The sequence below is a fragment of the Mus caroli genome, unplaced genomic scaffold (assembly GCF_978045245.1).
Source record: "Mus caroli unplaced genomic scaffold, Mus_caroli_1 scaffold_18, whole genome shotgun sequence".
Classification (NCBI taxonomy): Eukaryota; Metazoa; Chordata; class Mammalia; order Rodentia; family Muridae; genus Mus; species Mus caroli.
In genome coordinates this window covers 23,636,809-23,925,166 of record NW_028227273.1, presented here as the reverse complement: position 1 = coordinate 23,925,166, position 288,358 = coordinate 23,636,809, and the positions used below count along the sequence as shown (strand labels likewise).

Below are 288,358 nucleotides of genomic sequence, written 5' to 3'. Positions count from 1 at the left end.
CTTTGTAAGACTTTCCTATTCCTACTACAACGTAAAGGAACACCCAGAGGTACTTTTGTTATGTCCTGAGCTGGAACTCCAATGGGAGCCCAAACATCAGTAGAATCAATTAAGTTTCTTACGTTTTGAAAAACTCCAATATGGAATGATATGAAAGACCAGCCTTGTGCAGGTTTGTGGCTCAGGGAGGCTGTGGGAAGCTATCATGAGAAGCTGCTTCTTTCTCTTCCCTGTCATCCTGATGCTAGACCGAAACCTCGTTCCTGCAGCGGGGCAGCATGGAGCACACAAGCTCAGGGTCATTATCTTGCTCCAACAGTACACGCGTGGCTGGGCATTTTTTTCCTTCAGCAGTACAAAGCAGTTACTGGATGCAATTGACATCCTTAGTACTTTGTTAACTCTTTGGCATTTTAAATGAACCAAGGTTAGGGTCACACTGGGTCACAGATATTCTCTTCCCACCCTACAGCGGTGTGAAAATCAGTAGATGACCACGGGAACAGAGACAATTCCTTCATCAGGAGACCTAAAGAGCCACGTGTGAACCATTAATTTCTGATCTGCTCTGTTAGCAAAGCATTCCTCGAGAAAACAGCCAACTGTTACAAGGGGTCACCCCCACAGTCATTGATCTTCGTGTGTTTTTTGCAGATGTGACTTTGAAGACACGGCTCAGTACCGGGCCTCGGCGATGAATGTTCAAGGAGAGCTGTCAGCATATGCCTCAGTCGTAGTAAAGAGTAGGTTTGCCTTTGCTTTGTTCAAAGTAGATTTAAAACGCCTGCCCGTGCGGAAATTCCCGCAATACAAAACAGCTCACATGTCTCCCTTCTCTTCTCTAGGATATAAGGGAGAACTGGATGAGTCTCTCCTCCGTGGTGGGGTTTCCATGCCTCTCAGCTGTAAGTTTCACAGAGCGTTGGCTAAGCGCCATCTTTAGGCAAAGTGTACCACAGTAACGCTCAAATTCTAAACAATGTTCTGAATCCTGGCGTTTAAGGCAGCGACATGATTTTTAAAAAAAATGAAATAATTTCACAGTACTTATGTATTAGCACATGCTAGGTTGGATATAATGTGCACTACCCATGGTTCGTTTGCTGTTTTTAAGTTCTTTGGTTGCTATTCTGTTTCCAAGGTTGATTTGTTCTTTATATTTTAAAATTAGCCTGTTTATATTTGTTAAACTGATCACATGCTCAGACAGTTAAGCTCACAGTTGTTGTCTGCACATTAAGTAATGAACAGTGAGTGTCGGTGACCATGTGCATACTGCTTACGACTTGATCAGATTCTTTTTTTTTTTTTAGTGGTTTTATATATATTTTTTTAATTAGGTATTTTCCTCATTTACATTTCCAATGCTATTCCAAAAGTCCCCCATACCCTCCCACCCACTCCCACTTTTTGCCCCCGGCGTTCCCCTGTACTGGGGCATATAAAGTTTGCAAGTCCAATGGGCCTCTCTTTCCAGTGATAGCCGACTAGGCCATCTTCTGATACATATGCAGCTAGAGTCAAGAGCTCCAGGGTACTGGTTAGTTCATAATGTTGTTCCACTTATAGGGTTGCAGATCCCTTTAGCTCCTTGGGTACTTTCTCTAGCTCCTCCATTGGGGGCCCTGTGATCCATCCAATAGCTGACTGTGAGCATCCACTTCTGTGTTTGCTAGGCCCTTGATCAGATTCTTATACTTACCACCCTCTGCACCCCAATCCCTTCCAACCCCAGCACTAGGCAGGAGAGAAAGAAGGTTAGAGGGGAAGGGGGCATAACTTCCTGAAGATTATTCTTAGAAATATTTATAGGTTGAGCAAATGTCTAAAAATCACCATTGACTCTCCTGGGCTAGGAAAGAAACTGCTGCATATAGACAGGTTACTTACTGTGCCAGGCACCTTATATGGGTACCTTATATGGGTACATACCTGCAACAGCCCGAAGACAGAGGCATTAGTCTTTCTCCTTTCGGATGGGGGCACTGGAACTCATGGTGGTAGCCAGCCAGTGTCATGACTTCATAGACCATAACTGCCAAAGTCTAGTTCTAGAGTCCTTTCTTCTTGTGTCTTGTCTCTTTTGCCCAAGGCCTTGAAATATTATATTGAAAATACAACCTGGCCAGGCAGTGGTAGTGCATGTCTTTAATCCCAGCACTTGCGAGGCAGAGGCAGGTGGATTTCTGAGTTCAAGGCCAGCCTGGTCTACAGAGTGAGTTCCAGGACAGCCAGGGTTATACAGAGAAACCCTGTCTCGAAAAACCAAAAAACCAAAAAAAGAAAAAAAAATACAACCTGTTCTTCATTAAGTTCAATTTTGTCATGTATTCTATTTACTAGCTATCAGTTCAGTGAAGCTCACAAGAATCCTATCAGCTAAGTACCTCCATGTTCTCCACAGAGAAACTTTTGTGTGGGACTCAGAGTATGGATAAATGACTGCCCACATTCACCCACAGAACTTTCCAGAACTTTGATTTTCAACTAACGCAGTGTGCTGCCCTCAACTTGTGTTACCAGGCAACCACTAGTCACTGGGGAAATAGCTTCTCTTTGAAGAACATCTGCCATCTACCTAATTTCTATGTGATAATATTCCAGTGAAATCTGAGAGACTTGACAGGATCCTGCCCCGCACAGGCTTCAGGGGCTGGGCTGGCTCTGGAGCTGCCCTGGGGGAGAGAGGAGAGTTATAAGGAAGTTCTCTCTATCAGTCCTCAGGTCCCAAAGCCGAGTGCAAGTGCGTGCAGTCTCTAGCTTCTCTGTATCTGCAATTGAGCTTGACTGTCAAAGACTGCCTTGGTATTCATGGGAAGTCAGCTCTAACAGCCTGGGGACAAAGCATCCCACTGTCACCTCTACTTAAGCAGTAGAATTCACCTCAAAATCTAAGATTAAAAAGCTCCGATACTATAGGGAAGAAAGTCTAGGTTAAATGTGGTTTTAATTTACATTTGAGAATTTCATGTGGCCCATTACACTGTGTTCCTTATAATAATAAATATAGACATTTATCTTATATGATCAATGAGTTACAACTTTTATGCAAATGAGATAGGCATATGTTCTACGTACTTCCAATATGGAACTTGATTTTTGTCCACACAAATAATTTGGTCTACTTTTATCTCAGCTGCTTTCTGCCTAAGCTTATTATAATACTGTTTCTCTTCAAAGAAAAAGAGAATACACGTCCTGGTGTTTATTTCTGTTGTACTCAGTTGCTGTGACCCCTTACGGTTATGCATCCAAGTTTGAGATCCACTTCGATGACAAGTTTGATGTGTCTTTTGGGAGAGAAGGGGAGACCATGAGTCTGGGCTGTCGCGTAGTCATCACTCCTGAGATAAAGCACTTTCAGCCCGAGGTCCAGTGGTATAGAAACGGTGAGTCTTTGGTGAGTTCTGCATGTGAGCCCAGTTGCAGATCTGTCTCTCAGGGCTAACAGAACCTGTAAGCTAAAGACAATACATTGCTGTACTAAGTTTTTAACATACATTTCAAAATGAAGACACCATGTATATATGTGATATATATATATATATATATATATATATATATATATGTATGTGTGTGTGTGTGTGTGTGTGTATACACATATACCATATATACATGCATATATGTAACACACACACAATTGTTATGCTGTTTAATCTCTGAGACAGGGACTCACTGTGTAACTCTGGCTGTCCTGGAACTCACTGTGTAGACCAGGCTGGCTTCAAATTCACAGAGATTTGACAGACTCTGCCTCACCAGTGTTGGGATGAAAAGTGTCTGCCACCATACCTAGCTAAAATATCATTTTGAAAGTAAGATTTCCTTGTCACCAAGAAATATGTGTAACAAATTACCAAAAAACCATGTATATTTACTTTATAAGATAGGTAATTAGATAAAGTATTTTTACTTATAGATAGCATTTATAAGATATCTATAAAACCTTAAAAACATATAGTCTCATGAAATAATTAAGTACTAATGTTATTAATCAGCAGAGTAAAATTTTAGAAGCAGTTCAGACAGTAATCTTACTTTAATGTGATAGTGTGTTTATATTTTAAAAGTTTATAGTAAATAGATTCTTCATATGAAATATGTAAGTTAGTACAAAAATGGATATAAAATAGATAAAAAGTTATAATGTTTGTTTGTTTTGTTTTTGCTGGGACTGACTCTTGGGGGCTGTAAACAATGCCAGCACACAGGACTGCCCTGGAAGGCCAGCTGAGCTGGGTTTAATGTTATGTATCCACTGGCTTGACATTCACATCATTTTATTCTTTTTAAAAATTTTATTATGTGTATGGATGTTTTGCCTGGATGCATGTCTGTGCATACAGTGCATGCCCTGACAGAGGAGGCCATTAAGTTTCTCCAGGGACTGGAGTTACAGATGGTTGTGAGCCACTGGGTGGGTGCTGGGAATTGAATCCAGGTCCTCAGGCAACACAGCTAGTGTTTTTAATCACTGAGCCATATCTCCAGCCCCCCATTTTATCTATGAACTTATATTTTATATGTGAAATCCCATGGGACTAGAGAGCATGAACATAGCAGAGAAGACAAGCCAACTAGTCAACAGTACAGCTCAAGCTAGTGATGGCATGTGGCCAGCATGCCTACTGAGCTAAGGGCCTGGCTGTCAGCTGTACATAGGAACACCTGGGACAGTCTGGGGCCCCTAAGTTTCCAACATGGTGGTTTGGACCATGACCTGGCCCAGACTGGAATTAGCAAGCAGCAGCAGCAGCAGCAGCAGCAGCAGCAGCATTGAAGTGGTGACTCTGTTTTGTTTTGTTTTGTTTTGTTTTGTTTTGTTTTGTTTTGTTTTGTTTTGTTTTGTTGAGACAGGGTTTCTCTGTATAGCCCTGGCTGTCCTAGAACTCACTTTGTAGACCAGGCTGGCCTCAAACTCAGAAATCCACCTGCCTCTGCCTCCCGAGTGGTGGGATTAAAGGCATGCACCACCACCACCCAGCGAAGTGGTGACTCTGACCCCAGAGGACAGGAGAGATTCTTTAGGGAAGCGGTAAGGGGAACCCACAGTAGGAGGAAGCTTCCCCACTTTTGGAGGACCATGCAGGAGGAACGACAAATTGCTTTAGAACTCACAGAATTCAGCCCACCTGTTGACACAACCACATGAGTGACTCTTGGAGTAGGATGGCCCCAAGGACCACGTGACTTCATGCTGTTATGAAGCTCTGCTTTGCTTGCTGCCCTCACATCCCTCTTAATCTAACAGTTGTATGAAAACTCTAAAGAGCTTCCAGTTCCTCACTGGACCGTATCTCTGGCATTCACAATCATAATGCTTGATCGCTTTCAGGCATTGCTGCTGGAGCAGGTTATGATTTAATCACCACCCTAGAGGAGAACTTAGAGATGTAGGTTGTCAGCAATGGCCACCACCCTTAGAAAACATTTGGGAAAATAAAATTGTTAGTGAAGTTAGGTGGAGATGTTTTTACTACTAACTCTGATGTAGAAAATCTTAGGAAACAATTTGAAGTTCAGAAAGGCACACACTTAATAGTTAAGCTAGGGGCTGTTTATGGTCAGGGAACAAGAACAATGGCAGCACTGGCTGATGTAACTCTCACTGAGGCTGGACTGGTGATGATTTCTTTCTTTTCTTTTTTTTTATTAGATATTTTCTTTATTTACATTTAAAATGTTACCCCTTTCCTGGTTTCCCCTCCAAAACCCCCCTATCCTTTCCCCCCTCTCCCTGCTCACCAACCCATCCACTCCTGCTTCCTGTCTTGGCATTCCCTTACACTGGGGCATCGAGTCTGCCCAGGACCAAGGGTCTCTCCTCCCATTGATGCTCAACAAGGCCATTCTCTGCTACATATGCAGCTGGAACCATGGGTCCCTCCATGTGTTTTCTTTGGTTAGTGGTTTAGTTCCTGGAAGCTCTGGGGGGTACTGGTTGGTTCATATTGTTCCTCCTCCTATGGGGCTGCAAACCCCTTCAGCTCCTTGGGTACTTTCTCTAGCTCCTTCATTGGGGACCCTGTGCTCCGTACAATGGATGATTGTAAGCATCCACCTCTGTATTTGCGAGGCACTGGCAGAGCCTCTCAGAAGACAGCTTGTTAGCTAATGATTGATTTCTTATACCCACTTTTGCTCTCAACTTTCTGATATGATTTAATAAGAATTGCTGATGAGTAGATATGCATTCTGAGGATTTATGACTGTTTTTAATATAAAAGCTTATATTTGTGATTCTTTTAAGATTCTAATAAGATTACTTTTAAAGATAACTAATAAAATAATTCATCCTTTCTTTGTGACTGCAAATTGCTGCCTGCCAATAAGAGAAACCATCCGAGAAAACTACTTTGCTTGCTTACAGTTCATTAATCTATAACAATTTGCTTAATTACAAATGTATGTGGTTTGGGGGGAATAATTTGTTTTTGTTACCTGTGCTATATAATTATTTCTGGTAAAGTTAATGGGGAACACACTGTTTTCATAATCATTGACTAGAAGAAATCACATTGTAATTTTATACTGCTTGAAAGATTTTGCTGGGGTACATAAGCTATGGCAGAAAGAATAAAGTGTGGAGGACTGGAACATTGTTCCTTCCACTCATCAACTCTGTGTGTGTGTGTCTGTATGTCTGTCTGTCTGTATGTATGTGTGAAATGCTTGGATTCTGCTTGCTGGAGCTTTGCTCTAACCAGTCTGTAGTTCTGTATGTGCGTGTGTGTGTGTATGTATGTTATGCATGTATGTATATATTTGTGTGTATAAAATTATTAGACTCTGCCTTTTGTTTCATCTACTCAGTGTGTGTGTGTGTGTGTGTGTGTGTGTGTGTGTGTGAATTTTCTCTCTCTTTCTCTTTCTCGCCTGCCCCAGAAAGAGTTCATAGTTTTTCACTGGCCACAGGGAGTGCCAGTTTCAGTAAATTAAGCTTTGTTCCCTCAGAGGAAAGTCTGCTGAGTGCCTTCTCTGATCGATGGCTGCCATTGGCAGCAGCCCCTGTAGGTATCTGGATCCACCCCTGACAGCAGCTCTAAGCACTGACCCCCAATGACTGCCTGTCTCAGTTTACCCACCACGTGTATGCCAAAGTCTGTCATTGGCACTCAGGAGACTGTCTCAGCACAAGGACGGGGATGACAGGCAGGCCGCAAGCTTGTCAGTGAGATACCACTCATCGCAGGGAGCTCGTGGACATTCTAAACAAAGTGCCTGAGGATCTTAGTCTTCTTGAGAGTTTGAAACCCCTGGTTCTGATTTTGTTTGTTTGTTTTTTTGAGACAGGGTTTCTCTGTGTAGCCCTGGCTGTCCTGGAACTCACTCTGTAGACCAGGCTGGCCTCGAACTCAGAAATCTGCCTGCTTCTGCCTCCCAAGGGCTGGGATTAAAGGCATGCGCCACCACTGCCCGGTGGCTCTGAGTCTTAAAAAAACAAACAAACAAACGAAGTTTAGTATTCAGTGGAAAGAACATGCTTTTCTTTTCTTTTTTATTAATATTTTTTTTATTACGTATTTTCCTCAATTACATTTCCAATGCTATCCCAAAAGTCCCCCATACCCCCCCCCCACTTCCCTACCCACCCATTCCCATTTTTTTTTTTTTTGGCCCTGGCGTTCCCCTGTACTGGGGCATATAAAGTTTGCAAGTCCAATGGGCCTCTCTTTCCAGTGATGGCCGACTAGGCCATCTTCTGATTCATATGCAGCTAGAGTCAAGAGCTCCGGGGTACTGGTTAGTTCATAATGTTGTTGCACCTACAGGGTTGCAGATCTCTTTAGCTCCTTGGGTACTTTCTCTAGCTCCTCCATTGGGAGCCCTGTGATCCATCCAATAGCTGACTGTGAGCATCCACTTCTGTGTTTGCTAGGCCCCGAAGAACATGCTTTTCACATAAGATTCTGTGTGGGCCAATTATTAACAAAAGGAATTATTTTTTTCCTTATAGCTGAGAGAAAACACAGTGATGAGACGCATAAGCAGGCGTTTTGGATTGTATATGACTTGTAACTTCTAAAAGTTAAGGGGCATACCAGAATAAACATTAAAATACAATTGTGTAAATTTTGCATCTAAAATTAAATTCACCTAAGACAAAAAATGATTTGTACAGCCGAGTCTGTTAGAAAAATTCTTCCTCAACACTCCCAATTCTAGGATATTAAAATTTATATTTATCTGTTGCACATAAGTTACGGCAAGCAAAACACTTTTGTTTTTGTAGTCTGTATGACCCCTGTTAGAAGTAACAAGATATTTAAAATAAAGAGAGGTTTAGTTCAGGTTACTCTTGCTGGGATGAAACACCAAAGGAGGAAGAATTTACTTTGCTTATATTTTCACATCGCCATCTATCATTGAGGCTGATGATACATCAGGCCAGCAGCTCAAACAGGGCGGGATCCTGGAGGCATGCACTGAAGCAGTGGCCATGGAGGACGATGCTTATGGCTTGTTCTGGCTTGCTTAGCCTGCTTTCTTATAGAACCCAGGACTACCTGCCTGGGGTGGCACCGCCCACAATGAGCTGGGCTCTCTCATATCAATCGCTAATTAAGAAAATGTCTTACAGCCAGAGCTTGTGGAAACATTTTCTCAATTGAGCTTCCCTCCTGTCAGAGAACCGTAGCCTTTGTCAGGTTGACATAAATCAGCCAGCACAGAGGTAAATCTCAACACTTGGACCTTCTCTGCTCTTTGAAAAAAAAGAGCTTTACATTTTAATTCTGTCAGATGTTACAAATTACATGTCTGTCCTGGAGCCCTTCACTTCTGCTTAATATTCTCCCTGATATTGAACACACCGGCATGGCTTAAAGATCTGACCTAGAGAGTTCTAAGAGTTAAATAACTTTCGATGAAGACAGGAAAGAGGGAGGGGTGGAGTAGGGATAAATCAATGAATCCACTTGTCTTTTTACTTTCCTAGGAGCACCTGTTTCTCCATCAAAATGGGTGCAGCCACACTGGAGTGGAGACCGGGCGACACTTACGTTCTCTCACCTCAACAAAGAAGATGAAGGTCTCTACACGATCCGCGTGCGGATGGGAGAGTATTATGAACAGTACAGCGCTTACGTCTTTGTTCGAGGTAGGACCTGGGAAAAAGCACACCACTGCACACAACTGCACATTTAAAACACCGAGGCCAAACCAGTCTGCGTGAACATGTTTTAGTAAGGATAAAAGTCAGTTACAAAGCCTCCCAGATCACCCAGGGCAGGAATGTTAGATGACCCCCGAGGCACCAAAACAAAGGGAATTGGTTTGCAACCCCTGCCTATCACTAACAATAGGTTCTTGTGATTTGGAAAGCTGTCTTAGTTCATGGATGCTGCCATGAACAGAAAAGGTTGCTCTCTGTCTCTCTCTGAAGGCTTCATCATTAACAAGCATCTTAGAGTGCAAATGTATTATTTCATTCCAGACTCCCCCTTTTCATGACTTTGGGTTGATGAAGAAAGAAACGGGTGGTGGAACTTAATTCTTAGGGCAGACTATAATAATTGGTTTTAGGCTTTCTTTTCCCACTGTTGTCTTAAATGGGCTGGGTATGTGCAGTGGCATGTCATTCTCCATATCTGTGGTGTCACGTTGTCCTCCATACATGCAGTGTCATGCTGTTCTTCATAGGTGCAGTATCATGTCACTCTCCATATGTGCGGGGTTGTGTTGTTGCTCTCCATATGTGCAGTAGCCTGTTGCTCTCCATATGTACAGTGGCATGTGTCTTTCAATATGTGCAGTGTCATGTCACTCTCCACAAGTGCAGTGGCATGTCACTTTCCATATGTGCAGTGGCATGTCACTCTCCACATGTGCAGTGTCACAGTGTTCTCCATATGTGTAGTGGCATGTCACTCTCCACATGTGCAGTGTCACAGTGTTCTCCATATGTGTAGTGGCATGTCACTCTCCACATGTGCAGTGTCATGTTGCTTTCCCTACATGCAGTGGCCTGTCACTCTCCATATGTGCAGTGTCACACTGTTCTCCATATGTGCAGTGGTGTGTTGCTCTCCATACATGCACACAGATGTGCAGTGGCCTGTTTCTCTCCATACGTACAGTGGCCTGTCGCTCTCCATGGGATCCTAGCACCTTCAGCCTGTATTCTGTGTTCTTTCATGTAACAGTCCCTCAGGAGTCCCACGGAGGAGACATGGAAAGCAAAGTGTCATCTTCTCGCAGGTCTCAGAAACAGGAGGCTCCTGGAGGCCCTGTGCGACAGCACCAGGGGTCCATGGCTCCAGAGTCCAAAGGTCAGGAACAAAGGGAGGACTTGGACTGTGATCTTCACTTGAGTTGTGTCGACAGGGCATGGTGTAGGCTCGGTTAGATTGACTCTGGGGGCTCTGACTCTGTGGAGGTCCCTATAAGTGCCTGGTCCTGGGTAGAGGACAGTTCGGCTGTGGGAGGCTGATTAAGAAGTGTTGCCTCCTGAGTGCGGTGGGAGAGTTGTACTTGCAGGATGCTAAGCCTAATGTCCAAGCCCTGATGTGGAGAAAGGCTGCTGTCTCTCAGCGCCTACTCTTTCAGCCAGTAAGAGTGGAGAACGTCAACACACACACAATTAATTATAAGTGTAAACAATATCAATGATTGACTGATGTTTCCAAGTATTTGTTTGTTTGTTTGTTTGTTTATTCACTTTACATCTCCATCACTGCCCCCCTCATCCTAGTCCCCCCTCACACAGTCCTTCCCCACATTCTCCCCTCCCCTTCTCCCCTGAGAGAGTGGACCCTCCTGGACACATCAAGTTTCCGAAGGGCCAGGTATATCCTCTCCCACTGAGGCCAGACAAGGCAGCCCAGTTAGGGGGACAGATTTCAGACAGGCAATGGCTTTAGGCCCACGCTCCAGTTGTTCAGGACCCACAGGAAGACCAGGCTGCATCTGCTATGTATGTGCTGGGGGCCCAGGTCCAGCTGTGCCTGCTCTTTGGTAGGTGGCTCAGTCTCTGAGAGCTCCTAGGGGTCCAGGTTTGTTGACTCTGTTGCTCTTCCTGTGGGGTTCTATCCCCTCCAGGTCCCTCAATCTTTCTCTTAACTCTTCCACAAGACTCCCTGAGCTCCATCCAATGTTTGGCTGTGGTCTCTGCAGATTTATTCATTCTTATCTCTCATGTACTAAATAGAAAAATTAACTCACAGGCATTTCGATCAAGATGGAACTGTGGATGCCATCCAGATGCCTTTAAAATAAGACCAAAGACAGCTCTGTGATTAGAGCCTTTTATCAATATAATTGATTTCTTCTGAAATGCCTTTTATGGCATTTCATAATTTTAAAGTTTCAATAATTTCAATTTTTTATTTTTTATTAGATATCTTCTTTATTTACATTTCAAATGTTATCCCCTTTCCTGGTTTCCCCTCCAAAAACCCCCTGTCCCCACTCCCCTTCCCCTGCTCCACAACCTACCCACTCTCTCTTCCTGGCCCTGGCATTCCCCTACACTGGGGCATTGAGCCTTCACAGGACCAAGGGCCTTTCCTCCCATTGATGACCGACTAGGCCATCCTCTGCTACATATGCAGCTGAGGCTATGGATCCCTCCATGTGTACTCTTTGGTTGGTGGTTTAGTCCCTAGGAGCTCTGGGGGTACTGGTTAGTTTATATTGTTGTTAAATTTCAATATTTTTAAGTCATTATTTTTAGTGGGTTTGAGAGATAGCTCAGTAGGCAAACTGGTTGCCAAGTAAGCAGGTGAACCCAGTTCAGTTCACCGACACCACAGCTGCTGGGGCTGCTCACATCACTTCTGTCTGGTGAACAAATCTCTTGTATAGTCCTCGTACAACACTTACCAAGGATGGCCGAGTGTTCCCTGCCAACACTTACAGGTCATAACAGCGAAAGGAAGGAGGAAGAGTGAGTGCAGGGAACACTCAACACACTGTGTCATATCCAACTGAACATTGACAAGCGATCACTAGCAACTGATAAAAGATAGGTGAACATCTGTAACTCGGGAAATGTGGCAGGGTGTCTCCTCCACAGAAGCATCCTTGGCAAAGCCAGGTATCCCGAAGGAAGTGGAAGAGGCAACCTTCATAAAGGTTGCTATGGAGACAGGCTCCCTGGGACTCATCAGGAAATTAGGTTAGCCACACCACCTGGATAGAAGTGACTAGATTCTAAAAGAATGTGCAAAGCCATCCCTTTCCCTCACTATCTGGAGACCACCTCTAGTTATTCCAAACAACAACTGAAGTAGAAACAAAATCCTTGATGGCCTTATTCTGGGATCTCTGGCCTGACCAAGTTGCTCTGCATTTCTCAGGCCCCACTTAGAACTGTGCCTCTGCCAGACGCAGAGAAGGGACCAGTGGTTCAGTTTCACACGTATCAGTTTTTATAATCTACAAATTAAGAAAATGGAAACATGCTAAGATGTTAATATGAAAGGATTGAGTAGATAACTGGAAAGAAAAATGTGGGGAGATTTCAGCAATTGTTTGTGAATTTAACAACTTCTAGAAAAAGCTTTGTTTTTTATATTACTGAGATGACTACGACTGTAACTATCACAGTGTCGGGAAGCTAAGGGAACTGTAAGTGCGGAGCAAACACTCTGACATTCGGCTGCATCCTTTCACTTATTCATTTGAAAGGATGTATTTTTAGAGTCTTTAAAGAACATCTTTATTTAGGTATAAACACACATAAAGTTCCCCCCACATTAACTGTACACTAAGTGTCTTTAAGTACATGAGCCGAGTTAGCAGGTCATCACCTATGACTTCCTTCATCAGCATTTCTGTCACTCCGGGTTCCCTGGAGCACCCCCCCCCACCCCCCCTCCCCCCCTCCCACCGTGTCCACTCACAGGTCTGCAGCCAGGGCTTCCTTTCCGTGTCCACATTTTCTTTCAGGAAACCTTTGGTCAGCAGTGTCCTTCTGAGTCTGCTTCCCCTTCCTTGGCGTTTGAAATTCACTTCTGTCATAACACATATGGTAGCCTGTTCCTTTCCGTGGCTAGGTTAGCGCTTCAGTGTCTAGATTGCTTCATGCAGTCTGTTGATAGGCAGCAAGATTGTCCCTACTGGTTAGTGTTGTTAAGGGTGCTGGCACTATCAGTATTCATATTGATGGGACAGTTTTTTTTCATCTCTTTTCAGTACATACCCCTGTGTTGAGTTGCTGGATCATAGGATTCATATTCATTGTTTTCAGAACTACAAAGCATTTCAAGTGATATGTGTCTTCATCCTTGTTCCGTGGTGGCCCGTGAGGCTTCTCAGAGGCACTCTTTTTTGGGGTCCAGGTGTTTTTGCTGCTTACAAAGCAGCTTCTGCATCATCACTATCACTAAAAGCACACTGTTCTGTAGAAACACTTCACAGCCGAGCACATCTGGGCAGGCTTTTATGACACAGTTAATTTGTATCATGAAAATACTGTAAACAAACAATAAAAGGAGAAGACCCACTTATAAGTTGCCATCAGAGATACTTTTTTGTTTTTTTAAAATTTTTATTGGTTATTTTGTTTATTTACACTTCACATGTTATCCCCTTTCCTGGTTTCCCCTCTGCAAACCCCTATCCCATGCCCCCTCCCACTGTTTCTAGGAGGGTGTTCCCTCACCCACCCACCCACCCACTCCTGCCCCAAATGTCCTAGCATTCCCTTATGCTGGGGCATTGAGCCTTCACAGGACCAAGGGCCCCCTCCCATTGGTGGCAGATAAGGCCATCCTCTGCTACATATGCAGCTGGAGCCATGAGTCCCACTGTGTGTACTCTTTGGTTGGTGGTATAGTCCCTGGGAGCTCTGGGGGTGGGGGTGGGGTGGGGCGCGGGGTGGAGTGAATTTATGGCTGCCTGGAGATGCTGGGGAATGAACCTGGGACTTCACACATGTGGTAGGATTTGCTAAAGGAGGCAGAAGCAGGAGGATCAGGAGTTCAAGGCCAGCCTGGGCTATACATGAACAGCAGAGTGACACAGTGGAAGTGTGCTGAGCCCATCAGAGATACTTAATGCCAACATCTGTTACATACTATCTCCCACAGTAATCCCCCCCCACACCCACATACACACACACACACACACACACACACACACACACACACACACTGGGGGGCGGGGAAACAGGGAAGGAGGGAGGGAGGAGGGAAGGAGAGAGGGGACAGGCAAACAAGTGCATGGAAAGTGTCATTAGCAACTGTAGCCTTCAGTTTTTGCATAAATTGCAGGCAAGTGACCCTTTTTATCTGCCATACTGAAAAGATAATATGATTTACAACTCCCTTGTGGGGGCTGGAGAGAGCTCAGTGCCTGCCACACACACATTAAGCCCCCAGCACCCGTGTAAAAGCCAGCTGCAATAGCACACTCTATAACCTCAGCACTGGAGGGTGTATGGCTGGGCAGAGGCAGAGGGACCCCTGGAACTCTAGCTTCAGAGACAGGTGGACCCCAGCAGTTTAGCTGACTCTACAAACTCCTGGTTTAGTGAGAGACTGTCTCAAAAAGGAAGGCAACTGAGGAAGACATCACTCCTTGAACTCTGGTTGACATACATGCGTGCACATACACATGCCTACACATATACACATGTACATACACACATATAATACACATAATAAAAACAACTCTACCAGGGCAGGGGGATGCAGAAGCCGGTCCTCCTATACGAGGCTGTGATTATGAACTGGTTCAAAGTCTCTGAGAGTGTTTTACAACTATGTATTTAAAGCTCACAGTCCAACTTCTCCAGTTCCAGGACAAAATGGACAAAGATGAAGACAAATGTGACATAAAACCAGAGTTGCTTACCAATGAGAGTTGTAAATTACAATGTCTTTATCTGTACATATGTTTTAATAAAGACGTATAAATATATATGAATACATATAAAAAGTTCATGCTTCACATAAAGAAATACTATGCAGCAGTGAAAACGAATGATTGTATATCTATACTTCCTGAAATGTATCAAGAAAAAGAAGTTTGCATGAACACCATGACCCAAGTTATTTTAAAAATTCATCATATTTAGCAGGTGTGGTTGCATATATCCATAACCCACTTTAGATTAGACGCAAGAAGATGCAAGTAGATCAAATATGAGTTTGTGGCCAGCCTGGACTACAGATAGTAATAATCATTATCATTTTTGCTAGACGTGCTGGCTGGCACACAGCTACCATCCTAGCGCCCAGCAGGCCAAGGCAGGATGATCCCCAGTTCAAGGTCAGCCTGAGCTATAAATTCTAGCAAGACCCATCTCAAAATATTTTTTCATCTTTTAGTTTAGGCCAATATGTCAGTTGTCATTATTTCTGAGTTACAAATTTAAAGGAGATTTTTAACTTTCTTGATTATCATCTCTTTCATAATCATGAACTACCTCTATAATAAATATAAACAATAAGATAACATTTTGAAAAGTTATTATTTATTTATTTTTTTGCCTATGTCTGAGGCCATAATGAGTAACAGGCTAATCTTTGACCAGATTAATCAGCCCATAGGAAGTTAGGCTATTTGGAAGTTGAGAGAGAGAAAGCTAGAAGCTTTGAAGAGGGTAAATGCTGGCTAGTGGGCTCTGTGGCCCAGGCTGGACAGCAGCTGCTGGAGCTGGACACTGAGAGCATCCCGCAGCTGTGCTGTATTCCTGACATTCCCACCATGCTTGACTCCCCACACTGTTTTGCCCATCTTCAGAACAGGAGCAATACTTTTAACTATCGTGTTTACCACTGCGTTAGTTAGGGTTTCTGTTGCTGCGATGAAGCACCGTGACCAAAAGCAACGTAGAGTTTAGTTCATCTTACAGCACACAAATCCATCACTGAGGGAAGCTGAGTCAGAGCCCAAGGGGGTGGGGGGATGATGCAGAGGCCACAGAGGAATGCTGGCTACTGGCCTGTTCCTTGTGGCTGGCTCAGCCTGCTTCCTTATAGAACCACCAGCCCAAGGATGACACCAGCCCAAGGATGACAGCACCCACATTGGCCTGGGCCCTCCCATCAATCGCAAAGGCTAAGAAAATGCACGACAGACTTGCCTATTGGCAAATCTTGTAGAGGCATTTTCTTAATTCAGAGTCCTTCTTCCCAAATGACTCCAGCTTGCATCAAGCAGACATAAAACTAGCCAGGACATAGGACAGGCACCCCCAAGAGCGTCACATGAACTTAGGAAAGCAACCCTGTCATGCCCAAGGTTAGTAAGTCTAAGACGATACAGGAAACAGAAGACACGATTGTTCACGGAGTAACATCATCACCAGACGGAGGGGCCGCCGTTCCCCAGACACAGCTAAACTGTGGTTATTCTTGTGGTATTGTGAACTAAAAACCACACAAATGAAACCTTTGCTTTCCTGGAACAATGAGCGCTTGTCAGCTGGAGTTGAAGCATCAGCTGATGAAGAAGAGGCTAAGTATCCTTGAGGTAGACTTTTCTGGGATGTGTTCTCAGGGTCAGCACATGGAAGGTGTGGTCCAGAGGTGGCCATATGCGGATGAATGCCTAAGTAACTTAATAGATCATCAAGCTCATCCCCTGAATGGCATCTTGCACCCTGTGTTATAGAAATGCTGGTCTGTGGCTCTCTGGACACCTCCTGTCCCCCTGCTTTCTATTACAACCCAGAGTGGCCGACTGCTCAGCTAACTAGACTCTGCTCTGTTAACATGGGAATTACTCCATCAGTATGTGGAGTCCTAGGCTTTTAAGACAAGGATGTTTTTGTGTTGTTGCTAGCTGTTCCCCTAGACAGAGACCTCCTCTAAGTGCCTCTTCTGGTACTTGGGCTTATCAGCATCAGCATCAGCATCACCACTGCATTCTTGCTCTGCTCTTCCTTCTGTCTCTGCCCTGTTTGCAAAGCCTGGGAAGAGACAGAAGTGCCCAGGAAAGCACTCGTTTCCTGTTGCTTGGCATGCAGGAAATGTTCTACGTTCAGCCCTGGCCACGGTTTGTTGGTGTCCTTCTCATTTAGTGTGTCTGCAGGAGACATTTTCCCAGAGAACACGCCCTGATGGTTTATAGGTCATGAAACAGAATGTCCAAAACCCAGGTAACCTGAGCTCTTCACAAGTAACGCCAACCTATTAACATTAAACCCAGAGGTCTGCAAAGGTTTCTGCCATCATATCAATCACCTTTGTAACTCACAGGCGTTGCAGAGGTGTAGCTCATAGGGAAAGATTGTTCAGTTAGGAGGAGTGTTTTCTCCTGGGTGAGTGGCTCCCAGGCCCTCCTGACTAATTCTTTTTTAAAAAAAGAGTTGTTCACATGAAAGGACGAACTGGGATTGCGGGCCCCTCCCCCATGTTGAGTGCGGCTTTAATCATTTTCATGTAAAGGGTTACTGGTGGCATATTCCCATTTTCTTTCCTTCTGATTCATTAGTTTAGCTGCATCTGGGGGGATGGGGGAGGGCTCACAGTCTGGGGGAGGGCTCACAGTCTGGGGGAGGGCTCACAGTCTGGGGGAGGGCTCACAGTCTGGGGGAGGGCTCACAGTCTGGGGGAGGGCTCACAGTCTGGGGGAGGGCTCACAGTCTGGGGGAGGGCTCACAGTCTGGGGGAGGGCTCACAGCCTGGGAATCTTACTTTACAGTGTCCTCTGTTTTCTGTATTATCGTAGACTTTTTTATACTCAGGTGTGGGTTTGGGGTCAGAGTTCTTTTTCCTAAGTATCTTCAATTTGGGACCAGTCATTGTGTGTGCTGATTTTTTTTTTTTTCTTCTTTAATGGTCTTCTATCTGCCAGGCTCTGTCACAGGATTTAGATTAGTTCACAGGATCAGATGTTTCAGCCCATGGTAGCCTGGTCCCATATTTCAGGGCCTGTAGTGACCCACCTCGTGGAACAGACCTATTGAACTCATGCAGAAGAAGGTAGCAAGAAGGAAGAAGGAACTAGGCAGGACATACCCTTTAAACACGCGTCCCACTGACCGTTGTCACCCAGCCAAGCCCTGCCTTCCACAGTCGCACCACTTACCAATAATGTATTCAATTGCCAAACCATCACTGTGTTAAACCACTGACCAGGCCAGAGAGACACGTTCACAATACACTCAGAACACACTCTCAATTCAAACAAATAGATATCAATAACCATCACGTGGTTAAAGCAGGTGTTTTTCTTCTTCAAAATGGCAATACCCAGTTAATGGTGGGCAAAGTTCCATGTTTTTTTTTTTTTTTTTAAAGATTTATTTATTTATTATATGTAAGTACACTGTAGCTGTCTTCAGACACTCCAGAAGAGGGCGCCAGATCTCGTTACGGATGGTTGTGAGCCACCATGTGGTTGCTGGGATTTGAACTCTGGACCTTCAGAAGAGCAGTCGGGTGCTCTTACCCACTGAGCCATCTCACCAGCCCAGTTCCATGGTTTTTATTTTCCTGTTTACGTGCAAGTACCATGAGGGGCTGTTCGTCCCTTTGGGAGCCTGTCAGGGATAAAGTACCATTGCCCAACAATGTTTTAAGAATGGACTCTCCGGTATGAATCACCTAGCTGACTCCCTATTAATCTCCCTATTAATTTTGGGGGGTAAATTTTGAGAACCAAGAAGAAAAAGTTCATGGGTTCTTTTCAGAGCCCCCTTTATTCTCTCATCTAATGATCTTCCACCGGAAGTGGGAAGCACACCTTGTTATATTGCTGAACATGTGATAAGACTTGGAGCTTGCTCTGTGAAGCCGACTACTTAGCTACTGTGTGGGAAATGTGTGCGCCGTGACCTCAGTCTGCCGAGCTGGCAGAGCCTGGCTGAGCAGCTAACGGGATCCCTCTGTCTCTACAGATGCTGATGCAGAGATCGAAGGAGCTCCGGCTGCACCCTTGGATGTGGTGTCTTTGGATGCTAACAAGGATTACATCATCATCTCTTGGAAGCAGCCAGCTGTGGATGGAGGGAGCCCTATCCTGGGATACTTTATCGATAAGTTAGTGCTTGGCCTAACCTCAGTCATAGTTCTGTAGGCGTCCAGATGTGCGCTTGATTTCCCCCCGTTATTTCTAAGTGAAATGCTGTCTCTGACTTTTTCTTCCTCTACCTTTCTTTCTCTCTGTGTGTGTATGTGTATGTATGTGATGTGTGTATAATATATACAATGTGTGCAATATATATGTATACTACACATAACTACATACGTATTAGTACCCACTTATTTACATTAATCCTTTGAATTTGACAATCAACTCAAGTCACTAACTTGGCAAGAATATAATTAAATTGTAAACCTATCAGCAGAGGCCACTGTAGAATTGAAATAACTGATATTCAATATACTAAACAACTGCATTCCTGGTATGACAGTCATTTAAAAGTACTGACTTTAGGGGTACAAATTAATTCCTTATACTGTATGATGTGGTTTCAAGTTATCCATATAACATAAGAAATAGTAACAAAAATTCCCAGTGTTGGGCTACACTCTTACCCAAGAGTCTTTCTTGAGTATAGCCTTCAGAACTTATGGATCCCAAGATTTGTCATTTTTGCACATTTACACATCTACTGTGTTTGAACAATACAAGCAATGAATTCAAACTATTGGCCCAAGTAGCTGATCCTCTACTTAGTTTTTCTTAGAGTGGTCGCTCCAGTTCTTTTTGCTTTGGGCTGTGCAAACAATTAGAGGCAGCTCTTTATCAATGCATCAAACCTTATAGTTGTAACAACAAGTAAAAAAAAAAAACAAAACAAAACAACAACAAAAAACTCTATTTACTGTGCTCAGTACCTGACAGAGGAATGTTTATATTGGAATAGTCGGTTCTATTTTAGCCATAGATGTAAAGTAGGATGGAAGCGTCACTTACTTCCGGTGAATGTGGAGGCTTACATAAACTCTTTTGTACTGTCAGTCTCTTGCTTTGTTGTCTTTGACAAACAGCCAAGGGATCTGCAAACTTTATAGACAGGGTAAGCAGTGCATGCTGTTCTTCTCTTGCCTTGGCCATTATAAATGACGGCATGGCTAATAGCTACTGTTTGCTAAACATTGTTCAAAACACTTCATGTACTTACCGCTAACCCTTAACCATCCTGGATAGGCCTTGCTTTTACAGGTAGGAAAGAAAGAGCTGGCCCAAGCCACATGCCAGCAAAGATACCCTGTTACCCTGCCTAAGGTCACATGGGTAGAAAGCCCAGAGCTAGGATTCAAACATAGCTCAGCTGTAGGCCAGTGCTCTTTCTGCTCCAACATGCTATACAAGCTTCTAGAGATGATGCCTTCACCTGCTCAAATGAAGGCTAAGAAGCATATTTTAGTGTCACTGAGTCACAGTGGTAATGTCTGAACAGATAGACAGACCTTGGGAGACACCTCTAGTAGAACTGCTGTAGTCTCCTCAGCTCCCTGCCATTCTCCCACACATAGCAACTCCAGAAACTCTACAAAGCAGACATTTAGGGAGAGTGGATGGAAGACATGAATTGCAAATACATTTTATGGGAATTTACATAATGTTAAGTAAAGTAGTCGTTATCCATATCAAAGAATGTAAATGATAGTGACGAAGGGGAGATCCTCCTTCCCCAGCCATATCCCAAGTTTTTGGCACTGCCCTCCCATGAGAACTAGTTGGGAATTATACATTTTGAACATAGTGCCGTATTGGGGATGCATTTCAAACTAAAAGCACTGTGTACTACTTGCAAGAAGAACAAGGAGTTGCTGTGTTACAATGCTGCACAGTTCGCTCCAGGGTTGTCTCTGGAGCTGTGTTGATTGGCTCAATGCCGTCATGTGAACTATTGCAATCTTCTGAGCAGTTCTCTGACGCCGTTCTTGGGTCCCAGCTGCTACGTTAGCAGGCAGCTGAAAGCGTTTTCCAAGCACTCCATTTCCCCGTGGAAACCATGAGCCTCGTTGTTAAATAAACAAACATGGCCAGGCAGGGTATGCAGTCCCAGACCTTAGGAGGTAGAGGCACAAGGGTCATGAGTTCAAAACCAGCTTGGGAGAGAGAACAGAGTGGAGGATGAGGAAAGAGAAGAAACAAAAATGTTATGATAACCTCCTGACCCTTGTACTCACACAGAACACAGTGATCACCAAGTAGGAAAACAGTGAGCGGCTTGCCAAACTGCAGAACAAATAGCTTTTCCTTCTGTTTTGGATGGTCGGCTCGCCCTTTGGAGAGTCTCCCTGTAGAGCCGAGACTAGCCTCAGGGTCGTGATCACGCCCAGCTGTCCAGTTATCTTTTTAGGTCCCAACTTATCCTACAGTTGTTCTGCTTTTACAAGAAAGCGCCTGAAGAAGACAGAGAGACGACTGGCAGTGGAGTCAAAGGTGTCCGTGGGGCAGGGCTGAGGGAGCTTTTTCCTAAACCTCTCCTGAATAAAGATTCTGGAGAGTCAGCTCAGTGGTTAAAGCACTGGCTTCAGAGGGCCCGGGTTCAAGTCCCACCACCCACATGGCAGCTCACACCTGCCTGCAACTCCGGTTCCAAGGGATCCAACTCCATCTGTTCTTGGCAGGCACCGTGTACAAGTGGGGCGCAGGTACACATACGTGCAGAACACGCATACACATTAAAAAACAAAATAGAAAGGATTCTGGGTACCTGCGTGATTTTCTCACTCCTCTTCTTGACACGCAAGACAAATCAGCTGCTTGTTTAGAAAGGTCTGAGGCTTCGGTCTTCATGTTCAAACATGTCTAGTTGCTGGCTGGTGAGATGCAGTGAATACAGGTGGACAGATGCCCATACCCACCTGACAGAGGAAGAAAAACCTCCTTCAAGTTGTCCTTTGGCTTCCAAACACAATTTGTGGCACTTGTGCGCACACACGTACACACACACACACAGTCACACATACAGGCACAGACATACATATACACACTCACACACACATGCACAGACACACACACAGAGTCACATACACACACATAGAGCCACATACCACACGCACACATACACACACACACACACACACACACAAATACTTGAGTTTTTTTAAAAGAAAAATTTAAAAAGACATATTGAACTTGAGAGGAACTGAGTGTCTGAAGTCTAGGACTAGGGAGCCAGGCAGGAGTTCCATGTTTTGACACAGGGAAGATCTGAAGTGAGAGGGTGAATTTGCACCTTAGCCGTAGTCCGCCTGACATCCCGCTAATTCTCCCTTCCCTCAGGTGTGAGGTGGGCACAGATACCTGGTCTCAGTGCAATGACACACCTGTGAAGTTTGCTCGCTTTCCAGTCACTGGCTTGATAGAAGGCCGTTCCTACGTATTCCGAGTCCGAGCTGTGAATAAAACTGGAATAGGCCTGCCATCCCGAGTTTCTGAGCCTGTGGCTGCTTTGGATCCAGCTGAGAAAGCTAGACTAAAAAGTAAGTCCTTTTCATTTCTCTGCATCTTTCTTGAAAAGCAAAAGCAAAAACAAAACAAAACAAATCAAATCAAAACAAAACAAACAACCCCCCCACCCCCACCCCACCAAAATCCAAAACAAAACCAAGAAACCTGTGGTAGATGTCACTACAAGTAATTCCTCTCCTGTCCACTAGAGGGAGACAAGAATACGAAATCCTTTTCCCATCAGAAAAATCCCGTGATTGGAGAAAACCCAAGAGGATAAAAAATAATTTGTTTTTGATTCATTATTTCTTCTGAGCGTTTTTTAAAACTCTCATTTTATTTTATCTTTTTAAAAACATTACTCAGGGAAGTGTACCTTGCCAATCTGTATAATAAGCATGAGGTGCGGAATGAACTATGGGAACAAATAGCTCGAAGATCATTTTTATCCACATTATTAGTGTATTCTGAATATAACTGCATTTACGGTTCAAAGTGAATTTCTTGACCTTGACATCTTCATCAAAGCACTAATCTTGAACCCCTGTGAGCGTCTCTTTGTTGATTAAAAAAATTGAGTTTCCATTTAGGTAATATAAAATAATCTTGGGCTGTCAAGATGGCTCAGCTGGTAAAGGTGCCTGCTGCCAAGCCTGACCTATCTGAGTTCAATGCCCAGGACCTCCGTGGTATAAGGAGAGTTCTGACTCCTGCAAGGTGTACCCTGACCTCCATATGTGCTTTGTGGTATATATGCAATCACATGCACCCTCACATACAAAGACATACACATGCACACGGATACACAATTAAAATATAATATAAAAACCTATAAAGATAATTATTTTACCTATTTACATCTATTTATCTTTCAAGTCTGAATGCCAAAGCCATGTACATAAATTCTGCTTTCTACGGGAACCTGTATGGCACCCCCAATACTAGGGTCTATAATAACATCGTAAGCATCCCTAGATAGTAACATTTCATTCTGTCCCATGGCCCTCGTCACTGGGCCAGCAGTTGTGAAGGGCTGTGCATGTGGGATGCTTACAGACAGCCCCGTCTCTGCCTGTGACGCGGCGACTGTATTCTTTGCCTGTTTTAATCCAGAAAGTTTCCAGACGCTACCAAATACCCCAGGGGCTAGGGGCTAACCCTTGGGGGGGGGGCGAGTTACAGGTCCATGCCGCACATAAAGTTCTATCCTTTGCCTTAGTTCCTTCTAGTGATATCACAAAACCCCAAGAAAGATACCATCACCTGTAGACTCCTCTTAGGCAGTTCCACCTCACACTTTCTTCTACTCCTTCTGAATGCCTGTAAAACAAGACGTTTGTGAATAACAAACACTGTCATCTCTGAGCCTTCCTGGTTCCTGTGCAGACTTGGATGGAAATTCCCCCTAGTAACGCAAGATTGAGCCATTGTTTCCTCCCTAAAGTATGTGTGTATGTATGTATGAATATATGTATGTGTGTGTGTATATATGTATGTGTGTATTTATGCCTGCATGTATCTTTTATGTATGTATCTTCTATTGTCTACCTATCTATCACCTGTCTAGTCATCTACCATCTATCTATCTATCTATCTATCTATCTATCTATCTATCTTCTATCATTTATCTGTTTATGTTTATCCTCTATCTTCTATCATTTATCTATCTATCCTCTATCTATCCATCTGCTCATCTATCTATCTATCCACCTATCATCTATCTTTCTATCTACCTACCTGTGTGGGTATATGTGTATATATGTATGTGGGCATGCATGCCAACTGTGTTCATGTGGAAGCCAGAGGACAAACGACTATCAGGAGCCAGTTCTCTCCTTCTTCCAGGCGGGTCCCTGGGACTGAACTCATGTCCTCAGGCTTGGGAGCAAGCCCCTTTACCTGCTTAGCCCTCTCTTCCACCTGCCGTTCTCTTTTTTAATGCTTTCAGGGTCACAAGATAGAGCCCACCCCATTCTTTTTATTTTCTTTTAAATTTTTTTTTATTCTTCTCTAGTATATTACACACCGATCACAGTTTCCCCTCCCTCCTCTCCTCCTAACCCCCCACCCACCCCTGCCTCCCTCTCACCCAGAGCCTCTATTTACCTTCAGAAAAGGACAGGCTTCCCAGGGATATCGATGACACGTGGCGCAGTGCGCTGTAAGTAGACTAGGCACATCCCCTGATATTAAGGCTGGGTGAGACAACCCAGTAGGAGGTGTTGGTCTTTACCTCTATACTCTTTCTTCCTTCTTCCTCACTCAGGAAGGATTCAGACCGACTTCCCATGGACAATACTTTTCAAAAACAATAGGAAGGGCCTGCTCCCATGCAGCTCTCCTGCCTTATCCTGCCTCCTCTAAAGATAGAGAGCTGTTAGGCTTCTGACTGTCCTAGTGGTGTTTCTTCCAAATGTGCTGTCTCTGAAGAAGGCATGGGAAAGCCTGTTTGCTTCAGGGGATGTGTATTGAGCAGTTATGGGAGCACAATTTAGCACAGTCCAGAGAGACTCCAGACACTGTCAGGGAGGGGCATGCGTCACCCAGTACTTTACGCACATTGATAGAGACGCATTAGGAATTTACACAAGAGAACTAGAACCCATTTGACTCATGCAGCCAGTTTATTGGTTTATCAAAGAGACAACAGCACAAATGAACATCTGTGACCTTTATACTTGTCCGTTCAGGTCATCCTTCAGCACCCTGGACTGGACAGATCATTGTCACCGAAGAGGAGCCTACAGGTAAAAACTCTGTCCTCGCTAGACGCCACTGTTGTCTGTGTGATTTAGCTTTCTTTTTTTTTTTTTTTTTTTGGTTTTTCGAGACAGGGTTTCTCTGTATAGCTCTGGCTGTCCTGGAACTCACTTTGTAGACCAGGCTGGCCTCGAACTCAGAAATCCGCCTGCCTCTGCCTCCCGAGTGCTGGGATTAAAGGCGTGCGCCACCACGCCCGGCTGTGATTTAGCTTTCTTTGCTCATAAAAATATATTATTGTCCGTAAAGCTTTTGAAAGAACATCCTGAGAAGGCAGATTGGTGAGGTGTGGGGTGGCGGGGGATGAGGCTGGAGCCCAGGGCCATGGACAGGCCGAGGACATACTTCACCCTATGAGCTGTACTACCAGGCCCCAAAGGATCACGTTTCATTTTATACGACATATTGGGAAGCAGTTGTCATACGATGAACTGTGCACATGTCAGAGATAAATTTGATAAGCCTCATGTGTGTGCACATCATCATGACATGCCCGGCACTTCTACCTTATCATGTTCTTTCATGGTTCCGTCTCCCTCTCACCCGAGTCCTGCTTCCTGACACCGTAGTTTGAATTGGCCACATTTTGCATAAATAAGAGCATACTCACCTCTCACCAGCATACTGAGTTTGTGATTTATCATATAGATGTAGCCATCAGTCAATTCCAACGTACCTGTACCCTGCTCGAGGTTCCTGTGAGCCATCTGTGTTTGCATGGCTATGTGGTTGTCACCTCTCTAGGGTAACTACTTAGAGAGAGATTGGTGGGCCGTGTGGCAGGTGCATGTTCTATTTCAAAGAAATTGCTGTTTACCAAAATGATAGTTCCACTTTACATTCTTACCTGCATATGCATACGTGTGTGTGTGGTTCATTCATGTTTGTATGTGCATAGGTACACATACATGCACAGGCATGTGGAGTGTCTTTCTTGGGTGTTCTCTACCTAATGAGACAGGGTCTCATGGTAGTGAGAACTCACGGGTTCTAGCTAGCACATCTCTCAAGGTTGCCCTGGGAATCCTGTGTCTCTGTGTCCCAGGCACAGCAGGCAGACACCGTGCCTGCCTGGCTCTTCTGTGGGCTCTGAGGCTGAGCAGGAAGTCTTTACCTGCTGAACCATGTCACAGGCCCTTGTGCGATTATTTGACATGATTGAATTTCAATCTGTCATCATATGTTTATTGATGACACCAGTTTTCTTCTTCCCATTTTCTCTTTTCTTCAGACTTGGACATGTTTTAATTATTCTCTCTCATCTACATTATGTCATTCTTTATTTTAAGCTTAAACATTTGACATTTTTGATATACTTAATTATCAGCCCACCTTTTCCATTCCGTGCTGCCATTGTCATACATTGTATTTGTGTATAGATCATAAATGTTAATATATTGTATTGGCTTCAAGTAGTCATCTATTCTTCAGAGAGATTTTAAAAGTTAGAAAAGAGGGTTTTTTGTTCATTTGTTTTTTGTTTTTGTTTTTCAAAACCCCATCATTTTAAAGATCTCTTCATCTTTGTTTTGTGTATGAGTGTTTTGCCTGCTTCATGTAAGTGCATCTGTGTGTTCCTGGTACCCCTGACAGAGAGGGCAGCGGATTCTCTGGAACTGGAGTTAGATATGGTTGAGAGCCACTCTGTGTCTGCTGAGATCCAAACCCTGCTCCTCTAAAGGAGCAGCTGCTGTTCTTAACCATGGAGCCCTTCCTCCAGCCCCAGGATGGTGGAGGAGAAGGTACCGTCTCTCTAGCCCCTGAAGAACGTTTCTGTGTTTACTCACATTTTAATCTCTCCTTCATCCTCCTCTCCTTCATTTCAAACAAGATCTCTCACAAGCATGTGCAACTGCATCCTTCACTTTTATTTTCTTTTCAGTGTCTAGATTCCAGAGTTCTATCTGACCAGATTTTCTTTCGGCAGAAGCACATCCCTCAACTTTCTCTTAACACGGATTTTCCAGTTATCAATCAACTTACCTTTGCGTGTCTGAAAAGGTCTTTAATATGTGTTCTTTAATATATCCTCGATGAACATAGAGTTCCAGTTTGACAGTTTCCATGCAGAGCTTCAGAGAGTTTAGTCCAGCTAGAGGCAGCAATGATGGTGTGGGAGCCACGCTGCGGTTGCCAGGCTCCATGGGGAGCCCTTGTGTCCCTTGAGCGCATGGAGGGCTTTGGTACACACCTTTAATCCCAGCACTTGGGAGGCAGAGGCAGGTGGATCTCTGTGTTCGAGGCCAGCCTGGTCTACAGAGTTAGTACCAGGACAGCCAGGGCTACACAGAGAAACCCTGTCTGGAAAAAAAAAACCTCACATACCAGACAACAAGCTTTAAATAATGATCCCAGAGCATTAAAAGCAGCCAGAGGAAAGTTGAATGAAAGCTAAAAGGTACTGAAAGTGACACTTAGCCTAAGAAAGCAGCAGAACGGGTGAGAACAGCTGGCGTCAAACTGTTGCTCAGAGCATGTCCTACACGGTAAGAATCACTCTGAGCACAACACACTGAAACCAGTCCCCAGAAGAAGTTTCTAGAACATATGCCCAATCCTGATGCTCCAAGTTAGAAACAGTAAATCTTGTAGGAAGAAACAAGTCACTGCATATTTTAACTTTAAACCTAAAACTCCGGCAAAAGTCCTCGAAATGTACATATTTTTCTTGAGTTGGTTTGTTGAAAATGAATGAATCCAGGAGCAGCTTCATAATTTAATTCCCCATGAAGAGAGCACTCCTGAGACCCATAGAGTGTGGCTTGACATTAACAGACTTGGGGGTGACGGGCCATTCTCACTGAAACTCAGTGACACAATTCAATGACACAGATACTGACTTAGGGAGGTGTGACACATTCCCTCTTCTTTCCCAGTGGTGTATATTTGATCATAACAAAGCTAGTCGAAACAGGCTTTGTCTTGACAAGTTGCTGAGTTTTTATACCATGGGAAACACAAGAACTTGATACAAATTAGTGTATTAAGTTGATATTTAGGCATTCAAATATTAAATTGGTCAAAAAGGAACCGTTTCTGACAGCCCTCCGCAGAGGTAGCCTATGTTCCCAGGACACTGTGGTTATTTCTGTAGTAAACAAATCACCAAGTAGATTCTTTTTAGTGATAGGAAATCTCTCTGTGTTCCTATCAGGACATCTGAAATCAGTCATCTGAGATAGATGAACCAAATAGCAAAATGACTTGGGATCGCTATAGACACACACACACGCACACACACACTCACACACTCACACACACAGACACACACACACTCACACACACACAGAGTGAGCTTAGCTCAGTGTGCTGCAGTTCTGGGCTATCGCAGTAACTGTTGTCACTGTGATTTTTGTCCCTGAGTTTGTAGTACATCATCTTTTTTTTTCTCTGCTTGCTTCTAAGATATTGCCTCTATCGCTGGCTTTAGAATCACTGGGTGATTCACACTGTGCATCACTGGGTGTTGTTTTCATCCTATGTATTATGTGTAGGCTCAACACACTTCTCAGGCCTGTGGGTTCACTCTTGGTTCTTTAAATATCTTTTGCTGTATACTCTTCTCCCTCCTCTTCTTTAGGAGGAACTTGGCATCACTTGAAATTGTTCCTCCGCTCATTGATGCTGTGCTCCCTCAGCCTTCATCCTCTGTGCCCTGCGGCCCCTCTGGGATTGTTACTAATAATTACTCCTCCCCTCTCTCTATAGACAGTTATTTTCTTGCTTTCATACATACGTGGGGTTTTAAAATTAGATACCAGATATGTTGAGTCTGTGTTGCTTGATGCTGGATGTCTTTATGTTTCTAGAAATGCCTTTGAGCACTGTTTTGAGGAAAGAAATCTTTTCAAGGTGGCAGGGAGTTCAGCTGTTGTGGAGGAGGGGAGGAGGGGAGGAAGGGAGGAGGGGAGGAGGGGAGGAGGGGAGGAGGGGAGGAAGGAACAAGAGGAAGGGAGGAACAAGAGGAAGGGAGGAAAGGCATTTTCCAAAGAAGATGCCAGAATGGTGAGGTAAATCCAGAGAATACCCTGTGACTCCCACTTCTGACCTTGACCTTAACCAGCCCCACCATCTCATGGCCCACTCTAGACTTGAGTTTGCACATTATGTGCTTTGGAAAATAAGCGCACACTGCCTCGCATGGCTCAGCTTGGCTTTTCACCCATTCAACTATAAACCATTTAGACACAAGTCCAGTCCCAGGTCCTTTCGGTCTGTCTGCTAAATGCACAACAGTATCATGTGGATAACCAAATGAACGGCTTTGTTTTCTAGAGAAAAGCTTAGGGCAAGGGCCCTTCACATGGTGGGGTCACCAAGAGAGAAGCATCTCTGGTTCTCCATGTACGTGTCCCTGGCTCCCCCGAATATGTGCAGCTCACTTTACCTTGTTTTTCAGAGGGTGTCATTCCTGGGCCCCCCACAGACCTCTCTGTCACCGAGGCCACCCGGAGCTACGTAGTGCTGAGCTGGAAACCCCCTGGGCAGCGAGGCCATGAGGGCATTATGTATTTTGTAGAAAAGGTAAGACCCCAGCACTGTTAGCCATGCCACTTCCTAATGGTCTTCTTAAGCCTTGCTCATTTCTAATGACAGGCGAGTGTAGGAGGGCAGCACTCGGAATACTCTACGTTGTTTAAACCCTTACAGGTTATGAACGGTCTCTGTTAAAAGTATATATGCCACACAGATCTTTATCACGGCACCCTGAGATTCCCTCATGTCCCTGAAACTACAGATTGCCTGCAGGGCGGTGTTTTCTAGAGCAGGCTCCTCACTCTAGTGTTGGCTCTTTGGCTACTGGTTCTTACGTCGTGAGGAGGGTTGTGAGACATGATGAGGGTAGATGGTAAGAGAACTCTGTACTACTGTAGATGGTAGGGACCGGTGAGGACAGTGAGCCTTCGTGCATCGCTGTGTAAGCAGTCAACAAAACAGAACAGTTTGACATGCCAGGTCTTTTCCCCAAACATCTTACACTCACGTTGGGGACCCGAACACCGAAGGGCAGCACCCAACGAAGCAGCTGGGTGAGGAGGATGTGAGAGCCCATCCGATTGATCATGCCATATCCAAGGAGCTCTGATGAGTGAATGATACAGGGACAGGAGCAGGGGCAGGCCAGGGCATTACTGAGGACAGCAACAAGCACTAAATACATGAGAATCGGCAGACAAAGGGCACAGGACTCCATGATAGCATGGCTCCCGGAAAGGAGATTTAAGAAGAATTTGACACGAAGCTCCAAGTCCATTGTTGATGAGGTTTTGATTAGAGCATAAGGGCTGTAGGCCATTTGTGATGCCTCTGGTTCTGTTCTCTCTGCCACAAAAACAAGTTTAGGATCTAATGGAGAAGCTTTTTTGTTTTTGTTTTGTTTAATTTTTTTTGTCTGACATGTAAACACATCTATGTATTTATTCAGAGTAATGCGCTGTTGTCAACCAAAAAATGAGGCTAATGTTTATGATTTAAAATTTCATCTTTGTAAAATTACATAAGAGGAGCCCCGCCCTCCCCTCCTCCCCCAAATCTGGAACTCAATTTTTCTGTTTTATCTAGATTGTTACTCTGATCATTTATATATAAATGAGTTATTTATAACTTATTTATAAATGAGTTCCTGTCGGGCGTGGTGGCAGCACTACGGGAGGCAGAGGCAGGCAGATTTCTGAGTTTGAGGCCAGCCTGGTCTACAGAGTGAGTTCCAGGACAACCAGAACTATACAGAGAAACCCTGTCTCAAAAAAAAAAAAAAAAAAAAAGAAAAAGAAAAAAGAAAAGAAAAAAATGAGTTCCACCATGGCATTTTCATGCGATTTTACATCTTTCTCTCTTCCCTTTCTTCTCCCCCTTACCCTCCTCTTTCTCTGTCCTATTGTCTTATTTTGTTTTTAGAGGTTTTGTTGCTGTTGTTGTTGTTTGGGTTTTTGGGTAACCCAATGGGTTTCATTAGGGTTGCCTACAGGAGCATGGTTTGGGGATTGCTCATAAGAGCATAGGTGCCTTACCAGTGGCTATTCAACTAAAGAAAACATCACACCTTCACTACCAAGCACTAACTCATGAGCACTGCCTACCCAGTGATAAAGTGTTAACCAGCCTAGTTATGTACAGATCTTTCAATATATAGATCTTTCAATATACACATTTTAAATATCATATAAATTATGATATATATGCATATGTATATATGTATGTATACACACACACACTCATACACTCATACACTCATACATATATATAGTGTTTGCCCATGGGCACCACATGTACCAGATGTCAAACTATAGAAGTTAATTTTCTCCATCCTCCGTGTGGGTCTCAGGATTCAGTGTAGACAGGTAGGTTTGATGGCAGTGACCTTTATCACCCTGAGCCATGTCACTAGTAAGACTTGTCAACATCTTAATAGCCTTTTATTTACCTCACATTGGTGGCTCTTGCTAATTACACCAGAGTAACACATGTCAGGGCCTGTGGCTTTTCTTTATTCTTTATTACTTTTCTTGCAGTGAACTTTTCAGAGGTCCCCGAGGTGGGATGGCCCCCTTCTTATTTCCAGCAAATTGCTAACAATAAACTTGTGACACTTTTCCCGTGCACCATAGGCATCTTCCAAGAGTGCAGTTTATGAAATCTAAAAAGTATACATATAGCTTCATATTTTATACATGTCATCCCCAAATGAAATATAACTTGGGAGGTATCCTAGGCATTTTTCTACGTTAATAGAAGCAATGATAGAATAATAGCTAAATGGGTACTTCCTGGTATATCTCACCCCCCACCCCACGCTCACTGCATTTCTTTGACACACTCCACAGGAAGAGGCTGTGAATTAGCCCTGGGACTGTAATTACTGCGTTGCTGAGACAGTGACTCAGAACAACCTACCCTGAGACGTGGTTATCACACGAGTCAGCACTGGCTTCTGCTGACCTTTTCCTTTGGTCACGTCAATCTAAATTTTTCCATGAGAAGTCTGTAACTTTCCCAGATCAAAATACATATCATCTGTTATTAAACAATTAAATACTTTTTTTTTTACCAGCATGCTCAGTTGGATGGAATAGAAGATAATATTTACGAGCGTGGAGAAGTTACACAGAGGGTATCCCACTCTTTTAGCATCTGGGATGCTAGAGGAGTTAGGGCACAGACCTAGGATGTTCAGAGACCTAGGATGCATTTACAGAATTTTCTAAATGTCAAGCCACTGTGCTAGAAGCCTAGTTATTTCCGGCGAGCCATTTATGAGGAAGGCGTTGGCCTTTGGACAGGTTTACTTTCGGCTCTCCTGACATGGTTTCACCAGCCTAGACTGCTCATACAGCCCAGGCTGTCTCCTCAGATATCCCCTGCTTACACTTGATGGGGCTTTCACTGGGGATCTGTGTGCACATGAACTGTGCGCTGGTCTGTCGGGCCACAGTCCCATAGTAAATAATGTTGAAGCCGTGCCTGCGGTTGCTAAGACGGTTGTAACGGAGGGCTTCAGTAGCAAGAGAACTAGGTGAATCAAGGGCTTCCTTTAGACTACCCTATCCTGTGTTCTTTCCAGCCTCAAACTTGCCCTCAGATATCTCATGTCTTGGGTATTTTCTCTCATTTCTCTTTCAAAAACCTGGTTCTGTCAGGCACAGAACGTCTCTCGCTCACACTGCTTCTATCTTTAGGAATGAAAATAAGCGGTGTTTGCCAGAGGCCGAGTAATGAACCTTCTCAATTCTTAAAAGCAACCCTGTGAGGGTCATATTTTTATTTTCATGGTGCCTATTTTATAAATATGGAAACTGAGTCATTGGTAGATTTTATCATTTCTCCCAAATCACACAGTGGTTACAAGGCAGAGGTAGTATTTTAACATGGGTAATCTTAGCACAGATCCATAAATTCAACTAGAGGATGAACATCTCTAATACAAAAATCTGAATTCATGATCCAATCCTACACACTCAAAATGTTTTAGATTTTAGGTTGGGGATATTTAAACAGTAAAGTCTATGTAGATTTTACACACGCACGCACACACACGCACATATGCATGCATGCACAATTCTAAAATTGTATACACTTTTAGTTCCGAGCCTTTGAAATCAGGGATAATCCTCCTGCGTTATGCTGGGCCGCTTCCAGAGCTTACAGTTGTTCCTCTCAATAATGGTGGTATTGCAGCTGAGCGGGTTCAGTTATAATGGGTTATATTATCCATAGCATGGCCGAAAGCAGATATTGTTTTTTTTTATTATGGAAGTAAAAATTATTAATAATTGCTTCTGTATTTCCCTGAGGAGGCACGCCAAGAATATAACGACGTGGGAGAGTCTCGCACATCACACATACAAATGACACTTTTCCATGAAGTGTACTGAAGGAACACCAGAGTTTCACCTTGTTAAATTTACCTGTTATACAGATGATGATGTTGAGACCAGGAGCACCCATTTCTCATTCCAAGGTCATCCAGGTTATTACTGGCTGGGACCAGACCCTTTGAGTCCCTTCTGCCATGCCACCGAATCATGTCAGGTCAACAGAGGTCATGCTGAATAGTGTCTGGAAACTTCTGTGTCATCTTTGACAGCTAGTCTACCTCACAAAATATAGATTTCTGGAAGATTATGTCAAAAATTATCCTGTAACAAACTCAGGCAAGAGCAACGGAGTGTGTGCTTTTGCTGACCGTGAGCGGAGTTGGTAGTAGGTCTTTGACATGTCTTCAGGCTGCCCTATCTGGTTGGACTTCTTACTGTGCTACGTCCTGTCAGTGTGTAAACTTATATCTTCATTCAGGGGTTTCCAGGTCACCGTAGGAATTGAATTTATTCATTTATCCATTGCTTTATTTATTTATTTAGAGACAGAGTCTGTTCTGCATCCCAGTTGGCCTGGAAGCCACTGTAGCCCTTGTGTCTTCAAACTCATGACTTTCCTCCTGCTTCAGCCCCTTGATGGCTGAGGTAACATACATGTGCCACTACACACTTGAATATCTTTAAATTTGTCTGTCTTTTTAAAAAGCATTTTATGATTTATCCTAAAAGTCGGGCGCATTTTCACAGAGGAGCATCTTTTGATTTCTGTAACCTTACCCATTGGTTCATTTATTCGGAGAAGAAACTCCGAGTGCCCCTCTAGGCTGAGGTAGGACAGTGAGCAAGGAGGTCCCCTGAGCTCATGGAATGCACCTTCCGGTAGAGGGGACAATAAATAAATACATTTCTACTAGTGACAAATGTTTTGGTCACTAAGTAAAGCAAGGCAAGGTGGCAAGAGAAGGCCCTGAATTCTTCCACACTGGTGAAGGGCGGTAACCTAGACAGGTGTTTTCCAGGAGGTGGCCACTGAGTGCAGGCCAGATGCAATGTTTCAGAAATGTAAGTATTGAAGACAGTTTATCAGATCCATCAACCCTATCCTTGAAGTAAAGACTTCTGTAGGTGGATAGCTTGTTTATATTCACATGAAGCCAAGTGTTACAATAGTTTATCAAACAGACTAGGAAGCTGCATTCGGTGCAGCTGCATCCTGTGGCTTTCCAATGTCCCTTCCCCCCCCCATACCTCTTCTCTAAACCAGCTCTAAAAGACAGGGTGGTTTGTCGGCAGTAAATAAGCATGGGCCCTCTGCGTGCTCAAGGGGCTTCCAGTAATGCCAGCGTTCCTGTTGCAGTGTGATGTGGGAGCAGAAAACTGGCAGCGGGTCAACACAGAACTCCCAGTGAAGTCTCCTCGCTTTGCTCTGTTTGACCTGGTGGAGGGGAAGTCTTACCGCTTCCGTGTCCGCTGCTCAAATTCAGCAGGAGTTGGTGAGCCCTCAGAAACAACTGAAGTGACCGTCGTAGGGGACAAACTTGGTAAGTAGAGGGTCAGACCAGGAAACTGGGACCTTGTGGGTTAAGAGAAAATTCCAAACCAAAAACGCATAGTGTGGCTTTGCTCATGCAAGGCGAACATCACAGGTTTCAACAGCAGATATAGTTTTCAGTATCCACAGATATTCCACTTACTAAAATGCTTCCTAACTGACACTTCTTCAGCACAATTCATTATAAAACAGAGCAACTATATGTATTACATGATCGTATGAAATAATTATGAATGTGTGTTTCCGCATATGTGATGGAGATGAAATGGATTCAATGACCTTGAGTTTGAGCACCATTTTCTTCTTTATGCAGATATACCTAAAGCCCCTGGCAAAATCATCCCAAGTAGAAATACAGACACCTCAGTGGTGGTGTCTTGGGAGGAGTCCAGAGATGCCAAAGAACTGGTTGGGTACTACATCGAGGCCAGTGTTGTTGGCTCTGGCAAGTGGGAACCCTGCAATAACAACCCGGTGAAGGGCTCACGGTAATGTGTGTGTGTGTGTGTGTGTGTGTGTGTGTATGCACAGGTGTGTTTTCCTGTTCTTGTTCACTTGTCTGTGTGCATGCGTGTTCCAGGATCACTGTAACTACATGTAGTATACACATCCAGTGGAAGAATAAACACACACACACACACATATCCTGCTCTTGCAGAGGCCTTCAGCCCCCTATAACTCCAGCTCTAGGGGGGTCTGACAGTTTCTTCTGACCTCTATGGGCATCTCCATATACAGGCACACCCCCAAACATATAGATAGAATTTAAAAACAATTAAGAAGACATATACACATTTAGTGTAACTGGTCAAATGAGTTTAAGTGTGAGTATGGGCTGGTGTGATATATTTGGGAAAAAGAACTTAAAATGTCAAACACTTAAAAGAAACGTAAAATGCCACCTAAAAGTTTTTTTTTTTATGGTTCTTCCCTGATTCTTTCGATTATTTTTTTCCAATGATAACTCAAGGGCCTTTCATATACAAAGTAATATTAGACTCTGAGGACCTAACATGCTCTACTAAATGTGTATACCTTGGTATTTTAAAAGAACAGAGAACAGACTATTAGCACTTTATAAACTCTGAACATCAACATGATTAAACCCAGGACCAAGCAGTCAGAAAATCCCATCGGAACAAAGACATTCGGATAGTTTGCCACCTCTTTGTATCTGTTTTCTTTTCTTTTTTTTTTTTTTTTTGGGAAAATGTTAGCATTTAATTAACCTCCGGTGTGGCTTTTAAGCCACCAGAACACAGGCACCTCCAACACCCTTAATCTTCTCTTCAGCTCTTCTTTTTTTTTTTTTTTTTTTTGGTTTTTCGAGACAGGGTTTCTCTGTATAGCCCTGGCTGTCCTGGAACTCACTTTGTAGACCAGGCTGGCCTTGAACTCAGAAATCCGCCTGCCTCTGCCTCCCAAGTGCTGGGATTAAAGGCGTGCGCCACCACCGCCCGGCTCCTCTTCAGCTCTTCTGCTGAAGAATTTGGCCTTCATGATGACAGGTTGCTTAGGGAGCTTTCCCTTGCCCAGAACTTTGTAGTAGCCTGATCGAACAACATCAATGATGGGAGCATCTCCAGTCTTGATTTTTGCTGCATTGACCCGAGTCTGCTCGCTGACCAACGTCCACAGTTTATCCAGGTTGCCTGTTGGGCAGAAGCTCTGGTTCCTCTTCAAATGGTAATGCCGCATACCAACTTTCCCAAAGTAACCTGGGTGATATTTGTCAATGTTGATCCTGTGGTGATGCACGCCTCCAGCATTCCCGAGGCCGCCTGGGGGCTTGCGGTGCTTACGATGCGGCCGTGGCCGTGGCTCACGTGGCCCCGGAGTTTCCGGGTCTTCCTCAGTCTGGATGGCATGACGGTGGCAGAAAGGGAAAAGTGTATCTGTTTTCAATGTGAAGAAAGCTGTTTGGTTTTTTTCCCCTTGGTTATTTTCTCAACCAGGCAAGCCTGCGTTAGTTTAGGACCAATCTGAGAAGAGTCCCTAGAACGTATCTGATGGGCTTGTTGGGCAGCTTCTACTTGGCCCTTTCCCAAGGCTACAGACTCCCAGAGCCTGAGAGGCAGGAGGCTTTAGGTTAAAGGGAGAGGGCAGGATGTCTCACAGGGCATTTATTTCTTAGATTGAAAAGTCCATGCGTTCCATCTCTATCCTGGGGCATTTAGAAGCCCCAGAACTCATCATCTACCTTTAACAACAAAATCAGGAGCCAGTGAAAGGCAGACACAGTGTTATTCATCTTCATATCTATAACTAGTCCAATGCCGTGACCCCTGAAATGTTCAATAAATATTCACTAATCCAGCTCGACCTTACCTAGACTGAAAGGTTCCACTTCCTTTAGTGAACATTTGAACACTGAGTGGTAATAGTGTCTTTAGCAAAACTGTTATTTCCTTTGGGTTACAGTGTTCAGGGCTGATTTTCATGTTACAGTGGTTCATGGACTGCTACTTATAGCTGTAGCAGCTGTCGAGGAGTATGGTGGTTTTAAATGTGAAGAAACTATCATGGATCCATACCTTGTAGTTGGAGCTTTGTATTTAAATGGCAGTTCTAGATCCAGATTCCAGTGCGATTTCTCAAGTGAGGATCCCTTCCCTGGCATAAAGGAGGTAGCACTTGGGTTTATGTGACAGGATTTATCAGCATCTTACATTTTAAGAATATACCTGAACTACACACATATATATATATATATATATATATATATATATGTAGTTCATATATATATATATATATATATATGTGTGTGTATATGTATATACCTGAACTACCTATAATGTTGTCAACAGACCTATTATTTATTAACTGCCTCATTTGTGCTAGACCCACTAATGATATTTTAAATACTATATAGTTTATCTTTATGCAGAATTAATATGAATTAGTCTTATTATTTCCCTGTTGAATATCTGATGAACATTCAGGAGAAGCCAGGATTAGCTGGGCAGTGGTGGCACACGCCTTTAATCCCAGCACTTGGGAGGCAGAAGCAGGTGAATTTCTGAGTTCGAGGCCAGCCTGGTCTACAGAGTGAGTTCCAGGACAGCCAGGGCTACACAGAGAAACCCTGTCTTGAAAAACAAAAACAAAAACAAACCATCAAAAAGGAGAAAGGAAAAGCTAGGATTTCTCTATCTCTGTCTCTCTATCTGTCCCTATTCCTCTGTCTTTCCGTGTCTGTCTCCATGTCTGTCTGTCTCTGTCTGTCTCTGTTTCTCTCTCTCTCTGACTAAGATTTATAAATTGCCCACATAGTCTTCTTGTTTAAGGTGCATATATTACTGGAAGCTCTCAGTGTCCTTTTGGAAAATGAATCTTTTCAGAACAATCCAAGCTGTTCAGATCATTCAGTAAAGCTGCCAATCACTTCCCTAATGGCCCTCCTAGGACAGGGTTAAAAGCTGTCTTTTATCTTTAGATTTACTTGTCATGGACTGACGACTGCTCAGAGCTATATTTTCCGGGTCAGAGCAGTGAACGCAGCTGGACTTAGCGAATACTCACAGGATTCGGAAGCTATTGAAGTCAAAGCTGCTATCGGTAAGTTCCTTTTATGCAGCTTGGTCAAGGGAAATACTCAAGTTTTCTAACTTTCCATCGTTTCCATAAACAGTTTAAAGTTTCTAATGTCTCCATGATTCCATCATTAAACGGTCATTTTCCTGGACTCCATTTGACACTAACCTTCCATAGCTGACCTTTTACAGATCTCCATCACTTACCAGTGTCTACATCTGTAGTATTTCCATCTTCACATCCCAGTCTCCTCAGGCATTCCCCAGTGTATGAAACTTCATCCTAACATCATGTTCATCCTGGGTCCTGGCAGGCCGCCCTGCATCCATGAAGTGGTACATCACTGTAACTTGTATCGAACTGTATCTAAAAGCCATTTCACCTGCAACAGAGCTTGGCTTCTTCCTAACAGCGTATTACCATGTCGCTGAGATTCATGCGAGGCACATGTGGTTGCTTAAGCACATATTTCATCTCTGTTTGCAAACTAACCAACAGAGTAACACCATTAAAAGGTAATTATGTGTATATATGTGTTGTACCTACCAATCTCGGATAGAGTGGGTAAGGGATCCGGCTAGTTCAGAAAAACAGAAAGAAAATGTGCACTAGGCTAACATATTAACAGAAATATTTGCTTGAGTATGGATCGCAGTCATAGAGCACATAGTTATGATGTACAAAGCCCCAGTGTCACTGAAAAAGAGGTTAGGTGGGTGTGATGGTTCACACCTCTAATCCTAGCAACTGGGGTAGCTGAGGCAGGAGAGTTATGTACTCAAGATCCGAGGCTACATAGCAAGATACTGTCTCAAAATGTAGAGCAACAGATACAATAACAACGAGATTTAATACCAGGTGTTTTCCTTGGGCCTTACTGTAAGGTGTACAGTAGCAGACATATTGTTTTATGGGTTGGAAGGTACAACATTCCTGTTGCACTAGCAGTCATGGTTTATATAACTGTTATACAGTGTGTGTCTTTAATTTTGTGTCTGTGCACTGTGTGGTCCTTTCTCTGTTCTGTTGAATATTAGAACATCTATCTCCCAAGAGATGTCCCGGGTTTGCTTTTTCCCGTATAAATACGCCAAAAACCCTTTGGGTTCTGCAAATAGAAATGGTTCCCGTTCTGTCTGTGGTTTGTTTCTGTTCTTATTTCTTCTTCTTCCAAACTATGGGGAAGTTGAAGTGCTCTCTGGTGCAAACTGTTAAACCAAGATTGGTTTTCGCTCTGCTTGCAGTCCTAAATGTCAATGTTTTGTTTTGCTCCAAGAGTAACGTGTACAGGGTCTGGCTCATGTCGTTTCTGTTGTTGTCTGGTGACTGTAGGGGGAGGAGTGTCTCCAGATGTGTGGCCTCAACTGAGTGATACGCCTGGTGGACTAACAGACTCCAGGGGGGGCATGAATGGAGCCTCCCCACCAACCTCTCAGAAAGATGCTTTGCTCAGTAGCAAACCTAATAAGCCTTCATCACCCAGTAGCCCTTCCAGCCGGGGCCAGAAAGAAGTAAGTACAGTGAGTGAGTCAGTTCAGGAGACGCTCAGCTCACCGCCCCAGGAGGCAGCTCCCGAGGAGGAGCAAAGTCAATCCGAGCCCCAGAAAAAGAAGAAAGATCCAGTAGGTGAGAACTACCAAGTCCAGCTCTTCATCCATCTGTCTCCATCACTGCCTTCACCTCTCATTGTCCGATCACTGCTTCCTCTGTGTTCATGCCCCATACTGCTTCTGGATTTGATGTTTCTGTCAGTCATTCAACATGATTTGACCTGATAACGCTATCAGAGTCACCTTGTGGGGTTCGCATTTATGCATTATTTCTTGGGCTTAGAAATGACAAAATGTTTACAGGACCTTTTTGGATGAAGGGGAGTGAGTTGGGAAGATACTGTTACACCCTCGACATGAAAGTAGGAAGGACGGGATGAACAACCAGGTCGAGTGGCAGCTCTTTGACATGTTCATGCTCAGGACATGCACAGAAAAATATTTCACGATCAAGTGACAGTGTGTCAAGGACAGAGTTACTAATTTCTATTTTTCAACCCTAGGCTTTTAAGCAACTGTTCATATTTCATTTAAGTCACTAGTTCTTGGCAGCTGTGAAAAGCTTGGTATAGTATTATAGTCATGGAGAGCTACATCCCATAATACTCCTTCCCAGAAGGGACTCATGGGAGACTGTTAGCTAATCATGAGCTAGGTGGGTTCTTTGGGTTAGTGTGTTCTAGGAGTCAATATATCACATAAAAGCACTGATAAATTTTAAGCGTCTCCTGTCCATTCCCAATCTCTACCTCACCTCAGCTTTCATAATTTCTCTTCTTTCTTGTTTTTAACCCTTATTTTTGTCATTAAATAAGAATAAGTGGGATAGTCTTCATAAGTGCTCTGAAATAGGACACACACACACACACACTGACACACACAATGACTTTATTCCAAAGGTCTTCTTTGTTCCCTAAAGTTGCTTTGAAAAGGAATGTGATAATTTATGTAACTCTAATAATTCAAACAAGTCCCTGAAAGCATTGTGCTGTGCCATACATCTAGAAGGACTTCTTGTTGTCACCGCACCCTTCGTTCATCATTGAAAACTATCATTTCAGTGGCCGGATATGAAGGGACCAGCAAAGTCATGTAAATATACAAGGAGTTTTGAAATATACTTCAGATATTTTTTCCTACCTGGGCACTAGCAAATGCAGCAATAGCTACCTAGCCTTCTGTGGAGTTTAAAAGCACAGGAGTTAAAAATACTGTGACAAACATGTATCTACCAAGAGAAAGACATATGGCAAATGGTGCCGTGTGCTATAAAAAAAAAAAAATAAAGGTGTATTTAACAAGAGCTCCATGATATTTTCTTGGCTGGAGTTTACACAATTTATCAGGATGAGTGTATTTGAATACAAACCGTTTGGAACTGTATGGAGATGATAAATAAGCAAACTGAGATAGAAACCGAGATATGTACAAATTCGGTTGCCATCAGAGGCCAAATAAAAACAAAAGTGTAGATTCCTGAGGGGAATATTTTGCCTTATGAGGAGAAGAACACTTTGTGGAGGACATGCCATTTTTCCAGACAGATTTTTAAAAAATCATAGTTTGATAATTTCAGTATACTTCTCAAGTGTCTATTTTTTTCCCTTGTACGCCAAGCCAGGTGCCAAGTTTCAGACCCACCTCCCATTTTCATTATGTCCTATGTCTAGCGCTCTCTTCCATGGTGCCAGGCGGGGATGGTGAATGCATTCAGGCTCAGAAATGCCTCTCTCTTACTCATGAGCTCTCCGTCTTACGACAGCCGTGCCATCTGCGCCCTATGACATCACTTGTCTTGAAAGTTTTCGGGACTCAATGGTTCTTGGATGGAAGCAGCCAGATACGACCGGAGGGGCAGAGATTACAGGATATTATGTGAACTATCGTGAGGTGATTGGCGAGGTACCAGGAAAATGGAGGGAAGCTAACATCAAGGCCATCAGCGATGCAGCGTACAAGGTAAGCAGGCACGTCCCTCTGTGGCCAGATTAAATCAGTCAGCTTTAAGAGGACTTTGAGTCATCACAGCTGAGTTGAATCAACCAGCCAGAGATCAGAAGGGTGTGCTTACACGGCAGTAAGTCTCAAAGCTGAAAACCTTCTAGGCCTACATTAGATTGTACAGAGCCTACAAGATTTTTAGGACTAAGCCCTAGGTTAGCAGACTGAGGTAGTGAGCCTCAGAGATGACAACTAAACAGAATAAAAGTTACGGTTTGCAGGTTTTAGCTACATCAAGCATTATAGCAATAATGTCACACGTGTATGCTAATACACATAGGCGCTAGTTTCTAGGCAACTAGCCTGGTTGAGTTAGAGCCTCGGCTTCAGTCTTCCTGTTTTCTGCACAGCTCTCTACTCCTTCCTGAAGTGTGTGGAATCCTTGGCCTGCCTGCATCCTTGCCCACATTTGGCTATTCAAACATTCTCAGTTTGGATAATTTGAGTGTCAAATGAGTTCTAGGGTCTTCTCCCGTACACAAGCTCTGTTTTTATATACTCTTCTCTAGAATGCCCATCCAAAGTCTTGCTCATTTTCCTCATGGTTTTCCTCCTGACGTGCAGCAACCTTTAGTGTTGTTAACACAGTCGATGACCACGTGGCTCTTAGCAGAAAGGTCTCCCTCATGCCAGGGCCACAGAGATTCTGCACTTGTCTATGTTCTAGAAGCCTTGCAGATTCTCATATTTCAGTTGCTAATTCACCTTTGCAATTTGAATGTGTTGTGAGCTGATGGTCAGAATTGATTTCCCCTAATGGAGGCACAGCCAACCAGAAGCACCTAGTGAGACTCCTCTCTTCCCATGATCCCTTTCACTCAAGTCTATCCTGGGCTCTGTCCTCTGCATTGGTCAGTTTGTCCATCTCTGCATCACAGTTTCATGGCAAGTGACCCACTCTCCCGTTTCCTTGGTCTTTCAGGGTCACTCTTAGTTCTTTGCCCTTGGGTATAATTACAGAATTAGGTATCTACTAAGTTCCGCCAAAAACAAAAAAACAACCAACCAACCAACCAAACAAACAAACAAACAAAAAAACCAACCAAACCAAAAAAAAAAAAAAAGACAAAGTATGAGGAAAAGTAATATGTTAAACTGAAACCTGTTAGAATTCTGATGGAAGGTGAATAGAATTTATCTGTATGTTGAGGAGTAATCACATATTAAATATATTGATTCTTCTAACCATTGAACATTAGTAATTTTCTTCGTTTGTTTTTTGGTTTTGTGAGGGAGCATACGTGCGGAGGTCAAAGGACAATTCACAGAAATTAAAAAAAAAATACAAGTAACATATACTGAATTTACATATAGCTGTTGTAGTTTTGTTAATTTAAAAATGAATTTATAAGTTCTTTGGGAATCTCCTAGAAACAGCCCTATTAAATGCAAATAATATATTTACATCTCCACACCCAAATCTTACAGTTTATGCTTTGTTCTCCTATGTTTCTTTCTCCCTATGACCTGGAGCAGGAGTGGCGATGTGGTCAGTATAGACATGATCCTTTGGGGGTTTTGGTTTGTTTGCTTGTTTGTTTTATTTTTTGATATGAGGTCTTACTATGTAACTCTGCCTCACATCTGAGTACTGGGGTTATAGGCACATGTCACAGTACAACCTTGGGTTTTTTTGTTTTGTTGCGTTTTGTTTTGAAGTGCTAAGGCTGGAAGCCAGGGCCTCATGCATGACTGATAAGTACTTTACTTCTGGACCACAGCATCAGTCCTTGGTCTTTATCGTACAGTAAGAACATTCCAACATCAGGATCACATTTGCTATAGTTACTTTGTACCCAGCATTACCAGAGAAAGGAGAGTTTTTATCTTACTCCTTGTTTGTTAAAAATGAATTTGAATTATTTTTAAAAAACGAGTCAGAGTGGTCACACACACTCTCTCCTTAGTATAGTCAACTAATTGACTAGAAACAACCTGTAGTCCTTTGGAAAAAAAATATATATACACCAGATTTTGTTGCTAATTGTCACCTAAGCTTCCTGCCGCAGCGTTAATGAATGAGATTTTCCTGAGAGTAGCTAGAATTTCATACCAATGAGTGGTATGAGCAATACAGGAAGAGAAGCCCGTGGGACCAGCTCACCAGAAAACAACCTGCTCATTTTAAATATTGCTTTACATGTTCGAGATGGCATGATTACAGGAAGACAAAGTGAGTCTTTTCATGCAAATGGTAAGTTTTGCCTTAAAGGCGGTGTTTCAATCATTGGTGAGAGTGAACAGGTTTTTTGGTTTTTTCGTTTTCTTTTAGTTGGTGTTTACATGGCGTGTAGCTTTTTATCATTTGATTTTCAACCTTTCTGTATTGTATCTTTATGCTTTTCATGTGTTTTAGAAATAGCACAGAATTAAGTCATGTGGTGTAAGTGTACGGTCCTGGTATTGTAGAGGTGAAGGCGGGAGGGCCAGGAATTCAGGGCCAGCCTGAGCTATCTGAGACTCTGCTAAACAAACAAACAAACAAACAAACACCCCAAAACAAAAAAACCCCATAGAATTATAGAATTACACTAGTTTCTGTGGCCTGACAGCTTATATTTTGTATCACTTAGGAATATTTAACCTTATTACTGATTTTTTTTTTAAAGCTAACCACCATATTATGTACTTTCTGCTAGGTCTTTCTGTGGCACGTATTTTTCTGTTATCCATTGCTTTTGAATATGTAAAACATTTGTGCACATTTGTTAATTTGCACCCGCCTACATGGAGGTCAGAGGTCAACTTGCAGGCGTCAGGTCTCTTGCCATTCTGTGGGTGCTGGAGATTGATGTCTGACTGGGCCTCAGGCTCGGTTTTGTCTTGTTGTTTTATTGTTGTTGTTTTGTTTTTGGCTGTACTATGTAGCCCCACAGACCTGGAACTTGCTATCCAGCCCTGGCAGGCCTCAGACTCACAGAGTCTCGCGTATCTCTGCCTCCCATGTACTGAGATTAAAGTTGCACAACACCTTGCCTGGCACAGTTACTGTTTCCTGAATTTTATTTTTATTTATGTGTATGTGTATGCAGACCTGCTTGTCTGTATATGCAATGTGTGCATGCAGGTACCCTTTGAGGCCAAAAGAGGGCATCAGATTCCCTGAGGCTGAAGTTACAAGCGGATGCTCTTTAGATTACAGCAGGGATGTGATTATGAAAGGGTGTGACACCTATAGGATTGCAGACCCTTTTAGCTCCTTGGGTACTTTCTCTAGCTCCTCCATTGGGGGCCCTGTGTCCCATCCAATAAATGACTGTGAGCATCCACTTCTGTGTTTGCTAGGCCCCGGCATAGTCTCACAAGAGACAGCTATATCTGGGTCCTTTCAGCAAAATCTTGCTAGTGTATGCAATGGTGTCAGCGTTTGGAAGCTGATTATGGGGTGGATCCCTGGATATGGCAGTCTCTAGATGGTCCATCCTTTCGTCACAGCTCCAAACTTTGTCTCTGTAACTCCTTCCATGGGTGTTTTGTTCCCAATTCTAAGGAGGGGCACAGTGTCCACACTTTGGTCTTCATTCTTCTTGAGTTTCATGCGTTTAGCGAATTGTATCTTATATCTTGGGTATCCTAAGTTTTGGGCTAATATCCACTTATCAGTGAGTACATATTGTGTGAGTTCCTTTGTGATTGTGTTATCTCACTCAGGATGATGCCCTCCAGGTCCATCCATTTGCCTAGGAATTTCATAAATTCATTCTTTTTAATAGCTGAGTAGTACTCCATTGTGTAAATGTACCACATTTTCTGTATCCATTCCTCTGTTGAGGGGCATCTGGGTTCTTTCCAGCTTCTGGCTATTATAAATAAGGCTGCTATGAACAGAGTGGAGCATGTGTCCTTCTTACCGATTGGAACATCTTCTGGATATATGCCCAAGAGAGGTATTGCTGGATCCTCCGGTAGTACTATGTCCAATTTTCTAAGGAACCCCCAGACTGATTTCCAGAGTGGTTGTACAAACTTGCAATCCCAGGAAAGAGAGGCCCATTGGATACACAAACTTTATATGCCCCAGTACAGGGGAATGCCAGGGCCAAAAAAATGGGAATGGGTGGGTAGGGAAGTGGGGGGGAGGGTATGGGGGACTTTTGGGATAGCATTGGAAATGTAATTGAGGAAAATACGTAATAAAAATATTAAAAATTAAAAAAAATAAAAAATAAAAGAAAATGAATAGAAAAAAAATGAAAGGGTGTGACTTACAGGCTATAACCTAGGATATGTCCAAGCAAAGAAGTAAATTACATGTGAAACAACAGATCCCCATAGGATGCGTTGCCACATCGGATTACATAGGTAAAATGCTGACAACTGCTTGCGATGTTATCCATGTTACAGATTAGCAACTTGAAGGAAAACACAGTGTACCAGTTCCAAGTGTCAGCAATGAACATTGCAGGGCTGGGAGCGCCCTCCACAGTGAGCGAGTGCTTCAAGTGTGAAGAGTGGACCATTGCTGTTCCAGGTAAGCTGGGGACTGTGCCTTTCCTCCAGCAAGTTGGAGTGACCTGAGGTGCTCTCTAGATGGCACTTGAGAGACAGGAATGCACTTGCTGTGCCTACCTAAAATGTCTTACGATAACAACATGAAATGGTTGATAGCAATGTAAACTTGAAACTAAATTCCTCATGCTCCTATTCAGCTAAAACCCATAGCTGCCATTGCTCAGCCTCTGCTTGGGAGACCGGCCGAAATACACACTTTGAGCCAAGTGAGCTCTTGGGAACTTTCCATTTGTCTCTTAAAGGCCAATTAAGAGCATTGCAGATTTACTTCCAGAACCATTTACCGCATCCTTCAATGCTGCTCTCCCCTTCTCTGAAGCACACACCTACCAATACCCAAATCCCCCCCTAGAGGTCAGGCAGAGATGGTGGCTTCTCCCAGTTATCTGCCCTCCCTCCTCTTCCTAGCTCGCCACTAAGTTGCCTACATTGGCTTATCATGCCTGAGTGGGCTGTGAGCCTGGCTTCTCTCTACTAAGCCCTAGTATCTATATGTCCACACAGCACACCCTCCCCTCAACAGTCATGGAATCTGGTTAGCAAATAGTCTGCTTTGGAGGTTGTCATGGGGGTGGCAGGGACACAGGAGGAAGAAAAGAAAGAAGTAAGCAGAAAAACTTACCCATGTTTATGCCTCATATGATGCCATAAAACCAAACACATATAAACGTTAAATATTAACAGACTTACTAAGTCATTAAGGTCCCGACTAGTAATGGACCCATGGTAGATTATTTAATTTTGCTATTGATTTCTGACCCAAGCACACAGAACTCCTTGGTTTTATAATCAGCATATCGAACAACTGTCTGTTAGTATCCTAAGTTGTATGAACAGTTCAGATCACACAAAGGCACAACCTGTGTGGGCAGCCACCCTGCCCTCTCCACCCATTCTTCTACAAACTCCTCTGTTTGAAGCCCTGAAACCCTGTGTTCCTGAAGAACTACCATGTTGCCCTACGCAGCAAATACCTCTCTGCTTTCCTTCCTCCAAATGCGAATACAAAGTTAGCAAAAAGAAACAAGAGTTGGTTCAAGCCTTGTTCAACACCAGCAGATCTGCAGAGGCAAACGCCTGCCTTTGAGCCAGGTGTTAAAAAGTCCTTTCTGCCACTGCCACACAGGTAGATGTGTTTCTAGATTCTTACAGTTCTGAAAGTTCAGTGTGACTGTCTTCAGACTTAGCACCCACCAAGGAACCATGCTGATGAAACGGTTGCAGGGTGGGCTCAGTAGAGAAGCGTCCCAGGAACCTCCCTGACGGGTCCTTGACTTGGGGAGGAGTGTTGGGCAAGCAGCTGTCAGAATGTTCTAGAACACAGTGCTTTGCCTTGCTTCCCCTGTGAAGGTGACTAACCTAAGGGACAACTTAATGACACAAGGAGAGTCACAAGGGGAACAAGGAAGTGGCAGGGTCAGGACTTGAACTGTAGCCTTCCTCTTCCCTGAGGTGACAGAGGAGCACCTAGTCCACCTGTATAGAAGGCTGACTGCCCCACTGGCTGCAAGGATGACCCAAGTTCACGGTCACCAAAGCCCTTTGCTGAGCAGAACATGCCAAACTATTTGATGATAATATTTAAATATATTTCCATAGAAAATATTAGGAAACAAGAACGGTACCTACTTGAAATTGCTAAACCAAAGTAAATAAGAAGGCAAATATTGAACTGCCAGTTGCGCAAGGCTGAATGAAGCCTAGCATGGCAATGTCAGTGTTTGCAGTTGTTGTCAAGTCACTGTGAGTCACGTCAGGTGATTCTGATTGGTTGGTTCGACAGAAGTTGTTTATTTGAAAGAGAAAAAGAGAGATATGTGCTTGAATAGCAGCCAGTGGTCACACAAAGATACACATGGTGACATCATAGTTTAGAGTGGAAAAAATGCAGCCACATACACACAACAGACATCGTAGGATCTTTTCTTCAGAAAGTTGTCAAGGCTCCTGAGGATGTGTGCTAGTTACTCTCAGAGTGACTGAAATAAGTGAGGATTGTGTCTACCCTAAAACAGCCTGTGTTCAAGTGGCTGTAGAGCAGCCATGGACACTTGCAGTGGCTACAATATGCCTACTTTCAGGAGACTGATAGGTTTTTAAAGAGAATGCCATCCTGAGGGTCAGCTCAGAGACCCTAAGGGTGACATATGAGTGTGCTCAGAGTGAGTCTCCTCACGTACACAGACTTCTGCTGCTCTCTCTCCCTGACTCAGGACCACCACACAGTGTGAAGCTCAGTGAAGTCAGGAAGAACTCACTGGTTCTCCAGTGGAAGCCTCCAGTCTACTCAGGCCGGACTCCAGTCACGGGTTACTTTGTGGACCTGAAGGAAGCCAGTGCCAAAGATGACCAGTGGCGAGGACTTAATGAGGCAGCCATTGTGAACAAGTACCTGAGGGTGAGAGGCTGCCTGTGACTTAGAGCTTGCTTCCTCTCCCTAAGCAGGAAAACTACTAACACTAAGCTAACATAGTCAGACCCAGTTGCATATTTTAGGCTCCTGGTAAGATTCCATCCTCTTGGCAGTCATTAGTGTTGGGGTTTTCTTTTTTGTTTGTTTTGTTTTGTTTTTTTGACTCTTGAAACATGGGTACCTTTCACCCGAATTCTTTATGCTTGCATGAACATGGAGAGCCTACTGGACTGGGTTCACTGGCCCTTGACCTTCACCTCACCCTTACTCTAGCTCCCCTGAGTGTGCTCACTGAACCCGCGCCTCACTCACACGCAGGTGCTGCTTGTAAGCAGCAGGTTCTCTTACTTGTGTGGGCTGTGTCTTGTGAGCCAAAGAAGACTGTTCTCCTGCCCCGCATGGGGACACACAGAGTGCCTGAAGACTTTAAAGACGTAGCAGGACAAGAAATAGGATTCCATGGCATAATCAGTGGGACATGACCATAGCCACTGAGGTTTTTCATTACGGCATTCTCACCAGTCGGTTCACACCGGTGTTGGAAATCTGAGCATGTGAAATGAGGAGTGGATAGAAGGACAGTCCCATAGGAAGACCAACAGTATCAACCAACCAGACCACCTAGAGCTCCCAGGGACTAAGCCATCAACCAAAGAATACACAAAGAGGGATCCGTGGCTCCAGATACATATATACCAGAGGATGGCCTTGTTGGGCATCAATGGGAGGGGAGGTCCTTGGTCCTGTGAAGACTTCATGCCTCAGTGTAGAGGAATGCTAGGACAATGAGGCAGGAGTGGGTGGGTGGGTGAGCAGCCTCATAGAGGCAAAGGGGAGGGAGAATAGGATTGGGGTTTGCAGAGGGGAAACAGGGAGGGAGGATAACATTTGAAATGTAAATAAATTAATTAACTAATTAAAACAAAGGTTATAGGAAAAGAAAAGAAACCCAAGAGTACATATGCATAGATTATGAATGTGTCATGATGTTTTCCTTGAGCTGGGGTGATGGGAGAGTAGATGTCTTCCTCTTACAACAGGACTAGACTCTGGAATGTGGATCTCTTCCTTGTGTGTTGCGGAAACTCAACTCACAGCCACTTACCCCCTACATGTCACTGCAGATGTGTCAGACACCTGGTGACTGGGCTATTTTTATCACGAGGAAATATTTCTGTTCCTTTCTTAGCATTATTTTTCAATGTAGAATTTTAAATATATTAAATTCTATGCAGGTAGCCTGTGCCCTAGTTCAAGTTCATTTACAGATTGAAGTTATTTCAATTTTGAAATTATTTTTGAAAATCCATTAGCTCGGCTGAGTGGTGGCAAGTCTGTAATTCTAGCACTTGAGAGACAAGCAAGAAGATCAGCAGTTTAGGGTCAGCCATCACGATGTAGTAAGTTCCAAGCCAGCCTGATCTACATACACAAGACTCTGTTTCATAGAACAAATCGAAACAAAACAAAACAGCCAAATTCATTAGTGCCAGTGAGAGCTATTGCTGTATAATAATAGTCGGATGTCATCAGAATATAATCCAATAGTCAGACTTAAAACCTCGCAGTTCAAGCATGAATAGTCTAAATTCATAGTCACATATGTTCACCAACACTGTGGTTTAAGTCAGATTTTTGAATGTTGGTCTCTACCACAGCATTAGGGGAGAACTTACATGTAAATATAATTTCACAATTATATTAGTATCCTGTCTAGTTAGTGAGAAATGGGCGATAAAGGTACAAGGGTGGTGTTTATGTTTTAGTGCTGGATTATATTTTTAAAGTTATTTTTATTTTATTTTTTTATTTAATTATTTTTTATTAGATATTTTCTTCATTTACATTTCAAATGCTATCCCCAAAGTCCCCTATCCCCCCCCCTGCTCCCCAACCCACCCACTTCTGCTTCCTGGCCCTGGCATTCCCCTGTACTGGGGCATATGATCTTTGCAAGACCAAGGGCCTCTCCTCCCATTGATGGCCGACTAGGCCATCCTCTGCTAAGGTACCTACAGAAAAGGAACACACATGCATGCGTGACATAAGATGCTCATTATTTCTAAACCTGCTTATTCCAGGTGCAAGGCCTCAAAGAGGGTACCAGCTACGTGTTCCGTGTACGTGCTGTCAACCAGGCAGGCGTTGGAAAGCCTTCAGACCTTGCTGGACCTGTTGTGGCTGAAACACGTCCAGGTAGGTCCTTACTTTTTCATTAATATTCATCTCTGGCTTGGGGTACCACTTGGAAATAGCGCATTTTACTATGGTACACAGGAACCAGGGGTTTACCAAGTACCAAAGGGGGGAAAATATGTTACCTGTGTAAGTAAGATCCTGAAGCCACTTTGGCCTACCATTCTTCATTCTCTGTAGGTGCTGTCTGAGTAGTTAACAAATATACCCTTAGCATGGGAAAGTCATGTATTCCTTCAAAGGATCCTCAGATCTGGGATTAGCCAGGTTTGAAGTGGTCTAGGAGGTACCGTGGTTAATACCTAATCGCTTCATAGTCTGAACCAACGTAAGCATGTACCCATTACCAGGCTGCTCCTCTTAGAACTTGGCTGTTAGCCCTGATACTTTACAATCACAGAGGGACCTGGAATATCCCAGGAAGTGGGCACATTCCTTATACAGATTAGGATGTATACAAATCTAGCTCTGAAGTTAAACTGGAGGTCAGCATACTTTCCGTCAAGGGCAAGGTAGTATTTTCAGCTTCTCAGCCTCATGGTCCTTGTTCCAGCTCCTTGGCCTGCCAGGGCATGAGCAGATGTGGCTGTGCTCTAACAAAGCCTTTTCATGTGCATCCCATACATGCAGCATATAATATTATGCATTCTGTATATTACAAAAATAATAACATATAGTCTGCCCCCTATCAAATTTGAGTTCCATGTTATGCTCTCATACCTTGAAATATTCATCTTCTTTTGATTTTGTTCACCATGTGTTTCATCAGCCAACAACATAACAATGATGATCTCGTTCCTGTTCAGTTTGTTCTGTTTTAAAAGTTTTATTTCTGTTCACTGAAGTAAGAGTAACAGTAAGGGGTAAAAATTATTTTCCAGTTACTTTTCTAAAAAAAAAAATTCTAGCATAAAGGGCCTTTGCTTTTGTGTGCCCATTTTCAGAAACGAAACAAACACAGGGCAAAGAGAAAAAGTCATATTTATTTTCCTGATGAGAACACTGTAAACAGGAAATTTCTACTCCTTTTATTACTTGAAAAATATCAGCAGCATACTCTCCAAGTCTGCCCGCTGCTTCCTGTTTCTTCATGACCGATTTTGTCTCCTCCTAAACCCGTTGGTAGGTATTTATTGGACAAAAGTGATCTTTACAGGATGAGGCAGATAATTCTACACTTCACAGTAACCTTTGCAAAATTCCCAAAGAAAGATGAAAATGCTATGACCAGATACACGAAGACACCAGGGCATGTATAAGTGCGCACATGTACAGGTGACTTGGGGTCAGACTCCTCAGCTGTGAGCATCAGTGGTATCAAATAGACATGCATATGGGTTCATGTGCAGTATCTACCCCTCAGAGGGCATTTAGATTACTGTATAAGGGAACTGCACATCTAGAACAAAGCACCTGTTAAGCTATAGGTTCCCAAATAAGTCAGTACCTTCAAAATGGCAGGCTGCCAGCCAGATGCCGTGTTAGCATGGCTATCATTGGGGGCTGGCTGTGGACCTCTTGAACACAAGTTCCGTGTCCCTGATTTGGAAAAGGCACCAAAAGTCACATCTACGGCCATTCCATTCTTGGAATGTAACTCAAGTTAACAGCTGCAGACATGAATACACTTAGCCGCTCACAGCTTAGGAAAGACTCCTCGGGCACACAAAGCCAAACTGCTTCCCTGTGATGTTTGGAATCGGTTTCTAGTCAGCAGGCATGGTCACTCTTGCAACATGAGTTTCTTGCAGCATGATACTACGTGGCAGGTCCTGTATGTGCCCTGGGAGAGGCTCATTAGGTTTATGATCACATGGGATCAACAGAGTGTACAGCTTGGTATGGTGAGAGCTAAGGTAGACCTTTGTACAAACTGCAAAGCCAAATAGGCTAGGAACTAGGATTCAAGGTTTTGTAAGTGGCTGGCTAACAAAGCTTAAATGTAGACTAAAATTTACGTAATTTCCTCGTTACGTTTCTAAGTGTATTGTTTTGCGCACTTTATGTTAGAACGGATAGAAGGAAGAAGGAGAGAAATGTTATCAATTTCAAGACTTTGGGTGTGAAACTTGCAACCTTTAGCAAGAAAATACTCTGGATTCTGTTTAGATCATTGAAACCCTTTGCCTTTATTTGAGAAAACCACCTTCACTTGCAATACATTATTAAAAATCTCCGGTAAAAATACGGCTTATCAAGTAACAGCACACTGAAAGTACACTGAACGAGATACCTCGGCTGTAATTAGACGTCAGCTGAAAGGTCACTTAATCCACTGGAGTCAGTAGGATCATCACCCTCCCTTTGAAGTCAAAGAAGCTCCAAGGAGATATTGTCCAGCCCTGCTACAAAGTCTAATTGTGTTGGTAATGAGAAGCCAGACAACAGACCAAGTGTGCCTGTGGTGATTTCCCAAGACAGCTGTTAGCTAAAGAAACCCTCAGACAGAAGAGGTTAGAACTATTTCGTGTAAATTTGGTGGTGCCTAAAAAGACTTTTTTTTTTTCTTGATGCTTGACACTTTTAAACAGTATCTGGTTGATTGTATCACAGCAGCAATGGAAGTGGGGGCCAGGTGAGCCAGATCAGATAGGGGATAAGAGAGACCTGGCCTGGCAGGTGATCGGGAGGTTAACGGGTTGGTGGTGCAGCTTGTAGTTATTCTGGTCAGAGAAACAGGAGTCACGTGATGGGCAGGAGACTCCCCCCCGCCCCCCCACCCCCAGACACCAAGCAGGGCCTCAAGTAGGAGCTGGGCCCAAGCAGCAGAGCAGGCTAGGAGACTACATTCTCCCAAAGAAAAATGACTTGGGATTTAGCAAACAGCTGAATGTCTACAATTTGGTTGATGCAGCACCTAGTAAGGCCCTGAGAAGGCAAAGGTAGACAAGGGGCCTCAGGGTGGACTCTAAGGGATTCTGAGGCAGGAGGCTGGCTTCCTCTGCAAGATGAGCAGTAGTGGCTAATTAAGAAAACTGCTCTCATACCTGCTTCCTAACTGTCCCTTGGACCCCAGCACACAGTTCTCAGTGGTAGCAGCTGTCGGACATAATCTTCAAAGGAGGAAAGATTCATTGACCTTGTGGTCTGAGAGGTTTTAGTCCACCATACAAGGAAGACATGGTGGAGCAGCTCATGTCATAGCAGACAGGAAGCAGAGAGGAAGAAAGGGGCTGGAGACCATCTTCAGTGACTTACATCCTCAGCATAGGCCCTACTTCCCTTGGGCCCTGGGCTTCCCAAAGTAGTACCACAAGAATCACCACAACCAACACCGCTACCACCAAGCATCACCACACGAGCCTATGAGGGACATTTCATATTTGACCAAGAACAACTACGGTGACTTGAGCAGCATGACTCCCGTAGCATCAGTGTGTGCCCTTCATCCTAGGCATCTTGTCGCTCACATGGTGGTGAAGGATGAGCTGGGAAAGCCGGGTCTAGTGGAGGTCACAGGGTAGGCACCAAGATAGTCGGCCAGTTGAGTGTGATAAATATAAGACAGTTCAGAGATGCGAGCCACTGGTGACAGTTGCACACCATTGTTTGACATTCTGCTCCTCTTTTGAGGGTTTAAAAGCCATGCGTATGTCATCCTTGTGCACATATGTACACGAAGCAGGACAATAAAGCTTAGAATACTGCCCATGTAAAAGACTTTAAAATTATATCTTGTTATGAGATGGGCAGAAAAGTAAGCAGCTCACTGAGTTTTAATCTTTTAAGTTGTTCATCTATTTACTTTTAGTTTTAAGAAAGAGAAAAATGGGATAGGATCAGTTCATTTTCAAGTAGTTCATCTTATCTCTGACCATTTCTTAGCCCATTATCATCCCGAGAGTTCCCAATGTCTGGGGGGGCCCATTGCAATATCATCTGTGAGATCACATTTCCCGTGTCTACATTGAGGATTTTTATCCTTAATATTTGAGGACATTTGAGGTTGAAGAGCTGACTGGAGACAACTTTTCTTTTTCTTAAGGATTTATTTTTAACTGTGTGTTTGTGTGTATGCATGCATGAGGGAAGAGGAAGAGAGAGAGGGGGGAGGGAGGAGAGAGAGAGAGAGAGAGAGGGAGAGGGAGAGGGAGAGGGAGAGGGAGAGGGAGGAGGGGGGAGAGGGATGGGGAGGGGGACTTTGTGCACATGAATGCAGGTGTTTGTGAAGTCTAGAGAAGGTGTTGGATCTCCTGGAGCTGGAGAACAGTCAGTTGTGAGTTGCCTTTTGTGAGTGTTGGGAACCAAACTCAGATCCTCTCTAAAACATAGCCACTGAGCCATCTCTGTAGCCCCAGGACAACTTTTAACACCTTGTCAGGACAAAGTAATCTCTCATTTTTTTTTCTCTCTCTACTCAAATCTCCTGGTGTAGGAAGTGAATTTTCATGTTCTTAAACAGATTCAGAAGGAGTTCCTGAAAAATCATTGCAGACTTTGGTTCCCTTTTCCAACCCAGCATTAAGGAAAGTGTCTTGCCCTTTCTCCTAGATGAGACTGTTCCTAGGGAGTCCTTTCTTTTGACAGCAGAGCAACAGACTTGATCTTGATTAGGCTCTTAAGTGTAAGATGATGTAGAAAAGCTACTGCCATCAGCACAGTGCTTTTTTTTTCACTCGCCTGTTTATCAAAGTATGAATGCATGGATAAATAATTAAAGTTCAGTTTTAAGTATCTAACTGTTCTATTTATCTGAGAACACACTGCCAAACCATCAGTTAATTTTCACTTTAAGACTCTCCGTGATTGTTTGAAAAGAGTGTGTGTTTCAATAAACACTTTTGGATGCAATGTACCGGACCTTATTATTTACTTTCTGTATCTGGCTCCGAGCCATAGTTACAAACTTTATTTGTAGCACAGGATTGCAATGTAGTGATACCTTTACTGGACAGAAGGAATTTGGTATTTTTCTATCTTCTTTCTGGTTGTTTCCTGTTCTTAACATGTTTAACAGAAGTAGGTTCATCTCTATTTATTAAGCTTAATCTGCTAAGGAATTCGCCAGTTAGAGTTGCCAGTAAAGTATAAATAGATTTGTAAATAGATTAGATTACAAGTATAATAAATATAATAATAATATAATAAATAGATTACTTCACTAGTAAAGTATAAATAGATTTGGTGTGACAGTCTGGAATTCCCGGTGAGCAGGACCCTAAGGCAGACTTTGGCACATGAGCTTAGAGAACTGTGTCCTTTAATTGTTGGTTTGGAGCCAGGCTCCAGGTGGGTGAGGCTTTACAGTACAAAGGTATCTGCTGAACTGAGAGAGGCGGATTCTTTGCATTGAAGTCTCATCTTTAGCTTTAGCGGGGGAAATTAAGATTTTTAGACCAAACATCTTTTATAAACTTAAGTCATGTCTTTACTATAATAAAGAGAAAACAGGGTGATTCATTGTCTCTGGGAAAGGATTATAGGTAAGATAATGGTTGATATGAATAACTGGTCATGCTTCCAAAGCCAACACTATGCAAAAAGGGAAAAAGAGTCAGTAACACCCATACAAGGAGATCATCACTCTGTCCTCCTCATAGTAATACAGATAGACAAATATGCTGAATTTATATTCTCACAGTGACTCTTGCAAACCCTTGTAATACTAGCTGGGCCCAAGTGTTCTTCAGCACTGGCCTTTACCTAAATTCCAAAAAGCACATTGGTTCAGTACTTTATAACGATAGGTGTCTGGATTAGTCACGTGCTGTCAGGAACAACAACAACAAAAGACAGGGCCTATAACTTTACAAGGACCACGTGGCAGATGTGCCACTTAAGGAACAATTAGACATTTAATTGATTGTTATTTTAGATCAGCAATGAGTCAAATATGATGATAGCCATTTGTGAAAACTCAGCCTGAGAAAGGCTGCCAGACCTATTGCTGTCTCTGCCTCCCTCTCTCTGCTCTTTATGTGTGTTAACAATTACTATTTGGATGAATACATAAATACAGAAGTGAAAGCTTGTGTTGTTGATGGGAAGGACACAAAGAATATCAACTATCAGGATCAAGGTCCCGGATCCTCATTGTCTGGGCTTAGCCTCCTCGCGTACATCTCCTAACAAGACGTTGGCTCTCCCCCAACCCCACTGATGGTTATACTGGACAATACCTGGAAGGATGGACTTTAATGATACTATCTAGAAACAAAATAACATTGTTCTGGGAAGCATCTCTGGAAAGTTTGCTAACACTTTGAGAAAGAACAAAACAATAGATGTGCTGTTGTACAAATTTTATTTGTTTTTGGTTTTGTTTTTCGAGACAGGGTTTCTCTGTGTAGCTCTGGCTGTCCTGGAACTCACTCTGTAGACCAGGCTGGCCTTGAACTCAGAAGTCCACCTGCCTCTGCCTCCCAAGTGCTGGGATTAAAGGCATGGTGGTGCCACCACGCCCGGCTCAAATTTTAAATTGCTATATTGAAAGCCAGTGTAATTTAAAAAATAAAACAACTCTAAATTATTTTCTTTTCAAACCCAGAAATCAGTCTTCTTGAAACACATTGGATCTCTTGAAATTTATCTCCATTTACATTTTCATATGGCTCAAAAATAATCTTCTCCAGTTGTCATTTCTAATCTAGAGAGACCTCTTCAAATTGATCCGGTTGGTTATGGGGTAAGCAGGGAAAGTTCCCATACAAGCTTCCTTTGGAAATGACTTAGGACTCTGATTAAGAAAATGTAGGTAGCGCTTATTCTTTTTAGTTCCTCTTGGAAATTTCTTGTTAGTTTAATAATATCTTTTTATTCTTTTCTGGTAACCTAGTAGATACGGGATTTACTGAAGCAAAAGTCATGAATCCAGTTTCCCTTTGCTCAAGGCTTCTTTGTCCACAATGACGATCAAGTCCATTCCCAACTGTGGTATCCATTTCAATCAATTTTTCCTCAGTCCCAGGCAGACAAAGCTGGCTCTAGCGCTGCCTCCACATAAGAAACACGACAGATTCACTTGATTCCGTGTCACAGGATGGAAGCTGAACTGCAGAGAATCCCTGGCCCAGTTCAGCCTTGCTCTAAGGCTGAATAAAGGAAGGGACCTGAACACAAGAGCTCTTAGCTGAATGGTTTTATCACAAGTCCCAACTGCCTTCTTTATGATCTTCTAGGCACCAAAGAGGTTGTGGTGAGTGTGGATGATGACGGAGTCATTTCCTTGAACTTTGAATGTGATCAGATGACTCCCAAGTCAGAATTCGTCTGGTCCAAAGATTATGTACCTACTGACGACTCTCCACGATTAGAAGTCGAAAACAAAGGCAATAAGTAAGGAATACCTCTAACCCAGTAACACATTACCTCTTCACTAGAAGAACGTAAGATAAGCTCCTGCCCCTACTTAACCTCCACGCCATAAGAAGATGACGTCGTTACTATTCTACATCTGGTATTATAAAACACCCACAACCAGTATAAGCCTTAAAATAATCCTTCAAATACACAGTTCTTGGAGTAGAACACATTTGGTTAAAGAAAAAAAAACCCATCAATCTATAAATTTCTCTTCTGGTAACATTAAAATGTTCAGTTGATCTTAGATGGTAGCATGGCTGGTAATGGAACTTGAGAAAATGAGGAAGCATGGTGAACTAGACTATTGATCTGTTCATTCATTAACTTGTGTATTCCAGAGGAAGTGCTGGGTGCCAGAGAAGCAGCAGATAGCCAAGCAGAAGCCTGTCTCTGAAGGCACAGGCACTGTACAGGAGCATGGCCCCCATTTACCATCAGTTCTGACAAGAGAAATACCCAGAGTCACCTGCCACATGTTCTGCCCTATAGGAGAAAAACTTAGGCTCCTCAGAAAGGGTGAATCAGGAGACTGTCTCTCTGTAGGATGTGTATTAATATGCAGCAGAGCTTGGAGATGGGACATTCATACCTGTGTCCTCATCATCCTACAAGAAACCAAGAAAGTCTTCCTAGTGGAAAGGATGTTCAACCCAAGACACCAAGAGCTAATGATCTTTAGCTCAGTGGGGTAGGGGTAGGCAGGGATGTGACAAGTGACATTAGGGATAGTCCTAATGACAGGACTATCATGTTTAGGGGGTCAGAAATGAGAGTGGCAGGCCCACAGATCATGTACAGGCACATTTCTAGGAAACATATTTTGTTTTGAAGGACAAAAATGACCTTTAAAGACCTCGGGACAGATGACTTGGGCACCTATTCTTGTGATGTGACAGACACGGATGGGATAGCGTCAAGCTACCTGATAGACGAGGAGGGTGAGTTTAAATCATTTCTCCCTGTCTAATGTTGCTTTCATTTCCCCGTTGTTATCAACTGTGATAAATGGCATTGGCTTTAGTAAGTAAAGGTTTGTCTTCCATTTTTCTATACAGAAATGAAACGTCTGCTTGCCCTCAGCCAGGAGCACAAGTTCCCGAGTAAGTATCCTGGTACCCATGCAGATTTTAGTGGTTTTGCCAGGGTTCAGCTTCTGCAATAGAACAAATGACAGCTCAGATGGAATTAAGAAAAAGTTTAAAGCCTTACCTGATGGCACAGTGCTGTAATCTTAGTTACTTAGCAGAGACAGGGAAAAGGCAAGTTCAAAGTGGGCTACAGAGTTCAAGTTCAAGGCCAAACTAGACAACCTCACGTGTCTATTTAGACCTAAAAGGTGTTTTTTTTTTTTTTTTTTTTTTTTTAAGAGCTGGGCAGGGGAGTCCTAAATTCATGGTCTGGTCTGGCTACATGGTGAAACCCAGCAAAGGAAAGAAAGGAGGAATGAGGGAGGGAGAAAGGAAAGAGAAAGAGAGATGGGGAGAGGCGTTAGGATGTACATCACAAGCCAGCAGCCACAAAAACACCTTCTAGAAATGACCCCTTTCTTTGCCATTTTCCCCGAGAAATGCCAAGATACTACCATAGGAAAAGTACCCCACGGGCTGTGTGCTTCTCTGGCATGAAGAGAACCCTGGATTTGATCCCTGGCATTGCATAAAGCCAGAAATGATAGCATACCCCTGCTGTCCCAGCACCTGACATCCCGAGTTCAAGCTCACTCTGGGTGATAGAGCAAAACAGGAAGTTAGAGGCCAGCCTGGGCTACCAGGGACCCTGTCTAAAAAGAGAGAAACAAACAAGAAAACGAGAAGGGGACCAGGAGGAAAGAGAAAGGGAAGGGGATGGAAAGAAAACCCACACCATGCTTCATTCTGCACGGCAGTGTGAGGGGCCGGAGATGTATTATGAGTAAATCTGTTTTTCAATTCTTAACACGTGTGTTTTGGGATCACACCCATATGTTCTAAACACACTCATTTATATGTTTTAGACAAATCTGTAATGTTGGCACATAGCAGGAGACTCAAAGCTCTAAACAAAGCCAATCTAAACACAATGTTTTGTACTCTTGGGAAACCGGATAAAGGGCCCCATTCTGAAGTAGAGCCCCTCTGAACTGTTTCCATGCCCTTAGACAAAGCACCTTCCATATAAAAGATTAAACCCTACAGCCGACACCTAACAGAGGGAACGCTTGAAATAACACCTCGCAGGTTCCGCTGGCCTGAAAGGATCCCTTACTCACTGGCCAGTCAAGCACACTGTCATGTTCGAGAAAGCAGATTAAAGAGTGGTGAATGCTCTCCCTCTTTTAAATGGAGACTCTAAAAGATTCCTCAATGCTTGCTTATATTTCTTATGACTATGGAGTTTCAGGAGGTCCCAGCCCATGCAATTAACTTCCTCTGTGTGCTTAGTCACCATAAAGCTGGAAAGTATCATTGTGGATGATAGAGTTAATTCTGAAAGCCACGTGGAAGGTGGAGGCCTCCCTGGACATTCTTGGCTCCGTGACACCGCATGAACCATTTCCGTTTCCCTGGGCTTCGGTTTCTTTTTCTAGGACTGGCAGTCGTGACAGTTCTTAGGCCCCAGTCAGAAGCTGTTTCTAAGGTACATGTTTACATCCTCTGCTCCAGCCTGATCGAAGTGGAAAGAAGCACTAATCTAGTTAGGAAACACTGCTCACGTATCCAGGCAACAGCCTCCCCAACAACATTTATATTTAGGTTAAAAGACGGTGTCACTGTTAGGTTCCCATCGCCTGGGCCTCCCCGGGTTGATGAGCACGTGGACATGGAGACAGTATAATTAAGGGCTTTGTAGCCAGCTCATATGGTCGGCATCTATGCCGATGCTTTATCCTGCTTATGCCTAAGGGTTTAATCATCGGTGCTTGGAGAGGGCGAGAGCAAACTCAAGGCTTCCTTACTGCAGACCAGATGTGACATCATGGCCACCACACAGGGAGAGCCCAGGGACAGGTTTTAAGCTCTGAGTGTGAATATCATACCCCAACCCAGAGAAGCTTTTCTGAGACCCTTGAAACAGCATTGTAAAAAGGACAGTTCCAGTATTTTCTTTCACCAACTGCAATGATGAGGTTGTGAAAGGAAACCTTCAGAGAACTGCCAGCGGGTCAGGACAGCATATCTCTTTTCTCAGTTCACACCCACTTCCTCCTGGTCAAGGAAGACATCAAGTCATTTTCTTGAGATTTATAAGGTTCTACATGTCTCATTTCTCACTGATTGTAAAATTTAAAAATCCCGTTCCTTTATCCTTTGAGATAGCAAAACTCTCCTCTAAAGCTATTTTCAAAAATATTTTGAAAAACAGTAAGCATATGCCTTCAGTCTATAAATAATATGTTTTGCTAGAAAAAATAAACTGCCAGAGAAGGTGATTTGGATCTGGAAACAGGAAAAGATTTAAAAAAAAAGTAGAGATGTAAAACCTGAAAATAATATAGCCTGCCCTGCATTATTAGTGCTGAGTTGCAGTGTGGCAAGTCAGCTTGTCTGAGCATAGAAGATGCAACAGCATCAACATCCTGCATCAAGGTTCTTCATTTATAGATATTTGCTACCGTCCTACCTACACAGGTAATGTATTGTATGCACACACATAAGTGCATATCCATAACTATAAACACACTGCTAGGTGCTCCTAGTTTTCAACACATTATATTTAATAATTATAGAATATTGTTGAAGCAACTGGAGGAAAAAGCAGATACCAAAATATGAAGAGCATATATTGTATGCCAGGCCCTTCCTGGGGCATTCAGTTGGAATCCACGGATGCAGAAAGCACTGTGGTGGTTTGATTTTAGAGGTTAAGAACACATGAGACCCGCAGATCCAATAATGAAACCAGTTACATGTAGCTTGTTGAGTCTGTCTCTCTGAATGCACATGTCATGCTTGCTTGTTCCCTCAGTGGCAATTATGGCGATCTGTGTTCCTCTAGACAATGTTCTTGTGACTTGGGGGCAGACAGAGAACATCAAAGGCTCCCAGGAAAGCCAGTCCCTTACTTGGCATTGCTGCTTCGAGTCACAGTACTATACATTAGGTCCTCCGTGATGGGCTCCCCAGACTTTTCTGGAACATTCTCAAGATTTATTTATAGCAAGAGTTAACCTCTAGTCTTGGGAACTTTTATCTCCGCCACTCAGACTTTTATCCACACTGGAAAACCATGGCCTTCTGCATAGAAATGGAACTGGAACAAAAACCAGCATAGACTAACAGGGGTTATCACAGGGATAATCTCTGTGTCTCCGGGGTCACCACTCTTTCTTAGCATTCAGCTTTCTCATCAGTTAACGTGGTGGGGGACAGAGAACTTACCTCCATTTACTGATCACTAAGGTATTGTTACTTCCATCTACTGATAATTAATGTATCCTGTTGTTCCATAATTAACTGTCTGATTGCCAAGCAAGGTGCACGGTGTCCATGTTGACAGGTGTGGAGCACCCTTGACCCTTGACCAATGTCAAGATAATGTTTCAGCCTCAAAGTCTATCTTCTCCCCCCACCCCCAGATGCTTCCCCTCGGTACAGAATACCCAAGAGTCCCTTCAGGTTTGAAGCAGAATAAATCTGTAACTGATTTTACGGAGTAGAGGGGGAAAACCCAAAGAAAGGAATCCCTGACATCTGCCTGTTTTTTTTACTAGCAGATTTGGGGCTATACACTGGCCGTTCCAGGTTATCTCTCATTTTACCTTGTGACTGCCCTTGAATGACCTTGACTAAAGCTGCAGTAGAGAGTCCCAGAGGTTAACTTTATGTACCCTATAGATAATGTCATCCCCATTGATGGGACAAGAGACAACCATGCTTCAAAAGGGGTGAGGTCCCATGTATGTGACTCAAGGTCTGAGGTCCCCCTGTAATGATGTCTGTCAGTCTGAGGCCTCCCCATAATGTGACCACCATCCCTGGATCATGTAGATGAAGGGTCTACAATTGCTATCGGTACTGACCATCTTTTCCACTTGTTAGAACGTCTGTATCAATATTGTTGTTCCCCAGTGACTTACTATATCTATTTTTATTCTTCCTAGCTGTCCCTACTAAGTCTGAGTTGGCAGTTGAAATTTTGGAGAAAGGTCAGGTCCGGTTTTGGATGCAGGCTGAGAAGCTGTCTGGCAATGCCAAAGTCAGCTACATATTTAACGAGAAGGAAATTTTCGAGGGGCCGGTAGGCTTTACACTTGTTGTTGCTTTCAGTTAAAAATATTTATTTTTGATATTTTGATATTTTATTTTTATTTAATTTTAAAGAATTTCATGTATGTGATATATGATATATATCAATATATCTACATCTATACCTATATGTCCATATCTATATCTATCTGTCTCTATCTATCTATCTATCTATCTATCTATCTATCTATCTATCTACCTATCTATCTGTCTATCTATCTAAAATGTGGCTTGTATGTATGTATGTGGAAAACCAGCTGGGATTGGGTAACCTATTGGGCTCATCCTAGGAAACGACTGACTCTCCCCCTCTTGGCAGCCTTGGCTCTCATTTAAAGATGAGGCATTATGAGATTTGCCCCATCTATGGTGGCATGTCAACTGTGAAGGTCTTGATTAGGGAACCATATTATTGAGATGTCATGGTCAATTTCTGTGTACGCATCGACCCACATAATACATTCCTTGTTCCATGAACAAGATATTTAGACACCATGCTCAGTTGTCTAGAAATATTAAAATTCTGATTTTGTGGGGGTTGTTTTTTTACTTCATCGGGGTTATTGTCTTCAAAGCAAAATATTTTCCTTGCTGATGATTTCTTTGGCTTTGTGTTTGTGTTTTTTTCACATTGAAGAAATACAAGATGCACATAGACCGAAACACGGGCATCATTGAAATGTTCATGGAGAAGCTACAGGACGAGGATGAAGGGACATACACATTCCAAATTCAAGATGGAAAAGCAACTGGCCATTCTACTCTTGTTCTCATTGGAGATGGTAAGAACTCTGAAGGGCAGTCAGTGGGACACCTGGTGACTTACGTCAGTACTAATACTGCATGGCTTAAGAGACGTCCTTGACTGCTGGGCTGGAACTGTTTATTGGATTCCTGCATCAAATTAAAAATCCAGTCAGTACTTCCGGTAGTATCCCATTGCCTAGCAATGAACATTGCTTTAAGGGAATGCCAGAGTCATCCCTGACTGGACTTAAGTCATTTTATACATAAACAAGTGTATATTGCTAAGTTCTCTAACCTAGGAAGTTTCAGGGCGCCCAGTGCTATACAGACATGCATAGACTCAGTAACGAGCCATGACTCTATCTTAACAGCATGTGGTGGTTACCGTAAGTTATTAAACTTTGGAGAGAAAAAAAAAGTTAAAATATTGTTTGTGTGCCAAACCAATAAATCATATATATATAGTAACTAGACTGTAGAGGTCAGCTGTAATAAAGGTCTGTGGAAACCATCATGGTTTAAAATGTGGCACTTCACCAGCTTCGAAAAGACTGCCAGCTGTCTATGTTTATAATAGCTGGTATGGTTTTACCATTTCCCGGCTTTATGACCTTGGGGTTGGGGAGATGGTTTATTAATAAAGTGCTGGAGGTACAAACAATAAGACCTGCATTTGGATCACCAGTGCCCACATAAAAAGTCCAGCATAGCACCATTTACTCAATCCAGGACTGGGAACACGGAGGCAGAAGACTTCCTGGGGCTTGTGGGCAGCCAGACGAGCCAATCAGTGAGCTCTAGGTCTAGTTTAAAATCCTACCTTTAAAAAGGAGAGATTTGTTTTTATTCTTAAGTGTGAGAATGTGTGTTTCTGTGTGGGTCTCTGCAGAAGTTGTATGAGCTGGAGTTATAGATGGCTACCAACTGCCCAGTATGGGTACTGAGACTTGAACTCAGGTTCCGTGTAAAAGCAATACCTGCTCTTAATTACTGAATCATCTCTCCAGTCCCCAAACCCGGTCTTAAAAAAAATAAGGAGAGAGTTGGGTTTGGTAGCACAAATTTTCAATCCCAGCACTTGGGAAGTAGAGGTAGTTAGATCTCTGAGTCCAAGGACAGCCCAATCTACACATCAGTTTCAGCACAACCAAGCCATATAGTAAGACCCTGTCTTGGGGGGGGTGTAGGTAGAGAGCAATTAGCAAAGATATCCAATGTCTATTTCCAGTTTATATACACACACACACGTATACACACACTCACATACACAGACACATACACACACTCTACTCATACACTCTCATACTCACACACACTCACATTCACACACACATACTCAAATTTGTACACATATACTCACATAGACACATACTCACACACATACACTCACATACACTCCCCACACATATACATATATTATACACGTACACTCACACACATACACTCACACAGTCACATACATACTCACACACATTCATACTCACACTAACACACATACACACACATATATACCCTCATACACTCTCACATTCACACATATACTCACACACATATACACACATACATGCTCATATATGTACATTCACACACATACTCACACATATACATGCACACACAGTCACTCACACATACATACACACTCATACAATACACTCACACACTCTCTCTCACACACACACATAGACACATAAACATACATGCATACTTATAAACACACTCACACAGACTCACATGTTCACACACACACAAAGTTACATAGTTTTCAAAGGCTATCTCTTTATAAAAATCAGAGCAAATAGTGTCATCACAATCTATGATATCATAATAATGAAAATAGGTCAGTGGGTCACTAACACCATGGCTGTCATGTGGGTCTGTGCTGCTCAACTCAGTTTCACACTTCCTTGTCTTTCAATTTCAAGTTTATAAGAAGCTACAGAAAGAAGCTGAATTCCAGCGACAAGAATGGATCAGGAAGCAAGGTAAAAATAGACACTTATTTAAAAAAAATAAAATATTCCAAAGTTATTTCCATAGCAAGTTTAAATGAGCAGCATTTTATGTTTGCTAAAAAATAATTTAAAATAGTAAATATTAAATATGCAGGCATTAAAATATTTTAAAACCAAATCCCTAACTTTAAGAAAATCTGACTTCAAATATAAATCGCCTCAGGATTTAGGGATGCGCTTTGATCTTGCGTTTGCAACTCGTTAAGAGATGGCTTATGTCATTACAATTTCACAGGCCCACATTTCGCTGAGTATTTGAGCTGGGAAGTGACTGGTGAATGTAACGTGCTGTTGAAATGCAAGGTAAGAGATGGGCGTGTCTTTACTATTTGATTCAGGAGAAATAAAGATAAACTGAATGTGGGACAGAGATCAGCCCTCCACCTCCCAAGCAGCAGACACAGCCTTTCTGTGAATGTGGTGGACCCTTCCGTTGGAGAGAGCCAGGGGGAAACCATGTGAGAAAAAGTGATGGCACCTGCTGTCGCCCCTGAGCTCCTGAAGGGCAGCCTGAAGGCCCCTTCCCCAAAATGCATGGGGAAAGATGGCTCAGTGGTTAAGAGCACTGACTGCTGCTTCCAGAGGTCCTGAATTCAATTCCCAGCAACCACATGGTGGCCCATGGCCATCTGTAATGGGATCTGATACCCTCTTCTGGTGTGTCTGAAGACAGCTACAGTGTACTCACATAAAATAAATAAATAAATAAATCTTTTTTAAAGATGTATGGGGATTAGGGTGGATTTTGTTTTGTTTGGGATTTTTTGAATAATTGTGCTTGTATACTGAGACATCTGAGAGAAAACCCCACAGATACAGTGTTTTTTGTTTGTTTGTTTGTTTGTTTTTGTTTTTAAGTTGGAAAGTACTTCTTTGATGTGCCTTGATTGAATGGGCACATCGTGCTCTTTCTCCGTATCACTTTTAATTGGTTTTGAAACAATGTAGCATCAACAAGCTGGCCTGACTACGGCTCTCTCTGCTCCTTTAGGAGTGAGCCTGACAGTAAGATAGTGTCCATTCCATTCCAATTGTTCCAGTCTATCCATGCAAAAAGCAGTTCTACAGATGTAGACTTTCTGTATTTGTCATGGAAATGAGATGTTACGACAATTTTTACCACTGGAGACAGAGATGCTTCTGATTTAAGCTTATTGTCTGGCATTCACCTTATTGTAACTCCTTTTCCACTAAAATCATTTCAGACCGATTTCTTTACAACCCTATGTCCTCTGACTCCAAATTCAGTATTTTTTCCTTTAATACTTGGATGCATAAGAACTGCTTACCTTCATAAAAATGACGTTTATCTCTCCGAGGAGGATTATCATAACTCTTCTTACAGGTGGCAAATATTAAAAAAGAGACTCACATTGTATGGTACAAAGATGAACGGGAGATCTCCGTGGACGAGAAACATGACTTTAAGGATGGCATTTGTACCCTGCTCATCACAGAGGTGGGTGGCCATGGACATGTGAGCTGCTGGCTTTGTACTGAGGTTTGCTCAACAGGAACTAGATTCATCATTCGTTCCATGCCACGAGTTACAGCAGCTTACAACTAACTGCTATATGAACACACTTATAATCCCAGCGGTGGAGACAGAGAGACAGGTGGATCCTGGAAGCTTCGTGGTCAGCTAGTGTAGCTGAATTAGAGAGCGCTAGGTCCTATAAGAGACTCTGCCTCCAAACACAAGGTCGTAGCTGGAGAGATGGCTTAGTGGTTAAGAGCAGTAGTTGCTCATCCAGAGGACCTGGATTTGATTTCCAGCACCCACAGGATGACTCACAACTGTCTGTAACTCCAGTCTAAAGAACCCAGTGCCGTTCTGTTCATTTTTATAACCCTTTCTCAACTAAAATAGTTTGGGACTGATTTCTTTAGAAAGCCATGTCACTGTTCACAGTTACTGCATGCCTGTGGTGTAGAGACAGACGTGCAGTCAGAACACTCATTCACATACAATAAAAGTAAAAGGTTAACAGCAAACAAGATAGATAGACAGCCCCTGAAGAGTGATGCCCAAGAATGAGCTCTGCCTCTACTCACATGTTGTATGTTCATCCATACGTAGCCACATGACACACATGCATTCACACATGAACATATGCTCACACACATAGCCACATGACACACATACATTCACACATGAACATATGCTCACACACATGACACACATACATTCACACATGAACATATGCTCACACATACATGCACACACAAACACAGACACACACACACACAGTTGTAACAACCAAATCCGAGCTATGGTAAACGCTCATGTTCACTGTCTCCTCAGTTTTCCAAGAAAGACGCTGGATTTTATGAAGTTATCCTGAAAGATGACCGAGGAAAAGATAAGAGCAGATTGAAGCTCGTGGATGAAGGTGAATCTGCCAACTGCTGCAGTCTGTCTAATGAGTTCTACAGCTACCAGAATTATGACCAGGGCTGGGCTGGCCATGGACGACATGCTGATTTGTGTCCACTGATTTTAATTTAATGGAAATTCCAGCGGAGCAAAGTACTGTTCTTTTTCAAAAGCATTTTTCCTTTTCGACTTCCTAGAAATCAAAATTATACTTTTGATCCTTAGAGAATTTATAGCCCACAGGGCACTAGAAGTCTGTTTTCAATTTAAATCATCATTTTGTTTCAACTCTACAAAAATGTTCTAGGATCAAAACCTTCTGTAGAAGAATGCCCCCAAACAGCCCATTGTTAGAGCGGTAACAAAGATTCGTGTGTGAAATCTGAGATCTCACAAGTTATTAGCAGATCAAAGCAGCCATTCCCATTTTTCAGAGACTTTTACTAAGGGCAAATATATCATGATAACAAAGCTACTTCTAACCCCCACCCCCAAATGTCCAGTTTCCCCCTCAATACAGCAGGGTCGCAATCAGCCTCAGAGACCGTAGTTCACCTTCCAGTTCTCAGTAGAGGTGGGACTACAGTTGACAGAGACAATTAATTTCATTATGAATTGATAACACAGATAAGAAAACTCTTGTAATTCAAACTAAGGCTTCCTGGGGCTTAAGAAGAAAGAGCATCCCAAAGCCATCAGTTTTTCTAGAGATGCCACTGTGGCCTTTTCTAGGATATATACACGGTATTAGTTACAGATCAGTCAAGGAAAGCATCGGTCAAAAATAAGCAGAAATCTTTTAAAGCCTTATAAAAACTGAGTTATTTTACTAAACAAACAAACAAACCCCACTATCAGTGGGGTCACCAAATTTACCTCCTATCAAATGGCTTTCACTAGGCAGGGACTGTTTGAGAGCTAACAGCTTAAAATTTGACCTTATATGGAATATTCTTATGCTAAAGTTTTGGCTCTGACCCTCTATCTACAGCCTTCCAAGACTTGATGACTGAAGTATGCAAGAAGATAGGTAAGTGACCATTCCCTTGCTGCAGCAAATGCTTCAGGACGCCCCTTCCAGGAGGAACCCGCAGGTAGGCTAACTGTGTTGCTCTCTTCCTCAGCGTTGTCTGCCACAGACCTGAAAATCCAGAGCACAGCGGAGGGCATCCGGCTATACTCCTTTGTCTGTTATTACCTGGATGACTTGAAAGTTAACTGGTCCCACAAGTAAGTGCATGCAAACTTACTTGCCTGGTAGACATTTCCCCCCACAGGCAAGTAGGAGTAATGAAAACCAAAACCCAGCCCCTTTCAAGAAAGAGGTGTCATATTGAAGAGCATAGGGCAGAACACTGAGTCCCCACCCTTATGGTTTTAGCCTTTTCTCTCAACACACACACAGTGACGTCCTAGTAATGGCTGGTATTATGTCTTTGCTTGTGATGGACGTATCATCTTTTATCAGTATCTCTGGGATGTACCTGGGACAGCCATACACAGGCTACCTCTGCTACCAAGCACCCAGAGCTGCGTTTGCAGCTCTGTGTGTACAGTCAGCGCATATGCTCCAAAACAAACTGAAGCAGAGAGTGCTAGGAGGACTCTGAGTTTCCTATACTCTGCACTCAGAGCCATTTACCATGGAAGTCTCATCCTGAGGGGAGTCCTGGCTTGTTGCTGACATAATTAGGCATTAGCATCTTGTATCTTGCTTGTCCAGCTCCAGAAGGCTTTGGGGACCTGTGTTTGAACTGTATTAATCTGGAAGTCTACCCTCTTCCTAAGCTACCTTTGTGAGCATTCATATTTACCTTGAATTCCATAGATATCTGAATCAAACCAGACTTTCAAACCTAATCCTGATAGTATACTCAACCCCTGGGTTCCCTGAGACATCCTTGGCAGAAAGAGAAAAGAGACATGGCCTAGAAAATCTGTGGGGATGCAGCCACCTCTAGTCCAATCTAGTTTAGACGTTCTTTGTAAACTATTAACAGAGTCCTGCAGCATCCTTGAGGAAGCAGACAACAATGGCTGTTTATATTATTCCTTCCCTGGGCACTAGCTGTCCACTGGGCATTGCTACCAACCAGTCAACACGTGGGGTCTTTTGTAGCTATATAGCTCTGTGAAGTAGGCATTCTTCTCTTCAGGGGAGAGAAAGCTCAAACTTGGGAAGGTGACTTGTTTGTGAGCACATAGCTAAGTGAACTACTGATGGCTGTGCTTCCTCCCCACCCCCCGTGCATGGAAAGTTTCAAGTGTGGGGGAGAAGAGGCGGACCATTGGTTACTAGGGTACAGAATATAACGAAGAGTCTTTGCTGCTTGTGACTATGACTAGCTATAATACATTGTATATTCCAAAAAGCTATAGAAAAAGATTTGGGAAGTTTTCACTGTAAGGAGGAACAACAATATGAACCAACCAGTACCCCCAGAGCTCCCAGGGACTAAACCACCAACCAAAGAGTACACATGGAGGGACCCATGGTTCCAGCTGTATATGTAGCAGAGGATGGCCTTGTTGAGCATTAATGGGAGGAGAGATCCTTGGTCCTGGGAAGGCTCTATGCCCCCGTGTAGGAGAATGCCAAGACAGGAAACAGGAGTGGGTGGGTTGGTGAGCAGGGAGAGGGGGGATGGGATAGAGGGTTTTCAGAGAGGAAACCAGGAAAGGGGATAACATTTGAAATGTAAATAAAGAAAATATCTATTAAAAAGAAGAAATTATAAGCAGGCCATGTGTGGTGGTGCTTACCTTCAATCCCAGGACTGGGAAGACAGAGGCAGACAGTTCTTTTTGAGTTTGAGGCAAGCCTGGTCTACACAGTAAGTTCTAGGCCAGCCAGGCCACATAGAAAAGAAAGTTAGTTTGGGAAGATATTTTTAATCTGATTTAAATACACCTCTGTCTCTTTATGATATAAACACACACTGAGGATTGTCTTACATATATTATTAATGCATACACACACACACACACACACACATATATATATGAGGTACACACATATACACACACACACACACACACACACAGGTCAGAGGCTGGGAAGGAAAGCCCCTAGACTGCGGAGTTTAGGGTACAGGGCATGGTAAGAAGGGCTAAGAAGAGCCAGGACACTGTAACAGGTATTCTTGATGCTGAGAGAGATTTGGCAGCCAGTATCTGCTTTGATATGGTAATCAGACACTTCAGTTTGCCATTTGTCTTGAGTTTGAGACCTAATGATAACATAAGGCATGGTGGCACACAGCTCTGATAACAGTATTTAGAAAACTGAAGCAGAAGAATTATGAGTTCAAGGCCAATGTGGGCAACCTAGGGAGCTTCCAGCCAGCTGGACTGAATAGCAAGTGCTTGCCTCAAAAAACAATGTCAGAAGTCACGTGATGCTGAGGATGGTAGCTTACAGGTGCACATCTGTAATCCCAGTTCTAAGGAGATAAGAGGATTAAAAGTTTGAGAGCAACTCATACTACAGAGCAAAACCTGTCTCAAAACAAGGGAGCAAAACCGAAACAATAAGCCCAACACTACCCAACTAAACCATGTGTCAGTGTAGCTCAGTGGTAGAGCACTTGCCTAGCATACACAGGCTGAGTTCAATCCCTAGCACCACAAAGAAGAAAGGGAAAAAGAACAGGGTAAGTCGAGCAATTAACCAGAGCTGGGCCCCACAGAGCATTCACTAGTGTTTACTAACGTACAGACTGGCATCTGACGGAGCTCTTGGGCATTTGCTGAGTTCTAGAATTAAATAGAAAAATGCCCGTATGGAACACTGTGTCTTTAGCCCTTTGTTCTCTTTTTTCCCCCTGAAAATAGTACAGAGAAGTAATTAAAATTTAAAATAAATCAAATCCTAGGACATTCCTCTGTGACACCCAGGACACTATAATATATCAGTGTGAAGAATGAGGGGAGCAGAATTAGCTGGATCATCTATCACAGTGCTGAGCCTTAGAGCCAGCGAGGTGGCTTAGTGGGTAAAGGCCCTTGGACGTGAGTTCTATCCCAGATGGAAGTGGAAGGAAAGAACTGAATAACAAATTGTTCTCTGGCCTCCACATATGCACTGTGGCACACCACACAGGCACATGCACACACACATGCACACTCTCATATACACACACATGCACACACACAAACATATACATACATACACTCATGCACACACACTCATGCATACACATACACACATGCACACACATGTACACACACACAGTAATAATTAAATACATAAATGTAGTATTTTAAAGTTATGTCCTATGTAAAAGAATCATTTATTTAAGGACTAGAGAAAGTGCTCACTAGTTAAGAGCACATAATGACCTTCTAGAGGACCTGAGTTCTATTTCCAGGACCCATGTTAAATGGTTCACAAACATCTATAACTCCAGCTACAGAGGATCTGACATCTCTGGCTTCTACGAGCAACTGCACTCAGGTGTACATAACCTTTCCCCACAAAACACATGTACATAATTAAAATAAGTCTTTTAAAACCATAATTAGTTTTTTTAAATACATGCACATAGTTAAAATAAGTCTTTTAAAACCATAATTAGTTTTTTTTAGTGAGTGCATTGAGAGAATATTTTAAGAAACTTATCGTTAGAGTAGCAAGGCCTGTGCTTCCTACCGTGTTAGTCTCATTTACATGAGTTTGTCTTATACTTTTGTGTCTACACAAAACTCAGGGCTTGAGAATTATACTACTGTGGGGTTTTTTTGTTTTGTTTTGTTTTTGTAAGTTGGAGGCATACTGAGAAGAACAAACACACCTTTAGGTGGGAGTTAGCCTTGACTTTGTTTTATCTTCTTTGGCAAATCATTAAATTCTATGAATTTTATTTTTCTCATGTAAAATAAGAACAATATGATCCATTGTGTCCGAAGCACTTAGCATATAGAAGGCACCATTGTGAAAGCCAGCCAAAGACTAAATAATTCAAGCAAAGCAGAGGTCTGTCTTCCTGTCCCACTCTCTAAGAAAAAGCTATTATTCAGACTAAAAACTACAGGATACAGATGTGTTTCTTTGCCCTACTTTTATGGCATTTCAATTGCTAATAAATTTAAAGATATGTCAATAAATATGCAATACCTCATAGCATTTAGTATTATTAGAAAACACTAAATATTAATTGGAAGCTAAATATTTTTAGGTAAAAATATTTTGTTTAAGTTCATATTGAAATTGTATTTAAGCTATAAACTTCCTACATGCTTTTTTGGAAAATACATATGTAGATACTATGAAATAGAAAAATTTTTTGGTGGGGGATTTGAAGACAGAGTTTCTCTGTCTCCTTGGCTGTCCTGGAACTTACTCTGTAGACAATAGCCTTGAACTCAGAGATCTACCTGCCTCTATGTCCTTATTGGGTTTAAAGCTGTGTGTCTAGAAGCACTTATAATATGATATCATCAGTAGTTTGGTTAGCCCCTTTATGTACATTTAAGGTACTTTCTTATAATTTTTCTCCTTATATAATTATTTTATATACGTACATATATGTCAATTTTTATACTGCTTTAAAAATGTATTACATTTAGTGTGTGTGTATGTGTGTGAGCACATCCCACAGCACATGTGGAGATCAGAGGACAGTTCATAGGAGTCAGTTCTTTTCTTACCATGTGAGCTTTGGGGATTCACTCCAGTTGCCGGGCTTGGCCACACACATCTTTACCTCTGCACCATTCATTGGCCCTATGCTGCTTTTTAAAATTTCTTCACAGTCTCACAAAATCTTTATGACGCGCCTCTTGACAGTATGAAGAGACTGTTCGACTGTGCCCTGTTTTCTCTATAACCATAATGTTTTTATGTGTCATCAGGGTCTGCTCACAGTGAAAGGGCTGTGTTTCCTTCTGTTTTCATACGTGGTCATAGCACATGCCTCACTCTGTTGACACCCACTCTGCTTTTCATTCACATTTGACTCTACTCCCAAGTGCATATTTATGTACGCCTTAATAGCTCTGGAGCGACATATGTCAGGAGCCCCTATCAGTGTGCTCTTTTACTAATCAAGGTTTGGCCATAGAGTATTTGTGTTAAATATGCAGGAAAATAGTACTTAGTTTGGTCTTCCACCTTTAAAGTGTCTCTTAATCCTGCAAACAAACCCAAGCAAACCTGAAGATAGTCAGGCCCTTGAGAAAGACTGGTCTTGAAATTGATATTCAGTCTACTGTAATGAGTTAGTAGATGTTTGGGCTATCAGTTAGTTCTTGGTCCCTGGAACCCAAATGGTGGGCTTCTGGGCCTATATATAATTGCCCCAAAGTGGAATGGCTTAGGCAGCAGGTCTCATGCTTTCTGAAAGCCTGTGAAAGTTTATGGTATGTCACCTAGTAAAAGCAGAGGAAAGATGAGCTGTTCACAGAAGGAAGCACTGAGGACACTCTCTTTGCCCTAACAGTGGCACTGGGATTAAATACACAGACAGAGTCAAGAGTGGAGTGACTGGGGAGCAGATCTGGCTGCAGATCAACGAGCCCACTCCAAATGATAAAGGGAAATACGTGATGGAGCTCTTTGACGGCAAGACTGGACACCAGAAGACAGTGGATCTCTCTGGACAAGGTAAATGTACTCACTCACATTTACTATAGAATGGACAAAAGCGAAATGAGGTTGTTACACGGGGGATGTCAGAGGAGTTGGTGTTTGAGTGGGTCTGTTCTGATTGGTTACTCTGAGTCCCAATCGTTTTTTTTGGAGCCAGTCTTGTTTTTAAGTTTAATTATATGTCACCTTATGTGAGTGATGCCACTCTACTTAGATCTGGTCAGCTGAGGACTAGTGTGGGCTAGGTTAACATAATGGCCTCCAGTGCAGTTTATTAATGGTGATTTCTTGGCAAGGTAGTCTTAATTGTGGAAAACTTAGTGGACAGACAACCGTAAAAAGCAGGTGGAGACGGCAAACGTGGAGAGAAAGCACGGCTCTTCACGGGAAGACTTTTAGAAGAGATCCGCTGACTCATGATCACATCCTTAAGAGCAAAGAGTGGAAAGGAACTGTGCACAGGGGTGGAGATCTGAGCATATTCATCCAGTCCAGGAAACCGTTGCTTGAGTGGAAAGCTGACTATGAAGGGAATCAGTGACCTACCCAAAATCCAGGAAGTGGTCGGTGAGAGAGCAAGGGGAGAAGGCAAATGGTCACCTCTGAAGTGACAAAGGGCTTCTCTGTCTAAAACTAGAGAGGAGTGGGTGAGAAGAAGCAAAGGAAAGGAGGAAATGCTGAGCAGGACAGGAGGAAGCTGGAGAGATCGCAACTGAGGGTCCCAGATGTCTTAGTGATCTGCGGAGAGACCGGGGCTGGCGCAGGGGCGGGAATTGGGGAGGTTCTGGAGATAAAGGGGGTGAAAAGAGGAACAAGTATATGACTGGCAACAAGCAGTGACCCAAGGTGGTGGACAACTACTGAATAAAACTGAGAGAGTTAAGTGAGCAGCTAATACCAGCATGCTGTTTCTCCCCATCCTCTGGCTGTATTCTCCCCTCTGTTCTTTCTGAAAGAATAAAACCCTCGAGATGAAAGCCACCACAGGAAAACAGGCTAAATCTGACTCATGCCCTTGTGCACTAAGATGCAGTCTTGGGGTATCATACTCTTCGTGTTTTTCAACCTCAGAATAGATTCACAATTTAGACAACAGCTTTCTAAGCATGCAATGAGGGCTTGTGTGTGTGTTTTCTCTGAATCCCCTACTCTCACCCAATCCCTACCTATGTGCCTACAAAGACTCGATGAAGGATCTGCAGTCACAGGAGAAGGTGCAGCAAACAGGCAGGGGCCTTCTGACCCATATTGTACAAGCAGCGCTGTGGATCTCTCCCACCGTTCATCTGACTGTGGGCAATACAATAGACAGGGGAAGCCGCAAGTAGATTTAAAACATTTCAAAAATTATTTTTAACAACAAAGCTTAGGCAACTACCCCAGTTTAACCCCTCATAAGACAAAGGCTGTGGATCTTCTCACCAGGTTGCCATAGCCACCAAACACATTAGCTTGACCATACATTTCTTTTTCTCAGAGTGGTGTGTGGACCAGAAATAGTTCTGTGTTATCACCCTGTGTTCAACCTGAAGCTCAGTCAGTTTTCAGAGGAGAAAAAACAAGGCCTGACTTTATCCTTATTCTTCCATATGTAAAGTGTGTGTGTGTGTGTGTGTGTGTAGGGGTGTGGATTAATGTAACCCAGTTAAATCCATACTCTCTAGATATAAGTAGGATTCTTGGCTGGGGAGATGGCACCGTGGGTGTGAGAGTCTGACGGCCTGAGGCTGGTTCTCGAGGCCCACGTGGAAAGCTCGATGTGATGGTACACATCTGCAATCTCTACTTCTACCCTGCCATAGGGATGGGGTGGAGACAGGAGAATTATCAAGACACTCAAGGCCAGCCTGACCCAGTAAGCTGAGCAGCTGCAGAAAGGAGACCCTGCCTCACTGAGCAGCTAGTGAGAACTGGCTCCTGAAAGTTGTGTTCCGATCCCTCCACACAAGTCAAGACATACCCTCAACTCACATGAAAATAAATCATATCTATGTGTGTGTGTGAGAGCATGTGTGTGCATGTGTGTATTTATGTGTGTGAGTGTGTATATGTGCGTATGTTTGTGTGCATGTGTATGTTTGTGTGCATGAGTGTGTGTGTGAACATGTGTATATGTTTGTATGCATGTGTGTGTGTGTGTTTCTTGGGCTACAAAAGGGGTGGGAAATGAAATACAAGGATTTCTAAACAAACTTGCCTTTTTTCATGAACTTCAGTCAAGTGTCTCACCCTGAAGTCACGGGGATAAGATTATTTTAGAACCCTGTGAGGCTTGTTTTCTTATCTCAGTCGCCTCCATCTCTGCTCCATTGTGGCTTGAGAAATACTGCTTCAGTGAGAGGAGGGAGAACAGACAGAGAAACAGTGCTCAGTGAGAGGAGGGAGGAGGGACAGAGGATGGGGAGGACCATGAACAAGGCCCACCAGTACGCGTGTGAGCAGTGCCTTAGTGACACCTATTGTTTTCTATGGTAACAAAATTGTATTTAAAAAATAATAATAACAAACAACAGTCTGTGTTCTGTAATGGAGAGCACTGGATTTCAGGCCAGTGTTGGCATACATTGTGATAACTCTGATTCAGTGTGCTCTCCTGCCTAAATGGAGCAGAAAACCTAACATGAACACACTTGAGCCATCTAGCCAGGAGCCTAGGAGGGCTAATTTAATAAGAAAAGGGTTTTTTTTGTTTGTTTGTTTTTTTGTTTTTTCCTTGCAAGGATGTTTAGACAACACACCTTTGTTTGAAAGACTTTTACTGGGACTGTTAGCTAACTTTTTTGTTTAAGGTTGAAGGCTCCTTGCTGAAATGAAAACATCTAAAACCTACTACTTCATACTCCCTACACAGAAAGTCCTTATCTGTCGTGCTGAGAGCTTTATGTGACGCCATAGGCAGTCTCATGGAAAGGTGGTCAGTGACCTAACCTTGTGACTTTAACTTTGGGTTATCAATTCTGACTGATAAAGTTTTAACTAACTTTCTTCTTTCTTTCTTTCTTTCTTTCTTTCTTTCTTTCTTTCCATTTTTTTCTTTTAAAGCATTTGATGAGGCCTTTGCTGAATTCCAGAGGTTAAAGTAAGTTTCCCTTCCTGGCAAGGGCCATTTCTACTCAAGTTCTATTCCTGGAACCCTGTGTTCCACTGGCCTATCTGAGCATCAGAAAGTCTTTTGTTTCAGCAAGCACAGGAAGAGTCCACTTGACACTGTTAGTCGAGCAGCCAGCTCTCTCCAGAGCTGAGCGGAGACTGACTTTCCCCCTCTCTCCTCTGTGTATTAAATGCAGCCTGGTTTCAATGCAGCTCCTCATGGAACTCAGAGCAAATTTCCAATTGGGAGAGCAGCTTTGCCAAGCCTGCACTGACAAATGCCTGGGTGTGTTTAAGTGTGTGGGGGGAGCGGGAGGGGGAGAAGAAGGGAGAGAGAGAGAGAGACAGACACACACACGGGAAGAGAGAGACTACTTGAAATGATACTAACACAGTTCTTCTTTGTCTCTCTCACCCACAGACAAGCTGCCATTGCTGAAAAAAGTGAGTAACTACCTCATACTTAGCACAGAGGCAAACTCAGCATCAGTTTCATTTCCTGGCATATCTACAGATGATAATGGATTCTTTTCTTGCCGGGCTTGGTAGTGTAAGCCTTTAATCTCAGCACTTGAGAGACAGAGGCAGGCAGATCTCTGACTTCGAGAGAACCACAAATCTTAATGGAGAGGCTCTGAGCTAGGTCTGTATAGGGAGATTCAGGACAGTCAAGGCTACGTACTGAGAGCCTGTCTCAAAAAAGAAAATGGGTTTTGTCTCCTTCCTTTTATAAATTATAGATGATCTACATATGTTTTTCACTTTAGTCTTGTGTCTATAGGAAGGTCTCAATTATAACATCTGGTTCTTATCCCCTGCAGACATTGTAAAAAAAAAAATCCCTTGGTTACAAACCATATGATAGATATTAGTCACTTGTAGATACAGTGTATCAGAAGAAAATTAGGCCCAATGAATAATGGAGGAGTCTGAAACACTGTCTTTTTGACATTGGACAAACAAGATTGAAGAGTCACAAAATGAAATAAGACTGGGAGCTATGGTGTTCTGCCAGAGAGGAAGCCTTGGAGTGTGTTAGAGAAGGGCTCCTTCATCAAGTATCGAGACAGTCATACCCAGAACATGCGTGTGTGTCCAGCCCTAGAGTTCAGCACCTCTATTCTCCTATTATTGATATACTCAGCCTCAGAGAGACTGGCCCAGCACTACCAAGAACCAAGAAAAGGGAGCTATCTAAGGAGAACCTCAGAGGAGGCCCACAACTGCACAGCCCCCCAGAGCTCCCAGATTATAGCCCTTCTAGTATGCAACTGTATTCATCATAGGGAATGATGATGGGATGTTGTGCTTTCCTGAGCTTACACCTGCTGAACTACACAAGGACTAGAGCTGGATATAACCATGAAAATCATACAGCAGGTCTTTATGTGACAAGGTAGGTCCAAGCTGGTGCTATAGGTACAGCTTCGGGCACCTGTGCATGTGCGCAGTAAGTAAAGAAGGATTAAAACCAGAGCCACTGCCGGGCGTGGTGGCGCACGCCTTTAATCCCAGCACTCGGGAGGCAGAGGCAGGCGGATTTCTGAGTTCGAGGCCAGCCTGGTCTACAAAGTGAGTTCCAGGACAGCCAGGGCTATACAGAGAAACCCTGTCTCAAAAAAACAAAACAAATAAACAAACAAAAAAAACCAGAGCTGCTGAGTCATTTCTCATTTTGCATGTTGAAAGCAGTATGAAATAACCACCAGGACAGGAAAGAACAATGTGGGAGGTTTGTGTCATTAAGCATTTTGAGGCCATGGTCATTGGCTCTCCTCATTGCAGAGATTAACCAGAAATTCCTGTGCTTGCAGATCGGGCCCGGGTGTTAGGTGGTCTCCCTGATGTTGTCACCATTCAAGAGGGCAAGGTGAGTATTGTCCTGTGTCCACATGGAGAAAGGTTCCATCCCCTACACCATGGTCCTTCCTTTTGTACCCCACCATCTCTGTCTTATTTCCTTGGGCCTGCACTTGACCAGAATCACCAAATACAGGGCTAAAAGTTCAGCATTCCTGTCATAGTTCCTTGTCAGGCTAGCATCAAGATGAAAGTTTATCTTGTGAGCCTGGATTCAGGCCATTTCTCTAGAGTCATGTTTTTAAACCATCAGGAGCCATTAGGCTGTTTGAAAACGAACCTGAGAGCGTTAGCTCTTAACCGTGTAACCATAAAAGAAAGAAATTATTCCAGCATACTGGAAGGTGCCATGCTATCTCGTGGTTACAGGGAAACATGCTGCCTGCCCCATGAGTTTTTATTAGCTCCATCCCTGATGAAATCCAATCTCTCCATTTGATGCTAAACTGGTATTTCCTGGCTTCTTCCATCCAAGAGGCCATGGCTGTGCTCTCTGACCTGTAAAGCAGGCAGAGTGGTCCTTGCCTGTAATCTAAGGACTCAGTGGGGAAATCTAGAGCTCAAAGCCACCTTTGGCTACATAGCCAGACCCCACATCAACCAAAAGAGGTTTAATATACATCTTGTGAGTCCAGAGAGACCCGTAGTGAAATAAAACCTTTTCCTACCCAGAAGAGCAGTGGCTGCATCGGTGTGGGTGGGAAGCCAGGCAGAGCGTCTGGATCAAAGCAAGGCTGTAGATTCTGTGCAATACATTTCTTTGTAGGTAGAAAATACCATAGTCGCCTTTCAGCTCAACCTCTGAGAGCAGTTTCTGTTGTTACACTGTCTCCTCTGCTTTCCTCACTCCACGAGGGTGAACTCACTGGGCAGTAGTGACAATTAGGGGAGAATGTATGTGAAAGTACTCCACAGCTCAGCTCTCAAGGATGGATGCTCGTCTTCCACAATGCCTGCCTACAATGTTTGCAGTTTCAGTTTGACTTAATTACATTTCACCCCAAGTAATCCTCAGATTCCCAAACCTGAACCTGGTCTGTTTGGGTACATTTAATGATAATGATTTGACTCATTTAAAAATTATACATGCATTCATTCCTTTATTGGAGGACGTGCTATAGTACGTGTGTGGAAGTCAGAGCGGCATTTACAGGTTTTGGGTCACTCCTTCCACAGTGTGTTACTCGGGGATTGAACTCGAGTCACCCAGTTTGGCAGCAAGCATCTTTACCCTCAGAGCCATTTTTCCAGCTTGTACTTTTCTCGTTCTTAAATGGAGAGTAGTTCAGTAAAAATGCTCATTTAAACTAGCATGGCAGCACATGCTTATAAACCCAGCATTATAAGCGAGAGAATCCCAGGTCAAGCTTGAGCTCCACAGCCTGTCTCTAAAACTTGCTAACTAATGATGAGATGTAAGGAAGTTCTGTGAGCTACCCGGCTGTGCTCCCACAGAAGAGGCAATAAGTTAAGATCTACTGGGAAGATCTCTAAAAGAACACTCCTTTCTGAGTAAGGCCAACTTCATTCCTAATCAAGAATATGTCGTTTAGCCCTAGCCATGGAGAGTGGGTCAAGAGACCATGAACTACAAGGCACCCGCCTCAACTCCAGTGATAAGTGACACACAACAGAAATGCACAGTGTCAAATGCAGGAAGGGTGTGGGGAGACTGGATTACTTATGTGCTGTTGGTGGGATGTACGCCAAAATTACATCAGCTTTAGCAAAAGAGCCTGGCAAATTCTAGGGAGAAAAATGAATCATATATTTATCATACAGCCCAGCAACTGAACCCTGGGCATTTACCCTAGAGACATGGAAAAGCCTGTGCTCTATTCATAGTAACTTCGTTCATGGCCGCCCCAAACTGGAAACGGTACACATGACCCTCAGGGACACACACATATACTGGCACATTCGTCAGCAGCAAAGAGCCAGGAGGCTGATTCAGCAGCCAGGTGGATCTGCAGGGAATTGTGTGCGGACAAAGAAGCAGTTTGGGAAGTTTGCTTACTGTAGACCGTGTTTATATAACATTTTGAAATGACAATGTCTTATAAATGGAAAATTGAGGAGTGGCTGCTGGAGGTTGAGAACAGTGTTGACAATCAAAACACAAAGCTGTGGAACCCAGTCCCAGTGAATTCATCTATAACACAGCTCCCATACCCCAGGCCTGGGAATCACTGCAGAAGAGGGGGCGGAAGGATCAATAGGAAGAGCCGGGGGATCGGGGAGTTTATGTGCAACTGTGTCTCCTACTAACATCAGGGACTGACCCCACCCACCCCAATGTGAGCTGAACAAAGACAGCAATGGGCTTGCCAAAGTAGACAGGGAGAGGAACAGGAGGTCCAGCTAGAAATGCTGAGAGCCAGAGAAACAGTCTTCCCCAGGGAAGAGAAAACCAACTGGTTATCCAATAAGAAATGTTCAGTCCTGAAATCACACATACAAGTAACATTATATTTGTTGTATGTAGGAATATATATGTATGTATGTGTGTGTGCATATATATATATAAAACAACAATTAATGAAAAAAAAAGAGGCCATGAATTTGAAAGAACAAGGAGGGGAGTGTGGGAAGGTTCAGAGGAGGAGAGGAAGGGGGAATGATAAAGTTTTAATCTCAGCAATTATATTATAATCTCAAAAATAAAAGATATGTATTTTTTAAAAGGAACTAGGTTGAGAGGTTGGGGTGGTTCACGGGGCTTTGAGAGCACAGCATAAAGAGCTTGTGGTGAGGAAAATATATCAATCATGGCAGTGGGTACACAACACTCCCCACTGAATGGAACAATCTTAAGCACAAGCCTCTACAGTACTCCTTAGAGTTGCATACAAGAGTCTTACATTTTCTTAATCAGGCAAAGTAAAACTGCAGCCCCAAATGCCAGCGTCTCAGAAGAGTTTCAACACGCCGGGGAATATTTTATTTAGGATGCATTTGGGCCAAGTGCCTCTGCCACAGCACAGGTTTGGCAGGGCCCAGGGAGCTAAAGAAAATGAGGAAGATGGAATGGGGAAATTACTTAGATGATGTAGAGCAGCTGCTGCCATTCCACTGCTGGGCCCTGTGACGCAAATGCAATGCCTAACTGAGCAGGTGGCGAGGAGGGAGTGAGATTTCTCGACTGATGAAGAGGCCCACATCGAAGGGAGTGAAAGGTGTCTGGGTGTTTATGGAGGAGAGAGGAGAGATGGAGAATGGAAAAAAAGAAAGCCCTTCGGTGTGCTGACACAGACAAGCATGCCAGAGTTCCAGAGTCCTACCCTGAAGATGCTCCTTGCACCTTATTCAGAGCATAGCCATGGGCGCCTAACTTTAAACTATGCAACTATTTAAACTCCAGCCCTGGGGCCTTGCAGTTATTGCTGATATGGAGTTGGATTAGAACTAGCTGATTTATCAACTCCCTTCCCATAATCCTGTCTTGCAGGCACTCAATCTCACTTGCAATGTGTGGGGTGACCCGCCCCCTGAGGTGTCCTGGCTGAAAAATGAGAAGCCACTGACCTCTGACGACCACTGCAGCCTCAAGTTTGAGGCCGGGAAAACCGCCTTCTTCACCATCTCAGGCGTGAGCACGGCAGACTCCGGCAAGTACGGGCTGGTGGTGAAGAACAAATATGGCTCGGAGACCAGCGACTTCACCGTTAGTGTGTTCATCCCAGAGGAGGAATTGAGGAAGGGAGCAACAGAGCCTCCCAAGGGCAACCAGAAGTCCAAGTGAGCAGAGACTGGGGGAGTTTTGAGGAGAGCCAGGACCAGCTGGCCATATCATGCTGCTGTCGTGAAAAGGATTGGGCTACAGACAATGAAATCCTCCTGGTGGCTCCGTTTTGTGCTGGCTTAGGAGGAAGTCATCAGATTTCTTATTCCTATAGATGAGGATGCACCATTGAAGACCACATTAAGGGTTTTAATCTACAATTTATGTAGTAAGAAAACATTAGGAAATGATTTCAAGGAAGAAAGGCAGAGGATGTTGGAGAAGTGCTGAGCGAGAGCAGAAGTGAGGTCGGCTTGGAAGCCAGTGGAACTTTACCTCTTAGGAATTGTGTCCATACCTGATGTTCTATCAAAATAGAGGCATGTGGCTGTGGGCTTGAGTGTGGTGGGTCCCTGTTAGTAGAGATGGTGCATTTCTGATAGCAGCCTTGTGAACTGGCCTCCCCCAGTGTGAATAAAGTCTCCTGCCTTTCCTCTTTCCCCTTGTGTCTCTCTGATCCTCACCATGTTGGGGCCTTTCCACCTCTTCCTAATCATTTCTGTAGCTCATCTTTCGGTTTACACCCTTAGGGCAAAAGCAGTTCCTTCTGGACATGGTCAGATAAGCCATCTGTGGTCAGCCAAGGCTCAGAATTCCAAGTCACACTCACATTGCACATCTGATCACGTAGACTATACTTCATCACTAAGATGGAGTAGTCTTTGATTGAAGTGTGTCAACTAATTATGACAGAACATCCAAAACTAATGAAAAGAGATTAATTTTTTGAAGTTCTGGAGGCACCGAAATCCAAGATCAAAATCCTGGCATCTGGAAAGGATAGGGAGCCAGAATCTTAAGGACTTTTTGGCTGCCCTGTGTGATGCCAGGAAGACAAGCAAGAGAGTGAACTCTCAGAAGTGAGGAGGTTGCATACAAAGTCAGCCTTTTGTCAGGAACCCTCTCTAGAGGCAACTAAACCAGTCTACTGTGCACACTACCAACATTCATCCCTGCTTTCCTGGTTAAATACCTGTTGAAGACCCCATTCCTCCACACCAGCAGACATGAGTCCTGGTTGTGAACACTGGGGCACATTCAAACTATGACACCAAGAACCAAGCAGTCTTCCCTATGCTGCAGAAATGGCTCCTAAGCATATAGAGCTTTTAAAAGATCAGGGCTGAAGTTGGCTCTAATCTGACTGTTGGTCCTTCCCTGTCCAGCTGAGCGTCAGCTGCTGCAGCGCTGAACCCAGGCAGGAGCTGGGCACTGAGCTCTTGTAACAGGAAGCTTGGTTCATGAGAAGGGCTTGTTACTTGGATGGCAGCTTCCTCTCTGGTGATGGCAGCCCTCACTCTCATCAAAGCCAAGTCTGGGATTGCCTGATCTTGGCTGCTCCACTTCTAAACTAAGTAAACTTCATTTTTTTGCAAAGCTAGCAGGCTTCAAGTCCTTCAGTATGGAAAAAATATACACTCTAGTGTAGTTAACAAATGCATTTCCTGGAAACCAAGTGAACCCCAGTTGTAGGCCACTTTCCAGACGTAGTCCAAATTCTCCCTGCTTCAGCAAAAGGCTGCTTGGGCTCAAGTAGACCCAGAAGGAAAGGGCCACTGGATGCGTACCTGCCAGAAAGCCTGAGAAGAGTCCAGCAGAGGCAGTCTCTCATGCTGAGATAGGGGCTCCTGAGCCCTTTGCAGAACTCACAATGCAGCAACCAAAGCAGCAAGCAGGGTCCCAGTGTTGGGTGACTAGAGGTGGGAGTTGATCCCATCGCCGTTTACTGAGAGAGACCTACCCAGGCTGGAGAAGAAGGCATGCTAAATCACACACACACACACACACACACACACACCATGTTCTGACTTCTGAAATTGTACAAGAACATGAAACCAACATGTACTCCCACTGGGAACCCCACGATGTGGTAGGAGAACCTGATGGGATAACAGCAAGGAAAGGGAGAGAAATGTTTATATCAGGGAAATAGATGCTAAGATTCCTCAACAAACTGACTCTAAGAACTATCCCAGCCAGTATAGTGACCAAACTGGACCACATCACTATCGAGTAGCTTTTGAAGCTATTTCTACATAGAAGACCACAGCTGAAACCACAGACATGTTGATAAAACTATTCTAAAGTTTCCTTTTAACCCATAATTTATGAATCTGTGGCCTGCTGCAGGCAGGCTGTTGATATAGTCATCCTGGAACGTAGTAAGAGTCTGTTTTTATAAAATTAATATATACAGGCCAGTGACAACTTCTGAACATTTCCAAGTCCTTGAACGTACATCCTTACTTTTTTTCTATTTAAACATTTAGTCATTGAGAAAATTAGTTTTAAGACTACTCTTTATAGTGTTAAAAAGTCTCTTTAATTTGTTAAAATATATTTATCAACTGATCATTTTTCCATTTTAATCATTTTCATTATCTGGCTTAAACAACATTCCCAAGAAATTAACCTTAACAGCCAAAAACAACAACAACAACAAAACAAAAACAAAACAAAAACCCCAAAACCCAGAAAATTTGAGTTCTTTTAAATGTTTTCATGTTATATATAAACCTAGATATAAGATGATAGTCAAACATTCTAAGTTAGAATCAGAAACCTAAGCTGTTACCAGGTTAAATTATCTGAAACATTCCAAGTACATAAAAATAAAGAGACTGGAAAGGTGGCTCAGTCGGTAAAGGACGTCCCACACAGGCATGGGGGAGACCAGAGTTGGATCCAGAGCACCTCATACAAAGCCGAGCATGGTGTGCACTTAGGATCCCAGTGCTGAGGAGGCAGAGGGAGGCCTGAGCATCCCAGGGCCCTCTGGCCAGCCAGTCTAGACAAAGCAAGGTAGATGGCTCCCCAAGTATGTCACCTGAGGTTGACCACATTCTCACACACTCATATAATGTATATATACACACACCCATACACAAACACTCACACAAACATACACACCCCCTTACACACATATGCACACACATGCATATACACTCACAATACTCATATACACATTCACACACACCCTTACATACACAAACATACTCACATGTGAACACACTCATACACACACTCCTATGCACACTCACACACATACACTCACATAATATTCATATATACACACATAAAATACGCAGACTCTATAAAGCCATAATACAAATTTTATATAGATAGAGGTCCTCACAGCAGGGACTGGAAATTAATACTAACCCCAGAACAAGAGGTGCGACTCACTTGTTCAAAGTGGGCTGTGCAAAGGCAGCTTAGACAAAACAAAATTGGTCACAGTAAAAAGTATCGCCAACTGGCATGGGGATGCTCGCTGTATAAGCCATCTGCCTGGAGGTGGTTCCGGGAAGAAAAAAAAATTAACAGACTCTTCAAGTCAGTAATGGTTGCATGTGGGGTCCACACTTACAGAATATCATGGTATGAGTCCCACAAGAACACCCATAAAAGTGGAAATGATGTCTGGAGTCCAGAGAAGCAAGTGTAACCCTTCATTCACTACGGGAGACTTCTGAGTCTAGCCACAAAGGATTACTGTTAGGAGGATTGTTCTCCCACAGACGGCTAGAAAACTTGGCTAAATATAAAGCAGAAAATGTCTGGGGCCTGGAGTAGCCCACACACATAGGACTGTGACTCCTAAGGGGGCTGGGAATGGGTGATAGCAACAGCTGTGACTTCTCTGGCTGCTTGCTTGGATGAAGAGCTCAGGCTACCGCTCAGCTTCACTGAACTGAAGAGGGGGAGGCGCCTAGGAAGCTTATGAGTAAGAAGAACTGCACAGAGGACAGGGGCCAGCGTGCTGCAGGTGGCCTGCGGGAGTTCTGGAGGGAGCCACTGGACTGATCAGACAAACAATTCTTAAAGCTCACACGGGCTGGAAGTAGAGCTCATTGCCGCCAATGCAAGTGAAAAGTGTGGTCCACGCTGGGTTGGGCAGATGGACCAGAAGTTTCTCACTTTCCCCCTGGAGGCCAGTAGTCCTAGACTGAAAGCAGCAAAGGAAGCTAGCTGCTTCAGACCCCAAAGTGGCTCAGGAAGCTGTGCGCATATGGAGCGGTGCCTCAATGGCTGAGCGTGCCTGCTCTGAGAGCCTACGGAAATGAGTTCAAATCCTCAGTGTCCGCATAAAGACCAGGTATGGCTCCAAGTGTCTACCATTCTAGCATGGGGGCAGAGACAGGAGAGCTCACGGGCCAGCCATCCTATTCAAAATGGTGAATTTCTGCTTCCGAGAGACTTGTCTCAATGTACGAAGGCAGAGAATAAAGAGAAAGACAGCCCACATCACTTTCTGGCCTCTAGGTGTACATACAGGTACATGTGTATGTACAAACACACACATACACACACACAGAGGCACACATGTGTGCACACACAGAGGCATCACACACAGACAAATGTGTATGCACACACACACACCCCACATATACACAAGGACACAAACACAAAAGGAAACAAGCCTAAAAGGGATGACATTTCTGAAAGAGTGGAAACGATGTGTCAGAATCATATGTAAAGCACTTCAAACGCGGTCAGGATTGAACAGAATAACAGTTACAAGAGCACATATCCAATCCAAATTTAGTAGGCTTTTACACTGGGGGTGTTGCTTCTGGGAGAACACCTGCCTCACACAGGCAAGGCCTTTCTCAGTTCCCAGCACCCCCAATATATAATACATACTACATATATACATACATATATACACACATACATACATGTGTACATACATACATGCTTATATCCACCTATATACATGAACACACATATACATACACACATATATACATGTACATGTATATATACACACATACATACACACATATATACATGTATACATACACATATATACATATACATACATATATACACATACATGCATGTACATATATACATATAAACACACATATACATTTAAACATACATATATACATATATATGTATATATACACACATATATACATATATACAGACAAGTAATAAATAGCATAAGACATAAGATGGTTATAGCTGATGAGTAGAAGAAAAATAGTCATAAAAATAATCCCAGAAATGACATGAGCATGGAACACATGTTTGGAGAGTAAGCAATCCAAAGGATTCATTATAAATATAGTATAGGCTGGTAGCACAGGCCTGTAATACCAGCAACTAGGGAGGCTGTGGCAGGTGAATTGTAAGTTCAAGGCCGGCCTGGGCAATCTTGTGAGGCATTGTCTCAAAATAAAAAATGAGAAAGCCAAGAATGTAGCTCATTCGTATATTACTTGTGCAGAGCATGTGCAAGCTAAATTCAGTCCCAAGTACTGACTGCAAAAAGACTTAATATCTTCCATGTATCCAAGGAGCCCGAGGAGAGACTGAATACATTAAGTAGGAAATGGAAGTCTACCAAAATATAGTGAATTTGCAAAAGAAAAATATTCATAAAGAAAACTCCTTTTCTGACTCTAAAGCAGTCAGAAGACCACAAGTTACACTGCAGTGGAACAAAAGTAGACTGTTATAAGACTCTGCCTGAGAGGCTATGGAAACCAGGGGGGAGGATCAAGGACTTTAAAATACCAAAGAGCAGGGCTGGAGAGATGGCTCAGTGGGTAAAGGCACTTGCCACCAAGCCTGATGACCTAAGTTCAGTCCCCAGAAACCTGAGTTCAGTCCCCAGGACTCACAGTTGGAAGGAGAGGACCAACTTTCACGGATTGTCCACTGACCTTCACACACATGCTGCAGCACACACACACACACACACACACACACACACACACGTCTTATTCAGGGTTCCTATTGCTGTGAATAGAAACCATGATCACTATAACTCTTATAAAGGACAGCATTTAATTGGGGCTGGCTTACAGTTTTAGAGGTTTAGTCCATTGTCATCATGGAGGGAAGCATGGCTGAATGCAACCAGACATGGTGCTAGAGAAACTGAGAGTTCTACATCTAGACTGCAGACAGCAGGAATAGAGAACCACTTGGCCTGGCTTGGGCTACTGAAATCACAAAGCCCCTCCCCCATTGACATACTTCCTTCAAGAAGGCCACTCCCACTCCAACAAGGCCACACCTCCTAATGGTGCCACTTCCTATGAGCCTATAGGGGCCATTTTCATTCACACCACCACCCACAACTAACCACCTACATACACACACACATCTGCTATAAATATTATACAAAATTAAAGTAAAAGGGACTTTTGTTTTTCAACCATTTATTGTTTATTCAGAAAGAGACTTACACAGGCAATAGATAATAAATTATAAAGTGTATTTTTAAAATTAAATATTTCACAAGTAAAAGTTTTAGAAATCTTAGAAACTTGTAAAATAAAGGTCTAGATAAAAACAAAGTTGTTGATAAAAAAGAGCACAGCTGAAACGTGATCATGAAAATCTTAGTTGAGGGTGGTCCCTGATGACTGTGGGGAACAGAGATTATATTCTAAAAAGAACATGCAACATTTTCAGGTGCCATTAAGCATTGGTAAAATGGACTTTCCCTGTCAAATGAAAGCTGAGAAATCTACCACCCACAGATCTGTGCTGCAGGAAATGGTAGAGAAAGGTCCTTTGACAGAGACAGATGGCACCAGGTGGGAGTTCATATCCACTGAGTGGACATTATGGAAGTGTAAATACTTGGCTACCTACAGAACAGTTCTTCCCATGTCCCTTCTCTGACTCCTGGTGCACCTCATCTGGCCCAGCATAGAGGACCAGCACCCAAGCGTATCAACCTATAGCAGAACCAGGCTTCTCCAGTGTCAGTGACAGTCCCTTCTCCACCTCTGTACCTGAACCTTTGGGAAGTCAATTCTTCCTTGGTCAGGGCTACCTCGGAGGCCGCTATGGTGACCCAAGAGAAGGATGATGCCCAGGCTGGAAACATATTTCGGAAGTGAAATGAGGAAGTCTGGTCTGGGGATAGTAGAATGCTAAGAGAGAGAATTGATCAGGGGGTGTTGCCTACCTATATGCAAGAACAACCGGCTGGATGGCTCTGCAGCTGCTAGGAGACCATTTAGAGGCTGAAGGAGAGGAGTATGAAGGGTAGCAAGATGGCAAACATATGGCATTTACTAAAAACTATGCTTTTAGGGCCTGGAGAGACAGCTCAGTGGTTGAGGACTGGGGCATGAGTCTCTAAGAACTCACAGGAGTGGCGTGTAGCTGTAGCTGTCTGATTGTAAATCCATCTTCAGAGGGCAAAGTCAAGGAACCTCCAAAACCAGCTGGCGAAAGCATGTGAACACACAATTGTACATGTGTGCCTATACATGAAAACAAACAGACATTTTAGACGCTAACCCTAAGGTGATGGGAGATGTGTGAGGTGAAGGCAATGGGGGGACAGTGTGTCATGGCTGCAGAGGCTGGTGTCGAAGAACAACTAAAAGACAGTGAAGACACCAGGAACTCTGAATTCTGTTACCATGCACCCCCAAATCAAAGCCCCTCATCCTTGGACAGATTTTGTTTTGCTTTTTTTTTTTTTTTAACCACAGTTGCTGGGTTGAAAATAAGTTCCCCCAGCCATGACTCTGGAATTTCTATACTGCTCTGTTGCTTCAAGTTCGACCTGACATCTACACACCAGGCTAATAACTAATAACACTGCACTGTCATTAGCACAAACTGTATGCTTTGATTACTTCTAAGTATTTACTGCCATCAACCTGCCTCTGCTTCTCTCATCCCATGATGGGTGATTACTTGTGCACACAACCATGCTTGATGGGTTACTAGTGCACACAACCATGCTTGGTCTTTTACCCGGATGCTAGGGATTCAAACCTTGGCTCTCATGGTTTTGCAACCATTGTTCTTACCCACTGAGCATCTCTCTAGTCCCCGGACTCCACCTCTGAGGACAGATATTTGCAAACCTTGAAGAAAAGGAAAGGACTACATTTTTAGAGGTTTGAAAAGATTAGGGGTGTCACTGCATAGAAAAATATTCGTCTAGTAGGCACCAGACCCTGGGTTTAATCCCCAGCAGCACAAAAAAAACAACCAGCTTTGGATCTCAAAGGCCTTGCTGTGTCTAAGCCAGGAATAAAGGTTCCATGTCACTGGGACAAACAGAACTCAAGGATTTCCTTCCAGAAGCCAGTTATGTCCCTTGTATTGTTTTGTGTCCTTTATCTGATGGCTCTGGGCTAATATTGGCTATCTCAACAGTGTTCAGGTCCTGCCCAACAAAAGCCTTCCACAAGCAGCTCTCCATTGCCAGCTACAGCTCATGTATGTAGCTCATGCATGCAGTCCATGCATGCAGCCTGTCCATGTAGCCCATGTACACAGTCCATCCACACAGCCCTTCCACTCCCCATTGCTCTCCACAGCTTAGCATTCCCTGCTGGGTCACCAGGCCTGGAAAGCATCCGTGCTCACTGCCATCTGCCAACACAGGCACGCCCTGTTCCTTTACTTCTAAACAGTACAGTTCCATTCACCAGAAAGTCACACAAGAAGTGTCCCTCTACGCAACCCAAGCCAAGGACCCCTGATACCAAGAAGAGGGCTCATTATTTTATTTCACAGAAGAGAAATCTGCAGAGGGAGAAGTGAAGTGGCTCCTAGCTACACTTGAACCAGCAAAGCTGAACTCATCCTTTTCAGAGCCTGCCATTTTGTGAGTCACAGAATAAAGAGGAGACGATGGTGCCAATGAAATCCAGCACCTGATGGCCTCCAAGCTGAAGAGGAAAGGGATTACCTCTACATCACTGTCACTGTGTCATATATGTCTTCATCTTTTCCTCATTTAGTAAGTAGTTACAGAGTTCACAGCTAATATTGGCCATCTTCACAGAGCCCTCAGCATGCAGCTGAAAACCCCTGACATCCAGCAAGGCTGCTGCCCAATGTAAGTGGAAAGTTACTAATGGCTTTGACCTCTGCACACACACTGCTGAAAGTCAAGGAAGTGCCTCCGGGTGCAGAACTGTTTCTTCTAGTGTGTCCGGACCCAGTTCCTCACAAGTGTCTAGCATTGTGTGGTGATGGGGGAAAAAAAAGAAGAAAAGATGGAACAAAGTCCTGGCCTAGTCACATGAACATCATGCCTGTGAAGAACTAGTCTACTGCATTTAATCATTATTCAATTAGAATACTTCTTAATTTGATATTTCTTAAGGCTCATTACACTTAATATAGTTTCTTGACAAGGCCACATTATGGTCATTAGCATTTCTAAAAGCTTGCTGAGCACTTTAAAAGCCATGTTTTAATAAAGGTTATGTCTTTAAATATGTGTCCGAAGTCAGGAAAGCTGTAAGCAAAGGTGTAACAATAAGCAAGTTTGTCTGTAGGAATGGAAAAGTTTTCTATCCATGGCTCACTGGTTAAGAGCCCTTGCTTACTGCTTTTCCAGAGGACTCAAGTTAAGTTCCCAGCACCCCTGTCAGGAGACTCACAACTGCCAGGAACCCTAGGACTCCAGCTCCAGGGGATCGGACACCTTCTCTGACCTCTGAAGGTACCAACACACACATGTGCCCCACCACCACCCCATTAAAAATAAAAATCATGAAGCCATTTAAAAATCCAATCATGCAAAGAGTCATTTTAGCCTATGGAGGACATTTCTGGGACATCTGACAGGGTTCGAGTGGGCAGCATGCAAGCCACATTTAAGAAGCAGAAGTAGCTGGACCGCCGGCACAGTGGCGCACAGAGCCAGCCAGTCTGTCCACTCCACTTCATTAATTCAAAACTAAAAGAGGAAAACGCATCACCCCAAGGTCAGAGTATCCAGTAAATGATCAGATCTTTGTTAATTAATCACTTAAAGCAAAATAAGACAAAAGTCTAGAAGTTAAAATAAGCAAACAAAATCTCACTCATTAAACAATTACTAAAGTGGTATATTGTAGAGATACAATTATATGTTATTATTTCTGTATTGTTTATTATGTAAAGCTGAGCTTTTTGTTACATAGAGATAGTATATGGATATAATTGCGTATTGTTTTATTATAATACTATATTATAGTTGTTTACTATAGAGCTATAAGTAAGGTAAAACTAGGGATCTTGAATTTTAAAAAATATTGCATAAATGCTTTAAACGAAACATTTGAAACTGCTTCTCGCTTCTCCAGTAGCCACAGAAGCAGAAATGCACTGTGTCTCTTGTCAACACAGGAAGTTGGCTATAAAGACACCATTCACAACAAGGGTCAAATGCTGGGAACGCCTTTTAAATACAACGGGTGGGGGAAGGGTGGATCAGAACGCATTTACTTCCATTGGCTCCAAAATACTTTATATAGGGACTGTCGGTGGTTCAGTAAGTCAAGGTGCTTGGCATGCGTTGTGTGACAAACTTCCTGGGGGAGATGCAGCACACAGGTCTACTCACCCTGGACAGGGAGCTCACAGCACATCCCTGATACCACCAAAGTCCAATTTGGTGACCCAATGAGTTTTAGTGATTACTTAATAAAGGTATGGGTGACGATGAGTTCCTCATAGGAGCAGAAATGACTCCAAGACAGCTGCATCACCAAAGTCCACACCCCAGCCTGGTTAACAGCTCATAAAGCTGGGAGCCTGCAGCACAGCACACAGCCTTATCTACTGCGCAACAGGATGAGGAGGGACCTCTCCTGGTGCCTCGGTTGCTCTAGACGTCTTCCAGATGGCTCGGCTGCTCTCTGCTTCTTTCAAGCTGCTGTTCTAGTCTCGGAGCGTTCTTCCAAGCCCAGTTTGTCAGAGTCTGGGCAGCTCAGCTACTTTGCAGGTTACTCCGGCAGGGAGGGGCCTAGTGAATCTGACCATTTTAAGGGACTTCCTGAAGATATTTTGAGTTGTTTACCTTCCTTTTTAAGGAGCTTCCTGGCTGGAGGGGCTGTTTTGATTTAGGAGGAAGCTGGTTCTCTCCAGCGTGTAAACCTGATTACCCAATTTTGATCCCAACAATCTGACTTCCAGTCCCAGAACCCACGCAAAGGTGGAAGGAGAGACCTGATTCCACAAAGTTGTCCTCCGACTTCCACACACCTACCATGGTCCACACACACACTATGGTACACACACACACACACACATACACACACACCATGGTATGCACATATGCACCATGGTGCACACACATGCCATGGTACACACTCGTATACACATACACACACCATGGGGTACACACACACACAAACATCATGGTACACTCTTATACACATATACATACACCATGGTGCATACACACACTATACATACATACATACATACACACATACAGACAGCATGCTGCAAACACACACACAAACACACACACACACCATGGTATACTCTCATATACACACACCATGGTGCACACATATACACCATGGTATACACGCACACCATGGTATACACATATACATATATTTATACACAAACACCATGAAACATACATACATACATACACACCCCATGGTGCACGCATGCACGTGTGTACACACACACTGATAATAAAGTTTTAAAGAAATTACTTTATATAGGTAAGTAGCTGTGATTAAGAGCACTTACTGCCTTTACAGAGGACCCAAGTTTGTCTCCTCACACCCACATGAGAGTTCACAACTACCTGCAACTCTACCTGTTACTCTGCCTATAACTCTAGTTCCAGGGTATCTGACACCCAACCCCCCCCCCCCCAAGACTCCTGCACACATGCGGTGTACATAAACTCATGCAAGCAAACACACATAGCATAAATAAAATAAGCATGCTTTATGTAGTAATCGGGCCATCACTGACCCGTGTTTGCATGTGCTGTGGACCATGTGTGCACAAGCCTCAAAGTGCTGTAATAATAGCTTGTTGCTCGCTCTCTTCCTAGGAGTCCATCTGACCCATAAAGGAACAGAGTCATTGCGTGTTTCCCCTGTGCACACAGTAGGCTTCTTAGACATTTACCTGAAGAAGCCAGGAGAAGTTACACTAAGCCCCTTATGTCTTCAAATGAGTCAATTATTGATTGGGGATATTTTTGGAACATATTAATACTCAGGAGAGGCCGCCAGGTTTGCTGTGCCAATAACTTATCCTTCAAAGCATATTGAATGAGCAGGAGCTATGAGGATATAAAGGCAAGCCACAGGGACACTTGCTTTCAGGATGCTTACTAAACACTTAGCAGAGCAGTAAACAGATGTGTGTACAAGACAGATAGGTGCTCTCAGAGATGCTGCAATTGCCATTGGTAAGGATGTAGAAAAAAGTAAGAGCCAGGGTTGAGAAAGGGCTCTGTGTGTGTGTGTGTGTGTGTGCTTTCTCCAGGCTTTTAAGTAGCTGGTGAGTCTCACTCATTTTGAAACCAAAAGGAAAAGAATTACCACCAGAAATCACTCAGCATCATGAAGGCACCCCAGAGAAGAAAAGTGTACTAGAAAAATGGTTTAATAGATGCTTTCAGAAGAGGTGTCCAACAGAAATAAAGTAGAAAAGAGACTACTCGCTGGGCAGTGGTGGCACACGCCTTTAATCCCAGCACTCGGGAGGCAGAGGCAGGTGGATTTCTGAGTTCGAGGCCAGCCTGGTCTACAGAGTGAGTTCCAGGATAGCCAGAGCTACACAGAGAAACCCTGTCTCGAACCCGCTCCACCCCCCCCCCCAAAAAAAAAGGAAAAAGAAAAGATAAGAGACCACTGACCATGGATGGTTGAGAGACATGCAAGGGTTAATTGTGGTTACCACGATTGCAAAGGATCCCAGTTTGACTCCTAGCACCCAGGTCAGGTGGCTCCCAACCACCTGCAAGTGTAGCTCTGGTGCAGTCTGACATTGCTGGCCTCCTAGGGCTCCTGCACACACATGCACATGTGCATGCACACACATGCAAATGCTGTGAGAAGAGAGCCCCATAAAAGCCAAGAGACCACCTCATCTGGAACCCAGAAACTAGGACATTCTAACGGGACAAGCAGGCGGCTAACTCTGAGACCGCCTGATCTCTTGGAAGTCTGTCTACACAAGCCATAAATTGTGGGGCAGAGAGACAAAACAAATACTACGGGCAAGTTCATGAGGGAAAACTCAGAAACCACTCAGGAAAAGATGTCTCATGTAGAAGCACGCCAGAGGAGATTCTTCCGGTAAGAACAAGAACTGATGGAATAACAGAAAATCATTTTTAAGGTAGTTGTGTTTAAATATAGAAAGAAGAAAGAAATGCAGGAGCCTGGGAGCAGGAGCTAGTTGCCATAGTAACAAGCAAATGCATTTGGAAAGGAACATCAAAAATTTATTTACTGAAATGGAAGAAAAACTTAATACAGAGTTGACCAGAGAAGTAATTAGTGAATTAGAGAGTAAATGGAAGGAAATAGCTCATGAATCAGATTATATATGTATCTGATTATATGTAATCTGATTATATGTATATATATATATATATGTATATATGTGTGTATATATGTATGTGTATATGTGTATATATATATGAATGAATGAAAACCATAGATCATTTGAGAGACCCAGAGTCTAAAATTGAAGGAAAATGAGATTTTGTAACTTGTGATTCATGTAAAAGAGTTGTCTATGAGCCCGAGGCCTGGGGCCGAGAACAAAGCAGAATAGACAGGGCTGTTGTTAAGACATTCCTAAGAACAGCTTGACTGTAAAAATGAAAAAATACAAGGACAAACAGAGCTATCTTGTCTGGGTCAACACCACCTGGCCGGAACCTCCTCTCTGTCTACTGCCCCTTGATGCCGGGTAAAGTCATACATCAACTGGTTGCTATGTGAACAAGATAAGCCCCCAGCCCACAGGATCAAAGTCCTGATGCCCTTTTGCTGACATGTAATCTTTCTGTTAATGTTTGAATAAGCCAATAGTGTGTCTAGTGTGTCGCTATGCTGAATTCCACACCCTTAAGCCCCTCACCCCATAAAAACCCCCTAGATTTCGAGCCTCGTGGCAGACATCCGTTATCTCCTGTGTGAGATGCATATCGGTCCGGAGCTCCTTCATTAAACGACCTCGTGTAATTACAGCAAGATGTGTCCTCGTGTTTCTTTGGGTGCTCTCTCCCTCCCGAGACTAGAGTGGGGACCCCCGAAAGGGGGGTCTTATAAAATGAGACATATTAGGGGCCTGAGGGATGGCTCAGAGGTTAATGGCACTGGCTGTTCTTCTAGAGGAAGGAGGATCAGTTCCCAGCACCTACACTGTGAGTCACAATTCTCTGTAACTCCAGTTCCTCCTCAGGCACCGGGCACAGACATGGTGCACAGGCGTGGTGCACAGACATACACTCAAAACACCCAATGTATGGACCGAAGGGCAATCAATCTTTTCCAGGAGCCATATCAGTCCAGGAGTGGTGGTGCATACTTTTGATTCCAACACTTAAGAGGCAGGTGGATTACAATGAGTTGGAGGTCAGCCTGGTCTACACAGCAAGTCCCAAGCCAGGCAAAGCAATATAGTGGAACTCTGTCTCCAAAAATCAGTAATAATTAATAATAATGACAAAACATATCAATATAAACCCAAGCTGAATTTCAGAGAGGTGAGTAAGAAGAATACGGTATTATATTTTTATTTCAACTTTTAAAATAGCATGTTAGGTGCCATTGTGATAGTTTAATGTTTTTATGATATTTTCACACGTGAATATTCTGGGTTTCCAATATCTTTCTTTTAAAGTGTGTGTGTGTGTGTGTGAATGCCATGTGTGCAGGTGTCTGAGGAAGCCTGAGGACGGTGTTGGATTCTCTGGAGCTGACGTTACAGGCTGTGCTGCTTAGTTTGTGGGGGGTCTTGTTGGGTTTTGGTCAATTTGTCACAAGTCACTGCCATCTGGGAAGAAAGAATTTTAATTGAGGAAATGCCTGCATCAGACTATCTTGCAGAAAAGCCTGTGGGACGTTTTCTTGATTAAGAGATTGATGTGAAGAGCCCAGCCCACCGTGGGCGGTGCCACTACTTGGAAAGTGGTCCTGAGATGTATAAGAAAGCAGGCTGAGCACGTCTCGGACAGCGTACAGCGATCCAGTGAGCAGCCTCTGCTCCAGGGCCTCTGCTTTCAGCTGCCTTCCAGTTCCCACCTCAGATTGCAGTCTTGGCTTCCCTCCATGACAGACTGTCACCTGTAAGTCAGATAAACCCTTTCCTCCCCAAGTTGCTTTAGGTCATGATCTTTTAGCAAAGCAATCAAAAGCAAAGTTGGACACAGCTGGTTGTGAGCCACCTGACGTGGGTCCTCTAGAAAAGGACCTAACTCCTAATTGCTGATGCCTATCTCTCCATCCCCTCTGCAATATTCTGTCAATTTGTGTGCCTCTGGTTCTCTCCTGTCTTCCCAAGACCTCTTCTTTCTTTATTATCACCTAATATTAGACTCTCTTGGTCTCCTTTCTAGACTTTTAGACTTTATCCACATCACACACACACACACACACACACTCTCTCTCTCTCTCTCTCTCTCACACACACACACACACACAATGAACACGCACATGCACGCACTCGTGTGCCACACACACATTATCAGGGGAAAGGGAGTTGTTTATTCAAAAAATATGATTCAGTTTCATGAGCAGGATAACAAAGGGGAAAAAAATTCTAGCACTGTGGTTCCCAGCCTGTGGGTAGCAACCTCTTGGGTTGAACAACTCCCAGGGGTCACATATCAGATATCCTGCATCCCAAATATGTACATAACAACTCATAACAGTAGCAAAATTTTGGTTACGAAGTAACAATGAAAGTAATTTTATGGTAGGGAGTTATCACAACCTGAGAGGCTATGTTAGGGATGCTGCAATGTTAGGACGGTTTCGAGTCACTGTATTAGCACTACATGTGTGGATAAGGCATGAGAGCGCACGGCAGCCCATGTGGGGAGCAGGTATGTGGCCAGCTTTTCCTCGTGGCTCACTTTTGAGTCACTTTTGAGTCAGAGCTTCAGTGGGCCAAGAGAGAACAGCTCTAGTCTGGGTGCTTAATGGAGAAAAATGGATTGAGAAGCAATTCAAATGAAAGAAGAGATTAAAAGTTGGTCTTGCATCAAAAATCCAGGTGAGATTTGATCAATTTAGACTATTGTTAGCAGTAGAGATGGAGAAAAACAGAAGAATTTGAGATACAATTTGAGGTTTAAGATTCCTTAATTCTGCGCTGGGGAGAGAGCTCAGTCCTGAAAGTGTTAACTTTGCATACATGAGAACACAAGTTTGAGCCAAAGAGCCAATATGACAAGAGGGAGAGGGGGAGAGAGAGAATAGAGGGAGGGAGGGAGAGAGAGAGAAAGAGAGAGAGAGAGAGAGAGAGAGAGAGAGAAGAAAGAAGAGAAGAGAGAGAGGGAAAGAGAGAAAAGAGGAACAAGGAGGCTGACCCAAAGACAAAGATATTTAGCAGTCATTGTCCTGGCCTGTGGTACCCCGTGCTTCAGAGACAGAGACAAGGGGGGCACAAGTTTGAGGCTAGTCGTCATGAGACCATGTCTCAGATTTTTCCTTAAAGTCATCAAGGGTCAGTAAGATGGCACGGTGCTTGCCACCATCCCTGATGACCTCAGTTCAGTTCCTGGAACCCACACATCTGAAAGAGAAGGAACTTCTTCAAGTTGTCCTTTGACCTCCGCCTATGTGTCGTGGGACACACACGCCTCCACCTATGTATCATGGTACACACATGCCTCCCTCTGACACAGAGTTGGCTAATCAACTAGCGTAAAAAAAATATTTATCACTGTAACACAGTTACTCCTGAAGAGTTTCAGGCTTTTAAGAGAAGACCATGTTTAGAGAAGAGGAAGCAGGCAGAGAGCCTTACTTCACACTGGTGTTTAAGGTGCTAGGAGAGAGGATGAGGAAGCTACCTCCTGAAACAACCAGGGAAGAAGGAAGTATCAGAAAGGCAAAGAGAAACCTGGGTCCCCATCCTACCCCCAAATAGAGTGACCAGCCGGGTGAAAGGAAGGAAGCTGTCTTTGAACTCGGGTATCAGGAGCCTTGGTGAGGACTTTCAAACATAGAGGTTGAATCCTGGAGATGCAGAGTTGCAGGCCGTGGTTGGTTCATAGCCTGAGTGGAGAATAGAGATAAGGAAGGAGCTGAGGGGCCAGGGGTTGGGGGGCAGGGGGAGGCATCTCTTTAGGGGCATGGGTATTAAACTGAAAGATTTCATGGGTATTAATGAAATCTGTCTGAGTCAAGATAACAAAGACAAGGACCAAGTCCTGAGTAGACAGGAAAAGGCAACTTGTCAGAGAGCAGGTGGCAATTGTACTATGCTTGGACAGGGACCAGGGCCTTCTACCTCTATGTGACAGAGAGGCAGGTAGCTAATGGTGAGACAAGGGGGATGTTTCGATCTAACTGTATCTTTGTTTTGCATAGGATCTGTCTATGTAGCTCAGTGTGGCCTCAAACTCAAGCAGCCTTGCCTTGATTTCAGAGCCTCTGGTCCTAGCCTCCTGACTGCTGAGATTATAGGTGGAGACCACTAGATGTTTTCTTAAGGAGTCATGATGCTAAGCCACCAGCCTAAAGGGAGGGATCAAAGAAGAGATAGAGGATTTAGTTTTCATTATTAAAAAGGAGGAAAGGGTTTGGCATAAGGATCTTAGAGAGCTGAAGACATAGCAGGATTTCTAGGAAATGCAGGGCTTACGTGAAGCTCGGTGGCCTGTGTTTGAGAAGTGGCTCCTCAGCACAGCTGGGCAGTGCTGGGCAGCTGTTATGATGATGAAGACGGAATCTGGCAGGTGAGAACGCAGAGGAAGAATGGGGAAACTGAACCGGGGAGAACTACAGAGAACTGATTATAGTGCTGGACCTCATTGTGAGTCAGCTTAGGAGTGTCACTGCCATTGCTACCAGATGCCTGACAAAAGACACCTAAGGAGGGAGTGTCCAGTCTGCCTTACAGTACCGGGGTAGACAGTCCATCCTGCAGGAGAAGGACGGGGCTCACCACTGCATCCAGTTAGGAAGCAGAGGCAGATAGCCTATGCTTAGCCCACTTGCCCTGTATTCAGTTCAGGACTCTATCCCACAGAATGGTAGCTGCATCCCACATCTACAGTCAACCGGCTCACTTCTGCCTAATCTACATACCCTCCCCCCAACACACACATACACAGGCACGCCCAGAGATTTCTTTCCACTGTGAATCAGATGCGCATCAACTCGGCAATCCATGTTTCACCACGGCCCTGGATAGAACAGAGGAAAGTTATGTTGGGTGAATGTGAAGTCTTGAGGAAATATAGTAGATTGGAGGACAGCATCCTAGTCAGAGTGTGGAATACCTGGATATGAAATTTCAGAGACATCCCCCTCCCTAACCTCTACTTACACATCTGCAGAATAGGTGACCATCTCTAGGATGAAGCAGGACATGGTGGCACACCCCTGTAATCGCAGCTCTTGGGAGGCAGGAGGGTCACTGAAAGTTTGAGATCAGCATAGTGAGCTCCAGGTCAGCCAGGGCTACAAAGTGTAACTCAGTCTAGAAAACACAACAACAACAACAGATCATGGGATGAGATTCAGAAACGACAAGAAAGGAGCCAGCAGGATATCTCCATGGGTTCAGGGGCTTGCTGCAAAATCATGAAAACCTGAGCTTCTTCCTCAGAACCCAGATACATGTGGGAGGAGAAAACTGGCCCCTGCAAGATTCCCTCTGACCTGCACACATGCCCACGTACAATAATGATCATGCTGCAAAAAAAAAAAAAAAGTTTCAAAAGAAATGGCAAGAATGGGGCATCACTACACCCAGGATATATGCCGGTACCTCTGCATGGTTGGCTGAAATCACATTCTTTCACCATCTAGTTATTTTCTTGTTTTAATTTTATTTTATTTTTAATTTATTTTTTATACTCCGTATTCCATTCCCTGCCCCTGCCATCTACTCTCTGACTGCTCCACATCCTACCCACCGGGTCTCCACATGGATGTCCCCACCCCCCACCCCACCCCACCCCACCTGACCTCTAAACTTCCTGGGGCCTTCAGTCTCTTGAGAGTTAGGTGCATCATCTCTGAATGAACACAGACCCGGATGTCCTCTACTGTATGTGTGTTGGGGGCCTCATATCAGCTTGTGTATGTAACCTGGTTGGTGGTCCAGTGTTTGAGAGATCTTGGGGGTCCAGATTAATTGAGACTGATGGTCCTCCTACAGGATTGTCCTTCTTCTCAGCTTCTTCCTGCCTTCCCTAATTCAACAACAGGGGTCAGCTGCTCCTGTCCATTGGTTGGGTGCAAATATCTGCATCTGACTCTTCCAGCTGCTTGTTGGGTCTTTGGAAGGGCAGTCATGATAGGTGACTTTTTGTGAGCACTCCGTAGCCTCAGTAATAGTGTCGGGTCTTGGGACCTCCCCTTGAGCTGGATCTCACTTTGGGCCTGTCGCTGGATCTTCTTTTCCTCAGGCTCCTCTCCATTTATAACCCTGTAATTCTTTTAGACAGGAACAATTATGGGTCAGAGGTATGACTTGGGCCTGGCAACCCGTCCCTCACTTGATGTCCTGTCTTCCTGCTGGAGGTGGGCTCTATCAGTTCCCTCTCCCTACTCTCTGGCATTTTATCTAAGGTCCCTCCCTTTAAGTACTGGGAGTCTCTCACCTCCCAGGTCTCTGGTACATATGCGGGGAGGGGAGTACCCCAACCTCCTATTTCCTGAGGTTGCCTGTTTACATTCTTTCTGCTGGCCCTCAGGGCTTCAGTCCTTTTTCCTCACCCAATACAAGATCAGGCTCCCCTTTACCCCCCATTCTCCCCTCACCCGGTTCACTTTCCCTCCCTCCCCACTAGTTATTTTTTGTTAAAATCACTGTAGGAGTTATATTGTTTCACCATCTAGTTATCTTCCTTTCTTCCTTTCTTCCTTCCTTCCTTCCTTCCTTCCTTCCTTCCTTCCTTCCTTCCTTCCTTCCTTCCTTCCTTCCTCTCTCTCTCTCTCTCTTTCTCTCTTTCTTCCTTTCTTTCTTCCTTCCTTTCTTTCTTTCTTTCTTTCTTTCTTTCTTTCTTTCTTTCTTTCTTTCTTTCTTTCAACTGGCTATTTTCTTTATTTACATTGCAAATGTTATCCCCCTTCCCAGTTTCCCTCCCTCCCCGAAACACCCTATCACATCTTCCTTCCCCCTGCTTCTATGAGGGTGTTCCTTTACCCACACACCCACTTCCACCTCCCCACCCTTGATTTCCCCTACACTGGGACATCTATCAAGCCTTCACAGGACCTAGGACCTCTCCTCATATTGATGCATGACAAGGCCGTCCTCCTACATATGCTGCTGGACCCATGTGTACTCCTTTGTTTTTGGTTTTTTGGTTTGGTTTGGTTTTTTGTTTTTTCTTTGTTTGTTTGTTTGGTTGGTTGGTTGGTTTGGTTTGGTTTGGTTTGGTTTGGTTTGGTTTGGTTTGGTTTGGTTTGGTTTTTCGAGACAGAGTTTCTCTGTAGCCCTGGCTGTCCTGGAACTCACTTTGTAGACCAGGCTGGCCTTGAACTCAGAAATCTGCCTGCCTCTGCCTCCCAAGTCCTGGGATCAAAGGCGTGCGCCTTTGTTGATGGCCCCTGAGAGTTCTGGGGGGTTCTGGTTGGTTGATATTGTTCTTCCTATGGGGGTTGCAAACCCCTTCAGTCCTTCAACTCCTTCAGTCCTTTCTCTAACTCCTCTATTGGGGATCCCGCACTCAGTCCAATAGTTGGCCTTGAACATCCGCCTCTGTACTTGAAAGGCTCTGGCAGGGCCTCTCAGGAGACAGCCATATCAGGCTCCTTTCAGCATGTACTTCTTGGCATCCACAAGAGTGTCTGGGTTTGGTAACTGTATATGGGATAAATCCCCAGGTGGGACAGTCTCTGGGTGGCCTTTCCTTCAGTCTCTGCTCAACACTTTATTACCTATTTGCTCCTGTGAGTATTTTGTTCTCCTTTTAAGAAGTACCAAAGCACCCACACTTTGGTCTTCCTTCTTATTGAGCTTCATGTGGTCTTTGAATTGTATCTTGGGTATTCTGAACTTTTGGGCTAATATCCACTTATCAGTGAGTGCATACCATGTGTGTTCTTTTGCGACTGGGTTACCACACTGAGGATGATATTTTTTAGTTCTATCCATTTGCCTAACAATTCATGAATTCATTGTTTTTAATAGCTGAGTAGTACTCCACTATGCAAATGTAACACATTTTCTGTATCCATTCCTATGTTGAGGGATGTCTGGGTACTTTCCAGCTCCTGGCTATTATAAATAAGGCTGCTACAAGCTGGAGCATGTGTTCTTATTACAAGTTGGAGCATCTTCTGGGCATATGCCCAGGAGTGGTATAGCTAGGTCCTCAGGTAGTACTATGTCCAATTTTCTGAGGAACTGCCAAACTGATTTCCAGAGTGGTTGTACCAGCTTGCAATCCCACCAGCAATGGAGGAATGTTCCTCTTTCTCCACATCCTTGTCAGTATCTGCTGTCACCTGGGTTTTGATTTTAGCCATTCTGATTGGTATGAGGTAGAATCTCAGGGTTGTTTTGATTTGCATTTCCCTGATGACTAAGGATGTTGAACATTTCTTTAGGTGCTTCTCGGCCATTCAGTATTCCTTAGTTGAAAATTCTTTGTTTAGCTCTGAACCCCATTTTTTAAATGAGTCTAACTTCTTGAGTTCTTTCTATATATTGAATACTAGCCCTCTATCAGATGTAGGGTTGGTAAATATCTTTTCCCAATCTGTTGGTTGCCTTTTTGTCCTATTGACAGTGTCCTTTGCCTTACTTTGCAATTTTACTTACTTGCTTTGCAATTTTATGAGGTCCCATTTGACTATTCTTGATCTTAGAGCATAAGCTATTGGTGTTCTGTTCAGGAATTTTTCCCTTGTGCCCATGTATTCAAGACTCTTCCCCTCTTTCTCCTCTATAAGTTTCAGTGTATCTGGTTTTATTTGAAGGTCCTTGATCCACTTGGACTTGAGCTTTGTACAAGGAGATAAGAATGGGTCGATTTGCCTTCTTCTACATGCTAACCGCCAGTTGAGGCAGTGCCATTTGTTGAAAATGCTGTCTTTTTTTGACTGGATGGTTTTAGCTCCTTTGTCAAAGATCAAGTGACCATATGTGTGTGGCTTCATTTCTGGGTCTTCAATTCTATTCCATGGATCTTCTTGCTTGTCTCTGTACCAATACCATGCAGTTTTTATCACTATTGCTCTGTAGTACAGCTTGAGGTCGAGGATGGTGATTTTCCCAGAGGCTCTTTTATTATTAAGAATAGTTTTCACTATCCTGGGTTTTTTGTTATTCCAAATGAAGTTGCAAATTGCTCTTTCTAACTCTATGAAGAATTGAGTTGGAATTTTGATGGGGATTGCATTGAATCTGTAGATTGCTTTCGGCAAGATGGCCAATTTTACTATATTAATCCTGCCAATCATGAGCATGGAAGATCTTTCCATCTTCTGAGATCTTCTTTGGTTTCTTTCTTCAGAGACTTGAAGTTCTTGTCATACAGATATTTAACTTCCTTAGTTGGAGTCACACTTTAGTAATAAAGTGTGTGTATTTTTATATTATTTGTGACTAATATGAAGGGTGTCGTTTCCCTAATTTCTTTCTCAGCCTGTTAATCCTTTGAGTAGAGGAAAGCTACTGATTTGTTTGAGTTAATTTTATACTCAGCCACTTTGCTGAAGTTGTTTATCAGGTTTAGGAGTTCTCTGGTGGAGTTTTTGGGGTCACTTAAGTATACTATTAGCATCTGCAAATAGTGGTAGTTTGACTTCTTCCTCTCCCTTTGGCCACCTTTTGTTGTCTAATTGCCATAGCTAGAACTTCAAGTACTATGTTGAATAGATAGGGAGAGAGTGGGCAACCTTTTCTAGTCCCTAATTTTAGTGGAATTGCTTCAAGTTTCTCTCCATTCAGTTTGATGTTGGTTACTGGTTTGCTGTAGATTGCTTTTACCATGTTTAGGTATGGGCCTTGAATTAGCATGAGGGGATGTTCAATTTTGTCAAATGCTTTTTCAACAGCTAATGAAATGGCCATGTGGTCTGGTCTTTTTCTTTGAGTTTGTTTATGTAGTGGATTACATTGATGGATTTCCATATATTGAACCATCCTTGCATCCCTGGGATGAAGCCTGCTTGATCATGGTGAATGACCGTTTTGATGTATTCTTGGATTCGGTTGGCAAGAATTTTATTGAGTATTTTTGCATCAATGTTCATAAAGGAGATTGGTCTGAAGTTCTCTTTCTTTGTTTGGTCTTGTGTGGTTCAGGTATAAGTGGAATTGTGGCTTCATAGAATGAATTGGGTAGTGTATCTTCTGTTTTTATTTTGTGGAATAGTTTGAAGAGTATTGGTATTAGGTCTTCTTGAAAGGTCTGATATAATTCTCCATTAAACCCATCTGGTCCTGGGCTTTTTTTTTTTTTTTGGTTGGGAGACTATTAATGACTGCTTCTATTTCTTTAGGGGTTATGGTACTGTTTAAATGGTTTATCTGATCCTGTTTTAACTTTGGTACCTTGTATGTGTCTAGAAAATCGTCCATTTTATCCATATTTTCCAATTTAGTTGAGTATAAAATTTTGTAGTAGGATATAATGATTTTTTTGAATTTCCATAGTTTTCACTGTTATGTCTCCCTTTTCATTTCTGATTTTGTTAATTTGGATACTCTCTCTGTGCCCTCTGTTTAGTTGGGCTAAGGGTTTATCTAACTATCTTGTTGATTTTCTCAAAGAACTAGGTCCTAGTTTTGTTGATTCTTTGTATAGTGTTTCTATTTGGTTGATTTCAGCCCTGAGTTTGATTATTTCCTGCCATCTACTCCTCTTGGGTGTATTTGCTTCATTTGGTTCTAGAGCTTTCAGGTGAGCTGTCAAGCTGCTAGTGTAAGCTCTCTCCAGTTTCTTTTTGGAGGCACTTGGAGCTATAAGTTGTCCTCTTACCACTACTTTCATTGTGTCCCATAAGTTTTGGTATGATGTGTCTTCATTTTCATTAAGTTCTAAAAAGTCTTTAATTTCTTCCTTTATTTCTTCATTGACCAAGTTATCATTGAGTAGAGCGTTGTTCAGTTTCCATGTGTATGTGTATTTTCTGTTGTTTTTGTTAAAATTTAATACCAGCCTTCGTCTGTGGTGATCTGATAGGGTGCATGGGGTTATTTCAGTCTTCTTATATCTGTTGAGGCCTGTTTTGTGGCCAGTTATATGGTCAATTTTGGAGAAGGTGCCATGAGGTGCTAAGAAGAAAATATATTCTTTTGCTTTAGGATGAAATGTTCTATAAATATCTATTAGATCCATTTGGTTCATAACTTCTGTTAGTTTCACTGTGTATCTGTTTAGTTTGTGTTTTCATGATCTGTCCATTGCTGAGAGTGGGGTGTTAAAGTCTCCCATTATTATTGTGTGGGATGCAACGTGTGCTTTGAACTTTAGTAAAGTTTCTCTTATGAATGTGGATGCCCTTGCATTTGGAGTGTAGATGTTCAGAATTGAGAGTTCATCTTGGTAGATTTTTCCTTTGACCAGTATGAAGTGTCCTTCCTTATCCCTTTTGATAACTTTTGGTTGAAAGTCGATTTTATTTGATATTAGAATGGCTACTCCAGCTTGTTTCTTGGGACTGTTTGCTTGGATATTTGTATTCCAACTTTTTACTCTGGGGTAGTGTCTGAGGTGCGTTTTACTTTGTCTCTGAGGTGCGTATTCTGTATGTAGCTGGGTCTTATTTATGTATCCAGTCTGTTAGTCTATGTCTTTTTATTGGGGAATTGAGTCCATTGATGTTAAGAGATATTAAAGAAAAGTGGTTGTTACTCTCTTTTTTTTTAATTAGGTATTTTCCTCAATTACATTTCCAATGCTATCCAAAAAGTCCCCAATACACTCCCCCCCCAGTCCCCCATCCACCCACCCCCCCCCTTGGCCCTGGCATTCCCCTGTATTGGGGCATATAAAGTTGGCAAGTCCAATGGGCCTCTCTTTCCAGTGATGGCCTACTAGGCCATCTTTTGATACAAATGCAGCTAGAGTCAAGAGCTCTGGGGTACTGATTAGTTCATAATAATGATCCACCTATGGGGTTGCAGTTCCCTTTAGCTCCTTGGGTACTTTCTCTAGCTCCTCCATTGGGGGCCCTGTGATCCATCCAATAGCTGACTGTGAGCATCCACTTCTGTGTTTGCTAGGCCCCGGCATTGTCTCACAAGAGACAGCTATATCTGGGTCCTTTCAGCAAAATCTTGCGGTTGTTACTCTCTTACTCTCTGTTATTTTTGTTGTTAGAGGTGGAATCATGTTTGTGTGGCTATCTTCTTTTGGGTTTGTTGAAAGATGACTTTCTTGCTTTTCTAGGATGTAGTTTCACTCCTTGTGTTGTTTTTTTTTTCCATCTATTATCCTTTGTAGGGCTGGATTTATGGAAAGATATTATGTAAATTTGTTTTTTGTCATGGAATATCTTGGTTTCTCCATCTATGGTAATTGAGAGTTTTGCTGGGTATAGTAGCCTGGGCTGGCATTTGTGTTCTCTTAGGGTCTGTATGACATCTGCCCAGGATCATCTAGCTTTCGTAGTTTCTGGTGTGAGAAGTCTGGTGTGATTCTGATAGGGCTGCCTTCATATGTTACTTGACTTTTTTTCCTTACTGCTTTTAATATTCTTTCTATACTTAATACATTTGTTGTTTTGATAATTATGTGACAGGAGGAATTTCTTTTCTGGTCCAGTCTATTTGGAGTTCTATAGGCTTCTTGTATGTTCATGGGCATCTCTTTCTTTAGGTTAGGGAAGTTTTCTTCTATAATTTTGTTGAAGATGTTTACTGACCCTTTAAGTTGGGAATCTTCACTCTCTTCTATACCTATTATCCTTAGGTTTAGTCTTCTTATTGTATCCTGGATTTCCTGGATGTTTTGGGTTAGGAGCTTTTTGCATTTTGTATTTTCTTTGACTGTTTGTCAATGTTTTCTATGGTATCTTCTGCACCTGAGATTCTCTCTTCTATCTCTTGTGTTATGTTTGTGATGCTTGTGTCTATGACTCCTGATCTCTTTCCTAGGTTTTCTAACTCCAGGGTTGTCTCCCTTTGTGATTTTTTTTTTTATTGATTCTATTTCCATTTTTAGATCTTGGATGGTTTTGTTCATTTCTTTTACCTGTTTGATTGTGTTTTCCTGGATTCTTTAAGGGAGTTTTGTGTTTCCTCTTTTAAGGGCTTCTACCTGTTTACATGTGTTCTCCTGTATTTCTTTAATGGAGTTATTTATGTCCTTCTTAAAGTCCTCTATCATCATTATGAGAAGTGACTTTAGATCCATCTTTTTTTTTTTTTTTTTCTGGTGTGATGATGTATCCAGGACTTGCTATGGTGGGAGAATTGGGTTCTGATGATGCCAAGTAACCTTGGTTTCTGTTGCTTATGTTCTTATGCTTGCCTCCCACCATCTGATTATCTCTAGTGCTCCCTGCCTTTGCTATATCTGACTGTAGCCTGTCCTTCCTGTAATTCTGGTTGAGTCAGAACTCCTCAGAGTCCAGCTGTCTCTGTGATCCTGTGGTTCCGGGATCCTGTGATCCTGAGATTCTGAGTGTGTCATTGTTTCTGGGAGTCAAGCTGCCTCTGGGTCCCTGAAATCCTGGTGTGACCAAGATCCTGTGATCCTGTGATCCTGTGATCCTGTGATCTTGGGTGTGCTAGAGCACCTGGGAGTGGAGCCTCCCCTGGGGCTGTGGGACTGGCTGTAGAGTTCATGTCTAAGGTAAACTGGCACAGGCCAGAAGGAACCCAACCCACTGGTCCTAGTTATTTTCTATCAAAATCTCTGTAGGAGTTAATGGGGTGACAAGCTGTTATCCCAGCACTGGAGAGAGACAGGCAGGCAGGTCTCTGAGTTCAAGGCTAGCCTTGTCTACATAGTGAGTTCTAAGTCATGTAGCACCACACAGTGGGACCTGTCTCAAAAAGAAGAAAAAGAAAACAGGAGGAATTAGTATCAAACAAGTGTGTATAGAAAAACAATTTTGGTTTTTCAAAAGAAGAATTGATTTGTGTGAACCAAATGTATGTGGATCATTGTTCAGCACTATTTTAACTTTTTTATTTGCCCCATTTTTGCCTCAACTACTATGGCACACAGCCCTCCACTGAAGCAAATGTAACTATTCAGAGCTTCCTGTTGAATTAGGATGTTAGACTCTCCCCCTTAGGAAACAGGTTCAAACATTTATAATCACTCTTTAAAAAATAAATAAACCTACTGGTAGGAGAAATCAATTTTGTAAAAGGGCATATAAAATTTGTATCAAAAAAATCTTTATGACTGTACCCTTAGACACAGAAAATTTTGACATTAAACAATTTAGCCTAATATAGTAGAGGGTGGCTTAACAATTATGTTCATCACAATTTTATTTACACTACCACCAGACAAAAGGCTATTTTGATATTAAAGAATAGAAGATTAATGAGAAAAACAAACAAATAAACAAACAAGCAAACGACCTTAGTAATCCACTAAGGAAGTGCTATTCAGTCTTTCAGTATGACTGAGATCTTATCTAGTTAATAAAGCTTTTATTTTGCTTATTTCTGTTGTAGCCTCTGCAGCTGCTGCTATTAATGCTGTTTGGTTTGGTTTGGTTTGGTTTGGTTTTCTGAGGCAAGATTTCAGATTTACTGTGAAGTTAAGGGTGACCTTAAACTCCTGAACCTGAGACTTCCAAGTGCAGAGATTATTGAGGTGAGTCACCATACCCGTGACCTTTGCTTTGTTTTAAGCTCAGAAGTACATAAATAAATGTAGGGGACAAAAAGCTGAAAGGGGCACGTGTATATACAACTGTTGAAGAGTGGAATTATGGGAGGTTTTTGTTCAGTTTACTTTGATACTTGATGCTTTACAGTGTTGGGGGTTTGTTTTGATATCTGGATGTGATGCATGCCTTTAATGCCAGGGGTCCAGAAGCACGGTCAGGAAGATGATATGTCTGAGGCCCAGGGTTCATACAGAGTCCAAGGCTAGCATGAGTTTGCTACCCTGAGTATACATAGCTATCAAGGGAAATATCCAATTTCCTTTTGTTTCCTATCTGTGTGAAATGTATCCTTCAATGGGTTTCACAGTTCTGCCTTAACTCTTCCCTAAGCTGAGAAAATGGTTTAGGGGGCAAAGCACTTGCCGTGCAGGCAGGAAGACCTGAATTCTGACTCCCCAGCTCCCGTGAAAAGGCAGACACACAGAGAGAACCTGAGGTAGGTTTATTCCAGCTTTTCATCTGCCTTTGGTCCGATGAAGAACTCAGAATTGCAGGCCAAGAGCTGAGGAAGAACTCCATATGATATGTTTAATGCTTAAAAAAAAAAAAAAATCCACTTCTTTGGGGACTCTGTAGACATAAGCAGTTCTGGCATGAAGGGACACACCCATGTGAGAAACCTGAGCCTGTTTACATTAAAACAAAACAAAAAACAGAGTAAAGATGAAACCTGTTTACTTGGATTAATGGTGAATTCTCACTCAGACCATGTGCCCTCAAGACCTGTCTTAAAGGCAAAATACCTTTAGATAAGCCAGTCACTAAATTTAAGATCATCCTTGATATAACTATTCAAATAATGTATCTGTTCCATAGTGTGGTTTTTAATCATTCCAGTTGTGTTTTTTAACCTATCCAGTGACAAATACCAAACATTACTGGATCAATTAAAAAAAAAAGAATTAAAAAAAATCCCCCCACCTTTTTTTTTCTAATTTGAATTTTAGGAACACTAACTATGTAAACACTCAACAGAGTCTTAGAAGTTGGGTTTGCATTGCATACACTAGTCAACGTTTGCTGAAAAGACCCTGATATAGCTGTCTCTTGTGAGACTGGGCCGGGGCCTAGCAAACACATAAGTGGATGCTCACAGTCAGCTATTGGATGGATCACAGGGCCCCAATGGAGGAGCTAGAGAAAGTACCCAAGGAGTTAAAGGGATCTGCAACCCTATAGGGGGAACAACATGATGAACTAACCAGTACCCCGGAGCTCTTGTCTCTAGCTGCATATGTATCAAAAGATGGCCTAGTCGGCCATCACTGGAAAGAGAAGCCCATTGGACTTGCAAACTTTATATGCCTCAGTACAGGGGAACGACAGGACCAAAAAGTGGGAGTGGGTGGGTAGGGGAGTGGGGGGGGGAGGGTATGGGGGACTTTTGGGATAGCATTGGAAATGTAATTGAGGAAAATATGTAATAAAAAAAAAGAAGTTGGGTTTGAATTACAAATGAAGTTGGGCTTTACTGTTTAAGCTGTAGTTCCTATAATGAGCTACTTAAGAAAGAAGCACGGAGGGCCTCAGACCGACCACTAGAAGCTCGGAACCCATCAGCATGTCCTGTTTATTTGTTCCTGTATTTGGTTTTATGTAACTTAATAGCACTAAGGTTGTTTGTAAGATAGGCTTGTTAATAGCTTGGCTGTGGAGAGCAATATAATTATAAAATGACAAATAAACACTCAGGCAGCCTTTCCAAATCAGACAGAAATCTACTTACAACGGTGACTGGTCAGCGTAATGGAGGTTACAGAACAGAACAGAACAGAACAGAACAGAACAGCACAGCACAGCACAGCGAGGGCTCCCTCTGTGTATATGGACAGAAACCCTTCAGAGTGTGCCGGTTGGGTTTTGCCTGACTCGTTTGTCTTTCGTACTTTTCATAAGAACAGAGAAAAACTGTGAGAAAAATAACACAGGTCATAGCAGGATTAAAACCGAGAGAGTGTTTTCTCAGAAAACTTCTGTTATTATAAAATGCAAACCCTGCATCTGCACTCTAGGTTTGGCTGAAATTCAAGATACACACGAATAAAGACTAAGGATGTAAATGTAGTGAAATCGTAAATTATTGGAATGCTAAGGGAAAAGATAAAAGACCCTGCAATCTAACAATGAATTACTAGAGAATTTGTTTTTAATGTATTTGTTAGCTTAGACTTCCTTCCCTATGAAATCAATCGATTGTGCTAAGTGGTTAACAGATGCAAGCCCTACTTAGCATCTGATTTGGCCTTGACAAGAAAAGGGCAGGCTTTTATAAGCAGCACGTTTAGGAATTTGTATCAATAGCAGATATTTTAGCGGGCTACAATTTACAAATTACTGATATATTCCAGATACCTCTAATATGTTTTGACTACTCTGGAAATTAAATCCCTGTGGTGTGTTGACAAGGACCAACAAGTGGATTGCCTCCACCGTGATCCTTGGGCACTGACAAGGTTCTGCCCTCAGACACACCTCCCTAGGGCAGAGAGTTAAAGGCCCAGCAAATGATTGCATCTCAGGGCTACACAGACAAAGGCCTTGAGAATAAAGGGCACTTTGGAAGCTGCCCAGAGGAGACACTGCTGTGGACAGTCTGGGGACTCTGACAGAAGCCTTGGCTCCTGACACTTGCTCTCTGGGTCCTGCTTTAGCTGTTTTTCTGAACATACAACAATTTTCTTCTGGACTAGAGGCCAGTTTTGAACCCTGGTTTTGTTAGAGTTGTGGGTTTAGTGATTCTATCCTTATAGATTATTGTGATTATCATCAAATACCCGAAAAATAGTATCCATAATTTCCAAGAACAAACAACATGAGCAGTTGGGTATACTTATGCAGGCAAACCTGCCTGAAAGGTCAGTGATTGTGTGGGCCTTCCCTGCACTGAACAGTACAATTCCTACCTCATTCTCATCAACAGTAAGTAAGCTCGTGGCAACATTCAAAAGAATTACTTGTGTCCTTAGATTAGATTGTAAGCCCACTGGGCAGATACTGTGTATAATATTTTGTGTGGTATCTATCCCATTGTTAGAGTTCAATAAACATTCAATAACAACAACAAAAGCAAGCAAATAACAACAACAAAATGCGCACATTTATAACTATGTGCTGTGGCAAGCAAGAGACCCCCGGGACTTGCTGGCCATCCAGGCTAGCTAAATTAGCAAGTTCCCAATTCAGTGAGAGACCCTGTCTTAAAAAAAAACAAAAAACAAAAAAAACCATGGAGAACAGTAGAGGGAGACGTGGATCTGGAACTCTGCATCGATATCACTGGTAGCCTGAGGGGACATGCCCTAAGCAGGATCTCGGTTTGAACTCACCTCATCTACAGAATATACGTGTGAGTTTTGAGTTGCCATCAGCTACTCTGAGTTTTTTACACATCCCAGCGTCAATGACAATCAGATGTTTACCATAATGACCCTTGGTTCCTTCCATTTCTAGTCTCCCTTCATGTCCCTTCTTTGATGGTTCTATCTCTGTCTTCTTCCACGGACTCTGCCCCTGCTTTCTTTGGGCCAGGGCACTAGTACTGTCTACTGGAGTAGGCCACTCATGGTACTCAGATGGGGCAGTCTGCACAGCTAACAAACCTCTCTCCTGCTCAGATTGTTACGGTGTCTGCAAGCCGAGAGAGGCAGAAGCAGAGAAAACACCTCCATATGTGCATATGCTGCTTATCAATTATTTTATGTTTAAATATAATACAAAGAAGAAATGCTATTATAAAACTGAATTTTTGTTAGAAAAGGTCAGAGTTCTATCGCAGTTTCATTTCTGTTGCTGTGATAAAATAGTCTGACACAAAGCAACTGATAGAACTGGTTCATCTTAGGCCATTCCTGCTGGAAAATCACAGTGCTGGAGGCTTGTAGCAGGTAGTCACGTCACACCCACAGTCAAAACAGAGAAATAACATGTAAACTTGCTTGTTCGCTTGTGTGTGCTCAGCTCCGTTGCTCCACTTTTAGATAGTTCAGAAACCGCTGCCTGGGGAATGGTACCACCCGCAGTGGGCTGAGTCTTTCCACATCAATTCTCAGGTGATTCTAGGTTGTGTCTGCTTGACAATGAAAGCTAGCCATCACAGATGCTAATAATTTAAACCCCCAAATAACAAACCACACAGAGGCAGATTTCCCTCTTATATCAAATTCACAGGTAGATATTTACTCCAGGCTTGGAATAATGATGCCATCTCCATGAAATTCTAAAGGATTTGCAAGCCTGTATAGTTCTTGTCCCAGTATAGAACATGGTCACAGCTCAGGAAGTCTGGTGTGTTTAAGAGCACGTCTAAAAAAGATCAGCAGAAAGATCCAGGCCACACAGACACACTACAGAGCCAGAAAAGAGAAGAGATGCTGAAGAAAGCCAGTCTCTTAACAACAGACCTACATCTAATGTCTCATTACCCTCCCAACGCCCCATCTCATAGAGGCTTCATTTTATTATGGACAGAGTACAGTACGTCTGCTTTTTTTTTTTTTTTTTTTTTTTTGCATGACACTAAGCCAGATCCAAAGAGGGGGGCTCAAAGAAATCTAATTTGAAAGTACAGATAAACAGTACTCTGGCAGGAAATAAACCAAGAGGAAGTCTTTGCACGGTGTCTCCTCAGCTGAACCAACAGCCAAGCCTGAGGTAACCTCTCTGCCCTGTGCCTGACTATTACCCACCAGCAGGCACCGTCTGGATATTTTCTATCTTATGTCACAGGTCCCCCACCTTTACCCAGACTTCACTTTACAAGGTTTCTGTAAGAGATAGTCACCCGATGTCCAAAAGAACTAAAAGGAAAATTCCAGAGACAAACAATTTTTTGTTTTAAATAATTTTTATTCCTTGTATATTTTTTCTATTTTATTAGTGATTACTCTTGCCACTCTCTTAGTGTGTCTACTCTGTGAATTAAACTCCATCATGGCTCTGCATGTATAGGGAAGAATATGACTGTGTAGAACTATAATTATATAGTTCTCATAGGAATCTATGCTATCTGATGTTTCAGGCATCCACTGGGGGTTGGTCTTAGAATGGAGTCCCCAAAGATAACCGGTCCCTTAGTTCCGGCCATAGCATGACTGGTAGAAGTCTGGCTTTTTGTTTGGTTGGTCCGTGCATCAGATAATCAGGTAATCTGATATAGAAATGTTGCCTTTCACTTGCTTTTCCCTCCCTCTCCCAGCTGGCCTTCATCATGCAATCTGCTTTGGTCATTTTCTAGTTCTCCCAGTAGCTGCTGTGCAGCGCCTATCAGCCTCTCTTCCTTCCACTCTTGCTGGGCCTTGTAAAGAGCACCTTTAAAGGCATGCCAATGCTGTGCAGCCCAGGTCCCCCCCAGGCTGGCATTTCCTACCTGTCTGTTCATAGACTGGTCCTCTTTCAACACCCTCCTAGGATGCCTAGTGTAGGCCGTTTAGATCTTGGCTGCATTCCACAGGATAAGGTCCTTGCTCAGACAACCTTGAATAAATACTTAACTTATCCCTGCCGAATCCAACCTCGGGCAGTCAGTGGGTGGCCCATCTGCACAGTCTGCCCATTCAGCAAGCAGAAACTAGACCAGACCTGCTGTTAAGCCTTAAAACCTTTGAGAAATCGTTTGCTCTGGGATTTATTGACTACATTTCCACAATAGAGGCCTTGTCTGAAGGGTCTGGTTAGGGGGCTTGAGCAACTCCAGGCAGATCTGTGAGTGCAGCAAGAGCAGCAAGGGCAGACTTGTTGGCCTCTATGCCACAGGAGTATCACAGAACTCTTCAGCAAGAATAACCAGTGCCGCGGCTTTCCTTGTATTCCATGCAGAGGTTCCAGCTTACAAATGAGAGGTTAGCACCGTCTACTTTACAGAGTAGTCACCCGGCTAGACCAAAGATCCAGACCCAGAGCTCCCAACAGTGACAAGAGGTGTCCCTGAGCCTCTTACATCAGACAGTTCCTATCTTATCGATCACTGCAATGGAGGCAGAAATGTATCCTGGAGCTGAGCCCATTCACGAGTCTTGCTACACACCATCAAAAGCTCTCTGAGGCTAACTTCAGGGCTGATTAACAGCCATCTGGGACCAATACAAGTCTCTGGTGGGAGTCAGCTTAGCTCAGTCTCAATCTGTTACGGATTTTCCATGGTGGGCCAAGGATCATGCGTGACCCTGCTCAGTAGGAGAATCCCAGAGCTAGGGAGATGGACTCCACCTCCTCCTTCCGTCTGATGCTGAGTCACCTGTAAATGGAAAGAAGGACACTGCTGTGTTCCCCACGTGGAGACTAAGCAAGGATCAAATGAGACCATCTGTTTTATAGATATCTAAAGGAGAGAGGGGGCGAGAAAAAGGCAATGACTACCTGCTAAGTGATGAACACAAGTTCTGGGACCTCGGATGGCTCGGCCAGGAAAGGCACTTGCCATTAAAGCCCAAAACCTCAGTTTGATTCCTGGAACGCACTCGGTGGAAGGGAAAAGTTAGTCAACTGCGAGTTGTCTTCCGACTGCCACATGCATACTGTGGCATGTGTATCTAATACACATGTTTTAAAATATTACATGATAGACCATAAATGTATGTAAGACTTTCGTGCTGTTGTGGGCCAGGTAAAAACCGCTTACTCAGCAGGCAAGGTGGCTCATGCTTGTCTTCTCAGGGAAGAGACACAGGAGGATGGCTGCCAATTCCAGGGCTGCTTGATTTTTATGGTAAGAGATAATGAGTGCACGAATGAATTGGAAGAAGCGGGAAAATGTGCCAGATAGAATGTTCCGTGACTTAGTTGATTAGTCACGGGGTTCTTCTTTCATTTTGCTGCCCTTTACTTCCTATCTCACTTTATTGAGGGCCCCTGTGGTGGTTTGAAAGAAAAGGACCCCCATAGGCTCATAGGGAGTGGCGCCATTAGGAGGTGTGGCCTTGGTGGAGTAGGTGTGGCCTTGGTGGAGTGGGTGTGGTCTTGGTGGAGGAAGTTGGTCGCTGGGGTGGGCTTTGAGGTTTCATATGCTCAAGCTAAACCTAGTGGCACTCTTTCTTCCTGCTGCCTGCCAATCCAGATATAGAACTTTCAGCTACCTAACTCTCTAGCACCATGTCTGGCTGCATGCTACCATGCCTCCCTCCATGATGACAGTGGACTAAACCTCTGAACTGGAAGCCAGCCCCAATTAAATATTTTGGTTTGGTTTGGTTTTCGTTTTGTTTTATTTTGTTTTGTTTTAACAAGACTTGGCGTGGCCATGGTGTCTCTTCACAGCCATAAAATTCTAAGACAGCCCCTTTTCAAAAGATAACAAAACATATTAAGACATAGAGAGAGCTTCCGTCTTCCCCTCCCCCCATAAAAGTCTTTTAAGCGTGTGAAATCATTACTTACATTGCCCTAGAATTTTACAGCAACTATTTTATTATTGTTGAATCAAACCCATTTTTAATGCTTGGTAATGGGGACAGCTTTTCTTGTACATGAATCATTGATAGAGTGTAGATAAATGGAGGAGGACTGTGGAGGTAGAGTCACTGGCCATGAGGGAAGAAGGGACTGTCTCTCTGTACCTCCACATAAGCTGTTTCCTAATACTGGCCTTTTAAAGCCCAAGGTTGGAAGGTGGGCACCTGGCTGTACTAGATGACTCCTGGTTTTGTCTGTGAGGGTCAAGGAGCAGATGTAGGCTGTGGACATATCTCAGACATAGAATGCTTGCCTGAAATACATAAATCCTGAGCTGGAATGAACACAGGCACATGCACAAACATGCATGTACACAAACCATACTATACACATATACACACATACCATACATATACATATACCATACACAAAAATATACCATACACATCATACACCATATACACACACACTTACACACATAAGCACCACATGTGCACATACACATATACTCGTCACACAAACACATACCCAAACATAGGGAGTAGTATAAACACACGTCTTAATTACATGGCTTAGAGGGAGTGACAGCTCTCACTAACACATGACAACTTCCTCTATTTTGCTGCTTTAGAAAGCTTCAGATTCCAATGGCCCTGCCCTGCCTTTAAAAAGGTGCTATTACCTGCTAAAGAGAGAAAGCTTTGCCACTGCAAAAGGCAAATTACAAGTGGAAAGGATGAAACAGAAGATGAGAATCAGGACGAAAGCTTGCATGAGCAGGCTTTTCAGGGTTCCATGGACACAGATGGCAGTTGTTTGCAAAAAATGTTTTCAAGGCCCGTTCTTTCTCTTCATTTTGACTTGTTTTGACAAGTGGAGTTGAGTTTTAGGCAAATAAATATAGTTGATCATGATTTACCCTTAGTATTGGGACAATTAAAGCCGTGAGTTTCTGCAGGCATTTATGTAAGAAGTACCGCTGTGACATGGGTTTTACTTGGCTTTCTGGGCTGGTTTTTTAAATTGAAACATAATATTTGTACATTGTATAATAATTTGCTATATAATATATATCATATGCTGTGTACTATATATGATACACTGTATAGTATACACTATACTATATACTACATACTACACTGTATACTATATACTATACTGTATACTATATACTAAATACTACGCTATATACTATACTGTACACTATATATTATATACTGTATTCTGTATACTATACACCATATACCATATACTACATACTACACTGTATACTATATACTGTACACTATATATTATAACACTATACTGTATACTATATACTACACTGTATACTATATACTATACTGTATACTATATACTAAATACTACACTGTATACTATACTGTCTACTATATATTATATACTGTATTCAGTATACTATACACCACATACCATATAGTACATACTACACTGTATACTATATACTGTATACTATACACTATACTGTATACTATATACTATACACTCTATGCTATATACTATACTGTATACTATATACTACACTGTATACTATGTACTATACTGTATACTATGTACTACACTGTATACTATATACTATATTGTATACTATATACTACGCTCTATATCCTATATAAAGTGTGTAACAGTCATAGCATCTACTAAAGGTAGAACCAGAGTGGGCCCAGAGCAGGTTGTGAAGCAGAGGAATGATTTTCCTCCTCTCCCACTTTATGTCACACACCTTCTCTGAGTATGGTTGTTCCACCTGTGTCCCACAAGCCTGAGGCAGAGTCCAGCTGACGTCCTGCGGCTTTGACTGGCTTCAGACACACTTGGGGCTTGCCTGTCACAACAGTCCTCCTGACCTAAAAACCAGGCCCAGCTCCGGACAAAGTGTGCTGTGGGTCGCTAGAGTAAAATAATACTTCCAGTTAGGTGTGGTAGCAAGTGAGTCATAGGATTCAGGAAGCAGAGGCAGAAGGATCTCTGTGAGTTTGAGGCCAGCCTGGTCTACATGGAAACTTTCAGGACAGCAAGGACTATTATAGTGAGGCTCTATCTCAAGAAAGAAAAAAAAACAAAAAACAAAAAACAAAAAATAAAATTGAATAATAATACCCTTTGAAAATTCATACTTTATTTTTATTTTGTGTGCATGTATGCTTGTGTCTATGTGTGTGTGCACACATATGTGTAGAGGCCAGAGCCACTTTCCATGTTAATATTTTTGAAACAGGATCTCTCGCTGAACCTGGAACTTGCTAGTTATGCTAGGTTGGCTGGTTAGCAAGTGCTAAGAAGTTGCCTGTCCCCGCCTCCTCAGGGGTGGAATTACAGATGTGCACTGCCACACCCAACCTTGTCTATGGGTGTGAGGAACAGAACTCAGGTTTTCATATTTGTACTGCAAGCACATTACCAATGAGCCGTCTCCTCCAAACCATGAAACACACATTTTGGCGAAGGGAAGGGTCTGTTGCTCAAACCTAGAATCCCCAGTAGGGATCACATCTTAGAGAAACAGGATATTTCAGAATTCCAGGCACGCTATCAGGCTGAGCCAACTACAAATAATAGGCCATACACATCACCTCAGTGCCGGCTCTCAAAAAGATCATAATTTTAGATCTTGGGCTATAACCTCCTGGTCTAATGGGACACACAGGACAAATGGATGGAATTCAGCCAGGCGAGCACAAAATCAGTGAAAGGTTGATAGAAAGTCATGAAATTCAAGAGCAAGTAGCAAGAGAGGCTATATGCAAATATATTTTATATAACTATATATAAAGTATATGTTATATATTTTATATAAATGAGAAAAAATATATAAACAAGAAAACATTATGTTATATATTTTGTATTATATATTATGTATAATAACATGTATTTTATATAACACACATATATGGTACATATAACATATAGAATATACTTAGTGGCAGGTGTCAGACGGTAAAGGTCAGGAGCAAGAAGGAAATAAATTGATTATTCAGAATGATTTCCCTATGAGGTGATCAGTATAAGTTGACCTGATCAGAGCTTTTCTGATTTAACCATGGCAGAAACAGATAGTCAAGTGTAATCTAACTAGGGTCTAACCTTTGGGAGAAAAAAAAAATCTATGCTTTCTTTTCTCTTTCTTTCTCTCTCTCTCTCTCTCTCTTTTTTTGTCTTCTTTTGATTTAGGTTTGGAAAGCAAAGAGGGTGTTTGGGGTTTGCTTTTGTTTTTTGGGGGGGGTTGTTTTTGTTTTTGTTTTTTTGATGTGTCAATTGCTCGTTCTTGTTTATTGATTTATTTGATTTTTAGACAAGGTCTGGGTTGGCCTAGAACTTGTACTGCCTCTTGCTTCAGCTTCCCAAGTGCTTCTGTTGCAGGTATGAACCTCCATACCCAGCTAGTTTGCTTCTTACAGAAGTATATTGTGAGATGGTAAATGCAGAGTTTGGATCTCCAGAGCCCACATAGTGCCAGGTGGATGTGGTGGTCTACCTCTAACTACAGAGACCAGGATCCTGGCTAGCCAGACTAGTTGAATGGGTGAATTCTGGGTTCGAGTGAGAGGCCTTGCCTCTATCTATGAGATACAAATCAGTCCCATGCACAGGGATTCATGTACACATGTACAAGCATACATACACATATGTGTACCACAGCATACACATGCCAGAAACAAGAAAAATGGATTTCTTTTGCAAGTTGTTTGCACTTATATGCTACTAGTAAATAGCATTTTTAAGAAAGTTTTTTTTTTTTCACCTTCTAACATCTGCTCAGAGTTTCAGTCCTGCAGTAGTGCCTGCCTTTTGGTGAGGGCCCAACTTCCTTGTGTTCAGAGAAGACCACACGCCATGAGTTTCATAGGGGAAGCTGATAGGACCACATGCTACACTTCTGTCTCCTGTCGTATTTAGCGCTCTGCTAGGTCGTATCTGTGAGTAAGCCAGATTTGTCAACAGGAAGAAGGAAGATTTCACAACTTGGGAAGACAACATAGTGAGTCAGGCCTTTCTGTTCCATCCCCAGCTGACTGTGCAGGGTTAGCTGGGTAATTTGAACGAGTCATACCACATGCTCCGTTGCTGTTGCCTGCTACATCAGCATGTATCAAAAGGAAACAAAGTTGGTGACTTAACTGGATACCTATAGAGATTAATGAGTGAGTGAAAAATAACAGGAAATAAACTTTATTTACATTACAAACTGAAATGTAAAAAAAATGTTTACCTTACAAATAAGTATTTTTAGATTGGGTTAGTTCCATTCCTAGAAATTTCTATACTATGTTATTACAACTATCAATTAATTTTATTCTTAGCATAATAATCATAAATTTTAATTATAAAGTAAAATAAAATTTTTGTCATGCACCCAAATTTCAAAATTTCAGAGGTTTTTTTTTTTTTTATGTTTAGGTAAACATCCTCCAACATCTTTTATTTAATTGGAATTTATGGAATAATTGCCACTATTTTAATTTAATCAGACCCCATAGTTCCAGGCTTGGGAGTGAAGAACACATATTTCTTTTGCAGAAGTCCTGAACTCAGCAGGACCCACAGCAGATGGCTCACAATCTCCTGTAACTAAGATCCTTGGAACTCAATGCTTCTGGCTTCCCCAGCGCTGTCCTCATGTGCACACACCCACACAGAGATACAATTTAAAATAATAAATATAAATCTTTTTCTAAAACTGCATAGTTCCTATTCTATTACTCTGTGTTAGGCACCCTCTTTTCCTTTTAGGAGCTTCTACTAATTTCATTTCCATATTTCACACATGTATTAGTAGACAATGTTGTAAGGAGCATTACATCATTTTCAAACATAGTCTGTTCTAGTTACCACTCCTCCTTCGTCTTCCCTGTCGCCCTGCCCCCACCTCTACCCTCATCCTTTTTCTTTCTTCCTTCCTTCCTTCCTTTCTTTTTTCTTTCTTTCTTTCTTTCTTTCTTTCTTTCTTTCTTTCTTTCTTTCTTTCTTTCTTTCTTTCTTTCTTTTGTGTGTGTGTCCTCTTACCCTCTCCAACCCCAACCTCTACTGCCTCTTCCTCGGCATCTCTTTTTATTTTATTTTATTAATTTATTGTATGAGTATTGCTGTTCTTTCTACATGGATGTTCTAGGGACCACATGCATGTGTGGTTCCCTATGAGGCTATGCCTGGAAGTAGAGTTACTGATAATTGAGCTGGCGTGTAGGTGCTGAGAACAGAGCCCTGCAGTACTGGAAGAGCTGCTAGCCATCTCTCCATCTCCTCTGTCTCTCTCTTCGCCTTTGCTTGGTCTGTCTCTTCTAGTTTTTTTTTAAGGCTCCACCTATGTTTATCTACATGAGAGGGTAGGAGGGTTTTTATCTTTCAAGTTTTATAATTTCCTTTCTCTTTACAGATTAGTAAAATTCTGTTCTGCATATGTATCACATTTTCATTATCCATTCACCTGTTGATGAGCATCCAAGCTGAGTCCACTCCCTGGCCATTCTGAGTAGAACAGCAATGAATATGTACAAATCTCTGTGCTAGAATATGGAACCACTGGGTATATATGGCCAGGTGGGTCATAGGGCAGCTTTTGTTTCTTGCTGGTTTGTTTGTTTGTTTGTTTGTTTGTTTGTTTGCTTTGTTTAGAATCCTTCGTGCTGATTTTTGTAGTTCTCATTTCTGTAATAGATACACTTGAGAACTGTGGATTAGAAATTTCCCCCATTACCTCTGTAGTAGTAATTACTCCTGTGAGTACTAATTCTGTCTCCTCCAAACGCTTCCTTCCAGCTCTCTTAAATGATGTAAGGCTGAGTAAGTCAGCTTTCCTTTTGCATAGGTGAGCACATACCCATTCAACATAGGCACCTGAGCTCCTGGGCTCATTCCGTGTCTCTTTTATCAGATTGTTGTAAACAGTACCTCACAGTCACTAACTGCAGCAGTCTAAAGTACCAACATGATTTATGCTGAGAAGCTAGGCTTAAGAGAAGGACCACTGCTGTTTATTGATCTGCCTTGCTGGTTTTTTTTTCCAGCTAAATTCGATGAAATGAGACAGGAAAAGCTTTAATTAGAAGTGCCAGTGGTTTAGAAGACACAGTGTTATCATTAGCAGTTGCTGTAATTTAAATACTGTGTGTGTTTGTAAGAAAGATACTGTTCACCTCGGGTGATACTGTTGCCGTGTTCCTGAATAACATTTGAGATACAAAAGCAATTTTGGAAAGGGAAACTTCCTTTTGAAATCTGTCTTGGATCTCTTTGCAATACAGGAGGCATTTAGCAACAAGCTACCGATTTATATAATCAGTATAGTTAATATAATCATTTATAAATAATATAATCACTTATAATATAATCATATATAATTTATATAATCAGTGTAGTTATATAATCTATATAATCGACGTAGATTTTAGCCTAGAAGTGAAAAGTACACTGGGACTTTAGGTTTTGGGGTTTTGTACCAGTAAATGTTTATTGAGTAAGTGTGACACACTGCCCTGTCTACTGGAGGGACCGAGGGGAGGAATAGAGACAAGATGCTGTTTAATGATGTATGCAGGCTTGAGGATCAATGAACAAGCAGGGTGGTGGTCACAGGAGAAAATGATGGGGACATGGAGTTTCACGAGGAGCAGAGGCGACATGAAGGCCGAGCCTGAAGTAGCATGAGCAGAACGAGGAAGATCATTCAGATCTGAGTAAGGCCCTCTTCTATTAGCCCTAGGCTTGTCAGGTGCACACAGGTAAGAGGGTGGAGACTGATGCGTGTGCATGTGTCTGTTTGTGTGTGTGTGTGTACATGTGTGGTGTATGTGTGGTGTATTTGTGTGTGGTGTGTATGTGCATGGGTGGTGTATGTGTGTGGTGATGTGTGTGCATATGTATGTGCATGTAGTATGTGTATGTGTTAGTAGTGACACTTCCATGTCTGACAACATTCCAGAAGTATAGTGGGTTATCTATGACAAAGGTGGTAGCAGGAACAGGGACAGACACTTATAATCACCATTGTCATTATTTCCTAAACTCATAACAGAACTGTAAATAATCGAGGGACATATTTTGGTCCCTGAGGAAGTGGCAAATAAGTTGGATAAAGCAGCCATGTATATGGAAAAATAGATGAAACTGGAAGTTCACATAGGCTTGGTACCAAATAGATGGTGCTAACATTTTATGTTCTAGACGTTCCAAAGTAGGACAAATTAATAGCAATTGAGACTTTAAGTTTTGGTGTGAATGCTTGGCTCCTAACACTAGGTCATTTATCCTAAATGCTTTCAAGTCCCATTTCATGACATGGAATGGAAGCATTTTATCAGACATTGTTAATAGTGTTCACTGTGTATAGCACAAAGATCAGTTGACAAGCCACTCTGGAGCCTGCCTTCGCAGGAGCTCTCTTATCTCCAAAGCTTTAACAGAAGCAGCACAAATTTTCCTCCAGAAGCCTAAAAATGAATGAGGGGAGAGATGCTGGCCCAGCATGAAGAGCTGGTCAGTCATGTGCACACTTGCTTATATGGGACCTATGTTTAGACTCCAATTTGAGAACAAAATGAGGAGCCCTTTTTCTGCAAATTCCACACCCCCTTGGAGTCTTGTGTGCAGTCATTCCTGAGCATTTTTTCCTCTGGGCTTCATCCGTTTCTGGACAGTTGGTTATACAGAGTCGTGCTCTCTGGCACCAGATCACAGAAAAATTCCAGAGACTTCTTCAAAAATTGAAGACACATAAAGTTTGGAAAAGAAGGTGGTTTCTAGGTATCAATACTTTCAGGCTTGGGGAAGATCCTCTTCTTCTTCCTCCTTCTCTTCCTATCCCTCCTCTTCCTCCTCCTCCTTCTTCTTCTATCCCTCCTCCTCCTCTCCCCAAATATAAAATTGTTTTTCTTGTCTGGAGGCATCCAGCCTGGGCTTTCTTATCCTGGTCCTCCTCATCCCTCCCCAGTTTGTACATTTCCTTTCTCGATGAGAACAAAGCCTGAGTATCCTGCGGGCTGTGTCTTGGAGGGGAGGATGCCGTGGGAGCAGGATGTGTTGTTTGCCGGCGATGAGCTGGGGACAGCAGCTGTTCAACAAGGACACACTTGCAGTCTTCCCACTCAGCCGTCCCTGTGCCTTCTTCATATGCTCTTTGAGACAAGTCTTGACTAATTCTCTGCCTAGGTGTTGATGCTAACACAGTGGGCTATCCCTGGGCTGAGGAGTACACTCTTTTCTCATCAAAGTTTGTGGGTAGTGAACAACCAACTAATGAGCTCAGGGGGTGCCCATACATTCACCGATCAGTTAAGACATATACACACTGTAAAGCGACTGCGTATTTATCCTGCAAACCCTGGGGAATATTAACAGAAGAATTGCTTAGCAAGAAAGGACCAAGTCGGCAGAGTAGAGGACAGCCTACAAAGCTGTCTGCCCCCTCCTCTGTCTGGATCATCTGCCTACCATGACTAAGCTATTTAGAGAAATATAAGGAGACAGGAGAAATATGGGTGAGAAGACCTTTCATGAGAGAGGTGGGGAGGTTAATACAGGAGGAAGATGAGGAAACCATACAGCTGCCAAAGACAAATTCCCTATAACAACGAGGCCTTGTCCTGGTGAGAGCGCACCTCAGCCCTTCCCAGGAGGAATGGGATGCTCTGGAAGTTTCTTAGGAAGAATTTCAGAGACCAGATATCCACCTTCCCACAGCACATTCTTAAAAACAATTTGCAACAGTCCAGGCATTCCATTGAAATTAAGAACTGTTTTTGAAAAGAAATTGAGATATTAGCCACTGACACAAGCAGTCTGGAAGAATGGGACAGTTAAGACTCATGTGTCATACGTTTTCCAGGACAGGCTAAGAATCATAGCTGCATTACAGCTGGCTTCCTGAAAGCCTGCGCGCTTGCTGTGGGCACATTCCTTCTGAGGTGAGTGACACTCAGAATTCCTGTCCCTCTTAGCTGATAAAATGATTTTGTCATTAGCTGTTGAATTATATAAACACCAATGTTTAGTGCCAAGGAGCAGAAAAACCACAGAGTGCTTCTTATGAACAACCTTTAGTTTCTTTTAACAAGGTCTAAATATTATCTATATTGCCATGTGGTTAATCTATTTGAAAGATACAGATTTCTAATTATTTTTCCTGTGACCAGTATATTCATATCAGAATATTCATTTTCTTCCATTCCCCCTGTGCTTTGGACATAACTTAAGCAATGCACTTTGAGCTATACCTCTGGCCCTGGATACCTTTGTGAATGGGTAGGACCTGGTTGAGGCTTTTGATAGGAGTAAGCTCTAGAAGGAATCCATTTCGTATCTTTCCACATTGTCTTAGTTTATTGAGTGACAATAACTTTGCAAACTGGGTCATTTTCATTTTACATTTTGCCTAGTTCACTATCTTAATCCAGGTTTCCATTGACGTGCTAAAACACTATAACCAAAAGCAACTTGAGAAGGAAATGTTTTATGACAGCCTGGAACGTTTAGGTGACAGTTCAACACCGAAGGAAATCCAGGCAGGAACTCAAGGCAGAAACCTGCAGGCAAGAAGTGAAACAGAGGCCATGCAACGGTGCTGCTTACTGGCTTGCTTTCCATGGCTTGCTCCTCCTGCTTTCTTACAGATGCCAAGACCACCTGCCTAAGGTAGAGCACCACCCCAGGCTGGGCCCTCCCACATTAAATCACTACTTAAGAAAATGGCCATCTCATGGAGGCCTCTTCTTAACTAAGATTCCTTCTTCTGTGTATGTCCAGGTTTGTGTCAATCTGACCATTTACCAAGGTACTCCTGGCTATTGACAAACTCGGGTTCCTCAGTTCAATCTTAATTACTAATAATGTATCAGGCACACACACATGCGTGCATGTTTACTTATAGAATGGCCACAATGGTTATGGTTTGTTTGTTTTTTTCTAATTTACATGGTGGTAGGTCTGAATGGCTTTTTTTTTTTTTTTTTAGCTTGTTCTTCCTTGTTCCATCCTGTTTGTACCTTTTTTCTTTTATCTTTTTTATTCTCAGCTAAGACAAGTCTGGGTATCATATGAGTTGTATCTTGGAGGAGAGCATGCACATGCATGCATGCTCACACACACACAGACATATATACATGCATTCTTATACACACATAGTTACACACACATTTACAGGCAGTGTGAAACAGGCTATAAATATCTTGGGCAGGAGAACCTGAACTCGAGGTGGAGCCCAGAAACTGAGGCAGAGGTCCTTAGCTGCAGCAATTCCCCTGGGCAAGACTTACAATGGGTGACTGAGTGATGGGTCAATATGCTGCCATGACTCAGCTTTGGGATACTCCTTCTTTTATAGTCCTAGATAAAGGAGTGACGTCTGGTATCCTTGATAAGCCTGGCTTCTATGATATGATTTTGATAAGCCCGTGTGTCCATGTCTTCCCGACTTAGTTTTATAAGTTCATTGTCAATAATACTTTATTTACATGAGTAAGTTGTCAGTCTGAATGGTCTGTTCTAGACAGATAGTGGACGGCTACTTGCAGAGTCATTCTGCCTCAGTATTGACACCCAAAATGGAGTCACCCAGGGCAAGGGACAGCCTGAAAGACATAATTCCGTGTATTATGAAATAACTCAAAACAAGGACCAAACTGGTCACCACAGCTCTGATGCCCCCTTCTTATACAGAATTGGCAGCACACATTTTTCTCTAAACTGGCTAGTTGAAAACAATGGGAGGTAACAGATACTCCAAATAGTTAACGTTCTTTTGCGAGATTCTGCTCGGCCTTCTGTAGATAGGTTTGTCTACTGGGCATAGCAATAGTCCTAAGTGCTGGCTATAGCATAAGTTCCCATGGACATGCCCCAAGGAATTCTGCCAGACAGTCTCCAGGGAGTTCAACCTCAGCAATGATTCCAATGCCCTGGTCTCTGAGGACTCCAATTTTATGAGCTAGAGGAAGATGGCAGCAACAATAGAAAGCTCACGGAATAACTAGAAGGGTAGATGTTCTGGGGACAAAGAATTGTAACCATCATTCTGAAAGAAAGCAGAGGAGACAAGGGATAATCCCATCAGTTCACAACTGAGGCTGGAGGATCACGAGTTCTGGGTCTTGAGTATAGTGATACATAGGAAACCCTATCCTGAAAATAAATTAGTGGGATGAGAGAGAGAGAGAGCTCAATGCAATCGTCAAAAGCATTTGCTCCTCTTCCAGAGGAACTGGGTCCCATTCCCAGCACACACATAGTAGCGTGCGATCTTCTATAACTCCAGTTCCAGGGGATCGTATCCCCTCTTCTGCCCCCAGGAGCATCAGGCATACACATAATGCAAAGACGTCCGCTCGGGTAAAACAGTCGTACGTATAAAATACAATAACTTTTAAAATAAATAAATAAAATGAAAGAAAACTAAAGGAGCTGAAAGCACAGTGCAGGAGAACTACACTCGCCTAGTGTACCTGACGCTGTGCGGTGCCAGTTTGAGAGAACAAAACAAAAGCAGAGGCGTACAGGTAACGCACTGGGGCCATGCAATGTATATTGCAGACAACCTATTAAAAGAGCTCCCATGCTTCAGCTAGTTCTTTTTTTGCCTGTCTGACCTATTTTACATAACTCTTTCCTCAGCATTTAGAAGGGCTTCTTACAAAACAAATTGTATAGCACCCTGTTTGTTTGTTTGTTTGTTTGTTTTAAGCCATTCCTTGCAAGGTGTTAGGAAAATTCTTAAATGTACAGATTTTTGTCTTGAAGGTAATACTTAACAAAGCTTAAACGTATACAATAACTTGGGGAAAGCCTATAGAAATGTATTGATTTAACTCATTTTCCTGTCTTAAAATGTATTGTGAAATAAAGATGCAAAACTGCAGTCTAAGCAATAGCACATGACCAGTACAGAGATACACTGTGCACCTCTCAGATTGCAACAACCTTCCTATTTATCAGGCAGTCTTTTCCTGAAACCGGTTGGTTGATTGATTGATTCTTTGGGGTTTTTTGTTTATTTGTTTTATTTTTTTGTTTTGATTCAGAGTCTCTTGTAGCTTAGGCTGACCTCAAAAATCATGGTGTAGCATGAACTCTTGATCTTCTGGTCTCTGTCTCTCCAGCACTGGGATTATAGGCTTCTTTTGTGAAAACTGCTGTTGATTTCCTTGTTCTTTCTAGTGTTTATTGCCTTCAATTTCATCCTTAAACAATGTATCATGGAATAGAGCTTTCAGAAGAAAGCATTACTCTTTTGATGGCTAACATTGTATCCTCCAGACTGATCCATGCTTCTTCTAAATTCTTCTGTATTCTTCTGTATGTCTTTGTATGTTCCTATTCCTGTACTAATTCCCTAGGGCAGGAATCTAACTCTGGAACAGCTTGTGGATATAGACTGTTGACTTTCTATCTAGGAAATATCAAACTGTTTTCTGAAATCATTACAATGTGAGTGGGAGCCAGCAGTGCTATCTGAGATTTGATTGGCCGCATCATTATCTTGGCGTTAATAGTTGACATTTTACCCTGCTAAGGACCATCTAGAAGTGTTATACTACATTTTTAACTTATGTTTTTCCATGATAGCTAAGTAAAGGCATGATGGTCAGAACAGCTAAGAGTTCGTTTCTGGATCTATACGCATAAGGCAGAGAGCTGAGAATGAGACCAGTCTTCTGAGATCTTAAATCCTGCCTCTAATGGCACACCTCCTTGAACAAGGCTAACCCACACCTGCTAATCCTTCCCAAACTGTTTCATCAACTAGTGAACAAGTTTTCAAACAAAAGAGCCTGTGGAGGCCATTCTTATTCAAACCATCACAGGCATCGAGGGAATGAAAAACAGACACACAGAAAGTTGCAGTTGGGTACACTGGGTAAAGGAGAAGCCCCCGAGAAGCTCAGAGTGTATTTTATATACAGTTGAACAGGGTTCTTGCATTTAGATAAGGAAGGAGGCAGGATTTTGGTATACAGCTGTATACAGCTGGACCAAGGAGGCAAGCTTAGCTAATCTTGGTAGGAACAGTGTTCAGGCCATAAATATGGTAGCAGGTAGGGAGAAAGTTATGGTGGATATTTACTGCATACACTATCAACATCCACACATACAAGGCTTTGCTGCCCGTCTGAGCCCCACCTAAAAGGAAGGCTTTGCCATTTTCCCATAGGTCTAAGGCTGAGTTTCTTGACATGGCTGTGTGATGTCAAACAATACACATTGACTCAGGATTTTCTCTGCTCCCCCTATTACATCAAGCTAATTAACATAGCCATGCATGTGTCTTCTTAAAAACGCAACCTTTCTCTGTTTCTTCCTGTGTCTCTGTTTGTCCCCCCCACACACACACACACTTACACACATGGTCTCACTGTCTCAAGTAGCTTACTGACCTCAAACTCACTAAGTAGTTGAGGATGACCTTGAATTTCTGACCCTCTAACCTCTCCTTTCCAATAGGATTACAGGCATGCTCCCCTCCTCCATCCAGTATTGAAGTTCTGGGACCAGAACTCAAAGTTTCATGCACGCGAGTCAAACACTCTATCAGCTAAGCTGTATCCTCAGTGCCTGCTCATGTGTTTGTCATGGGGGCATTTCTATGGTGTTTATTAGTGTATAATCATTGTACAAAAGTATAGATTTCATTAGGACATTTCACACACATAAGTCATGTACGTTGGTCAAATTCAGTCTTCATTATCCTTTCTCATTCCCCTTCCCTGACTCTAAAGTGTTTAATTAGTCTTTTTGTCTATCCCAGATCAACACCATCCTGCCTCCTTATTAAAGTTTTTATAGCTACAAGGTAATTCTTACTTTTATCTTCTTTAGAGCTTTCTTGGGAAAAAAATGGGCCTCTGTGTAACTGCATTGATTCCATAGGGTAATTATTAAGATCTTTCTGTCTTTTATTTCTAGCTGGGTTTAGTGTTATATACCTATAACCCCAAGCACTCAAGAGGCAGAAACAGGAAAATCCTAACTTCAATGTCAGCCTGAGTTACAAAGAAACACTGTTTCATAAAACCAAGGACAGGGAGTGTTAGCTCAGTGGCAGAGTGTAGCTCAGGGCAGAGCTTGCCCAATGCTTTCATTTCCACCCCTGGTACCTATAACCTCTGTAATACAGACACACAACTGCACACACACATATACATTATCATGTCCCTTGTTCTTTCTCATAATCATAAGTAAGGTTTTAGAATAATCTTTATAAAGGTCAGACATGTGTTCTGTCAGATTTGCTCCTAAGTATCTTGGTTTTTGTTGTTGTTGTTGTTGTTGTTTTGCTTGCTTGTTTTTTCTTTTTTGGATATCTTTCTAAGTAGATCTGTTGCTGAAGATATAAACAGTGTCTGCCCCCTTGTCCTAAACTATCAACGACAAGCTAAGGTACAGTGCCACCTGTACTCAGGAGCACCAGTGGGTTTCTTGGGTTGATTTACAGAGCTATGAGTGAGGGATTCTGGGCAGGACTGTGGGTCGTTTTTAAACAGCCATACCAGAAGGTCTCCATAACATTGAAGATGATTTCCCAATGGCTTCTAAGATGAAGCCCTGCCTCTAGTCCTTCCTATATATTCCAGCCCCTTACTAAGACCATGTGCAGTTAGAGCAGAATGGCAAACAGCCAGTTAAGAGGCATGGCTGGATCCTTGGGTCAGGGTTCCACAACTTTCTCTGCCTTTCCTCCTGATATTTCTAGGGGAATGTCAATAGTCAATGAATGCAACAGTGATGGACTTTTTGCAAGCAGGCACAGCTGATCTGATGAAGATGGTAACAGTTTGTCTCAAAGAACATGACACAAAACAGGATTTTTAAAACAAACAAAAACTCCCTAACTATTTATTGCCACTGTTTTTAAAGTGCTACTGATTTTATATGTTGATTCTGGCATCCAGCAACATTGCAATGGCTTACGGTGTTCACGTTATTTTAAGTATGTATTCTTTTGCATATTTGCATACTTCATCCCATCCTTATGGGTTTCCCACTGCAGACTTGGATATATTTTACCTCTTACCTTACCTCTCTGCTTTGGTCTACTGAGAAAAAAAATGTGGATAACACAACATTTTCAAACGAAGGGTAGCTTATAATATTTGTTGTAGGTTTTGATAAATGCCATTTATCAAGAAAAACATTCCTCATAGACATGGTGGCTGAGGACTTTAATCTTGGCACTCAGGGAGGTGGAAGTAGGTGGATTCCCTGGGTGGGTTATGAAGTCTGCATCTGTTCAGATCATCACCAATTCTTGAATGTGGTGGGCGACATTAATTGGCTTTGTCATTGTAGCCCAACTTGTATTCTCCAAGATTTTAGTTTGATTATGATGTCTTGTCTTGTCAGGTTGATACTACTAACATTTCATTCAGGGTTTCTGCATCTATAGTTGAGTGAAATTGGACCTATTTTTTTTTCTTTCTTGTACTCTTCTGGTCAGATTTTGGTGTAACAATACACTAGCTCCATGAAATGGGACTGAAAAAGAAGCCCCTCCCCCCTTTGCACTTTGGGATGGTGCACATGAGATTGGAATTTCTTACCATTTGAGTGTTTGACCAAAAGACCTTACAAAACAGTTTCAGCCTGAATTTTTCCTGCCAGAAAATATCTACTGATGACAGTTCTTGCATGATTATGACTCTGTCCTGACTTCCTCGTTTACTTTTCAAATTAACTAATGAGAAAAAAATCCACCACATTCTCTTTGCAATTTCTAGATTGTGTGTAATTATAGTTTTATGTTATTCGAATTGGTGTGTTCCTTTCTCTCTTCCTTGTTTTTCTGCAAGGTTTGTAAACTTAGGAGTCTCAGATAGACAAACCCGAGCGGGTATTCCTCCCGCCGTCTGCTGTTTCTAGCTATATTATTTGACCTTTATTACTTTCTTCTATTGGACTTTATGTTGCCGGGGTTTTTTTTTTTTTATAACCTGTAAGCGCTTTACATTTAAAAAGGTTTATTTTACAACTCTCATTGATTACTTGCTCAACTTTGATACATAGTATCAAATATCTCATGCACACCATCACAGCATTTCCACACAGCCTTGTTCCTTAACTACAGGCTTACCACCCAGCTTGCTTACTTATTTTTATTTCTTTAATTTTAAATTAATAATTTTTATTATCATTTGACATAAGGTTTCACTCTATACCCAAGCTGGCCTCAGTCGCCTCCCTCCCAAGAGAATTACAGCCATGCAGCACCAGGCTAGTCACTTGTCTCAGTTGTTTTGTGGTCAGAGACTCTAGTTAGTGCGATCCAAATTTTTCAAAATGCTTATAGGCTTGCTTTATGGCTTCCAAAGTGTCAACTTTAGTGAGGTTTTGGAGTGGGCTTGTGAAAAACTGATATTTTTTCCCTCGTTCTTTTATTTTGTTTCTGGGCCTATTTTTATTGGTCATCTATTAAGCATAGGGTGTTTTTTCCTTTTGCCCTTTAAGACACTTGGGGCTATAGGAAGCGTTGTTTAAATTCAAGTTTAGTAAATACCCTTCAGGCCACTGCTGAGTTTCTGCCTTCTGGCTTCTGGTCTCCATCCTGTCTTGCTGTCTTAGTTTATTGCCAACTTGTAGACTTTTCTGGAACATATTTTATACATATTTCACCTTGGTGAGGAATGGAGGAAGCCTTGAACATGTGGGGTCCTGAGTGAATGTGTGTGCTGTTGTTCTGGGATCAGCCATATAAAGAACCCGAGCTGTAGACCCAAGGGATATGACAACGTGTTCCCTTTTGGTCTATGTGGATGTTGACAATTCATGCAGAACATGTCTGCTGTGGCTTTCTCCCTTGAGATATTCAGGGCCTGAAGACTGTTCCCCTACAGAGGCTGCTTCTACCAAGACTAAAACCTGTCTCCTTTATCCAGATAAAGACCATAGCCTCTCTCTTCTTGTTTATCTGTACATAACGGCCTCCCCTCTTTGTCCGGCTGTATTCAATAATCCCGGCTCCATGTCCAGCTGGATAATAAACATGCTGTGCTTCCTGGGTGTTATAGTGTCTCCCTCTGAGAGTCCAGATCACTCAGTACCAGATTTCTGTGTTTGTTTTATTTTGTTTTGTTTTGTTTTGTTTTTGTTTTGTTTTGTTTTGAGTCTCTTGCCACCAGAGGAAGGTTTGTCCCTGGAGCCATGCAGTGACCTTATATTGTTTTGCTTTTAGAGGGAGAGGTGGTCTGGACCCCTACACATGCGTATTCCTAGGAAGATAAGCTCACCTTTATTGTTCTTCCAGTGTTTATTGATTGCCTGGTATGCCCAGAAGAAGAGCTGAGGTTGTTACCTCTATGTGGTCAACTACAAGCTTAAGAAGAAAAAAAAAAAAAAGAGTCATTGACTGGGGAAAGGCAGTTGAAGCCACTGAGATAAGGTGATGGAAACTAGTGGCTAAAAATACAGGTTGAGGAACATTCTCACTTACACTTAAAAGCCAATGCTGATCTCTCTAGGACTGGAGGATAAGTGGACACAGTGTCTATAGAACCCTCAAAGGGTGTGGGAGGTGGGAATGGAGAGAGGAGGGCTAACAGGGACAGGAGTGTAGCTGGATAGGAGAAAGAACTTCTAGAGTTTTGACTGTGGTTGGCGTCAATTAACTGCATACTTAGAATTACCTATAGACAAGATCACGAATGTTCCTAAAACAAAGAAACTAAACACAAGCCAGTTTTCTTCATTATCATTACATTCCTTAGAGATGTGTTGAAATGTCATGCTATGTCACCTAAAAATTTACACTATTGTGAGTTAATTAGAAATAAAGCATATCTTCCCCAAAACAGCTTTCAGGGTCACGGAGTAATGAGGATAGTGTTCAGCACCACTAGTTACAAGCTGTGGGAACTGACTTGAGTCACTCCTGTCTCCGTTGAATATAATTACAAAACGAGCTGGGTCTACTGTGGCGGTGCAGGAAACCCAGGCTGTCATTTGACCCAGGGAACATCAAAGCCAGGAGCTTTTCTCCTGACTCCAGAGAAAGCTCTCTTTCAGGAATGAAAGGCACCTTTTCTCCCTCTTGACTTGGGTTCTTTGGTGATTTTAGAGTTTGGGAAATAACAGACAGGAAGGAAACATCTTGCAGGCAACTTCTGCTTCTCATCTCCCCAGCAGACTTCCCCAAGACAAGTGGCATGCCTGCTGAATTCTTGTAAAGAGGAGCGTGCAGGGAGAAATGTGGAAGCTAACATTTAAAAAGTTATCACACTGCAGAAGGACCGGCTGGCGCACGTAGAACGGGAGAGACAACTGGAGCAAAAGGGGGCACTGCAGATGTGCTTCTTGCGAAGTCAGACGACTTTGTATTGAAGGCAAAGGACGGGCAAGGACAGATCTGCCCAAACTAGAGTGGGTGGTTAGTATTACTGGCTGGAGGGATAGGAAGAAAGCTCTTTTGCCCTTCTGGACTTTCAGAGGAATGGAGAGATTTACTGCAACCAGGGAGAGGTCACATATTGGTCAACTGAAGAGGATGTGACTTGTGCTTATTGTAGCCATTCCTTAGAGAACTTTAGACAGTAGACATGCTGAGGTAGGGTGGACATGTGATGACAGTACTGGAATTGAGACTCTTCCCTAGGTTTCCGACAAAGATGACTCAATGGTTGGTAGTGCCATTAGCTGGGATATGAGATTCTGGGCCAGGGTCAAAGAGGAGTACAAAGGGTGGACTAGAATCTGACGTCATTGTGAAAACCACCCAGCACATGCACACAGATTTCCCAGGTGTTCAGCCGACGAGAGCAGGAAGGAACTTCAAGGAAATGGTGGTCAAGAGCGTCTCTCCAGATGCAGGTCCCAAAAGGAGTCCGCCATGTTTGGCTTCGAGAGGGGTCTTGGTGACTCCAGCCTGGGCAGTATCATGGGTGGGGGAGGGACAGGCTTTCCCAGGAGAAGCTTCATGCTATTCCAGGTAGCTGGGCCTGGTAATGCAGCCTCAGAGGGAAAAGTAGACAGCTTGAACGGGAGTGTTGCCTAAGTTAGAAAGAAGGAAGGGGATGGAGGCCCATTTTTACAGATCTCACAGCTCATTAAATCCTTCTAAGATTTACTGTGCCTAAATAGGGAAAGAATAAAGACAAATTAACCTCACACGGAGGATAGCTGACACCCATTAGTGAGCTCCAGGTGTTTGATTAGGATGAAACATACCTTTGTGGAGATTAAACCTCATTAAACGTTTGAGGCGCCCTTTATGAGTGGTTTTCATGTATTTTGAAGTCTACTATTTGAGACCACAAACTCACACGTGGCACCCAGAGAAGTTTAGGAGCACGGTTATGAGGAAGAGAGAGCTTGCTGAAGATCAGATTGGAGAAGATGCCCACCATTTTTTTTTAAAAAAAACTTTCTCAGGAACCAGGCTTTGACACAGAAAACACCTTAAGTAATTACTAGCTGAAATAATGTTCATGCGTATAATGAAAACTGTGGCCTATTCATATTCAAAACATCCATTTTCCAATATTTAAATCGATGAACCACTGTAGTAAGATATCATGCAAGACCTTAGCAACCGTCATTTTGGTTTTCTCGATACACGGACTTTTATTTTTTTTTTTTATTTTTCTTACATTACCCAACAACAGTGAGTTCAGGTACTACCTAGAAACATTTTAATAATAGTTTAGCAAAGCATCCTATTCCACTTCTTAATTGTGAAGAATGTTACTTGGGCAAATTAAAAATAGGCACCAGATAAACAGAGACAGCCTTGTCAGTAAATAAGATTATGCCGCTCTTCTTCTCTTCCTTCTCTTCCTCTTCTCTTTTCCTACTCCCCTTTCTCCTCCTTCTCCTGCTTAGGCTTACTTGCCAGCACATCTGTTGGAATCTACTTCTTCAGTCTTCCAGCTCATACAGAAGACCACCTGAAACACCGACCCTTGTGGGACTGAGCAACTCCTAGACTCCTGACTTCCCATTCACAGTTGCCCATTGTTGGGCTGGTTGGACTGCAGACTGAGTATAACTAAGACCCTGGGGATTATAAACTAGTGTAAGCATATGTGGCATCTACATCTGGATTCTGGGGAGTAAACCCAGGTCTTCATGTATGGAAGGAAACAGGAAGCAAGACAGGAAGCAGTCAGAGGTGACATGTCTCCACGTGCTACAGTAACTTACTTCCTCGAGTTTAGTCTCATGTCCTACAGTTCCCAGAATCTTCAGAAATCATTCATCATCTGAGGGCAGGGCTAGACCACTCCTCAGCATAGTTCCAAAGAATTCCACATCTTACTCTATAGAAAGCTGCTCAGCCCTCTTCACTGATGCTCTATCCACAATGGCTAGGAAATGGAAACAACCTGACTGTTCTTCTACTGATGAATGACTAATGAAAACGTGCTACAGATGGACTATGGAATATTACTCAGCTGTAAAGAAAAAGAAAATCATGAAAATTTCAGCAAACAGAACCGAACGTCTTCTGACCTTATAATAAAATGGCTTCCATCACTCAGATGGAGTCAGGCTGGTCTATCACTAGCCCCAACCAATATATCTACAACAGAAATCCTGCTCCCAAGGCTCAGGAATCATGTGGAAGAAGAGGAGGCAGACCGATTGTAAGAGACAGAGGGAACAGGAAGTTTGCTATGAGATTTTTGTCTCAGAAATGTCAAGGAAGCTATACCCACGAAGTCTCAACTTGGCTGTTTCAAAACCTGAACAAGGACCATACCAATAGGCATATTAATATGGAATGGAGAATTCTTAGGGGACCCCACCCCTAGACAAAGAACTGCAGACAATTAAGTAATTCTGAGTGGGAGAAATAGTCTTCTCTAGGGAAGAGACACCCCAATTAGTTATCCAGTACAAAATGACCAGTCCTGAAATAATATACATAAAATTAACATGTATGTGTTTATGAGGCTGATTTATATATCTATGAATGTATGTATAAGCAATGAAAAAAAAGAGGCCATGAATATGAGCGAGAGCAAGGAATGCATGAGATGGGTTGGAGGAAGGAAAAGGAAGGGGAAATGCTGAATTATTAAAAATAAAAACAAAAACAAACAAACAAACAAAAGAATATGCCGTTCCATGGCTTGTAAGGAGAGGCCGCAGTGCACGGGGGTGGGGGTGGGGAATCCGGAAAGGATTTGGTTTTTCGAGACATGGTTTCTCTGTGTAGCCTTGCCTGTCCTGGAACTCACTCTGTAGACCAGGCTGGCCTTGAACTCAGAAATCCACCTGCCTCTGCCTCCCGAGCGCTGGGATTAAAGGCGGGCGCTACCACACCCGGCTCAGAAAGATATTCTTAAACAAAACATCAAGACAGCTTGCTACTCTAGAGTCAAAACATCTCGAGCCAAACTACATTAGGGGCAACAAGGTCTTCTCTCTTTGAAATGAAAGATACATCTAGACTAGCAGATGGATGATTGGTGGGGGAAGGTTCTTGGCCGTGAAACTGGAAGGTGGTAGAGTCAGAAGGTGAGGAAAGACTCTGGGCAGCGAAGCAGATGGGAGTTGGGTGTGCCCCAACTTTACAGGTATCAGCTGGGGGAAGTCGAGGAACAGTCAACAAATATTTAATTAGTTCTTCCTCTGCCTCAGTAATAGTATGAAGCAGGCAGCCACTAGAGAATGAGGAAAATACTATAAACATGAACCAGTCCTTCTGAGTAAGGTGTCAAAGCCCAGAGGGGGCGGTGACAGAGGAAGGGCGGGTTGTCTGCTGCTTTCTGCATGAAGAGAGGAAGGAAGCGTGAGAATATTTCCCTCCCAAGGTAGGAGGTAATGAAATTATCCCGAGAGAAACAGGAAAAGTCAAGAATGAAAAGCTAGAGAACAAACAGTAACAACAGCGTGTTCTACAGTCCAGGCTGCAAGCTACATTGGGCTCCCTATGGGAATCACACGTAATACTCAAAGCGCCCCTCGAGGAAGGTGTAGCTGTCCCCAGTGCATTGACTTGGGGATTGAGGACTGGGTTCTCTGGGTTTAACTGCACTTCCCCACAGCGGAGGAGTAGTATTTCTCGAGCATTTACGGGAAACTTTCAACCTTGAAAACATTCCTTTCACTGGTAGATCAAATGAAGAGCCACGCTGAAGTGAAAAGTCCCAGTAGGCTTGGGTGTCTCTGTGGACCTTAGTAACTACTGAGGCAATCTGGTTGAATTCCACAAGGCCGTACTTAGGCAGGGAAACGAAAGGTTTCCCGGGTCCTAGCACAAGACTATGCGCACCGCGCTTCATTGTTGCAAAGAAACTACTGTGCCCAGGCCCATACAGGAGAGAGTTTGTATAACTGCATGGCTCAGCGGCCGGGAGACTGTGTCTCACTGTTCATGCTCGCGGTGAGCACGAAGAAATTAACAAGCATTTAGAAGTGATGCCATGGCCTTCCACCTCTACTTCCATCGAAAGAACCAGCTGCAGATAAACAAGACGAAAAGCAGCCGCCGCCACTAACACGCGCAGCTGCAGCCGTTAAAGTGCACTTTTTAAGTAGGCGGTGTTATCACCGAGCTCCAAGGGTAAATAAGGAAAGATACGGGTTCTGCAGTGATCCCATGATGGTGCACTCGCGTTACGCGGGGACACCATTATGCAGCAGACCGTTTGCACCCATTTTTTGGCAGCTGGACTCTGAAGCCCGGCGCAGCGCCGCAAGGTTGCCATGGGGACCGGAGGAAACTTTTTTAAAGCGCCCTTCCGAGGCCCGCGCCGGCGTCGAGCTGCTCTCTCCCCGGAGGGGCCCAGGGCTCGAGGCGCGCGGCCGGCGGGGGCGGAGCTCGCGTCACGTGGCCCGGCCGGGGCGGGGCGTGCGCGCAGTCTACCGCCAGCTCGGCCGCCGCCGCCGCCGCTGCCGCTGCCGCCGCGTCCCATTCATGAGGCCCGGCGGGCTCCGCTGTAGCCCGCGGCTTCGGAGGCGGCGGCCCCGCCCCCTGCTCGCCGGCTTCTTGGGGCATCCCTGCGGGGCTGCACGACAGTCCGCCGAGTGAGAGCCGCGCGCGGTGCCGCAGGTAAGCGGGCCGGAGACAGCGCCGGGGCTTCCCGGGGGGCCGCGTCCCCGCTCGCGGCCTCGCCTCGCGTGGGCCACGTAGCCGCGGCCGCGCCGCCTGAGGACGCGCGGGCGTCTGCGGAGACCCTCACGTCGGCAGCGGTCCTCCGAGCCGCGGGCGGCGCGCCCGGGGACCGCAGCCCCGGGCCTGGGGGAGGGGAGCGGACGCCGGCGCGCGGTCGCGGTCGCGGTCATCCCCCGGCCGGGACTGGTGAGGTGCAGTTATTCCCTCAGGCCGTTGGCTTGCCCTCCGCCGCCGCCGCCGCCGCCTCCTGCAGGCCGCCGACCGGGTTCAGATGTGAGTAGCCTGTTGCCGGCGACCCCCGGGGCCCTGGAAGGTTCTGGCGGCTGTGGGAGCCGGAGCTCTGAGGCCCAGTTTTGAGCGCCGCGGATCCACCCCAGCCTAAGAAAATTATTTTCATTCAAATTTAGGATGGCGTTTCGGAGCCATAATTATGCAGAACAAGACTAGGAAGATCGCCCTCGCTTTCAGAAAGTACTGGAACGCAGGATAGTTGGAGAGGCACTGAGGGATTACTGAACAAGCGGCCACACACGTATTTTAATGCATCTTTGAGACTTAAAAAAAAAAAAAAATTAAAAATGGAAACGGAGGCTCTTGCATGGCGCTGAAGCTCATTTGCCCAGCAGTAGGGATGCTGGTTAAGTTGGTACCAAACCTCGCCTCACTAATTTAAAACGTTACGATAACACAAGTTGAATTTTGAAATCTATTTTGGGATCATTTGCCGGTTAGTGTCTGTGTTGATCCGACGTTGGTTGCTTTCACTGGCTTAAGACTACGAATCGTGGCAGGTATTGCTAGACTGGGTTAGCAACCCAGCCAGCGACCAAGTGTGGGAGGAAACAGGTGTTTTAGCCCTCATTGGGCTGCCCTGCCCGGTGTGCCCTCTCACATTGCCCGTGGGTAGCCACCTACGGGGCTTCCTCCTAGTTAAATGTGTTCTTGATTGTGGTTTATCGGCCCCAACGATCTTCAAGTTCGAAGTAGAAGCAGAATAGCTGTAGCATGCTAGACATGAAAAAATGGCTGGGTCTACTTTCGCGTTTGTGGCAAAATTGAGACTCGGCAGAGCAGCTGTATGCTTAAGAGGCTCTGGAAATGGGAGCATTTGAAAACCCTTGAACGCCAAGTGCAGTTAAGCAGATAAAGGGATAAAGGTCGGAGCTTTGTTTCTTGAATGGCTGTATGTTTGTTCTCCTTGCTTAGCCTTCTGCGTTTTGGTTTACTGACTGGACTATCCCCTGCACTGGGCACAGGATCCCCGCAGGCAAGACTCCAGTAGCTGTTTATTACTAAGCACAGAGGCTGGCTTTTAGAAGAGCTTTGGTTGGGGCTTCTTGAATGAAGGGAAGAAGCTGCAAGCAGTTTGTCCTTGTAGGTCAACTGGGAGCCAGTGGATCTTCCTGAAATGAAATCATCAAATTTTCTTGTGGGATAATCTTGGTGCTATCACGGGTCAGAGGTGGTCAAAGGTAGACCAGTGACCATTACGGTGGACATTTTGTTGTGTTTAAATATTAATATTGGACTTAAATATAGTATAGGTCACTGCAGCTATCCTCTCTGATGGTATGCATAATATACTTCAGAAGTGGGATATGAAGTTGGAACCCTTCTTGCTGGGAGGTGCACTGGGCTGCCTCCCTTAGGTGTCCAGCAGCCTGTGGGCAAGATTTTAAGTCTAAGTTAAGCCTATGTGTCTTTTCTTTGAAATCCTCTGTCTGACCCCAGGGCCTGTTGTCATTTTGTTTAGGGGTGGGGCTGTAGGAAGCGTACCTTCTCAATCAGCTGGTCGGCAGTGTTGCAGGAGTTGATGAGCAACTTTGCTTTAGCTGTGTCTGATTCCCTTCATTGCTAAGTAAATTAATACTTTTGGCTTAGGTTCAGGGTCCTAGGACCTGTCACCTTCATGGCAAAATAGCTTATAGCTTTGTAGTCGGGGCTTCAGTTGTCAGAATCCTGTGTGAACTATGTCTCATTAAACATTGGAATGGGGGCTGGAGAGATTGGCTCTGTAGTTAAGAGCATTGACTGCTCTTCCAGAGGTCCTGAGTTCAATTCCCAGCAACCACATAGTGGTTCACAACCATCTGTCATGGGATCTGATGCCCTCTTTTGGTGTGTCTGAAGACAGCTACAGTGTACTCATATATATAAGATAAATAACTCTTTAAAAAAATTTGGAATAGCTGGAAGATATACCCTGCAGCAATAACACTCTGATGATGTCTTGATAATAAAGTTTTTATGTGTTTGAGACAGTCTCATACAGATAGTTCAGGTCTTGAACTTACTCTGCATTGTGTGCCACCATAATTGGTTTAGGAAGTTCTGAGACTTGAACTCAGGGCTTTGTGCATGCTAGGCAAGTACTCTACCAACTGAACTATATCCTAAGCCCCCTGTAATAAAATATTTGAATACATTTTCTTACTCACTTTGCTAACAGTTAGGGGATCTACCTCCCCTACAAATTTCATAGGTAAATGTGTGTACCTGTGTTCATGTAAACAAAGAAGGGAGTCAGGTGTCTTCCTCTATTACCTTATACCATATTGTTTTCGGACAGGGTCTCTCCCTGAACCTACAGGTCATATATTTAGTTACTCTGCTAAGCCAGCAATTCTAACACCAGTTGTCTAGACCTGATGGTGCTGGGATCTGAACCTAGGTCTTCATGATTGTACAGCAAACATTTTTAGCCAGTGATTGATCTTTCCAGCCACAGCAGTGTATTTAATAATTAAACACTTCACATGTTTCAGTCCTGTATTTTTCAAGATGAACATGTAAGAGAAAATCACTCACTCTTGGGGACCACATGAAATCAGTAGGGATCCCTAACTATTATTGGTAGCAACCCGTATGTGGTGGCAGGATGGCCGGAGTACTACTCCCCTGTGCATTCTGTCTGTCTGCCTCACCTCCAGCCCTGTTGTTTATGGCAGGAAGCTTGAGTTGATCATCTCCTCCTACTGTTATTAGAATCTGGAAAGAGATAAGAGGAAGAACAAGAAGAGAGGCAGCCCAAGTCGTTATCCCAGTGCTTTGGGATCCGGAGTCAGAAGGAACTCACCAGTTCCACGATTAGCTAGCCTGGGGTACAGAGTGAGATCTTATCTCAAAACCAAGCAAAAACAAACAAAACAAAACCCGAGAATGTGTTAGGAGACTTTATTACATTGTAAGATCTATACCGTGCGGTATGACAACACAAGCACTTCTTTTCTAGTTTGATTCACAGACTGCAGTTGAGTCTTTTTAAAACAGCTTTTTACATTTGCTGATTTGTGACCCTGTACATGTGTCCTTCCAGCACGTGGGTTCCAGGAACCGGCCTCAGGCTGACAAGCTTGCTGACCAGTGTCTGCCGAGCCCTCACAGGCATTAGAGTCCTTTACGTCAGAAGCCTTTGGATATTAACATTAAGGGATCTTTGTAGATAGCTGTTAGTGATGTTACTAAGAAATCAGGAAAGAAGGTAGAACCCTAACTTGTATATCATGTTAAAAACAGTCACCTCTACCTCACCTCTGTGCAAAGCCAAGGCAGTGTCTCACTGCTAATAGTTTTACAATTCTTTTGGATTATTAGGGTTACAATTGAAAGAAAAAAGGTGTGGTGGGGGAAACGGCTCTGGGAACGTGAGCTTTTCAAATGCTGCTTACAGGACGGCAGTTTTTCTTACTCTCCGAGCTTAGGTTTGTAATTGGGTGCTGGTCCTTATGTGTAATGACACACATTTTGAATAGGAACTGCTGTCCAGTGTAAGCTTTGTATCTTTGGTGTGTAGACGCTGGCTTCCAGAAGGACAGACCTAGTGGGGGTTGGGCTGCTTTCCTTACCCAGCCTTTGTGCGGTTTCTCAGAAGGCTCGCACTTCTAACTTCATTAGCTGTAACGGAATTAACATTATTAGCTGACACTGAACACTAAATTAAATGCCACTTGACTATAGCTTCATCTGCTTCTTGCATTCCCTCCATGTATTGCTGAATAGTGTGTGCACTGTCTCAACTCTTCATTTTTATCAGCTAGACACATAAAATGTTAAGTGACGGTTTATAAATTCTAAGTTGTCTTCAACTCTTGTCTCTCCTGCTCTAGAATATGCAGTGATCCATTCTTAGTTTTCATCTTTGTTCTCTGAGTTTTTGGCTTTTTTCTTCCCAGACGCTAATACCCCCAGCTCCCCACATCTTGACTAACTTCTGCTTTAGGCGTCAACCCCCTCACACGTGGTGGCATGCGACTTTGTGTTGTGTGCTGCTTGGGTATTTCTTGTAGTTGTTAGTCATTATCAGGGTGAGTAACTTGGCCTTCTTAAACTTTCTGCCGTCCTGTATAGGCAGAGCCCCTTTGATCTTTCTTTAGTGTAGGTGCTGAACTAGAGGGAAATGTAACCTTGAGTCCAAATCCTGGGAAGTGAATCCTTGGCGGTACAGCAAAGTCTAGTGGGAAAGTAGGACTTGAGGACTGGTGGCAAGTTGGGCTGACACCTGTGGAGTAGGAGTAGCAAGGTAGGATCTGTCAACTACACGTGCTTCTGTAGGGAGAAGAGGAGACCTCAGAGCAGGTGTGCGTGAGAGTGCTAGCGGGGCAGAGGCACTGCTGAGACCTGTGAGCTCATGGCACTGGGGTGTGTTTTAAGGTTTGGAGTATTCTTTCAGTATTTTTGGAGTAATAGTTGAAATTTAAGTAGCGTTTAGTGTGGCTTAAAGAGACCAGAGTTGTAAAGTTTAGGAAACATGATTAGAAACAAGTATTTCAATGAGAAGATTCTAGATGTGATCTTCACGGTTCCATCAGATAAGGAGGAGGAACTACAGGCAGGAAAAGCATCCTTTAGATGTGCCAAGGTTGGTCCAGGAAGAGAAGATAGGTATGTGGCATCCAGTACCTTCTTTAGTTGCTGGTTGAACTCTTGCTCTTATATTCTGAAATGTAATTCCTGAAATGTAATGGAAGGGATAGTTGACACAAGAATATTCATTTAAACACCTATTTTTAAATCTATATGGTACAATGGCTTCATTTTTGGAAACAGTCTTATGCATCCCAGACTGGCCTTGGACCCCTAGTCTTCCTAATTCACCCCCCCAAGGCCTCTACCTGGCCTGACTAAAAGAATTTTTTTAAATAAAAAGTTACTGAATTTTAAACAAAAAGCTCATCGATGAGGACTGAAATGGAGCAGTGTTATCTGGCGATTTGGTAACGGGAGGTTTTGGACTGTTATCCCTTACGTCAGTAGTTAATGTGTTTCGAAGCTTGGGTTGGCGTTGCTTGGATTGTGCTGTAGTTTCCTCCCCGTGGCTGAGTCTGTAAAGCTGTGCTCTTTAGGAAAGGAGGGGCTTCTCTCAGGAGAGGCTGTAAGTCAGGAATGTCTGGGCTTCATGAAGCATCTGTGGGGAAAAACCCTTTTTAAAGGGATGCCCTCGTCATTATTTACCTTTTTAAACACACCAAAACATCTATCCACATGCTAAGTTTCCTTAAATTGCCTTGCCCTTGTTTTTGGTGTGTAAGAGGCACCCATCTGACAGCTGTACCATCCAATTAAATATGAAGGATGACTTAGAAAAGAGAAACTGACTTACAGTGTATTGGACAAATGCCTAATAGAAAGGGTTGGTTTTCAGTTGTAAGGCTTTCTAATGGTTCGTGGCTTACCTAGTTCATAGTAGCCTACCTAACCAGTGTGATGCAAAAGGGTGAACTTGAGAATCTGAGCCTTCAACATGGTCTATGCACTAAGCTCAGTCTGTCACGTGGTGTGATGCCTACTAGACTCATCTAAGGATGTAGCTTAGCTTTATAAAACATATTGCTACTATCATCACTTGATTAACACCTTCTTTGGGCAGGCATGTATGTGCTGAGAGCTTTATACTCACTAACTGTCTTAAGAGTCCCTATAATACTACCAGGTAGAAAGCATGGCCCTGCTTTCTATGTGAGAATTCTGAAGCCAAGAGATGTAGGGAAGGGCTCACAGCAAATAGCTACCCTCCTTTGGTCCTTGGGCCTTGCTGCCCAAGGACTTACAATTCATATGCATTTACTTGATATCCCTAAGTCAACTTTAGGAATCTGTTTTTGCTTGCATTTGCTAGAATAAGAAACTGTTCTTAATGCCAGCATTTATAAACTGGTAGTAGAGTGCACCTGCTGTGGAGCCCTGGGTTTCTTGGAAGCATTTATGTGTACAAGGCCAATTGAACCAGGGAGAGGAAAAACATCTGGGAAAATAATGGCATTGAGAGGCCCCACCATTGCCTGTCAGGTGCCTATTCTGGGACGAACATCATCCAGCTGTTGTTCCCCTGGGGACCTCTCATTAGCCTGAGACTGGGTCAGAGGAAATGTTTAAAAATTGTTTTTCAAGTATGGAAGGTGGCTCTGTGTCACTGTTGGGAAGGAGGAGAAATGGTTGTTAGACTGTTTGACACACGCGTTTCAGCAGCCACTGTGCTGCTGCCTTAACGGATTTGCTTCAGTCATCTTGACTGTTTCTGACTTGAGAGTATATACCAGATCCCCTCAGTACAGTACTGAGCAGAGGGACTACATTAAATACTGAGCATTAACCTGTCAGCATTAGATGTAGAAGTGCCTGTCTCTTTCTGTGTTCCAAGTCTGGATTCCATCACACTGGTACCCAGCTGAGACCTCAGTACTGCACATGGATGGATCCTGTTTGTCCTCCAGGGCTTTCCTCAGTGTCACTTGACTCACTCAGTACCTCCATGTGCAGATAAGGTCCCCGTGATGGGACCTTTTATTTTATGTAATAGAATCAATGAGTGGCTAAGAATCTTTCATTAAACGAAGTATATTTAGAACCACTTTATATGTATTAGCATATATTAATTGTTAAAATAACTGACTTTATCGAGGCATTTTCTCATGAGACTTTTGGCACATGGTTCACTCGGTTGTCTCTTATTGGAGACCTGCATGCCTGCCCGCTTGGCTATGTCTGATATTAGATGAGGGTGTGTGTTAAAGCATACCTGTCTGGAAGACTGCGAGCTGAGGGCAAAGGGAAGCCTGAAAGTAACTTGTAGTGCTGTAGGGGAAGTGAACTAGTCGTCTTACATATAAAATAAAGCAGGGTTTTCTAAACGGAGGCACTGAGGGTTAGGAATGGGAGTCAGCTTAGAGAATTGAAAGTGAAAGGCAAAGAAGTATCTTAGGGAGAGCTCCTGTGTTTATATTTTTAGTGTGTCAATGTTTAGTTGAAAGATTTTTTTTTTAATATTTCAAGGAAACCATTTTGTGTGCTTGCATAGATTTTCTTCCTTGACTCTTGCCTTCCTAGCGACAATATGAGCAGTTTTGTTGCTGATGGTTGATAAAGTTAGGAGTGAATATTTTTGTGTAAATTCTAGTTCATGTTAATAAAAATTGTGAAGCATTTGAAATAATCTTATTCTGTGTATTGGAAAATCCTGTGTGACAGTTTTAATTGTCAAATTGATACAGCCTAGGAGTTAGCCTGGGAAGGGTTGTGCACCTTGGTTTGGCACAGCTGTGGGCACAGCTGTGGGGATCATCTGGATTTCTTTACATGATGTGGGAAGACACAACCTGAAAAGGGACTTCGAGGTTTCCTGGTGTGGAGCTGTGGACTGTGCAGAAGTGAGAAATTTGCCTAGGGTAACTTCTCAGTGTAACTAATATTTATCTAATATTTAATACTCAACTGGTATAAGCAGTTTTCACTGCTTATGTTTTCATAGGTAAATAGTGTGCAGAATTACACATGTGCAGTGATTTTACTTTTTCCTATACATTTTGTTTTCTTTGTAGTGAATAGTGGTATGCTGACTTTGCGTGACTCCGGGCTCACATTGCCTGACGGTCAGTGGGGTCTGCGTCCTGTTCTGAGTATCTGAGTCTCTCCCCCGTTGGGTCCCTTGTCCTGATTCTTTATTCAATTTCTTGCTTATCTGGAATTGTTACCTTTGTGGCATTTACTGGGTTTTTTTTTCTTTCTTTTTTTAATTTGTGGTTCTTTCTCTCTCCTCCTCCATCTCTTAAATCTTCATGTTCTAACTTTGCCTTCTCTTACTGAAGTGCCTTGGTTTATGGCTCTGATTTTCTGTGTCCTCACCTGGGAAATACCTGCCTCACTCCTGCCCTTGTTTTGTCCCTCACACCTGAGAAGGAAGATGTGTTACCAGAGTCTGCAGGCCAGAGGGCGCGAGAGCACCAGAGACTCACGGGGCCTCTGTCCTTGTGAAGCTGAGGAGGTCAGAAGGCAACTCTCCAGGAATTGGTTCTTTATTTACACATTGTTAAGGCAGGGTCTGTCTCCCTTGTTTTTGCTGCTGTGCTGGGTATGAAAGCCTCACCCCATCCCAATTCTCTGATCCCTACCTTCCATCTCCCCAACCATCCTGCTGGCCCTAGTTTATGTCTTCTAGGGGCCAGGACAGCCAGGGCTACACAGAGAAACCCTGTCTCAAAAAACCAAAAAAAAAAAAAAAAAAAACCAAAAAAAAAAAAAAAGAAATTGCTCTCCTAGCTGATATCTAAAGGGTGGGAATTACCCATGTCATTTTTGAGAGTACAGTATCATGCATTTGGAATTTTATATGAGAAATAAGTATATCATTCCAGTTGATAAGTTGAGGTTGTTTGCTTGCATTGGAATAGATTCATAGATAGCCTCTGCTACTGTTGTTTATGATGTAATCCTGTGTGTGTGTATAGTTTGTGAGGGCATTATGACAAACTGTGGGTTTAGGTAGCGTGAACAATAGGAAGTCATTGTCTCAGAGTTGACTCAAGCTAAGATCAAGGCTGTCTGCAAGGGTTGTTTTGTTTTCTTTGTCTTCACCGTCTTTTGTGTATGAATCCATTCCAAATCTCCTGTTTAATGTAAGGACCCTTTTATATTGGATTAGGGCCCATTTGTTTTTGGAGGTGGGGTATGGTCTCTCTGTGTAGCCCTTGCTATCCTAAAACTCAGAACTCTGCCTGCCTCTGCTTACTAAATGCTGGGATTACAGGCCATGTGCCACCATACCTGGCAATAGCATTTTATTTTCAATATTTTATAACTTTTTTTAAAAAACTGAGCTAAGAACCCATTCTGAAGAACTAGAACCAGAGCTTAGATTTCATGTCTCCATCCCCAGTGAAGGGTGTGGAAACATTGTGTCATTGTGTGGCTTAGCAGGATGTATAGTTACAGTAATATTTTTAAAAATGCCTTGAGGCACTGTCTGCAATTTTCACTGAAGATCAGAAAGTCCTTAGGAAATAATTCTCAGATTATAACTGAAAGTTTTTGTTCAGTCTTGTGTAACCACTAAAATTTCTCAGATGTTTAATAGTTTAGCGTACTTCATTCTTATTTGTTTTCTAAAGTAATTCAGAGGTTGGCAAGAACAAAGGATCCATCGGTGGGGCCTAGCACAACAGAATTAGTCAGGTTTCTTCCAGGAGAGCCCATTCTGATGCTTCCTAGGGTCTTTATACTCCATTTTCCAGTTGGCAACCTTCCTGGAGTTCTCCTTAGTTTTCTTATTCTGGTCTTTCCCTGTTCCTACATGTTAAAGTAGCCTCTGCCCCGTCCCACCCCACCCCCTCTTACTTTCCTCTCTCCGCACCTTCCTCCCTCATTTCCCAAACATTTAGATTTTATCATGGCACACTGAGGGATGACTGGCTCAGTGGGTAGGCATTATAATACTGTCTCAAAGGGGAATGCTGTAGTTTTGACCTCAATTGTGTTCCTTTCCATTTAAGTTAGGTTTAGAGAAATACAAGCCTCCAAAAGTGAAATGTGCATAGGCATGAAGTATTGCCACTGACACCTGCTATGCAAAAGTTGGCAATGAGCCTTGGAGTTAATAACAGGTACAGAGATTTTGGTGGCTGAGAGAAGGCCTTTGGGAGAACCAAGAAATACTTGGTGTAGGGGCATTGTTCTGTTTGTGGATGTGTGTGTGAAGATGTATGTGGGGAAATGCTGTTCTAGGGTGTAAAAGTATCAGTTCTTTCTGCGTCTTCCCTGCCTAGTGAAAATGGAGTATTGATAGCCCATTACAGATGGCATGTAACACTGTTAATGGCAGCCTCACCTATTACCAAATTATAACTTTAGTAGTTTTTAGTATTACCCTTTATTATATGAGTAGTGTAAGGAAACTGGTGGCTCTACTAATGAAAATGTAGCTATGAAAGAGAATGATTAAGAACACAACCAAAGGTACAAAGACTGCTGTGGTGTGTGTGTGTGTGTGTGTGTGTGTAACCTGACACATTTAGCCCCTTTTTTGCCCATGCAATATATACATTTATACATTTATATACATTTCAATTATTCTGTCATACTGGAAAACACCTCTCCCAGTAAATCTTTTAACGTTAGAGGTATTTTTCACCCTTCACGGTAGATTAAGGTTTTACAAATAGTTTAAAAAGTTACTCACTGCACTATCTGATGATGAGTCATGCATATAAGAGAAATGAACTAAGTTTTTGGCTTATGAGTATTGTGACTATTGAAAGAGCACTCTTAGAAGCTAGATGGCTCCCTTTTCAGAGCCACATTGGGTTCCCAGTATTCATGACAGATGGCTTACAAAGACCTGTAACTCCATCTGTAGAGGAACCCAATGCCTCTGGCCTCCACAAGTACCTGTTAAAATTAATAAAAATAAATAAGAAAGAATTCATGGGTAGGAAAGAGGAACTGATAATGTGCTAGGTGGTAATATGTTGATTATCAGGGCCTTAAGAGGTGACTCACACATAGCCTTCATGTTAAATAGATTTTGCAGAGATGTGAGTGTAATTTGAAAGTGTTGCACACCGTGGGGAAGTGCCCCTACCTGCCTGAGTACAGGCCTGGGAGAGCTCAGGCATTTAGCTTCACCTTTACAGCTGTTTCATATGGCTGTAGGCTCTTCTGACCCATTTCTGTCTTGTCCTGCCTGCTTGTAGTTGGACTGTGAATTAGACCTATCCTGTTCAGCAGTGAACTGAAGAGTGGCATTCAGTTGGTTGAGCTCCTCAGAAAGGGAAAAGGATTCGCAAAGCTAAAAAGACATAAAGCACTGTTGATGGCAGTGAGAATTTAGATGAAGTCATTTGTATTTTCCTGTGTCCCTCTCTAAATAGTGACCTCCTTCATGGTAGGGACCCTATCGACAGTTATTGATTAAGCGTGGACTGTGCGTGGGATAGTTTTTGTCTTTAAGTAGTTTCTGGGCACCACCTCATGGAGTCCTAACCACAGTCCTACCTGATAGGTGTTCCTGCCCCAGGTCAAGCTGAAACTGAGAATGGTTATGTGCTGCAGGTTCCTATCATAGCAGGTGAGAGCGCTGTGTATGATGTTAGACCCACTGCCAACACTTCTAAGCACCTAGCAAACCCGTCAGTCACAAATAAGTCGTGTAACTTGGTGGCTCTTGTGTTGCTCGTGAGGGCGTATAGCTGTAAACCCAGCACTGGGGAGACTGCAAGGAACATCATGAGTTTGAGGCCAGCCTAGGTAGGCTACCTAGTGAATTTTGCCAAGGCTGAAAAATGAAAACCTGTCTCAGACCTAACCAACCATCAAAAACAAACAGAACTAACTAAATATACAAATGAAGAATGGTGATTACCACCTGGGGGCAGGTTTGCTGCCAGCAGACTTTCAAAAGTAACCAGAATTTGTGTTTGTTTTGTTTTGTTTTGAATTGTTACAGTTTAGGAGAGGGTGCTGCTGACATCTAGTGGTTGAAGGCCAGGGACGCTGAGTGTCTTTTTATTCCCAAAGATTTATCTGACCCCAAATGAAGTACGCTAAGACTGGGAAAACCAGACTTAAAAATGTATTAAAAGTTAGAAAGCCAGGCCGGGCATGGTGGTGCATGCCTTTAATCCCAGCACTTGGGAGGCAGAGGCAGGCGAATTTCTGAGTTCGAGGCCAGCCTGGTCTACAGAGTGAGTTCCAGGACAGCCAGGGCCACAGAGAAACCCTGTCTTAAAAAAAAAAAAAAAAAAAAAAAACAACAACAACAACAAAAAAAACTAGAAAGCCAATCAGCATTCCTGTGGTCTGGTCACTGACCCCCACCCCCACCCCCACCCCCACTCACTGCTCTGCTGTTCTCCAGCTGTTTTTTTGTGCAGCCCAGGGCATGGTATGAGGCAATCTGACTGATGCTAACCACCAATTCTCTTGGGCAAATTGAATCTATGTTTAAAAACGTAGCTAGAAGTCTGCAAAGAGAGAAAGCCAGCTTATGTTTCAAATGTTCTAATGTTGCAGTCTTTCTAGAGTGCAGGGAGCAGAGTTAGAGGATGGCATGGTTCCTGGCCTGTAGGAGGAAGTATTTGGTTAGTGGACATTGTATTTCCATATCCAGATCTTGGAGGGATGAGCGTGCATGTGTGTACATCCTGTGCTACTTTAAGGACTGTTGTCATGTATGTAGTAAAGCCAGACTGAGCTTTTGGCTTTACTACATGCATGTGGTGGCTCTTGGTTGTCAACCTTGACTATATCTAGAATTAACTAAAACCCAAGCAGCTGGGTATAGCAGTGAGGGGTGGTTTTTCTTAATGAAGTTATCTGAAGTAGCCAGACCCGCTTTTAATCCGGATCTTCTTATGTGGGAAGACCCACCTATAATCCAGACTTTTGGAGGTGAGAACATCCACTTTGAATGTGGGCCACACCTTCTGCTGGCAGTCTATAATGTAAGGACGTGGAATAAGGAAGCTTATTCTTTCTACCTGCCTCTCCCTCCTTTGATGGCTTTAGAGTCCACTTCTCTGGAATTCTGGCATGTACTGAAGACCAGCTGAGCCATCCAGCGTTGTGGACTGAACAGCTACTGGATTCTTAGCCTTTTGTTGGTAAATAGCCTTTGTTGTATTACCTGGAGCACAACCTGTAAGCCATTATCATAAATTCTCTTTCTATATATACATAGATTTATTCTATAAAATTTGTTCCTTTAGAAAACCCTGCCTGATAAAGCATATTTTAACTACTTTGTCTGAGGAATAATTGAAAATTTTTCTACATCTGCATGTTCTTGTTTCACAAATAGTAGTTAACTTAGGTTCTTGGGCTGGGGGCAGTGACTCAGTGAGAAAAATGTTCATTCTGAAAGCACGGCACCTGAGTTTGAATCTCTAGATCCACATACAGCTAGACACATTATCAGTTGTCTGAATTCCGTGCTTCTATGACAATATGGGAGGCTGAGACAGGAGAATTTATATAGTCTGGATATTAAACTCTCATCAAAGAGGAGTTAAAAATATTTTCTTATATTCTTAGGTTGTCTTTTCATAATGCCCCTTGATATAAAATATGCTTTCAATTTTAAGAAGAGTACTCTCTGCATATTTTACTCATGTTCATCCATGTCATTGCAAAGATGATTTGACAGGAGAGGCCAGAAGAGGGCATCGGATCTTCCCAGAACTGAAGTTACTGAATTTGTGAGCTCTCATGTTGGTGTTAGAAACCAAGTCTGGCTCTCTGGAAGAGTAGCCAATGCTCTTAGCCACTGAACCGTTATTCCAGCTCCTCTGACATCTCGTTGAATCTCTTATTTTGTAATCTGTGAGGGAAAGGAGTAAGAAAATGTACCTTTCATCCAAATTCTAAGGATCAAAGATGAATACATACGAAGGACTAAGAAATGTGACTTTTCCATCTGAGAGTCCCCAGCTAGCCAGCAACTCTGACAGTGTGGCATCAGTCTGCCCCAGAGGAGCATCTTGACATTGGGGATCACAGGACCCCATGTTCTGTTGCTTTAAGTGGAAGACAGACTCCTGTGGTTTAGCTTACCCAAGGTCTTCAGCCAATCATCCAAATAACTGAAAATCCAGGGGTGGTCTAGAAGTCTGGGGTACTGAGCGATCGGTGTGTTCTCAGTACACTTATTTGCCAAGTTTGTATATTGAACACAAAATTATACAGTATTAGTTATTAAAATGCATCCTAGAGAAATTTGCCTAGCTCCCTGGAGAGCTGGCATGCTGAAGACACACATCAGCCACCTACAACAGGTGTTACTAATGTACAAGTATGTGGTAGAGAGATGGTAGAGACAGAGACACAGAAACCGGAGATTTGGGGGTGGTAGGGAACAGCCTGATGTGAGTAGCCTATACTGCCACCTAAGGCCATGATGAAGGCCAGCCTGTGCTGCCTCAGAGGGTCTCGTCAGTGTCTATGGCCATGCAGCAACAGGGGTCTGTGTCAATGTCTGTGACCCATGTTACCACCAAAGGCCATGTGAGAGCCCTGGGCTGCCACTGGGGCCATGTAGATATTCAAGGGCTGCCCAGAGCTGGCCATGCCCCTCACCAGCTACAGCACTCTGGAGAGAGGTCCCCCACATGTAGAACTGGGCAGCACAAGTAGAGCTGGCCCTGGTGGCAGAGCCATGGGTGATCCAGCCCCACGGCTCTGGAGCACCAGAGAGCTGGTACCAACCCTCGTCTGCTGTGAGGTGGTCTGGGTGCCGGAGAGATGCTGCTCTCTTCCTCTCACCCTCATCCCTTACGGCAGCAGGAGAGCAGCCCCTGCACCTCCCCTGTGCAGCACAGTAAAGCTGACTTGGGGTAGTGAAGTTGTAGGTGAGTGGGACCCAAGGGAATGGAATGGGAGAGGGGCAGGGGCGGGGGCAAGCTGGCCCCAGCTGCAGCAGGTGAGCTAGCTGAGGCAGTGCTGGAGAGCTAGCACTATTAGTGTGGGTTCGAGAGAGCTGGTGTGCTTACTAGCTCAGATATCACCCAGGCCCAGATCCAGGGCTTTGAGTTGGCCCACCTGTATATCTAGCCCATCTATGAACTGCTGAAGTGGGTAAAGGGGCCAGTCCTACAGATCCAAAGCTGCTGCAGGATCTCCATGAAACAGGACAACAACATATATCCAAGAGGAGTCTGTCTGGGGATTCACTATTGTTAATGTAGCAGAAGCCAGAGGCCCCAAGCCTGACCATGATTCATTACAGTGGACATTTGTAAGTAAAGATGTTTGTGCAAAACACTGTGACACACTGCATCTCCAGGGCAAGATGGAGTGTTGGTTTGTTTGCTTTTTGTTTGTTTCTTTTTTGTGGGCAGGTTGCAGAGGTAGAGGGCAAATACAAAGAGACAGGGAGATGAGTGGGATTGGGGTCCATGATGTGAAACAAACAAATAAATAAAAAGTTTTAAAAAGAGGAAAGGAAAAAGAAAGGAAAAGGAAAAAAGGAGAAGGAGAAGCCCACCACACCTAGCTGTCCCATGTACTTAATGAAAAAACAGAATCTGATTCTCTGGACATCATTTTAACTTGGCTTCTTGAAGCTAGGTGCAAACTTAAATCTTAGAGACTTCTGTCCCTCCTTTCCTTTCCTTTCCATCACCAGACAGTCTTATTTTACAGTACAGACTATCTGGAACTTTCCATGTAGCCCAGGTTCTCCTCACTCCTGAATCACCCTCTTGAATGCTGGCGTTGGAGGCATACACCACCACATTCTGATCCCCACTTTTCTTTTCAAAGTCTCAAAAGAGCCAACATAGTGGCCTTTCCCTAGAGTCTCAAGACTTAGGAGGCTGAGATGGTAGTATTGCTTGAGTCCAGCCTGGGCAAAGTGGGGAGATCTGCTTCCGAGGGTCAAGGTGGGCAGATTAAAAAAAAATGCTATGCAAAAGTAAAAATAATTTTCCCAGGATTCAACCATTTGTATAAAAAATAAAACAAATCAAAACAAACAAACAGACAGACAACCCTCATTTAGCCCAGGCTGGCTTGGCTAACACCCACACGCTTGAGCCGATGCTGGGCTTCCTGACCCCCCTTCCTTCTCCTGAGTGCTGCGACTGCAGGCTGCACCATCGGACCTGCTTTATTGATGCTTTAGGGACGGGACCCAGGGCTTCCTGAAGGCAAGATGCATGCTCCTTCTAAACTGTGCTCCTTCCAAAGCCCTCGGAGTCACTGTTATCCTTAACCTGGACAGAAGAGCTGATGCTTTTCTTTAAAAGTTATGGGGCTGATTGGAAATGGTTGCCTGTGATTTGACTGTGTGTTGGACATGATGAAAAGTGCCACCGGAGCAGCCTTCAGGAATCCAGAGGTGTAAAGAGGAGCTCGTCTGTGATGGGTCCAAGGTCCACGCTGCTTTGCAGGCAGGACAGTTTGTAAGTTATTATCAAAACAGTGGCATGATACTGAGGTGGGCAGGAACTCGGTGGCTAGTGTGTTTTGTAAGAGGCCTTTGGAGTGACCCTTGCCCACAGACTTTGTTACAGCTGTCTCTGCCCTGCTGAGTTTCCACACTCTTCACTTGTTGAGCCATGGCCTCTGAGTCTGTCAGCTGCTTCTCTCTGGGTCTCAGCTCTCAGCAAATGAAACAAATAAACCACAGAAAGAACTGGAGAAGCTGGAGGGAGTCTCATTCTGTCTGTACCTGTGCCTTCTTCAGCAAGTGACCTCTAGTTAGTAGCTTGACCTCTTTCTGGGCCAGAGTTAGCTTCCTCACATTTAAAACAGATGATTTTTCTCTTTTCTGTCTCCATCTACCCTCCTGCTTAATTCTGCCTTTTCCCATTTCTCTCTATATAGTTTCTTACCCACATTTTATTTCCTCTGCCTCTAACTTTTCATCTTAGGTCATTTCTCCTTAATCCCCTGTTCGTTTTCCTCCCATTCTTCTCTCCTGACCTCTCATGTCTCCCTCACCTCAGAGTGACGTTTTATTGCTCTTGTCTGATGCCAGGGGCCTGGAGTTACTGCAGGTCATGGAGGCAGATACTGGAATTTTTGTCCATGGCATAACATTTCCGCTGTCAGAACGCTTCAGTTCCCCGGGGAAGGGGGGGAGTAGTAAATGTGATGTGTAGTTAAATTGCAAGCGAGTATGGATGCTTTGTTAATCTCTGACAGCAGCTGGGAAAATGACTTGAATATAATGAATGGGTTTCCTATTTTTAATGTTGGGGAGATTGATTTTGCAATTGTTCTCCTTATTTCCTACAATTTGTTTTGTGGGTGGAGTGCCACAGCATGTATGTGAAGGACAGAGGACAGTGTATGGGAGTCATTTCTTCCACCATAGGAGTTTTAGGGACAGAACTCAGGTTATCGGGCTTGGGAAATGCTTTACCCACTGAGACACCTCCATCACGCCTCAGTTTGATGGTTTGAGTCCTGATGGAGTGTTGCTACAGTTAGCATTTCCATCCCCTCTTGGCCAAAATGTTTGAGTGAATCAGAGGGTTGATGAACTAAATACTTGAATAGAATGATTAAAATCCTGTTATCTTCAGTTCCTCATTAAGAAAACATTTCGCCTCTCCAGATTCTTTTGGTGTTAAACAGTGGCATACAGCAGAAATTGAATGTGTGCTATATGTGTAACTTCAGATTTCCTCCCTGTCACATTACTAAAAGAAGCAGCAGAGACTGGAGGCAGCTCTGTGGAAGAGAGGTGCCTGCTATGCAGCATAGAGGTCTGAGTTGGAGCCCAGCACACATGGGAAAGCTTATGTGCACACCTTTAGCACTGCCGAGGATTGCAGAGAAGGATCACTGGGGCTTGTTGGCTGTCACACAAGCTCTAGGTTCAGTGAGAGACCCTGTCTCAAAGAAATAAGGAAGAGCAGAGTAATGTAGCAGACTTGACTTAGTCTGTCCTCTGAACATGTGCACATCACTCTAAGCATGTGCACCTGTGCCATACTTTAACACACAAGATGTCAAAAGAATCCAAAAAAGTCAATTAGTACATTTAATTCAGAATATAGAATATCATTTCACTACACATATACATCACAATTTCTTCACTTTCTTTTTTCATATTAAGCCTTCCAAATCAAGTGGCTATCTTCACTCATCTTATTAATAGCATTTAGTACTAGCTTGCAAATTCAATAGGCTTATATGGCTGGAGGCTATTTGTAATAAATTCCAGAGTCTTAGAAAATGACTTCAATAAAATGTTTTAACTTAAAAATGAAGTATATATGTGTGCCTTACCTATGTGTATCATGTGCTCTAGGGTTCTAGAAAAGTTTGAGGTTACCGTGTAGGCATTCTGAGAGCTGGCAAGTAAACACTGAGAACTAAGTGTTGCCCTCCACACTCGTGAAGTCATCTAGGTTTGTCATTTATAGAGTGCTGAGCCAGGGTATCTCCCAGGTCTGTGAGAAGTGCTAGGTTATGCCAGTATAATGAAGTAAATATATCTAGTAGTTAGACTGTAGAAGCACAGTGATGCAGTCTAAGCATATGAAAAGTTTTTCCCTCGCATGACTACAGGAGTTTTTTACCCCCTGTGTATAGCTGTTTTTATTTCTGCATATGAAGATGTGATTGGCTTAAGGAATCATTAACTCAATCCCTGTTCTGTGTGATGGAAGCTGTAGTTGACCATCTTGTGATTGGGCAGGACTTGGTACCTATCAGTGTAAACACATGGTGCGGCCTGCCCCATGCCCCTGCTTATCATCCGTGGAGAGATGGGGCTGAGGCATTTTGAGCAAATCTCATTGGTAAAGTGGTGTGTGCATTGCTTTTTTTTTTTAAAGACCTGTTTGCTTTCAGTTTTAACTATGTCCCTTTCTGCGGCAGTTAGCACTTGGTTGTCCACAGAATACGTTTTCGTTTGTTGGTGCCTTCACCTCTGTAGGTAGTCATGCTTGAGTGGTCTCTTTAGTTTTAAGATGCTTTACCTAGAAGATAACAGTGAAGATGAGAAGACGGTTCGGGAAAGCTCGTTGAGTAAAACGGCAGGTGTTTACCATGGCAAGGCCCCGCCTGGGATTCTGGTGAGTTCCCTTCACCCACTTCTCTTCCCCTTTGCTTGAGGCTCAGTCTGGGTAGCACTGAGAAGGGACAGCACCTGCTAAATGAAAGTGGTGAGTGTCCCTCGTTTGGAAAATGTATTGTTGTGGTAAGTTTCTAATCTTTAAAATGTTATAAAGAACACAAAACTTTGGCTGCCCACTCTCCGCCCTTGCCTTTATGCTTTCCTTACTCTGTTCGTTATTATTTAATAACTTTATGCCTAGAAAAAAATGTGTTTGCTCTAAACTGAGAACTTGTCTACAGCTAGATTTCAAAGTAATGTGCTGAGCTCTGTTCTTGCATCTCAGGTGGTAGTTGAGGGGCTAGAAGTCACTTAAGTTTTATGGGTTTTATTGTCCTGGCAAACTCTCTTGTAAGGCTAAGCAAGTATTTTGAAAGTGGCATTTTGTTTGGCTATGTGATACAAAAGAATGACGTTAGGCTGTCCCTTTTATGACTATGAACAAACGAAAAGTATGCCTGAAATATGTGTGGGATGGAGTTGGAACTTTTTAATCTAGTTTTCTCTTGCTACAAGGTACAAAGTCAAATATGACTTCTAAGTTTTGAGTTCTAGAAATCTGTTAAGGAAACAAAGTCAGATAATGTAAAGATAAGATCATTTAACTCTGCTGGTGGGACCTTAAAAAACAATGTGTTTGAATACGTCTGACTTTAATTACATTGGTTTTTGTTTTGCATGAGGGTCTTGGTGTGTTGCTCATGCTGACTGCTTCTATAGGTTGGCCTTGAACTTACTATCCTCCTGCCTCAGCACTCCTGAGTGTTGGGATCACAGTCCTGTGCCACTAGGGTTGACTTAAATGCTCATTTTAAAGGCAGAGGCTAAAAAACTACATTCAGATAATCAGGACCTCCAAATGAAAGTACTGATGTTGTATCTTCTCATTAAATTGCCTTGGTTACTTTTTTTAAAAAAGTGAATTAGGTTGAATATTTTTATGAAAACCAGGATGAAGTCAACAAAATAAAAAATGAATAAATTCTAAAATCTGTTAACCTCGTTGATTTGGGTTTTAAAGGCATGAGAGTGCTTATGCTGCCTTAGAAGTTTTGCCATCTTCTGTCTGATATTGATGAGGTTACCGGTGTCCACATACAGACTTCACTCACTAGTGGCAGCATTAATCGCGTATGAATATGAGTCACAAGATTCTGTGCGAGGCAATTTTATTTTTAAGTCTGTCATAATACAAGGGTATGTTCATATGCCTTCATGCACGTCTGTCTTAATGGTCAGAGGGAAGGGTATGGACACACTTATGTCTCTGTGGAATAGTTCTAAAGTCCACTTAGTGGTACCGCATACGGACTAGACTGCCCATTGCAAGAGAATTTCTTTGATGGTTTGCTACTGATGTTTTCAAGGGCAGTCAGAGACGCTTGCTTAGACTGCAATTTGTTAACAGTTCCCTCTTATGTCATTGATGTGCCCTGAGTCAACACCCCACCCCAGGAGAATTTTCTGAATGGCTAGTGACTGGCATACTAGATTTGATATCTGCTTTAATACGCTATGATAATTATTTAAGAGTTTGACTTTTGAACGAACATGGGTGTGTGCAGTAAAGAGTCCTGGCTTTTAAATTAACCAGAGCTCTAAGTGTTGAATCAGGCCGACAGACAGAAGGACAATAAGGCAAGAAGTCCTCTGTTTTCCTGACTACCAAATTTGTTGAGGAAAGTGGTTTGGAGTCTAAACAGGACTTAGACAGATTAAACAGATGTCTTCACTGTACTCCCCAACCCTGGCCCTGCCAGTGCCCATGATGAGCTGAGCCCCATGGCTTCCCTCCCCCACCTCACTCCCCAAACTGAGGAGTCGCACTGGGTGTGCGCTAGCCCTGCAGAAATCCTCGTATCTGAGAGTGTTCTAAAACACCTGGGCGAAGTCTGCTCTGATAGAACCTCAGACTGCTGACTTGGTCTTAAAGGAACTGGGACACAATTCTCTAAAAGGTCTAAAATCTTACCCTTCTTGGGAAAGTATTTAATACCATTTATGTATTCTAACCCAATTCTACTGGGTTACAAAATCCACACAGTAGGAAAAGAAAACTATAGGCTCACATTCTAGAGTAAATGGTTTCTACGTGTGATGTTGTTTTTTACCTAATTGAAAATAGGGCAACTTTTGTGAGTTTTCACAGCTTTCATGTCTTATTGTAGAACTTTTTTTTCCTCTTCCTCAAATCCTATTTATGCTCCGGAGGACTTATCCAAATGTGTTTTGTAAGTCATCAGACTGCTGTTGGTCTTTTGTAAGGGTAGCATCTTAACTGTGCTGAAATCCTATTTGTTCCTGGTTGCCTTTGGTAGATCATCTTAGCATTAGCTGCTGTCCATCTGGAAGGGAGCTTACCTAGCAGTGTGTATGCAAGCATGCTGTAAGGGTCTGTAAATATGGTGGCTCCTAGGCTCAAGAGGCAGAAGCAGAAGACTGGGCTTTTTGTTAAACTGTCTCAAAGTGAAAAACAAAATAGAGGTAAAGACAAAAAAGAAAAAAAGAAATCCACCTAAAGTGAACCCCGGGGCAGCCCTGAAGGGAGTTGTGTAATCTCAGAAGTGTTATTACATGCACAGATTGACCAGCAAACAAGTGGATCTCCATCCAGGTCAAGGGGCACAAGAGCTGAGATTGTAGTGGTCATCTATCACCTTATATGCCTTACTTGGTAACAGTGCACAGTACCATAGCCCATATAGGCTGACATCCATTCATGAGCTATATTGAAACTATATTGGAAAAAAAAACAATTCCTTCGAGGACAATGAAACAGAAAAGAAAAAAAAAGCAGGAAGTATCACCTTCAACTTTGAGAACTGAAAGCTTGCCTCTGGTCATCAATTTAAAATAAAGTGACATTTAGGAGTCAGTCACTTGAGGACTTGGGAAATACTGTACCTGTAGTGAGGTTGTATGCTGGTCCTAGGAATGCCTCAAGGGCCTCTGATGTGAGCCAGAGAGAGAAAACGGGACATGGAGTCCCTGCCTTTAAGCCTGTACTTTTCCCTCACATGTATGTACCAAACAGACTGAAGCAGTAGGGAGCCCAAGACACGCACACACGCACACACACATGCACACATGCACGCACGCATGCACATTTTCTATTTCAGAATCTGCCTCTCTGGTTGCTGTGTGTCCTCAGTCAGTCCCTTCCAACCTTCTTACTCTTCCCTCTTTTCAGGGTCTTCACGTTTCAGTGAATACTGATCAAACATGCTGTATCCTTAATTTTGGTTTGTCTGATATCACCTCACAATTAGATTGGGATTTTGTGTTTTTGACAAAATACCACAGAAACAGTGAATCCGTTTTAACGAGTCACCTCTTGATTATGGTAGTGCCTGAAGGTCCCACACTGTAAAGCTCCTGTCTTCCCTTTTGTATAAAAGTGTGACCTGGCTACCTGAGTGTTCTGAGTCACCAGAGAATGCTTAGCAGGTTCTGCTTCCCCGTAGCCATGCTTTAAGTACAGCTGGGCCAGTGAAACAACAAACTCAGAATTTTACTAAAACCAATTCTGTTTTAACTCTTAAGTATAGCGTTCTTTCTATAGAAAATAGTATTCTATCAGACTTATTGATAAACAAAGTTCTTAGCTTTGAGTTGTTGAGAATGTCACTGACCTTTGGGCCTGCGAGTGTTAATAGCTGCCTTGTTAATAGAAGTGCTGTGATACTCTTTAAACCACAGTGCAGTTCATGTGGCTCACTGCTCCCTGGGCTTTACCAGGTCACCATCAGATTCAGGGAAAGACCTTCAGCCTAGAGAATTCATACAGTTGTATGATTTCTCAGTATCAATGTCCCTTGGCTGTAGGCTTTAAAACTAAGGCTGTTTTAAAGGGGGTGGAAGGGGGCAAGAAAAGAGAAGACAGAAAGATAAATGAAGTTTAGCATATCTTTTCCTGGGGCTACAACTACATGAATATTAGACTCTGGTGGTTAAAGGACAGCTTTAGCCTGGTTACAGTCTAATCTTCATGTAGGTTGTAAGCCCAGGGAATGTATTGATTCTAAAAGAGTCATATTAATCTTTTTTAAGATTTATTTCATTTATGTGAGTACATTGTAGCTGTCTTCAGACACACCAGAAGAGGACAGCAGATCTTATTACAGAGCCACCATGTGGTTCTTGGGAATTGAACTCAGGACCTCTGGAAGAGCAGTCAGTGCTCTTAACCTCTGAGCCATGTCTCCAGCCCAGAAATGACAGTTCAGATGGCTGGGAGCCATCAAACAGTAGCTGGGGTTCGAACCGAGGTCTTTTGGGTCCACAGTCAGTGCTCTTACCTGCTAACCCACAGCTCTAGCACATATTAATTCTTGGCTTAGAGGTCAGTGCATAAGTTAAAAAGAACCTCCAGTAAGGAGGGATGCTTCAAAGGAAATTGTGTATTGTACTAACCGTATCTTTAATAGTCATCCCTGGGGTAGAAAGTATGGTTTCCATAGCAACTTACTAAAACTGGATGACTTTATGTGGAAGCCAAAGGACCAGACTTCTGTGTTTATTTTAGAGACCTTGAAGTTATTAATTATCACTACCAAAATAAACTAGTAGTATAGTTATCACATTGTAAGTAGAAGGTTTAAGGCTGGGAGTGTGAGGGAGAGAAAGTTTAGAACTTGACCCTTTAAACATATGTTTCTGATCATAACATATCTAAGTCTACTAGTAATAAGAGGCCTGTCTTTAATGTACACTAGCATGTGGAGACTCATGGACTTTTGTGGGTTTTGTTTTATTTGGGGGTGGGGAGTGGGGTTCAAAACAGGGTTTCTCTGTGTAGCCCTGGCTATCCTGGAACTCACTTTGTAGACTAGGCTAGCCTCAAATGCAGAGAAATCCTCTTGTCTCTGCCTCCCAAATGCATGTATGCCACCATGCCCCATCATGGCCTTCTAAAGCCTATTGAAATTTCTTCTTTTTCCTCCTCCTCCTCTTCCTCTTCTTCCTCCTCTTTTTCCTCTTCTTCCTCCTCCTTTTTCTTGATTGATTTATTTTATTTATGTGAGTACACTGTTGCTCTCTCCAGACACACCAGAAAAGAGCATCAGATCCCATTACAGATGGTTGCTGGGAATTTAACTCAGGACCTCTGAAAGAGCAGTCAGTGCTCTTATCTGCTGAGCCATCTTTGCAGCCCTTGAGATTTCTTTGTACATATATCTCTGAAAGTTCCTAAAAGACAATGGCATACCAGAAGATGTGACTGGGCCTGTCTCTGTGAAGCTGCTTGACTTCAAGTGGGAAGTCTGTCCTCTAGGGGCCTGATTTTTACACCTAACACAGTCTATACCATATGCCTTGTCTAATGCTGAGGGTTAAATACCTGTAAAAGTGAGATTAAAGTGCTATTTGAAATCTTAAAATTGTATTTCAGAAAAGAGATAAATATAAACATTTAGCTAAAACTTTTCCTATGTAGATAATCATTCAATAGGTTGATAGCTTTCAAAATCTTAAAACTCATTACATTTTCTAGTAATTTTACTTTTTATATTTCTCCTTATTTTTTTAGTCAAGTTAGATGTTAGTCAACTCATTCTGGACATGAAGACTGGGCATATTTTATTTGAGAGATAAGAACTAAATTATTGGAAAACTTCATAATAAGACATTGTCCTGCAGTTAGAAATGAGAGAAATGGGGTAAAAATACAGGTCTGGGCATGATTTCATTATATGTTACAATGATAGCATCAAGGGGACAGGGCATGGCAGTGTTGTGGTGGGGGTTGGGGAGAGCAGTTGATACCCCATCTCCTATGCGCTGCTTGCCATGTTAGCATCTGCTCGGTATTTTGAAATCTGGAGATGTGTACAAGAGTAAGCATGTAGCTTTTCTACTCTATTCTAAATATGGCTACTGAATAAATATACTTGTACATTAAACTGTAGCTCTAACATTCTTGAAGCCATGTTGTGTAGATTGTAATGTTGTGTGTTGAAATAACCCTGGCCCACCTTTCATTGTGTGTGTGTGTCACCTAATTATTACCCACACTGACTCCCACAGGAACTTCCTTTCAGACCAGCAGACTCTCTTTTGTCTGCAGTTTTCTGCTGGGCCACTTAAGGGTCCTTCAGAATGATCTGTATGGCTGTCGTTTGCTCTCACAGGTATATTTTGAGACTTAACATTACGAGGTGAGTGTCTCGACACTGTCTAAGTTAGATCTATGCAGGTTTTCCCCGGGGAGGCTATTGATACTGTCTGGGGAAAAGTGTTCCGTTTTTGTTGTGTGAGCATCACTTTTAGGACTTTGAGTTGACTGTACGGGTATCTAAAAAAATGTGTGTCTGTGTGTGTCTCTGTGTGTGTGTGTGTGTGTGTGTACACAAATTGGGAGCGCTTTCACAGGCTTGCAGCTGTCTTACTGTGTCCTCACATGGCAAGGTAAAAGGATGCTGGCTCTTAACTTTTTCTATAGGCACCTGTGAGGATGGGCACTAATGTTCACTCTCATGACCTCATCTAAACTGATTACGTTTAAAGGCCCTTCTCCAAATACCTTCACTTAGCATGAGGGCTTCAGTGCATGCAGTGGGGGTAGGAGGCACATAGAAACATCCACCCTGTAACATCGCCCAATGTATCTGAAGCTTCCGTTTCTTTAGTTCTTAATACTTGGAGGCCAGGCATGGTGGTGCACACCTTTGATGGGTATATGTGACTTTGAGGCTAGTTTAGTGTACAAATTAAATTCCATCTCAGACAGCCAAGATCATACCGTGAAATCCCATCTCAAAATAAGGTCTATCTGGGGTAAGTGGGCTCTCTGAGAGTTACTGCTACTAGGTTTCCTGTGTAGTCAGCAGTTTCCTGTGTGGTCAGCAGGTTGCTCTGGCTGTTTCTGGGGTAAGTATCTGTTTCAGTCCAGGCCTCCGTGTAACTTTTGTTTTTGTATCCTACAAAATTTAAACCCAAAGGGCTTCATGCCTTCCAAGAGAAAACAAGTTTATTTTTATTTTTTACTTTTTAAACAATTTTTATTAGATATTTTCTTCATTTACAATTCAAATGCTATCCCGAAAGTCCCCTATACCCTCCCCCCGCCCTGCTCCCAAACCCACCCTTCCTGGCCCTGGCATTCCCCCTGTACTGGGGCATTTAATCTTTGCAAGACCAAGAGCCTCTCTTCCCAATGATGGCTGACTAGGCCATCTTCTCCTACATATGCAGCTAGAGACACGAGCTCTTGGGGGTACTGGTTAGTTCATATTGCTGTTCCACCTATAGGGCTGCAGACATCTTCTGCTCCAGAAAACAGGTTTCTTAACAGGCTGTATTTTGCTACATTTAACAACTAAATTTCCACACTAGATTTTCATGTATAACCGCATATCTCTTAACCACAGTAATTAAAATCATCCTGAATAGATGTTGTTATATTTAATTATGGATTGGATGCTCTAGTTGATATAAGCTTGTTACATATTTAGAACATGGTTGTTTATGGCTGAATATAGATGTTTAAAAGTAGCCATTTTCAGTTTCTTTTTTAAGGTCTATACTATTATGATTTTTCTTTTTTTTTTTTTTTTTTTTTTTTTTACAAATTGTAACAGTATTCATTTTATCATTACCACCATTGGTCAGTCATATAATACTGGCTGCTTAGTCTGGTGCAGCAGATAAAACAGCATACTTTAAGTGTGTGTAACTTAAGAGGACAGGAATAGTCAGGTGTGGTAGGTGGCAAAGAAACATTTCTGGTAAAAGAGGTGATGAGCTGAAATACCTCCAGATGAATTTCACCTCAGTTCTGGTTTTGGAGATAATCTGTCTTTAACATAAAACAGCAGCATACCATGACCACAGAAGTGGGAACAAAGACCTGCATTTTCTTCCCTTCTTAGTGCGATGAGGATTCTTTGAATCCTGTCATGTCATAGTCAGACACTCGTGGGGCAGAGCAGTGCATGGAAAGACAGATGTTCAGCTTTGTAATCATGGCCAAACAGTAATGCTTCATTGTGTGCCAATGCCAGCTAACTTCACCTCGTAGACATTGCTGGTGGGAAGATAAAATGGTAGAGCATTCTGGAAAGTATTCTGACTGTTCTGAAACAGCCACGCCTGTAGCGGTTTACAACGGACAAGCTGCACTCGGTTGTACACACAGTGTGTGGATACTTAAAATTGTGGCTTTATCTGTAATAGCCAGAAACTGCAGTTACTTGTCCTTCAACAAGAGGTGTGTGTGTGTGTGGGGGGGGATGTTTTGTTTTGTTTTGAATGGTAATTCTATACCATGAAATACTGTGCGGCAATAAAATAGAATGAGTTCATTAATACAGCCATCTGGATCAGTCTCCAGAGAATTATGAGGGAAAGAAGGCAGTCCTAAAAGGCTACATTCTTCATGGTGCTGTTTGTATGACTTCCTTTCTAAATGGCAGACATTTCAGGGACTGGGGAGGAGAAGGCAAGAGAAAAATGTGTGTGACTGTATGGGGCAACAGGATTGTTGTGCTGATGGAATTTCGGGTTTTCACAATCCCACCCCCATCCTAGACTGGGTTTCTCTGTGTAGCCCTGGCTGTCCTAGAACTCACTTTGTAGGCCACGTTGGCTACAAACTTAGAGATCCACCTGCCTCTGCTTCCCAAGTGCTGGGATTAAAGGTGTGCATTAAGGCTGCCTGGCTGTTCAGGTCCTTACCTGCGATTGTTGACATCCTGGGTATGATATTTTGCTTGTGCATCCCAATTAACACCAAGTAAAGGACACTCAGTTGAGTGGACACTCATTTGAGTGGACACTCAGTAGAGGATTTGGGGGCAGCCATATTCTTTCTTGGAGCTCTGAAGGTCTACACTGATCTCACAGTAGTTTACTTTTGTTTATTTGCTGTATTAGAGGTAGGATCTCATGCAGCCCAGGCTGTCTCTGAACTCTGGATCCAGAAATGTTAATTTTTAAAAACATAATGAGCTAGGAACAGTGGTACTCAGGAGGCAGAGACAAGTGGGTCTCTGTGAGTCAAGGCTAGTAGGGTCCTCATAGTGAATTCCAGGCCAGCTGGGGCTACATAGTAAGACCATTTCAAAAAGAAAAAATACAATGAGATAATCCATGAGTGATCTGATGGAATAGCATTTCTGCTGCACACAGTATAGTAATGACTCTTAGCTGTTTATTGGTTTTAGCTTGTTTATTGGTAGTTCATTTGATAGTTTTTTCCTTATTCAAGAAATAATTATTGTCAAATATAGTAGCACACACCTGTAATCTGAACATTTTAGAGACTAAAGTTGTCTTAAGTTCTAGGCCATCTTGACTACAAAGAGACCCTGGAGAGAAAGGTTGGTCAGGAGTGGTGGCACCTTTAACCCCAGCATCCAGGAGGCAGGGGTGGGCAGATCCCTCTGTGCTCAGAAGCAACCTAGTCTACGTCTTGAGTTTCAGGCCAGCCAGGACTGTACAGCGAGACTCTATCTCAAAAAAATTTTTTTTCAAAAATTAAATATTTGATGTGTGCTTAATCTGGCCTTGCTACCACCCTCATCCTAAAACCAAAGCTACCTGTTTATAGTTGTTTCATGGTTATAACATGTTTTCTTTATAATTATGACATCTCTCCACCTTAGGAGATCGTAGTCAATGTAGCTGCTTGTGTGCATTGCACAAAGCAAGCTCTTTGGAATGTGCAATTGGAAACCTTGGAATACCCAGGGGAATAATCCGTATTATATGCTTCAGGCTACTCAGCAGCTAGACTGAGGTTACAGTCATCTCTGTATAGACTGTTGAGTGGAATCTGTCTTGCCTTAGGCACTGACTGTCTCTGGCCAGTGGGCTGAGTTATGTGCTGATGGGACCTGGCAGGTCCCCTTCATTTTTTTAGGGGATCAGCACTTTGTCCCTGTTCCACCCAGGACTTACCTGACAACACAGAATGTCTCTCTAGAACTTTGCAAATATGGAATCTTGAGCTTAGGGCAACCAGAGCTGGTTTAGAGAGGCCACTCTGCGCAGTTAATAGTTTGGACTCATTACTCCTAGAGTCCAATAAAAATTGACTTCTGCATTAGCCTAAAACTGGAGGGTTTTTCTGATCCTACATCAAGGGGAAGGACTCTCTGTGGATTTGGCTTGAGTGATGGGTGTTCACCCGCTGGAGGGAGACTGACAGCCTGAGGACTAATGGGTTTGTTTTGGTGTGGGTTGGGTTTTTCAGTGGAAGAGTCGGGGTAAGGGGTGAAGCCAGGTTTAGATGTACCCTCTCTCTTTTGAATTGCAGAGCTCTGGTGATCTTGATTTGAGTAGTGAGTTGAAGTTGAGAAACGAAAACCCCTTTTGTGCTCTGAACATTGTGGGACACAAACGTTATGTCCCGTTATGCTGTGTTGAGGTTCTGAAGTCATGCTACGTGTGTTAGTCTTGGCGCAGCTTACCACAGCTCGCTTGACGCAGCATGTATCTGATGTATCTGATGTATCCAGACGATCTCAGTTCTCAGTTGTATCCCTTGTTTCTCTGCAAAGTTAAATCCCAAGCTTCTCCTGGAAGTGACAGTCCCCTGGGCCTTTTGTCCTTGCCTCCTGTGGTCAGAGTGGTCCTGAGCTGTTGGTGGAGGGAGGTGAAGACAGTTGGCCCCACCCTGGGGTGTGGAAGGAAACGGAACTTCCACAGCCTCCAACCCCACTTAGAGGCACTGCCAGTCTGAGACTTATGTGTGATGTAGCTGGGGCAGCAGGAGAGCAATGGGCTCTGAGCAGCAGAGGAGAGTGTATGTTTACTCAAACTCTTTATGTCATTGCTGTTAGTTGTCAAATTTAGTGCTGACATCATTTCTTTTCTCAGTCTCAAACCATGAATTATGTGGGCCAGCTGGCTGGGCAGGTGCTCGTCACTGTGAAGGAACTCTACAAGGGCATTAACCAAGCCACATTGTCTGGATGCATCGATGTGGTCGTGGTGAGGCAGCAGGATGGCTCCTACCAGTGCTCGCCTTTTCACGTACGCTTCGGGAAGCTGGGTGTCCTGAGGTCCAAGGAGAAAGTGGTGAGTGCACAGGTCACCATGGTGATGGGCCCCTTCCTCTTACTCTTTTTTTTTTTTTTTAAACTTGCATGCTATTGAAGACCATGGTAAGAAACCAGCTTTATAGGTACTGCTTTTGAATTGGCTTCTAAATTCAAAAGACTCTCTTATAGAAAGTTTCTCCAAATGAAAAAGAAACTGAAATTATGAAGAAACTCGGAACAAAACTGGAGATAGTTACAAATGAGGAAGTTGGACTTATTTTGAAAAAGAAATTTTACTTTATTTAATATAGCACTTTAAAATAGTGTAGGGCCAGCAAGATAATTCAGTGGTAAAGGCTCTCACCATCAGTCCTGATGACCCTCAGGATGGAACAAGAGAACATACTCAGAAGTCATCCAGTGACTTGACACGTGGACCCTGTGGCTCATGTACACGCTTTAAATCCTCAGTTAAAAAAAAAAAAAAAGAGGCTCTCTAAAAATAAAATAATGCAGTCTGGAGATACAGCTTAGTCAGCAAAACATTTGCATACCATGCACCAAGCCTGTGCAGGCACTGAGGAGGTAGAGAAAGAAGGACAGGAGCATTCTCAGCTCAGCCACATAGCAGAGGCGAGGCCAGCCTGAGACACAGGAGAGCCTATTATTTGATTGATTGATTGACTGATTGATTGATTGATACATACACACACAAACATATATGATAATATTGTTGTACTGATTATGAGTAGGTAGACTAAGCTCATGTAATCAAGTGTAGATTATATTTATTTAAAAGAAATAAACACCCCAATTGAATGTTTGTATTTTTTCCTCTTTTGCATTTAATGGGGGGCGGTGTTTGGATGTTTTTAAATTATCATTTCCCTCAAGTATTGGGCAATAAGGTTTTCGAGTTGTGTGTATGTAAGTTTTAAAACAGACTTAATGATAAAACTTTGTAGAACATGTATTTGGCAACTTTTCACTTCCACATTGTGATGATAATGTCAGTAACTCTTCCTAAGATTTCGGAGCGCTTTGCCACTGGGCAGCACAGGTGGAAGGTGTGTGCCGAGGACCAACATGCACAAGTTAAAGAGGTTTTTGCTGGTGTTTTTCGGATATATATCTCCCTCTACTTAGGCTTTAGGCTTTTGAAACTGAAAGAAAATGGGTTTCCAAAACTAGACTTTCTCTTTTCATCCTGAGAAACCATCTCTTTGGGTGTTATAAAATCATTTCCCACTGGATTTTTCAGACTAGCCTTTGCTTGATCCCATTAGAAAGCAGAAGCAGCTACAGTGTTACTTCTTGGCCTGGCAGCTTCTACTCTAGGGCAGTGTTGTCTAGCCATAGTTAGTGCTTTCTGTCTTTGTTTCCTTTGTGGTTTTTATAGCGACACTATTAGTACTTTCATATTAGAGCTGTTTCTCCATAGATGTTCAAGGATCTGTTTGTAAAGTTTCTTTTGGGGGTCTTCCCAGAAGTTTCTCCCACCATACCATACCCGCCCCCCACCATACTCTGGAACCAGGTTTCTAATTGATAGGCTGGCTCAGGCTTTTGGCCTTTGAGTGGAGCTGCAGCAGATGTGTGCAGGCATTTGTCCTCTGTGTAAGTGAGAAGCTGAGCAAATGTGTGTATTCTCTGTGCACTTTGTAATTAGAGATGTAATTTCTTTACCAGGTTACACAGGTGATTTCATTAACCATTACCTGTTAAATACCCAAAGTTAAATACCTTGTCAGACACCCCATTCCCACCCCAAGTACTTTTAGGATCATAATACACAGGGCCCAAGAAAAGAAAAAATTTCTTCTTTTCTGTTCCCTTCCTTCATATCCCAGAATCTCAGGAGATCTATTGGAGAAGAAATCTGTCCATTTGATTTATCAAGACATAGCTTTCTTATGAGAGTAAACCTTGAGCTTTATCTGTCTTAGGCACACTGGTGACTTACATTGACCTCTTGTCGCAGGCCTTTCTGCATTAGGGTAAGCTGTTCATTGATTTTTAAATTCAATAAATTTTTATATGTGGGAGCACCTGAAATCACAACTACTTTAGAACGACGGTTTAGAGACAGTCATTTCCTATGATATACTCATGCGTGATAGAAGACCAGTACGCCTGTAACAGCTCGTAACTCAGAGAGCACACGCTTTGTCAGTGTTTCACAGAATCAGTATCATGATTACTTATTGAAGTTGTTTGCCTAAGAAATTCTTGTACATTCTTTTTGCTTTGCTTTGCTTTGCTTTGTTTCGAGACAGGGTTTCTCTGTATAGCCCTGGCTGTCCTGGAACTCACTCTGTAGACCAGGCTGGCCTCAAACTCAGAAATCTACCGTGCACATTCTTTTAAGTGCACTCAGTACTGGCACAATTTGACATATGTTTTAATTTTGGGAAAGACAAAACTTTATTCATAGACAAATGAAGAGAGTAAATAAGTGAACATGTTGAATAATGTATTTGAATCTCAAGATAATGGCTGTGAGTGGTAGTTTTTCTAAGATGATGCCTACGCAATTTAGACTTTGCATTTGCATTTTAAAAGAAGTGTTATTTAACGTTATCTCCATTGGGTTGAATGGATAGCATCCAAATAGGAAAAATTCAAATACACCGAATGTATTTTTATTAAATGTCAGATACATAATTTCATTTAAATACTTGTATTTACCTTTAAGTTTTTTTATTTTTTATTTTTAATGTGTATGTGTGTGTAGCTGCATGCGTGAGTGTAGCTGCCTGAGGAGATCAGAAAAGGATGTCAGCTTGGAGCTGGAGTTACAGGTGGTTGTGAGCTGTCCTACGTGGGAGCTGAGAATTCAGCTCAGGTCCTCTGCAAAGGCAGTTGGTGCCTTAACTGCTGAGCTGTCTCTTCAGCCCTCTTAAAAAGTACTAAGTTAGCAAACATCCTTCCATGATTGTAGAAGTTGCTAGGCCAAAAGCCTCTCAGAAACCATAGTTCCATTCATTGGTTTCTTGGCAGTAAATAGTCAGTAAAATAAAGAAAGCTGACTAGAAAATGAGGCAGCGTAAATGCTCTTTGGAATGGCATTGGATGGGGTGACTCACTGGGTGATAGTGCTTGCAGCAGGGTGATGGATGACCCATTTCTAATCCCAGCATACCAGAGGGACAGACGCAACCCCTGGAGCAAACTGTGTAGGTACACTAACCAAAGTGTACCCTAGGTTCCAATGTTATGTGTTGCTTCAGGATATAGAGTGAGGAGCAATGAAGAAAGAAAACACCCCCCCCCACATACACACACACATACACACACGTGTACTCACTCACACACACACACACACACACACACATACACACACACATACACACACGTGTACTCACTCACACACACACACACACACATACACACACACATACACACACGTGTACTCACTCACACACACACACACACATACACACACACACACGTGTACTCACTCACACACACACACACACATACACACACACATACACACACGTGTACTCACTCACACACACATACACACACACACACGTGTACTCACTCACACACACACACACGTGTACTCACTCACACACACACACACATACACACACACACACGTGTACTCACTCACACACACACACGTGTACTCACTCACACACACACATACACACACACACACATACACACACGTGTACTCACTCACACACACACACACACATACACACACGTGTACTCACTCACACACACACACACATACACACACACACACGTGTACTCACTCACACACACACACACACACACACGTGTACTCACTCACACACACACACACATACACACACGTGTACTCACTCACACACACACACACACACATACACACACGTGTACTCACACACACACACACATACACACACACATACACACACGTGTACTCACTCACACACACACACACACACATACACACACGTGTACTCACACACACACACATACACACACACATACACACACGTGTACTCACACACACACACACACATACACACACGTGTACTCACTCTCACACACACACACACACACATACACACACGTGTACTCACTCACACACACACACACATACACACACACATACACACACGTGTACTCACACACACACACACGTGTACTCACTCACACACACACACACACATACACACACACATACACACACGTGTACTCACACACACACACACACACACACACACACACACGATTCACACAGAAAATGGCATATATTGCCATTTCCTCTAAAAAGTAAGAGGAGTGTGTTCATTTTTACTTCTAGGCAAGTCACAGATGTAATTCAGTAAAGCTTCTTTTAGGTGAGACTAGTCAGTGACACTGCTTGTCATTCAGATGTGACAACCTAAGTTCAGTCCCCAGAACCTGGTGGCAGAAAATAAATCAACTCCAGAAAGTTCTTGTAAATCTCCACACGGCCACAGTGGCCTCTGCCCTCTCCCCTCTTCCTAGTCCCCAGCTTTCGTAAATAGAACAGTTTTAAGAGACTCTGCTACCCAGTTTTTTTCTCCTTAATGTTAACACTTTATATTGCCATCGGAGAGTTGCCGAAACCCAGAAATTCATAGTGGCATACACTGCCAACTAGAGACATTATTCAGATGCCTCAAGTGTTTCTAGGACTGTCTGCTTTCTGTGCCAGGGTCCTTTCTAATGTTGACTTTGCATTTTTCCCTATACTTGTAAGGAATACAGAAGTTACGGTGTAGATGTCCGTCGGGTTGGGTTTGCCCTTGGTCCTGTGAGTAAAAATGCAGAAACATGGTCACTGTGGCTGTAAGGCACCCATCTGGTGCTGTCATCTGCACACATACATACATACATACATACACACACACACACACACACATACATACACACACATGTACATATGCTCACACGTAATAAATGTGTTTTTATATATTTATATAAATGTATATTTAAATATATTAAATAAAGAATACATACATATAGATGTGTAAAAGACATTTCAAGGACACCTAAAGACTTTTTTCTATATATAGTTCTTCTGGTTGTATATCTAGGTCTGTCTAAAAGCTCCAAGCTCATGGTTCCTATAGTGAGCTGTTTTTTGTATAACTCTCAAATTTGATTTTAATTTTTCTTTTGTTAAACTATTTTATTTTTTGAGATTATAATGTAAATAACATCATTTTTCCCTTCCCTTTCCTTCCTCCAAAGCCTCCCTGATACCTATCTTGGCTCTCCTTCAAATCATGACTGTTTTCTTGTTATTATATATGCTTGTGTGCACATGTGTGCATGCTGAAACACATAAGTACAACCCACTTGGTCTGTATCATGTCACCTGTACGTATGTTTTCAGGGCAGATCATGGTAAGTAGCAGGTGTGCTTTCCCTACTGAGTATACACCCCACTCAGCATGCCAGAGTTGCCTGTAGTTGGCTTTCTAGAGCTGAGACCTCATCCACATTATTGCGCTTTTGTTGGTATCTTTGTGATGAGCGTGTTTGGGTGGCCATGTGGTTTTACAGGTGACACCTCTAACACTCCTAAGGAACACAGTCTAACAGCAAATCCCTGAGCCTGTCTGGCTCTTACAGTATTTCTGCCCCCTCTTCAGCAATGTTCCAGCAGCATGCAGGATTTTGTGCATGCATTGGGACTGGGCTCCACAGCTCTGCATTTGGACTGGTTAGGGTTTTCTGTAGTGGTCTCCACCTGGTACATGGAGAACGTCCTTGATGAGAGTGTACACTGACTTACTGACACCACATTGGAAAAGCTAGATTTTCCTTACAACACTATTAGTTCTTTCCATTTTTTTCCCCTCTGTATTTTCATATCTTGGTCAATAGTTACCTCCTTGAGTTGTCTAATTTTTAAAAATGTTATTTGAGGTCTGGAGAGATAGTTCAGTCAGTAAAATGCTTGCTCTACAAGTATGTGAACCTAGCTTTGATTTTCTGAACCCATGTAAATGCTGGGCATAATAGCATGTGCTGTTATCTGCTCTAGGGAGACAGATGAGCAGATCCCTAGGTCTTTCTGCCCAACCAGCCCCCCCTGAGCAGGCAAGCCCCCATCCCAGTGAGAGATCTTGTCTTATACAAGGTGAATGACGCCTAAGGACTTAGAACCCGAGCTTGATCTCGGACCCCATGCACACACATACATGTGCACCCATGCATACACAACGATATATATACATATACGCACATACACCTATGCCTACCACACTTCACTCTGGCTGAACTGAGAAACAAAACTCTATGGCCAGTCACCAGCACAGGCTACAGAAGGCCAGTCAGTGGCTGCTCACTGGTCCTGACAGTGTCTGCTGTTGCATAGTGACCTGGGTTAAAAATTCTCACAGGGACTATGCTCACAACTCAACACTAGAATCAATGAAACATTTGAATGTCTGAGTTCTGCAGTACGAGCCCTGCTTATGCTATAACTTGCAAGTGCAGAATGTTTCTCCCATTTCACAATATTATGAAGTTTAAGCTGGGTGTAGTGGCTTAACTTGTAACCTCTGCACTTGAAAACTGAGGCAGGATACTGTGAGTTTAAGATCAGCGTAGCCAGGCCTTGTTCTCCAGAAAGAAAAGAAAACTGAGAGATTAAGAAATAAATTTTTGAAATGCTGTGAAAACATTTTCTTTCAACCCATGGTTACCTGTGTTCCCCAAGTTTATGGGGGGGGGGGGTCTGTGGCTTATTAACAGTGTTTCTCTGGGACTGTAGCTCTAGAAACCCAGTGCTAAGTTTGGCTGGAGAGTCCAGAATTTGGGTTTAGCTAAGCCTGAAGGAAAAGACACTTTATGCTAAACCACACTTGTTTCCTCCTCAGATTGACATAGAAATCAATGGCAGTGCTGTGGATCTTCACATGAAATTGGGTGACAATGGGGAAGCCTTCTTTGTAGAGGAGACTGAAGAAGAATATGTGAGTTCTCAAAGCCCCTTTGCATGTTGAGCCAGGCTTCTATAGCATGTCACAAAACAGCTCGTCCACTATTTCCATGATTGTGTGAATAATTATTTTTGGCTAAACAAGCTTTTGTTATATGTTGAAATCAACTTCTCAGAAAAGAGCTCACACCAGCTTTCAGAGTACAGAGAGCATGCAGAAAGCTGCTTGTTGTAATATCAAAGGGATTTCCTGCTTCATAGCCATCATAGCTTACGGTTTGACTTGAAGTTATTCAGCCCTGCCTTGAGCCATATCTCTTTAGACTAAGTGTGCAAGTGTATATATGTGACCTTTAAATTTAGAAGAGATGTTTCTGGGCCAGAGAGATAGCTCAGTGTTAAAGGCACATTTCACATAGGCCTGACAAGCCTGCGTTTTGTATCTCCACATAAAGATGGAGAGAACTCGATGCTGTGCCACACACAAGTCCACTACACACATGCACGCATGTACACGCATGCACGCTCACACACATACACATATGAGGCTTTCAACAATGACTCTTTTGTTTGGTTAGCAACGTTATACCCATGACTTTAAGAACCACTGACCTGTAATGTCAAGAGATAGAAACTGATTGGCCTATGGCTTTCTATATTTTAGTATCCATTTGGCCTCTTCTACAAGACAGAAAAATCGGTACAAGTCCCTGTCCTTGTGCACTCCCAGGCACACATAACCCACTTGGGACAAGAACAAACTATTCTTGACTCAGTCATTGTGACTCTTTTCTAAAACTATAAGAGCGTCATTATATCTTTTTCCATAAGAAATTATATCTTATAACAAGAATAAGAAGCTTCAAGTTATTAGGACACAGGCTTTTGCGGTGAGCTTCTAGCCTGATGACAGCAAGAGTAACCAACAGCAAGCAGCGTTATTTTACTTTGGTCAGTGTTTGCCTATGAGCATGAGGTGCTGCTCTGTGCGTCCTGCAGCCTACAAAGGAGCCTCCTCTGGCTGCTGTGTCCCTGGCCCTCTTGCTGGTATGTTACTACCTCATCTGCATTGACATGACATAAACAACATTTCACCTCCTCAGAAGAAGAGGCAAAGAGCAAGTGAAGCATAATAAATATTAGCTGGCTGTCACCACATAACCCAGGAGATGGGGGTTCTTGAGAGCTCTTTGCCTGGTTGCAGGTACTGCCAACCTTTCTCTGGAAACCCTGCTTTAGCAGTTTCTTTCTGTTCCACATATGAGTAAATTGAACAGATTCCACTGCACGATAGTAAGTTCTAGGACAGCCAGAGCTACATAGTGAGGCTCTGTTTCAAAACAAAACCACACAGTAAAAATAAAAATATCCAAATTCATTAAACAAACATTAGAATTACTGTACTAGGACCTATACTATGAATAAAATAAAGACCTGCTTTTAAAGTGAATTAGAAGGTAACAAAACTCATCAGGTGCTATTTATTTAGTCTGTTTCTCTGACTTCTTCTCACATAACTGTCCACATCGACATTCCTTTTCAGTCAGCAATTCTGAAACAGCCTCTTTCATAGCTGCACAGTTTCCATGGTGAGCTTTTACTGGCTTATCTAGCCCTTGTCTTATTGGTTAATAGATGCCTTAGCTAGGTTTCTAATGCTGTGATCAATACCATGAATTTATTTCACCTTACAGCTTACTATATGAAGGGAAGTTGGGGCAGGAACCTGGAGGCAGAAACTAAAGAGAATCCTGGCTGACTAGCTTGTTCCTCATGGCTTGCTCTCCTAAACAGCCAACCACAGTGGGCTGGGCCCTCCCACGTCAGACATTAATGAAGAAAAAGCCCCACAGACTTGCCCAACCAAAGAGCAGTCTAAGGCAGGGAGGCAGTTCCTCAGCTGACATTCCCTCTTCCCAGATATATCAGGTGTGTGCTGAGCTGACAAAAACCAACTAGCATAGACATCCGGGTACTTTCTCCCTCACCCTAGACACTTCTGTGATAAAACTGGAAGACACTCCTGAAAACCATAACAGCTTTGAAGTGCAAGGCACCTTGATAAGTAACAAAACCCATTAAATGAAACCTCTAGAAATTAGGGCACATCAGCCTCATCTGGGTGCCTTGGGGGATGTTCAGGCTATGACAGTTGTATATTGGTGGTGAGCCTGGTAAACTAAACTTTCAGCTTCAGGGTGTTTACCAAATCCAAGTTAAAATTTTTAGTTATGAAAACACACGTTTTTTGAACTATTGTATAAAATTTTGACCATTTTAAGTTACGAAGTTAATTTATGCCTGTCTAATGTGCCTCTCCTTTCTTTTGAAAGGCCAAGAAATTCACTAGATTAGTTTATTCAGTATTAAGTTGAGAGTTTAATTATTCTAAACATTGGGCCACCTTTTGTTTTGAATTCCCGAGAGGATATTTGGAATGACATTGACTGACCTCATTCATTGTAGGTGTCCCTAAGTCACAGTCACAGACACCTTCTTCACCTTCCCATCCATTTGTTCACATGCTCTAAACCTGCCGGCTTCCTGTTTCTCTCGCCTGCCCTGCTGCCCTTGTTAGATGTAGCCTTGGTCTTGACCTCTGCCTCATCACATTGTGTCAGTCCTTGTAATACTCAGCTGCTGCCCCTGGGACAGCTCTTTGCACAGAATCTAATTGGCTTTGCTTTAACCACAGCTCTGAGGTCCTGCTACTGTACTCAGTCACATACTGAAATGAGCTAGCACTTGAGTCTAGCAGGTGACATTCTGCCCTTGGGAACTATTCCTTCCTATCCCTGTAAAAAGTTGTGTACTCAAAGAGCATCCAGTTTATCATAGATAACTTTTCTTTTGTTCTTTAAGGAAAAATTACCTGCGTATCTTGCCACCTCACCAATTCCCACTGAAGACCAGTTCTTTAAACATATTGAAACCCCTTTGGTGAAATCAAGTGGAAATGAAAGGCCAGCTCAGAGTTCAGACGTGTCTCACACCTTGGAATCAGAGGCAGTTTTCACTCAGAGTTCTGTGAAAAAGAAGAAACGAAGGAGGAAGAAGTGCAAACAGGACAACAGGAAGGAGGAGCAGGCAGCTTCCCCTGTCACAGAAGATGTAGGTGATGTGGGTGTGAGCTCGGATGATGAGAAGAGAGCCCAGGCAGCAAGGTAAGGGCTTCTGCTGGTGCTTGCCATGCCCTGAGCATCCAGTAGAGGGCCCCCAGCTCTATTGTGGGGCCAAGTGGAAGCAGCATCCCACTGCCCTCACTGTTAGACCTTCGGCTATGCTACTAAATGTCCCTTGGAACAGTCTGCTGGTTTCTCTGTCAGCTTGGATTGGCTTGGGATGAGCCTTTCCAACCCACAGGTCTTTCCCCTCTCAGTTCCTCCCCTTTCCCTTTCTTCTTTCCCGACTTCTCTCTCTCTCTCTCTCTCTCTCTCTCTCTCTCTCTCTCTCTCTCTCTCTCTCTCTCATTTTGTTTTGAATTTATGAGCAAAATACCCTTTTATGTTAAAGAAGACTTTTTTGGTTTTTTGAATGGGTTTTTTGATCAACACTTTCATACCAGTTAATAGGAGTCTAAAAACCTATAACACTTTTTGAGCCAGCACTGTCCAAAATTTCAAGTCTAGCAGTTTAAGGCAGAGTGTACAGTGTTTCTCACTACCTGTTTGACCCAGTGGTCACCCAAACACTGGAAGGACATCCACAAGTGTTATTGGTGGTTCTCTCCCTGGCAGCTCTTTGAGGCTGCAGCCATAGTTGGCCTCCATGTAGTACTTTATGGGACTGGGGAGGACTCAGGAGAGAGATGCTGACCCATTTGAATATTTCAGCTGAGCTGCTGGAAGGAAATGGTACACTGTGTCTGGAAACGCTGGGCTTTCACGGAAAAGTGTTGCTATAGAAACTGTGCAGACTAACTTTTGCCTTGATGTGTTTTGCTTATTAAGGTTTTTTTTTTTAATTGTCAAATCATGAGAAACCTGTTATTGATAAATGATTAGTGTATTATAATTATATACTATTTTCTGAATAGTAATTCTCCTTTGGAGATGGAACAGTTTCTGTCTAATCAGGAACTTTTTACAATTTCCTTTCATAGAGGACTTCATAAGAGATTTTTTTCTACTTCTATCATGTTTAATGTTCCAAATAGATTTTTAAAAGTGGTTGAGTGCATATTACTTTTAGCTTCAGAAGATATCAGGTATATTTAAGAGGCATTTAACTATTATAAATTATTTGATGACTTTTTAAAAAAGAGAGAGAAGGGCTGGCGAGATGGCTCAGTGGTTAAGAGCGCCGACTGGTCTTCCAAAGGTCCTGAGTTCAAATCCCAGCAACCACATGGTGGCTCACAACCATCCGTAACGAAATCTGATGCCCTCTTCTGGAGTATCTGAGGAAAGCTACAGTGTACTTACATATAATTAATAAATAAATAAATAAATATTAAAAAAAAAAAGCCGGCCGTGGTGGCGCACGCCTTTAATCCCAGCACTCGGGAGGCAGAGGCAGGCGGATTTCTGAGTTCGAGGCCAGCCTGGTCTACAAAGTGAGTGCCAGGACAGCCAGGGCTACACAGAGAAACCCTGTCTCGAAAAACCAAAAAAAAAAAAAAAAAAAAAGAGAGAGAAAATACATCAGACACAGAGCAAGGTAAATTATAATGATGACAGCTCTAAGTCCTGAATAGAATGTCTTTCAGTTAGTTAAAACACTGACTAGGCTGAATTATGAATTCTACTTCTTTATATCTTTGATTCCCAAAGAATTTAACCTGCTTAGAGATGTGGCATTGCTTATCCAAGACTTGTCTCTCTTTCCTGCTTCTAGTCTCTGAAGGACCATTTACCTCCAGCATAAAAACCTGAGACTTCCAGATCTCTCAGTGCTGAGAACAGCTCTGTTAAAGTTCTAGTACATAGTCAAGTGTTTCAGTGGACAAGAAGTGTGTTTTTATAAAACTGTGAAATACTTACACGTGGCAGTTACCCACATGAGTGTGTATAATGCCCGTTCTATGCCTTATCTTGAAAATGTTTTTGCAGCTAAATTTTTTAATTAATTTGTTTATTTTATATATATGAGTACACTGTAGCTATACAGATGGTTGTGAGCCATCATGTCGTTGCTGGGAATTGAACTCAGGACCTCTGCTCACGTTGGCCCAAAGATTTTTTTATTATTTATTATTATATGTAAGTACACTGCAGCTGTCTTCAGACACACCAGAAGAGGGCATCAGATCTCGTTACGGATGGAAGTGAGCCACCGTGTGGGTGCTGAGATTTGAACTCAGGACTTTCAGAAGAGTAGTCAGTGCTTTTTACTGCTGAGCCATCTCGCCAGCCCACAGCTAAAATTTTTGATCCACTAAAGCCAACCTGAAGTGATGCTTTTAAGGTCCCCAGAGCCTAAAATTAGCAAAGTTTTAGAATTCTTTAAAAATGAGCAACTTTATCTCAGGAAGTGACAATATTTCTAAGACATACACAAAGCCTCTACTAAACACAAGAGAGCTGCAACTCTAAAGGAATTCTGTAAACAGATAGTGTCAGTCAGTACAAGTCGTTATACGACCAGAACTGTTGGAGTCCCAACTGCGTGGTAGTTGTTGCTTTGGTTGCCAGCACCTATTTGCTTGGTAAGAAGGCATCATGGTACATGTGAGCTTGGGCCTTTGGTACCATTCAGGGCTAAGTGGTCTGTTCTTCATTCATTTGGTTGCTAGTAAGCTGTTAACATCACCCTTTGGAGGATCCCTCCCCCGAAATTTCCTTAGAACAAAAGTCTGTTTAATTATTCATCTAACACAAACTAGACAGTAAGAATTAGCTAGCTGTGGGAGTTCAGGATGTATTATGAACTCAGGGGTGCCTGGCCTGTGACAATCTATCTTCTGACCCACCAGGAGGACTGAGCTGTGGCCAGAAGCTGCTCAGCTGTGGGGTGTATTCTGAGAAATGCATTAATAGAGAGGCTGACACAGTAAAAACGATACAGAACTGCCCTTCATCATGAACGTGCTTAGTGAGGACCACAGTGGACACTCAGAGTACCGTGGCTGGGATGTATTCAGTCCACAGCCACTGGCCATGCCCTCCACTACATCCCACATTCAACCTGCTGAAGCAGTGGGAATTGAACCCACATACTGAGCTGTCTTGTCTCCCCAGCCTCAATTTTTCATTTCTTTAGGGAAAGTTTAGCATTTGATTTATTTTTATTAGATAATGGTTGGTTCCTAGTGTCTGCTTAGGTATGGTTTTTTTTTTTTCCTTTTGAGTAAGATTGTATGTGAGAGTCCATTGAGGGAAGAATTTTAACAGAAAGATCTTAGAAGATACATACATTCATATATCTTAAGTGATTTATATATGTATGGGAAGGCAGGTTAAAGACGTAATAGAAAGTGTGTTACAAGGGAAGTAGTACTGAAGAAGAAACAGCAGTTTTCTTTCCGTGCTCTCGGCCCTACACAGTGAGTGGGATGGTTCTGGGTTACGTTTAGTACTCTGTCGGCGCACTCAGTACAGCACTACTGTTCTGTAAGGCTGACATTCAGTACAGCACTACTGTTCTGTAAGGCTGACACTCAGTACAGCACTACTGTTCTGTAAGGCTGACACTCAGTACAGCACTACTGTTCTGTAAGGCTGACACTCAGTACAGCACTACTGTTCTGTAAGGCTGACACTCAGTACAGCACTACTGTTCTGTAAGGCTGACACTCAGTACAGCACTACTGTTCTGTAAGGCTGACACTCAGTACAGCACTACTGTTCTGTAAGGCTGACACTCAGTACAGCACTACTGTTCTGTAAGGCTGACACTCAGTACAGCACTACTGTTCTGTAAGGCTGACACTCAGTACAGCACTACTGTTCTGTAAGGCTGACACTCAGTACAGCACTACTGTTCTGTAAGGCTGACACTCAGTACAGCACTACTGTTCTGTAAGGCTGACACTCAGTACAGCACTACTGTTCTGTAAGGCTGACACTTAGTACACTATTGAGCTGAGTGTTCTAGAGGAGCCCTGAACCTGCAATACAGTGCTTTGTGCTTTTCAGAGGTTTCTGCCATTTCCACGTGCTTCATTATAAACCTCCTCGTGACTGAGAAGTAGGCAGAACACATGACAAATTAACTCCCTGAAGACAAGAACTGAGGCCATAGCTTTTCTACTTTGGAAAAATTCTTATACTAAACTTCTGGATCTTTGACTACATGCTATTTACAATGGAATTTTACTACCTTAAATTTGGAAGAAATGAATAAATGACACCCACTGAGTAGCACTGTGCTGAGGTGGTGACAACATATTGTTTGCATCAATTTAGTGGGGAGGGTTTAAAGCCCACATACCATTCCTGCCTTACTTTTTTTTACATATTATTCTTGGTTTTTACTTTGTTTTTCCCTTTGGTAGAGGATCTTCAAATGCTTCCTTAAAGGAAGAGGACTACAAGGAGCCTTCACTCTTCCATTCTGGGGATAACTACCCCTTATCTGATGGAGATTGGTCCCCATTAGAAACGTGAGTATCCTTGAAATTTCTGTTTTCCTAAGGGGAAGGGAAGCTTATCAGTAGCTTTGTTATTCGATAGCGATACCACTTTCCCATTTGTGTAATAGTAGAGTAACCATTAGGTAAAATTTAGCATGACTATGAAATGATTTTCAACAACCTTGTTGTTCCTAAATTTAATCTTGTTCTAATGGTGCTTGCCAGTTGTAAATCTGAATAATCAGCCTAGCATTTGCCTGACCTACCACTAAATTCCAAATCTAGGTCTTTGGTGTCAGATAACACAGTGAGAGAACATGTGACCATACTGTTTGTTATATCTGTGATCAAACCATTAGATTTTAAATGATTTTTTTAAATTTATATACGTTATGTGTAAGGATGTTTTGTCTGCGTGTATGTCTGTGTACTGTGTGCGTGGCTGGTGCTCACAGAAGCCTCGGAAAAGGAAGTCAGATCCCCTCCCTAGGATGTTAGGATTGCAGGTGATTATAGACTTAGCAGACAACTGTGAGTAGCCATGGGCTTGCTGGGATCCCAGGTCCTCCAGTTCTTTACTACCGAGCCATCTATCTGGTCCCACAGTAACTGATTGTTGAGCCCATCTTCCTGTGTGTTTTTTGCCTTACAAAATTACCTGTATCACTGGTTTCTGCTGAGAAACTAGTAAATAATACATACCATGGTGGGTCTACAGAGGGCCTAGGAAGCCCTTAATAATCCTAACTGGCATTTTTATTTCATTAAAGAACTCCAGTAAAATGTGTAATTGATGCTCCCCTCAGGAGGAATGTGCGAGCTCACAGCTGGCCTTGCTCCTTGAGGCTGTGGCTCACCTGTGAGACTGAAGCCTGCTTCCCTTTGTTCTTGTGTTTGCAGCACCTACCCACAGGCTGTGTGCCCCAAGAGTGACTCGGAGCTGGAGGTGAAGCCATCTGAGAGCCTCCTCAGATCTGAGTCGCACATGGAGTGGACATGGGGCGGGTTCCCAGAGTCCACCAAGGTATGGGCTCACAGGGAAGACAGGGATGTCTGACTAAATTTTAGTAAAGATCATTTTCCTCCATTAAATGAAAGAAGCGATTTCTTACCAAATTCATAGAGAATTATCATGGCAGTGCCCTCTTGTGGTCAGAAAAAGTGTTTAAAAAAGTAAATAAAAACATTTTCATAATATTTCCACTATACGTTTACTTGTAACTGAAGGAATCCAGTATCTTTTGTAATTTAAAGATACCTAAATTAGAGTTTCCACACTGAAATTTAATAACTAAAGGTAGGATGGGGCATAGCTCAGTTGGCAAAGGTTTGTCTTCCGTGCTCAAGACATTGGGTCGTGCACGTCCCCAGCATCAGGAAGGAGGGGTTCATAAAACTTTCCAGCTGCTCACACTGAGAGAGTGATCAACTGAAAGGTCCATTCTGCGAGGTCATTTACATCTTCTGTTGAACTCAGTTTTATTAAAACAGAGATGTACTTGCGTTTTTGACTGCTGTAAGGAACACTGGAATCATGTTTTATGATGAGGTTCTCATGTATACTATGAGCTCTTTCCTTCAAGATGACATTTTCTGTCCTAGACTCTGAAAATTGTCTCTACAGTTTTCTCCAGTGTTTGACTCTGATGATAATAGTTACAAGTGTGACTGACTCTTATAAATGTCATGACATTGAACCAAATAGTTATTTTGCCAATTGTGTCCTGTTTCACAGCTAGTGAATGTATTACCATATATCAAATTAACCATAACAAATGCATTTGAAGTTAGTTTTTAAACAATTCACCTTTGCAGGTCACCAAAAGAGAACGGTACGACTATCATCCAAGGACAGCTACAATTACACCATCAGAGAACACGCATTTCAGGGTAATCCCCAGTGAGGACAGCCTCATAAGAGAAGTTGAAAAGGATGCTACTGTTGAAGATACTGCCTGTACCATAGTGAAACCCAAACCTAGAGCCCTGTGTAAGCAACTGAGTGATGCAGCGTCTACTGAGCTTCCCGAATCACCTCTCGAAGCGCCTCAGATTTCATCGCTATTAGATGCAGACCCTGTTCCCAGCCCATCAGCAGAGGCTCCCTCAGAACCCAAAGCAGCTGCTAAAGACTCACCAACAAAAAAGAAAGGTAATTGCTGGACCTCATGTACCGTCAGGGTAGAGGATACGCTGTCTCTGTGTGATAGTCCTTTGTGGTTTTGCTCTCCAGTCAGACAGAACCTGTCCCAGACTTGACTGTGGTGACTTACCCATTGCGGCTTCTCTCGCTCTCTAATTTCCACCCTCCCCCCCCCCAAAAAAAAAAGACTTTCAACTTCCAGGCTTTTGTTTTGGTCTTCCAAGTCAACACTCAGGAAGATTTTAAGAAGTGTTCAGTAAGGGCTAGAGAGATGGCGCAGAGGTTAGGAAGTGTTCAGTAAGGGCTAGAGAGATGGCGCAGAGGTTAGGAAGTGTTCAGTAAGAAGTAAATGAATGAGTTCCAACCATTGATGAGCATAGTGACAGTCCTATTGCCAACATGAGGAAGCCACACATGTCTTCCCCAAGCATACTACGATGTGTGCTGTGCTTTTACACCAAGATTCGTGTGTTGTCTTGAATTATTAACTAAGAATGTTAGTGAATGAAATCTTAAATGACCTTTTGCTTCAATAGAAATAAAAATAGAACAGAGAAAAAGTGTTTTCTCAGACCTCTGCTTAGCTAAAGCAGAATGAAATCTTTTGTAGGTTTGGTATGGTTTAAGAATAACTGTCTACTAGGGGAGAGATGCGTCAGTGGTTAGGGCCATGGCTGTGTCTCCAGAGGACCCACGTGGCAGCTCATGACTGTGATTCTAGTGCCCGGGGACCCAACGCCCTCTTCTGGCCTCTGTGGGCACCAGGCATACAGCCATATATCAGGCAAAACATGCATATACCTAAAATGAATAGAAATAAAAATACTTTTTAAATGTCCACTAATTATTAGTGCTTTCTTTCAGTAATTTCCCTCCTTAAACTGGTGTGCAGACTGAGAAGGCCAGCCCTTGTCACAAGCACTCACTTTATATCAGTTGTTTTAGATTGGGCTTGTTGCTAAAAGATACACAGTTACCCAGTGAGAGCCAGCAACTACACACTCTGGATGCTAGCTTGGAGCCCATGTATGTATGTGTGTGTATGAATGTGTGTGTGTGTGTGTGTGTGTGTGTGTGTGTATATATATATATATATATATATATATATATATATATATATATATATATATATATATGTGTGTGTGTGTGTGTGTGTGTGTGTGTGTGTGTGTGTGTGTGTGTGTATGTATGTATGTATCTCCACCTGTCATATTTAGCTGAATTACTGCTTCATTTTGATGGAAGAAAAAAAATCAAACATTCTATTATCACAAATTGATACAGGCTCAGATCATTCAGAAATAAGGTGTTCAAACTAAGAGTGTTGGCTATCCAGGGTGTTTGTGGCCGAATCTGACACATAGCTGATGGTGGCTCTCACCAAAATCTACACAGTGTTTGTTCTGTTGTAAGAACTGTTAAGGGGCACAACCAATTCTCATTTGGTAGATGCACATTGTGCAGGGATTTATAGACATGGGAACTCAGAAAGGTTCCTACCATTTCTGGCTTTATACTCCCCCCACACACATGGTTATGAACGTTTCATACACTCTGTGGCGCTTCACTCAGTGGCAGGAATGTTGTCTGAGAAGTATGTCCTTGGGCAGTTTAGTATTGTGTAAACATCATAGTGTTTTATACAGTACAAATCAATTGACTTGACTTCTTGTTATAATCAGGAGACGCAGGGAACATGAAATGATGCTGTTGCTGGTATAGAATGGCATACCATTACATCAGTAGACAGATGGGAGTATGCCCTAAAATAGTTATAAGTAATAACTATGTAAATAAGTCACGGGTATCACTACCAAGATAATCTGTACATAGTTGGATGTACTTACTAACATAGGAATAACGGGGCCATAGGTGTGCTCACACCACCACCATCGCAAACATGTCACCCTAAGATGCTATAGTCGCCAACTGTCACGAGGCAGCAGACATTTCCAGGTCCATTTTAGTATTTTGGGACCACCATTGTCTCTGTATCCACTACAGTGTCATTATGTGGTACAGTACACAGCTGTATCTCTGCCATATCTTAACTTAGAAACAGAAAGCAAGTTCTAGACGTGTTAACATTTCTCTCTTGAGAACCGTAGGACATGCCATGTAAGTCTGTTCTATGGATCACTACAATACTGTTACATTCAGAGAGAGAAAAAGAGAGACAGACAGAGTGAGCCCAGGCCAGGACAAGATAGAAAGCAGGACAGGCACTGGTTCTGAGGCCTTGCCTTAGGCACACAGTGGTCCTTCTTGCTTAGAAAACTTGATTTTACCACAGAATTGTAAGTAGAGAATAAATTCTTACCTCTGTATTTTTTTTTTTAAATTAACAGGTGTTCACAAAAGAAGCCAGCACCAGGGACCTGATGACATTTACCTTGATGACTTAAAGGCTCTTGAGCCTGAAGTGGCGGCTCTCTATTTCCCTAAAAGGTAGTGTGTGCTGTTGCGTAGAGGAGTGAACAGCTTGAGATACTCTGAGTGAGAGGAGCAGAGTGACTGTCTTTTAGCCAAATCTGCTTGTTGCTTCTGGTTTTGGGAAGCTTATAATTCATGTGTGTTGTCTTAACTGTAGTGACTTGAAAGTGTCACTTGTTTATGAAAACATATAAAAGTATTAGACTTTAGAATTTAATCTCTCACCTGGTGTGTGTGTGTGTGTGTGTGTGTGTGTGTGTTTACTCGCACTCGGCTCCCCGTGCAGAGGACAAGGGACTCAGTTGTTTGTTTCTCCCAGCCACGTCCCAGGGATCAAGCTCAGGCTGTCAGGCTGTCACAGTGAGCACATAGGCTTGCTGAGCATCTTGGAGACCTAGTTTAGTGTGCTCTGTACAGTCGTTAATAACAAACTGAATATGCTTATGTAATTGCATATTTTTAAATAGTACATTTCAGTTTGCAAGTATTTTACAAAGAATTTCTTCACTCCTTTGAAGAGTATGAAGCCACGTGTGAACTTAGTCATCTAAGGCCTCATTCCAGGGACCCTGTCCTCATGTTGCTCACAGTTCCTGCTGCGTCACAACACTGTTGTCCCCATCCCTCACTGTTTTAAAGCAGCGTGACTGTGAACCACAGACAGTGTACACTGACTGTCTTACCCGGTTCTTTTAACCGTAGAGGAATTACTACTTCATACATTGGTTATAAAACTATTTTCTTCTCAGAAGTATGGCTTGAATCTACTGAGCCTTATACACAATGATATTTTTTAAATAAATTATTGGGAAGACATACTTCATTTTTACTTGGAATGGAAAAATGAGATTGACATAAATATATTTCAGATTTTTTAACATGTATTTTTGGGAGGTTCTTAAAGTTCCTTCCTAACTATACCTTAACTTATCTTAAAATGGTACATACTTCATTTGAAATAATGGGTTTTTAAAGATGGAAGAATTGAAATTGCTCCAGTTTTTAAGGGTGGAAAAAAATTCAAGTGTAATCTCTTAGAATTATGACCTTCTCAAGTCTGGCAGTGGTGGCACACACCTTTAATTCTGGCACTTGGGAGGCAGAGGCAGGTGGATTTCTGAGTTCAAGACCAACCTGGTCTACAGAGCAAACTTTAGGACAGCCAGGGCTACATAGAGAAACCCTGTCTCAAAAAACAAAACAGAAAAAGAAAGAAAGAAAAAGAGAGAGAAGGAAACATAGATAGATAGGTAGATGACTTGGTCTCATATTTCCCTATCCTTTTACTTTATTTTCACACTAAGAAATAGAGAGCAGGGCCAGACACGCATGGTGGCACACACCATTAATCCAGTGCTTGGGAAGCAAAAACTGGCTGCTCTCTGTGACTGAGTTAGAGGCCAGCCGGGTCTGCGCATCCAGTGCCAGGACGGCCACACAAGGCTATGTAATAGAGACACCTGGTCTCAAAAGGAAAGGGGTGCACTGGGATGTTACTGTATGTGATAATAATTTCACTGGTTAAGGTTACTGCTGTTCACTAGCCACACTTAGCTTGACGACTGACTACTGGGACATGTCATAATTGTGCTTTGTCGTGCTTGTCACCCTCTGTGTTACTAAATTGTCATAGTTTATACAGCCAAACTCTCACACATGTCCCATCATCCTGTGGGTTTGGCAGCTTGCTGAGTCAGATGGCATCCCTGTGTGACATGTTGTTGCCGTTGGAGGACTCCAGCTGCTGCAACTGATAAAGCTTGGGGAGAGTGTTCCAGCACTGGTGTTGGTGGGGTCCCCACACAGGCATCTTCTATCTCAGGAGCCCAGGAAAGACAGTGCAAGAGCTGAGAGAGAGTGCACAGCCATCTTCTGCTATGGCCTCTCTGCCCCTCCCTCCCCGCACGGGCTTGCTGCTCTGCCCTCTCACTGTCCATTTGAGGGTGTGCATTACAGTTAAGAGAAAATTTCCCCAAACCTAAAACTCCTTCCTCGTCTGAACAGATCTGCAGATCTGCACGGCTGCCACCTGCAACCCCACTTGTAGGTTTATTTTTGGTTTTTGTTTTGTTTTTCAGAAGTTTGTGTTGATCTCACCAGCTGTGTCATGCTTTGTCTTGCTTTAATACAATTTTAGGAATCCTGCCTTCTTATGTAAGGGATGTGATTTAGTGGCCAAATGTCTGTGTAGGATCCTAAGTTCAATTCCCAGTATTAATTTTTTCCCCCGCTTCTAGGAAAATTCTGAACATATCAAGTACTATGCTAAATATTTAGCGAAGTTTCAAATAGTTAATGGCACTCCAATGCACTCGCCCTCTAGCACCAGACTTTCGGGGCCTCGTCTAGAAATAAGAATAGTAAGGTCGGTGCTGCAAAGACAGCCTGCATTTCCTGATGCAAGCCTTCTGTGTATTTCTTCTTGAGTAATTTCTGCTTTTTAAATTAGTTTAGTTTTAGAGAGTATTAAGTTGTTGAGGGGAGCAGTTTGACTTAAGAATACAGCCTGGGACCCAGTAATTTTCTCCAGACTGCATATTACCATGCCTTTTTCCTGGAATGCAGGATCAAAGCACTTCCAAATGTCAGACTTTTCTTAACTGTCCTGTTAGTTCATAATGGCAGTTTAAGTTAGTACTTATAACTTTTTCTTCTATAATTACAGTCAGGAAGACCCCAGTTGAAAGTCTGGCACCATTGTGAAGTGTTTTCTACATTCACAATTTTCTCATATTCAGATTCTTACTAATGTCATTTATAAATGTGGTTTTTAGATACTACTTTAAAAATTTATAGAGCAGGGTCACTGGGAAGATGGCTTGGTGGATAAGAGCACTTATCTGTGATAACATAAGACCCTGAGTTCAAATCATCAGTCCATGCACAAAGAAAGGTGTGACTGCTACACATGTCTGTAAGTCCAGCATAAGGTGATGGAGACAGGTGGACAGATCCAGGTACTCTCTTGTTGACCAGCCTGGCCCAGATAACAGGTCTGCAGCTCAGGAAGGGCACGTGCTTGAAGGCAGATAAGCCTGAGAGTGATGGAGGTAGACACCTGCCCGACATCTTGTTCTGCATCTCCCTGTGTGTGTGTGTGTGTGTGTGTGTGTGTGTGTGTGTGTGTGTGTGTGTGTGTGTGTGTGTGTTTGTGTTGCCACACATGCATGCAAACATTATGTCCTCACACATCTCAGAAGTTATTTTGATTTCCCATTTGTTCATCTTAGGGAATAAGTCCTGGAGAACCATACACCAAGCCAAAAGTATAAGAAGTCATGACAGAATAAACACTTCTTTCTCCTTCCTTCCCTCTGCCACAGTGACACGGATCCAGGTTCCAGGCAGTGGCCTGAGTCTGACACGTTCTCTGGTTCTCAGTCCCCACAGTCTGTGGGAAGTGCAGCTGCGGACAGTGGCACTGAATGCCTCTCAGACTCTGCCATGGACTTGCCTGATGTAACTCTCTCCCTCTGTGGAGGCCTCAGTGAGAATGGAGAGATTTCTAAAGGTAAGCTGGACAGCCATGCCTGCTCATCACTTGATTTAAAAGTTGTCCTTCTGCACAGATTTAATTCAATAAATGACTGGCATGAGAAAAAAAATGTAATGACAAATGTATTGAAACATTGAATGCTGTCTAAATTCTTGACTGTCCCTGTGAGTATGGGATACTTCCCCATAAAGACACACCCTTGAGGCATCAGAGAGCCTCTGTGTGGGGAAGTTTTGTGAGGACCTCGACCTTGAAGGTTCTGATTTCAAATTCACAGGCTCTGTTTTCTGCAGAGCAGTAAGGTGGGCTCACACTACACTGATCGACCCTGCTTGTGTGTAAGCGTTCCCAACTGCCTTCCTGACAAGCGCCAGGACTCAAAAGCTGTGGGACAGCGGCTGTCCACCAAGTAGACAGTAGCAAAAGAGTGCAATTACCTGTCTCCTGCTTGAAAGATGTCTGCCCTAGGCTCTTGGTTCCCCCATCTCCTGTGTTAAGGATTGAATATAGAGCAATTAGCTACTAAGCACTGTACCTTAGGTGCACCTGATCCCTCTTGATTTTAGTTTAAATAACCCTGAACCAAGTTGCTTAGGTTGACCTGGGTGGTCCAGAGAGATCTGGTTCCCTCAGTTTTCCTGCCTCTGGCAACTTTGTATTCATTTTAAATTAATTTTTTCTCAGTTTTCCACCGGCCTGTAATGGCTGTTTCTAAGAGTTAAGGTTTTTTTTCCCATGGCAAATATCATCACTTTAGCACTATCCTCTTTCTCCTCCCCTTCAGAGAACTAAAAATGTGAAGAGACACTGGATGAACACAACCCTAGACTTGCCTCAAAGTAGAGCAGGGGTGCATGTTATAGAATGTTATAAGCACAATTGTTGGGGTTTTATATTTTAGATGGGTTTGGGGTTTAGTTTGTTTGAGTCCTAAAAATATGGAAGTGTCTTGACCAATGTGGAAAACATAGCTTTTTTTTTAGAAGCCTTTTTGTTAGACCTACAAATCCTTTAGCGCAGATCACTGTAAGCATCCTGCAGGGACCCTTGCACTGCCACCATATTGGCCTGACCATTGTTTTCTTTACAGAGAAGTTCATGGAACATATCATCACTTACCATGAGTTTGCAGAAAACCCTGGTCTTATCGACAACCCAAACCTCGTGATACGGATATATAACCGGTAAATACTGATGCTTTGATCATTGCCAAGTACTCTACAGTATTTAACTGTCAAAGTTTTCCTTACTTTAAAGTTTGTGATCACATAAATGGGCCCACAGATAGTGGTTTGTGAGGCCAGAGCTTCAGGCTGTTGCTGCCTGAGTTCTTGAGACACTGTTATTTTTTTCTATGGATTTCTCAGCTCAGAGAAGTTTGGTTTAAAGCAAGTCTTCAAAATTTAGTTGCTCATTGTTGGAAAGAATCAACAATTTGATAAGTTATTTTTTCCTCTTTCCTCTAGTCTTGCAACCCTCCCTCTGCCTCTGACCATCCTTCCCATCATGCTTTGCTTCTGACACCGTCTGTGTAATGGTTTTGCACAATTTTTGTTTCTCATAGTTACTACAACTGGGCGTTGGCTGCTCCCATGATCCTTAGCTTACAGGTATTTCAGAAGAGTTTGCCTAAGGTGAGTGACGTGCATTTGAAACCTTCTTCAAAGTATCTGCAGCACACAACAGCCAGAAAGTTTGTATTCTGTACTTTTAGGTCCTATTCAATGTTTTGAGTTTAGTATTTTATATCAGAGATCCAAATTGCTATATTCGCCCACAAAGGCCATACCTGACTCGACAAGACTGAGTGGTGCTCTGCACACCTCCCTATCCCATCTGGTGCTCTCAGTCGCTCAGGAGGAAAGGCAGTGTACTCCTCTGGGAATGACAAAGCTCTAGAGCAGTCTGGTGGTGTGAGGCCTTGGTGTGGGAACAGGGCCAGTGGACGTGGGCCTCCAACAGTGTCAGTGGCTGCTGTGGGCATAAATAAGGCTTGTTATAATAATGTACATATTTTGCACACTCCCTTCAAGGAATGTCCTTTTTGTTAACATTAATGACTCCATGTTAGTCTAAAACAGCATGAGTCTGGGAGGTGAAGGTGTGGCCACTGTCTTAACAAACTGGTAAACACTGGGACCTTCAGGAGAGCTCTTAAAGCTGTGGAAAAGAACTCTAAAAACATGAGTTCAAAAATACATAGTTTCTCAACTACACAAAATTATAAGGATGTGATAGGAATTGTCTGAGGGGCTTCACAATTCTAAAACAGCAGAGGCAGCTGCATTATGAACCAGCTTGTCAGAAAGATACAAAGGCAGGCAGATTCCTGAGTTCAGGGTCAGCCTTGGGCACAAGGAGTCCAAGCCCAGGTATAGTAGAAATAGTAATTTCAGGACAGGGTCCTACCCAGCTAGCTTAGCATGTGTAGGTAACAGAGCTAGGCAGATCTCTGAATTCTTTTGCACCATTAAAAGAAACTCTTGCCGGGCGTGGTGGCGCACGCCTTTAATCCCAGCACTCGGGAGGCAGAGGCAGGCGGGTTTCTGAGTTCGAGGCCAGCCTGGTCTACAAAGTGAGCTCCAGGACAGCCAGGGCTACACAGAGAAACCCTATCTCGAAAAACCAAAAAAAAAAAAAAAAAAAAAGAAAAGAAAAAAGAAACTCTGTGCTTGCTGTCTCCTAAGAAGTGACTGGGGCTACAGGATGCTTGTTCATAGAATAATCAAAAGGGAATCTGGAGTAAATAACTGAAGTGATAGTAAATAAAAATGGGACGTTTGCTCTGCTTGAGATGAGCTTGCAGAAAGCAGTAGCAATTTTTTTTTTTTTTAAGGAGTTTCTCCAGTGAGAGCTGAGCTATCCGAAGACATCTGGAGAGTGAAAACAGCTCTTCAAGAGTTTTTTCTAACAGGATTTCTGCTTTTAGTTGGAAAATCCATGGAAAACAAACACAGCTCTTTTAGAATTTCTCTGCTTTCTGATTTTGATCGGAAAACCCAAAGATTACTTGTAGAATTTTTTCTAGCAGTATTTCTGACTTAGTCGGAAGATTAAGACTTTTTTATAGCTGCTTTTCTGACTGGTCAGAAAACCCATGAGCTATCCAGATAGCTTTTAGAATTTTTACTAGCAGAGAGAGCTGTTTGAAGCAGAAAACTAGCTGTCTCAACCAGAGAGTTTTTAGAATAGGAAAAGAAAAAAAAAGCACCTGTCTAGAACAGAGCAGAACACACACACACACACACACACACACACACACACACACACAGCAGTCTAGAAATAGAAAGCCACCTCAGTAGAACCTAGGCCACCAGCTTGGACCCACATTTTGACTTCAAGGTGATTCTTTTCACCACTCACAAACTTACCTGTCTCAGGACCTAGCCGAGCCTGGTCCTTGTCCCATTCTGTAGTCTGCAGGGTAACATAGTAAGGAAGCAATGATTTACAACCCAGATCTCATGGATTGACCCTCACTGTTGGCAGGCCACCGTTGAGTCCTGGGTTAAAGACAAGATGCCAAAGAAATCTGGTCGATGGTGGTTTTGGCGGAAAAAAGAAAGTATGATCAAACAGGTAATGAATCCGATTATTTTAAAGCAATTCCTTCTGCCACTTATAAGAAAGCAGGCCAGAGGCGGCACTGTTTGTAGTCACAGCGCTCAGCAGCTGTGAGGTATGCACTGTGCCGGTGCTTTTTACAGTGAGGCGATGGAGATCGCCATTTTGGGGATAGCTGGGTGGACCTGGGGCTAACGTTGAATTTGACTTCAGAGCTCTGCTCCTTCTACTTACTTCCTATGTCATGTCTGCGGCATGAGTGAGCAGTTACAATTCTACACAGATCTGCATACAAACATGAGGAGTATCACTTTAGCAGAGCAGCAGAAGAGAAAGCTTGTTCAGAGACTAACACTCAAATGAGAGCAGTTACAATTCTACACAGATCTGCATACAAACATGAGGAGTATCACTTTAGCAGAGCAGCAGAAGAGAAAGCTTGTTCAGAGACTAACACTCAAATGAGTCTTCATTTTCCAAAGCCTTCAAAGGGAGAGGATTCGGTTGCTTTTCAGATAGCAGTAGGTTGGTCCTGCTTTGCCAAATTCATGTGTATATCAGTGTGGTCCCTGGCTGCCTTTCTCCCTTCTGCAGGTGCCAAGCAGGTGGAGACAGGATTAGTCACTCCTGCAGGGCAGTCCAGGTCGTCTTACTAGGGACCTGACCATTGGTCCAGTTATATATGTGGTTTAGCATAGTGCTCTTTAAGTTCCCTGCTAGCTCCCCGGGACAGCTTTTTATAAGCAGAATATGATTTCTGCCCTTCAAGCTTCAAGTAGAAAAAAATCTTAAGTTTCCAGTCATCTATGGAGATTTTGCTTTCTCGCGAGGACTGCAGCTGAAGTCTGGAGAACCACTGTGCATTGACGGTATCTTTCTGTGCAGTTGCCAGAGACCAAGGAGGGAAAATCTGAGGTCCCTCCAGCAAATGACCTGCCTTCCAATGCTGAGGAGCCAACCAGTGCCAGGTGGGTACCCTGTCCTTTCTCCTACCTCATAGCACTTGGTCAATTCCTGCTTGACTGTTAAAGCAATTCTGCTGAGTATGTAGCCAGAAATACCTTTTTGCTATAGAGAGACATGATATTAAGTGGCTTAACGATGTCTCTTGGTAGTTAAGAGCTGCCGTTCCCAGTTTACAGGACTAAATACACACATCAGTACTCATAACTGCTGTGCTTATCACAGAGCCAGGACACTAGGAAAGGCAGAGCTTTGAGAAGGTATCATGCTGGACATAGTCAGGACTGTTGTCCTCTGTGTCTGCTCCCCTGCTTTTCAGGTGTTAGAGGGGGCATGGAAAGGCTTCTGAAGGGCTGGTGGGTACATTTGAGTTGGCCAAGTGTTCCTGGGCTTACATTCCCAACCCCATGCGCTAATGGCAGTCCTAGTTTATCTCCTTGGTCTTCTTACTTTCTCTTTGGTAAGGAGTATAAAGTGAACTTACTAACTTTAGAATATTCCCTGCTGTGTCCAGAGAATACCATGGGGTCTACCTGCTCATTTTGCTAGTGATGTTTTAAAGGACAGAGAAGTAACTGCCTGCCACTTACAAGGAGGAGGAAGATAGTGCACTTTGACATTTGTGATGCCAGTAGTTATGGCATAAGTAATTGGATGTGGATACGTGGTGGTGGGAACAGTTCTTGCCATCCTAGAAAGGCCTGACAGGTTCTGTTTGAGACCAGGTCTTCCTGTACAGCCCAGCCACGAGCAGCTCCTCTGCTTCTGCCTTAGCCTTCTCGGGGCTAGCAGTATGGACATGTGGCATGTGTTTATTTTCTTGTCCTAAATTATAAAAGCTCTCATCAGTCAGATACACTGCCTGTTTGTAACTAGTTTGATGTTGGATAGACCTGCAGAGAATGACACTTCTAGTGACGAGGGGTCACAGGAGTTGGAAGAAAGCATCAAAGTTGACCCCATCACCATGGAGACACTGAGTCACTGTGGGACGGCCTCATATAAGAAGTCTCTCCGACTCTCCTCGGACCAGATAGTAAGTCTCCTGCACTATAGTTGTGTTTACGTAGCTGCTCCTCACCAGGAGAGCAGCACGCCACACCTGGTGAGCTTGTGACATGGCTTCCTCCCCTCCTAGACCTTGTGCTGCAGCATCTGGAAATGAACCAGGAAATGGCTGTTTTTAGCTGGCTCCTCTGGTGACTCTTATTCACACTCAGCACAGGACCATGGGCTGCCTCTCAGGACTCAGGACAGTAAAGCAGTGGCGTTTAGAGTGCAATGCCTACATCGCACTTGCACACATTTTCACTGGGAAATGGCTTGACTGTGCTGAGCCTGAGGCTGTGGCCAGAGCAGTGATTTCAGTGTGATGAGGGTAGGGAAGTTTGGTTTTGTGGGGACACCAGGAAATCCTTGGGATTAGAAAACCATTGTGACCGTGCTTGAGTTTGGGCTGAACTACGTGCTGGCACCAGAGAAACCGCACGCACGCCCTGAGTTTTGTTGTGAAGCTTTAAACTCTGTTCCAGTGTATATTTCTAGCTCTATTTAATGCGTTTTTTATAAAAGGCAAAACTGAAGCTCCATGATGGCCCCAATGACGTGGTATTCAGTATTACAACCCAGTATCAGGGCACCTGTCGGTGTGCAGGGACCATTTACCTGTGGAACTGGAATGACAAAATCATCATTTCTGACATCGATGGAACAATAACCAAGTAAGCTCAAGCCTCCTGTGGGGAGCGGGAAGGCTCTGAGTGGGGAGGCGCTCAGTCCTCAGTGGTGGGACTGTCCTTTAAACCACATGCCCTACCTAAGGTGTCCTGAAAGTGCCCAAGCCAAGTCATTTTATGGCTGGAGAGAAGGTGTGTGGAGTACAAATGCATTCTCAAAGTTAACTTGTAAAATTTGGCTATTTAGTCTCCAAATTCTAATGTTCAGAGAAGACAAACTATTAAAATTTTAGGGATGAGGGTGGAAAGATGTGTTAGTAAATTATCTCTGAAAATAAATACTGGGATCTCCTGTAACACCGTTTGTAAAAATGCCTCAGCATGTACCATTACAAGGCTGCCTTTTGGCTGTATAAAATCAGGATAAACCCATCCTGGTACATTGTACCCAGCTTGCACCCCCATTTAGTGCTTATTAGCAGCCAGTGTGTTGGATTCCTGGTATCTGCTTCTGTTTCTCCCCCTTGCCAGGTCTGATGCTTTGGGGCAGATTCTCCCACAGCTGGGTAAAGACTGGACGCATCAAGGCATAGCTAGGCTCTACCATTCCATCAATGAGTAAGTACCATTCTCGAGTGTCCTTCTGCCTCAGCTTAGCTCTGACTCAGGCCTGGAAAAAAAATAAATCGTCAATCTATATACATTGAGAATTATGGTCTGCATATTTGTAGCTTTGTGTTCAAGCATGTGCTTGATATCCTGTCAGTTTTAAGCTCTGCTGACTTACCTGTGTAGTCATAATGTTAATTTTTTTTATCTAGAATTTATCGGGAAGGCTGGTTTTCATCTTGGTTATTTACTGGGCAGATAGCACAGGCATGTATAGAAGACAGTTCCTTAAGGAAACATTAGCTGTCCTTTCTGGAATCCTAGCGTGTCCACGGTCCACAGATCTGGAGAGATACAGTGCCCATCTTGGAATAGCAAACTATGATAGGAAATCAGCATGTGTCAGTTCCTTGGCTGTAACTTTTCTCCCTGTCCCAGAGAATGGTGTGTGTCCAACACAGTGTCCTTAAAATAAGACCCCTTGCGTAGTTCCTTTGCAGCAAATACCATAAAGATAGTCAGTTTTGCCCATCCTGGGTCTTTTTCTGAGCTAGGTGAGCACTCTGTCAGTGCTCTGCAGGTTAACATAATCCATTTGCACACTCCTTTGTCTCCCAGTATGTACAACCCTAACTGGGTTTCTTCTAAGTTCAGGAATTTGATTTTCAAACTAAAGGAGTACTACTTGATTTGGATCTGATAAAAGAAAATTGTCTTTTTTTCATCCAAAAGATATACCTAACCAGGTTGCTTGTGTGTGTGTGTGTGTGTGTGTGTGTGTGTGTGTGTGTTGTCTTTTAGGAATGGCTACAAATTTCTGTACTGTTCTGCACGTGCCATCGGCATGGCCGACATGACCCGTGGTTATCTGCACTGGGTCAATGATAAGGGGACGATCTTGCCTCGAGGCCCTCTGATGCTGTCTCCCAGCAGCTTGTTCTCTGCCTTCCACAGGTAGCTTTCCAGTGGGTGTGCTGGCTTCCTCCTTGGGGACAGGGGGGTGCCAGAGCTCAGGGCCCAGCAAGTATGTGAACAGAACTCTGACAGGGCCCCCCGGGCTATAGAGTGTGGGCCTTTCCTTCCTTCATTGGCTGTCTGATGTGCTCAGTCAGATGATGAAGTGCAGTTTGTCTCTTTCCACTAGTGTGTCCACTCAGATACTCTGTCGGGAAAATGACTAGAGAAAAGGAAGAAGGCGACAGTGCCCAAAGATTAAGAAAATAGGTAGCTGTGAGCATGGAAATCTTTCTAAGAGCATACTCTAGTAAAAATTACCATTTTGAATTTGGTGATTGTGTCCTTTTGTCTTTAGGGAAGTGATAGAAAAGAAACCAGAGAAGTTCAAAATTGAGTGTCTGAACGATATTAAGAACTTGTTTGCCCCGTCCAGGCAGCCCTTCTACGCTGCCTTTGGAAACCGTCCCAACGTAAGTGTCCATGGTGTTGTGTGCAGATCCTGTGTGAGGGGATTTCAAGAGGTGCACTTTAGGGCCCAGCCATGTCATGACTCCATAAGCAGAGTACGGCTGGTCTGCACGGTGGGGTTTCACTTGAGGTACACCTCGTACGCCCCTCCCCACTGGCCACTGAGCCTGGAGCTCTGCATAGTCTAGGCATGCACTCTGCTGTTGGACTGTGCTATCCCAACCCTTTATCCTTTCTTAAATTTTAAAAATTATGTATATGAATGCTTTGCCTGTGTGATATGTGTGTGTGTGTGTGTGTGCGCACGCGCACGCACGTGTACCATGTTCATGCCAGAAGAAGGCATACAATCTCCTGAAACTGGAGTTGGAGATGGCTTTGAGTCACCATATGGATGCTGGAAATTGAACCCAGGTCCTTCTGCAAGAGCATCAAGTGCTCTTAACAATGAGTCATCTCATTGTTTTAATTTTTTTGTTGAGACAAGATCTCAGAAACTGCCGGGCGTGGTGCCGCACGCCTTTAATCCCAGCACTCAGGAGGCAGAGGCAGGCGGATTTCTGAGTTCGAGGCCAGCCTGGTCTACAAAGTGAGTGCCAGGACAGCCAGGGCTACACAGAGAAACCCTGTCTCGAAAAACCAAAAAAAAAAAAAAAAAAAAAGATCTCAGAAACTTACCCAGGCTGGCCTTGAACTCATTTTGTAGCGTAGGCAGCCTTCTTGCCTTGGCCACCTGAGTAGCTAAGATTTATTGGTCTGCACTAGAGACAAGGATTATTCCCATTCCCTAGCAGTTGGGAGAGTCCTGTGTTCCCTATTGACCCCAGGACTGTGGACAGAGGGATGTCCCCCCACCCTCCACCCCAGGTTGAACATTTTCTCAGGCACTCTACCTACACTCTCACTGGTTCTCTGCCTTCCTGATGCTCTGTGACCCTTAAATACAGTTCCTCGTGTTGTGGTGACCCCGAACCATGGAATTATTTTTATTGCTACCTCATAACTATAATTTTTGAACTGTTATGAATCAGAATGCAACTATTTGATATGTAGGACACTTATATAGAACTCCTCTGAAAGGGTCATTTGACTCCCCAAAGGGGTTGAGTACCATAGTTCTGACTGGTTCTGAGCCATATCCTTGGGTCCACACCAGAACTGTGGTGTGAGTTCTCTTCTCTGCCTTTTGTACTGCATCCTCTGGGGGCGGTCTCCATATCTCAGGTTTACTAACGGTGTTGGCTCCATTGTCTGACCGCCTGTGTACTCCGGGTTTCTCTAAAGACTCCCAGTTTTCAGTTGATGGTGTGGTTCTGACTTAGGAGGCAGCTAAGTTTCCATTTCTTCTGCAGGATGTCTATGCTTACACACAAGTCGGAGTTCCAGACTGTAGAATATTTACTGTGAATCCAAAGGGTGAATTAATCCAAGAAAGGACCAAAGGGAACAAGTCATCGTAAGTACACTCAGGCTGCAGCCAGCGCCCTGCAGCCAGGTTATAGCTGAGGACAGATAAGAACCAAGACAAGGCACAGCCTGAGGAGCAAAGCTCTACATCTTTGAGTGTTTTTTTCCTTGTGGAGAGCTGCTTAAGGAGTGTTTGTGTGTGTGTATCTGAACCCTGAGTTGTAGTGCTAGCTCTAAGTGTTAAGCAGTCCTCCTTTAATCTGAAGAGCCAGCTTTACTGCCCATGGTCTTGTTTTATATGTCAGTTGTAAAGTAACAGCGTGCCTCTTCCCAATTCCTTCCAGGTATCACAGGCTGAGTGAGCTTGTGGAACACGTGTTCCCACTTCTCAATAAGGAACAGAATTCTGCCTTTCCATGCCCAGAGTTCAGTTCCTTCTGCTACTGGCGAGATCCAATCCCTGACGTGGACCTGGATGACCTAGCTTGAACAAGGCCTAGATGGCAAGGTGGGGGGCACTGGCACTGGCCCTCTTACAGATGAAGACCCAGGAGCTGACAGTCAGGAACCTGCTTTCCAGAACAGGGGCGGGGTCCCCGAAGCTGGCACTGCCACCTTCTTTCAGCTTCCTAGGCCACCACTCAGCACTTAGAGTAATAAGGGGCACCGGGCCTGCGTTAGAAGCCCGTGCTCTGAAGCCTGCGCTCCATTACTTGTGGGCTCTCACGTGCTTCTGTGGAGTTGTGTGCTGTGCACCACTCAGCTGCACATTTAAAAAGGAAACCAGAAACTGAAAAAGAATAGACCAGCACATTGCTACACAAAAGTAAAGATTTCAAATCTCCACTGTTCAGTTGGGATCGTTTCTCTCTCTAGCCAGGGCTTTCTCCAGAGGTCCAGTTAATGCTGCCAGCTATGCGTACACACCCTTCTCGAGACGCCTCCACTCTCGCTCACTGAACTAGGACAGCTGCTTCATGTTCCAGCACCGTGAGCCCATCTGCCCCAGCATGGGCTGTAAAGTTGGGGGGAAAGCACCCTAGCAGCAGCGTCTCCTCACCTGTCCCTGCCGCAGTGAGAAAGAAGCGCTTTAAGTTGTTGTTATGACCTAGCAGAAGAACAGATGCATAGTTCACGTCTGGAGTGATGGTGAGACCTTGGTTTGAATCACAAAAAAGGCAGTGGCTTCTCAGAAATGTAGAAGGGCAGTTTGCCTTGGGTCCTGGGAGGCCTGTTCTCTGACACTGTCACCTGACTTAAGTGGTCCTTGGGGCAGATTATTTCAGGACAGGATTTTTGAAAGTCTGGGCTTCATATTTGCTGAGGAAGAAGCCTTTGGCTAGTGGCATTGACCAGTCATCTGGATTCCAACCATGTAATGCAGTCATGGAGGCCTGGGAGAGAGAGGCTCCTGAGTGCCTGTAGAGAGCCAGCACCTCAGCAGTAGCAGCAGCCTGTCACTCTGACTCACCCTCATGCAGTTGATAGTGCAGATGAGGCCTCGTGGGGATGTGGGGTACCCCCGCACCTCCCTGGCGGCCTCAGACACTGGCCTCGTTAAGTGCTCTTGTCAAATGTTGGAGCAGATGGCACCAGGGAGAGTTATGTCCTCAGATCTGCAGAGCCTTGCCCAGCTGGGTGTGGGCAGTTACTGAGAAATCCGTCTGAGTTCGAGGCCAGCCTGGTCTACAGAGTGAGTTCCAGGACAGCCAGGACTACACAGAGAAACCCTGTCTCGAAGAAAAAAAGAAAGAAAGAAAAGGGGTGGCTATTTTCCAGATTGGAGAGTTGAGTGTCCTTGCCTCATTTCAGTATTGCAGTTGAATGCAGAGACCTTGGTAACAAATGTTTAATTAAAGAAAAAGAAAGACCATTTGAAACATAGTTGTCCCTGGCAAGCCCTGGAGGCACGTGCTCCCAGAGAAGCAATGCAGGCTCCCTGACACTATGCTGATGTTTCCCACAAGTGTTCCTCTGCTCCGTGAGTTACTTGTGTTAGGTAGTAGGGAAACTCGGCTATGTTCATGTGACGTTCTCGCCAGTTAAGTGAAATAAGATTTTACTAAAGCAGCCACGGGAGATTTGAAGCCTAAGCCATCACCACCCTAGCTTTAGGGGAACCGTAAGAATTGTGCACTTAACCTGAGCTTGGTAGAATCGCCACGGTACAGAAAATCCTGTTTTCTCTTAAACCTTCTGTTTTTCCTGTAGGGAGTCTTTGTCTCACTAGTCTGTTTCCTTTTCCTAACAGACTTTTTCTTTGGACACACGGGCCTTTTCAGAAGGTCCAGAGTAGGCTCTGGGTCTCCTGGCCTGTGCAGAGGTGATGGCTGGTCTTTCTGTCCACGTGTCTGTTAGCTCGACACTTGTCACTGCACATTGATCAGTGGGTATTTAGGATAATGAATGTAACTCTTATTTAAAGGAGTCTCCTTGCTGAAAGTAGATGAGTACCATTACTGTAGTGTATGAAGTATTAGGCTTGTGCTGAAAATCCATTGCCATTTGTTACAAATGACATTTGTTCTTTCTGTGAAAGAGAGATGCCCTTAAGTGTGTTTGCACACAAACCCCTGGATGGCTTGTTGCAGTGTCACCTTGTCTCCATGACAGGTGATGCTGAAGAGACACTATGGCAGACCGGCCACCCAGTCCTTCCGTCAGTTGTTGCGTCAGTTCAGTCTAATTTTAGTGTTTGGTGTTGAGTGTTGAAGCTTGCACTGCTGTAGAATTGATGGCTGCTCTCCGTCAGGCTGTGTAGGGTGTACATGTGGACCTGGAGCATGCATGTGTAACCATATGATCAGTACTGCAGTTCCTGTGGTCTAACCCATCTGCATAGTCAGTTGGAAAAAGAAATGTGCTGTTGTAGTAACTTAGAACAAAAGCTGCTAAAACAACGTAGAGTGGACCAGGACCCGAGCTGAGCAGCAGGGAGCCTCTGTTCTCTGCAGCCTGTGGGGTGGGTCCAGCCTTCTGTAGTACTCTTTAAAGCCATCATCTGAGAGAAGAAACGGTTCAGGCAACATGAGCAAGTTTCTGGGAAACTTTGTTTGAGAGCATGCTAAGGTTTATTTAAAACCCCAGGAATTGCTCTTTCCAGGTGAAAAATTCTTTTTTTGCCCTGAAGGCAGAGGAAAGAGTTCCCTTCTAATGATTACTCTCAGCTGATGAAGTACTTGATTATTAGAGAGCAGTGCCACTAAGCAGCTTTAAGTTGTCCGTAATTAACTGTAAACATCAGTGCAGTACCTTCACTATGGTAAAGATGTTGTCTTCAGATGAATGGCTCATATTTTGGTGCAGTGTTTGATGTTCACAAAAAAAAAAAATGTTACAATAATAAACTAACATAAACTGATTGCATTGGGCTCCTTCCTTCAGGGACTTTGACTGTATCCGTGCCAGAGATTGATAATTGCAATTACCAGCTATACATAAACATCACTTTGGCTTTGCTGACATGCTTGTCTAAAGGAGGGACCTCTTCCTGTTGCTCCCTTGCAAATCCTGGGTCCAGAAGAGAAGCTCCACCACAGGAACTATGTCTGCCTTGTAGGGTCTGTCAAGAAGTGATTTGTCCATCCATCATTTCCCTACACTCTGGTTCCCACACCAGCCCTTCAGCCCTCCTGGCCATGCTGCTCAGCTTTAATGCCTTACCTTTAATTAAGCCTTTCCTGGGCAGCAGCAGCAGGTAACAGTCCTGATGCTTCCATCAGATTAACAGTACCCATGAACTTTTTGTAGCACAACCCCACATCTCATGATTGACGGCAACAGTTAATGTGACATCCTCCTCCCTCAGGTCACTGGCCAGCAGATACTACGTCTGCTGGATCGCACAGGAACCGCAAGTCTTGGGAGTGGGGCTATATTTTTGTCCTAGAAAATATCTGATTCCTCTAGGCAGTTTTAAGTGCTATGAGAGGATCGCGATTGGCAGCCCTCACCCCTGTACCTGCATGCGTACCTCCTTCCATCGTAAGATGGCACAAGAGAAGCACAGAGTGTGTTTACAAAGTGGATGGGGGCCTGACACCGCCACTCCTGAGACTGTAGGCCTGGAGTTACAGTGTCCACTTCGTTTCATGAAGCAGATACGTGGGAAACAAGACCAATCGTCACTGGGAATGCTGACTATATGCTAATCTGGAAACGATTTAAAGGCATTCATTCCTCCTTGCAGATCCCATTTAATAGTATTTAGTCATTTTAATGGTGCTGTTTGGTGGTGGTACGTATCAAGGGCAAAATGCTCCAGTTCTTAAAAAGCACTGCCTTTTTCTCAGTCACCAAAGCTCCCTGATTAGAGAAGTTGTACCCTGAACCTGGTGGCCCTGTGGTCTGTACCAGTCACTTAGTCCTCTTAGGAGGACTACTTGAGGCCAGCCTCAATTAAAAGTACTGAGTAAGTACTTAAAGTCTGTTTATACCTCTGACTCACTCATGGGCACGTGACTAGAGGGGTGTGGTGACTTAGGGAGGGGTCGTTACTCCCAACTCCCCTCCTCCAGACAAGCTCTGGCTGACTCTTTTTCATCTCCAAAAAAAGACTAGGGCTCCCATTTTAAACCCATCTCCTGCATGGGCTGGAGTCCGTTTTCACCCCGTTTTGTCTTCCAGTGAGCACCTGCCTACTGCTGTGTGGCTCAGCTCACTCCGCCTTGCTTGTTGGATAGAGAGCAAGCTAAGTGCACCTCTGCCAGTAACGAAGTCACACACTGGATGATCAGGGTCTGTTGGATGCTCGAGAGACCTGTCTGGGAGTGGGGAACACAGTGGCTGTGCATCTCCTGTCGGGCCCTTGCCTTCCACTGAACACTTGGCCACTTTGGTACTGAATGTAGTCTTCAAAGAAGAGCGAAGGAAACGGACAGAAACATTCGTGTGAGCCAGCCGGGCTTTCCTAAAAGTACCGCTGCTCAGGGTTTTCCATGCGTCATTTCTCAGACAGCAAAGGGCACTCTGACCTTGGTAGCCAACTCCCCAGCTGTGGAAAACTGGGCAGCCCATGACCCTCTTTCCAAATATCCCATAATAACTTTTTGCAGACAGTCCTTGGAACCCAGTATATTTTGACTACATTTAGCCTCTTCTGCCAACTGGTTTAGGAGCAAGGCTATTGAAACTGGTTTCCCTGTCTACGCCTTCCACTAGGGACCTGGGGGAGTTGCCTTTCCCTACAGGTGCTGGCTGACAGATCTGGGTGCCTAGAGCTGTGTGCTGCTGTTGGGAAAGTGTTGTGTCAGGCCTCCCAGACCCAAATGTGCTTGTCTGCTCAAATGATCTCCGTTTCCAGCTGGCCCTCCATTTTATATCGGAGCCCCTTGTTGCTTAGGAACCAGAGTTTGTAGTGCTATCTCTGCCAGTGAGCTGTGCAGTGGAGCAACAAGAAGTCAGGCTCATTAGCCTGCAACCAGCTCACGTCCCCTAACAGAGGCTCTCTTCAGCTATAGGGCCACGGTACGCTCTGACCTTCAAGGACATCTGGACGTGGTTTTCCAGCCAAAATCAAACCCCAAATGTCTAAAGCCTGGAAGCTGGCAGGTATGGGATGTTTTACATAACGACTGGGGCTAATTTACACAATATTACTTCTTTCAGCCATAAAAATGCGCTAGTTTGCTCCCACCCACCCCCCCCCCCCGTCCCCCCTGCCCCCCCCGTAACTCCCAATCCATAAGGTGCCAAATACAGAAAAGGGACAGAGTGACTCTGACATCTTTATTGACGCTCCCTGTCTTTGCACTTATATTGTACATGTCATTTAAGGAGCCTGGCAAGTTTCATAAATAATGTCTCTTACATCCACCTTCATAGCAGGGCCCAGGGGAACAGAGATCAGTACTAGACGGTAACAGCAACCAAGTGTGGAACAGCCCATGTTAAACTCTCTGGGTCCAGGCCACATAAGCACTTCAGTGTTTAAATCTTCTACGTGCAGTGCAGAGAGGCGCATCCACTACAGTGTCTTCCAGCTGCATCAGGCCCAGGCCAGTCGGAACAGCACCAAGTAGGTTCAACCCAGGAACATCGAGCAAAGCTGGCTTATAGGCGGCACAGGAGAAGCCAGCTTCCAGCCAAGGGGACGTAACGAGTCTTCTGGTTGTCCAGTGACAGAATTAACCATGTGTCATTTCCACAGCTGTCTGGAAACGAGGGATGGCAGGCCTTTATCCTGGGGGGGCAGGCAGAGTGTGTGCAGCAAGCTAGATCAGTGCTCCAGTTACATAAACCGAATATATTAAAGCTTTGGGGTTTTCACAGCCTTTCTTCCCTTCCTGGTCTCCCTAGAGGTGAGAAAGGAAAGGGTACAAGAAAACACCACTGAAGGTGGAGTACATTTCATCAAAGTCTGTGTGAGCCAGTCTGCCCCCAGTCACCACAACGTTGACTCCATCTCCTGCCTTCAAGTGCACAATGAGGTGGAAGGCCCCTGGGCCCCCACAGGTATGTACAGCCCCAGGGGGACGATGGTATTCCAGGAACTCTCTCCTGTATCCAGCCGTGTGCAGCTGGGCAACACTGGCGTTGGAGACAGACAGGACAGCTTCCACATAGGTGTCTCTCTCAGGGGTGAGGGTGGCTGTGATCAAGTAGCGCCCGTCGTATGGTGCAGTGAAGATGCCTACAAAAAGCCAGACACAGGTGAGCTGATCTAGTGTCTTGGACGTCCACGCCCTGGCTACAGACTACCTTGGACCCATCTCACACAAGGCCACTTGAGATTGCCCCCTGGGTTTTAGCACCCATTGACTTGGACAAGTCAGGATGCTTAGTCACCAAACCTTTAGAAGGAAGGCTGACTTGAGAGTGTACCACCTACCCACATCTGTTTTCCCAGAATGAAGATCTCCCCCCCGAGCCCCACCCCCAGCGGCAGGTACATTCTAGACAAGCTTTCTACCATGTACATAACAGCATAACAGCCCCAGTGTGGCCTCTCACACATGCAAACCACAGACTTGGGCCACTCAGTTCATTTCAGAGCCAACTGTCCTGGGCTTGTAACATCCAAAGAGTAAGACCTCCAATACCCCAGGACTAGGAGTAATTCTTGCCTAAATTTACAACAGTCCAGGAAACAGAAGCCAACCACGGTCCTACTGGGACAGCAGCCAATTTTACCAACATTTTTGGTCTGCCATGTATGTGGCATGTGTGACCTGGAGACTTGAGACCAAGGCCCAGCCCCTGCCAAGTTACAAACAACCTTCCTAAATCCCTGAGACAGCAGATGAAAACAAAGCTTGCCCCGCCCACTCAGCCTACACTAACACGCTAACCCTCCTCATCTATAAAAGAATGAGCCTCTTGGGTATAGGTCATATTCACTTGTAGCCAGAAGCCCCACTGTCTTCTAACCCCAGGGCCCATACGATCTGGGAGGCAAAGGAAGTGTCTAGAGATGGACCACCCATAGCATCCATCCCAGGAGTAGGTAGGGGTATCAGGCCTTCACACTCAACAGCCAGATGTCACCATGAAATTAGGGTCCTGAAACAAAAGACCCATTTAAGAGTCTAGCCTTCAAGTATGCCTGGGTCCACCCTGCCCCTTCCATGCTTACTATTTAAATAGTATCCTGATTATAACTCCTAGAATCTTGTTCAGGTCCCAGTGTACTGAGCCAAGCTTCCATTCGCCTGTCTAACAGGGGCAAGCCTAGCTCAAGAGCCTCCTGGAATTTCCTTGATAGTCCCAGCCTGCTCAGAAAGATCACCAGCCTGTGTGAGTGGACAAGGGGGTCCCCACAACCAACGTAGCCAAAGGGAAAGAGTCCCCTCACTCCCAGTCAAACCCCCCCCCAACTCTGGCACAAACCCTTGAAGCATAGATTAGAAAGGTGGTTTGGAGTAAAGCTTGGCAGTCTGGGATACCTGGCTGCTTTCTTGGAGGTCTGCCAGTGCAGAACCAGTGTGACTTAGCCAGAGGGGAACCAGGCTTGGAATTGTAGAAGGAATGGCTAAAGATTACCAGAACCCTCACCCTCCCTGTGAAGGCCATGCCTAGATGAGAGCAATGGCTGCTAAAGGCAAGGAGACGGGACAAGGCTCGAACCCCCAATGAGCCTCAGAGGGTTGCCACATAGTCCAGACAGAGAATTACCCTTTAAGTGGTAGGAAAAACTCGTGTGTGACTATCAGGAGATGGTCTGGGAACAGGTGGGACACCACAAGCCGGAGGAAGGGCAAGATGGCTGTGCTGTCGGAGCTTCTAGCAGCTCCTTCCACAGTCTCCAGGGTTCCCTAGAATAGGCATGGGTGCTACAGCCACCTTCCAAAGTCCACTGTTTAATTCTGTCTTGGTATGTGAGGCCCCACACACTAGCCTCAGTCCTTTCTGGAGACAACACCCCCCCCCCCGTACTGGTTAGTTTTGTGTCAACTTGACACAGCTGGAGTTATCACAGAGAAAGGACCTTCAGTTGAGGAAATGCCTCCATGAGATCCAACTGTAAGGCATTTTCTCAATTAGTGATCAAGCGGGGAGGGCCCCTTGTGGGTGGTGCCATCTCTGGGCTGGTAGTCTTGGGTTCTATAAGAGAGCAGGCTGAGCAAGCCAGTAAAGAACATCCCTCCATGGCCTCTGCATCAGCTCCTGCTTTCTGACCTGCTTGAGTCCCAGTCCTGACTTCCTTTGGTGATGAACAGCAGCATGGAAGTGTAAGCCCAATAAACCCTTTCTTCCCCAACTTGCTTCTTGGTCATGATGTTTGTGCAGGAATAGAAACCCTGACTAAGACACCCCCCCCCTTTTTTTTTTGGCTGATCATAAAAACAAGATTCTGAAGGGAGTCCCTGCCTCTGAACATTCATAGAGAAAGCATGCTTGATGGCCACTAGGGGGCAGATGGAGGAGAGGGGGCTGGGGTGTGACTGGTCATAGCTGGCAAAAGAAAAAAAATTTTTTTTTAGCAACCATTAAAAATTGAGCAGCAGTTCCAAAAGTATAGTGAGGCCATGTGCTGCCCTCCCACGCTGCAGCCCAAGTCTTAGAGGTCTGGTGGCAATCCACTGCCCAGCTTAGGTTCTCCCCAGCCTCCGTGGAGCAAGACAGAATTCCACTGTAGATACTTACCAGTGTTGGGGTTGTATACGTCCCCGTCGTTCACCAGCACCTTATTGAAGAGAACAACGCCTCCATCGCTGGGAAAAGGCTTCTGGGTAAGACCGGCTGAAAAGGACACCAGAGCGGGCAGCGGCACCCCTGGGGCAGAGAGAAGCAAGAGCATGTGGACCTGCCTATCTTCTGAAAGTCCAGAGACTCCCCTTGGCAGACCAAGGGCTAGTACAGAGAAACTGGACAAATGTGTGAGACACAGAAACTGCATATGAAAGCCTCAAAGGGATTGTCTGCATAGCGTGTCTGCTAGTGCATGCACGAGTGTGTGTGTGTGTGTGTGTGTGTGTGAGAGAGAGAGAGAGAGAGAGAGAGAGAGAGAGAGAGAGAGAGAGAGAGAGAGAATATGAAAGGTGAGGCTGCTGTGTGCTGCCTAACTGCATCCATCAGGAGCTGATGCTGGGCCCATAGAGAATCGTCTAGGGAGCTGCTGGCTTACAAGCCAGTAAAACTCATCAGGACCACACAGGGTACAGCCCACCCAGCCTCCCCTTGAAAAACATGAACAGAGACTATGTAGGAGGGAGAATTCCTGCCTCTGAGTCTCTCTAGGGGTTCAGTCCACAGAGACCAAGACCAGGGTGTCTGCTAGGTGTGGAAGGGCCTAGGCTCCAGGCTGCCTACCCATGTCAGCAGCCCCAAGGGAGGAGACAGGAAATACAGGGCTGAGACCACCAAGGAGAGCAGGGTTCCGCATAGACATACCTGGGGTGGCTACAGGAGGTGACTTGGGGTAGCCTGAAAACAAAGAAAGTGGAATTTCAAGTCCTGCGCAGATATTTTCCAGGCCTCTTTCTCCCTTCCGGGATGGCTGTAGTCCCCGATTCTGGCTATGTCAACCTCACTATTCTCACCCTTCCCTGGGTTTTGTTCTCGGGTGCTCCTGATACCCACATGTCAGATAAGCAAAAGAGAGGCTCCTCTGAACTCTCGTACCCTTCAGAAGCTACCTTCCTGAACTTTGTCCCCCAAAGGTGGAACTCCGGACCCACAGAACACACCAACAGGCAAGGCTAGAACAGTCTGCCATCATGTGTCATCTGCAGGGCAGACTTACCTGGTGCACCTGCATAGCCTTCCGAGCTATGAATGGGCCCCTGCCCCATCTGGCCATCCACTCCCCGAGGCAGGCCCCTTCCGGACACGCCCATCCTGCCTGGAGGCCCCGCCTCTCCAGTCTCCATGATGACTCCACTAGAGCCAGGCAAGAAGGGCAACCCCGTGCGACCAGGCCAGGCAGGCAAAGGTGGTGGCTGCAGGGGTCTCTGGGGCAATATTGGCCGCTGGCCTGTCTGTGGTGGTCCTGCAGGATCTTCTGGCAGTGGGGTCAGCCGGGGTGGTTTAGTGGGGGCCTCCTCTGAAGGTCTGGTGGATTCTAGTGGAGTCTTCCCAGACGGTCCCTCGGTTGCTTCTGAGGGTTCGTCTGCTAGAAGTGAGAAAGAAAATAAGGTTCAAATGTCTCCAGGTCCCCTGTGTAAGGCTTCCATGACCTTTGATCAATGTCACTTGGTCGAATACAAATGGCTGTGCCTGTGTAGCCGAGGCGCTCTCTCCAATGGGACAGCTTGCCTGGCATCTTCTGAGGGAACTCCAGCCAAGCTGCCACTGACTACCCACGGAGAGCTGGGAAGACAGCAGGGGCCACCTCGAGGTAGATGGCAACACTCCAAAACAGTGTGACTCTGGCTCCAGCACCACGTGTCCTTTCGACGCATACGTCATGGATGAGTCACATTACCACAAGGCTAATGCCACCACTACTACAACCTCTAAAGCAAGCTAGCCTCAGCGTCAGGCTGCTGGCCTCACCGCTGGCTTGTGAAGGGCTGTCGTGAAGACCCCTTGACTCCCCCATCAGGAACCTTGGTTGCCCCTACACAGACCCCAAAGAAACACCATACTTTCAGATCACCAGTGGAGCAATCTCCTGCTTCGAGTGTCTCTGCCTGTCTGAGGTGGCCACCACGGTGACTCAGCCAAGAGCTGCCACCCTTTCCTTCCTCTGAATACATTCCTGGAACTGGCATTCTAAAAACCCCTTGCTACGTGCTCACAAGACATCTGAAAACATGCTGCTTGAGGATGCAGAGAGCACCTTCCTCTTTCATTAGTCTGGTGCCTCGTATGTCCCAGGACATAGAGCTGGACCGTGTGAGGCTCCATCAGCCACTGCATTTTGGCCCACTGTCTAGAGTTGCTTTAAAGTTATATAAAATATATATTGTACATGAAATACGTGATCTCCTTCCACCCAAAAGCAAACAACCAAAACATCCTCCCAAAAAGTTATTTCTCAGCCTTTTTCTGATCAGTTTTCAGGAGAATAAGCTCCACAGAAAATAATTCCAGTAGTCTCCATGTCAGTTCTCCTAAGGGAAACATCTGGATGACCCCGATGTGGGTGCAGACAGTAAGCAGATGTGATGGAATGAGCAAGGCAGGAGGGTCACAGGTTCTAGGCCAACCTGTGCCTGCGTTCCACAGAAACAAGGGATGAAGCCATGAAAACAGAGTTGAGGGTCTTTCACAGGACAGAGGTTAAAGGTTATCCTGGAATGTGGGGAAGACAGAGATGGAAAGTCCTGTGCCTGCAGGCACGTCCAGAGAAAGACCAGCCCAGGGATACCAGGAAACAAGGAAGTTCCAGAAGAAAATGTGCTAATATTTTAAACACAGAACTGAAAAGAACTTGGATATATTTTATAATATAGAAAATTATGTTGAGGGGCTGTTGGCCGTTGATGGCATAGTTTCCTCACATATGAAATGTATTTCCATTTTTTCCTATATGTGATGTGCATGGATGGATGCTCTGTCTGTGTGTGGTACCTTTGTGTAAACAAAGTAGAAGCTGGAGGTTAATAGTGAACCGGCCTCAGTGGCTCCCCATTCCTCTCGAGGGCAGGTTCTCTCAATCAAACTTTGTGCACACTGACAGAGCTCGTCTTGCTAGCCAGCTTGCTCTGGGGATAGATATCCTGTCTCTACCATCTGAGGCTAGAATTACAGGCATTTATGAGAGTTCTGGGTCTTCCCAAGTCTTTGCCCTTACTTGGCACTTCGGAGCCTTCTCCTCAACCCCTTGTGAATATGGACTTTTTTTTTTTTTCCTGAAAGGTCATAAGCCAATTGTGGTGGTGCCTGCCGTTAACTCCAGCACTCAAGAGGGAGATGCAGGAGGACCTCTGGGAGTTCAAGGCCTGCCTGGGGTACAGTCAGGTTTAGGCAACATGGTGAGACCCTGTCTCAGAAACAGAGACAGGATGTGAGATCAGGAGGGGACACTCTTCTGGGAAATGGGTAAGATGGGAGAAAGAGGAAATGGAGGAGGTGGGTTTCTTAAAGGCACAGAGCATTTTGGAAGATGGCTCCGTGGGTAATGTGTTTTGCCAAGCAAGCATGAGAACCTGAGCCCTTTCCCTAGTGCCACTGTGAAAAGCCAGTTACACAGGCACTCACTTGATACGTGTGTGTATACATGTGGGCAAACACTCATATACCTAAAATAAAAATCTTAGGGCTGGAATGATGGTTCGGCAGTTGCAAAACACTGGCTACTCTGGAAGACCCAAGTGCAATTCCCAACATGCACACAACAGCTTATAACTCTGAGTCCCAGGGATGTGATACCTTCTGTCACCTTCGGGCACCGTGTGTGTGTGTGTGTGTGTGTGTGTGTGTGTGTGTGTGTGTGTGTATTGTACAGACATCCATTCAGGCAAAACACCCATACACAAAACCATCTTTAAGGAAGGTAGGAAGTGACAAAGACATTTGGCCTTGACCTCTACTCTCCACATGTGAAGGTGTGTACAAGTGTACACATGAAAACCTTAAAACAAGGGAAGAAGGAATGGAGGGTAAGGGGAGATGAGAGATCCAAGAGCATTGTGCAGTCATATGAAAATGCCATGGGACATTCTGGATAATTCATATGCACGTTAAAAATCTGCTTTTCTACGGCCTATAAACCCAAACCTCACCTCCTCTGCTACCCAGTTCCCACTCCAGCACTGGTGACAAGCTCTCCCCTGCGTCTCCCTGACTTGGCTTTGATGTGCTGTGTCTACCCCTGAAACCACCCATTCAGCACCCATCCCTGCCAGTCTGGTTCAAACACCGCCTCGTCTGGGAAGCCCTCTGAGATCTGCCCAAAGAGGCTTGAGCAATCTTCCTTCTGCAACATGAAGCAGTTTGGACCCTCTGTGATTTCATCTATCGTCCATCTACAGCTGGATGGTGTGCCCACCTTCACCATCTCTGGTCCCCAGGACTTAGCATAGGGCCTGGCATGTGACATGGAGACAGAGGCTGTGATGGTTTCTATGATCCAGCCAGAATACCAGGAACCCTAATTCTACCCCCAAACCATTGCCACTCCAGGGATCTACTTGTACTGCTTCAGTGCGCAGAACTGTGAGAATTCTAAGTCATTTCTCTCAACACCAGGCTTATCAAAAAATCGAGAACTTAAAATCTTGTTTGAACACAGAAGTCAGGGCTCCAGGGATGAGCAGAGCGGTCAAGCAGAGCGGTCAAACTAGACAACAGTGAGAAGGCTGGGTCTGACTCGGCTTGGGGCCCAGGCTCAGCCTCTCCCTGCTCAGCTTGGGCTCCACCCAGTGTCACAGGGCGTTTCCACAGATTATTTATCCCCCAGTCCCAAGCAAGCAGAGCAGCACGCTGTTCAGTCTAAGGGAGAGAATTCCCCCGAAGGCACACATCTCTCATCCAGAAAGTGAATTTCTCACCTGAGGAGTGAATGAATGCCAGACCCAGCTGCCCGGGGGTTGGGGGTGGGGATGAGGGGGGATGGGCACCAGGAAGAGGGAGGAAGGAGTGAGTGAGGAAGAGGAAAAAGGAGGAAGAGGAGAGGAGAGGAGAGAAGAAGAATGAGGAGGAAGAGAAGAATAAGGAGGAGAAGAGAGGAGGAAGAGAGGAAAGAGGAAGAAGGAAGAGAGGAGGGAGAGGAAGAGGGAGGAGGAGGAGGAAGAGAAGGCAGAGGAGGAAGAGGAGGAGGAGGAGGAGGTGGTGGTAGTGGTTGTTTCACTCCCTGGGTGACCCTACCCTGTCTTCCAAAGCTCTGATTAAGTTTCACTGTGGCACCTCATGCCTATAATCCCAGTACTTGGGAAGCTGAGACAGGAGGATTGCTATGAGTGTGAGGCCAGTATGAGTCATAATGACCTCCATGTCAGCTGGGGAATACAGAAGAAAACTATCTCAAAATAAGGGAAGTAGGGGAGCCAATTAAAAGCCAGTGTCAACTTCACTAAAACAAGACTCCTGCTGAAGCTGGAGTACTACAGCGGATGTCTCCATCTGAGCTGACCCCCTCCAGCCATCCACAGGAGTTAGGCTTTTATCTGCCGTCTCAGTACCCCAGGGGTCGAGGGGCTGAGTTCCTGGCAGGAGGATGCTGTGTCCCTGGTAGCTAGATGGTGCCTAGTCACAGAAAGACTACATGAAGGCGACCCTCATGGTTACTGTTAAAGTCCACCTTCCAGGGTTCCCGGTCTGGCTGTGGGAAGCCAGGGAACACTCCCTAGTCCTCAGCCTCTGCAGTGCCCCCTCCTGTCACCCAGGCAAAATTCAACCTGGTGCTGACTGTAGCAACGGCATGAATGCCAAGTGGGGTCCATCAGAAAACTAGTGGGAATACCTGGTTTCCTTGTGTCTAGCATTTGCTCAAGAACAGGGGGCAAAGCGGGGGGGGGGGGGGGGATGCAGAGAGAGTATTAGCATTTTGTCTAAGCTCCACCCCATAGTTACCTGGCAGTAGCCAGGTGTGCCTGACTCACTATAAAAGAGGCTGCTCACTCCCTCTACTCTCTCTTGCTCTTGCTTTCTTGCTCCCACTCTGTCCTCTTGCCCCTTCTCCCATCCCATTCCCTTCCACCTTCTCTTTCCACATGCTCATGGCCTTCCTCTGCTTCTCTACTTTCAACTCCCTTCCCCACGCCCTGAATAAACTGTCTTCTATTCTATAGTATACTGTTGTGTGGCTGGTCCCTCAGTGGGGAAGGGATGCCTCAGCATGGGCCCTTGGAGGCGCCCCCTTTCCCCCACACCTGACTACACCTCCACCACACATATTCCTCCTCTCCCTTTATCTTTTTATAAAACACAACAGAGAGACAGACAGAGAATCAGAGGGGGGGGGACTAACTGGGGAGATGACCCCTGAATAAGGTGCCTGTGGTGCACGCATGATCACCTGAGTTCAGACCCAGACCCCAGCACCCATCCATGCTAAGCACCTAGGTGCAGGTGCTTCGAGAGGGAGGCAGACACAGCTGCATCCCCTGGAGTGTGTTGAAAAGTGGAAAAATGGATTTCCAGGATCAGTGAGAGACTGTCTCAGAAATAAGGAAGAAATACTAGAGAAGCCCTTGGTGTTGAGAGCGCAGGGTGCCCTTGCAAAGACCCAGACTCAGATTCCAGTACCTATGTCAGGTGGCTCACAACCTCCTGCAACTCCAACCTCAAACCCCTGACTCTTGAAGCGTCTGGGCACATCAGCACTCGTGTGCTCACATTCATATACATATGATCCTTAAAAAGAAAATTAAACAGTTGAGGTAGCAATGGCTGAGGAAGTCGCCAAGCTTGACCTCTGACCTCCATCCACATGCACATATATACACCACATACAAAATCACACACACACACAAAACCATGTTCCACATTTCTGTGTTAGGCCACAGTTGTAGCTATTCTTAGCTAACCACATACGGGTCATGGATTGGACTGCCTGAGCAGAGGATATACCTTTCGGCCACGTACGAAAGCCAGAGAATCTACACATTGCGTCTTTAAACTTTAAGAAACCCACTATCTAGATAGTGTATATACCTACACTCTCAGCACTTGGAAGTTTGAGGCAAGAGGATTGCAGTGCAAGGCTAACCTGGGCTCTAGAGTAGCTAGCGAGGGGTACACGTCAAGAGCCTGTCTCACAAAAACAACAATAAAGGAACAACAGGGTAGCTCAGTGGGTATGCTATCCAAGTGACTGCTATCCAAGTGTGACAACCTGAGTTCCAGCCTAGAGGACCAGCTAGCCTGGAGCATGCAGCATGGCAGAAACAAGAGACCCTGCCTTGACAAGGGGAGAAGAGAGAACCCACTCCCGGAAGCTGTCCTCTGACCTCCACATGCTGTGTGTGCTCACTACTCTCCCTATTTTAATAATTTAAAAAGTGAAAGAATGTAGAGGAGTGGTTCTGATGCTTTGATTTAATCAGGAGTCGGCGAGTAGTGCTGCTGAGATCCTTGTCCCCAGTTGGTTCTTGATCAATCAACAAAGATGCCATCAGCCAATGGCTGGGCAGAAAGAAAGAGATGGGACTTTCAGGTTCCCACAGGCTAGGAGAGAGGAGGAGGAGAATCAAGATACTGGGGTGAGAGAGAGGTGGAACAGTCTCAGAGCTACAGGGGAGATCTTCCAAAATGTCGGTGGAAAGGGAAAGCAGCCCATAGGCTTCACAGGAGGTATCTGGGCAACTAAACGAAGGGCAAATTTAGAGATATTGAACTAGGAGTGAAGGTAAGGGCACGTTAGCCTCAGGAGGCTTAGAAGAGCCCAGCCATTGAGCCAATAAGAAAGGTTAGAAATGAGCTAATGTGTGTGTTTGTTCTATCTGTGGATCCAAGAGAGCTCCTGGGCAGGTGCACACCTGGGACTTACTGGGTACTCAAAGTGATGTAGCCAAAACTACCCACTACCAAAAAACATCAAACTGACACTATAGAATGCTAAGTAACAAACATGAGATGTCCCCCAAGCAATATGGGCCCTAGGATGACAGCCTGCAGAGAGAGGAGCAGTCACTTAGCTACTCAAAACACGGGTTCCAAAGCACTAGGGCCAGTTACTGACCCTCCCTGTAGGAGGGTGAAGAGGTTCCAGCAAGACAGGAGGCTTAGCCATGCAGTAGCAACTGGTGAGCATGTGAAAGGCCCCTCAGATCTCACAGGCAACCGCATGATCTGAACTGTTCCCTTGACAGCACGGAAGGGGAAATGCACCCAGTGGAAGGAAGGGCCCTGCCCTGACCATACTGCTCACAGAGGACACCGCAGGGACCTTCTTTAAGAACAGAGAGCCTGTGGCCACTCCAGTCAAGAGCAGTCAGAAGTGAAGACAGTGAAACCCATGGAATAGAACAGAAGTCAAAACTGGTACAAGGGTCTAGTTTCTGCTTGATCCAAACCAGTGAAAACAGGAACACCAGTACAACTCTGTATCACATGTGTTACTATCTGTGGTGACATCAGAATTGAAGACTTTTGTGCCACAGCACTCAACCCCATGGTAGCAGGGAGAGAGGGTAAGAAGAGAGGGGGTGGGACCAGCCTCACTTGAAGTTTGTAGAAGATAAATTCACAGTTAATCCCAATGCTTATATGAGTAAGCTATGAAGGGAGACACATCAATGGCTGGCATTGGCTGTGGATGCGGCTCTGGGGTACAGTGTTCACTGAGTACACTCATGGCAGCTAGTGAAAAGCTTTAAGACAACAGAGCCTGTATGTAGACTCCCTCGAGTACCTCAGCTTGTAATAGTGCAGTGTTATCAGTGTTGGTAGTTTATCTGTTCTGCCTCATTCTGGGCACCTCTTGCCCTTTGTGTCCCTACCTGCCCTGCTACTTGTGACTCGATTTCTTTCCATTTCTAGAACCGATCTGGAAGTAGCTTTTTATTTTAACAACCAATTCCCAGGGCTCACCTCACCTCTGTGAGTAAATCTCCTAGGCGATCCATGCCTTCAAAGTTACACAGGGCACACACATGTGACCACATGGAAGGCTCTGGACTAGGACACCTCTCTTCAAATTCAGAATTTTGTTTTGTTTTGGTTTGGTTTGGTTTTTGGTTTTTCGAGACAGGGTCTCTGTATAGCCCTGGCTGTCCTGGAACTTACTCTGTAGACCTGTAGACCAGGCTGGCCTTGAACTCAGAAATTCGCCTGCCTCTGCCTCCCAAGTGCTAGGATTAAAGACATGCACACCACCACTGCCCGGCCCTCAGATTGTTTTGTTTTGTTTTAACATTATTACTGTTTAAAGTGTATGTGTATATGTCCTGGAAACTGAATTCCATCCTCTCTCTAATTGCTGTGCATGCTCTTAATTGCTGAGCCATCTCTCCAGACACCAAATTCAAAATTTTGGTGAATAAAAGCTGCTATTGACAGCAACTAGGGTACAAGAAAAACCAGATGCCCCAGGGAAGAACCGACTGCCTGCCATGCATATTCCTTTGGGTTTTCTTGTGAGTCCACAGAATTTTGATAGTCCATCACTCTACCTTGGACCCAAGCTGCCCCCAAACTCAGTGGATTCCAAGCTCGTGGCCACAGCCATCAGGATGCAGCCGACAGGCCCCAGCCCCAGCCAGACTGCATGGCTTAGTAATTCCCTCCACTAGTCTGTGCTTTTTCACTGTTACAGCTTACCATAGGAAACCTGATAAAAGTAGGAGCCTTCAGTCTGTGGTATAACAGAACTCCAAGAAGAGGGATTCCCAAGATAAGGCCAGGAGCCACAGCAGCTCCTCACCACAAGGATGTTGAAAGGCTGTTTGTGGTTGTATCAAGGCAGGGCTGTCCCTTCTTGGAAGCATGACAGGAGACTTCCCGACCACAGCAACTTCTCTCTTTCTCAACCCCAGCACCTCTCCTCTCACAAGTCAGAGGGGAAATGGTGGTTCCTGGGAGACTCTGCGCCAGCTCGTCCTCATACATGAGAGTGGTTGATCTTGCAAAAGTAGTTTCTGGTGATATTTGTGCTACAGATTAAGGTCCCTGGCAAGAAGGCAGGGTCCACCCTTTGTTCTTATCTGGGAGGGCTAATGTTGGGCACCGAGCACACTCAAGGGCATGAGGGTGAATAGCCACAGCTTGAGGAAGATGGGGTGAATGACAAGAAAAAGAAGGTGCAAAGATGTGTTAAGTTCACTTAAAGGACCGACAGTGCCCCCACACACATAGGAAAATAAAAGCCAGGACCAACAGTACCCCCCTGGACCCAGGATTACACCCCTACCCAGAAGGTTGTAGAGGGAATCTTTTGTGCAATGCATGAAAGCTTCACCACTCAATAAAAATGCCTATGGCCAATGAGCTGAGGCAGGATGAGAACGTGGGACACCCAGCACAGAGAGAGGGGATTCTGGAAAATAGTCAGGCTCAGGAGATTCACCCTGAACTCTGAGATGCATGAAACTGAGAAGACAGCAGCCAGCCATGTGGCACTCTTAGAATAAACTGGATTAGTGAGCTATGAGCCAGTCAGGGAACAGAGCCAAAGCTGCTGGTCTAAGCATTTATTCATATCAATGCTCAGAGTCGTTATTTCATAAACAAAGAGGCCAGGTGGAAAAACATGAGGTTACAGACAGTCCTAACTATGGAAGGTCTTGGTGCACTAAGAACACGGGGCTTGAAAAACTCCCAGTGTATTTATTCATAAGAAACACACTTGTAGTCAAGAAAGGGTGCCAAGAAAGGGAAGGGGAAGGAGGTGACATCACTCTGCAGCTCTCCCTAGAAGGGATTGACCCGTCCTAGGCCTCCACTCTCCTCCCGGTAATAGCAGGGGAGTGGAGTGGGGGCACATTGAAGGATGGAAAGGGGAGACAAGCTTAGCAGGGAGCAGATTCTACACCCATTGGGTTGAGAGTGAATTAAAACAGGCGGGGGAGGGGTGTTCACTGATTACCAGCTCCTGTCCCCCAGCTAACTCACAAAGCACCATTGTGACTGTTATTTCCAATGCAGAGACAGAGAAAGGAGGTAGGTAGGTGTTCAGGGTGTAAACAACCTACCCATGTCACAGAGTTTCAGTACAGATGAACTGGGACTTCAAGGCTGGGGAAAGCCACCATCTCCAGTTGTTTCTCATAGTATATCAAATCCCTTATCCTAGCCACATCGTGTGGCACAACCAGATTCTGACCCTCTTTTCCCATGCAGCCTCTCACCTTCTGTCTCACTGAAACACTTAGGTTTGCAACAGAACAAATCCGTTCCTGTCCCAGAGCCTTCCATCACATTATTCCCTCTGCCCAGACCATCTTCCTGCTAAATTAATTCTTGCTTCCCGTTATCAGTCTATTCTGTTTTATCTTTCCTCGGGGTACTGATTGCTAACTAAAGTCAGACCTTTGCCACCATGGCTGTTCTTCTTTTCCTCTAGAGTGTCAGATCCATGATGGCTGAGACAGGACAGAGCTTAGGAGAGATCTGCTAAATAATCTACTGAACCAGGTGTGGCGATACCTGTGACCTAGGAACTCAGGAGGTTGGGGTAGAAAATTACCATGAGTTCAAGGCCAGACTGGGATCTAGGTAAGAGATGAAGTGAATGAAACATACATGAATGAATGAATGAATGAATGAATGAATGAATGAATGAATGAATGGAAATGGAAAGAGTCAGGAGAGCTGCAGGCAAGAGCAATGAAATACTAGAGTGATTATCTGCAATCCCAGGACTGGGAGGAGGGGGGGCGGGGGAGGCAGGGAAATCTCAAGATCTAGTCATTCTAAGAATGAATAGTAATTAGTAGTAGTAGCAATAGTTGTTCATTTTTCAGAAATTGTATACCCATCAGAGTCTCAGGAGATTCATATATATATATATATATATGTATATATATATATGTATATATATATGTATATATATATGTATATATATATGTATATATATACATATATATCTCTGTGTGTGTGTATATATATATACACACATATATACATGTATGAGATTATATATAAATATGTGTGTATGTGTGTATATATATATATATGTGTGTGTGTGTGTATATATATATACACACACATATATACATGTATGAGTTTATATATAAATATGTGTGTATGTGTGTATATATATATATGTGTGTGTGTGTGTGTGTATGTGTATATATATATATATATGAGTCTTTTTTTGCATATGAATCCTTTTTAAGCCCAGGCAAGAGCACATGCCTTGATAGGATACAAGAAAGACCCTCCTGAGGCCAGCTGCGTAACTGAGCCCACCTATGGACCTCACAAGAGCAGACAATAGGAACCTGAGTTATATCTTGAACTGTAACCAATCTGTACCTTAGGCCCAGTCCCCTCCTCATCCCCTCCTCCGGGCTGGTTCTAACAGCAGGAGGAGGGACTCACCCTGTCTCCCAATATGACAGCGTGTTACCCTTCAAAGGCTGGTTTGCTGTGACCAACAGAATGAATGAGGCAGAAGCGATTCCAAGCTACCTTGCCCCTGCCTGTCTGAACCACAGCTTTGCTTTCCCTCTCTGGGCCAGCTGCCAACTGTAAGTCAGACTACCTGAGAGTGGCAGGATGTGAGGAAGCCCACGAGGACACATGTGGAGCAGGGCGACATGGAGGCTCACCACGACTCCAGGACCGTGGCCTACATGAACCTGATCCTTCCTCCAAACACAAAACACAGCTAAGAGGGTGACTCAGGCTGAATACACAAGACATCAGCAGAGCCTAGCTACCCTGCGCAAGCCCCTGACCCAGGACTAACGGAAAATAACTACCATGGAGATTGGGGTAGGAGATTGCGTGGCAAAATATAACTCCTGTTCACACCAAAGTCTCCCCCCAAATGCCCCCTCTTCCTGCCTTTGATTTCCACCCACTCCTCAGTTATCCATTCACATTTCTTCTAGAAGTTTCTCTCATTCTCTCACCCCACTGCTCACCCTGCCATTTCTCTCAACTATGCTCAATTATTAATTTCTTCAGCCTGAAGGCTCAGCCCTGTGCCTTTTCCTTTTGAGAAGCCCCTGGGGATCCTAGTGAGGGGAACAGCCAGTTCTTGTGGCCCTTTTTGTTTGGCTCTCCGCCAGACTTTTGTATTCACATTTGCTACATACTAAGCCCCCATCTACTATGTCCAGGGGTGCACAGAGAGCTTGTGAGTCCGCAGACCCTTTGTACTGTAATACCTACTCCTTCATTGACTATAGACTGTGCATTGCCCCTCACAGACCTGAGGATGCTTTCTGAGGAGGAGTGGCACTTGTGATCCCTGCACCCCTCAGAGAGTCTCACGTGCAGTTACAGTCGGTGGGTGCTTAGCAAGTACTCTGTTGTCTTGTAACTGGTTGACATGTGACTTCAACCTTAGCTACAGGATCACTCCAGATTCCAGGTCTCCTGGGCCTGTTGGCACTGGAAGTCAGAGGATACCACTCGCTTATTTTTGGCTCCTCTCCATCACAAGTTCTCCCAAGCCCACATGATCTGTATTCACAGCATGACCCCCAATCTGAAGGATGATACATGGAAACCGATTTGTCTCCAGACCTACCCATCTCCAACTTCGCATAGACGAGGCCTCAGAATGGACACAGATTCCCACGCTGTCCAGCACTGCCAATTAACTGGAAATATCTGGCTGCACCTATTATTGTAGAACCCAGTCTAGACAGCATTTTGACCACAAGGGACAATTACCCTGTGAACACATGGGACTCATGACCTTAACTCTACATTCCAGAGATACAGAAGCTGAGAGATCTGAGGTGGAGACTGTGTACTACTGATAGCTGAGCCTGGGCACAGTGGCCAGTTCACAGCCGTGCTTGGCCCTGATGACACTTTATCTATGAAACGAGCACCATGCTCTAGGACAAAGTCCAGAGCACAGCTACCCAACTGCCATGAATTCTCCCCACACCTCATGCTGTTCCAGGATCTGGACGTGGCCTTCCCTCCCCATAGCTGTTCCTCAGTGAGAGCCTAGTCAGGAAGGCTCAGTTGTGTGGCACCAGCCCAGTGTCACCCGGGTAGAAAAGATGATAGGCCTGCAAGGGAGGATAAGAGAAGAGAGAGTAAGGAGAAGGGAGATTGAGAAATGGCTTTCTCAGCACACAGCTGGTGTTCCATACTTGCTCATAGAAGTCTGCATTCAACTCTGGGAGACACAAAATGCTGAATGCCAGTGTGACAACACAATGTCCTTTGTATGCTTCCCCCTCTCACCCCAGATCTCCCTACCAGCTCTGGAACTCAGTATATATGTCCCTCTTGAAAACGCTGCCATCCATGTGGGGGTGTCTGTGGGCTTATAAGGTAGCAGCCCTCAAGGGCTTGGACCATGCTGTTACACAGAAGGTGTTTTATAAACATGACTGCCGCTGGCTGATTTTATGTCAACTTCACACAAGCTGAAGTTATCTGGGAGGAGAGGATCTCAATGAAGAAAACGCCTTGGCAGTTTACAGCAAGCCCACAGCCAACATCAACTTAAATGGAGAGAAACTCAAAGCAATTCCACTAAAGTCAGTAACAAGACAAGGTTGCCCACTCTTTCCGTGCCTATTCATTAGAGGTCTTGAATTCTTAACCGAGCAATAAGGCTTAGGAAGAGCAATAAGCAATAAGGAGGAGATCAAGGGGATGCAAACTGGAAAGGAAGAAGTCAAAATAGCTTTACTTGCAGAGAATATGGGAGTATATATAGGATATGGGAGTATATATAGGATATTGGAGTATATATAGGATATGGGAGTATATATAAGCTGCACCAAAAAATCCCACCAGAGAGAGAATCCTCCAGCTGATAAACATTTTCAGCAAAGTAGCTAAATACAAGATTAGTTCACTCAAATTGCTAGCCCGCCTACACCCAAATGACAAACAGACTGAGAAGTCAGCGAAACAACACCTTTCACAATACCCTCAAATAATATGAAATCTCTTGGGATAACTCTAACCAAGCAAGTGAAAGACCTGTATAATAAAATTTTTTTAGGAGTTTGAGGAAAGAAACTGAAGAAGGCAACAGAAGATGGAAAGATCTCCCCTTGCTCATAGATTGGTAGGATTGACATAGTAAAAAAATGGGCATTTTACTAAACGCAATCTACAGAGTCAATGCAATTCCTGTCAACACCATTCTTCACAGACCGTGAAAGGACAATTCTCGACTTCATAGGAAATGCAAAATAGCCAGGATTGCTAAAACAATCCTAACACTAAAAGAACTGCTAGAGGTACCGTCACTCGTGGTCTCAAGTTATTCTACAAAACTATAATAACAGAAACAGCACAGTATAGGCATGAAAATAGACACATTGATCAATGGAATTGAAGACTCAAACATAAACCCACATACTGTGGACACCTTATTTTTTATTAAGAGGCCAGAAATACATATTGTAAAAGGAGACAGCATCTTCAGTAAAAGGTGCTGTTCAAACTGGGTGTCATACCTGTTGAAGTTTTGGCTTTTATCATCTGTTGTGATGCTGAGTGTAGGGCCCCAAGACCTAGCGCCTGCACATAGCCCCTGGGACCTCACCCCTAAGTTAACTCTCATTGGTAAATAAAGATGCCGACAGCTAATAGCTAGGAAGAGACATGGGGTGGGGTTGTGGCTTCAAGGCTTGGAGAAAGAGGACCACAAGGAGGGAAGGAAGGAGGAAAAGCCACCAAGGAATAGAAGAACATGCAGGAGAGAAGAAGGAGAGCCACCATGAAAGCTGAGCCATAAAAACGTGGCCATGAGGGCTGGCCAATTGGAGCTAAGAGCAGCCCAGATAAAATACAGTAAGTAATAACTTGGGATACCGATAGGGAGGTAGGTTCTAACAGCATGGAGGGTGGGCAGCTGCCCAGTATAAGCCATAGTAAAAATAGAAAGGCTGTGTGTGTCTTTCACCTGAGAACAGAGATGGTCTGAGGTGGGAAAGAAGCCCCAGGCTAAGATTTTTTTAACACTTAAAACACACCTACCCATGCCCCTGGACGCCACCAGGATAACAAATCCTCTAAAACAACTGAGCGAAGCTCACGTGAACCCAGAGACTGAAGCAGCAATCACAGCGCCTACACAAAACCCCCATTCCAAGTGGATCAAACACCACAACATAAAGTTGAACCAGAGAGGAGAGAAAGTGGGGAGGGGGTAGCCTTGAACCCACTGGCACAGGAGCTACTTTCTGAACAGAACACCTTTAGCACAGGCACCAAGACCAATGATGAGTGCGTGGGACCTCGTGAGACTGACAAGCTTCTGCCAGACAATGGACACCGTCACTTGGACTAAGCAGCAGCCTACAGAATGGGAAAAGTTATTTTTTTTTTATACCAACTCTACATCTGACAGAGGGCTAATATTCAAAATATATAAAGGACTCAAGAAACTGAATATCCAAAAGCCAAATAACCCACGTGGGCAGAGGTGGGTCATCAAATCCCAGCGGAGCTCATATGAACTCAGAGGATCTACACGGGTCTGCACCATGTCCCCTACATATAAACCATAGCTTTCCGTTTACCACCTTGGCAGGACTCCTGAATGTGTGAATGCATGAATGAGTGGGCCTCTTGATCCTTGTACCTTCTCTTGGCTTCTTTCATTTTTCTGTCCGTTTGCCTTGTCCAAATTTGATATGATGGTTTTTAATTTTATCTGATTTTATGTTGTTATGAGTTTGTTGTTATCTCTTAGAAACCTGTTTTGTTTTTTTTTTCCTAATGAGGCACAGAAAAGGAGTGGATGCAGACAGGGGTGTGGGGAGCTGGGATGAGTAAGGAGAAGGGAACTATTCAGATTATACAATGTGAGACAAGAATCTATGTTTAGTAAAAAGGGAGGGAATGCCTCCATAAGATTGGGTTGTAGGCAGGCCTGTAACCACTTTTTAAATTAGTTACGGGGGGAGGGCCCAGCCCATTGGATGGGGCTATCCTTGGGCTGGTGGTCCTGGGTCAGCCTTAAGCAAGCAGGCTGAGCACAACACCCCTCCGTGGCCTCTGCCTCAGCTCCTGCCCAGGCTCCTGTCCTGCCTGGCTTCCTGTCCTGATCCCGTTAAGTGATGATATGGAAGTGTAAGCCAAATAAGCCCTGTCCTCCCCAAGTTGCTTTGATCATGGTGGTTGATCATAGCAATGGTAACACCAGCTAGGACAACTTCCCCTCTGGCCTCCAATTAGAAAGGCCTACCTGTTCCTGAGACCGTGGAAGGGTGAAGATCAGAGGAAGGTGTCCTTAACCTTCAAGGATTATGTGTTTGGTTTAAAGTAAAACTAATATGTGAAATCTATCACTCAGTCGCTCAACAAATGTTTGCTGGTTGGCTGTGCTGCAGTAGGCTTTTAGCACTACAGCCGAGCTTCCTATGTCTCAATAGTTACTGCCCCCAAACTGCCTTTGGCTGCTCTCCTGTCTGTATCTATGCATGTACTGTGGTGTCACCCTATGTGCCATGGCCAAACTGGATTTTTGGAAATGGAAATGATTGTGACAAACACCATAACAACACAATCAAAATGTGACGCTGGAAGAGAAGTAGGTTGGCACGGAGGGGATTCTCCCAGCACATGCAGGGGCAACACTGCCTGAGTCTCTATCCCAAACTCTGCCCATCCCCCATCCCCAGCAAGTAGCATAGAGCAATTCCTTGCTCGCCGTCTGTGGTAAATTAGTTTTGCCTTTTCTGTTTTCAATGTATTGTAAACTGACACTTTTATAAGGTACAGGTCATGCGCTTGGATGCTGCCATGAAGTCATATTGTCTTAGGAGTTCCTTGTGTGTGTGTATATGCATGTGCCTGCATGCATATGTGCACATTCCTATATGTGTGTGCACACATGTGTACATGTGTGTATGATAGTGTGTGCACATGTATATGGACATGTGTATGCCATGTACCTGTATATATATATGTGTACAAGTGTGTGCAAGTGTGCATGCGAATGTGTGCATATGTCTGCATGTGTGTGCAGGTGAGTATGTGCATGCAAGTGTGTGCACATGTATACATACACATATGTGTGTGTGCCTGAGTGCCAATGTGTGCATGTGAGTGTGAGCATATATGTGCATGTAAGTATATGTACATCTGTGCATGTGTGTGCATGTGTGTGAACATGTATGTGTGCATACCTGTGTGTATGCATGTGAGTGTGTATATGTGTGTGCATGTGTGTGCTTGTGAGTGTATACATGTGCATGTATGCATGTGTGTGCTTGTGAGTGTATACATGTGCATGCATGCATGTGTGTGCATATCATTTCTTTTGAGACAGGATCTCATGTAACCTATATTGACCTTGAAGCCCTGAACTTCTAATCCTCCACCTTCACCTCTGAAGTTCTAAGCATGAGGCATACCTCCCTTGAGCTGGTGCCAGGAACTGAACTTGAGCCTCCTGCATATTAGGCAAGCACTCTACCGGCTGAGCTACATCTGCAACCTGGTCTGTGTCCTCATTGTTGGCTTGTTGCTATCACTGATCTATGAATCAGACTTGTGGAAGCACTGATATAGTTTAGTTAATTCCCAAACCATCTAGAATCACAATTCTGCTGCATGCTGCAAATATCTATAACAAAATAAGGCTGTCAATCAATCTACTTACTTGCTGATGGCTGAAACTTGACCAGATCTTGCAAGTCGGTAGAAATCTGGAAAACATGGCTATAGAATTGCTGCACAGAATTCTTGAGGCCAGAGATGTCTCTGGAGTGTGATTTGAGCGTCCCGTTCATCTGCCGGATGCAGTTCCACAAGCTGCCCACATGCTTACCGAGCCCCTCCTTGATCCTCTGCAGACTCCCTGAGATGGTATCCAGCCTTCTGCATGTCTGCTCCAGCTGGAACACCCTGCCCTCGATCGCAGACACCCCACTCTGAACCCCGTGAGCACTCTCCTTACACGTGTCTAGCTCAGCCAACATTTGGTTCTGCAGCTTCTGCCAGCGCTCCTCCAGCTGACCACAGCATGGAGCCACGGGGGTCCCAGGAGACGGGACAGTCCCTACTGTCCTCTCTTGCTCCCCTGTCTTAGTAAACCCACTTGCTTCCACACTGTCACCTGTTCGGCTGTCGCTCACTCCATTCTGCAAGTAAGTCCCCGTACATTCGGAGTGATTCAGTTGAGAATGGAGGGCACTGACGTCCTCTTGGAGTTTCTGGATGCTGTGACTCGTTTCTTGGAACTGCCTGCGCATCGTATCATTGAGGGATTCCAAAAGGCTCAGGCTGACATGCGTGAGGTCCTCTCCACTAGGCAAAGCTCCATCTATCCCGTGGGGCAAGCTCTGCAGGCAGAAGTCCTCAACCACTTGAACTTTGTCCTTCAGGCGGCTCAACTCCATTAGGACCTGCTCATTCTCTGCCCCTGGCTGCTCTGGCAAGGCTGGGCCCATGGGTGTCAACTCTACGTCTGAGCTGTTGGCCGCTTGCAGAACAATTCCCAGACGGTCTTCCAGGGAGTGGATCTTCTGATTGAGAAGCTTCCTCAAGTCATCCACTTCACCGTTGATGGCCCCCCGCAGGGTCTCCTCAATGTAAAAGCAATGCTCTTCTGCGTTCTTCTCCGTCACATTGATCCTTGCATCGAGCTCGGTCCATCTTGCATCAAAGTCTGCGTCTGGCTCTGGAACGGAGAGGCGGTCGAACTCATTGTCCAGCCGTCCATTCAGCATCCTGGTGGCCTCGGCAACTCTCTCGATTTTCTGGTCTAGTGCCTTGATCTGTGGGCCGAAATCACTGCTCTTTTGACCATTGCAACAGCTTGGTTGGGCTACGGGATCCTGCAGCTGGGCTCGCAGGTCAGCAATGTCTTTTTTCAGGCTCGCCTCCTTCTCCCCGATCAGCTCTATCACTCCGAGGTAGCTGCTGCCGTAGTCATCGCACTGCTGCTGGAGCCCCACCAGCTTGTACTCGCAGGTATTCTTCAGGTCAGCCAGCTTCAGGTCCATGCCTTCCATGAGCTCCTCCCTCAGGGCATCTATCTTGCTATCCACATAGGCTTGGTACAGCTCATTGGTTGTCATGGTGACCGTGGGGCCCTGAGCCGCCTCCTGCAGCTGCTTGAGCTGCCCTTCATAGCCCTTCACCTTCCCGTCCAGCTCTTCTAGCTTGTCACTCTTCGTCTTCAGCGTGTCTTTGACCTCAGCCAACTCAGACTTGATGTCCTTCATACCAGATTCCTTGCTGGTGGGAATTCCAGGAAGCTGGCTCGGCTCTGCATCCCCCACAAGGGGGCTGTCAGGCGTTGGCTGCGGGTGCAGGGGACTGAGCCAGGAGTCTGGCTCTTTTCTGCCATCATCTTGAATGGTGTGTTTGAGGTTCTCCTTCAGGCCTGCCACGGTGGACTGGAGATCCAGCACCATCCTGGTGAGTCGGACGACCTTCTCCTCCAGCACCTGGACTTTGGATTGCTGAAGTTCCGGAGGGCCTTGCTTTGCATCTGCAACCTGACCTGGTTCCACTGCATTTGTTGGGGACAACGTTTTCTTAGGCTGAGAGACTTGGCTTGGATCTGTATCTGAAAGAAAGAAAAGAGTTGGACATGGATGACAAGTTCCTACCTTAAGCCAATTTCTATAAGGTGCCTGCAGAAGATACTGAAGCCATCCATGGCAGCCCCACTACAAGAAGTTCTGTGGGAGAAAATGAGTTTGGGTCAAGCAGACCTGGTACTGTTCTGGTTCTGCTGTTTACTGCCTGTACACAAGTTAACTAGCTTCTGTAAGCTACACGGCCCTCCTCCACAAAGATGCGCACCCTTGCCTGGGTTGTTCCGAGTGTGCACGTGACACAGGATAATCGGTGATGTCCTTTACCCTGACAGCATCTTATCATATCATGTCATGTCATATCACATCATGTTATATTATATCATATTATATCACATATCACATCACTTCATATCATATATCATATCAATCATACATATATCACATCACATTATATCATGTCATATCACATCATGCCGTATGATACCATGTGTTATCACATCAAATATCATGTCATATATCACATCATATCAATGTCATATCACATCATACATATAACACATCACATTATATCATGTCACATCATATGTCATATCACATCATATCACATCACATCCTATCACATCATATCATCAACTGTATCACAGAAACACATCATTCCCAGTGACCTCTAGATGCCCCACTAACTGACTGCTGGCTATAAAATGCCACAAAGCACTTTGGAGAAATCAAACTTCTGAGCAATGAAATCCATACATATAGTTGTCATCAAAATACCTCTAGAAATGTTCTTTTGCTTTGCTTAACATTCTTATTATGCCAAGAGTCTTGTTTGGCCTTGTTATGAAGATGGCAGATGCTAGCCGGGCACGGTGGTGCACACCTTTAATCCCAGTACTCAGGAGGCAGAGGCAGGCGGATTTCTGAGTTCGAGGCCAGCCTGGTCTACAAAGTGAGTTCCAGGACAGCTAGGGCTATACAGAGAAACCCTGTCTCGAAAAACAAAAAACAAACAAAAAAAGACAGCAGATGCTAACTGCAAAGGCGATGTCTAAAATCCCAGGTTCAATCCCAGTGCAAGAAAAGGTGGAGGGTGTGAAAAAGAGATAGAAGCATTTAAACATTTGATTTCTAATAATCTTACTTCAAGAAAAAGAACTCAGGGAAACAATCCAAAAGACAGGCAGATAATAATCACAGTAATGAGTGGAATGACATCGATAGAGATAAAGCACTAAATTAAACAAGGGAGAAAAGAAAGAAGATACAGAAACTAAAGCGACTGAGTAAAGAGTAAGAAACAAAGCCACCACGCCCTAAAGGGCAGTGGAGTGGAGGGAGGGGCTCTGAGGAGGCTCCCTTGGCGAGCCTGGCAACCAGAGGAAATGCAACGGAAACGCAAAGCCAAGCACCACAGTCACAGTCACTTACAGTGCACGTGGGCCACAAATCGAGAATGCCACCAGCATCTTATCTTGACTCTCACACAAGACTGTAACAGCAAGCAGCTTTTCTTTGTAAAGTGCACTTACCAGGAAAATAAGACCCAGAACCAAATAGCCAAACTCCTAAGCAAGTACAGTATAAAGAACATAGTGGAATTTTTATTCTATCTTAAAATACTTGAAAAACTGGCCGGGCAGTGGTGGCACACATCTTTAATCCTAGTACCAGGGAGGCAGAGGCAGGTGGATCTGTGAGTTTTGAAGCCAGCCTGGTCTACAAAGCAAGTTCTAAGACAGCCAGGACTACAGAGAAACCCTGTCTCAAACAAACAAACAAACAAAACAAAACAAAGCAATCAAAGGTAATTAAAACGTTATTTTGAACAAAGACTGGGGATGGGGGCTGCAGGGACCACTGGGTATGGTGGCACACACTTTTAAACCCACCGTTCAAGAGGCAGAAGCAGGCAGATCTCTGTGAGTTCTAAGCCAATCTGGTCTACATAGTGAGTTCCAGGACAGCCAAAGGATACATAGTGAGACCTATCTCAAACCCTTTCCCTACCAAAAAAATAAAAACTATAATAATGATAAATTTATCTGCAACTCAAGTGACCAAAACCTGTGGGTTGTACTTCTTGCACTTTCTAAAGCCAGTGAATGAATGATATTGCAGAAAGCAAAAAGCAAGCATTTGTTCTCAAGACAGAGCCTCACTGTGTAAACCACACAGGCCTCCAACTTCCAATCCTCCTGTTGTTGCCTTCCATGTATTGGGATAGTAAATGTGCTTCACCTTCTGATGAAAGGCTAGAAAATAATCACTCTCTTCCCTGTCTTGTAAGACCCTGTTAATATGGGAAGGGGATGGGGACAAAGACCAGCCCTTAGCACATAAAAACTGGAATGAAGCGACTTAGATTTGGTAACAGCAGCGTGTCAAAACCCACAGGAAAATTGAGCAATGTCTTAAAAATTCTGAGGAAAAAAATATGTGCCCTGCAAATACATACACTACATACATACATACATACATACATACCAAAAGCTCATCTCCTACATAATCTTTTTCTGACTGTACTAGGGGGGCTGGGACATAGAGCTCAATGGTAGAGTGTTTGCCTTGTAAGCTCAAGGCCCTGGGTTTTAGTTCCAAAGCCTCATGAGCCAGGCTTGGTGGCTCATCCCTGTGACCACTTGGGAGACAGACAGAGGAGGATCAGAAGTTCAAGGTTATTTCTAGCTACATAGCAAGCCTGCGGCTAGCCTGGGCAAGGGGGGGCCTTATCTCCAAGGGAAAAAAGAAAAAGCAGCAGTCGCAGGCTGCACTCAAGCCAGGCAAAAGAATGAACTGAGGAAACAGTTTCAACTAAGAGGGAAGGTTTACACCCCGGGGTGATAGGCGGAGGGTGACTGGTTATGTGTGCCTGAGGGGACTCTGGAGGAATCGCTTCAAGCAAATGCTGTGCTGTGTCTGCACAAGGGGCCGTGAAGATAACCAGAGACACGTTTAGATTCAAATAGGGATAAAATCATTAAACACCAAGCAAAGGAAAAACATACAATTACCAACTCTAAGGAATTCCTAGTGCACTCCAGGGCTTGACTATAGAGTCTCCGTAGCTCCCACATTGTATAGAACAAATACCCATCGTGCACAGAAAGCTGGAAAACACTGTTGTGCAGCGGGCAAAGAGAGTTTACATCTTCACCGTTCACAATGAGAAGACAGCAGACAGAGGCAAAGCTGAGACTCAGCTAGTACCCTAGTGAGCTGACACCGTGGCTCAAGGGTAGAGCATCTGTCTACTGTGAACAAGGCCCTGGGTCCAATTCCCAGCCTAGGAGGCAGAAAGTGGAAAGAATCATCCATGCTCTTCCCACTGTTCCTCATTAAACTGATTGATTTGTGAAGCTGCGTATATAAAATATAAAAAAAATAAGATAAAATAAACCCTGAACCTAAAACTATTCTGGGATTCAACAGGCCCCTACTTCACATCTCCTACAGAGTATCTGTCACAATGTCTTGCCATAGCATCCCAATGCTTATCTTAGATGGGTCAGTAACTGCGAGACTTCCTCCTGTGAGACTTATTCCAAATACCAAGCTTGCCAGATAAAGAAGATCAAATAGGGCTGGCATGAATGAGATAGGGTCCTTAAACTCATAGTCTGTCTCTCTGAACTCTGCCTCCTGCATGCTGACACTAATGACATAAAAATACCACAGTAGACTTCACTTTCAAATTCACCTACCACAGTATTGGTATTCACCTATGGATAAAGGGCTAAAGAGATGGCTTAGAGGTTAAGAACATTTGCTGTTCTTCCAGTGAAGACCTGAGTTCAGTTCCCGGCTCCCAAATAGGGTAGCTCACAATAATTCACAGCCAAGGGACCAACCAGATGCCCTCTTCTGGGCTCTGTAGGGACCTGCAAATGTCACACACACACATGAGAGAGAGAGAGAGAGAGAGAGAGAGAGAGAGAGACAGAGAGAGAGAGAGAGACAGAGAGACAGAGAGACAGAGAGAGACAGAGAGAGACAGAGACAGAGAGAGACAGAGAGAGAGAGAGAATCTAGCCACTTGAGACAAGAAGATAAACCTGGAGGGCATTGTGTGAAGTACTATAATCCTAGCACAGAAAGATAAATACATAGGACCTTAGTATGCATGAGATCTAAAGAGTCAAACTCAGCCACAAGGAATGGTGGGTTCCAGGGACTGGGGTTGGGGGGAATGGGGAGATGCTGACCAAAGGCACCCCCTTTGGCTATTAGCATGAATACATTCCAGAGATCTAAAGTACTTTTTGTTTTTCTTTCTGGGCTGGGGATTGACTGACTAACTTAATGAGGGCATCACTCCACAGTACATGCTATATCAAACCACTGCCTGGCATGCCTCAAACACATTTACTCTCTGAAAATTTACTATCTTAAATTTTAAAAATATATTTTCCTGTGCTTTACAAACACACACTCACAAACATGCATTCACTAATGTATATGCACTGCTTTGGTAATAAAATGTATTTAACAATCTACTTTACAAAAATATTTTGACTCATTGCTAGTTTCAAAACTTGAAGCGCCTGATGGGAAAATAAAAACCAAAACAACTTAACATTTAGTTTCACAGAATAAGTTGTTCTGCATTTCGTTAAAATGAAGAAGAGGGGAAATAAAGATGATTCAAAGGCAAAATACTAAGGGAAGAAGTTTTACCCACAGAAGTTCACCCTGTCCAGCTTCTGCTTAAGAGGAAGGTGAGCAGCACTTGAGAATTCTGACTTGGGCTCAGCTTTGCAAACAGCTCATCCACACAGAGAGGGAACAAGCCTATTTATCTTTATATTATCCATTCACCGATCTCACTATGTAGCCCAGGCTGGCATCAGATTCTCAGTGATCCTCCTGCCTCCGTCTCCCAGATGTGTACCACCACTCCTGGCTAAGCTACAAGTGGCCCTAACGAGGAAATTTACTTGCAAGGAAATATGTGCCACCCAACCACTCCTGCCCCTTCAGATAACAATCCCTTTACATGAGCATTTGCTCAGTCGTCCATTATCGACCCTGCCCTTGGTAACAACACCAGGGACATCAAATGTGACCACACACAGCAGGGTACCAATGAGACGTTCATTACCTGTGGCTTTCTTCAGGTTGTTTTTTGGTCGAGGTGGTGGGGGCCCGGGGGTCTTCATGCGGTCTTTGGGACCTTCTTGGCAGTCTGGTCCTCTAAAGCCAGGACAGCATCTCCATTCCAACTGTGTCACTATCTTGTATCTAGTGACAAATCTGGGTCTAAAGTTTACCCGATACCTAAAGACAGAGAAAACAGGGTCTCACTTTAGTGACCACTAGTTATTAAGAGAGTCTCCAGTCCTCCCATGCTGGCCCTTGTTATGATGTGAAATGTCCTGCATAGGCTCTGCTATAAATACTTTGTCCCTAAATGGTAGCACTATTGGGGGGGGGGCGGGGGGGAGAGGGGGTTTTAAAGGCCTTAAGTGGAGCCTAGCTGGAGGAGTCAGGCTCTTGGAAAGATATGATCCCTGCCTACTTCTCTTTACACACACCCTGCTTCCTGCTCAACTATTATGGATTTGCTCTAATAATGCTTGTATTATGTTAATTGAGTCCCCAAAACTGCATGAAAATCTACATGTAAGATGCTGAGGGTCGAGCTGGAGAGATGGCTCAGTGGTTAAGAGCACTGACTGCTCCTCCAGAAGTGCTGAGTTCAATTCCCAGCAACCACATGGTGGCTCACAACCATCTGTAATGGGATTTGATGCCCCTTTCTGGTGTGTCTGAAGACAGCTACAACGTACCCATGTACACTAAATAAATAAACCCTTTTTTAAGGAAAAAAAAAAAAGGGTGCTGAGGGAGCCTGCTCCCAGTTGGTTCTGATTGGTTCTGAATAAAGTCGTCAGAGGCCAGTGGCTGGGCAGGAAAACAGAGGTGGAACTTTAGGGTTTGCAGGCAAGGAGACAGAAAGAGGGGGAGGATTCAGAACCATCATGCTGGGAAAAGCGCAGGGCAGAGAGACAACCAAAATGTAAGAGCCAGGGGAGAACGGCTCCAACCTCCCCACATAGTTGAGTCTAGGGTAGCAAAGATGGAATATAGATTTTAGTAAGTAATAACTCAGGAAAACGAGAGGGTGAGGTGTTAGCCATGTGGAGGCTTTGGAGTGGTCCAGCCATTGAGCCGTTTAAGGCATATTAAAATATAAGTCTCTCTCTCTTTCTCTCTCTCTGTGTGTGTGTGTGTGTGTGTGTGTGTGTGTGTATCCTGAACATTGGGATGAGTAGCAAGGAATGCAGGAGCATGTGGCAGCCACCAGGGCAATTAGAGTAGGATTAAACACCTACTGCTCCACCCAAACATCCTCTTTCATATGTTCTCCCTGCTAATCATTCTGTTCAAGAGCGTGGATCTATGCAACCATGGACTGGACCTCCAAAAGCATCAGCCAAAATAAATCCTTCCACCTCTAAGTTGTTTCCATCCAGCATTGAGTTTGGTAGGCTGCATCCCTCCCTGTTCTTTATTGTTTTATTTTGGTTTGGTGGTTGGGTGGTTGGGTGGTTGGGTGGTTGGGTGGTTGGTTGGTTGGTTTGGACAAGGTCTTGCTATGTAGCCAAAAGTAGCCCCCAACTTGCAATCCTCCTGCCTCAGCCTCCTGAGTGCCACCAGATCTGATTTTTCCATATCTTACATCCAGGGAGACAACCCATCCCCACAATATCTGTTCAATACAGGTACAAACCAAACTTCAAAATGAGTTTTTACTTCACCAGCAACTTCTGTTCTGCCATTCACAGCTCTTTAGGGATACTATTCTAGTGCAACTCTGGGTTGTTTTGCTTTGTGTTTTTCAGAAAACATCCCTGAAGCCCCACCTGCCATGAGCTCCCATAGTCACCTATGTACCTTTTTCCCTATGGGACATTGGCAAGGGCACTCACGACTCTTTATAAAGGAGTCTTGACCCATACTTCCAAGGGCAGAAATTTGGAACCTGACTGTCCTGAAGGCTCACGTGGCTAAGGTTAGATTGCCAGCCTGTGGTAGAACCTTGAGGAGGTGGGACCTAGTGGAAGGAAATTAGGTCATTTGGAGTGTGTCCTTAAAGGGGACATTAAAACCTTAGCCCTTCCCATGGTCCATCATGATCTGCTGCTTCAACCCAGGCCCCAAAGCAACAGAGCCAGCCAAGTGTTAACACCAACCTTTGAAACCTTGAGTCAAAGCAAACCTTCCCTCCGTGAAAACTGATTGACTAGCAGAGAGACAATGAAGCCCTGTTTACAGCTCATGTGCCAGGAGTGGCAGTGTAGCTCAGTGGTACACTTGACTAGCATGAACCTGCAGTTTTGGTGTGATAAATAGAAAGAGAGAGAGAGAGAGAGAGACTGAGAGTTTTCTTGATACCAGAGACCTTCCTGGGGAGCTGTAAAATTCTGTAGCTGGGTCTGGGACAGTAACAGCCCAGCAGCTCAGACATACACGAGGGCCAGAGACAAGGGCTTCAGCCAGGCCTCTGCTCACAGCATAGACAAAAGCCCAACCACACAGGACAGCCTCCCTACACTCAACTCAACCTCCAGCTTCTGGCCTAGAGCCAACTCCTCTTGATCCTCTCACTTTCTCTCTTTCCACACTAGGCCAACAGCTGGACTTCTCTGGGAGCCAATTTCCAGAGAGCAATGGGCTTCGCATAGCTTCCTTGGGGTTGCTATGTGCTGCTCTAGGAGGGGCTTGGAATGAGCACGCTGGTGTCTTGTCGTGGGGCTCAATCAACCAGGCCACTCCAGACCATGTTCCAGCTTTGGAGCTGTGCACTCAAAGCTATATTCCCGGGGAAATTAGGAATTCCTACAGGGGACAATCTTTCCCAGTGGTCAAGAGTACAACCCTGAGCCCTCCATGAAGGCTTTCCTCACCACAGAACTCCTGAAAACCTCCTGTTTAACTGTCCCTAGGGTAGCAGTTCTCAACTCCAGTGTCAGAATCTGCACCGCAGAGGAGTTTCTGAAATGGGCCTGGGGTGGGTCTTGAGTATACGCATTTAGAGATGCTCCTGAGATGAACCAAAGAGGAACCCTAGTAAGTGAAGGGAAAAGCCAAGGCGATCGTGAGGGATCCGGAGCTCAGATCGGGAAGGGAGATGCTTCAGAGTGTCCTTGACAGGCCAGTGAGACGGCTCAGTGATAAAAGATGTTTACCATTGAGCTACCCGAAGCTTTACCTCACACAGACTGCATAAGCCACATAGTGGAAGAGAAGGGGCAAGTCCTCCTCTGATATCCACATACACACACACACACACACACATGCTCACACACATGTGCACATATATACCTTCATGCTCTTACACACTAGCACATACACACACAAACACATATACACACACATACACATTCGGACATACACTCAAACATACTCACACATATGCTAATATGTACATACACACACTGACATATACACTAAAACACACCACACTCACACACACACTTGTACTCCCACATACAGACAGACTTACACAAACCACAAACACTACACACATGCATACACCATGCCCACTCAGATACACTCACACATCACATCCATTTACACATGCACCCTCTCACGCACATGCATGCACAGTCATAGTCATACTCTCATACATACATTGTTACATACATACTCACACATTCACACTGACACACACAGACACACTTTCAAACACACATACATTCTCTCACACACATACAGACACACACACACTCTCACACATGCTCATTCGCACAGAGTCATACAGTCTCACTTATACACACTCACACATATACATTCACATGTGCACACACATAACTGTAATCTTAAACATTAAAAGACAATCACATTGGCTTTACTGCATATCTTTGCCCACTGTCACAAACAAGAAAACAGAGACTTGCACGTAAGATGGGTTGCCAAGTGGTTGGAACAGAAACTTTTGGGTTCTTCTGTAAGACATACACCCTTCCAGCAGGCAACAACAGTTCAAAGCATCCTACCTGGAGAGATTCCAGAAAGCCCTAAATCCTGTGAGAGGAAGTATCTGACCTCCCTGCACAGCAGACTCCTGTTTGAGCATCTCCTTCAGTCCAGATAGACACCAGCCTTGGGCTTCCTCCCACCTCCACCCATGGAATCCCTGCACACAGAGGGACGCCTGCCCTGAGCATCCTGCAGACTCGAGGACAGCATCACGCTAGAGGAATGTGTAACCTCAGAGAAACTCTGCTCCTCGGAGCATTAAAGTGGAATGCGAAAATGTGTTTGCGTACGGGGCTGCCAGTAGATGACAGCCTGCAGGAAACCTTTCAGATAAGGCTGCACCCAGCAGAACAGACTTTGTCCCTTGGAAGAAAACAGAGTGGTAGGCTGCACCCCACCCACACTACTGGAGCCTTCCCTGAACCCTGAACCAGGAGCTGGAGGGTGAGGAAGGACCTGCTCTCCCAGTGAGCTGTCACTGTAAGGAAGGGCATAGCTGCCACCAGCTCATCCCACAGCCAGGTCGTCTGAGTTTCCACCCTGCTCTGACTGCCTGGTCTACTGCCCATCTGACCTGGGTCAGCCATTTGCAGAGGTCTTGTGGTACCCTTCAGGTTGTCTTCCTGACAACATCTCAAGGTAAACCCGACAGCAGCAACAGCTGGGAAACATCAGGCAGCAACCTCTGGACACAGAAAAACTCAGAGGAATTTCTCCCTACATTAAGTGACAGGCAGGCCCCTGAGGTGACCTTGGACCTTGCTAAGGGGTCCCTAGGGTCTGCATGAGGCACCTCTGAGGGCACAACACAGGATTAGCCAAGTCCCATAAGCCCCAGCTAAAATGGGGTTCCCTCTAACATAACATAGCATAATATAACACCAGTCTAAAGGGACCCCAGAGGTTGGGAAGTCACTCCAATTCCCGGGAGCCTGATCACACAGGGCACTGCAGAGAAAGAAACAAATAACCCTGCCCACTAACTTTTATAAACTTTCAGGGGTGTGGCTTAGTGACAGAGTTCTTGCTGGCTTGAAGGCCCAGTTTTTCCCAAGCACCATAGCAAAAGCAGTCAAGGCCTTCACCTCATGCACATTTCAGACCTCCCCAAGTGTCCCATTTGCTACCTCAGGGAGCCCACCCACCTCCTTCGAATCCCGAGCCTCTGTGCACTGGGGAAGTAGAGTTGAGCTAAAGTAGTGCTGTGTCCCCAAGCGCCTGGTCTGTGCTTACAAGGGCGGAGCACACTAACTGCTGACTGAGACAGTTAGCTCATGTCCCCAGTGTAGGGCAGACACACCAAGGAAACAGACAGGGGTCAGTCAAGGCAGAGAGCACAGGCTGGCTCAGGCCAGTCACAGCCTGGCTCCCCTCCCAGGCTCTCCCAGTTGGGACCGTGTCAGCACCCTGTATGTGTGGTGGAGCCCTGTCTACAGCTGTGGCTGACATTTGTTTCAATGACAGAACCTGCATATACACACCGCCAGATCCCTGGCCCACAGTCCACACTGCGGTTCATGCTTGCATGCACTGTGCATTTGAGGTTGGGATAAATGCATAGTGGCCTGTAGCCACCACTTCGGGGTCTTATGGGCAGTTTCCTTACCCTAAAAGTCCCTGATGATTTATCCTTCTTTATCCTCCTCCCCAAGGGCCTCTGGTCTTTATTTTCTCCCTTATTTCTCCAGAATGTCAAAGAGCTGTAACCACAGGGGTCTTCTCAGTCTGGCCTCTCTCGCTATGAGGGGTATTTCTAGTTCCTCCTGGCTTTTTGTGACTTGACAGATACAATAGGCAGGCAGCCTACCACTGACTTACACCCCAACTTTGTTTGTTTGTTTGCTTGCTTGCTTGTTTTTTTCAAGACAGGGTTTCTCTTTGTAGCCCTGTCCATCCTGGAACTTACATTGTAAACCAGGCTGATCTTGAACTCAGAGCTTTGAGTTGCCTCTGCTTCCTGAGTACTGGGATCAAAGGTGTGCATCACTGTGGCCCTGCAAGAGCACTTCTTTTTAAGGCATTGTCTAAAACATCGTTACGAAATACAACATGTCCTATTGCAAGAATTCAATGGAATGAAATCATTGATTGGATTAATAGTGTGTTACTCAAACAAAAGGACTGTATCTGCCCACGTTTGTGTGATCTAATCTCCTATTTTAAGAAGAAAACTTTATCCTCTGGTCTAAGCAGCTGCCAATTCTTCAGTCTTCTCAGAACTAAACTGGACTGTGTGGTCCTGGGTTCAAGGTGAACTACCCGAGAGCCACACACCCAAGGGTGACCCAGAGCTGTTCGATCCAAGGTGCCCACGAGTCACACAAACTACTTAAATTTACATTAAAATAAAATCAAATATTTCATTCCAACAGCCACATTTCAAGTACATCAGAGTATAAATGTTACCACAGAAAAATCCTACCAGACAGAGTTTGCTGAAGAGGATAAACGAGACGGTTCAGGGAGCTGCAGGGGTAGACCTTGATTTTTGACCTCTATTAAACCACGCTTTCTGAGCCCAGCAGAGGGGAACAGACAGCTTGTACAAAGACACCAAATGAAGCTCAAAAACAAATCTTTGCCAAGAGGACCGTCAGCTGCTGTTAAGGGACCGTCAGCGCAGTGCACCAACAACCAAGGCTCCTAAACCTGCATTTGACATTCACCTATTTTCTATCGACTAAAACCTGGCACAGATCCAAAGCCCAGCACACACACACACACACACACACACACACACACACCCATGGGGAGACAACTTCAGCCTGGGACTTTTCCAGAGAACACACTTTCTAGTAAGTTCTTTCCTTCTGCTCACTGTCCTGCCACAGCCTGAAGCCAACTTTTCTGGCTTAATTTGGCACATGCAGTTCCGGTGGCTATCAACCTAGGAGGATGAAGAGAGGACCATACAGAATGACTCATCCCAGAGGATCCAGTGTGCTGCCAAGTCACATCTTCCCCCCCTTAGAACTCAACAAGTCACTTCTTCCCCTTAGAACTCAACTCAACTCTGACTTACTACGTAACTGAGAGTGACTGTCCATCCTCCATTCATCTCCCCAGTGTTGGGATCACAAGCATATACCACCACGCCTAATCGTAAGGAGTACTGGGGAGTTGAACTCAGGTCCTTGTGCGTGCTAAGCCAGCACTGCCGACTGATCCAGGTCCCAGCCTGTGACTTATTTTTCAGAATAAAATGGCACTAAAATACATACAACATAACATTTAGCACTTTAGCATTTACTTATATATCTATATATTTATTGGTACGGATTCAAACCCAGAACACTGTATATCCTAGTAAATGTCCCACCTCTGACCCCACCCAGCCCATCGTGACCATTATCATAGGATCAGGTCTGTAGGTCTGTGGATGACTTTAATCTCCCTAACATCCCAAATGAAAACCCTATAGTCACCGAACACGTACTCCCTGACACGTCTCACCTCTGTGGTTCATCACTTCCTCTGAGAATTCAATGGCTCCCGGTGCCTCGTGAACACACCATTAAAGCACTTGTCTTTTCATCTAGTCCTTTTCACACCCTAGTGGGTCTCGCATGTTGCAGGGCGTGTCTGAATTTCCTTCCCGTTTTACAAGCAATTCACTTCAACAAACTTGGTCTCCTTGAGAAACTGACAAGACAGTAGACTAATTTTCTAGGAACCACAGACATGCTTTTCCTATTTTTGAGGGATTTTTTTTTTTTTTTTTTTGGTCAGTGAATGAGTAAATAAATGTACTTTTCCTGTTTATTGACCCTCTGCCAAAAACAAATGCAGTCAGGCAGTGAGGGCCATGGAGTTGAAAGTGATTTCAACACTGAAATGCTGGAATTTTTTTTTTCTTTTTGGTATTTCAAGACAGGGTTTCTCTGTGTAGCCCCAGCTGTCCTGGAACTCACTCTGTATAGCAGGCTGGCCTCGAACTCAGAAATCCTCCTGCCTCTGCCTCCCAAGTGCTGGGATTAAAGGCATGTGTGCGCCACCACTGCCCGGCAAAATGCTGGAATTTTAAAACACTTCCCACTTGAATCTCGTGACTGACTGAAAGTCAAAATGGTCATTTTACACATGGCCATCTCTAAACATGGTCTATGCAACATCAGGAGATGGACTCTGGTCCCTAGATCCCTCTTATGGCTCCATTCCAAGCCAAGGTCCTCCTTACAGTTTACAACACAAACTCAGAGTCCACCTTCCCATCCTCTTCTGCTGCATTACACAGTTTTAATTGGATCACCACATGGAGAATCTGGCCTGGAAGCAAAGAAGTGTGAAACATGTAGCTTGGCTCTTTAGGAAAATTCCCCTAAACTTTAAAAAGCCAGAATGCTTAGGCCATGATTTTTTTTTTTTTTTTTTTTTTTTTTTAGAAATCTGAAATGACTATATGAATCTAAACGTCAGGTTAATGAGTCTTGATTAAAGTCAGATTATAAGAAAGTTTTGAACGTGTTGCAAGGTAACAGAGCCTAGATCAAAGCAATGCGTTCAGAATGAAAACGCCCTTCCAGAAAGGGTGTTCTGGTTCTTGGAATGAGGAGACCGTTGCTGGGGGAGAGCCTGATTATAAGTTGATGGCTTTGTTATTTCCTCTTGAATTAATTTCCTTACACACTTAGGGGCAAGTTAGGTTTCGAAACCCACTCAGTCTTTTGCCCTGATCATACAGAGTAATGAGTGGGTTTCCCCGCACAATTTATAATTATCCTGGGGGGAAAAAAAAACAATCTTCATTCCTAAAGAAAGGATTAAAGAAAACTCAGTGTCAAGCCCGCCCCAACTCAGCTTCAGCAGAAAAATGGAGCTGTTATTCTTGGGTTAGCTTACGCATGGGACCTGCCTTCTGAGCAACTCAGTCGAGGTTATCTGGTGCTGGCCGCATCCAGCCCATCAACCATAGATTAAGGCTGTGTTCCAAGGAGGCCGCATTCTTAGCTCTGAGAAGTACATCCCCAGATCAAGTCACAGGGTGTTAGGAAAGAAAAGGGAGTCTGAGCATGAGCCAGCTCACATGGTTTTAAATAAGAGTTCTCTATGGGAGGCCCATCTCTGTTGTAGGCTGTTCTTCCCATATGTACGGCTTTGGTTCTCATTCCTCTACTATGTTTCCACATTCCTAGCAGCAGAAATCACAGAGAAGCCAGCTCCTCTCCACTCCCTAATGAACTCATCCTTGTGTTCCCACAGTGTGGACCATGAGAACATCTGCTGGCCTGGGTCTGTGAGACAGTCTTTCTTCTCAGAGCTACTGAAGAAAAATCTAATTTTTAGGTGTGTGTGTGTGTGTATCTGGGTATCTGTGTGTCTGTGTTTGTGTGTGTTGTGCATCTGTGTGTCTGTGTGTGTGTGTCTGTGCCTGTGTGTCTGTGTGTGTGTGTCTGTTTCTGTGTGTGTCTGTGTGTCTGTGTATGAGTCTGTGTGTGTATATGTGTGTATGTCTGTGTGTCTGTGTGTCTGTGTGTGTGTGTCTGTGTGTCTGTGTTTCTGTGTGTGTCTGTATGTCTGTGTCTGTCTGTGTGTGTGTGTCTGTGCCTGTGTGTCTGTGTGTGTGTGTCTGTTTCTGTGTGTGTCTGTGTGTCTGTGTGTCTGTGTATGAGTCTGTGTGTGTATATGTGTGTATGTCTGTGTGTCTGTGTGTGTGTGTGTCTGTGTTTCTGTGTGTGTCTGTGTGTGTGTGTGTGTGTGTGAGTGAATTCACGTACACTAAAATGTACATATGTAAGTCAAAGGACAACTTGCACAAGTTGGTTCTCACTCTCCACCATGTGGGGTCCAGGCACCAAACTCTTCCCTCAGTGGCAATTACTATCACCCACTAAGTCATCTTGACAGCCTAAGACCTCTAGTTTGATCACTCCCTTTCTTTTTGAATTGTCTGGACACTCCTACAAAACAAAACAAAACAAAACAAAACAAAACAAAACAAAACAAAACAAAACAAAACAAAACAAAAACCCACCATAAATCCACAGCTCTCCTTCACTCAGCTCAGAGGAGGCTTTGCAACCTCTGTCCCTCCTGTTTCAAAACTCAGTGCACCTCCATCCATCTGCACCTCCATCCATCTGCACCCCCATACATGTTCTCAAACCACTTTGGAGTGGTGGATACTATACAAATTTGGCTGTGCCATCCAGCCACTAATTAACTCCAGGCCTTTCCACAAAGTCTCTGGACTGTGGCAAGCCTTTAGGCCACACCCATAACAAGAGTGCAATCCCTCAGAAACAGGAAACGCAGAGACTGAAGAAACTTCTCCGTGGCTATAAGAAGAGGTTCTTCTGTTGTACCAACTCATGCTCACTTCAAAATCATCATCATCTGAAACACAGGGACACTGTTCTCTAAGCTATGGTCACACTGGGGGGAAGGATAAAAGCATCAGAAGTAAGTTTGCACCTATCTGCAGACACCAAACCCTGCCGCTATTGCTGATGCCAAGAAGTGCTTGCTGAAAGGAGCCTGATATAGCTGTCCCCTGAGAGGCTCTGCCAGAGCCTTACAGATACAGATGCAGGTGCTTGTAGCCAACCATTGGACTGAGCACAGGGTCCCCAACCGAGGAGTTAGGAAAATGACCGAAGGAGCTGAAGGGGTTTGCAACCTCCTAGGAAGAACAACATTATCAACTGACCAGACTCCCCACCCCACCCCCCCAGAGCTCCCAGGGACTAAACCACCAACCAAAGACCCATGGCTCCAGATGCATGTGTAGCAGAGGCTGACCTTATCTGACATCAATGGGAAGGGAGGCTCTTAGTCCTGTGAAGGCTGGATGCCCCAGTGTAGGGGAATGCTAGGACGGTGAGGCAGGAGTGCATGGGTGCGTGGGGGAGCACCCTCATAGAAGCAGGGGTAGGGAGGATGGGATAGAGGGTTCCCGGTGGGGAAACTGGGAAAGGGATAACAGTTGAAATGTAAATAAATAAAATATTCAATTAAAAAAAAGTTTGCACCTCTTACAGCCTTGGAGTCCTTGAATAACACAGTGTTGGAAGCCATTCTCACTCACCTGTGCTCTGCTAAGAGAGCAGGCTTTCTCTATTGAAAGAATGCTGTCATTGCCCAACCCCCACACCAAGTTCTAAATATGTAACAAGCATTAAGAGTGGAGGGCACTGCTCACCAAGATAAAAAAAGAATTGGGGCTGGGGAGATAGTTGAGTCAGTAAAGTACTTGACATGCAAGAGTGAAGGCCCCAAGCTCAGATTTCCAGCACCCAGATTATTAAAAATCTGATGTTATAGCACACACCTCTAATCCCAGTGCTATGAAACCCGAGACTCGGGAATTTCTGAGGATTGCTGGCCTGTCTATCCAATCAAGTTCAATGAAAGGCTCTCTATGTTTTTTTTTTTAAGTAGAAAACAATAGAAGAGTAATCTCTAAGATCTATCCACCTTTGGCCACAACATGTATGTGTACCCACGGTCATGTGAACACATGGGCACATAGACCTACACACACATATTAAAAAGTATAACTGTATATAAGCTCTTAGTGGGACGGGAGATGGGGAGGTCCCATGGGCAAAAACAGGAAGTAAAGAATGCTTTCCCCAAGATTTCCTGCAGCATGACATTGAAGTCCAAGAACATATATACGCTGTACATCATTGGTGTTCTAATCTTCAAACCATCACTCTAGTGTGAACTCACAGGACTAGACTTTTGTTAGAGACTTAGAAGGCATGGGGACCCATCTCTAAGCCAATCCAGTGCCGTTCTGAGAACAACCAAGAACCCAGAAGGCTCAACACACCATGAAGCTGTTCCGATTAACATTATGTATCAGCTTATATACCTGAGGATTGGGCTCAACACACCATGAAGCTGTTCTGATTAACACTATACCTGAAAGCCAAACAGCCAAGATCAACCAAGACAACCAACACAAACATAAACTGAGACTCGTATTTACCCCTCTTGTGTCTCCCAGATATGAAAAGCATTAGATAATAATAGCTAACAGAGCTTCTATACAGCAGATTTGCTGTGCAAGTAAACACGCTTGCTATAAAATCTTAAGTACAGGTTCCTTCCATAATAACGGATTCAGTGGATCACATGATGATGTTAAGTCCCAGCTCTCCAGTGCTGTGCAAGGCGAACAGGCAAAGTGTCTTGTGCTAAAACCAGTGTTGGAAGCTCAGTGTAGTGATGCACACCCGTGATCCCAGCACGGGGTAGACAGGGAATGGAGTTTTCTTGGTTAGCCTGGGCTTCCGTAGTGAGACACTGTCCAACATGTACACGCTAAAAATCAAGCTGTAACCACGAAATCATCCTAAAGCTGCTCCCTCCCTTGCAGGGACTCAGGTCCTTTCTCTTTAAGACCCTTAATAAAGGGCTGGCCAGTGAGTGTGTCAGTAAACATTCAGAATAGCTTGGCCCCAGCCCTGGGCTCTCCCTTCGCGTTCTAATTCATTCATTTTCTAGGGACAGTAGGGAGTGGAGTGGGGTCTCACTATTGGGCACTGGCTTGTCTACACAGATGAAGATGACCTCAAATAGGTGGCAATCCCCCTGTCTCTGCTTCCCAAGCACTCAGATCACAGGCATGTACCGCCACACCCATCCCATTCTAACTTGGGCAATTCTCCTGCTACTCGTGAGTAAGTCCTGGCATAAACTAAGGCCAGTCTCCTAAGCGTCCATCTCCCTGAATCTCCCACCACTACCCAGACTCCCAAAGGCAAACTGACCTGTGTGTGTTGTCAGACAAACGTTTGGAAGCACAGCTCTGACAACCTCCCTTTACCTGGACATTGAAGCTCAAACTCAAACTCACATCTGTGCTGGTAGGGACCTAACCATGCCCCACCTCCAGGACATTTGAGTCCCAGTAACTCAGAAGGTGACCTCATTTAGTAAAAGGACCCATAGCAACCCAAGATCAAGTTAAGGTGAGGTCACTACAATAGTGACTCGTGCTCATTAAAGGGGGATTAAAACACAGATATGTATATAGAGGGATGATGCTGTGAGGAGCTACAGGAAGAAGATGGCAGCCTTAAGCAGGCCAAGGAGGGAGGACCTAGAACAGATATGTCTGTCACACCTCCCTACTTACCACCCCTGAAGGAAGCAACCTTGATGTATTATTCTATCATGGCCCCTTCATTTCTCACTGCTCAGTTCTTAGCTTGGTTCCCTTTCTCTGGCAGCACTGCCTTCTCTCAGTTTGCATTTATCTCTTGGAGGCCATCGAAGAGAAACAGCCAAATAGCTGTAGAACTCAGGGTATGCAGCTCACTGGTTAGCACAACCGTGATGGTTGTGCCTCAGAGAGGTAGATCCTGAAGACTACATGTCCTGAAGACTTCATGCTGTTGTGGAGTTTCTCTCTACTTGTCTTTATGGTCACCACATTCCATATAATCTATGAATTGTGTGGAAACCCTAAGGGGGCTTCCAGTCCCTCACGAGGCAGTGCCATAGGCACCTACAGTATTAGCAATTGATCTTTTTCAAGCATTGCTGCTGAAACAGATTAATGATGATTCAACCGCCACCCTTAGAAAGAGTTCAGAGATGTAGATTGTTAGTAAAGTTAGGTTAAGATGTATATGTGTGTCTGTCTGTGTCTGTCTATCTGTGTTAGTCTGTGTGTATCTGTCTGTGCCTGTGTGTGCCTGTCTGTGTCTGTGTGAGTCTGTGTGTGTGTGTCTGAGTCTGTCTGTGTTAGTCTGTGTGTGTCTGTCTGTGCCTGTGTGTGCCTGTCTGTGTCTGTGTGAGTCTGTGTGTGTGTGTCTGTGTGAGTCTGTGTGTGTCTGTCTGTTCCTGTCTGTGTCTGTGTGAGTCTGTGTGTGTGTGTCTGTGTGAGTCTGTGTGTGTCTGTCTGTTCCTGTCTGTGTCTGTGTGAGTCTGTGTGTGTCTGTCTGTTCCTGTCTGTGCCTGTCTGTGTCTGTGTGAGTCTGTGTGTGTGTGTCTGTGTGAGTCTGTGTGTGTCTGTCTGTTCCTGTCTGTGTCTGTCTGTGTCTGTGTGAGTCTGTGTGTGTCTGTCTGTGCCTGTGTGTGCCTGTCTGTGCCTGACTGTGTCTGTCTGTGTCTGTCTGTGTCTGTTTGTGTGTATGTGTATCTCTGCTCCCTTTTCAACTGCCCCAGATAATTAAGTTTTACCCCTCAGAGAAAAGGTCTGCTCAGTGATTAACCACTGACTCCCCTCCCCTCCTCAGTTTACCTGACCCTTTCAAGCTGGCTTTGGATGTCTATCCTGCTAAAACTTTCCTTCAAATACCTGCCAAGATGTCAGGGTTTCCAAACAAGTTCTCAGACAACTCCTAGCTGGAGATGGTTTCTTGCATTTCTGACTATTATCATCATCTTGCAATCTTCCCCTCATTTCATAATCACTTCTGTTTGTCTCCCATAATCTGCAGCACGTGCATTTCTGAAGATCATCAACATCTTGCTATCTTTCCCTCATTTCATAATTGCTTCTGTTCGCCTCGTGTTATCTGCAGCATATGAATTTCTGAAGGGCAGAAGGTCCTTGTTCTATCCCCATGGCACCTAGCTTGGGGATTAGATGTAGGCCTGACACAAAAAATATTTGTTTAATGGAATGGAGTAGCTCAGCCCCACGGAGCTTCACTGTGGCTCGTTTCACTTACGCATCCCTAATCTCGCATTTCCGAGATGATGGCTGTGAAGTGTCTCTTTAAACTCCATTTTGGTTTTATCTCAAATTTGCATCTGTTATATGTTTAGCATTTCAGCTGTTCTTCAGAAAATCAGAAGTAACCCTTATGACCAATGCAAATGATCTTCTGCTCTGTAGCTCATGGCAAATCTTCAGCTACTGCGCAATTCTGTACAAACAGCAGTGTCTTTATAAGGAAAAGACGCTTAGTGAAGAAAAGTCACCAACTGCTGTACAGAGCACAGCACGGGTAATGCTCAAAGGAATTGTGAGCAATTTAAAAAAAAAAACAAAACAAAAATCAAAGAAAGACTGTATTCCCTGTGATACTATTTATAGAAAATTCTAGAACACTCCCAACTGAGCTATAATAATGAAAAGAAAGCAGATATTGGCAGCTTGCATTGAAGATTTGTTGGCAAGGGTGGATGGAGGGATTAACAAAAGGTTTAGGAGATTTGGGGAACAGGGACCATCAGCTCAAGGATGGCTCCACCCACAGCAGGCTGGCCCCTCCCCATCAATCGCTAAGGAGATGACCTACAGGCTTGCCTACAGCCTGACCTTATGGAGGCAATGTGGCTGGAGTCTGCCTTTTCTCCAATGATTCTACCTTGTATCAAGTTGACAGAGATGTTGCCAGGACAGCCGACACACATACACATCACTGTTAAGAGCCACAGTCTTCCCTTTCTTGTTCGTCCCAAGATCATACATTAATATCAATATCACAATGAAAACGCTGTTCAAACTTGAAAAGGCCCATAGTCTTATAAATTCAAACACTTTAAAATTTTGGTCTCATCTCTTTTAAAATACCTAATGTCTTTTAAAATACAAATTCTTTTTTGAGATCAGCCTGGCCAATATAGTGAGTTCCAGGACAGCCAAAGCTACATGGAGAAAACCTGTCTCAAAAAAACAAAACAAAACAAAGCAAAGAAGCAAAAGAAAACAAAAATCCAAAATCTTGTAAGACCCCCAAAATTCTCAACTATGGGCTCCTGTAAAATAAAAAATAAGTTAATTTTTTTTTCCTTCAAGAGGGAAGAACTAGGGCACAGTCATAACCTGAACAAATGAAAACCAAACGCTGACTGTGTAAATAACTCAGTGCCCAGTGTCTGAGATCCACTCACAATGTTCTACCCTCTACAGCAGGCTCTAGGCTCTGGCAGCCTTCACTTCATCACTAGTACTGTGCCTAGTGGTCATCCCATAGTTCTAGCATCTCCAAGATTCTGGAGTCTCTTACCACAACTGGGCTGCACTTTCACCTACAGCCTCTACTGGGCTCTCTTCAGGGACAGCCCTACCATGCAGTGCTGCTCCTCGCTGCCCTCTGTGACCCCTTCTTGACTTCAAAATCAGTACCACCTGGTGACTCTTAACACTATTACCAAGTTCAGCTGCTAACACTGGGTAAGGCCTTGCCTGCCTCTAGCACACAGCACCCAGACTCTGTGCTGACTCTGAGGAAACACTTCCTTCAGAGTTCACCTCAGTGATGCTGGTCTCTCCTTAACTACTGCTAATTTCTCAGCTCCAGGTGACCAGCATGGATTGGCTCGGCAAAGCAAAGGGTTCACTTCATTGGCTCTTGTCAATCAAAGCTGATTCTTCAGCTGCAATTCACCAGATACCATAAAATATTAACTCAACCTACCAAATAACATTGAAAGAGTCTTTAAACTTCCCTCTAAAACTTTACGAGTCTGGCCGCCATTGTTTGCCTTGTTCCCGACATCTTCCTGACTTCCACAGAAAAGCCCAGAGAAGAGCAGAGCAGCTGAGCATGCCATGAGGAGCAAGCCAGTAAGCACTCAATGGAACTTTGCTAGCCCAAAGTTCCAAAGTCCTTCCACAATCCTTCCAAAAAAAAAAAACATGATCAGGTCTGACACAGCAATACCAATTTTGGTACCAATTTTATCTTAGTCGGGGTTACCATTGCTGGGATCAAACACCGTGACCAAAAGCAAATTGGGAAGTAAGAATTTACTTCACTCACAGTTCCATATAACAGGTTATCACCCATAGTCCATCACTGAAGAAAGCAGGGCAGGAACTCAAACAGGGCAGGAACCTGGAGGCCAGGAGCTGATGCTTACTGACTTGCTTGCTCCTCATGGCTTGTTAAGCCTGCCCTCTTACAGAACCCAGAACCACCTGCCTGGGGATGGCACCACCCACAATGGGATGAGTTCTTCCCCATTAACCACTGACTAAGAAAATGCCCTATGGGCTTGCCTATAGCCTTATAAAGGCATTTTCTCAATTGAGCACCCGTCCTCTCTGATGACTCTAGAGTCTGTCAAGTTGACATAAACCTAGCCAGCACAGCACACCACCACCTTAAGCACAGTGTTGCTTTTGTGAGAATATACACATGCTGAAACAGTAAGTTCTAAGACTCCAAATATATATTTTTTATTCAAATTACACCTCAAAGCTGCTCTGCGTGTGATTGGTTTGTTTGATACAAGTATGTATATGTATGTAGTCCTGTGTATGTAGTCCTGTGTATGTAGTCCTGGTTGTTTGGGAATGAGTTATGGAGACCAGGCTAGCTTTGAACTCACAGGAAATCTATTTGTCTCCACATCCTGACTTCTGGGAATAGAGGCATGTGCCATGTTTTTTTCCGAAATGAACCATTTCTCCCTTCAAGAATTTTAGCATCTGCAGGTGTAGCTGGCAGTGCAGCTCAGAGCTAAGATGTGTGTCTACCACACATGAAGGCAGGCCCCTGCTCAACCCCAGCCCCCAAATGTAAGAATAAATAAACAAAATCTCGGAGTCTGAGGAAGCAGAGTGCGGTGGTCTTCAGTTTAACCAACTACAGTGAGCATCTAAAGGCAGCATCACTGAGTCCTTTTCAGAATGAGGAGCCATCTTTTCTTTTCATTCATTTCTTCACTTTATATCCTGATATATCTGTTGTACTTGTAGACAGCTGCAGAGACCCACAGCCAAACATTAGGTAGAGCTTGGGGAACCTTGTGGACGAATCGGGGAGGGGGAACTGAAGGAGCCAGAGAGGTCAGAGAGCCTGTCTCCTCTCCTCTCAGCTCCTCCCTCCCTCCTCTTCTCCCTCTATGTCCCCTCCCTTTCTCCTCAGAGAAGAGAAGACCTCCCATGGATGTCAACCCACCTTAGCTTATCGAGTTGTAATAGGACTGGGCACATCTTCTTCTACTGAGGCTAGACAAGGCTGTCCCATTAAGGGAAAGGAATCCAAAGGCAGGCAACAGAGTCAGAGACAGCCCCTGCTCCTCCTGTTAGAGGTCCCACATGAGGACCAAGCTATACATCTGTTACATATTTGTAGGGAGGGAGTCTAGGTCTGTCCCATGCATGATCTCTGGTTGATGGCTCAGTCTCTGTGAGCCCCTATGGGCCCAGGTTAGTTGATTCTGTAGGTTTTCTTGTGGTGTCTTTGACCTCTCTGGCTCCTTCAATTCCCCCTCCCCAATTCTTCCACAAGGTTCCCCAAGCTCTACCTAATGTTTGGCTGTGGGTCTCTGCAGCTGTCTACATGTACAGCAGATTATCATTAACAGTGTCTGGGGTGGGCTCTCTCTCATGGCATTGGACTCAAGTTGGGCTAGTCATTGGTTAGTCATTCCTTCAGTCTCTGCTCTCTTTATTCCTGTATCTCTCTTATAGGCAGGACACATGGTGGGTGGAAGGTTTTGTGGCTGGGTTGGTATCCCCATCCCTGCACAGGAAGTCTTGCCTGGTTACAGAAGTTGATGGTTTCATGCTCCATATCCCCTATTGCTAGATTCCTGGGAATTTTGCAGGAGCCAAGTTTTTATAATGTATCAGGTTCCTCTTTGGCAGCACAGTCAATTGTTTTGCCTACTGGAAACTTTACGTTTGTTTGTTTGTTTGTTTGTTTGTTTGTTTGTTTGTTTGTTGTACCTTTAAAGTATAGACCTGAGGGCTGGAGAGATGGCTCAGGGGTTAAGAGCACTTTTTGTTCTTTCAGAGGACCCAGGTTCAGTTTCAAGCACCCACATGCTGGCTTACAACTGTCTGTAACTCCAGTTCCAGGGTATCTGATGCCCTCTTTTGGCCTCCTTGGGAACCAAGCATGCATGCTATTCAAATTGAGACATGCATGCAAAACACCCACCACATACACACACACACACACATACACACAAAGAATAAAATAAAATAAATGTAAAATATAAAATAAAATAATAAGTGTAAACTTGATGATTAAGAAAGACTAGTCCAGAGAAAACTCTAAATAACTGTCCTCAGAGTAGAAAATTATGTATAAAAATAGACAGATATTAGCTTCTGAAAATTCAGAGGCTGGGGGTATTGTCCAGTGGCAAAACACGTGCCTAGCACAGACAGGACCCTGTTTTCAAGCCCTAGAGCCAGAAAGAAAAGAAATTCCAACAAACCCTGAAAATGATCCAGCGATTCTGGCTTTAGTTTCTACTCGAGATTTCTCATAGATTTATACAATTATGTATCACAAAGAACGGTCACTGACAAGAGCCTGGTGAGACAATGCTGAATTCCCAGCACTCTGGGCTGAATCAGGGGGCTATTAACTTAAGGCCAGCCTGGGCTACATGGGCTCCTGTCTCAAAAAAGGGAGGCAGAAAACAGCCAGGCAATAGTGGTACACTCTTTAATCCCAGCACTTGGGAGGCAGAGACAGGCAGATCTCTGAGTTCAGACCAGTCTGGTCTGAAAACTGAGTCCCAGGGTAGCCAGGGCTACACAGAGAAACCCTGTCTCAAAAACAAACAGACAAGCAAACTAGAAGACGGGCCTCTGAGATGAGTAAAGCACCTGCTGCCAAGTCCAATGGTCCCATCCCCAGAGCCTCAGAAGACTTCCTAGCAATTGTCTTCTGACTTCCACAAGAGTGTTGTGGCAAACACACCCCAAAATATAATAAAAAAAGATATTGAGAGCCAATCAGGAGTCACGGCTTTCCAGTAATGATTTTGATGTGGAGAGTTGAGAGGTGTCTCACGCTCTGGGTCAACAACAAGGTACAAATGCTGTTCTGCTCTGGGGCTGTCTTCACCTTCTCTTCTGCAGTGACTCAGTGATGCCTTCCCTTTGCAAGGCCAGGCGATGTTGCAATGCATCATTATGGGGAAGAGCCTGTGGCCCCTTCCTGACTGCTGTGCTGGCCCTGCCTGCTGCTTCAGGAAGTCACTCCAAGGCTAGAGACACAAACCAGGCCTGGACACTGCCACCTCTGCAGGCTAGATTCAAAATCTGAAAAGTTCAAAATAGCAAGAAAGTTCTGCCGCTGCCTCCCTGCCAAAGCCCAAACATGAGAGAGGACTCTGCTTAGCAGATATGAGGCCTCTAGTTCCACCACCAAGGAAAGGAGAGGAAAGGAAAGGAAAGGAAAGGAAAGGAAAGGAAAGGAAAGGAAAGGAAAGGAAAGGAAAGGAAAGGAAGGGGAAGGGGAAGGGAAGGAGGGAAGGAAGGACAGACGAGGGAGAGGGCTCTGTGGTCTGGCAGGAGCCAGAGAAAGGCTTTAATGGAGACAAGCCTCCCATGAAGGGCTGGATTGTGTAATCACCCCCACCCTGAGTTCTGTTGCAATCAGAATCACAGTTCTCAACTTCCTAGCCTCAGATACAGAGAAGCTTCAGTTTGAAAAAAAAAAAAAAAAAAAAAAAAAAAAAAAACAAGCAGTATCTCTCCCAGTTCAGGTTGAGAAGGCATTTTTATGCCTTCATCTCATGATCCCTGTCTGGCACGTTGGTGAAACAACTTCCAGCAGAAAGGAAAGTCTTAGGATCATTTTGGGGTTTAGGTTTGGGTGGTTTTTTTGTGGTTTTTTTGTTTTTTGTTTTTTGTTTTGTTTTTTGAGCTGCAATCTCAGTATATGCAGTATATGGTCTTGCCTGCCTGCCCTGGAACTCCCTATGTACAGCAAAGTGTCCTTGAACTCTCCTGGAGATCTGCCTGCCACAGCCCCCTGCTTGCATCTTGCTCATCGAGGAAGGTACCATGCCTAGCCAATCTCTGCAAAGCCCACTCAAGTCCAAAATAGGAGCCTGGAGAAACATGGAGAAACCACAGCAGATTCTCTTTCGTGGAAGTGACCGGCTTGTGAAGGGTTTGCCCAAACCGCTTTCCTCTGAGCCAAATGCATAAATGGAATGTACTGTCCTGAAAGGCCGACCTGGCAAATCAAAAAATTTTTACGCGTCTTCCCTCATCTTTTGGTATTCTGGGGGGCAGGGGAAGGACAGCTGGGTCCTTCCAGATGACATGCCCCAAAAAGTTTGCCTTCCATGGCATTTTTGGAACCACCCCAGCACCTCTTTGAATAAGAAAGGACAAAAGTTAGAGGCAAGTTTAATTTTAATCCTCTCATTATCCTCCAAAGTGAACCGCTATCTCAGCGACTCCCTTCACTCAGTTGTTTCCCACTCATTTTAATCGCAGAAAACTGATTCATGAAAGAACGAAAGCAGTCAATTCTGAGTTGAAAAAAAAAAAAAAGGAAGAAAGAAATTGACGTGACCAGCAGTAAGTCAGGACACTCTGTGACAGACTGGAAGCAATCTGCATATTGGCAGCTCTGTCAGCTCAAGGTTTAACATCCTCCTGGGAAGGAGGGTGTGCCTATTCTACTCTTACCTACTGCTTTAGATGAGCTCAGCAAGCATGAAGGCATCTTAATGTTCTCCATATGTGGGAGGTTCCTGATGCTCTCCGGGGTGAGTAGCCAAGTGGTATAGCTGATGTGTATAGCTTAGCCCAGATCTAATTCCCATCTCAGTAAACCAAAACAAAACCCAAACAATGTAGCAACATTTCCATGGGTGAGGGACACTCACCTAGAGAGCTGAGCTTGTGGCCCACATCCACATCGGACAAAGGCGTATTGATCTACCAGTTCTTCAACACTGCAGAAGCAGCAATAAATACCCATGGAGGGGTCTTACTTCAGGGTACCTGCTCTTGTGCATTCCCTTGTGGAGCCCAGGGCTGGCTCTGTCCCCAGCATTTCTGAGGTTCGGATACTTTTTTTTTTTTTTTTTTGGTTTTTTGAGACAGGGTTTCTCTGGTAGCTCTGGCTGTCCTGGAACTCACTTTGTAGACCAAGCTGATCTTCATCACATCATTTTCTTACTATCTCAGGCCACTAGGTCAGCTCTAAAGGCTTCAGAGATAGCAGCCCTCAAGAGGCAGAAGCCTCAGGGCACACAAAGCCAATGTGTCTCCATCCGGCAATCAGCTAGGTATGCCTCACATTCTGTGACAGCGAGGTTTTTCAAAGTCCTCTCAGTCAGATTAGCATTCCTCATCTGGGCCACCTTGACCCGGCTCTCTGCCTTTAGCCTGGAAAAACGCGTGCCTCAGGTGCCTGGTGACTTACCTATGCTCACAGCACGGTGGCAAGGGTGACATCTGAAAGCTCAGGTCAACTACCAAGCCTCCTATCTTCTTGTCTGACACATGTTTCATCCACAAGCTTTGATTGAAGTCAGTATGGGGTGCCTGGCCTGGGTGACCTATCACAGCTCCCTACAGACCAGGCTGCTTACACCCACACCCACACCCATCTACCCTTTTCTGGCTGCCTCATTATTTTAACTAAGATACTATGTACTAGCGAAGGTCAACAGAGAAAGATTAATTAACGGGAATAAAACACTCCAACAAGAGGTGACCGTTTTTTCTGCCTTCTTTGCTGTTGCTGTTTGGTTTTGTGTGTATGTGGAGGGGAGGGACGTTGTTTGGTTGGTGGTTTTTGTTTGGTTTTGGATTTTTTTTTTTTTTTTGAGACAAAGTTTCTCTATGTAGCCCTGGCTGTCCTCAAATTCTTTCTATAACCCAGGCTGGCCTCTAACTCACAGAGACACAGAGATCTGCCTGCCTCTATCTCCCTAGTGCTGGGATTAAAGACTTATGCCTCCACTGCCCTGCTAGCTGTTTTTCTTTGTTTGTTTGTTTGTTTTGTTTTTTAAAGACCACGGCTTCTACTTAAATTGTATTCCATTATCTCCAAGATTAAAAACAAAAAAAGTTAGGAAGTTTTGTTTTGTTGTTGCTGAGGATTGAACCCAGGTTCTTACACTGTGAAGTCACTTTCCTGAGACCCTCAGTCTGCGTCCTACCCACTCTGAGCTGGTAGCAAGAATAATAACTATGGGATTATTCTGAAACGAGCTTTCCAAACACAGGAGCAAGAAGCCTGGAAGACAATCTTGAATTCTATAGGAAGGTACAACCCCAAAGGGCTGGAGGATGGGAGCCCCCCCAAAAAGACTCCACAACAGCCATTTGACCTTCAGGTTTAAATGTGTGGTCTTTCCACCTCCCTGACAGGTGTCCTCTGACACCAGCTCAGCCTTCTGCAGGTGACTCTGTGCTAAGTAGCAAGACTCTCAACCGCCAACTGTGTGCCAAATGTTTGTTTAAAATGTAAAAGGGGAGGAGGTACCCCCTCTGAATTGGATGGGATTGTGTTCCTGGAGACGAATGTGTAAGGAACTGTCAGGGGCTTTGTTTTAGCCTTACGCATCCTGTACTTGGGAGGGGAAGGGGAAAAAAAAAAAAAAAACGAAAATAAACTATTTTTCCTGGCAAGGACTGGTCCTTAATAGACAACTTTCTTTCCAACTGTATGACCATCTGTTCCCCCTTGGAATCTGAAGATTAGAAGTGTCTTGGAACTTGACCCAGAATGGACACCTGCTGCAGATTCCTGGTCTACGTTTTCCCCAGCAGACGCGGCTCTGAGTGTACTCCACCCAGATCCCTCTTAGGGCTTGTCATTTTCTTTCTTTTCTTTTCTTTTCTTTTTTTTTTTAAGGAGTTAACAGGGCTGGGGTGTAGTCAATGTAGAATGGTCATCTGGCACTGGAAACTCCCTGGGACCAATCCTCAGCAGGAGAGGGGAGAGGAGGGGAGGGGAGGGGAGAACACTAATATCTAATATGGACAAGCATCCTTACAGAAGAAAAAATACATGAAAAACAGAAAGGAGGCTGGGTAGACTCAGACAGACAGAAGCAGACCCTTCCTTGCATCTTGCCTAGGTCCCTACTTCCAAGGCCAGCCCTCTCACAAATTCTCCGCAGCAGCCACACACCTCAACCCACCCTCTCCCCTCTCCCCTTCCCCCTCCCCCTCCCTTATGACTGCGGCTTTATAGAACGGACAGACGATGAGATGGAACAGTCACAGAGGCTCCAGCACTCAGGAGACTGAGGGAGGGGAGGACCTCCAGTATAAGGCCAGCCTAGGTATACAAACCAAACAACAGCAACCAAACAAGAACCAAGGGCCAGAGAGATGGCTCAGTGGTTCATAGCACTTGCTGCTCTTGCAAAGGACTCAGGGTTAGCTTTGAGCACCCACCTGGCAACTCACAACTCAAGTTCTAGGGGAATCCAAAGCCGCCTTCTGACTCGTATGGACACTAGGCACATGAGTAGTACACATATACACTTGTAGATATGGCACCCACACACATAAAAAAAATAAATCTTAACCAGGAACAGAGTGGCAGAACCCCTCAACACTCATGAGCATCCATGCATGGGTTCTTGGGCTCCAGGGTTTACTTGTCACCAAGCCTGACGATCTGAGTTCAACCTTCCCTCCCCAGTACCCACACAAAGGCAGAAAGGAGAGAACCATGTCCTGCAATTGTTCTCTGACCCTGACTCAGTTTCCTGCAGAGTCACAACCACCCCTATTCCCGCCGAACACATAAAGATGGAAGGAGAGACTTCCCAAGGCGGAGATTCTCTCAGATCTTGATTTCCTTTCTACCCACGGCAGGGGCCAGAAGCTAGCAGGGGAGAGGAGAGATGAATGCCATCATTTCATTAAGAGAAAGGGCTACGGACCAGCAAGTTGCCCTCAGCTGGGTCTCTCTGGGCTCTTTTGAGCCGCTCTCAGCATCCTAAGCCAGGTCTCAGGAGGGAAGCCCTCACTCCTCTGTGGCACTGTAAAGCCACTGGATAACAGAAAGGCAAAAACTGCTTCCAAATTTGAGGTGTAAGACCCTTGGAAGCAAGTACTATAGCCTCTAGGGACTCTGGGAGAGCAGCCCTCAATTAACCTGATCTCTCAGCATAGACAGTGAGCTAGGCACCCGCCTACAGTCACTGAGAAACACCCTACATAGCCAGGGCTGGAACAGGCTCTGCCTTAGTTTTTCTTACTGGGAAACATTGATGGCCGTACTTGTAGGCATAATGGGGAAGGGTCAGAAGATCCCAGGGACAGGCTCTGGAGGAACCAGACTGTCCAGCGAGCTGGACAGAGGGACACTGAGCCACGTTGTAGTCTGGACTCAGAGTCCTTAGATGAACTGCCATCTGTTTAATAGCCCCGATCCTCCCTAACGCACCCCACAGACTCAGGTCTTATCCCCCAGACTGGGCAAGCAGCATGGAGGTCAGAAATCTCAGAGACAGAGCTGTAGTATTAGGCTTGCTTTTGATTGTGTGTGTGTTTGTGTGCATGTGTGTTTAAACTATGTATTTGCACATGAGTGAAGTTGTCCCTGGAGGTCAGAAGAGGGTCAGAGCCCCCGGGACAGAAGTTCTAGGCACTTATGAGCCACCCAACAAAGGAGCTAGAAATTGAACTGGCGTCTCCTGGAAAGGCAGAGTGTGCTTGTCACTGCTTGGCCTACTGCTCCAGATTCTTTTTATATTTTTGAGATGAGGTCTCATATCCCAACCAGGCCTCAGACTCCCATGGATGGTCTTGAACTTCTGACCCTCCTGCCTCCACTTCCAGATGCACCACCAAATGCCTGGCTTGGCTCTAGTATTTTTGCGTGCCTTCTCTGCTACAAGAACCAGACTCTAGACTCTGAGTGCTTAGGCAAGCTGTCAGAATCTTTCCCCAGAAAAGATGTGGCTGGCTACTAGGTTTGGTTCAGGTTTGTAACAGTAATATAAAGGCCGTCGGAGCTATGCACTGTCTTAAAGGTCAAAGTTTGAGTGTCCAAACTACAACTGAGGGGAAGAATTAGACCATAAACCCAGAGAGCTGCAAAGAGAGTTTTCACAGATACCTAGCTCTGGACATTTACAGAGGCTCCAACAGATGGTCTAGGTCTCATAGAGCCTGTCAGTAGTCCTAGAGTTCCAGTGACAAGCTTTCTCTAACAGTGACCCTAAACACAGGATGCCTGACCCACATCACCCTAAATGTCTACCCTCTGGCCCTTACAGAAAGCAGTACACAAACCTCTAACTCATGAATGGAATAAAGCAGCGACTACAAATGACGAATCCGAACCTCCACAAGCCAGGCGTTCTGCTTGGCCTGTAGCCCCAGATACTCAAGAGGTTGAGGAGGCAACCAATGGATTAAGTCTGAGCTTTCAGCCTGGGCAACCCAGTAAGACCTCATCCCAAAAATAAATAATCGAGCCAGGCATTGTAGGGCACGCATGTGGACTCATCCCTTAGGATGCTGAAGTCAGTAGTAGGTTGGGAGTTCAAGGCCACAGGAGGATCATAGAGAGAGACCCTATCTCAAAGCACCAGAAATAACACACACACACACACACACACACACACAGTCTCATGCTAAGTGGAAGAAGCTAATGTCAAAAGGATCCATTTAAATCACCTTCCTCTGGATAGACAAAGAAGACAGCACATTTGTTAGCAGGTATTGGGGCAGGTGACAGGTACAGGAGCTGTTTCCTCCTTGGTTACAGTGGCACAGCTGTAGGCACATGCCATAACACATGGATAGGAGCACTTTGCAAGGTGACTGTTACAGCATGTGAATTATACTTTAATTAAAGTGCCAAGGGCAAGGAAACAAGAGGGAAAAGTTCTACATTACACAAGGCTGGCCAGAGGGTAAGGGCAGGGGTAGGTGCTGGCCACCCCAGTCTCTTGATGTTGTGGGAGAACAGACAGCTCCCAGCCCCAAGAGCCTGCGCCTGGGTGGAGAGGCAAAGCAAGGGCACACCGCTTGCATTCGGGCTCCCTGGACACCCTGGCCACAGAGAGGACATCCCCAGGGGCTGTTGGTCCAGCAGAAGGTTCTGGAACTATGTGGAATCTGTCATGAAGCATGAAAAGTCCATGAAAGAAGGGACGGGTAGTCCCACCCAAAGAAGAAACAGTCATTTTCTACCAGCAACCAGCCAAACATGAGCTCTAGGGCAGGAGTAAGACACGGCAGGTCTATGCTTCTCCATTCCCACCTAAGAGGGGGCCGGCAACACACACACACACATACACACACACACACACAGGCACACACATATACTGCACACACAATACACACACATACACACCTATACACACATACACAAACATAAATACATACACACACACAAATTTAGACACTTTTAGACAATAGAAACTATTTGAGTATTTGATTTGAGGGAGTGGGAGGAGGCTGAGCTGGGGAAGAAAAGGAAAGAGCTGGACTTGGTTCTGCTACTCTTGAATGACTCTCAGGGATTGCTATAAAAATAGCTACTACAGAGCATGTAGGTCGGTCTCAGTGCCAGGGACTTCAGCTGCGCAATCATCCCATAGGAAGAATTCCACGTCTCCCAAAGTGTATAACCAAAGCCAGCCTAGGACCAAGAGGGAGCCTTTCCGCACTGTGAGAATTCCAGATCTAAGGATCATAGACGTGTGCTGCCATGGCTGGTTTATGCAGTGCTGGAGGATGAGCCATGACTTATGCATGCCAAGCAAGTACTCAAGCAATTGAGCTACACCTGGAACTCACTTTGTAGACCAGGCTGGCCTCAAACTCAGAAATCCGCCTGCCTCTACCTCCCGAGTGCTGGGATTAAAGGCGTGTGCCACCACTGCCTGGCCATCCCCAACACCAAATCATCATTTAAACAACAAGCAAAGCAAGAAGGAGAGCCTGTGTCTATGGCTCCAGCACTCTAGGGGTCAAGGTGTGATTACCTTGAGTTCAAGACCAGCCTGGGCTATATGTAAATTTCAGGCTACTTAGCAAACCTTGCTTCAAAAGCCCAAATTAAAAACAAAACAAAACAAAAACCCACAATTATCACCAAGTATGCTGGTGTGTGCCTTTAATCTCAGCCCCTCAGAAAGCAGAGACAAGCAGATATCTAAGTTTGAGGCCAACCAGGATTTCATAATAAGGCCCTGTCTCAAAAAAACTACCCCTAGAAACACAAATTTCTATATATGTATGTATGTATGTATGTATGTATGTGTGTATGCATGCATGCATGTAACTATTATGTATGCATGCATGTATTATTTGTGTGTGTCCAGTATATACATGTGTGTGCACATGTGTTTACATATATGCATGTGTGTTCGGTGTGTGTGCATGTGTATACAGGTGTGTTCAGTGTGTGTAGGTGTCTTCAGTGTGTGTGCACATGTGTGCAGGTATGTTCAGTGTGCACACACACACGTGCAGACGCTTGTGGAAGCAGAGATGTCAGATGTCCAACTTTCACTCTCTACCTTACCCTTTTGTGGCCAGGTCTCTCTCTGAACCTGGAGCTTAGCTGGTAGCAAGCAGGAAGTAGCCATCCCCCACTGCCCACCATTTTGTAGTGCTGAGACTGCCTGGCAGTCACCATCTCCAGTGTTTTTACGTGGGTGCTAGGGATTCAACCTCAGGGTCTCAAGCTAGCATAGCAAGTACTCTTTACCTACTGAGCCATCTCTCTACCCCGCCGCTCTTAATTTTTATTTTTAATGAAAAATTTATCTCTGAAGTGTCATAGTAAGAATTAAAATTGTAGGAAAATACAAAATATAGCTCTTGTGTAAAGTGAATGAAATCGCCCTGGCTCGCAATCCAATCCTAACGTCAAGCAAGCCCTTCCGGACTGTGTTGAATACTCAGTTCGTGTTTCTGTCACAGTGTCAAAACCTCACTTGGCTGTCCTGTCACCAGCAGCTGGCCATGGACTGTGAAGTCTAAATCGAAATACAGAGCAATTTAAGGCAGGCTGACAGTTCTGAATCTCTGGGAATCTGTATCAGCTGTTTCCCCTATATGTTAAAAATAGTAAAGGGCTTCCCTGTGTTTCTGCAAGTTTGTATAACTTTCTTTTTGCCTCTCAGGAACTCTCTACCTGCTTGTGGTTCCCAAACGCAGCCTGGGTGGGACCCGGTGCTGATCTACTGTCTACAGCCTTGTCTGCTCCCTGCCCCCTGAAGCAGCTTGCTGGGGATATAAGCTCAGCCTGTCCTGAGCCCGGCCAGAGACAGAACTGCCCACCACTGACCATTCTGTACGGCGCTGACAATGTGCTTGAAGACAAACAACTTATTCTTAGTGGAAACAATCCCCACCATCACGTGTCCCCAACAGCCTTTTATCCACACCAGCGGTCTCCCGAGATCTGGCTTCCACAAAAACTCAAAGAGCTCCCTGATCACCAATTGGGTAAGTACAATGTGTTCACGGAACCTGCGCTAACAAATCATCGCCCCCCCGCCCCCCCCCGCCCCCGTGCCCAGTTTTTAAGATGCTGGAATCTTTATGAGCAAAAAGGATGTTTAACTATTCTGCTCATCTTCAAGGGCTATTCCATTCGGAGATCTGCCTCAAGAATCCACAAATCTAACTTGAGAAGAAAAGGAACAAACGTTCTAAAGCAACCTGAGGAGTTTAGTTTAGAAAATCTTAACGCTGAAGAGGACAGGTGGGACAAAACTCACCTCCTTCAGAACTCCAACTGGTCAAACCTCTCGGCTAATCCTTCATTTAAAACATTTTAGAATCTCTATGAGACCCAGAACATACAATATGGATCTAATTAGGTTCAGCTGCCTTATGTTAGTAATAAAATTGAGAGAGAGAGAGAGAGAGAGAGAGAGAGAGAGAGAGAGAGAGAGAGAGAGAGAGAGAGAGAGAGAGAGATGGGGGTGGGGCCTTTGTTCATCCTCTCCTATGGCCTAGGGAATCACAAACTCCCAAATTTTGCGCATCTTCAAGGTTCACGCAGAACAGCACACTCTTAAATAGCCCAGAGTAGCTGCGAGCCGTGCAGATATCAGACTTTGTAGAGGGTCTGGAAGAGATTTCCACAAGGACTGAAGTCCAGCGCTCCACCTCACCCACCCACTCGGCCCTCGTGTTCCCCGACTTACACCAGGGCGGATGGACAGGGCATCTGGTTCCAGGGACAGTTGTACTGAGCTTGAATAAAACTCTCGCTTCCCTCCTGCACCGTGCAGCTCACGTTCTTATTCACGACGTAGGCGCACCAGTTCCTGGGGTAGAGAGAAAAGGGCTGGATAAACTTGGAGAACAATGGGGAGAAGGGGGAGGCGAGTTGACCCAACAAGTTGGCGGTCACCAGCACCGAAGGCAGGAGCCTGCCAAAGCTGCCACCCTAGGGTGTCTCTTGTGTCTTTGGAACACCAAAGAGCCCCAAACCTGCAGATTACGGGACGTGTTCGTGTTCGGGCTCGGTGGCAGATCCCGTAGTTCTGCTGAACACTCCCCATTGCCCGGGTTCGCTTCAGGATGCTTGGGGCGCCTGGTGGGGAGCACATGGCCACCCGGGGTGGCGACGCCCCAAAAGCCTATGGGGATCTCTCTGCTACCGCCCGTCGCCATTGCCGGGGCAGCTCTGGAGCCCGCAGGCGGATTCGGGAGTGACCGCCGAGGATCTGGGACTCTAGGGCTGGGGGCGAGCATAAGGGACACACTCTTACTTGTTCCTGGCACTGGGCCTCGCGTGGTACCCAGGCTGCGAGCTCGCGTGGCACAGTCCCGCGCCGCCCAGAGCCAGCAGGGCCAGCAGGGCCGGCGTCCAGCGACTGGGTGCTCGGGGTCGGGGCGGGGTCTCCTGACACATCTTGAGCCCCACAAGGCTGCAGGCGGCGGGGCCGCGGGAACCGGCAGCGGGCTCGGGCGCTCGGCGGCCCCTCTGGCTCTTCGTCCCCACGCCTCCGCACTGGCCGCTCCGCGGTCCCTCAATGACGCACAGGTCCCCCCGGGTGCCGCCCTCTTTAATTCACTTCCCTCTCCGAAACGTGACTCTTCCCTTCACCATCTCTCGGCCCATCGCCTCTCGGCAGGGGGTTGGGGGGAAAGAGCCAAAGGGTTAGGAACCGGGGTCTTGGTTACAGACTTTTCAATTACACATTCCTTTGGTCTCTTCCCAAACGCCAGCAGCTCCGCCTCTCACCTTCCAAGCAGCGCGACCCCAGCCCCTCCGGAAGTGCAGCAAGCGTCGGGCGGTCCCCATCTCGATCCCCCGGGGCCTCTCTCCGGCCAGAAGCCCAGGACCACTCCATCAGTTATTCCACCCACCCCCCGGGGTGGGGAACCTACTCAGGGGGGACTCAGCATCGATTTCTTCCTCTGAGGCCCCACCGCCTTCTACCCATCAATCTTTAAGGTCTTGGGCGAAAGTTGAAGACGCAGGAGCTCTCCTAGGCACAGCTAATACGAGCCTTGAACTTTCCAAATGCGCGGGCTGCTCCTGGACAGTGGGGTTGTCTACCCCCCCCACCCACCCCCACCCACCCCACCCCACCCCCTGCTCCGCAGCTGCAAACTATCATTTGCTACTCCAGTGTTTGTGAGGAGATGTCCTGCTCGGATGTTCTCTTTCCATCAGTATTAAAGGCAGATGTTTCGGTCGGTAAAATGCTGTGCAAACATGAAGACATGAGTTCAGATCCTCAGGCACCCACATAAAAAGTTAGACGGGGTTTCACAAACTTGTAATCCTAGTACTAAGGAAGTGGAGACAGAAGAATCTCTGAGGCTGCAGGCTCACTGACAGACCCTAGCTCAAGGTGGGAGCGCCAGAGGGAGCAATTGACAAGAGGATACAAGACATTAATCTCTGGCTTGCACACACGCACACAGTATGTATATGTGTGGGCAAACTTTTTTAAAAGACCATTTATTATAATAGTTTTTTTTTTTTTTGTCTTTGCATCTAAATAGTTCAGATACTGTTGGTGCCTTCCTGCCTCCCTCCATCCCTTCATTCCTCCATCCTTCCCTCCCTCCCTCTCTTGCTCCCCCTGTTGGTCATGTTTTCTGCCTATTCAAAAGTTACAGGGGCCTTTGCCAATTTCTCTATAGCGTGACCAAAGTAACTCCACAGATGAAAATCAGCCACAGAGGGTGTGGTGTTCTACTTGGGAAGCTGGGGCAGGAGACTCACCTTAGAGACTAGCCTAGGCTACACACTGCACCACCAAGGAGGGGTATTCTAGAGGGGATAGAGAGAGCTATTCCTCTGAAATTAGTTGCTGCTCCTACCCGCCCTAGTTGGCATGCCTAGGCTCACTGCTGTACCTGTGAACTAACATGACACTGTTGGCTGGGGGTTGGAGGGACAGGGAAACTTGGCTATGTTTTGATAAAACTAAATGAAGCCACTGGTTGTTTTATTTTCTCGTATGCTTTGCTTTGATGGTTTTATTGGGTCCGTTTGATTTGCAAATTGAAGAAAGAAAACTCCCAAAGTAGAAAATTGTACCATGTAAGGATATAATCCGTGCATGAACTTTCCAAGTGGAAGATTATACAAATAGTGGATTGAAGTCATCCTGCCTTCAAAAGAGCCACGGGGGAGAAATAACAAAGATAAAAGACTGTCCTGTGTAACCTGATCTATGCCTTTCTCTTTGTCGTCTCTGTCACCCAGCTCTAACCTCCATTTTGTCCATTGAGTGTCCTGGGGAAGATCTAGTCTAGAAATGGAGACTGAGTGAAGAAAGAAATAGGGGGCAACCCACAAGTTATGTCCATCAACAACCGGCAGCATGTGTGTATGCATATGGTTGTGTGTGTGTGTGTGTGTGTGTGTGTGCGCGCGCGCGCACATGCGTGCGCACCTGTATGTGCAGTATTTGCGTGCACCTGTGCATGTATATATATGGGTGTGTGCATGTGTGCGTGCTCGTGTGTGTATGTGTGTGTATGTGTATACCTATGTGTGTGTGCATGCATGTGTGTACAGGTGCGTGTGTACATACCTGTGTGTGCAGTGAGTGTGTGCACATGCATGTGTATATGGGTGTGTGTGTGTGTGCGTGTGTGCATGTGAGTGTGCCCGTGTGTGTGTATGCGTGTGAGTGCCTGTGTGTTCATGTGTGCATGTGAGTACATGTGTGTGTGTGTGTATGCGTGAGTGCACACACACACACACACACACACTTCAGAGAGAAAGAGTGCACACACCTATATATAAAAGTGCTGGTGCCTGCAGAGGCCAGAGGTGTTGATTCCCTTGGAGATAGAGTTACAGGAAATTGTGAGCAGGCTTATGTGATTATTGGGAAATCAAACTAGGGTCTTCAGTATATACACTTAACCACTGAGCCATCTCTCCAGGCCCAATTTTCCTTTTTTGTTTGTTTGTTTTTTAAGACGGGTTCTCACTATGTAGCCCTGGCCTGGAACTTACTATGTAAACCAGGCAGGCCTCCAACTCACAAAGATCTACCTGCCTCTGTCTCCCAGGTACTAGCATTAAGGGATTCAATACCCTGTGCCAACTGCTTTTAGTATAGGCAATTCTCAAACTCGGAAGTGAGGTGACCTGGTGGCACAAGCTGCTTTTTCTATTGAATAAAAATCATTCCAGGAAGTGCAGTGCATACAACTCAGTGGCACGACGTTGCCGAGCACATGTAAGGCCATATGTTCAATTCCCAACACGGAAAACAAACAAAGCAGGAGGCCATTCAAGACTTAGAGAGTCGACCCCGTTTTGAGATGAACGGACTGACCATTCAGCCTTTGTCCCTGTGGGCTACACATTCCCAGATGCAAACAATCATATTGTAAAAATACTTGGAAAGGCAAAATTGGGCCTGCATTAAATATGCTATTGTACTTGGTCCCTAAACAACCCAACATAGCAACCCTGTATTCTAAGTGGTATTTCCATTGTAAATCATAGGTAGATTTATGTAAGTAGATAACATAGTAGATCATAAGTCATCTGAAGCTGGTTGGGGCTCTTGGGAATTTGTACTCAGGTTAGATGCAAATGCTATGCCACTTTATATAAGGGTCTTATAGACTCAAAGGTTTTAGCAACCCCATGGGTGGTTGCTAAAAGAAATCCTAAGATCCTAAGAGACAACTATACTTAATCAGCAAAAAAATGATGCTTCTCTGTAGATACATTTTATTCTGAGCACCAGTTATGTGCAAGTCTTTTTGTTTGGTTGTTTTTTTGTTTGTTTGTTTGTTTGGGTTTTTTTTTTGGTTTTTTTTTTTTTTTTTTTTTGAGATTAAGTCTAACTATGAAGCCCCTGTTGTCTTTAAACTCATGGCCTCAGCCTCTAACATCGGAATTACAGGTTTGTGGTGCTACACTTGGCTGTTCTGGGAAGCTGTTACATGCTAGGTGTTATGCAGAACTACTGGTCTCCATGAGAAAGCTCCAACTTTATAGAGCTTCCAGGTAATTCCTGTGCGCAGACAGGAGTGGGTGCACTGTGCAGACAGGCCTTGAGTGAGCCCATGCTTACCATCCAGGCTTCTCCAAACAGAGGTGCAGTATATTTGGCTTAGGGCTTCTCCAAGAAGATAGAAGAACCCTTAGCACGCAGTGGGTTTCGAAGGGACAGCGTCTTTTCTCTTTCAGTTGGAAAGGGGGTTGCCACAAACTCAGGAGCTAAAAGGACTTTCCACAAGACACAGAGCTTTGTACAGAGAGGATGTTTAAGCACATTAAGAAACAAAGCAAATTGAGCAGGTCGTCTGGTTCCAGCAGTAAGTATAGTGGGCAATAACATAAGTATAGTGGGCAAAATATTGCAAGTTTAGATTCTGGTACTTAACTGCTGATGACGCTCAGAGTTCTCGAAACCCAGTTTATGCTAACAGTATGGTGGGATTTCTCTTGAGTTTAAGATGAAAGTACCCCCATAATAGCTTGCACCTTTGATTGGTGTGATCAGTTAACCCAAAGCAAAAAGTCTCAGATGAATTTTCTTTTGTATGGGTTGAACTTTGGGCTTGTAAAGCACCACCCCACAAGTTGCACCCCGAGCCCTAAAATTCTAAGATGAAACAGTTTGGCAAAACCCATTTCTGCCTGGGAGTCTCACTGGTAGAAACTTCCACGGTAGGCACAAGGCCTTGAGTTCTGTCCTTAGTACCTCACATTTAAAAGAGTGATTTTTTTCATTTACTTGTTGGTTATAACATAAGGTGCTTGCCACCTATCTCAGAAGAAGGGACAGAAAGAGAGCCAGAGGTCAGAAAGCCAGAGTAAATCAGTGTCCTCTGTTTGTTTTTTGTTGTTGTTGGGGGTTTTTTTGTTTGTTTTTGTTTTGTTTTGTTTTCGAGACAGGGTTTCTCTGTATAGCCCTGGCTGTCCTGGAACTCACTCTGTAGACCAGGCTGGCCTCGAACTCAGAAATCCTCCTGTCTCTGCCTCCCAAGTGCTGGAATTAAAGGCGTGTGCCACCACTGCCCAGCAACCAGTGTCCTCTGGATTTGACAGGACCACTGCCCTCATGACCTCACAGCAGCCATGGTCCCCTGCACAGGAGCAGATCAGCATTGCAGGCAGCATGGAACAGGAAGAAGTGCATGAACCCCATGCCTGGCTGAGGAGATATTGACAGCTGATAGCTTCTGGGAGAAGGAGGGCCAGGTTTCTTTAAGTTTGGCCCCTATAGGTTGGAAGCTCCAGGGGATGACTCCACATTCAAGAATATATGAGTGGTGCAAACTGGACTTGGTGAGTTATTTTTTAAAAAGAAGGTTTGAAGTTGGGAAATAGGGAAAGGGAAGATGGACATGGGGATATGATCAAAATATATTCTATGGAGTTCTTAATTTATTTTATTTTTTTTTTCTTTTTTTTTGTGAATGATTTTTTTTTATTTTATTTTTATTACATATTTTCCTCAATTACATTTCCAATACTATCCCAAAAGTCCCCCATAGCGCCCCCCACTTCCCTACCCACCCATTCCCATTCTTTTGGCCCTGGCATTCCCCTATATTGGGGCATATAAAGTTTGCAAGTCCAATGGGCCTCTCTTTCCATTGATGGCCGACTAGGCCATCTTTCGATACATATGCAGCTAGAGACAAGAGCTCCAGGGTTCTGGTTAGTACATCATGTTGTTCCAACAATAGGGTTGCAGATCCCTTTAGCTCCTTGGGTACTTTCTCTAGCTTCTCCATTGGGAGCCCTGTGATACATCCAATAGCTGACTGTGAACATCCACTCCTGTGTTTGCTAGGCCCCGGCATCGTCTCACAAGAGACAGCTATATTTGGGTCCTTTCAGCAAGATCTTACTAGTGTATGCAATGGTGTCAGCGTTTAGAAGCTGATTATGGGACGGATCCCTGGATACAGCAGTCTCTAAATGGTCCATCCTTTCATCACAGCTACGAACTTTGTCTCTGTAACTCCTTCCCTGGGTGTTTTGTTCCCAATTCTAAGAAGGTGCACAATGTTCACACTTTGGTCTTCATTCTTCTTGAGTTTCATGCGTTTATCAAATTGTATCTTATATCTTGGGTATCCTAAGTTTTGGGCTAATATCCACTTATCAATGAATACATATTGTGTGAGATCTTTTGTGATTGTGTTACTTCACTCAAGATGATGCCCTCCAGGTCCATCCATTTGGCTAGGAATTTCATAAATTCATTCTTTTTAATAGCTGAGTAGTACTCCATTGTGTAAATGTACCATAATTTCTGTACCCATTCCTCTGTTGAGGGACATCTGGGTTCTTTCCAGCTTCTGGCTATTATAAATAGGGCTGCTATGAACATAGTGGAGCATGTGTCCTTTTTACCGGTTGGGACATCTTCTGGATATATGCCCAGGAGAGGTATTGCTGGATCCTCCGGTAGTACTATATCCAATTTTCTGAGGAACCGCCAGACTGATTTCCAGAGTGGTTGTACAAGCTTGCAATCCCACCAACAATGGAGGAGTGTTCCACTTTCTCCACATCCTCGCCAGCATCTGCTGTCACCTGAATTTTTGATCGTAGCCATTCTGACTGGTGTGAGGTGGAATCTCAGGGTTGTTTTGATTTGCATTTCCCTGATGATTAAGGATGTTGAACATTTTTTCAGGTGCTTCTCTGCCATTCGGTATTCCTCAGGTGAGAATTCTTTGTTCAGTTCTGAGCCCCATTTTTTAATGGGGTTATTTGACTTTCTGGAGTCCACCTTCTTGAGTTCTTTATATATATTGGATATTAGTTCCTTATCTGATTTAGGATAGGTGAAGATCCTTTCCCAATCTGTTGGTGGTTTTTTTGTCTTATTGATGGTGTCTTTAGCCTTGCAGAAGCTTTGTAGTTTCATGAGGTCCCACTTGTCAATTCTCGATCTTACAGCACAAGCCATTACTGTTCGATTCAGGAATTTTTCCCCTGTGCCCATATCTTCAAGGCTTTTCCCCACTTTCTCCTCTATAAGTTTCAGTGTCTCTGGTTTTATGTGAAGTTCCTTGATCCACTTAGACTTGACCTTAGTACAAGGAGATAGGAATGGATCGATTCGCATTCTTCTACATGTTAACAACCAGTTGTGCCAGCACCATTTGTTGAAAATGCTGTCTTTCTTCCACTGGATGTTTTTAGCTCCCTTGTCGAAGATCAAGTGACCATAGGTGTGTGGATTCATTTCTGGGTCTTCAATTCTATTCCATTGGTCTATTTGTCTGTCACTATACCAGTACCATGCAGTTTTTATCACAATTGCTCTGTAGTAGAGCTTTAGGTCCGGCATGGTGATTCCACCAGAGGTTCTTTTATCCTTGAGGAGAGTTTTTGCTATCCTAGGTTTTTTGTTATTCCAGATGAATTTGCAGATTGCACTTTCTAATTCGTTGAAGAATTGATTTGGAATTTTGATGGGGATTGCATTGAATCTGTAGATTGCTTTTGGCAAGATAGCCATTTTTACAATGTTGATCCTGCCAATCCATGAGCATGGGAGATCTTTCCATCTTCTGAGATCTTCTATAATTTCTTTCTTCAGAGACTTGAAGTTTTTATTATACAGATCTTTCACTTCCTTAGTTAGAGTCACGCCAAGATATTTTATATTATTTGTGACTATTGAGAAGGGTGTTGTTTCCCTAATTTCTTTGTCAGCCTGTTTATTCTTTGTGTAGAGAAAGGCCATTGATTTGTTTGAGTTAATTTTATATCCAGCTACTTCACCGAAGCTGTTTATCAGGCTTAGGAGTTCTCTGGTGGAATTTTTAGGGTCACTTATATATACTATCATATCATCTGCAAAAAGTGATATTTTGACTTCATCTTTTCCAATTTGTATCCCTTTGATCTCCTTTTGTTGTCGAATTGCTCTGGCTAGGACTTCAAGTACAATGTTGAATAGGTATGGAGAAAGTGGACAGCCTTGTCTAGTCCCTGATTTTAGAGGGATTGCTTCAAGCTTCTGACCATTTACTTTGATGTTGGCTACTGGTTTGCTGTAGATTGCTTTTATCATGTTTAGGTATGGGCCTTGAATTCCTGATCTTTCCAATACTTTTATCATGAATGGGTGTTGGATCTTGTCAAATGCTTTTTCCGCATCTAAGGAGATGACCATGTGGTTTTTGTCTTTGAGTTTGTTTATATACTGGATTACGTTGATGGATTTCCGTATATTGAACCATCCCTGCATCCCTGGGATGAAACCTACTTGGTCAGGATGGATGATTGTTTTGATGTGTTCTTGGATTCGGTTAGCAAGAACTTTATTGAGGATTTTTGCATCAATATTCATAAGGGATATTGGTCTGAAGTTTTCTATCTTTGTTGGGTCTTTTTGTGGTTTAGGTATCAGAGTAATTGTGGCTTCATAGAATGAGTTGGGTAGAGTACCTTCTGTTTCTATTTTGTGGAATAGTTTGTGAAGAACTGGGATTAGATCTTCTTTGAAGGTCTGATAGAACTCTGCACTAAACCCATCTGGTCCTGGGCTTTTTTTAGTTGGGAGACTATTAATGACTGCTTCTATTTCTTTGGGGGATATAGGGCTGTTTAGATCATTAACCTGATCTTGATTCAGCTTTGGTACCTGGTATCTGTCTAGGAACTTGTCCATTTCATCCAGGTTCTCCAGTTTTGTTGAGTATAGCCTTTGGTAGAAGGATCTGATGGTGTTTTGGATGTCTTCAGGATCTGTTGTTATGTCTCCTTTTTCATTTCTGATTTTGTTAATTAGGATGCTTTCCCTGTGCCCTCTAGTGAGTCTGGCTAAGGGTTTATCTATCTTGTTGGTTTTCTCAAAGAACCAGCTCCTTGATTGGTTGATTCTTTGAATAGTTTTTCTTGTTTCCACTTGGTTGATTTCACCCCTGAGTTTGATTATTTCCTGCCGTCTACTCCTCTTGGGTGAATTTGCTTCCTTTTGTTCTAGTGCTTTTAGGTGTGTTGTCAAGCTGCTAATGTGTGCTCTCTCTAGTTTCCTTTTGGAGACACTCAGAGCTATGAGTTTTCCTCTTAAAAATGCTTTCATTGCGTCCCATAAGTTTGGGTACGTTGTGGCTTCATTTTCATTGAACTCTAAAAAGTCCTTAATTTCTTTCTTTATTCCTTCCTTGACCAAGGTATCATTGAGAAGAGTGTTGTTCAGTTTCCACGTGAAGGTTGGCTTTCTATTATTTATTTTGTTATTGAAGATCAGCCTTAGTCCATGGTGATCTGATAGGATGCATGGGACAATTTCAATATTTTTATATCTGTTGAGGCCTGTTTTGTGACCAATTATGTGGTCAATTTTGGAGAAGGTACCATGAGGTGCTGAGAAGAAGGTATATCCTTTTGTTTTAGGATAGAATGTTCTGTAGATATCTGCCAGATCCATTTGATTCATAATTTCTGTTAGTTTCACTGTGTCCCTGTTTAGTTTCTGTTTCCATGATCTGTCCATTGGTGAAAGTGGTGTGTTGAAGTCTCCCACTATTATTGTATGAGGTGCAATGTGTGCTTTGAGCTTTACTAAAGTTTCTTTAATGAATGTGGCTGCCTTTGTATTTGGAGCATAGATATTCAGGATTGATAGTTCCTCTTGGAGGATTTTACCTTTGATGAGTATGAAGTGTCCCTCCCTGTCTTTTTTAATGACTTTGGGTTGGAAGTCAATCTTATCAGATATTAGAATGGCTACTCCAGCTTGTTTCTTCATGCCATTTGCTTGGAAAATTGTTTTCCAGCCTTTCATTCTGAGGTAGTGTCTATCCTTTTCTCTGAGATGAGTTTCCTGTAAGCAGCAAAATGTTGGGTCTTGTTTGTGTAGCCAGTTTGTTAGTCTATGTCTTTTTATCGGGGAGTTGAGTCCATTGATATTAAGAGATATTAAGGAAAAGTAATTGTTGTTTCCTGTTATTTTTGATGTTAAAGTTGGCATTTTGTTCTTGTGGCTGTCTTCTTTTAGGTTTGTTGAGGGATTACCTTCTTGTTGTTTCTAGGGCGTGGTTCCTGTCCTTGTATTGGTTTTTTTCTGTTATTATCCTTTGAAGGGCTGGATTCGTGGAGAGATAATGTGTGAATTTGGTTTTGTCGTGGAATACTTTGGTTTCTCCATCTATGTTAATTGAGAGTTTGGCTGGGTATAGTAGCCTGGGCTGGAATTTGTGTTCTTTTAGTGTCTGTATAACATCCGTCCAGGATCTTCTGGCTTTCATAGTCTCTGGTGAAAAGTCTGGTGTAATTCTGATAGGCTTGCCTTTATATGTTACTTGGCCTTTTTCTCTTACTGCTTTTAGTATTCTATCTTTATTTAGAGCATTTGTTGCTCTGATTATTATGTGTCGGGAGGTATTTCTTTTCTGGTCCAGTCTATTTGGAGTTCTGTAGGCTTCTTGTATGTTCATGGGCATCTCTTTCTTTAGATTTGGGAAGTTTTCTTCTATAATTTTGTTGAAGATGTTTGCTGGTCCTTTGAGTTGAAAATCTTCATTCTCATCCACTCCTATTATCCGTAGGTTTGGTCTTCTCATTATGTCCTGTATTTCTTGGATGTTTTGAGTTAGGATCTTTTTGCATTTTACATTTTCCTTGATTGTTGTGCCGATGTTCTCTATGGAATCTTCTGCACCTGAGATTCTCTCTTCCATCTCTTGTATTCTGTTGCTGATGCTCGTATCTATGGTTCCAGATTTCTTTCCTAGGGTTTCTATCTCCAGTGTTGCCTCATTTTGGGTTTTCTTTATTGTGTCTACTTCCCTTTTTAGGTCTAGTATGGTTTTGTTCATTTCCATCATCTGTTTGGATGTGTTTTCCTGTTTTTCTGTAAGGACTTCTACCTGTTTGATTATGTTATCATGTTTTTCTTTAAGGATTTGTAACTCTTTAGCAGTGTTCTCCTGCAATTCTTTAAGGGATTTTTGTGCTTCCTCTTTATTGTCTTCTGCCTTTTTATCAGTGTTCTCCTGCATTTCTTTAAGTGTGTTATTAAAGTCCTTCTTGAAGTCCTCTATCATCATCAGGAGATATGCTTTTAAATCCGTGTCTGGCTTTTCCGGTGTGTTGGGGTGCCCTGGACTGGGCGAAGTGGGGGTGCTGGGTTCTGATGATGGTGAGTGGTCTTGGTTCCTGTTAGTAAGATTATTACGTTTACCTTTCGCCATCTGGTAATCTCTGGGGTTAGTTGTTATCGTTGTCACTATTTAAAGATTGGAGCAGAAGCTGTGTTCCACTCACCAGCAGTCTCTAAATCCTGCGGCGGGGGTCGTGGGTAGCTGACGGTACCCCGGTGCTGGTCCAGCCGGAAGAGGCCTGTGGTCCTACTCAGGCCGTTTTTCTGCTTCCCTAACTAATGCAGTCTCTGGTCCCGCGTGCAATTGGATTGGAGCAGAAGCTGTGTTCCACTCTCCAGAAGTCTTAAGATCCTGTGGTGGGTGTTGTGGGTAGCTGGTGAGTGTCAGCTGACCCTGCGCCCCAGCTGCCCAGGTGCTTTTCTGACCGGAAGAGGGTTGTGGCCCTATGTAGGCCGGATTTCTCTCTCCCCAACCAGAGCAGTCTCAGGTCCCGCGTGATTGGACTGGAGCAGAAGCTGTGTTCCACTCACCAGCAGTCCCAAAATCCTGCGGCGGGGGTCTTGGGTAGCTGGCGGGTGTCAGGCCACCCTGCGCTCCCGCTACCCTGGCGCTGATCCAGCCGGGTGAGGCCTGTAGCCCTACTCAGGCCGGTTACTGCTTCCCTAACTAATACAGTCTCAGGTCCCGCGCAATTGGATTGGAGCAGAAGCTGTGTTCCACTCACCAGCAGTCCCAAAATCCTGCGGCGGGGGTCGTGGGTAGCTGGCGGGTGTCAGGCAACCCTGCGCTCCCGCTACCCCGGCGCTGATCCAGCCGGATGAGGCCTGTGGTCCTACTCAGGCCGGTTTCTGTTTCCCTAACTAATGCAGTCTCAGGTCCCGTGCAATTGGATTGGAGCAGAAGCTGTGCTCCACTCACCAGAAGTCTTAAGATCCTGTGGCGGGTGTTGTGGGTAGCTGGCGAGTGTCAGCCGACCCTGCGCCCCAGCTGCCCAGGTGCTTTTCTGACCGGAAGAGGGTTGTGGCCCTATGTAGGCCGGATTTCTCTCTCCCCAACCAGAGCAGTCTCAGGTCCCGCGCAATTGGATTGGAGCAGAAGCTGTGTTCCACTCACCAGCAGTCCCAAAATCCTGCGGCGGGGGTCGTGGGTAGCTGGCGGGTGTCAGGCAACCCTGCGCTCCTGCTACCCTGGCGCTGATCCGGCCGGGTGAGGCCTGTGGCCCTACTCAGGCCTGTTTCTGCTTCCCTAACTAATGCAGTCTCAGGTCCCGCGCAATTGGATTGGAGCAGAAGCTGTGTTCCACTCACCAGCAGTCCCAAAATCCTGCGGCGGGGTTCCTGGGTAGCTGGCGGGTGTCAGGCAACCCTGCGCTCCCGCTACCCCGGTGCTGATCCAGCCGGATGAGGCCTGTGGTCCTACTCAGGCCGGTTTCTGCTTCCCTAACTAATGCAGTCTCAGGTCCCGCGCAATTGGATTGGAGCAGAAGCTGTGTTCCACTCACCAGCAGTCCCAAAATCCTGCGGCGGGGGTCGTGGGTAGCTGGCGGGTGTCAGGCAACCCTGCGCTCCTGCTACCCTGGCGCTGATCCCGAGTTCTTAATTTATATATAAATATATATCACACATTTTGTGTATATCATATATATATATATATATATATATATATATATATATATATATATATACACACACACACACAATCACATACATATCACATTTTGTATACACATACACACATATTTCTACACACATTTTTTTTAAGATTTATTTATTTATTATATGTAAGTACACTGTAGCTGTCTTCAGACACTCCAGAAGAGGGAGTCAGATTTCCTTGAGGATGGTTGTGAGCTACCATGTGGTTGCTGGGGATTGAACTCAGGACCTTTGGAAGAGCAGTCAGTGCTTTTAACCACTGAGCTAGCTCACCAGCCCATTTTTTAAAAAAGATTTATTTATTTATTTATTATATGTAAGTATACTGTAGCTGTCTTCAGACACTCCAGAAGATGGAGTCAGTTAGATCTTATTACAGATGGTTGTGAGCCACCATGTGGTTGCTGGGATTTGAACTCAGGACCTTCAGAAGAGCAATGCTCTTACCCACTGAGCCATCTCACCAGCCCCCCCCCCCACCACCACACACACACACACACACACACACACACACACACACACACACACATTTGGAAACAGAGTTTCTCTGTGTAGTCTTCGCTGTCCTGGAACTCTCTCTGTAGACCAGGCTGCTGGCCTCAAACTCACTGAGATCTGCCTGCCTCTGCCTCCCCCACGTGCTGGGATTAAAGATGTGTGCCACCAATGCCAGGCATAAAATATATATTTTTTAAAAATAAAATGAGCATCTCTGCTGGATCGCTGCCATCATGGACACGAGGCATTGGAGCCCATCAATCTGGCTAGGGTAACCAAAGTGCCAGGCAGGACGGCGTCCCAGGGAGAGTGCATGCAGGTGTCTGCAGAATTTATGATGACATCAGTCACTCTGTCATCTAAAATGTCAAAGGCCCTGGTGGAGAGGGTGATGGGCTCACTTTATTGGAGTCAGACATTGGCTTGGACATTGGGCTGACCTTGCTGCTGGGTCTTAGATAACCGTCACCTAGCCCATGGGATGACCTACAACTATTAAATAAAGCATTTTTTGCAGTTTTTTAAAAAATAAAATGAAATAAGGCACTCATCAGGTGGTGTTCGGAAGCACTTTTATGGGAGCAGAGAGCCTGCCAGACCTCCCCAGTAAACCCAGACACTCAGTTTCCTGAGAGAGGAAGGTGGGAGAAGATTACTGAAGCAGCAACAGGCTGGTACATCTCCCATCTCATCATTCACATCTCATCGGTCCCTTAATATGATGAGTTAATTTACCTATAGGATGTGGTTAAGCTCTTGGGCTCCTAGATCTGATCCTTTATTTTCTGGAATTCAGTAATTTTTTTGCCTGAATTTTTTGGTCTCCTTTAAGGTGTCCTTTCTGTTTCTTTGCTCTGCTTACCTAATGATAGGAAGATAAGACCTTGAAGACTACAGAGCAAGGAAGAAACTTTAAAAGATGTATCATGGGTGTGTGCCCTCATGTAATTTATGCTGACACCTGGGGAATTAAAACCATAGGAAGTCGAGACGAGGAAAAAGCATTTGGCATTCACACAATAAACTTAGCACCTGGTTTATCCCCTCCTATTTTGCAGAGTGACTGCAGAAAAATGAGTGTGTCTGTATTCGGTTTTCTTCATCTGTATTTGTGGGAATTCATGACTATATGCAAACCTACGGCACAGTGAACAGCAAGTATAGGGTCCCCACATCAGATTCGGGAACTCATTTGTAACAAGCTCTAAGGACTTTAATATTCTTTTGTGTTAACCAATGTTGATGCCAACCAACCATCTTTCCAAACGACTCACACACACACACACACACACAAACACACTTTCCCAATGTCCAGGATGCTGGGGTTGGAGAGTTAGTCCACTTAGTAAACTACCTACTGTGCACAAAAGAGCCTGAGTTCTGATCCCTGGTACCCACACAAAAATCAGGGCACAGCAGCACATTCCTATAATCCCAGCACCAGGGAAGCCAAGATGGGGAATCCTTGGGGCTTACTAGCCAGCCAGTCTAGCTGACTGAGCTTCAGATTCACTGAGAGAACCTGCCTGAAAAATATATAGACTACTGGGTATGGTGGCACATGCCTTTAAACCCAGCACTTGGGAAGCAGAGGCAGGCAAATCTGTGCATTCAAGTCCAGTCTGGTCTACATAGTGAGTACATGGGGCTATAATAAGACCCTGTGCCAAGCAAATAAATAAATAAACAAACAAACAAATAAATAAGATGGATAATGATTGAGAAAAGGCATGTGATATTGACCTCTGGCCACCACACATACACGTGCACACACATGAACACAGAGGGAGACAGAGAGAGAGAGACACAGAGACTGAGACAGAGAACTGGGTTCTTGACTTCCCCCATTGCTCCCCAAGGAAAGCTTAGCTTATGGAGACATTCAAAGGAGTTTATTTTTTAAGTGATTTAATGAGCTCTTTAGGAGAATTAATAAATTCATAAATAAACTCTGAACACTGGGCTATTCAATAGTAAATATCTTTTCCCTCAAAAAGGCAATTGGTTACTAATTTCAGGCCTTTCCCCATGTTTACTTGGCCTGAGAAAGCTACTGATGCTGTACATTACATGTGAGATTCCATTGCTGCTTTCCTTCGGGTGGGTGGTTGGGTGTTTGAGATGCGGTGATGCAGCCCATGCTGGCTTTAGTCTCTCCGTACTCCTACTTCTGCCTCCTGAGTTCTGGCCCTGCGCATGCGCCAGCCCTCTCTCGGCGCATTGTGGTTTTAAACACACCTTTTCTATCATAAGAAATAAGTGATTAAAAAATAGTCTTTTGAGTTGTTTCTGAGAGCTTGGGCAGTAACATGATCGTACACATGAGCAGCATCAGAGTGTGCTGTAGTCATCATGATGTAGAAAGGCCTTGACTCTTCTAGAATAACCAAAATGTTCTAAGTAGGCATACTCTGCTTAACGACGGTATAAACCATTAAACGTCAGCAGCATCTTGTCACTGCTCAGAATAGTATGCCATATTCACATGCAAATTAACTCTCTCTAGTATTCCAGACTATGCGATGCTAAACAGTGTAGTTACCAAAGAAGTTGCCACTTACCAGAATTGGCAAATACTGAGCACTTGTGCCCAGAAGACACATACGTAGGCTTAGGTTCCTACAATTTTCCATGCACAATATTTTGTCAATCAATCAGCCATCAGCTTATACATACATATATTACTTTGTGTCTGTTTCTTACTAAGAACAAAATATGTATGCTGTGATTCAAATATGAAATTTCCTTTATAGACTCAGGTGTTTTGACAACTTTGTCTCTAGCTGGCTGCACTGTTTGGAAAATGAGGTGAAGGCTTGACAGGAGTGGGTCACTACAGCCAACTCCACTTCCTTCCTTTCTTTAGAGGTTTATTTATATATGTTTGTGAGTACACTGTCACTCTCTTCAGACACACCAGAAGAAGGCATCAGATCCCACTACAGATGGTTGTTGGGAATTGAACTCAGAACCTCTGGAAGAGCAGTCAGTGCTCTTAACCGCTGAGCCATCTCTCCAGCCCCTCTACTTCTATTAGTTTCTGCTTCCTGAATCTGGTTGTTCAATGAGACATTCCAGCCCACTATTCCTGCCATATTTTCCTCACTGTGAAGGTCTCTACCCGTCTGGTAGTGTGAGCCAAAATAAACACCTTCTCCCTCAAGTTGCTTTTGACAGAGTACTTTTATCACAGTCACAAGAATATCAAGGTGATGATACACATTGCTTCACTGATGCTGAGCTCACAGCAAACAATATTTCACTTCCTGGCTGTATGAACCTATTTGATATACAACACAAAGCACAGACTTCTAGTGAATATTAGACAGCGCCTTCAAGTCTCCATCTGCACCCAGTAGCTAAGGCTGCCCCACAGCCCTCCACACCCAAATCCTGCCATGAGAGAGCTGATCTCCTAGGAGTGCTCTCACTCCTAAGTCCAGAGGTGAGATCATCACTTTCACTCCAGTAACTGTCCAAAGAGGGACCAGCCCGGAGTGCATGGGGCACAGAAACAGTGGAGCAGCTGGGGACAGGATCCTTCCGGTCTCCATCTGTGCTCCAGAGCTATGACTCCCACAGTCATCCACACCTAAATCCTGCCCAGGAGAAAGCTGGTCTCCCCAGGAGTGCTGACACACTCACAGGCTCACAGGCCCACGGGAGGAACAAGCTCCAGTCAGAGGCAGCAAGACCAACTAACACCAGAGAAAACCAGATGGTAAGAGGCAAGCACAAGAACCTAAGTATCAGAAACCAAGGCTACTTGACATCATCAGAACCCAGTTCTCCCACCACAGCAAGTCCTGGATACCCCAAAATACTGGAAAAGTACAATTCAGATTTAAAAATTACATCTTGGTCAAATCCACTGTCTCCTGCGTGAGATACGTTTTGACCCAGAGCTCCGCCATTAAACTACCTCATGTATTTACATCAAGATGGTCTGTTCGTGATTTTTGGGTGCACACCGAATTGGGAGTTGAGTGGGGTTTCCCCACTAGGTTCTTTCATTTGGAGGCCCCAGCGATATCGGTGTGACACCCAGGAATCCCAAAGTCCCCTTGGAGGTATGTTTGTTTGTATGAGTCTTACATGTTGTCTGTTGTCTAAGTATGGCACCACTGAATTTGTGTCTTGGTTTTTCAGTTCTGAGATTCTGAATTTATGTCTTGGTTTTTCAGTTCTGAGATTGTGAATTTCTGTCTTGGTTTTACAGTTCTGAGATTGTGAATTTGTGTCTTGGTTTAACAGTTCTGAGATTGTGGGTTCAAGTCCCACCTCATGTCTTGGTTTTACAGTTCTGAGATTGTGGGTTCAAGTCCCACCTCATGTCTTGGTTTTACAGTTCTGAGATTGTGGGTTCGAGTCCCACCCAGGTCCCTAGTTCTGGTATTCTGTAGTCTGGCAGCTGCCACTGTGGGCTGTAAGGACCCAGTAGCCGCGGGAGGGAGACATCCAGAAGGTCCCGCAAGCTGCGACCCCTGGAAGACATTCCTAGGGTGAGGGACAGTCAAAAAGGTCTGACTGTCATCTGGCAGAGTGAGGAACGAGTGTGCTTAGATACTGGTGTCTTTTTTTTTTTTTTTCTCTCTGTTACTGTCTTGTTTTTGTTGTGGTTTTCGTCATGGGACAGACTGTGTGTGTCAACCCTTTGTCTCTGACTGTGGACTTGGACTGACGTTAGGACAGAATTTGTCAGTGATAGTTAAGAAAAACAACTCAGTGCTGTTTTCCTGTGAATGGGCCTGCTCCCCCGAGTGCGCCCCTGACTGCTCAGAGGAGCTCTGGGATGCAGCCTCAAGGCCGGACTGGGGACTTTTGGCTTTGGCGCCAGCTGCAAGCGCTGGCCAAGGCCAGGCTCTACTCGGGAAACCACGGCCCAGGGGGTAACACCAACGTGGAGGTTTCCCCGGGACGCCCACCCCACCACTGCCATGAATTTCGCCACCTGTGGGACGGGCAAGAAAAGAAAGAGGGGCGAGGCCTGCAGGACCCCCACACCAGCCCCACTTGGCTCCACTCCCTTCCCTGTACCATGTGTTTTCTCTTCTAGGGCGGCCCCACCCTAAGCTGCTAACCAGTGAGGGAGGCATCCACCCACTTAAAAACTCCTGTCCCAGGTAAGGAGCACCTACAAGTCTAATCACCAGGCTCTGACAAATGGGTATAGAGGTCTAGAAAAAGGTGAGCTTAGACTGTAAGGAAGAACGAAGCTTCAGCAGACTCAGGAAAGATGGATGACAGTGGCAAATAGAGAGGTTAACAGTGAGGAGAAGTGAAAATAGAGATGAAAGAGATTAGAGAGGTCCGGGATGAGAGAGATACCATGAATGAGAAATATTTAGAGTAGAGCCAGTAAGTAAGAGGCAGAGAAGGCATATTACGAGGGGGGGGCAAGAGGCAGAAGAAAGAGAAGACGCAAGGGATCGTAGACAAGAGAGAAATTTGACTAGAATATTGGCCGCAGTGATAGGAGAGAAAGAAAAAGACAAGATCTAGACAGGAAATCTGGGCAACAGAAGACAGAGACTCAGCTAAAAAGGCTCAGCTGTGTCAGACTGAAGTTACTTATTTGGGATACACCCTTCGAGGTGGGAAACAGTAGCTAAAAGAAGCCAGAAAACAACTAACTACACCAAGGCAAGTAAGAAAATTCTTGGGCACCGCTGGCTTCTGCAGGCTCTGGATACCTGGGTTGGCAATCTTAGCTGCCCCATTGTACCCCCTAACCAAGGAAGGGGAAGTGTTTGTGTGGACCCCAGATCACCAGAAAGCCTTTAAAGAAATGAAAAAGGCCCTACTGATGGCCAGCCTTTGCCTGACCTAACCAAGCCTTTCACTCTTTATGTGGAATTGCGATCAGGGGTCGCCAGAGGAGTCCTTACTCAAACTTTGGGACTTTGAAAAAGGCCAGTGGCTTACCTATCCAAGAAGTTAGACCCTGTTGCCAGTGGGTGGGTTTCTTACCTGAAAGCTATTGCTGCCATAGCTCTGCTTGTCAAGAATGCTGATAAGCTTACTCTGGGACAGCAAATAACTGTAGTGGCACCCCACACTCTTGGAAGCATTATCCGAAAGTCCCCTGACTGATGGATGATGACCAACACTCCTGTGACACATTATCAGAGCTTTTTTGTTGACTGAACAAGTGACTTTCTCTCCCCCTGCTGTCCTCAATCTCGCTACCCTACTGTCTGAGACTTCACCTACTCATCACTGTGCTGACATTCTGGCAGAAGAAACTGGTACTCGAAATGATCTGAAGGATCAGATCAGCCTTGGCCTGGGAGTTCGAGCTGGTACACGGACGGCAGTACTCTAGTGGTTGAAGGTAAGTGGAAGGCAGGGACAGCAGTACAGTGGTGGACAGAAAGCAAGTGATCTAGAC

At 44.2% G+C, this 288,358-nt stretch overlaps 3 protein-coding genes and 1 pseudogene across 9 annotated transcripts in view; 2 read left to right on the top strand and 2 right to left on the bottom strand.

Moving 5' to 3' along the window:
- Positions 1-84,563, top strand: part of Myom1 (myomesin 1) — a 112,154-nt gene extending 27,591 nt beyond the window's left edge. Inside the window, exons 7-39 of one of the 4 annotated variants that reach the window (XM_029471248.2) lie at positions 655-743; positions 846-905; positions 3,225-3,389; positions 8,939-9,100; positions 10,146-10,271; positions 18,794-18,935; positions 22,141-22,340; positions 24,999-25,055; positions 29,468-29,592; positions 34,741-34,924; positions 35,249-35,423; positions 38,372-38,493; positions 39,802-40,095; positions 41,782-41,978; positions 46,365-46,491; positions 48,746-48,930; positions 51,027-51,141; positions 58,260-58,416; positions 59,275-59,381; positions 59,499-59,543; positions 63,524-63,660; positions 64,306-64,450; positions 66,338-66,397; positions 66,663-66,730; positions 67,773-67,886; positions 68,733-68,820; positions 69,796-69,834; positions 69,929-70,034; positions 75,245-75,408; positions 78,436-78,472; positions 78,905-78,927; positions 80,298-80,353; positions 83,792-84,563. In XM_029471248.2, the coding sequence (XP_029327108.1) occupies positions 655-743; positions 846-905; positions 3,225-3,389; positions 8,939-9,100; positions 10,146-10,271; positions 18,794-18,935; positions 22,141-22,340; positions 24,999-25,055; positions 29,468-29,592; positions 34,741-34,924; positions 35,249-35,423; positions 38,372-38,493; positions 39,802-40,095; positions 41,782-41,978; positions 46,365-46,491; positions 48,746-48,930; positions 51,027-51,141; positions 58,260-58,416; positions 59,275-59,381; positions 59,499-59,543; positions 63,524-63,660; positions 64,306-64,450; positions 66,338-66,397; positions 66,663-66,730; positions 67,773-67,886; positions 68,733-68,820; positions 69,796-69,834; positions 69,929-70,034; positions 75,245-75,408; positions 78,436-78,472; positions 78,905-78,927; positions 80,298-80,353; positions 83,792-84,085 (4,165 nt within the window). In that variant the 3' untranslated portion in view covers positions 84,086-84,563. The remainder of the gene's footprint in view (positions 1-654; positions 744-845; positions 906-3,224; positions 3,390-8,938; positions 9,101-10,145; positions 10,272-18,793; positions 18,936-22,140; positions 22,341-24,998; positions 25,056-29,467; positions 29,593-34,740; positions 34,925-35,248; positions 35,424-38,371; positions 38,494-39,801; positions 40,096-41,781; positions 41,979-46,364; positions 46,492-48,745; positions 48,931-51,026; positions 51,142-58,259; positions 58,417-59,274; positions 59,382-59,498; positions 59,544-63,523; positions 63,661-64,305; positions 64,451-66,337; positions 66,398-66,662; positions 66,731-67,772; positions 67,887-68,732; positions 68,821-69,795; positions 69,835-69,928; positions 70,035-75,244; positions 75,409-78,435; positions 78,473-78,904; positions 78,928-80,297; positions 80,354-83,791) is intronic. The other 3 variants (XM_021186201.3, XM_029471249.2, XM_021186202.3) reach the window with 3 other exon arrangements.
- LOC110312534 (large ribosomal subunit protein uL15 pseudogene) lies at positions 36,370-36,905 on the bottom strand (annotated as a pseudogene).
- Positions 84,564-99,151: 14,588 nt separating the features above from the next.
- Positions 99,152-207,645, top strand: Lpin2 (lipin 2). Of its 3 annotated transcripts, none has more exons than XM_029471295.2 (20): positions 99,152-99,173; positions 171,972-172,172; positions 178,993-179,088; positions 181,917-182,218; positions 186,490-186,597; positions 187,468-187,591; positions 188,383-188,719; positions 191,059-191,158; positions 194,467-194,654; positions 195,730-195,823; positions 196,204-196,273; positions 198,129-198,218; positions 199,089-199,171; positions 200,058-200,202; positions 200,739-200,887; positions 201,374-201,460; positions 202,253-202,405; positions 202,764-202,878; positions 204,229-204,332; positions 204,628-207,645. In XM_029471295.2, the coding sequence occupies exons 2-20, from the start codon at positions 171,981-171,983 to the stop codon at positions 204,770-204,772; spliced, it is 2,682 nt and encodes an 893-aa protein (XP_029327155.1). In that variant the 5' UTR covers positions 99,152-99,173; positions 171,972-171,980; the 3' UTR covers positions 204,773-207,645. The 3 variants fall into 3 exon arrangements, with proteins under 3 accessions (XP_029327155.1, XP_021041840.1, XP_021041838.1); XM_021186181.3 differs by lacking the exon at positions 99,152-99,173 and adding an exon at positions 142,081-142,252; XM_021186179.3 differs by lacking the exon at positions 99,152-99,173 and adding an exon at positions 160,546-161,109.
- A 2,335-nt stretch (positions 207,646-209,980) lies between these two features.
- Positions 209,981-269,266, bottom strand: Emilin2 (elastin microfibril interfacer 2). Of its 2 annotated transcripts, none has more exons than XM_085833104.1 (8): positions 269,014-269,266; positions 268,444-268,566; positions 238,799-238,974; positions 231,813-233,726; positions 214,467-214,832; positions 214,115-214,147; positions 213,368-213,496; positions 209,981-210,914 (listed from the first exon to the last, which is right to left on the bottom strand). In XM_085833104.1, the coding sequence occupies exons 1-8, from the start codon at positions 269,154-269,156 to the stop codon at positions 210,577-210,579; spliced, it is 3,222 nt and encodes a 1,073-aa protein (XP_085689230.1). In that variant the 5' UTR covers positions 269,157-269,266; the 3' UTR covers positions 209,981-210,576. The 2 variants fall into 2 exon arrangements, with proteins under 2 accessions (XP_085689230.1, XP_085689229.1); XM_085833103.1 differs by having other exon boundaries at positions 214,467-214,835; positions 269,014-269,265.
- Between the last annotated feature and the right edge of the window lie 19,092 nt (positions 269,267-288,358).

What these genes read in the sequence shown, in the direction of transcription:
- Lpin2 (XM_021186179.3), top strand. Translation starts at nt 161,005, where the DNA reads ATGCTTTACCTAGAAGATAACAGTGAAGATGAGAAGACGGTTCGGGAA. An exon ending in TTCAGAAGAGTTTGCCTAAG is followed by an intron (nt 196,274 to 198,128) that starts GTGAGTGACGTG and finishes CACTGTTGGCAG; the next exon opens with GCCACCGTTGAGTCCTGGGT. An exon ending in CCTTTGGAAACCGTCCCAAC is followed by an intron (nt 202,879 to 204,228) that starts GTAAGTGTCCAT and finishes TTTCTTCTGCAG; the next exon opens with GATGTCTATGCTTACACACA.
- Emilin2 (XM_085833103.1), bottom strand. Translation starts at nt 269,156, where the DNA reads ATGTGTCAGGAGACCCCGCCCCGACCCCGAGCACCCAGTCGCTGGACG. An exon ending in CCCTGTCCATCCGCCCTGGT is followed by an intron (nt 238,975 to 268,443) that starts GTAAGTCGGGGA and finishes CTCTGTCTTTAG; the next exon opens with GTATCGGGTAAACTTTAGAC. An exon ending in CGTATACAACCCCAACACTG is followed by an intron (nt 210,915 to 213,367) that starts GTAAGTATCTAC and finishes GGCTTTTTGTAG; the next exon opens with GCATCTTCACTGCACCATAC.